Below are 284,771 nucleotides of genomic sequence, written 5' to 3' on the forward strand. Positions count from 1 at the left end.
GCACGCTGGGCTGATCTGAAGCCAGGAGCCAGGTGCTTCCTCCTGGTCTCCCATGCAGGTGCAGGGCCTAAGCACCTGGGCCATCCTCCACTGCACTCCCGGGTCACAGCAGAGAGCTGGACTGGAAGAGGAGCAACTGGGACAGAATCCGGCGCCCCAACCGGGACTAGAACCCGGGGTGCCGGCGCCACAGGCGGAGGACTAGCCTAGTGAGCCCCAGCACCAGCCTCCCCATTTCTAACTATTGCAATATGCTAGGCACTCTGGAACAAGGGTGTAATGAGTGGGAAGCACCCATCCAACATGCCCACCCCAATAGCTTACTTTATTGTGTGTGTTGTTTTAATTTTGTATTATATATTTTTAATTCCAAAAGTACTACATGCTTGCTGCCGAAGATAGCAAATAATATGAAAGTGCAGGCTCCCCAGCCCCACTCGGCAAAGAGAATCACTGTGAACTAGGTGGAGTACAGCCTGCCAGAGGCTTTGGGGCACTGCTTTGGTGGGAGGCAGGGCTTGTACGAAACATTTTTTTTTTAAGATTTTTTTTTGACAGGCAGAGTGGACAGTGAGAGAGAGAAAGACAGAGAGAAAGGTCTTCCTTTGCCGTTGGTTCACCCTCCAATGGTCACCGCGTCTGGCGTGCTGCGGCTGGCACATGGCGCAGATCCAAAGCCAGGAGCCAGGTGCTTCTCCTGGTCTCCCATGGGGTGCAGGGCCCAAGCACCTGGGCCATCCTCCACTGCACTCCCTGGCCACAGCAGAGAGCTGGCCTGGAAGAGGGGCAACTGGGACAGAATCCGGCTCCCCAACCGGGACTGGAACCCGGGGTGCCGGCGCTGCAAGACAGAGGATTAGCCTAGTGAGCCGCAGCGCTGGCCTGTACGAAACACTTTGTGTAACATGCTTCATCACTTGAATGTATACCCTGGACGTGTTTTCTCGAGTGGACGTGCAGTAAGTGTCCCCTGAGAGGACCCGGTGAAGGACACTGAGGTTGGGTCCTGGGATGCAGGATGCAAAAGGAACAGCTGGGCAGGCGCTGGAAAGGTCAGAATCTAGAAGTGAAAAACTGGCCCCACGCTCTGAAGCTGTGTCTTCCTGATCAAGAGAGCCAGTGTAGCTGCCTTTGTAAGACCCCAAAACTTGGGCTAAGTGGCCTCCAGCCCTGCCTCTCTCCCTCCTAGGATGCTGATTTCCCTAAGAGAATCCTCTCTTCCATTTTTTTTAAAGATTTATTCAGTTTTGTTTGTTTGTTTGTTTGTTTACTTGAGAGTCAGAGTTACACAGAGGAGAGGCAGAGAGAGAGAGAGAGAGAGAGAGAGGTCTTCCATCCGCTGGTTCACTCCCCAGATGGCCACAGTGGCTGGAGCTGCGCCAATCTGAAGCCAGGAGCCAGGAGCTTCTTCTGGGTCTCCCATGCGGGTGCAGGGGCCCAAGGACTTGGGCCACCTTCTACTGCTTTCCCAGGCCATAGCAGAGAGCTGGATGGGAAGTGGAGCAGCCGAGACTAGAACCAGTGCCCATATGGGATGCCAGCACTTTGGGCCAGGGCGTTAACCCGCTGCGCCACAGCGCCGGCCCCCCTCTTCCATTGTCTGCTACCAGCTCAGGACGGGATTGCCTGGCACCCTCTCTGTGACATAGCCCCCTCCCCCAGTCAGCCGGCATCTGACCAAGATGGAGCCGTCTAGGAAAAGCAGCCTGAACACTGTACAAGATCCATGCGTGTCCGGGGGAGGGGTCGCCCTCTCTGTCTCTGAAGGTATCAGGCAGAAGCGTTCCCTACTCAGGGGAGCCTGAAGCCCCTGGGGATCACTCCGTGAAGCAGAGAAGTGAAGAAACAAGTTCAGGGACAGCATTAGAGACTGGATCAAGCACTACCTGAAGGCAGTTTCCCCAGACTTCTAAATTGCATTAGCTTTCGCACCGACCCTATCGTCTAAACCAGTCTAAGTCTCAGCTTTCTATTATCAGCCTCGATAAAGAGGTCTGATGCTGAGGTTGGCACTTGCTTGTATCTCATCCACAGGGACATTTAAAGTCCATGGGAAAACGGAATGAAAAGCTAAGAAAGGGATAGCAAGGCTGAGAAAGAGGCCAGAGACCCCACTAAGTCACCATAAAAATAGCCACCTCACACAGCTGGCTTGCTGATCCATTAATAACGGACACCACGGAGTTCCTGTCAAATGGCCAGAGCATGCAGTGCAATGCTGGTGTCATTTGTGGGCTGGGAGTCTCCGGTCAAGTCAAGTCAAAGCTAAATGGCCAAGTGGCAGGGTGAAGCAGCCCCAGACAGAGGCAGGTGTGGTCGGCTCACAGCCAGCCTTGTGGCCCGGGGTAATTCAGACACCTGTCCAAGCTCAGTCTTGAAGGATAAAATCACGTGGTCTGCCCGACAGTGTCTAAGGAGTGTTCCTCCCAACATCAGAATCCTCGCAGAAGAAAATTTTAAAAATCCAGTTGTGGAGGTCCTTTCTGAACAGATCTGCAGCATGAAACTCCAAAATGCTGGGCCTAGGACTGAGTGAGACCCAGCGGCCCGATGCAAGGCTGATGCTAAATCAGTCTTTTCCAGATATCATTCCAAGTAAAGAAATGCCGAGGACGGCGGTGACTGAGCCGTGCGGCCAGAGTGGGCGCTGTTCCCCCTCAAGTCACTGCTCCGCCAATGCCTTTTGCCCCTACGGTTGAACACAGATTAAACTGCATATCTGCTCTGTGGGCCACAAAGTCCAGAACCAGCCAGGTCACACGCACGGAGCGTCCTTCAGCCCATTTGTATACATCACTGTTCCGGGCCAGTCACCCACATCTCTCACTGTCCCGGGCCGGTCACCCGCATCTCTCACTGCCCCGGGCCGGTCACCCGCATCTCTCTCTGTCCTGGGCCGGTCACCTGCATCTCTCACAGTCCCAGGCCAGTCACCCACATCTCTCACTGTCCCGGGCCAGTCACCCGCATCTCTCACAGTCCCAGGCTGGTCACCCACTTTCTCACTGTTCCGGGCCAGTCACCCACATCTCTCACTGTCCCAGGCCAGTCACCCACATCTCTCACTGTCCCGGGCCAGTCACCCGCATCTCTCACAGTCCCAGGCTGGTCACCTGCATCTTCACAGTCCCAGGCTGGTCACCCACTTTCTCACTGTTCCGGGCCAGTCACCCACATCTCTCACTGTCCCAGGCCAGTCACCCGCATCTCTCACTGTCCCGGGCCAGACACCCGCATCTCTCACAGTCCCAGGCTGGTCACCCGCATCTCTCACTGTCCCAGGCTGGTCACCCACTTTCTCACTGTTCCGGGCCAGTCACCCACATCTCTCACTGTCCCAGGCCAGTCACCCGCATCTCCCACTGTCCCAGGCCGGTCACCCGCATCTCTCACTGTCCCAGGCCGGTCACCCGCATCTCTCACTGTCCCGGGCCAGTCACCCGCACACTGGGTGCATGGCCCCACTGGATGGGCCTGTGTTCATGGTCACCGTGTGTCCCAGCTTTTCTAGGACAGCCCCTGCTTCAGACAGCCTGCCTGCTCTCCTCTTAAGCACACACCCCTGACTCAGTATCCCGGTTGCCTCAGAGGCCTTCTCTCCATCCACAATCTTCTAGCTTGCTCATTTCTTGGTTTGCGTGTTTAGGGCCTACCATCAGCTGCAGAAGACAGCTCTCACTTGTCCTGCTCACGACAGCATCTCCGACTCCCACAACAGAACTGGCATCTAGCAGCCCCTTGTCAATATTTATCAGTGGGACTGAGTTGAATCAGACAAGTGACGAGTTGTCAGGCCACGTGATCTGCTTTCTGTTTCCCAAGAGGTGACCACAGAACTCGGATCTGGAACTCCGTCACTGTGTGGGCCTCCCATACACGGATGAATTTGGTGTTACTGTCATATCCATTTAAAGAGATGAGAGCAAAAACCTCCCGAGAGGCTCAGGGGTTAGCCTGGCACCGTATCGCTGGGAAGGGACAGGATCAGGGCTCTGAGGCCAGTGCTCCTCTATCCCAGCACACACACTTCAAGGTGAGATGAAGGACAATGGAGCAGAAGTTAGGCCAGCTGAAGGCTGTGCTGTGTGTGTTTCGGTGTGAAAACTCTACCTTGGGAGCTGAATGTTTGACACAGACACCTGACACTGCCGTGACGTCATCTCCTGTAGAAGTTATGGTCCGTCCCAAGCACAAGCCAGGGGTTTTAAGGACAAGGAGTTCCTGGCGTGTCAAATGCATGCACGGTTTTGTTTCTGTGAATCATGACACTTCGGTCACCAGTGGCAGACTTGTGACCCCCACGCAAGGGAGGTCTCTCAGCTAAGCGCTGGGAGGGCGGAGCTGCCGCCGGGCCACAGGAGGTGCTGAGACCACGGACTCTGCCCGTCAGCCTCCTTCTCCCTCGCTGCAGCTCAGTGGTCTCCACGTGGTTGAGAACATGCCCACTCACAGATCTGTCTTCAGTGGGAAGGTGCCTCTCACTTCCCATGAGTCAGACCTGGACAGTTCCCAGGGAAGCACTCTGATTGGCTCTACCTGGCTCAGGCGCCCACCACTGGATCAGCGATTCACCGGGTGTGACACAGGCATGGGGTCGGGCGGCCTAGACGCCGTTCTACTCCAGAGTAGCTGCCTTCCACTGGAGAAAGGCCAGTTGTTGTGATGTAAACATCCACCCCTTTAGGACTGTTAGTTTTGTGCTGGATACTTTTTTCTTTATTTTTTAAGATTTATTTATTTGAAAGGCAGAATTACAGAGAGGCAGAGGCAGAGAGAGAAAGAGGTTTTCCATCTGCTGGTTCACTCCGCAGATGGCCACAGTGGCTGGAGCTGTGCCTATCCGAAGCCAGGAGCCAGGAGCTTCTTCCGGGTCTCCCATGCAGGTGCAGGGGCCCAAGGATTTTAGCCATCTTCTACTGCTCTCCCAGGCCATAGCAAAGAGTTGGATTAGAAAAGGAGCAGCCAAGGCCGGCGCCGCAGCTCAATAGGCTAATCCTCTGCCTTGCAGTGCCGGCATACCGGGTTCTAGTCCCGGTCAGGGCGCCGGATTCTGTCCCGGTTGCCCCTCTTCCAGGCCAGCTCTCTGCTGTGGCCCAGGAGTGCAGTGGAGGATGGCCCAAGTGCTTGGGTCCTGCACCCCATGGGAGACCAGGAGAAGCACCTGGCTCATGCCATCGGATCAGCACGGTGCGCCGGCCACAGCGCGCCGGCCACGGCAGCCATTGGAGGGTGAACCAACGGCAAAGGAAGGCCTTTCTCTCTGTCTCTCTCTCTCTCACTGTCCACTCTGCCTGTAAAAAAAAAAAAAAAAAAAAAAAAAAAAAAAAAAAAAAGAAAAGAAAAGGAGCAGCCGGGACTTGAACTGGTGCCCATGTGGAATGCCAGCACTGCAGGCGGCGGCTTTACCTGCTATGCCACAGCGCCAGCCCCTGTGCTGGTTAATTTTGATGGGCAGGTTGCCCACTCAGTTACTTCCGTAAGTAATTGAGGCTCATGCTCTTCCTAAGTTAAAACAGAACATGAGCAGACATTTAGCCTGGTGATAGGAGTGCCCGGGTTCAGTTCCCACCTCTAGCTTCTGACCCTGACTTCCTGCTTGGGCAGACACTGGGAGGCAGCACTGCAGAGTCCGTGGTTGGGTTCCTGTCACACACAGGAGGTCTGAATTTGTTCCTGGCCCTCAGTTTTGGCCCCAACCCAGTCCTGGCTGGTGCAGGTATTTGGGGATTCAATGAGTAAATGGGGGCTCTCTCTTTTTGTCTCTGTTTCTCAGTCTCTCACTCTGTTTTCTCTCAGTCTCTCTGCCCCTCAAATGTATATAATATAATTATACTATAATATAACAGAATATAATAGGATGTAATATAACAGAATATCACACAATACAATACTCCAACCTCTGAGCGTTATTCAATGGTGAGACAGGAATGGGCCTAATGACCAGTCAAGCCCCTGCCCACTGCTGCCCACCTGTGGTTGGTGGGTGGCAGTTTCTCTACAGTCCCAATGCTGAGCATCTCTCTGCTGGCTCCTCATCCAAGCAGAAAGGCGCCCAAGGGGCCTGGAGAAGAAACCTGGCTGGAGAGGATGAAATCCCATTGCACTGTGGCCAGCAGAAGGAAATCATTGGTCTGCAACTGCAGCCCTGGGCAGCTCCAGGTTTCCACTCCCACCACAGCAGGACTGCCAGTCCTGGAGGCCCAGAGCCTCTGGGGCTCTCTCTACTGGAAGGGGGCACTTGGAGGTGCAGCACCCATCTCTCCCGACAGAGTAGCCTCTCTCCGGGGGAGACCCAGGGTCTCCTCCAAGCACGCAAACATCTGCTGAATCGGAGCCATATCCACGTGTAGAAGGTTCCAGCACCACAACGATGCCCTGCACTTCGCTTTGGGGACAGAGAACAGTGAAAAATGAGGAAGCAGTTGCTTCCCACCAACAGCCTTGACCCTTGGCAGTGACTGCGGGTATAAAGGGAGCGTAGGAGAGCAACACCAGCCCAGGCAGACGTTTTGAATACCAACAGCCCTGAAGCAGAGTTGGGCAGCTCCATAACAGGATCTCTGCGTCAGGAACTGACCGGAACTTGCCACCCCCCACCGCACTGCACCATGATACCCGTGACACTCGTCCCAAGCATCTCTTCCCCGAGCTGGATTTAAGAGCCTAGAGCAGTGGGTGGGCGACATTTACCTGCCGGTTACAGGGCTGACAGGCAAGATGTGGGGGTCACACAGGGAGAACCTCTCCAGCCCCAGGGGAAGGTGGTGCTGGACCAGGATTGAGAGGAGTCAGCAGCAGTGAGGGTGGGGGAAAAGTTGTGCGAGCGTGGGGCATTCTGGAACATTCTGGATCTGAGCACGGGACATGAGGTCGAGAGTAAGTTCATGCAGGCTTTGAATGTCATCTAAGGAGTTTAGGTTATTCCCCTAAGAATTGAGCAGCTGCGGACTTCTCTCCAGGGAGACACCTGCGACCCGAAAGAGGAGAGGGCTCGTGAGCTGCACAGGTTCCACGACCCAGCCCAGCCTGAGCCGCTCTGCCTCCTTCAGAACAGCTGCCTCCTCCGTCAGACCCCAGCTTGCTCCCTTGCCGGCTCCGTGGCAGAGTCAGCTGCCTGGGGGGGGCGGGAGATGGGAGGAGGTGGGAAAGGCACAGCGAGGAAGACACAGGGAGGCGAGGTCCGCTTGGGCGACAGCAGAGAGGGGCAGAGGTCTGCCCCCTGCCAGAGCTGCTGGGCCCGGCCAAGGTTAGAAAGGAGAGGCACCACGCTTTACCAGGAGGCCTGGAGGGCGGGGGGCCAGGCCCGCAGTCTGCGCACGCGGCGGAGGAAGCCCCTCCCTGGCTGTGACCGAGTCCGGGAAAGAGACAGTGGCGCGGTCAGAGCTGCGGGCAGCAGCACCCTGGGCAGCCACTCGGCCGCTTCCTCTGCTCCTGGGGGCCGTGGAGCCCCGAGAGGAGTTGGTTCCAAGACTGCAGCCTCGCTCGCTCTCCCAGGCCCTGGCTCTCTGGGTGCGTTTCTGGTTGCCTGTGCTCGCTCCTGACTTGTCGCCAGTCTCCAGGTGTGCCAGGAGACTTTCTACTTTCTACTTCCTTGGAATTGCTTGCCTAGGCCTGCTGACTCGGCAATCCTACTAGGAGGGCATGTTTTTATTATTATTATTCCCATTGTGTTTGTGGAATGAAATGAAGTGAAATGAAAAGGCTTTTCTCTAGAGAGTTCTGCCTGCCCCATTTCTCTGAACATCGGGCTCTGGGGGAATCGTACGGGTTCTGAGGGGGGAGACCTCAGGTGCCTCTCTGCTTTCAGCACGGACAAGGGCTTAGCTTAGCAGCAGACATCACAGGCTTCCCCTGGCAGGGGTGGGCGTAGGAGAGCCCTGCTGATGTGGGATAAGAAGGCTGGAAGTTAGTTAGGCGAGCTGAACTTGTGTATGCCTGCAAAATGATACCGTCTCTTTAATTGTTGGTTTGATACACCTACCTTCCCAGGATGCACCTGTCACATCCAGGACCAGGGGGAATGCTAAGACCCCGCCCCATCTGTGTATCCCACTGGGCTAAATGAGAAGAAGGGGGCGTGGGAGAGAGCCGTCTTTCCAGCGTGGGCCTCACCTGGAGCTGTCTCCCTCTCCCGGACGTCCCGCTCGTGGGTGCCTCGGCTGGGTTCCTGCAGGCCTTCCCATTCATAGGGACCATTTTCTGTTGTCCTTTTCTCCCTGGTTTCTGGGTAATTCTGCGGCCCACTCATGTGGGGGGTTTCTCGGTGTGGGGCTGCCCACACTCGCACGTGAATGTACGTTGGTTCTCTCACTGCCAAACAAACTCTGTTCCTATTGTCACATGATATCAGTCTCTGCTTAGAGACAAGAAGTTGGATCAACATTTTTTCAAAAGATTTATTCATTTGAAAGGTAGAGTTAGAGAGAGAGAGAAATCTTCCAATTCTGGTTCACTCCCTCAAAGGTTGCAATGGTTGGAGCTGGGTCAGTCTGAAGCCAGGAACCAGGAGATACTTCTGGGTCTCCAACGTAGATTTAGGGACCCAACACTTGGGCCATCTTCTCCTGTTTTCCCAGGCACATTAGCAGGGAGTGGGATTGGTAATGGAGCAATCAGGACTCTAACCAGCACCCATATGGAATATTGGCATTGCAGGCGGAGGCTTAGCCCATTACACCACAACACTGGCCCCCAAATAAAAAATTAATATATTCATTACCCAGATTACTTCCTGCCTTTAATGAGGACAGAATCCTGGTGAGCATCGAAGAAGAGATCCCTGACTGGCAAAGCCAGGGAGCCATGCAGCTGAGGTCATGGCCAAGAGGCTGGGCTGCAGGACAGAGGGTGCCAGGCAGGGAGATAGGTGCCAGTCCCAGTTCTTCTTCTTTTTTTCATTTATTTATTTATTTTCATTTTATTTAAAAGGCAGGGTTGGGGAGGAGATATCTTCCATCCACTGGTTCATTCCTCAAATGCTCACAACAGCCAGGGCTTTGTAAGATCCAAGCCAGAATCCATGAGCCCAGTCCAGGTCTCCCATGTGGGTGACGGGGATCCAAGTACTTGAACCATCACCTGCTGCCTCCCAGGACAGCCATTAGCAGGAATAGGGAGTAACGCCAGCACACAGGCCCAGAGACACTGATCCGGAACGCCAGCATCCAGTGCCTTAGTCACTGCGGTCGGTGCTCACCTGTAGTCCCCGCAACCTGGTGACTGGTGCTGCTGACTCACGCCCTCTCAGTCTCATCTGCCGAGTGGGGAGAGCAGCTCTCGCCTCACGAGGTAGCAGCGAAGGTTCCCTGAGGTCTCCTGTGGATGGATCGATGGCTGGTGCAGAGCCCCCAGCCGGTGATGTTCCACTTGTTCCCCTGTGGCTGTGACATTTTGGAGCGCCGTGTATCAGAGCTTCACTTCTGATGGGGCGGAGAGTGCGGGGGACCTTCTCTGGCCCTTTGGAGAAAATAACAAAAGTTCAAGAAGGGCTTCAAGGGCCTGAAGCACACGTGAGACTGCCCCGTGGAGCTGACTTATTGTGGGGAAACAAGGATCAGAGGGGCTCCAGCACTACTAGCTGGAGAAAGTTCTAGAACACCTCTCTGCCCAGACCTGAGCTTCGTGTCACCGTGCTCCAAGGGAACAGTCGTTGTGTTTGAATTGCTAGTGAGTCTGTTCCTTGCTGGCCTTCTGGGTAGCTGACTCCCTCATCATCCAAGGCAGAGTTTTGTGCAAAGCGAATCACTCTTTCTCAGGCCCAGCAAGGCTGGGGAACCTCTGACCCCTTATAGGGCCTGTGAAATCATCTGATCTGGCCCTGCAGAGACACACGCAGGTGGGACTTGAATTCAATAAATCTGCAGCAGGCTATTTTGTAAGTGTTTCTCATTCAACCACAGAAAAACTCCTGTTCAAAAAATTCCCATGTTCTCTGGCCCCTGCTACACACTGAGGCTAATGCCTACCCTGCAACCTCACAAGGCCAGTAGCTTGCCAAAGGCCGTCTTGCATGGAAGTTTTGAACACAAACGGGCTGTGCAGGATCCCCACAGTTTTTCAGGGGGCGGGGAGGAGCCCCACTGCAGCCTCCTTTGTCCCCTCCTCCAGTCCTTGGGACCCGCCTCTTGATCCTGTGCCTAGAAAGGGAGCACAGCTTGGAAACCTTGCTTTGGTGTAAAAGCCACCAGGCCCATCATGTGGAGAACAACAAAGAACATATTTCTAAGTAACAGGAAATACATTTTTGCTGAAAATCTATTTCCATTCAAACACCCCCATCCAGCTCTGCTTTAAAAATAAACAATAGGGGTTTTTTTTGTTTGTTTTGTTTTGTTTTACAAAACAAATACATCTTCAGGGAAGGTGTAGGGTTTGATTTGTGATTGCATTTAAGTCTGATTTACCATTTATGAGATACAATAAAATTGCAACTAATAGGCGTTGATTCAGGTTTGTAATAAGTTTTTTGCTCCTGGTGAGTTCTGTACTGGGCTTCCTGGAGGAGGGAAATATTCTAGATTTTTTTTCGACCCAACTGTCTCTTGGAATACTAGGTTACTGGGGTTTTAGTTTCATTTGTGTGTGTGTACACATGAATTTGCAAGTTATTAGAAACCATTTGCAAATTTGATCCAAAATATGAAAGGCATGTGACTTTTCTGCATCTTGATGACTTAACTGGCCTCTGCACCTTTCTGAAGTGTGGATTGTGATGGACAGGAAGCTCTCAGCAGTGTTCAAGTGCACCAGCCGGGTGCAGTCCCTGGGCCCTGGGGATTGGTCATTCCCTTTCTTCTGTCTTCAGAGACAGGCAGCCAGCATTCATAGAACACAGCAGTGCGAGCTCAGAAGGTCACTGTGAGGACGTCTCTAGACTGTCCTGGGCTGTGGGGGGCCAGCAGGGAGGAGCCACATGCAGAGTGAGAGAGGCACAGCAAGGATGTGGCCTTTCCTGTTCCCCAAAGGCACCAGGATGCCCGCTGGGGACCCCGGCCTGGGGCAGCCGCAGAAACTAAGCCGCCGGGAAGTTCAGCTCTAAAGGAAGACTGCGCACTCCCCTGGGGGACCTTGGCCAAGTTTTCCCACCCATTGAGCGTCCGCCTTTTCTTGTAAATGGAGATAGCAGAGTAGCTGGTTAGGAAGAAGTTTTACATGGCCACACTGGCCATGGTGGATGGACAATTTCTTAGGAAAATGCCCATGACTTTCAGAGACTCACAGCATATAGAAAGACCATGAGGCCTGGGATTGCCTTTAAAATAATTTAGCAAAAATGAAGCTGGGGATGATTCCATCTGTATCAAGTTCAGGAACAGACAAACTAATACTCCATGGTGATAAAAATAATTTTTTATCTATTGCTTTTGGAAAAGAGCACCAGAGAACTTTCTGAAGCACTAAAAATGTTCTACAACTCAACTTGATTTGAGCAATGGGAGCAGAGGGGTGAGGATTGCTCAAAACTCATTGACCTGCAAATGGTTCCAAGAAATAATAATAGTGTCTGGGTTTTCAGAAAAAGACTAACAATAGAGTGTGTAGGCATAAAGCATGGGAAGAGAATGATAAAACACATGTGGTAAAATGTTACCATTTAAGAAGTCACAGCGAGGAGAATGAGAATGTTTTGCATTTGTTTTGTAACTTTTTCTAAGTATGCAATTATTTCAAAATTATAAAAGTTTAAAAACTCTTGATCTGTTCAAAATTCATTCATTTGACTCTATGTAAATTATGTGTCAAAGTAAAAGTTTAGAAAAAAGTAGGAGGGCACCTGTGTTGTGGTGCAGCAGGTTAAGCCACCGCTTGCAACACTAGCGTCCTGTATTCCAGTGCTGGGTCGAGCGCTGGCAGCTTCTCTCCCAGTCCAGCTTCCTGATAAGGCCCCGGAAGTCAGCGGATGATGGTGCAAGTGCTCGGCCCTTGTCATCCACGTGGGTGACAAGGGTGGAGCTCCTGGTTCCTGAGTTCCCTGGCTGTTACAGGCACTGGGGGAGTGAACCAGTGGGTGGACAACTTTTCTTTCTCTGTCTCTTCCCCCACTGCCGCCGCCCCTGCTCTCTCTGTGTCTCTGTCATTCTGCCTTTCAGATAAATAAATAAATAAATATTTTTAAAAGGGAAGGAAAGAAGCATAGTAAAAGTGAAAGCTTGGTGAGTGTTGAATTTGGATAAGAGACAAACGGAGGTTCATTGTACTATTCTTCCTGTATTTACATGTGTTCAACTACTTTCAGAATGCAAAAGTAATTTTTAAAAATTTAAAACCACTAACATATCTGCCACACCTCTGGCCCAGGGCCAGGTTCAGGGTGGCTTCTTCCTTTGCCAAAGCCCCTCCCCCACTCCCATCTGCCCCCCCCCCCGGCCCCCACCAGGCCAGGTCCACCTCCTCCACCTCCCACTTCATTTCTGAGACAGTCAGGGGTCACATGGAGGTCAGGCTGCTAATGCTGACTTTGCCTGTGACTGTGTTCGACAAAAAAATGCCCCCAAGCTGTTTGTCTCTGGCCTTGAACCATAGCGGGGTGAACCAGAGAGCCAGCACTAGCTAGCAGTGTCCTCTTCCGAAGTCCACTTACTTCCACCAGCCGAAGCTGGTCTCCAAGCAGCCGCAGCCATGGCAAGGCCACAAGGAAGTCACGGAGGGCAAAGTCAGAGACAATTCAATACCACGTAAGCCAAGCAAGACGCTCTCTGGATCTAATTTCACTTTTGCAAGGTAAACATTTGCCTTGGCTGAGACCCCAGAGAAAAAGTGAGGGCTGCTGACCTCTGACGTGAATGGAGCACATCTCTAAGGTGTCAGTTTCCACTGTTCCCATGGATGGAGTCCCCGGCGACCTTGCCTGAGTCACCTCCTTCACTCTGGGCTTCTTTGCTCCATGGACAAAAGAGGGTTAAGCACAAAGGAAGCCTCAGAGACATTCCAACTAGGTGATTCTTTACAGACACCCAGCTTTAGGTAAGGAAGGACTCCAAGGGGAGGCGTGAACAGATCTCTGCCCCTGTGGCATCAGCCAAGAACTGGAAGCCTGGAAGCCGGAGATGAGGGAGGATGCAGGCAGGGGGCCGTGGGGAAGGCAGCTGCTGTGGCCACAGCTTCACGTTTTCAAGAGAAGTGGAAATCTAGATTTTTAAAGCCCAATCTCCTGATTTTCCAGTGCTAGCAACTAATTGCAAGTTTTTATAAATGCTATATGAACTTAACAAAAATGTAGACAGAATTAGGTCCCTGGGCTACCAGATTGTTCTGTTGGTATGATGTCACTCATCTCCTGGCTAGGGTCTCGGGGGGAAGGTGTCTTTGATCTTTTCAACATGGAAGTTTTATGATTCAATAAATCTCAGCGATTACCACCTCAAAACCGAAGACAAATTTCACCAACAAATACCTTAAACTTTGTGGCTCCTCAAGGAATGTTTTCCAACTTTTTTTAACCATAACTCACAGCATATGGATTAATGATGCAGCCCAATATTCCTGTTCTATTTTATTGCACTTTGTTTTAATGCTGGTAGCAACTGTCGCTCCCCCTCTTCGTGGAGGAACGACACAGGACCCTGCGCTGTTCTTTCGTCTGCTCGGCCCTCCCCGGGTTTGCTGCTGGTTCTTCCCGGGTTGGCTACTATCCCTTCCACCTCCGTGGAAGGGCAGTTCCCCCTGGCCACATTCCCCACTTCCGCAGGGGAGCGGCACACCGCCGGCCGGCTTTCTCGGGGGCTGCACGGGTTCCCTTAGATGTTCCCCATAGATGTTCCTGGTGCATGCCGTCTCTCTCCTCCTTTATAGTCCTCCTCCGCCAATCCTAACTCGGCTGCCCACACGCCGAGTACGCTGCTCTCCTCCAATCAGGAGCAGGTCCTACAGTTTATTAGCTGAACTGGAGGCAGCTGTGTGGAAGCTGTTTACTTCTCTCCCAGCGCCATATTGTGGGAGAGCAGATGCATAGAATAAGTCTTAATTCCAGTAACTCAGTCCAGTCCGGGCTGCTCCCCACAGCAACCCATAGAACTGATACTGTGGGTCATGTCTGAAAAACATTGCTTGAGAATTCACATTCACTTAATGCCCATGTAATTCCTCCTCTGGCCTGGTGACTAGGAGTGATCAGTCCCACGTCACAGAACAGAAAATGGATCTCAAGCTTGGAATTCCACATCCAGTTTGTTCTCATAATTTTAATCAAGAAGGGAGAGAAGGAGAGAAATTAGGAGGCTTTGAAGGGCAGGGTCAAAGGGAAAAACCTCAGAGGCAAAACAATCAAGGAGGACCTTGGGGAGAACAGAAAAACCAACAAGAGCATTGTGTCGGTTTGCTGCGGAGTCGGCAATTAAAAGACGCCCTTGGTCTCGTCGGTGAAATCTGGCATAAAGTCTCCTTGCCCCTCTCTGGTGAGTGGCTTCAAGGTGGAGTCAGATTTGCCATCCAGCTGTCCCAGGCAGACTCAGCACAGCTCGTACTGGAGCCCAGGCAGTTGCTAACGCCTAGATGAGCTAGACTTGAATGTCTAGCTCCCAGACATGTTGGAGTGAGTGACTGGAGGCTGTGGGGAGATTGAGTGAGTAAGGATTTGAATCCAGATCTATTTGACTGCCAAGGCTGGCCTGGAAAATCTCATCCTTGAACTCCACTACTCTCAGCTCATCATTATTGAACTGAGAAAGCTTCTGTGTTTTCCATAGGCGATGGTCAGAAAACACAAGGAGAACCAGAAGTCAAGCCGGGGATGTCAGTGGAGAGCAGACTTGGGAGAGATTTGGTTTCTTAAGACTGATGAATCTTGCTCCTAGTTGAACCAGTGGGCTGGGTCTAACGGTATGGTTCTATTCAATCTTTTTTTTTTTTTTTTTTTAAGATTTGTTCTATTTATTTGAAAGGCAGAATTGAAGAGAGAGAGAGAAGCAGAGAGAGATAGAGAGAGATCTCCCATCTGCAGGTTCACTCCCCAGATGGCCACAACAGCCCTGGCTAGGTCAGACCAAAACCAGAAGCCAGGAGCTTCTGGGTCTCCCACGTGGGTGCAGGGGTCCAACCACTAGGGTCATTTTCTGCTGCTTTCCCATCAATTAGCAGGGAGCTGGATTGGAAATAGAGCAGCCAGGCCGGCGTCGCGGCTCACTAGGCTAATCCTCCGCCTTGCGGCGCCGGCACACCAGGTTCTAGTTCCAGTCGGGGCGCCGGATTCTGTCCCGGTTGCCCCTCTTCCAGGCCAGCTCTCTGCTGTGGCCCAGGAGTGCAGTGGAGGATGGCCCAAGTGCTTGGGCCCTGCACCCCATGGGAGACCAGGATAAGTACCTGACTCCTGCCTTTGGATCAGCGCAGTGTGCCGGCCATAGCGCGCCGGCCGCAGCGGCCATTGGAGGGTGAACCAACAGCAAAGGAAGACCTTTCTCTCTGTCTCTCTCTCCCACTGTCCACTCTGCCTGTCAAAAAAAAAAAAAAAAGAAAAAGAAAAAGAAAAGAAAGAAAAGAAATAGAGCAGCCAGGACACCAACTGGTGCCCATACAGAATGCCACTGTCGCAGACAGCAGCTTTACCTGCTATGCCACAACACCCACCCCCCTAGTGGATTCGTTGCAGTCATCTGAGCTGGGGCAGGGGAGGGCCAGGCAACACCTTCCACATGCCAGCCCAGCCCAGTGTGCCCTTCCGTGTGGCATATCCAGCTGTACCCCAGGACAGTCGCGTCTACCCCTACCTCCTCGTCTGCTTCTTGTGCACCCTCTACCTCCAGATCCTAGGCAGAACGGACAGGGGGCAGGGGTCTGTTTACAAACTCCAGCTGCGATGACTTCCAGCTTCTGCTCTGGTGGCTTCCTGCGCTCTGCAAAGTCAATTGTTCCAGCGAGGTGCAAACACGGTTGTTGGGTAATGTCGAAAGCCAATGAGTCTTAGATTAGGATCACAAAAGTCAATTAACAAGGCAATTTCTTTCCTTGATTTCTATTTGTATATTATTAATGAACTACAAGACCTCCTAGTGCGGTAAATTAGCCTAGGTAGCTGGGGAGCAGAGCACAAACATTCTTTTTCCTTTACTGGCCCCAAACATTTATCTCATACAGAGAAAACTACACCAGCCAGGGAGGGTTCCTTGTTCCTACAGCCAAAGAAGCACACCGGAGCAGCCCTGATAAATACCGGTGTTTGTTTATCGAAATGCCGCAGGCCAGGCTGGCGAGCTGCCATGCCTCCCACCCTCTCTCTGGGTCTTAACTAGTAGGACTCATTATGCAAAAGAGGCTACAGAAAACTCAGTTGCCTCCGCTGAAGGACTTTCAGGCCTGAATATCAAGGCAAAAAAAAAAAGGGGGGGGGGGGACAGTTGTCCTGCCCTACATGGGTTGGTTCCAACTGAAAAGCCTACATCCTCTCTTTCATGTAGGGGCAGAAATATAGACTGTTATGTACAAAGAGAATGGCAGCTGGGAGGTCCCTAGGCTCCACTGAAGTAACTAACTTAGGGATGTAGGAATGCTACTCAAAGTGCTGCTTTGTTACAAAACCAATACCATTAAGAAACAGATTGTGCCACACATACATTCCAGGGCATGAACGTGGAGCTGGTTATAACCACCGCTTCAGCAAGGCCCCACTGGGCATCAGCTATGTACAAGGCAATGTGAATAAAACCCTTGATTTCATTCCGTTTACCTAGTTCTAAGAACATAGTTCAGCCTCAGAATGTTGGAGTATGAATCAATAAGGCCTATGTGGGCGTTCCTTTAATAAATATTTATTGAATGCTTATCATGTAGATGCCAGGTGGCAAGCACAGAACAGAAATTGGAGAAGACACACCCAATGAGCCCGGAGTTCAGTGGGGGAGACAGACAGGTAGGCCGAGCATGACAAAGCAGGGAAGGAGAGAGACCTGCACTCAGACTTCTGGGACACACAGGAGGAGGGATGGCCGAGAAGCTGAGCTGGGGGGAGCCAGGCTCCTCTTACGCACGGCCTCCACTTTTAACCACCTTGGTTCCTGCTCCTGGGGTGGTGAGCTTACTCCTCCAGGCAGACCTCAGGTGGACAGGCCTCTGTGGGTAGCCCTCAGACTGGCTTCTCCATAGGCCCAAGGAATCCCATCTTTTCCCTTTAGAGACGAGATTAAAGAAAACAAGGTAGCTTCTCTTCTTAACATTCATTTCCTTTCTGACCGCATTTATTTTGTTTTCTTGGGGTCTTTAGACTGGAAGCTCCTTGGTACAGTGTGCTCAAGGCTGACACACAGAGCCCTGGCGGCACTCAACGGCGCCCACGGTTCCAGGGGCCTCTTAAAAACTGCTCTCAGGAGACCTAGGGCTCAGCAAACCAGTGGGAAACTTCTGGAAGCCTCTTCTCTCTATAGGTGGCACAAAAGCAGAGCCCAACTGCCTGATGGCTCATCTGTCACGAGTCAGCGCTCGCGTCTGTGTGGGTTTGTCTGATGGGTTCTCCCGGGTGGGATAATGATTGTCTGCACACGATGTTCCCTCCACTGGAATAGCCCCCGCGCACCCTGCACCCCTGCACCTCGTTAAACACCCACTCATCCTTCAGATCTCAGGGCAGGTGCCTTTCTCAGAGAAGCCTTTCCTGGCCTGCAGCTGGTCGCCCCGCTCACTCTCATCTCGCCAGGGCCCGTTTCTGCCATTCTGTTTATGATGCCTTGCAATTACACATTCGTTTGTGTCATTTTCTTTTATCTCTGCCTGCCTCTCCCATAGCCATAAACTCCACCTGGGAAGCACAATGTCCTGCTTGTTCAGCCCTGTGTATCCTAGCTGTAGCTCCATGCACAGCTCTTAGCATGGACTCAAGATGTGCTCGTTGATAGTGAATGATTATCCATTTCTCCTGCTGGGCCACATCCCTGCCTGCCCTGCCATGGGTTTCTCTTGGACTTGAGGTCCGCGCTGTAGATCAGAGGCTTTGCTTTGACTGCGTCTTGGTTTATGGTCAAAGGTGAGGTCCTTCAGCTTCCAAGTTCTCTGATGTAGCCCTTGGCCTTTAGGAGCAGTGTGTAGTTAGCATGAAAAAATAATGAGCCAGAATTTTTAACCATGTCTGAGTCCCGAACAAGCCAAATATTACACCAGTAGTAGCACATATTTGTTGTTTCAGGCAGAAGACCGTAATAGATAAAAATACCATTTTGGTTCCAATAAGTTAAGTTCAAGTTTTGATTGGGAAGAGAATCTCTCTCCTCCCCCTGCTGTATACGATGCAGTTGTGCCAGAGAGAAGAGATGCGGGAGGCAAGGTGATCAGGCCAAGGACATGATCTAAAGCAAGTAGAAGGATTCAAAAAGAAGGTTAGTTTCTCTGGTGGCCTGCCAAGCCGGTGGACAGAGACATCTCAGCTGGCTGCTAGTCTGCTTCAAAACTATCACTGGCATTCAAGGGGAAACCTCAGAAGATACCAGCTGGCTGCTCCTCACCCCCAGACACAGGGCTCACTCCTTAGAAAGAACAGATTGGATCAAAGCTGACTTATTCTCACTCCCTGGAATTGGAAATCAAGCACCAGAGGCATTTGTTGTTCTGTTGGGCACTTGACAGGGGAAGTGAAAACAGGTCACATTGAAGGATTAGCCAAGTGCATGAGAACTGCATACAGAGAAAGACACAGTTGCTCTGGGAGAAGAGGTCAGATGTCCATGAACAAGACAGCCACCCTACTCCCAGCTTTCTAGGGCCAGGGCCTTGTCCCTTGTGAGGCTGGCCTGAACTTCCTGCCCTTGGAATCCAGAATAGCCACTCAGGTCCTCCTAGAAACCCCTCTTCCTCCATCTTTCTTGTTGTCGAAGTTAATTTGAGTATGTTTCTATTCGCTGTATTCTAGTTTCCTGTGGTTATGTTAACTCTTTGCCACAAACTGGGCAAAGCTATTTTCTGACAGCTGTGCAGGCCAGAAGTCTGCAGTGGAGGAATCTACAGAGCCACGCCCCTCCTGAGCCTCCAGGAGAGAAGTGTCCCCGGCTCCCTCCTGCTCCTGGTGGCTCCAGGTGTTTGTGGCTGTGGCTGAATCATCCCCATTGCTGCCTCCATCTTCACTTGGCTTTCTCCTCTTCTTGCTGACTTTAGTCCTCTTCTATATCTCTCTTTTAAAAATATTTATTTATTTGTTTTTTGTTTTTTGACAGGCAGAGTGGACAGTGAGAGAGAGAGACAGAGAGAAAGGTCTTCCTTTTGCCGTTGGTTCACCCTCCAATGGCCGCCGCGGCCGGCGCGCTGCGGCCGGCGCACTGCGCTGATCCAAAGCCAGGAGCCAGGAGCCAGGTACTTCTCCTGGTCTCCCATGGGGTGCAGGGCCCAAGCACCTGGGCCATCCTCCACTGCACTCCCTGGCCACAGCAGAGGGCTGGCCTGGAAGAGGGGCAACCGGGACAGAATCCGGCGCCCCGACCGGGACTAGAACCCGGTGTGCCGGCGCCGCTAGGCGGAGGATTAGCCTAGTGAGCCGCGGCGCCAGCCTATTTATTTATTTGAGATGCCAAGTTATAGGTAGGGGGGCAGGAGATATCTTCCACCCACTGGTTCACTGCCCAAATGTCTGCAATGACTTGAGCTGGGCTAATCCAAGAGCTTCTTCTGTGGGTGCAGGGGCCCAAGCACTTGGGCTATCTTTTACTGCTTTCCCAGGCCATCAATAGGGAGCTGGATTGGAAATGCAACAGCTGGGACTCGAACCGATGCCCATAAGGGATGCTGGTACCGCAGGCAGGCAGAGGCTTAACCTACTGTGCCACAGCGCAGGCCCCCTCTCCTATCTCTTATAAAGACAATTGCCTTTGGACTTAGGCCCACCTAGTTCATTCAGGATGATCTTTTTAAAAAAATATTAATTTTTTTGAAAGGCAGAGCCAGAGAGAGAGAGAGAGAGAGATCTTCCATCCACTGGTTCACTCCCCAACTGGCTGCAACCACCGGAGCTGAGCTGATCCGAAGCCAGGAGCCAGGAGCTTCTTCCAGGTCTCCCATGTGGGTGCAAGGGCCCAAGGACTTGGGCCATCTTCTACTGCTTTCCCAGGCCATAGAAGAGAGCTGGATTGGAAGTGGAGCAGCCGAGACTAGAACCAGCGCCCATATGGGATGCCGGCACTGCAAACAGCAGCTTTATCCGCTATGCCACAGCGCCAGCCCCCGGGATGATCTTGACCCTTCACTTAATTATATCTACAAAGACCTTTTTTCACATTTATTGAACCAGAAGTTAGAACTCAGACATTTCTTTAAGGGGGCCACCATTCAACTTACTATGCATTGAAGTCCCTTGAGCCCTAAGATGAGTTTACCAAAGATCCCTAAATAGCCTTGCAAAGTGTGAGTCACCAGCTGGTGCACAGCCCACAACACAAACTATTTATAGATTCGAAAGGATGATAAATGGATAAGGCACTTTGTGTTCTTTATAGGAAAAGTGGTTTTATGGTCTTTGTTGTTGAAAATTCTGGGATGAAGTCAAGCATGGGTTTATTACATCTGAAGTCACTGTCTTTCTATGCTGGGTTTGTATTGATGAGAGTAACTACAGTTAAGTGGCTACTGTGATGTGCTTGCTGCAGGTACTGTTCTTGGCCCTTTGCTTGGGATATCATGTCAAAGCTTCCTCATGCCCGTCTTGGCCGGCGCCATGGCTTAATAGGCTAATCCTCTGCCTGCAGCACCAGCACTCCAGGTTCTAGTCCCGGTCGGGGCGCCGGATTCTGTCCCAGTTGCCCCTCTTCCAGTCCAGCTCTCTGTTGTGGCCCGGGAGTGCAGTGGAGGATGGCCCAAGTCCTTGGGCCCTGCACCGGCATGGGAAACCAGGAGAAGCACCTGGCTCCTGGCTTTGGATCAGCGCGGTGCGCCGGCCGCAGCGGCCATTGGGGGGTGAACCAACGGCAAAGAAAGACCTTTCTCTCTGTATCTCTCTCTCACTGTCCACTCTGCCTGTCAAAATAAAATAATAAATTTTTTAAAAAAAGCTTCCTCATGCCCGTCTGAGTGCAGAATTATTATCCCGAGGCGCCATCCCCACTGGGAGGTGACTTCACCACGAGGATGATCTGTTAGAGAGCAGGCACACGAGGTCTGTGGTCTGAGGCTTGTTCTTTACAGCCCCTGTGTGAGGGAGAGGAGGCTGCAATGCGTGGAAGGTTGCTCACAACAGCCAGGGCGTCCGCACAGACCTATTCATCACAACTTGTGGAAGGGTGACGCAGGCAGACGCGAGAACAGCAAATGCAGACGTCAGATGCGAAAGCACCCCTGGGTAAGAAGCTGCTGGTCTCTCCCCAAGCTGTGGGGCTGGATGAGAAGTACAGTGAAGCCCCCAAGAGCAAGCTTCCGAAAGCACGCGTCTTGTCCTATTACTTTTCCACCCCAGCCCCAGGAGAGGATTTCCTTCCAACAGCCTAGCCCTGGTCTCATAATTTCCCCCTTCCTCCTGCTGACCAAGGGTACACTCTCCCCTCCTCCACCTTTACCTGTCAAGGACATGCAGCTTGGATCAAGGTCATAACCTACCTTCCTCCTTTATTCCTCTCCGTGAGGCTCCAGGCACATGGTCAGCCATCAGCTATCCTTCTTGCCCAGAGTCACCAGTCACCATGCCCCGCCCCTCAATGATGTCCTCTCTCCCCTGTCTGTGCCCTCGATCAGGTTCCTAGTCTCCATCAGGTCTCCCTGTCATCTTCTTTTTTTTTTTTTTTTTTTGGACAGGCAGAGTGGACAGTGAGAGAGAGAGAGAGAGAGACAGAGAGAAAGGTCTTCCTTTTGCCCTTGGTTCATCCCCCCAGTGGCCGCTGCGGCCGGCATGCTGCGCTGATCCAAAGCCAGGAGCCAGGTGCTTCTCCTGGTCTCCCATGGGGTGCAGGGGCCAAGGACTTGGGCCATCCTCCACTGCACTCCCAGGCCACAGCAGAGAGCTGGCCTGGAAGAGGGGCAACCGGGACAGAATCCGGAGCCCTGACCAGGACTAGAACCCGGTGTGCCGGCGCCACAGGCGGAGGATTGGCCTGTTGAGCCGCAGCGCCGGCCTCCCTGTCTTCTTGATTGGATCCTGTTGTTCCTTTGCTTTCAACTCCGTCATAAACCACCATTAACACATCATGATCAGTGGAGTCCAAATTTGATGGGTCTTGGGGTTTTCATGGACCCAGTAAAAAAATTCTGTCTGAATTTTGAACAAATTGAGAGGCACAGAATTCAGATAGCTAGAAACGAAACGACCACCTTGACTGCTGTAAAGTTATTTTGGAGGAAATGACTTGTGTTTGGTCAAATAGCACAGTCAGAATTAGGCCACAGGACATGAGCGCTCCTCCTTGGGAAACGTCGGGTTGTGAGAGGAGGATTCCCAGGCCCAGAGGAGTGTGAGTTAATGTGCAGACCCAGCGGCTATCATCTCATAAAGTTGGCAGGCCACATTTCCCGGGGTGTGTGCTGTGGGACACTATACCTGAGACTGTTCCTGGTCAAATGGCCTTGGAGGGGACTGCTCCCTGCACTCTCCCCTGAGAACCACAGTGCACACAAGCATGGCAGAGGCCTGCAGCTCTGCAGTGAGGAGAGTAGACTGCCCTTGCTCTTCAGAGGGCAGCCCACTGCTTCCAAGGTCATCTGACTCAAAGTCCTGTTGGGAGCGGTGACCTTCTTTAAGTCTCCATGGGAAAGAAACTCCATCAGAGCAAGAGCCTCCATGCGCCCTTGGGAGGCCCAGGAAGAACACGTATGTGGGTGGGGGTGGGAGGGGGGAGAAGCCTTTTCCTCTCCCCTTTTCTAAGCAGATTCTCATTTTTCATTTCTTGGCTCTTCTAAAACCACAGCTCTAGAATTTCTTCTGGAATTTTTGTTTTGTTCCTGCATCTATCATGACAGTAGAGTGAGCAGTTAGAAATGTTCTAATAAAAAAAATTTATGAGTTAGAGAGAGAGAAACAGTCTTGATTTCACAAATTAAATGCAATTTGTTCAAGCTTTATGTGTGACCTCTAAATTCTGAAACAGGGCTGCAGGTAGAGGGTGGATATGCAAGGCAATTTGTGGTGTGGCTTTGTGGTTAAAAGTAATATGAAATCTGTTGACAGAGGCTTTGCAAAGTAGAGATGTGGAATAGTTTTGAAGGAGAATATTTGTAGCCTTCATATTACATTGGAAATGTGGGCCTATTTTGTTCATAGAATAATTGAATTGTGTATTACTGTTATAGTGGGGAGCTGTCCTTGATCAGGAAGACAATTGACTCCCCTCCTTCAAGAATGGGATCCCCTTAGACTTCTCAGGCAGCCAGAGGATGTGGAAGAAGAAAGGTCTCCACATTAAGCAATTTTGTGGAAAAGACTGAGCACACCTAAGTCTGGAACACTCTTTATTACCCTCATGCTGATAGGAGTGGCTATAAAAAGGCAGAGGGTCTAAAATCAGCAGGACTGATGCTCTTACGCCAGCTCTTGGTCTACCTTCAATCCAGAGATTTTTTTTTTCAGTCTGAGCCAGGAAATGAGACAGTGAGGATGAAAAACCCTGAAACATGCAAGCTTCTTGCATCAATTGATCTGGAAGTCCCAGAGGATGAGAAGAGCCCGGTGTGGTTTGAAGAAAGTGGCTTTTGTACAAACAAGGACAGAATTTGCTGGGGTTGAATGAGAGTTGAGGTCATATCTGTAAAGTTTCAGGAAAAGTGGAGTTTTGAGAACATGACTTATTAGATCACTGTATTCAGGCATTTGAGAAAATCCAGGTTCTCAAATGGATTCCTTTTAAATATGCACATATAAAGCCCAATGAGGCTCCTAATAAACCAGTACCTGTCAACGAATTCACGAAGTATCAAAGCTCCTCTTCAGCCCATAGAAAACAAATATACCCACAGGTGTGCCTTGCAGGGCTTACAGCTCTAAACCTCCGGAATTGCCTCAATGACAGGAGTGCATATGTGCCAAATGTATCCAAATCATTCATTCAGCACACATTGGCTTCCCAGGTCTGGAGATATAAGAATAGATAAGATTATAGTCTTTACCCTCAAGGACCACAGGCTACATAGAGTGATTGGTGTATCAGTAAATTAGAGGACCATGTGGAGTGACGGAAGCAGATAGAAGTGTGTTCTAGAAGAAGAGTTCCCAACGAAACAGGGATCAGAATGCCAGAGAATTCAGGCAAGGAAGCAAGAGAATTATGAGACAACCATATGTGCAAAGGCACTGAGGCATAGCGTATCAGTATGCCTCAGGGGATTGTTAATGACTAGGTGTGCTGAGTATAGAAACAGAGAGGGAAGACACGTATGTGAAGAAATAGAGGAAAAGGCAGATTTTTTTCACTCCTTGATTCAGACAGTATTTCTCAGCACCTATTATATTGCATAGTTGACTAAGGCAGCAGATTCAGTTGCTGCCTTCATAGAGTTTGCTCCCTGAGAACAGAGAACAAACAAGTACATAAGCATAAGTGTGAGTGCCATGAATAATCAACGGTATAAGACAGAGCGATGAGCGTGGGAACCACCTATACTGCGTAGCCCAGGAAGGCCATTCTGAAGTGTAGGCTTCTGAAGACCTGCAGGATGAGAGTGTCACAGATGAGGACTGAGGACCACCGTCTGGAGGTGTCTGTCACTCAGCGATGAGAAAGGAAGAGCTGGGGAGCAAAAGAAACCAAAAATTAATAACCTAAGGTTTAGGTGTCAGTTGAGAGAGGACAATGGAATTCAAAGGGGAAAAGGAACCTGAACTAGAAGAAAGGTTCACTACCTTTGGGACTACATGTTCTGAAACGAGTCATCATATTCGCAGGTAAAGAGAGTGGGTCAACCCCAACTATCTATGTTTCTTCTCCAAAAACATCATTTGAAACCATATTAAGGAATTATTTCGTACAGACTTAAACCCACAAGGACAGGGAGAGTGGGCTAGGAGAAACATGAAACTCTGGAAGCTGGTAGAGAGCATCAGAATTCTGGAAAACAGATGGGCGAATGCTAACTGACTTAAACAGACCCAAGGAAGCCAAATCCTAAACTAGTGCTGGGGAAAGCTGAGAGCTAAGTTGATGTTGTGGAATGTGGAGAAAACCCAAAAGACTCAAGAATTGGTGGCACCAAGTGCCTTTAGAAATCAGGGTGAAGGCAGGAGACTAAAATTAGAACTGGTTGAAAACTGAAGATTCTCGTCTCTCACTCCACATCACTGGTGACTGGAGGCATCGTCACTGGAGGAAAGAAAGGAGAGCAATGGGCAGGGGCCCCGCGGAAGCATCATGGAGAGTTGGTAAATCTACGTCTACTGATGTGCAAGGTTCCTCCTGCTTCTGCCTTCATTCTCTTTCCCAAACCTGACGTTCTGGTCTTTGCCTTCCAGGCGAGGAAATCAAAGAGGAATCTCTGGGGAACCTGGCTTACCCAGGAGGAAATGTGTAAAGGTACAACGTGAGCAATTATCCAGCTCGTGACCGATTCGGGTCATTCCATGGCTGAGCTCAGAATCGACAAGTGTACCAACGTACTCAGATCTCATCGGCTTTCTGGCTTGGCTCTCTTAAACATGTGCAGGCAATTAAACGTCACCTGACTCCTGGGAAAAGGCTTAATATGAAAGTAGAGACCAAGATAAACAGGAAAAGAGCCACCGAGGGGAAACCTTGCAGAGAGAAGACAACTTCAAAAGTGGTCCTAACTCAGAGAGTTACAAGATTTTGCATCCATGATAGGAGAGCTGAATGATGTTAAATTGGAGGAGATAATGCATTCAAAGGATAGGAGAAAGAAGCTCCGGGAAATGAAAAACATTGCATCAGAAATTAAAAACTCAGCAGAAAGTTTATAAGGTAAAGTTGAGGAATATTCCCAGGGAGCAAACTAAAAAGAGCTGGAAAGATGCGAAGAAAGGGGAAGAAAATCAGCAGAAAGACAAGGAGATCCAACCTCTGACTGATAGGCGCTCCAGGAAGCGAACACAGAGGCAATCATGGGGAGAAAGTCACCGCTGGAAGCTCATACACTGAGCACAATGGGTGAAAACCGACGCTTCGTGACGCGCTCCAGTGTGGCACTTCGGTACTCCCAGAACAGAGGCGATCCCATCAGCTCCTAGAAGAAGAGTAAATCACTTCCAAAGAAGCAGAATAAAAACGGCCTCAGACCTGCTGGTGAGCACGCTGTCAGGCAGTGGAGCACTGTTATCACCATTCTGGAGGGAGATATTTCTCCCTCCACAGAGCCAAATGAGCAATCAGGTCTGGGGCAAAATAAAGAGGTTTTCAGAAAAGCAAACCCTCAAAAGTTCACCTCCCACACACTCTCCGGGAGGTACTAGGATACGCACCCCACACAATGAGAGCCTAATGAAGAACACGATACAGAGAATAGGAAAAATGAGACCCAAAGCAGGAGGTGAAGGGAATCCCCCAAGATGGCAGGGGGAGGCCCCGGATGGCTCTGTGCACCAGAGCTTCAGACCACAGCTCATCAGAAGGCTCTAGAAAGCGTACTTGTGAGCAGATCAAATGAATGGGTCTACTGAGAGTGCTAGAGATAAATAAAGAAATGATAGGCCTGCGCCGCGGCTCACTAGGCTAATCCTCCGCCTTGCGGCGCCAGCACACCGGGTTCTAGTCCTGGTCGGGGCGCCGGATTCTGTCCCGGTTGCCCCTCTTCCGGGCCAGCTCTCTGCTGTGGCCAGGGAGTACAGTGGAGGATGGCCCAAGTGCTTGGGCCCTGCACCCCATGGGAGACCAGGAGAAGCACCTGGCTCCTGCCATCGGATCAGCACGGTGTGCCGGCTGCAGCGCGCCGGCCGTGGCGGCCATTGGAGGGTGAACCAACAGCAAAGGAAGACCTTTCTCTCTGTCTCTCTCTCTCTCTCACTGTCCACTCTGCCTGTCAAAAAAATAAAAAAAAAAATAATAAATAAAAAAAGAAATGATAAAAGAAGGCAGGGACTTCCAGAGAATAGGAAAAGTTACACACAAAAAAAGGAAAAGTAACCGTCATTTACTCTGAATTACCTGTGAGCTGTTATAGATGACCTCAAGAGTATCGGACCTGAATGTTGACCTAGCCGAGAGTAGACTGTAATTATAACCTAGGAATGGGAATGCAAGGCAGGAAGAGAGCTACGTCATCTTCTCCTGTGTTAAGACCTCAATTGTTAATGCCTAACACCGAAAAAAAAAAATAGCTAGCAATGTAAGAACATTTCTAGGGATCCAGAAGTAATGCTGAAAGATTGACAAACTAGGAATAGAAGGAACCTCCTCAGTTTGACAGATTTCTACAAAAATGCACCACTGTTGTCATACTTAAGGGAGGAAGAAGAAGGGGAAGCCTGCTCTCGCCATCCTACTAAACCTTGTGCTGGATATCCTAGTGAAAGCTACTAGGCAACAAGAACAAGTGAAATACAGATTGGAAAAGAAGAAGTAAAACTGTCACTGTTTGCCAATGATGTGATCATAAATGTAGACGATCTGAATTAATAAACAAGTCCAGGATACAAGATCAATATGCAAAAATCAGTTGTATCTCTCCAAGCAAAGGATAACCTGAAAACAAAATATGAAAAACAATCTCATTTATAATAGCACACATAAAAAATCAAATAGGAATGCAAGGGACACAGAGTAGCTAAAATGTTCATGAAAGAAATCAAAGTGCAAAGATTCATACTTCTAAAGTCTACTACAAAGCTACAGTAATCAAGACAGTATGGTTGTGAGAGGATGAACAAATACTCGTAGATCAACAGAGTAGAAGAGTCCAGAAATAATCATTCATGCTTATGATCAGCTGACTTTTGAAAAAGGTATCAAGACAATTCAATGAGGAAAAAAACATTTCAACAATTGATCATGGGACAACTGACTACCCATGTCAAAGGAATGAAGTTGCACCCCCTTCTTCACACCATACACTAAAATTAATTTACATGTATTAGAAACCTTAACATACACATTAAAATTATAAAATTCCCACAAGAAAACATAGTAGTAAGTCTTTGTGACTTTGGATTAGGCCATGGCTTCTTATGTATGACACAAAAAAGCACAAACAACAAAAGATAAAGCAGATAAATTTGACTCCAGCAAAATTTAAAAGGCTGTGCTTGTGCTTCAGAGGATATAATCAAAATAGAAAAGGGCAACTTACAAACTTGGGGAAAATATTTGCAATTCACATATCTGAGAATGAACTTGCATCCAGAACATACAGAAGAAAACCACTTACAACTTAGCCATCAAAGACAAATAGCCTAATTTTAAAGCAAGCAATAGCAAGACAACAGCTGTTCCTCCAAAGAAGAGCATCGTTAGACTTTGGGAAAATGCGCTGAAAACCACAGTGAGGTTCTGCTTCAGATCCACTAGGATGGCTAAAATCAAGACAGGTGATGGAGAACTAGTGGAGAAACTGGAATCCTACAAGTACAGCAGCGACTGTCCCAACCTGCCGACCTCCTTCAGCCACGTGGCCAGCAGAAGCTGGGTGCTCTGCGAGCACCCCGACCACCAGGGATGCCAGGACATCCTGCCCCGGGGCGAGCACCTGCCTACCAGCCACGGGTGGGCCTCAGTGGCTGCATCCACTTCTGCCACCACTTAGAGAACGACACTGTGCGCGAGAGAGGACTTCAGAGGATAAAGGTCAGTGATCACAGACGACACACTCTTTCTCTGGGACCACTTCCACCTCAGTGAAATCCATGCCCTCCACATATGGGGGCGCTGCTGGGTCCTCCACAAGATGCCCCACTACTGGAGCAGGCAGCATCTGGGGAGACCAGGGGAGCACGAGAGACACCTCGGCCAGGTGTAGTTCTTTCAAACAACTCATGGACTTTTACTGAAGTATTTACTGTCCCCATTTTTCTACTGTAGAATCTAATAAAATATGCAGCATTTTTTTGGGGAAAAAAAAGTTAAACACAAAGATACCATACAGACCAGCAATTGTCCCTTTAGGTGCATAGTCAAGAAAAATGAAAACATGTGTCCACAGGAAAGCTTGCACATGTTTCTCCATCACAGCATTATACATCACAGCCAGAAAGTGGGAACAGCCTACATGTTTAACAACTGATGAATGTATCAACAAAGTGTATGTTCATGTAATGGAACATTACTTGGCCATAAAAAAGAATTGAGTACTAATACATACTTCAACATGTGTGGACCTTGACAATGTTATGCTAAGTGCAAGAAACAGTAATAAAATAACACACACTGAGCATACTTTTGTATTATTTTATTTTATTTTATTTGGGAGTTAGAGATACAGACAGTGAGAGGGAGAGACAGAGACAAAGATCTCCCATCCATAGGTTTACTCCCCAAATGGCCGCAACAGCCCAAGCCAGGAGCCAGAAGCTTCTTCCAGGTCTCCCACGCTGGTGCAGGGGCCCCAGCACCTGGGCCATCTTCTACTGCTTTTCCCAGGCCATAGCAGAGAGCTGAATAAGGAAGAGGAGCAGCTGGGACTAGAATGAGTGACCATATGGGAGGCCGGCACAGCAGGCGGAGCATGAACTTACTGTGCCACAGGGTCAGCTCCCTGAGCATGCTTTAAAAAGTTCGCAGAGGGTCAGGAATTTCCTCCAGTAGGTAAGATGCCACTTGGGACACCACATCCTGTATCAGAGTGCCTGGGATGGAAATCCAGGTCAACTCAACGATTCTAGCTTCCTGCAGAACACACTTCGGGAAGCAGCAGGTGAAGACACAAGTACTGAGGTCCCTGCGACTCATTCCGGAGACCTGGATTGAGTTCCCGGCTCTTAGATCTGGCCCAGCCTACTTGTTGCAGGCAATTGTGAATTAAACCAGTGCACGGGTGATCTTTGTCTCTCTCTCCCTTGCCCTCTCCCCACTCCAATTTTTCTCCATCTCTGTGCCTCTCAGAATAAATACCCAAGGCAAATAGAATTGAAAGATATGTTTACTTTGGTTCCCCAAATTTTTGAAATCCACACAAAGTTTTTTCTTAACACCCACTTCCATGATCTTTTCAAAGACCCCTTGTATCATGGGTTTCAAAATTTTTTGGCACCAAAATTAGCTTAGCTTCCGATTCCATTGCCCACAGACTTTCTGAATTCCCTCCTGTAGAGCCCATTTTATATGAAGCATCCAGGCGAATCACACTCACAGAACCAGAAAGTAATGAAGTGGCTGCCGGGAGGGAGGAAACGGGGAGTGAGTGCTGATGAATGTGGGTTTCTTTTTAGGGTGTTGAGAATCTTCTAAAATTAGGTAGTGGTGATGGTAACACAACTCTGAATACATTAAAGACTAATGCACTGCACATTTTAAATGGGTGAATTCTATGGCATGTGAAAAATGTCTCAAAGCTGTTTAAAAATCTCCTTAACCATAAAGATATTGGCAAAACAAAGATACTTTCAATATTTTCGTAGAACTACAACATGTTTCTCCATCTTATGACTCAAGAGCCTGTGGGCACATTTTCAACTTGCATTAACTTTGCAAAGCTCATTGGTCTTCAAAAGATGAAGCAAGTTAACATGTTGTAATTAGAGGGAAGAGGCGCTCCAAAGTTCAGAGGTCAGGTTTTTACCCAATAGGAAGAGTAGGGTGGGCAAACATTTATTTTCAACGTCTTGTAACCTAACACTAACACAAGCCTATTAACTGTTGGCACAGTGTTAATGAGACTTATTTTGTCTCTTGGGAGAAGCTGAAGAATGAATAGAAGAACGGTGATCAGCTAGGGATCCCACTACATGTCTCTTTTCCAGTGTTTGTTATTCGGTTCCTTTGGATGTAGGATGGAAGCAACCAAACAGCCCATGTGTCATCACAGTAATGAGGTCACAATGTGGACAGAGATGACCCTGGCTGGGAATACTGCTCCTCACCACTTGACAGCTCTGTGAACTTGTGAAAGCCATTTAGCCTCTCTCTGCCTCCATTGTCCTCTCTGTAAAATGGGAAATCTTCACCTACCTTAGTGTTTTTTTTTTTTAAGGTTTATTTATTTCTATGAAAGGCAGAGTTACAGAGAAGCAGGGGCACAGATTGAGAGAGAGCCAGAGCGAGAGCGAGAGAGAGGTCTTCCATCTGCTGGTTCACTCCCTAGATGGCCACAACGGCGGGAGATAGGCAGATCCAAAGCCAGGAGCCAGGAGCTTCTGAGTATCCCACGCAGGTGCAGGGGCCCAAGGGCTTGGACCATCTTCCCAGGCCGTAGCAGAGAGGTGGGTCGGAAGTGGAACAGCCAGGACTTGAACCTGCATCCATATGGATGCCAGCACTATAGGTGGCGGCTTTACCTGCTATGCCACAGCGCTGGCCCCTACTTTAGTTTTTATGTAAGGTCTTTAGCCTGTTGCACCAGGCCCATAAATGCTACCTTTATGTTTAAAAGGCTCTTTGTAGGCATTGATGATCAGACTGGGTTGCTTTTCTCTCCCCTTGACTTAAAAAAAGGAAGGGGTGGGTATTAAGATGCCCCCATACCACACTGCAGTGCCCGAGTTGGAGTCCTGGCTCTGCTCCCAATCCCAGCTTCCTGCTACTGCACCTGCCGGGAGGCAGCAGGTGATGGCTCAGGTTGTTGGGGGCCCTGCACTCATATGGGAGATCGGGAGTAACTGCCCGGCTTCTGGTTTCCACCTGGCCCAGCTCTGTCTGTTGTAGGCATCTGGGGAGTGAACCATGGATGGGAGACCTTTGTCTTTCTGTCTCTTAAACTCTGCCTCTCAAATAAAATGAATGGAGAAGAAAGCACTGTCATTTTCTGCAGATGAAGATCTTATCTTTCTTGCCCATTAGTTCCGTTTCTTTCTGATGTGTTTATTATTAAGTTACTTGTCAAAGTGCTTCCTTGAAACCCTGCTATTCCAGTCAGGAAATGAAGAACTAAAATGCTTGATTGCTAAGGGTGTATTTCCTTAGCAAACAAGACGCGGCTGCTTCTCTGCAAAAGTGCAGAGCCCACAGTCGGAGTGAGAGGCCGAGCTGCTGAAGCCCAGCTTTCTGACCTGTGCTGGCAGGAAGGGACAGCGTGGGCTAGAAGGATCGGCCACCCTCTGAGCCCCATTCATTCCATGCATTCTTTTTCTGTTGTTAGGGTTGGTTTGTTGGAAAGGCATAGTGACAGAGAGAAACAGAGGGATCGTCCATCCATTGGTTCACTCCCCAAATGGCCACAGCTCCAGCCAAAGGCAGGGGCTCAGAACTCTATCCAGGTTTCCCATGTGGGTGGCAGGGGCCCAAGCAGTTTGGCCATCCTCCACTGGCTTCTCAGGTGCATTGCAGGGAGCTAAATAGGAAATGGAACAGCCAGAATTCTGATATGGGATGCCAGCATCATAAGTAATGGCTTAACCAACCCGCTGAACCACATCACTGGCCGCTCCATGGATTCCTTGAGGCTACACGGAAGCCTTTGTTCACGACACAGGTGACCTTTCATGAAATCATTAGGAAATTCCTTTCCACACTGCCCTCAGATCTGGGTGAAAAGATCACCATATCACCACACATGCATACACACCACGAACCTGCACGTCACTATCCCAAACCTCAACGTGCACTTTTGGGTCCGACACTGCACAGACCCCAGGGAACACTTCCCCACATTTTTTGCCTCTGTCCTCAAAACAAGCTACTGGATCTGCCTGGCATGGTGTGTGAGTTACCGCTGCCCGTCTCCATGAGAGACACTGCATCGGCTGCAGAGAGCTTTAAAGTGGTAGGAACCTTCAAGAGAAAAGGCAAGTTAATCAACTCAGCCATGCCTTCCATCCTGAGAACTGCATGGAGGAGACTTTTGCATTGCATGGTATCGTTTCCTGTAATGCCTTTTTGTGTTCTTTCATTTGTGTTCTGTTTATGGTTCCTAAAATACTCATGAATTAGCATAGCCATGGAAAATGTACACAGGTAGCTGAGAAAGTACAGGAGTATTAAACACTTCCCACTACTCTTAAATCCGTACGGAAGGCTAGGCACAAGCGAGTGAAGTGTGAGGTGATTTACACTGACAGCTAAGTTTAGAGAAGGAACACTGGAATTGTGAACAGTTGTATAACAGTATTAAGATTTGATTCCACTGCCAATTTTTAAATAAAAACCACAGCCTATGCAAATAACTTTATTTATAATTTTACACCCAACAATTAGAATTTCTACTTTGACTTTCAGTGTTCATATTTTCATGCTAAAATTTCCTTCCTATAAAATTTCCTTTTCTACATTTACTTTCATTTGATATTTTTGAAGCAAGTATAGTCAAGTTGAAACTTTAAAAAGTTACTTATTCGTAATCCACCAGACCATTATTGGCGAAATTATGTCTATGTTTTGATTATACTTACATAACAAGTGATTATTTCTCCCATGAAAGAAAAAAATTTAGTTCCTATATGACAATTCATGAAATGTGTCCTTATTTTATCACTCATTCAAATATTTCTAGACCATCAATAGAAACGCACAATAATAATTAACGAGAGTTATCTTTGATATCTTGGTTTCAATCATATAAAACCCATGGGTTTCCAATTTTTTTTCAAGTTTGCGGTTGGCTCAGGCATCGTGGTGCAGCAGGTTATGCCGCTTGGGACGCTCACATCCCATATTGGAGTGCCTGGGATGGAGCCCCGACACAGCTGCCCGCGAATGTGCATGCTGGCCGCGTATGAAAGATCTCTCTCATTTGTTCTTGTCTATATTCCTGCTGAACTGTGCTCTTCTTTATTTTTAACTTGTTGAACTCTTTATTTAGTGGCACATTAAACTTTGGCTATAATGTAAATTAAAAGTATGTTATTTCAAAAATTGAGAGAGAAGGAAGGAAGGAGGAAAGGAAGTATCATTCTGCTCCTAGACGTGTCTTTGTGAACGACCTTGAATATGTTCTCCTTTATTGATATCACATTAACATGAAAATTACTTTGTAGTAATTCTCATGTTTTGCTGTGACCCTGAGAATCTAATGTGTTAATAAATTCCTTTAAAAATCTCTCTCTCTCTCTCTCTCTCTCCCTCTTTTCCAGGAAACACAAATTGAGCTATTACTATGTACTATGCACTATGCTAGTTACTGAACAAAATGGGGGCTTGTCCTTTATGGAGCGTGCATGTGGTTGGGAGACAGGTAGCAAACCAACATGGATATACTGACTGTTGCAGCCATGATAAATGTCACAAAGGAGAGTGAAGAAGTGCTAGGGATGGATGTGCTAGGGGAGTCTGGCCCAGCCTCAGGGTACCAGGGAAGTCTTCCTGGGGCCATGACAGTGCAGCAGTGATCCTGGTGGGAAGCACAGGTTAGCCATCTGGAGGTGTGGGGGAATATGCCAGACTGAGAAAGCAGCGTGGGCAGAGGCCCTGTGAGAGGACAGAGCTTGTGGTTTGGAGCCCACAGATTCCTGGGAGGAGCCCAGAGAGGCCGGATAAGAGGACTGGGGCAAGGTTCCAAGCCTTTCTGACCAAGGGTCAGCAAATTGTGGCCCATGAGCTACATTTAGTCTCCTGTCTGTTTTCATAAATAAACTTTTATTGGCTTTAGCATTGGTGTCCTTATGTCATATGGCTGCTCTCTGCCACAATGGTGGAATTAAATTGTCCCCAGTGGAAACATTATGGGTCACAAGGACTCAAACATTTCCTCCCTACCCTTTCCAGAAAAAGCTGCAGATCCCTGGGCCAGACGGCGGCAGCCAGTCCCTCAGGCCTGTGGAGGAGTGCGGCCTTTATTATACCAGCCATGGGAACCCATTGAGGGGTTTTTGGAGGGAAGGGGATAGGGAGTAAGGGGATCCGATTTCATGAGGCTTATTCAGGAACCAAATATATAATTATGTCCTTGGGCTGTGCCAGGTCAGGCCCTCCAAAGACCCCAAAGGCAATTGAGGCATTAATCTCTCAGCCAGCATGAAGTCTAAATACTTTATTGCCCAGTGAGTTTTTTCCTACCCAAGACCTTCTATCACCCGGATTCCTTTGGGAGCAAGTGACAGAACACAATATAAACCAGCTACAGAGCAGGAGGGAACGCATTGGTTCACAAACCTGGGAGGGGCAGTAGGGTGACTCAAGAGTCAAGGAAAGAGCCACAGAAAACAGCCTGCAGCATTGGAACCAGGGACTCGCCGTGCTGAGAACCAGCCCCCTTCTCGCCTCTCATCTTTGCGTGGCTTCTTGTACGAATGACATTCTCCGTTTGCTGCCTCCAGATTCACGGTCTCCCAGTGGAGGCCCCAGAAAGAAGTGTTTGCTGGTACAGCCTGAGCTGGCCCTCCTAGAGTGAGATTCTGCTTGGTCCTGCTTGCGTCACACACCCACCATCTCTACCATAATCATTGTTGTGAGACAGATGGGGTACTGTAAGTTGGCCAGACCTGTGACATGTGCCTGTCCTTAAGGCCAGTGGGTAGGCCTGGGACTGAGAACTCCGGAATAGCCCCAAGGAAGAAGAGCAGTTCCTCAAAGAAAAGAATGCCAGGCAGACTGAACAAACTCAGCAGTGTGCACCTGCCCTGTTAGGCTTGTACCCACACACTGCGTAGGGGAAGCCACCTCTGTTCTCCTGGCTACAAATGACTGGACATGGGATCAGTCTTTTTTTTTAAAAAAAATTATTTATGTATTTGAAAGGCAGAGTTATAGAGAGGCAGAGGCACAGTTGGGGGAGGGTCTTCCATATGCTGGTTCACTCCCCAGATGGCCACAACAGCTGGAGCTATGTTGATCCGAAGCCAGGAGCCAGGATCTTCTTCTGGGTCTCCCACATGGATGCAGGGGTCCAAGGACTTGAGCCATCCTCCACTGCTTTCCCAGGCCATAGCAGAGAGCTGGATCGGAAGTGGAGTAGCCGGGACTCAAACTGGTGTACACAGGGGATGCCAGTACTGCAGGCTGCAGCTTTACCTGCTAAACCACAGCGCTGGTCCCAAGGGATCAGTCTTAAAATAGCATACAATACACATCTACTGGACACCAGGGAAGCTGATTAGCTCCAAGGTGACTGGACACAAAGACCCAGAGTGGCTGCAAGCTAACCAATCAAATTATCTTGCTTGGAAACATAAATGCTGGGTCAGCACATAAAGAGAGTCATGTGCGCTCAGATTGATGTTGCCAAGAATACCTGGACAGTGATCCAGGTTTCCACACAGCTCGCTCTAAATCCTTGGCTAAAGGAAAAGCCAGGCCGGTCCTTTCCTCCTTGGAATTTGCCTGTTTTGAGCAGTACGCTCTGAAGCTTTGGGCGTTCTGTCCTGTGTCTTTCGACAGGGAAATGTTTCTGTGGCTGAATTTCATACTGCAGGAAATAAGCTATTCTTACGGCAAAGAATAAGGCGGACAGCAGAAGGATTTTCTCACTGGAAGAGATTTGAAACAGTAGGTGGTCAGGGGTCACACACCCACCATCTCTGCTTTCTGAGGCAGGAGGCTTAAGTGAAAGTTAAACAGTTACTGAAGCTTACAGATTGCGGCGGCTGCCAGGGCAGGCATCCGGGGCTCAAGCCCTTGCCAGGTAACCATAGGCAGGACACCCCTCCTCTATTTCTTCTAGAAAATGAAAAGTTGCCAAAGAATCCATTCTTTCTACAAAGGAGCATGGCCAATGCCAGGAGCAGGTGCAGCTGAAGAGTGAATGCCATGGAGCCCAGGGGAGGGAGGTGGCAGGGCCCGAGCGAGTCATTTGGAACCCTGGACTCCCTGGAAAGCACCTGGGCTCTCACCTTGCATGAGAAAGGGAACTGGATTCATTTCTCCTGTCTGCTGAACAAATCACCACAAACCAGTGACTTAAAGCAACACAGCGCATTATCCTGTGGTTCTGAGGGTCAATAATTTGACCTCCAGGAGGTCTCACAGGACTGAAATCAAGGTATTAGCAGAGCTGTGTTCCTCTGGGAGAAGCTGGAGCATAGCCCAAGAGCTGGCAAAGTGCTGAGTGATGGGTGAAAGAGGTAGGCATGAGCCAGGCTGTGGAAGGCCTGAAGGGTCCTGTGTTGGAATAAGCATGTCACCCATGAGCTCAAGCAAGGAGAGGCTTCATTTGGCTTGGCAGCAGAAGGAAGGAAAGAGAGGAAGGTGGGACGTGGGCAGATTAGGAGGTAGTGGCAGGAACTTAGGCGAGGAGATGACAAGGGCCCAGACAGGAGTGATGTCATAGGAGGGAGAGAAGTGGAGTGTTTGGAGAACGACTTAGAAGGAAGAAAAATACTCATTTAGGCCCCATGTATTTAAAAAGGCTCTGATTATAGGTGTTCCAGGAAGAGGCTCCATCAAAATGACCTTCTGAGAAGACTCACAGCTCCAGGATTTAGGTCAGTTTCTGAACTGGAAGGAAGGAGGGTTGAAATTGGTAGACAGCCTCAATGAAAGATAAGAAGTCTTGAGATTGGCACGTACTGTAATTAAAGCGTAAAGCAGGATGGGGAGCTATTGTTAGACTCTCCTAAATGTATTATTAGAAGCAGTGTTTCTTCATTTCAATTGAGAAAGAGAAAATAACCAATACTTTGTGAATCAAATATTTGGGAAAAGTCTGAGGACAAGGAAAGGAAGGGGCACCAGGAGTCAGTACATCAAAGCTATGACCCGGACTCTGACACTGTCGTCTGCGGCACTTGAGAGAGGCCAAGGAATCTCTCTGGGCTTCCTTGCCAAGCCCTTCCCATTGTCTGGATCAGTGTCCATGTGAGGGTCATCGGCCTATAGCCAATTCTTCCTGCACTACCTGTCTTTGTTAATGAAACCCCTGTATTCTGACTCACTCACCTGCAAAATCTCAGTTGCCTTTGGATTCTTTGTCTCTGTCCGCTTCATTCTCCATCAAATTCCATTGATTCTTCCTCTGAATTAGCTCTTAAATCCAACCTACTGCCACTGTCTTGGTGCAGGCCCTTAACAGTTCTTGCCTGGATTTTGGCAAAGGCTTTTCATGAGTCTCAGTACCCTTCAACTCAGAGCCCACCCCCACTCCAATCTGCTACCATCTAAGTCTTAAAACAAATCTCACTCGTCCATCCATCCATCCATCCATCCACCCTATGAACTTAACACTAGAAAGTACACTTGGGATCTGAGTATACAGATGAGAAAGCCATCTTGTGAGCTCTTAAGGAGCTCAAAAGTAAGCTTATGATTCAGAACAAGTTACAGGGCATCTCAGAACACAGTAAGGAAGGTTACTTGTGAGGTTAGCTCAGGGTGTCCTGAATACAATGGACAAGTTCCTTCTCCAGACTTAGAGGAAGTCAGGAGGGAAGGGGACCTGGGAAATCAGGGACAGCTTCCTGGCAGAGGTGACACTCAAGTTGGTTTTGAAAAAGCCCACATTATATTGGGCAGTAGATGAGGGACAGGTGACCAAAGGATGTGCTGGCTGGAAGAAAAAGTCTTCTTTCATGTGCTCACAAATATGTATGCAGTGCCTACTATGTGCTAGGCAAGAAGAGCAAGAATAAGGGAGCTAGCAAAGATCACTGTGTGTTCAGGAGCTGTGATAGGCTGCAGACAACTGACAAGGTTAGGATTAGGGTGAGATAAAAAAGGCACTTGGGCCGGTGCCGCAGCTCACTAGGCTAATCCTCCGCCTTGCGGCGCCGGCACCCCGGATTCTAGTCCCGGTCGGGGCGCCAGATTCTGTCCTGGTTGCCCGTCTTCCAGGCCAGCTCTCTGCTGTGGCCCGGGAGTGCAGTGGAGGATGGCCCAAGTGCTTGGGCCCTGCACCCCATGGGAGACCAGGAGAAGCACCTGGCTTCTGCCATTGGATCAGCGCGGTGCGCTGGCTGCAGCGCACCGGCCACGGCAGCCATTGGAGGGTGAACCAACGGCAAAGGAAGACCTGTCTCTCTGTCTCTCTCTCTCACTGTCCACTCTGCCTGTCAAAAAAAAAAAGGCACTTGACCTTGGGTGCAAAATTTAAGGGAGCACCAAGCCACTCAGCCATCAAGGTAAACAACATTTACTATAACATCAAAAACATAAAAATATTAAATTTATAACATATCAAAAGTTTAAATAAATATAAGATCTGATCATGTCATTCCAAGAAATGCTGGAGCTAGAGCCCAGAGGAAAAGTGGGCAGCCTTAATACACATTTGAATGTACTTCTAAGGGTTCCCATTTTACAGAACTTTAAAGTGGTTGGACATACATGAAAAATTTGAAAAATCAGTATATGAAAAGTCGCATTACTTTAAGTTTACACATTTCATTTGTACTATTTGGCCTCAGAAAATGACACGACAAAGCATGGCACCAGGACATGCCGCCTCGGGTCAACTCTCTCTGGCCTTCTGCAAAGTCTCCAGCCTCTCTCTCCCTTACCCACCTCATTCCCCTGGACATTAGTCATAGAAACCAGAATTCCTCCTCCCCAAAGCAGGTCATTGAAACTAGAAGCTCTCTCCCCCCAAAGCAAGCCATAAAACCTGGAGAAGTCACTCTCTCTTCTCCCTGGAAGACTCTCCTTCCATACGGGTTCCTGCCTCATCCCTGGGAGGATGGACTGCACGGAGAGTTCAGGGAGAATCTGAACAGACAGAGCTCACTGCGCTTCCCCTCTCCTCTGTTACCATTATTAGATTATAGCCTTTTGTCCAATCCCATGTCTTCATGGCTGTCTGTCCTTCATCGAACATAAGCACAAAAATACACTTTCAGGGGCCAATGCTGTGCCCTAACAGGTTAAGCCACTGCATGCAACAGTGGTTCAAGTCCTGGCTACTCCGTTTCAGCGGTGGAGGATGGCCCAAGTGTTAGGGACCCTGCCACTCACATGGGAGATCTGGAAGCAGCTCCTGGCTCCTGGCTTTGGCCTGTCCCAGCCCTGACTGTTGTGGCCATCTTGGGAGTAAACCAGCAGGTGAAAGATCTCTCTCTCTCTCTCTCTCTCTCTCTCTCTCTCTGTCTTCCCTTCTGTCTTTGTAACTGACTTTCAAATAAATAAATAAGTTTTTTAAAAAGTTCCCTGGATCTTTGTTTTAAAAGTTCCTATGGCATGTAAAACTTTGATAAGGTAAATCTGTTATACTTCCCTCATTTTGTTAAAGGAGTGTCAGCTTGACATTTATAAGGGGCGAGGAAATATATTACACTTTTCTACCCGTATAGCACCAAAACCAGACTTGTTGAAATTTCACTTTCCTGGCTTGAACAGAGCTAAGCTCATCAGTATCTTCAAAATCTACTTCTGCAGTGGCAAGAGGAGACAGAAGTGTCAGCAGGAGCAGATGAAAAAGCACTTGTTTGGCTATGCTAATGAGTTTTGAATGTGTCCTAAAGGAATGGCCCTAAAATAAGAGGCTTGGGGTTAGACAAATCTCCTTCAAATCTCTACTCTCCCTTTTATCAGCTTGGTGACCTTTGGTTATTTACCTGCGTTAGTATCCGTCTCCTTATAAAACCCAGTTTCCTCATATAATGTGTTTCCTCATAAAATAGAGATGATAGTACCTGCCCCAAAGGACAGTTGTGAGAGTTTAAATGCTTCCATCGTGCACAATACATCCCATTCATTTTGCTCTTGATATACGTGGGCTGTTATTATTAACATGACTATGGGGAGCCGTTGAAGGATTTTTATCAATGGAGTAACATGATCAGATTTGCACTAGAAAAAGAGTCCTCAGGATACAACATGGGAGGCAAGACAGGCAGAGTGACAGGGTCAGGAAGTAGCTGAATAACTCCAGTCCATGTGAAGAGAAACAAAGAGGTCTGAAACAGGGCTCTGGTGATAGGGATAGATGACTGGGGACAAATTTGAGATATGGTGAGAAAATAGAGTTAAAGAATGTGGAGGGTCACAGAGGGAATTAAGGTCTGGACTACGGCTGAATGGTAGGACCATTACTGAAAATAGGGAACACAGAGGAGGAGCCACCTTGGAAGGAATGGCTACAGCGTAAGACAATTAGGACTAAGTTTGACTAAATGAAGTTCAGGGGTACTACGATGGTTCCAAGAGATTACCCAGGATCCAGGCATCCATCCCTCTCTGCCGTGTGTAGCATGTGGCTTCCCATTACAAAGTTACCTTAATAGTCTAAAATAGCTACTGGAGCTCTATAAATCCTGATAGATTCCAGATAACTGGAAGAAGGAAGAGCACATGGTGTAGCTTCTGGCCGAGTCAATTATTTTCAGGATATTTCCATGTCCCTGCATATCGAGGCTGGTCACGTGGATGTATCTAGTTTTAGGGGAGATGGAGTAACGAGTCATTTAGGTAGACGCAACATCATTCATGATTAAACAGGAAATCTGCTACTAAGGAACGCAGGGAGAGTGGATAACAGGCAGGCAAACAGAGTTCTCTGCCAGAAGGGAGACGTTTGCTGCTTTAGGGATTTTTTTGGGGGGAGCAGACAGGGAAGAGGGTGCCTGGAGCAGTCTGAGTTGAGGCTTTCAAATGGATGTCATCATCCAGGAAAAGATCAGAGATTTTAAGTGAAAGTCTTGTTAATTAGTGAAAGAATAGTAGCCATAAAAAACAAACCAAGCGAAGAGGAAGAGAAGCATCAGAATAGATGGTTTTAGTAACAGCTAATCTCTTAGGGGCATAAAAAATGGCAAGATTTTTGGGATCAATCAGTTCACTAGCATTCCTTTTTCCTACCTGAGTTCTGAACCAAGTAAGAGTGAGAAAAGGCGTAGAGGGAGATCTAAATGATTTAAAGGTAGACTAGTGGGCATGGCTTAGAAATGCAACTAGAATTCAACTTACAAGCACAGGCATAGGCACCCATTTTATAGGGCAGACAGCTAAGCTGACACTTAACCCAATAATGAGATAAGTCCGATCAAGGGTGTGGAGAAAGGGTAGGAATTCCCCACTCCCATACAAATGTGGTCACATAATCTTTAATTTTCTAATCCTTGGGCTTCTAAGCATCCAGTCTGCTATCCCAAGGGTGCGTCTCAAGAGCTAACTCAGTGAAGAATAGGGTCCTGATCACTCTCCCTTTGTCACTGAAATAGTTAAGGCTGGAGGACCACCCGCTCTGCCACCAGACACCTGGGAATCTGAATGCTGTTGTGTTGTTCTTATTGGCAACAAAGCCAGATAGTCCATGTGGCATCCATTCTGTGCCCAAAGAAAGTGCTGCCACCTGACCTTTCCCAAGAGCCAGTTCTGTTGTTCAGGATTTGCTGCTGGGGCTGGAAATTGATTGCTCTTCTTGAAGCTGGAAGGATTACAGGATGACCTCCCTCCAACCCCTCGGGATGTCTCACATTCTCGTTTCTATACCTCAGAACTGGCCTGGCTTCCTCGTATTACAGTCACACAAACACGCACACCGTGACCAGGTCAGAAGGAGCTCCAGCACCAGCCATCCCCAGCACTATGAACCAGACTTCCCTTAAAGTAATCAAAGCATTCTCCTGGACTCTGATCCCCATGCAGAGTCTGCCTTTATAAAGTCAACAAATATTTATTGGGTCCTTCAGTGTCTCTTAGTGACCACTTCTACTCACAGGAGATGTTTTAATAACAATGAGCCTCAAAAAGGAAGGAGTCGGATTAGCAAAAAGAAAAAAAAAGGAAATATAAAGAAGAACCAAGATGAAGGGCTCATACTTCCTCACTTCAGAACCTTCTACAAAGCAATGGTGACCAAGACCGTATGGTACTGGCAGGACAGACATGTAAGTGAAGGGAATAGAACTGAGATCCCAGAAATAAACTGTGACATCTGTAGTCAATTGATTTTAGACAAAGGAGGCAAGACAATTCAGTGGGGGAAAGAAGAGTTTAACAAATGGTGCCAGACAACTGGATATCTATATGCAAAAGAATAGAATTGGAGCCAAATCTCATATCACACACAAAAATTAACGAAACCTGGTTAAAGATCTAAATTTAAAAGCTAAATTGTAAAGTTCTTAGGAGAAAGTATAGGCATAAAACTTCATGACCTTAAATTAGACACTGATTCCTTACATATGACACCAAAGTATAGACAATAAAGGCAAAAAATTGATAAACTGGATATCATCAAAATTAAAAACTTATGATTCAAAGAACACCATCGAGAAGTGAAATTATAATAAGGCATAGAATGGGAAAAAAATTGGAAATCATATATCTGATAAGGTGGTTGTGTCTAGAATACATAAAGAACTCGTTTTACTAAATAAGACAACCCAAATAAAAACCAGCCCAGGGATTAAATGGGATTTCTCCAAAGAAGATATACAAATGGCCAATAAACACATGAAAAGATGCTCAACATCATTAGCCACATTGAGATGCCACTTTTTACCTACTGAGATGGCTATCATTAAAAAGGTAGCAACAAGTGTTGGTGAGATGTAGAAAAATCAGACTCCTCATAAACTGCTGGTGCAGCAACTTTGGAAAATCATTTGGCAATTACTTAGAAAGCTAAACAGGATTCCATTCATAAATTTAAAACCAAGAGAAACACAAATATATATCCACACAAAAACTTGGAACCAAATGTTCTTAGCATCTGTACTCATAATAGACAGTAAAAAACAACCCAAATGACCAGCAACTGATCAGTGGAGAAATTATGGTATACTCACACATTGTCATATTATTCAGCCACAAAGATTAATGAAGTACTGACGCACACTCCAACATGGTTGACTCTTGAAAACATTATAGCGGGGCCAGCGCTGTGGCTCACTTGGCTAATCCTCCGCCTGCGGCGCCAGAATCCCATATGGGCACCAGGTTCTAGTCCCGGCTGCTCCTCTTCCAGGCCAGCTCTCTGCTGTGGCCCAGGAGTACAGTGGAGGATGGCCCAGGTGCTTGGGCCCTGCACCTGCATGGGAGACCAGGAGGAAGCACCTGGCTCCTGCCAGCGGATCAGCATAGCTCCAGCCGTAGTGGCCATTTGAGGGGTGAACCAATGGAAGGAAGACCTTTCTCTCTGTCTCTCCCTCTCACTGTCTGTAACTCTACTTGTCAAATAAATAAATAATCTTTTAAAAACAATCAAACATTATAGGAAGCGAAAGAAGCAAGTCACAGAATACCATGTATTGGATGATTCCGCTCACATGGAAGGTCAGGATGGGTGGAGCCACGAACACAGAAAGTAGATCTGGTTGCCCAGGGCTGCAGGGCCTATGGAGGGGTGGAAAGGGGCAGTGACTGCAGGGGGCATAAGATTTCCTTTTAAGGTGATGAAAATGTTTAAAAATTCATGGTGGCTGTGGTCCACCACTCTGTAAAGATGCTTTTAAAGTTCAGTAGTTTTACAATATTTTATTTTTGAGGTAACATTTTTAATTTACATTATAATCAAAGACTTACTGGCACCACTAAATAAAGAGTTCAACAAATAAAAAGTAAAGTGACTATAGTGCAGCAGGAAAATAGGCAAGGGATCTACATGATAATCAAATGAAAACATGCTTAACGCCATTCAGATAAATTTTAAAAGTCACAAAATCATAAAACCATAGAGGCATATAATTCCTATTAATTTGTTTGACATATATTTAAAACAAAGTTTGATAAAAGTTGCATTGGCAGTAATACTGATACACTAAGGCATTTCTCTCTATGAACGGTACACTTTAAATGGGTGTGTGATATTGAATTATATTTCAATAAAAATTATTTTAAAAAGTGAAAAAGGATTCTGGGGTTCTATGAAGAGCCAGGTGACCATCCATAATGTTAATGTTAGGTGGGTTGGGGGCATGTGCTTGAGAAAAAGGGAGATAGACCCTGGAGGAGAGTGGGAGCCACAGTATGGACACAAAGGACAAACTGGACAGCAGGGTTTAGGTTTGGTTTTGTGTCCTGTTTTTAACTTTAAAAAAGTTTGTTGAGAGGAAAAATGACAGGAGAGAGCAAGCGTGCGCTCCCATCCACTGCTTCACTCCCCAAACACAGGCACTGGCCAGGGATGCAGTTTGGGCCTCCCTGTTGGGTAGGAAGGTAGACATTGGTCTGTGTGTGTGAAAAGGGAGGAAAGAAAGGGACAAAAATGTCCTGCAGGAAGGAACTAGCCGCCTCAGAAGCAGCCCAGCATTGGACACATCCAACTCCTGCCTGCAGCCTGATACCGTTGTGGGTAGTCCCAGCCTGCTTTCTCCCTTTGGAAACACCCGCAGGAGAATCTTCCCAGCCCAGGGCAGAGAGAGCTGCCCAGTCAGTTACCACTGGATGATAAAACCTTGGGAGAAATTCCATGAATTTCAGAACTAGGAAGCCCTTTGTCCAAGAACAAGGTGGGGAGAGGGGAGAAACAGAGGAAGACATGAACCCATTACCCACATAAACCCCAGTCTGAGTATAGACTGGGCACCCTGTATCTCGGACTCCTCTGAAAAGCTGTCGATCCGCCCTGCCAGACGGACTATCTCCTTAACCTTTGCCAACTTGCTTACCACTCCTCTCTGTCCCACATCTGAAACTCTTACAGAAAGACAAGCGTATCTATCCCAGCCATCTTGGCTGATAGACCCAGCCACCTGGGCCAGCACCGCTGCCTCCCAGGGTCTGCACTGGGGAAAGCTGGGGTCAGGGACAGAGCTGGGGACTGCAACCGGGCAGTCTGATGTGGGACACGGGCATCTTCGCCACCAGGCTGGATCTGAATGCCTGCTTGTGATTTGTTTTTTGCCGCAGAAAAGAATCAAGACACGATGGGAGTGTCTCCAGGCGAGCTTGCGTCAGGACAGCAAGAAGCCTGAGGGTCTGTCCTCTTTGAGCAAGCTGGGGAGCAGGCGAAGGTAAAAGGCCCGGGATTGGTCAGGTTTTGTTGTCACTGTTGAGGGAAATAGGAGCAAACTGGTGGCTAAGGTGATGAAGGAAGTGTCTTGCCTTGAGAGCCTGAATGAGAATGAAGACCACGCACTTGTAGCTGCGGAGGGCAGGGTGTAGACAGCTGGACTGATCCAGAGCTGAGGTTTTGCAGGTAGAGGAGATGGAAGGGAAAGTGTCAATTCCATGCTGTTGCTTAAAACGTTTGGAGACTTTACAAAGACTGCAAAATAGTATCCCAGCATGCCCTGACACTCCACCGATGGAATTCAACTCACATCTCATCCACTGTCTTGCCTCCATCTCCCTCCCCCGCTCTCTGGATCAACCCTATTCATACCCCCTCCTCCAGGTTTCTGGTCTCAATTTCCCTAAACTCTCTTGTATTTCCACCTTCTGAGCTTTTGCCTCCTGATCACAACATTGAGCTAGGGGTAGCCTAGTGGTTAGGACACCCAGTCTCACATCAGAGTGCCTGTGGCTCCTGACTCTAACTTCCTGTTTATGCATATCCTGGGAGGCAGGAGTGATTAGGCTCCTGCCACTTTTGTGGGAGACCTGGAGTGAGTTCTTGCCTCCCAGCTGCAGCCTGGACCCAGCCCTGGCCATTGCAGGCATTTGGGGGAGTGAACTAGTTAGTAGATGGGAGATCTCTTTTTTACTCTCTCTCTCTCTCTCTCTCTCTCTCTCTCTGTGTGTGTGTGTGTGTGGGTGTGTGTGGGTGTGTGACTCTCAAGTAAATTTTTTAAAATAAGAGCTTTCTAATCACCAAACACCAGTGTAAAGTCAATTTGCTCCAATAAACCTCCCACCTTCCTCCACCAGAATCCATCTCATCCTGTACCAAACTAGTATTGTCCATCACATCCACTAAACCAGGTCCCCCTCCTTGAAGAAGCCGCTTCACCCATGAGCAGCCCTGAGACAGCAAGTCCTTGGTTACAGAAGATGAGATTAGGATCTGAATCTGAGACTGAGCTAGCAAACCACAATAGGCACCAGAGGTCCTCCAGATCTGGGTGCAGAGCTGGTGTCTTCCAAAGCTGCCTGCATGCTGAGCCTATGGGGGAGTAGGCACCGAGAGGCTTACAGAGGAAAATGACACTGACCTGCAGAGAAATGGAGAGAGCAGAGACTGGGCAGGTGAGGGACAGAGGGAATGAGATGGAAACAGCCCTCTCATTCTGAGGTTTCAATGACAGCCCTAGGTGAACAGCTTGCAGCTGAATTCCTGAGATTTTCCAGTATCCTTACCATGAATGCAGTTTTAGTTAGGTTAGCCCGAGGCAGTTTCTGTTGCTGTGGTCAACAGGACCTGCCCCTAACCTCACACAGGACCCTGATAGGAGATGGTGCTCATGTAGGCGTGTGTCTGCTTCTGCCTGGGCCTGGCACCCCTTAGGGCAGGAACTCTGTTCTGTTCACTCAGTATTCCCAGAGCCTGGCACTTGTTGGACATTTAAAACACAGCTGTTCAATTTGAATTCTTATTCACAAAGTGGTTTGAGGGATCAGTTGTTAGACAAGAACTCTAAACTGCTCTATGCTTTCCCCCTATTTTTGCATTAGTTCATATCATTTCTATCGATTGGTTTTCATGCTACCTACAGTGCTCCACATTCACATCCTATCTAGTGGCCATTAGGGAGGATTCAGAGTTTAGTAGCATTAGTGGCCCAGGCCTTCTCTAACTGGTGAGAACATGAGGGTTACATGCAACCCGTCTCCAATATTCAACTGCTTTTACACTGGGCATAAGTGTTTACCCTGTTGGGGCAGCTTAATTTCAACCAGAATCCCACACTTTTTGAGCATTAAACTTTGGATTTTATATTAGGAATGTTCAACCTCCAAAGTCAATACAAATATTCCAAAAAATAAGCACCCACACCAAACACTAAACCTAAAACACTTCTGGTCCTAAGCATTTCTTACAAGGACTACTCAGCCTGTACTTAAGATGCATTGGAAGGTCAGTAGGCAGGCTTCCTTCAAAAATCTACTCAAAATCATAGATTTTCAGTTGTTCTCAAGACCCTGTTTCCATGAACTACCTTGAACTACCATGAACTACTACTACATACAGAGAGAAGGAGACACAGAGCAAGATCTTTCATTCACTGATTCACTCCCCAAAAGGCTGCAACGACTTGATCAGTGGCTCCTTGAATTGATTTAAAAGATTTTCATGAAGGTTATAATAGGAAACACTCATGTTTTCATGTGTATGGAGGGATGGATATTATTACTCATTTCCTCATTAATGTATTCAATAAATGCTGATCACTTCTGAAGTGCTAGGCACTAGACATTAGAGATACTCTAAAAATCTCAAACCTGAAGTCATTTATTTATTTACTTGAAAGGCAGAGAGTTACAGAGAGGCAGAGAGAGAGAAGTCTTCCATCTGATGGTTCACTCTCCAAATGGCCACAATGACCAGAGCTGGGCCGATCTGAAGCCAGGAGTCAGGAGCTTATTCCAGGTCTCCCGCATGAGTGCAGGGACCCAAGGACTTGGGCCACATTCTACTGCTTTCCCAGGCCATAGCAGAGAGCTGGATCAGAAGTGGAGCAGATGGGACTCAAATCAGTGTCCATATGGGATGCCAGCACTCCAGGCAGCAGCTTTACCCACCACACCACAGCACCAGCCCCATGTTCTAATTTTTCTAAAATATTTATTTATTTGAAAGGCAGAGTTACAGAGAGGGAGAGGCAGAGAGATCTTCCATCCACTGGTTCACCCCCAAAATGGCCATAACAGCTGGGGTTGGGCCAGGCTAAAGCCAGGAGCTTCATCTAGGCCTCCCATGTGGTGCAGGGGCCCAACGACTTGGGCCATCTTCCGCTGCTTTTCCAGGTGCATTAGCAGGGAGCTGGATTGGAAATGGAGCAGCTGGGACCGGAATCAGTACCAGTATGAGAAGCTGCAGGGACTCAAACCCGTGCTCTGATGGATTCTGATATGGGATGCTGGTGTTGCAGGCCAAAACTTAACCAGCCCCCCTTTTAAAAAATATTAATTTAGGGGCTGGTATTGTAACATAGCCCGGAGCTGGGACATACTGAATCCAAGAGCCATTATCTTCTTCTGGGTCTCCCATGTCGGTGCAGGGAGTAGTAGTCCAAACACTTGGACTATTCTCCACTGCCTTCCCAGGTGCATTAGCAGGGAGCTGGATTGGAAGTAAAGCAGCCAAGACTTGAACCAGCAGCCCATATGGGATGCTGGCACTGCAGCGAAGTGCTTTACCCACTTTGTCAGTGTTAGCCACTATAAGTATAAGGGAAAGTATTTTTCTTTTACCTTCCCAAAAGTTTGCTGAGCTCCTTTGTGAATTTCAAGTTCTGCAGGGGAACCGAATGACTCTGTATAATGATGGATGGTGAAAACTGTGGATTCCTGGAGTTATTCTGAGGACTGAAGAAGAGGGGACAGGAGCCTGTAAGACGACTGTTAGAACTCATTCCCATGAAAACCTCCAACTTTCCTTGTGGGGAAGGAAGGTGGGTGGAGCCTATTTTAAGAACCAGTTTAAGTCAATATTTCAGTGGGAGGTTTCTGTATGTCACACAAGATTTCTGGTGCAAACTGAGGCAAGAGCTACATTTCCCATCTGGGTTGAAACAACACAGAATGGGGAGAGCAGCCCGGAAGCCAACACCAGAAGCCAGAACTGACCCCAAGAACAAAAGTTGCCAGGATTTCAGCAAGGGTTAGAGTCTGGCTCTTTGCAAACTCCTGTTTTGTCTTCCCGGTAATGGAACCACTCTGGTCTCACAGCTGGGCATGAATAAGAAAAATGAGGGTCGCCTGGTTCCTTCCCAAGTTATGTGCCTCACCTGGGTCAGAACTCTGATTTTGTTTTTTGTTTTTTTTTTTCCTTGTTGTTGTTGTTCTAGAATCATCCAGAGTCAAGAGAATCTCCAGCTTGAAGATTTACAAAGGCTTGAGAAGAGCCCTGTCCTGGTGTCTCAAGGCCAGCAGAATGGGCTGGAATTACTGACCTGTAGGTCTCGCAGTGGGATCCAAGTGACTGCAAGGATAGAACCCTTTATGATGCAACCGCTGAGCCCTCAGAGGGTGCCGGGGAACCTGGCTTCGGGAACGCTAAGGCTCTGGCCCGAGTGCTTCCCTGCACAAGATTCCCTTGAGTTTTCCCCTCGGTGCACTAGGGAACCCTTAACGCCGGTAGCGAATCTCAGTGTGGCGGTACAAGGCAGTGACCAAGACCTTGGGGGCTGGCGTAGGCAGTCCCGGCTCCCGGGCGTGGTCTGCGTCAGGGTCCGCGGCGCAAGCTGGTCACCGACTCCTGGACGGCCGAAGTGTGGTAACGCACAAGGACAAGACAGCGAGTCGCTAAGTCACCCTCCCATCGCGCTCATTACTCCTCCAGACCCTCATCTAAAAACTTCTTTCTGAACAACCCACTCAGGTGGCAAAGTTACCGCGCCCCTCCCCGCCCCTCGGTCCCGCGGACCCAGAGAATCTGCAGGTCGGGTCGATGGCCAGCGGTGGCTGTCCGCGAGGAAGGCGGTCCTCTCCCGCCGGCCAGCGAAGCTTCCTTTGCGGCACTGCGCTGTAGGGGCCGCCGCTATCCCGGGGCGCAAGGGGGAAACCCCGCTGCGGGAAGGGCCAGGCTGCTGCAGAGGTCACGGGGACCCGGCCGGGGGGAGGGATGACCACCGTCTCCTCCAGCCTGCGTCCCGACCGCCGCTCGCGAAGTGACAGCCACGTGCCACGCGCGGCGCGCGCCGCCGGGGACCGAATGCGGGCGCGGGGGGCGGGGCTGGAAGGGCGCCCGCGAGGGGAAGCAGGACCAGCGTCCGCGCGCCCGGACGCCAGCTGCCGGGGGACGCCGGCTGGCGGGAGCGAGCACGCTGCCGACGTCACGAGCCGTTCGCCCAATGAGCGGAGTCCGGAGAGAGGCGCCGTCCCGCCCCCACGCCCGCCCCCCCCCCCGCCGCCGCCGCCGCCGCGGCCGTAGCCACACCGGCCGCCCCCGGAGTGTCTGAGGAGGCGCGGGCCGCCGCAGGCTCTGGCGCCGCACCGCGCCAGCCCGAGCGGCCGGACGAGGCCCAGGGAGCCGCTCGCCCCGACCCCGCCGCCCGATGTCCTTAAGATGGAGGCGGCGGAGGCGGCGGCGTGAAGAAGGCGGCCCTGTGGGCGCGGGGGCCCGGGCGCAGGCGGTGGCGGTGGCGGGATGGGGCTGCTGCTCATGATCCTGGCGTCGGCCGTGCTGGGCTCCTTCCTCACGCTGCTCACCCAGTTCCTGCTGCTCTACCGCAGACAGCCCGAGCCGCCGCCGGACGAGGCCGCCCGCGCGGGCGAAGGCTTCCGCTACCTCAAGCCGGTGCCGGGCCTGCCCCTGAGGGAGTACCTCTATGGCGGCGGCGGGGCTGAGGAGCCCTCGGGCGGGGGCCTGGAGGGCGGCGCGACCCCGGCCCCCGAGACCCCCGCCCCGCCGACGCGGGAGACCTGCTACTTCCTCAACGCCACCATCCTGTTCCTGTTCCGGGAGCTGCGGGACACCGCGCTGACCCGCCGCTGGGTCACCAAGAAGATCAAGGTGGAGTTCGAGGAGCTGCTGCAGACCAAGACGGCCGGGCGGCTGCTGGAGGGGCTGAGCCTGCGGGAAGTGTTCCTGGGCGAGACGGTGCCCTTCATCAAGACCATCAAGCTCGTCCGGCCCGTGGTGGCCTCGGCCGCCGGGGAGCCCGACGGCGCCGACGGCGAGGCGCTGCCCCCCAGCTGCCCCGAGGAGCTGGCCTTCGAGGCGGAGGTGGAGTACCACGGCGGCTTCCACCTGGCCATCGACGTGGACCTGGTCTTCGGCAAGTCCGCCTACCTGTACGTCAAGCTGTCCCGGGTGGTGGGCCGGCTGCGCTTCGTCTTCACGCGCGTGCCCTTCACCCACTGGTTCTTCTCCTTCGTGGAGGACCCGCTGATCGACTTCGAGGTGCGCTCGCAGTTTGAAGGGCGGCCCATGCCCCAGCTCACCTCCATCATCGTCAACCAGCTCAAGAAAATCATCAAGCGCAAGCACACGCTCCCCAACTACAAGATCAGGTGAGGGGCAGGCGGGGGCGCGGGGGCCCAGGGGCGCGGGGAAGCCGGGCCTGGCCGGGGCTCTGCCGCCCGCCTCGACGAGTCGGGGCAGAGGCTTAGCGACGTCCCCAGCCCCGGCTCCCCCAGAGATCCCCCTACCCTGTACAGGGCCCTAGGTGAGGGCAAGTGGTGGCCGCGCGCGGGGCGCCCGGAGGGCATTCGTGGAGGCTCAACCTTTGGGCGTGTTTGCGGGCGCCTGGAGGTCTGGCCCGCGGGGCAGGGTTGGACTCCTTAGAGAATGGAAGGGAAGCCCACCCGCGTGCCCGGGAGCTGGCCGCCGGGCCCGTTGAGAAACTTCCATACGTGGTCGCTGCTTGCAGCATCGCCTTGGCCCCATTGAGAAACTGCTCCCGGCCACGGCTGCTCATGGCCCCCATCTGTTGGCTTTCGCCCTTGCCAGCCGCCTTTGCTTTGGGGCTTAGGCAACCTTGGGCGCAGAGCGGGCAGCTCCTGTAAAGGGATTCTTCCCCACGGCGAGGGAGAGGAGTCGGGAGCCCGCCCCCGGTGTGCTCTCTGCGCTGCTGGGGTCCCTCCGCCTGCCCGCGTTGGGTAGGTTCTGTAGCGCAGACCCTGGAGACTTTACTCTCCCGGGCGCTAAGTTCCTCAGCGTGGAATCACCCTACCATTTTACCGGTGTATTAATGGTAGGTAGTGATTTTAAATTTGAAAAACACTCTTGCATCTAACGGCTTCATTGTGCATAGTATGCTATGCACATGCACTCAGAGTCTCCTTCCTCTTCATAGAAGAAGTGGTGGGGGAAGGAAGTTCTCCAAGAGTAGGGGCTTCATCCAGTTTCGCTCTGAAAGGCTTGCTGGGGAGGAAGGAGCTGTACAAGGCTGTTCCTTTTGAATTCCTCTTTCTGCCCAACTTTCATGTTGTGTTCACTGAAATGTTTGAGCCTTTTGGGTTTTGCCATTTATTATAAAATCCTGCCCGTCCTGTATTTGCCTTAATGCTCTTTACTGGACGTTGCATATTACTAGATCACTAATTTTCAGTCTTAGTCTCAAGTATCAGGGCGCCAGATAATCCAGAAAGAAATACTCACAGGCTGACATGGTTATTGACTGGGGCGTGCGGCAGGTAGATGGACCTTACTAATTATGTTTTGTTTGTGCTAGCAGCACAGAATGACAGCTCTGTACTTTATAGATGGAAATATTTCCAGAGATTTGAGAGGATAGTGAACTTGCTTGTTCCTTGAGTTTCCAGTTCTGTGAAGCAGAACATACTATATGAAACCTACTTTTAAGCTCTGGAATATAAGTGACTAAATTATAAATGAGGTCCAGTGTTTAGGCAGTGAGATGTTTATTTATAGCAGTGCGTTGCTAACAAAGGCATGAGAAAAAGTTGTTACAGATTTTGATGGTCTGTGAGAACTTCAATTCTGATGTTTTCTGTGTAGCTTTCTGGTGATACAGTTTGACTAGGTTTTTGTTATTTTGGGTTTGCTTACAGACTAGTTAGTGTCAGTAAGGTTGCAGGTAATTTTGAGTGTTTTAGTGTATACTTGGAATTAATTTAAATCTGAAATTATGAATGAGAGTTATAGAGCCATTGAGAAGTTTGTTGCTTTGAAGAGACTTGATCATCTTCAACTTTGAAAAGCTCCACTGTTCATTTATAGTATGGCAGAATTGCTTTTCATTTACCGTGTCCTAAGGACTTTTCAGATCCACAGCATGAATTTGGTTATGTTATTTTAAAAAATTAAGATTTATTTGTTTAGTTGAGTTACAGAGAGAGGGAGAGGGAGATGAGGGTGGGGGAGATCCATCTTCCATCTGATAGTTCCCTTCCTAAATGGCTGCAATGGCCAGGCCAAAATCAGGAGCCTGGAGCTTCAACCTGGTCTTCTGTGTGGGTACAGGAGCCCAAACAGTTGGGCTGTCTTCTGCCGCTGTCCCAGGTGCATTATCAGGGAGCTGGATCAGCAGTGGAGCAGCTGGGACTTGAACCAGCGCCCATATGGGGTACCAGGGTCACAGGGTGCCACTTAACCTGCTCCACCACAATGCCAGCCCTTAACAAATGTTTTATTTTATTTTATTTTATTTTATTTTATTTTATTTTATTTTTATTTTTTGACAGGCAGAGTGGACAGTGAGAGAGAGAGAGACAGAGAGAAAGGTCTTCCTTTGCCGTTGGTTCACCCCCCAATGGCCACTGTGGCCAGCGCACTGCGCTGATCCGAAGGCAAGAGCCAGGTACTTATCCTGGTCTCCCGTGGGGTGCAGGGCCCAAGCACTTGGGCCATCCTCCACTGCACTCCCTGGCCACAGCAGAGAGCTGGCCTGGAAGAGGAGCAACCGGGACAGAATCCGGAGCCCTGACCGGGACTAGAACCCGGTGTGCCGGCGCTGCAAGGCGGAGGATTAGCCTAGTGAGCCGCGGCGCCAGCCCAACAAATGTTTTAAAAATTTATTTGAGAATAAATATGTGCCAGCTCTCATCCACTGGTTCACTCCCCTAGTGTTCAAAACTCTTGGGAATCTGGCACTCAATCTAAGTCCCCTATGTGGGTGGCAGGGACCCAGGATCTGCATTAGCAGGAAGCTGGAGTCTCTATCCAAAGCCAGGACTTAAACCCAGGCATTCTCATATGGGAAGCAAGTGTCTTAACCTCCTAGCCAAATACCCACCTCATGGTAGGATATTTCAGCTTTTAAACCTTGGGCATTAAATGGTTACATCCAGAAGTGTATACATTTTTGTGCCACACTTGTATTAGCGTCTCATTGTTCAATCAATTAAAAAAACTACACAGAACACATCATTCGGTCTGTGTGTATTGTATACCTGCTAAATGTTAATCCCTATTCTAGGTGCTGGGCTTCAGTACTGGACAGAAATAGCCTCAACCCTCATGGAACTTCGAGTTTAGTGAGAAATGAATCAGCTTTACTTAATAAGATGGAAACTAGAGTGGGATTGATGGGGCTGGATAACTAGGAAGCTGATTTTTGGTTCAGTCAAGAAAAGTAGAAGTATGAGGATGAAAAAGACTGCTTCTTTGTAGCTGTTCTGCTCAAAGTGTTTTAAATTGGTGATGCTGTGGGACTGATTCAGGTTTCAGATAAGAGAATGAATTGCAAAATATCTAGGGTGTTTCACAGTTCACACAATGAGAATTAAAGTAACTGGTATTTATCTTTTTTTTTTTTAATAGATAAGGGAATGGACCTTAGAGTAGCTAAGTAACTTATTAAAGTCACACAGCTGTGAAGTGGTGAAATCCTGCCCTGATAAAATCAGCATTTTTTTGTTGTTCTGGAGACTCTTAAGAGATTTTTTTAAAATATGCCATCAGTATACTGTATACTTAGAGTATCTTTCCAAATTAACCTAAAACTTTGAATAGTGTGAACCTATAAAGCTAAATTTTTTTTTCTTAAATTGAAAAATTTGAGAGGATCTTCTTAAAGTTAAAAGATAAGGTTACATCTTTGGGTGCTGTCCCACATAGCATTCCTTTTTATAATCCAGCAGATTGTGTTTCCAAATAGAAGGTCTTGCTAAGTTTATCCATTTTAGCCTTCTGATCTTCTTAGTAGAACTAAAGCAGTAGGAAAATTCTGTAGAGTCTTAGGCACTTTTAATGATTACATAACAAAGTTTGTTGTTATTTCAAAGCCTCCTTCATTTGTTTTTCCTTTTTCATGTTGCTAAAGTGAAGTGGCCTATCTGGACTGTCAGTTCCTAGTGTTTCCTGTAGAATTGCTGAGTAACTCAAATGGTTGCCTCCTAAGAACCCAGCTGATTGACGCTTGTTCTCAACTAATAGAATTTGGAAAACATTGTATTTTTTAAATTGAATTGTATGTAGAAAATATATTTACTAATTTATTGAAGTTAGGAATTTCTCTTTCTTAAAAAAAATTTTTTTATGTGGGGCCGACACTGTGGTATAGTGGGTAAAGCTGCTGCCTGCAGTTTTGGCATTCCATATGGGCACTTGTTTGAGGCTGTTCCACTTCCGATCCAGCTCTCTGCTATGGTCTGGGAAAGCAGTGGAAAATGGTCTAAGTCCTTTGGCCCCTGCACCCACATGGGAGACCTAGAAGAAGCTCCTGGCTCCAGATCAGCACAGCTCTGGCCATTGCAGCCAACTGGGGAGTGAACCAGTAGATGGAAGACCTCTCTCTGTGTAACTTGGACTTTCAAATAAATAAGTAAATCTTTAAAAATATTTTATGTATTAGAGAACACGAGCAAGTGAGCTAGCTCTCATCCACTGGTTCACTCCTCAGATGTAATCAATACCCTGGGCTGAGGCTGAGGCTGAGGCCAGGAAGCCATCAGTACAATTCAGGTCTCCTATGTGGGTGGCAGGAACCCGATTACTTGAGCCATTACTGCTGCCTCCCATGGTCTGCACTGGCAGGAAGCCAGAGTCAGGAACAGGTATTCTCTGTGAACATCTTAACTGCTAGGCTAAGCGCCAGTAACAGGAATTTTTTTTTTTTTTTTTACGATTTATTTTATTTATTTGAAAGAGAGAGTTACAGAGAGAGAGAGGTCTTCCATCCACTGGTTCACTCCTCAGATGGCCTCAACGGCCAGAGCTGCGCTGATTGGAAGCCAGGAGCCAGGAGCCAGGAGCTTCTCCCGGGTCTCCCACGCTGGTGCAGGGGCCCAAAGACTTGGGCCATCTTCTGCTACTAGCACAGAGCTGGATTGGAAGAGGAGCAGCCGGGACTTGAACCGGCGCCCATGTGAGATGCCAGTGCTTCAGGCCAGGGTTAACTCACTGTTCCACAGCAACGGGCCCCAAAGAATTTCTTGATTAATTCACCTCATTGTTGTTTTGTTTTGGTAATAGTTTAAAGTAGTAATGTTTTTGTAAAAACTAGTCCCAAAATTCATCTTCAAGGGAGAAAGACTACTAAATTTCTTTAATACATGGAGAAATGTCTTCCACATGAAATCTGAGTAATAGTCCTGGGGTGGGGAGAGGTGTTTAGGATTTAGGAGTTAAATATTTGAGATTCTGACTTAGGATTCTGTTTTTAGAGTATTATTGCTCTGTAGCTAGCACTGGTTGCACACTGGAAAGATTTACTTTGGAGGTGCTTTTTGTTTGGCCTGCACTGTTTTTATTTTATTTTTTTTTTAATTGCCAACATTAAAAATGGAAGATATCACATTTGAATTTCTGGCATTTCTTAGGAAAAACTGGAATATTTTATAGTATCAGGTTTACATTCCTAATAGCAACAATTAAATGAAGAAAAGGCAACTTTGGAGTTGAGACTTGGTTCCTGCACATAACTTATTGATCCATCTTAGTTGCACTGAACTGATGGCACTTGCCTGGCCTGGAGTCATGTGAATTTGAGACTCTTACTGGAATAAATGGGGAGACTTAATAGCTAGATGGGAAAAGGTGGTCACTTTTATCTCTTTGAATATTATATCTTTGAAGAAACTTTCATTGAACAATTTAATTTTTTAAATACATCATCAATATAATATTAAATTGAAAAAAGCATTCTTCAAGAGAAAAAAAATCTCAAAGTATTTCCATTTCTCTGCCTTGTAGGGATAGTATTCAGATAATGGCTGCTTTTCATTTGAGTTTGGTGGATGTTTTGCTTAAGTGGAATGAGTCATTAACAATTAACTATGCAAACATTTGCTTCTTTGATCTGCAAAAGAGGAGACATCTGTTTATTGACATTATATTTGAATTTAATGAAGAAGTATGGAAAACTTCACTTTATAGATCCATGGAATGTCTTCTGTGCATGACTACTTTTTGTCATAACTATTTAATTCTTTTACTCTTGAAATGTATTTATGGAAAATTTTCAAATACCCTCGGTGACTGGAGAACAAGGAAGACCACTGTCCCCACTATTTTATAGAGCTTTTTAGCATCTTTGTGTTAATCTGGACAACATTAATTTTGGAGAACTGGATTAGGGTTGGTCTGGAAGGCCTCATATTCTATAATGTAGTTTGTTCACAATTAGTTCTTCCTTGGTCTTTTGAGATGAATAAGAAAAACATTCCTTCTTAGTGTAATTATATATCTTATAGTCTTGTGTAATCCATGTCTTCTCAAAAACTTTTAAATTCACTGAAAGTTGATGAAGTCTTTGTAAAGTATGATGTATTTATTCATTTAATCTTTCATACTTTTTTTCTGTATATTAACTTTTAAAAGTTAAGTTGGAAAATACTTAAAAGTAGCTACTAAAAATTCTCTAATGATTGCAGCAATCACAGTTTTACTTATTAATGTTAGTGGAGAATATAACTCAGGGTTGATATTTTGGGAAGGTAGAGACAGTGGCATTATTGTTCATATTACTGTAGCTGTCATGGAGTAATGATGACATTAGTAGCTAATTTGCAATCTTTTGTGCTTTTTTCTGGTACCACTACTCAGAGGAAATCTGTTTTTAAAACTCATTTCTTTTCAGTAAGTGGTTACTGCAGACTGCCATCCCTAGGTAAAAATGATAAAAATGGTTATAATGTGAGTCTTGCTCTCAAGCCAGTTAGTGTATCTAGAGGAAACAAAGAACAATTAAAGTTTATTATAATAGCATATGATATGTGAATATTTAAGACCTTTGGTTTTGTGAGAAATGGGAAGAGGAAAGTTTAGTTTCTCTGATAACTTTGTAAACACTGATAATTTTGTTGTATGCAGTATGTTTAGGAGAATACATAGTACATATAGGATTTGACACCGTATGTGGTTTTAGACATCTGCTGGTGCCCTTATAATCAACTTCCCATGGATCAGGAGGGCCCACCATGTAATACAGGGGTATTCTTGGCTTTCTTAGTACACCTAAGTGTTCTCCACTTTAATTCTGGTTTTACTTCTTGCAATTTGGATTTCCATCATCATTTTTTGAGTTATTGTGATTTAGGCTTTTAAAACTTCAGCTGGAAGACAATATATTACTAAATCTTTGCTCCAGAAATTTGAATTTGCATATTGAGGGGGAGAAGAGTAATTATGAGGATGATGTTAGATTCTAATCAGTTGGGTACAGCTCAGTAGTCTATCCCAGAAAGCCAGTTTGTCCCTGGAAGTAGCCAAAGCAGACCATTAGAAATGATTGTACTGGAGAAGCATGCCTGATAAGACATTTAATATGACTTACAGGTGTCACAAACAGTTTATCATATGAACAGGAGCAGGAGTAATAAGTTTGCAAAGTGTGTCTATGCTGGGCATTGTATTAGTAGTCCATATCCTTACTATCTTGGCACTTAAAACTCCTTTGTGGGAGAGGTTAATATTTCTCTTTTACAGATGTTGAAACTTGAGATTTAGAGAAGATTAGTAACTTTCTCAAAGTCCTAAGTAAAAAATCCTAAACTCCTGGAGCCCATGCTATGTTGTTTCTGTGGAGATAAACAAACTATTATCCTAAATCAGGGGTCTGCAGATTGCATGTTGTTCGGCCTATGAGTTAAGAATGGTTTTTATATTTTTAAATTTTATATAAAATGTTAGAAGTGACAAACGATATACACCCACAAATTCTGATATATTTATTACCTGGCCTTTTACAGAAAAAGTTTGCTGACCCCTGTTCTAAAGGGCTCTCTGGTTCAATAAGAATATCTGACATAACTAGTTAATTTCTACTACTAAATCACCTTTTTAAAAAAATTAGATACTGAGGCCAGCGCTGTGGCACAGCAGGTTGAGCTGCCATCCAGTTCGAGTCCCAGCTGCCCCACTTCCAATCTAGCTCCCTGCTGGTGCTCCTGGGAAGGCAGCAGAGGGTGACCAAAGTACTTGGGCATGTGTGCCTATGTGGGAGACCCAGATGAAACTCCTGGCCCAGGCCTGGTATTGTGGCCTTTTGGGTGTGAGCCAGCAGTTGGGAGATCTCTCTCTTTCTCTCTCTCTCTCTCTGTCCCTCTCTCTCTCTCTCTGTCTTTGTCTCTCTGTCTTTCCCTCTCTCGCTGTAATTCTGACTCTCAAATCTTTAAAAAAAAAAAAGATACCCAGCATATCTTCCCACCACAGTCTCCATTTTCTGAGAACAATGTCGCCAGGAAGCAAATCACTTTGCTCCTACCTCAGAGACAGAGGGCCTACTGACACCTTTTTTGGCATGGCATCAAAGTATATTACACTTAGCTGGAAAGCCATAAAGCTAGCTACCTAGTCATTAGCAGACACTTTACAGAGTCATTTCAAAATCTCTCTTGGCATATTGCTGAAACTAGCCTAAAACTGTGTGCTTAGTGTAGTTGACTAGGGAAAAATGAGATATGAGTGTTAATCATTTACCTTTAGATTAGTGGTACTACAGGTGATAAGTAAAGCCTGCTAGTACTATGGAAATATTCATTTATGTATATTTTTTATTGTGGCTATAGAGGAATTCGTAGGGTTTATTTTTTTTTCTCCCCAGTTCATAAAGCTTTGCAGTGATGTGGACCTGACTTCAGTTGTTAGTAATACACCAAGCAAGAGCCTTTGGCCAAAATGCCTTGTCCTTCCTTATTCTCAGTTTCTTCATTTATAAAATAGAAATAATATCTGTCTAATTAGAGATAAAAATGTCACACATGAAATAGCTGTTTGAACAAATGTATGTTTCCTTTTAGTAACTAATAGAATACACAATTGTTGAATACCCTACATTTATCAGATATTTTATTTAGAGATGTCAAATATTTTACTAGATATATTTTATATATGATGCATTAAATTTTCTCCCTTTTTTTAAAAAAATCTTTTTTTAAAGATTTATTTATTTTAGGCCGGCGCTTCGGCTCAATAGGCTAATCCTCTGCCTGCGGCGCCGGCACACCAGGTTCTAGTCCCGGTTGGGGCTCTGGATTCTGTCCCAGTTACTCCTCTTCCAGTCCAGCTCTCTGCTGTGGCCAGGGAGTGCAGTGGAGGATGGCCCAACTGCTTGAGCCCTGCACCCGCATGGGAGACCAGGAGAAGCACCTGGTTCCTGGCTTCGGATTGGCGCAGTGCGCCGGCCGCAGCAGCCATTGGAGGGTGAACCAACGGCAAAGGAAGACCTTTGTCTCTGTCTCTCTCTCACTGTCCACTCTGCCTGTCAAAAAAAAAAAAAAAAAAAAAAATTATTTATTTAAAAGGCAGAGTTACAGGGCCGGCCCCTTGGCGCACTAGGTTAATCCTCCGCCTGTGGCGCCGGCATGGCCACCGGGTTCTAGCCCCGGCTGCTCCTCTTCCGATCCAGCTCTCTGCTATGGCCTGGGAAAGCAGTGGGAGATGGCCCAAGAGCTTGGGCCCCTGCACCCGCATGTGAGACCAGGAAGAAGCTCCTGGCTCCTGGCTTTGGATCGGTGCAGCTCCGGCCGTTATGGCCAATTGGGGAGTAAACCAATGGAAGGAAGACTTTTCTCTCTGTCTTTCTCTCTCTCATTGTCTGTAACTCTACCTGTTAAATAAATAAAATCTTTAACAAAAAAAAGAAAAAAGAGTTACACAGAGAGAGAGATCGTCCATCTGCTGGTTCACTCCCCAAATGGCTGCAATAGCTAGACCTGGGCCAATCCGAAGCCAGGAGCTTCTTCTGAGTCTCTCATTTGGGTGCAGGGGCCCAAGTATTTGGGCCATCTTCTGCTGCTTTCCCAGGTGCATTAGCAGGGAGCTGCATCAGAAGTGGAGCAGCCAGGACTTGAACCGGTGCCCATATGGGATGCTGGTGCTGCAGACAGTGGCTTAACCTGCTATGCCACAGCATTGGCCCCAGGATAAGCCTTTTTTTTTTTTGACAGGCAGAGTGGACAGTGAGAGAGAGAGAGAGAGAGAGAAAGGTCTTCCTTTGCCGTTGGTTCACCCTCCAAGGGCCGCCGCGGCTGGCGTGCTGTGGCCGGCACACTGCGCTGATCCGAAGGCAGGAGCCAGGTGCTTATCCTGGTCTCCCATGGGGTGCAGGGCCCAAGCACTTGGGCCATCCTCCACTGCACTCCGGGGCCATAGCAGAGAGCTGGCCTGGAAGAGGGGCAACCGGGACAGAATCCAGCACCCCAACTGGGACTAGAACCTGGTGTGCTGGTGCTGCTAGTCGGAGGATTAGCCTGTTGAGCCGCGGCGCCGGCCTAAGCCTTTTAAATATTAGAATTTTTTTTGTACAAACTTTGCATCAAAGTATGTATAAAACTGCCAGAATTTTAAGTGTGCAAAGATAGATTTCCTCAAAGTAATCTGAACCATGTAACTGAAATGATTTTGAAGTCACTCTTTCTGAGGAATCCCTGTATTTTCTGTATGTTAACTCTTTTTAATGACTAAAGGCTGTCATCATAAACACAGACTGATGACGTGGAACCAAATAGTATTGTGAAGTCAGTATTGAAGAGGAGTTCCTCTTCCACCCTACACACACACTCACAATTATGCTGATTGAAGTCTTCAGCAGTTCATCATGCCGTCTTTGAGGTCTGTCGTCTTCATCATGCAAGTAAATAATTCAAAGTCCAGGTACCATGTGGACTGTTTGCTCTTTTCATTCCCACACACAGGCTAAAGGCCAACCAAAGATACATTTGCAACCTTCTGTCATTCAGAAGTCTTGGTTTTTAATTCCACATTGTTAGAAAGGTCTCTTGATGGTGGATTGATTACACTTTGCTTGAACTGATAGAGAATTACAATATATATTATTTGCCAATTTTCATAAAATCAGCAGAATGCTGTAGAACACATTTCTCTTTGTTCTCTAACACACTGGGTATTTATGCTGTGAATTCTTCCTGTACTGTAAGGAGAATGGAACTGCTGATGTGGTAGATGGGATACTGAAATGTTTGAGCTTGGATTGTGTCACTTTGGTAAAAAAACTAGAAAATTTCCCAGTCACCAGCACAATTGGTTTCTTGTTGCTGTGTACTTAAAAACACGATGATTAGCATAGTCAAAAAATAAACTGATTAGGTTTCTTCTTTTGTATTAAGGACCTATTACTTAGATTATTGGTAAGATATGCACCAGTTTAACAGGTATTTGAGACCTCAGTATGTTTAGAAATGGTGTTTTTTCCAAGGATCAACTCTATTATTCTAGCTGTATAATCTGCAACTATAAGTGACTAATTTTTTCCTGTAAAATCTTAACAATAATGGAGAGATCATTTCTGTGTAGGAGCCAACTATAAGAATCTGAATTTTAAAAAATGATACATGTTATATTCTTAGAACTCTCATGCACATATTAATATTTCCTAAATAATGCCTTATGTTTTTGTTGTATGCTTTATTTTGTCCTTTTTACACAGTAGTCTTTCCTGTATGCTAGATTGGACTAACATTTATTACTAAAGATGATGTGGGGGATAACTGCACAGTCTCACTATTGTAGTCACTGGGTGTCATGCAAGTAAATAATTCAAAGCTTTTAGTTCTCTGAAACTTGCTATAGCTAAAGTAAAAGCCATTCTAATATAACTAGCTTGCTTGGATGATGAGTATTTCTATAATTCCCTGAAAATCTTACTTTGTTATCATTATTAAGTGTTATATTTTCTATAAAATTTAGGACAGATGATATTTGGTCTATTTCAATGTTTGAAAAGTTTATTCTCAATGTTTAACTTTGGATTTTAATCAGGATTAGAGTGTTAAGTTCTTGACATAGGAAGACTGTAGTAATATACATGTACTTTTGTTTACTAATGCTACATGGTATGTAGTATAAATAGAATTTAGTTTTGATATTTTGAGATTAGCGAAATGTAAAGAGAAAATTCTTGTGCAGTTTTAGTGTTTAGTAAAGCCCATAATCATTTGCATAGTGTATCTAAATTATAGTCTGTGTTATAGTAAATTGCTTATTAAAATAAGAATATATTACCTATATAGAATATTTGAACAAGTTATTCAGGATATTTGCAAGTTTTAGGACAGAATTAGGATTTGGATTCAGTAACTCTGAGATTCATGCCAGTCAACAAGCATTTATTGAACTGAACTTGGTAGTAGTAATTGTTGGAGCCTGGGGGATGTCTGTGCTCTTAATGTTTCTCTTCAAAGTCACTTGCTTTCTATCCCTGAAACAGTAGGATTGTAGAAGGTGAGAAATTCCTGTTTTATTTCTGGAAGTAGTATTGATTTATTGGATTAATATATTCTTGGACAAATAATGCAACTTGATATTTTTGAGACTAAATGAAATAAAATCTAAAGTTTCAAAAGTTCTTAGAGAAAAGAATAAATGTACATCGTAATACATACAAATAACACTCCTTCGTTATTTGTGTGAGCTACATTTTTATTTGGAAATAAGTCTGATGTGGGGATTTCTCTCAGATATGCAGATACAAATGCTTACCTTAGAAATATTTTCACTTAATAGTTCCAACTTGAGTTAGATAATCATAACCTAAGAGGTACAGAGATACAGATTTGGTAGAGAAATTTTAGGAGAAAGCTGTACAGTTATAACCTTCAAGTGTTAACTTTCTCCTCATTTCCTTCATTTAGATCTTTTGCTTTTCCACAGTTCATATCTGGAATGGAATTTTTTGCCTGTATCACATACTTCATTATTTGTATTTTTACCTTAGTAGGGAAATGATCATTTTGCCTTAAGATGTTTTCTCTTCCCAAATGCATAAGAATTCAGAAGGGATTCAGTTTATTCAGTAAATGTTTAATACCATCCCTGCTCAGGGCACAAAGCATAGAATAGAGAATTACTGCTGATTGGAAATAAATTAAAACAGTTCTTCATTCAGGATATTAAAAAAAAAAAAACTCTTAGAAACTGTGTACCTAAAGTAGTAAGGAAATGCAGTATATTTTAGAATTCAATAAGAATTACCATGACCAAGAATTGTTTAACTGGTCTTTAAAATGTGGTTTGTGGACCCCTTTGGATCTCTGAGATTGCTATGGGAGTCTGACACTATAGTCAAAACCATTCTTACCATAATACAGAAGTGTTCTCTACCTTTGTCACTCTTGTTCTCTTAGAAGTGCATGGTGAAGTTTTCCAGAAGTTAAATGGTTTGTGATGACATCCACTCTGACAGACAGTGAAATGTAAATTTGTATATTCTTGTATTGATGAATGCTGTCATTTTAAATTTTTAATGTGGGAAATAGTAATGTATATAACTCACATAAAGCAACCACTGTTTGGAGTTCTTGATAATTTTTAAAAAATGTGTAGAAATCCCAAGACCAACATCACAGCCCCTAATTTAACTTGAGGTTTATTTATTTTAACCGTATGTAAAGGTTGTCTCTATTTCTCAATCAGCTTTGGTAACTAGTAGATGCATTATTTTCATTTTCTATCTAGTATTGGTTGTCGATCTTGGTGTAGTAAGGTACACAGATTGAGTATGTCTTCTGCAGTTTTGACTATCACTGTGATCTCAAAGCTGCTTGAACTTCCTCATCTCCGGTTTCCTCATATGTAAAATAAAGGTTATAATACCATACATTGTTACAAAAAATCAAGGTTGTGAAAATCAAGGTTGAATATCAAAGTATATTTTTTGAAAGACTTATTTATTTATTTATTTGAATGACAGAGTTACAGAGAGGCAGATGCAGAGAGAGAGGGAGGTCTTCCATTCTCTGGTTCACTCCCCAAATAGCCGCAATGGCCAGAGCTGGGCTTATCCAAAGCCAGAAGCCAGAAGCTTCTGGGTCTCCCACTTGGGTGCAGGGATCCAAGCACTTGGGCCATTTTCCACTGCTTTCTCAGTGGAAATCCTATCCTCTCCCAAGACTTAAGGCTCCTATGATCCTCACAAAGAAAGAAAAGAAATACATAATGTAACTTAAGAATAATAGTTGTTATGCTAGAAATCAATGAAGCATTCTTGGAATTTCTTTAGAAACTTCTGAAGACTTTCAGAAAAATCCAAAATATTTTAGTACAACTAAAAATTAATGCCATTGTGTCATTAAATAGTGGATTAAATGCCAATTTACACACCAGGTATTTAATATCAGGATTTTAAACAGTAATAATAACTACTAATATTTATTGTTTGCTGGCATGGTGCTAAGCTTTTTTCATTATTTCATTCAGTCCTTATAACATCATTGTGAGGTAGGTAGGTGTAATTGTTGCTCTTTTGCAGATGAGGATTAAAGACATCATTTACTTGAGGTATTGTTGCTGGGAAGTGGCACAACTGGATTCCATGCAATGCTGTCTAGTCTTGACTCCCCTCTTAACTACTGTCTGGTCCTAACACTGCGCTAACCACTATTCAGTACTGCCTACAATGCAAACTGCTTTTTTCTCAAGCAACTCTCAATTTAGTTGCAGGGAGGCAGACGTGGGAAGAGCTAGAAAAACAGAAACAGATATATAAACAGGGTTATTAGTAGCATAGTAGGAGTACATAAAAAGTGCTTTCAGAACACAGGTGAGGAAGCAATTACCAGATGGTAGAGGAGGAAAACAAGTTTACAGAGAGGAGATGACTTTGAAAGAGAGCTTGAATGGTTAAAAGGAACTTAACACAGGACTAGGATGGGATCAGAGTGATTAGCAGGTAGCTTCTCAGGAGAAATTATATGGTAGTAACTTCCTTGGTTTGTATCATGGAGCTTGGCGTATGAATTATCATTTTAATGTAATATCAAAGGAAATGTCAAGTAAAATTAAAAGTTTGAAATTTAGGCTTAGGGTTTATGACTACCAAAAATTAAGAGTATTTTGGACCAGTTGTACTATGTTTTCTGAGTTACACACAGAAGGAGAGACACAGAGAGAGAGGTCTTCCATCTGCTGGTTCATTCCTCAATTGGCCACAGCGGCCAGAGTTGCGCCTATCTGAAGCCAGGAGCCAGGAGCTTCTTCCCGGTCTCCTATGCGGATGCAGGGGCCCAAGGACTTGGGCTGTCTTCTGCTGTTTTCCCAGGCCATAGCAGAGAGCTGGATTGGAAGTGGAGCAGCTGGGTCTCGAACCGGCGCCCATATGGAATGCTGGCACTGCAGGCGGCAGCTTTACCTGCCATGCCACATTGCTGAACCGGACTAATGGATTTTTTAGAAGATTTATTTATTTCAAAGTCAGGTTGCAGAGAGAGAGAGATTCTTCCATCTGCAGGTTCACTTCCCAGATGACCACAATAGCCAGTGCTGAGCCAGGCTGAAGCCAGAGCTTCACCCGGGTCTCCCACGTGGGTGACAGGCACAAATACTTGGGCTATCTTCTCCTGCTTTTCCTAGGCCGCTGCTTTTCCCAGGCCATCATTAAGGAGCTGGACTGGAAGTGGACCAGCCGGAACACAAACTGGCACCCATAAGGGATGCCAGCCTCTCAGGTAGCTTTACCCAGTATGCCACAATACCCACCCCCTGATGTTTGTAAATTGTATTTTAAATGTAGGAGGAGGATTGGGTGAGGAACCTCTGGCCCACGGGCCCTATAACGCCAGTGAAATCATTTGGTCTGGCCTGCTAAAGCAACCTCAGGTGGCACTCAAAATTCAGTAAATCTATAGTAGGTTAATTTTTAAGTTGATACTTTTTTATGGCTCACAAGAGATGATATAAATATCCTAATGGCCCTTGGCAGAAAGAGTTCTCCACCCCTACGAGGGCATAAATGAAAGTGTTGTGTTTTGCATAAAGCCAGAGGTGATGTGGGTAAATCTTCACCTAACCTTTGAGTGTTTTTAGAGATAGAAGGCACTGAGATGGCCATGTCCCTTTTTCCCTCCTCCTCCTCCCCTCCTCTCTCCTCTCTTTCTTTTCTCTTTCTTTTCTTTGTGTGTGTGTGTGTGTGTGTGTGTGTGTGTGTGTTAAGCTAGCTCTAATTGTTGCAAAGTTTTCCCTTTTATTGAGCTGGAAACTCCAGCAGATTTATCTCCTGGGCAAGGACGAAGGAGCCCAGCTGATGTCAAGAATAGATCTAGACCTCAGCATATGTTTTCATTGAGTTCATAGTAAACACTCTCTCTAAAGATCACAGTGTTTGCAGACAGTTTTATTTTTGCCATGTGATGGAGATGTCACCAGCTGGCATTCAGGGTGCTTATGGAGCAATCTTGAAGAGACATCTTAGAGTAAAAACATATTTTAGATTTTAAAAAGAAAATGGGTATGAGAAAAAGGCTTGGCTTCTCTTGTAGGTATAAAATTTAAACACATTTTTAAATTTTACTAAGGTAATATATGTTTTTAAACATTTTTCCTTCAAACTTATTGCAGTATTATTACCACTTGAAGTATACTACTCATGAAAATTCATCCTAATGGATTTTTACAAAGTGAACAGACCCATTTAGAAGAAGCAGAATATTAACCAACAACTAGGAAGTTCCTCATGTGCTACCCAGGCACTGTTCCCCCTACTCTGCCTAAAACTACTCTCCTGACTGCTGACATCTTTACTGTTACTGTTTTTTTGTTTGTGCTTGCGTGTGTGTGTGTGTGTGTGTTGCCTGTTATGAGCTAGGTATAAATTGAATGATACTGTAGGCACTTATTTTTTTGTCTAGCTTCTTGTGACTCAGCAATATGTTTATGAGATTAGTCTATGTTGTCACATATAGACAGTTTATTCATTATTTTGCTGTGGAATATTTCACTGTATGACTTTACTTCACTTTATCCATCCTGTTGTTGATAGTCAGTTGGGTAGTGTTAGTATGTCTATTATTACATATGTCTCATGAACATTTGTGCATATATATATTGCATATATCTAGGAATAGGCTTGCCATATGATTGGTTGTGCCTCTGTTTAGGTTTAGTAGATATTGCCATACAGTTTTCAAAGAAGTCATAATACTGTACATCAGCAGTTTCACGTCCTCTCCAACTTTGATATTGTTTGTCTTTTCATTTTTGTTAATGCATATAATTAAAAAAAATTAGTAGGACCGTCATTGTGGTGGAGTGGATAAAGCTGTCACCTGTGATACCAGCATCCCATATGGGCGCCTGTCCATGTCCTGACTACTGTTTCCCTTCCTATCCAGTTCCCTGCTAATGACCTGGAAAAGCAGCAGCAGAAGACCCAAGTGTTTGGGTCTTCCACATGGAAGAAGACTCTGATGTAGCTCCTGGTTCCTGGCTTCAGTCTGGCTCAGCCGTGGCCACTGTGGCCATCTGGGGGGTGAACCAGTGGATGGAAGATCCATCCATCTCTCTCTCTCTCTCTCTCTCTCCCATCTTCTCTCTCTCTCTCTAACACCAGCTTTCAAATAAATAAATAACAACCAAAAAAAAAAAATTACCCCAATTAGGACAGAAGTACTTCTAATGAAAATCAGCAGTTACTTCCCTAAGCCCTCTACTTTCCTGCCCTAAGTCATACATTTCAGAAGCAATCATTTTTACTGTTTTGGTTTTTAACAACTTATGAAGCTTTGGTCAAGAGCCTAAATTCTAGAGCTGGCCTGCCGAGATTCTTCCCTGGTTAAGCTGTGTATCCTTGAGCAAGTTATATAACCTCTCTGTGTCTCATCACCCTCAGCTCCAATATGGGACTTAAAATATAGTAACTGTCTCATAAAATTGTTGCAGGAATCAATAAATATAAAAACTTTTACATGCTAAGTTTTCAGTAAGTGTTAACTGTACTTAAAATTGTTACCCTCATTTGCTAAATAGATCATTTAGTTATTCTTGATTCAACAGCTATAGATTGTCTATTAATATCCCAAAATAGATAATTCAGCTTATATCTTCTCTTACCTTCCTTTCTGCCTTTTCCCAATTTAATTTTATTTCCAATTCATATATATTTTATATAATTAATAACATTTATATCACATTCCTAGTTAAATATTTGATCTATGTATTTATATTTCATATATATATTAAAATAAATTATTTTATGTAGATATAATATGAATATTTTCTATAGATATGAAATTATAAATATATATATATAGTTATAGAGAGACCCGATAGGAAGGTTTGTTTTGTTCTTTCTCTTCTTTTTTTTTTTTTTTCTAAATATTTGTTTATTTGAGAGGCAGAGTTACACAGAGGCAGGGAGAGAGAGAGAGAGAGAGAGAAAGGTCTGGTCCACTCCCCAAATGGCAGCAACAACCAGCACTGGGCTGATCCAAAGCCAGGAACTAGAAGCCTTCTGTGGGTCTTCCACATAGGTGCAGGGGCCCAAGCACTTGGGCCATCTTCCACTGCTTTCCAAGGTGTGTTAGCAGGGAGCAAGATCAGAAGTAGAGCAGCCAGGCCTGGAACAGGTACCCATATGAGATGAGCAGCAGCTTCACCTGCTACCCCACAGCACCAGCCCCTTGTTTCCTTCTCTGTGTTCCACTCTTCAACCTTTATACCATTCAAAGCAAGATGTTTCTTGAGTCAAGTTTGAATTCTTTTTTCTGTCGCCAAAGTTCCTTAACCAAATATTCAAGGTACCACTCTCCTTTCTCATTCCTCTACTTGTCCTTCTTATTCCCCTCTGGAGACCTCTCTCCTTCCTTCCTTCCTTCCTTTTTTTTTTTTTTTTTTTTTTCTTTTAACAGGCAGAGTTAGAGAGAGAGACAGAGAGAAAGGTCTTCCTTTTTCCGTTGGTTCACTCCCCAAATGGCCGCCACGGCTGGCGCTGTGCTGATCCAAAGCCAGGAGCCAGGTGCTTCCTTCTGGTCTCCCATGGGGTGCAGGGCCCAAGCACTTGGGCCATCCTCCACTGCACTCCCGGGCCACAGCAGAGCTGGACTGGAAGAGGAGCAACCGGGACAGAATCCAGCACGCCAACTAGGACTAGAACCCGGGGTGTCAGCGCCACAGGTAGAGGATTAGCCAAGTGGGCCATCCAAGACCTCTTTTAGAGCTTTCAGCACCTGTTCCAAACTGAGGGGTGGAGGGGTGTTTCGTTGTTGTTTTTGTTTTTTGTTTTTTTGACTTAACACACTCTTGTCATCTGAATTTAGAACATTGTTGCTCTCTTCACTTGGATATGCTGTTTTCTGGGTTCCTGTTTAATGCCCTCACTTAGTGGGCATGTGTCTTCATGTAACTCTTCAATTAAAAAAAAAACACAGTGTTCAGGAGATTCTTTGTGTTTTCCCTGATTCTATTCTCATATTTGTGTGAAATGAGGAAATGATTTGGATCCCATGCCTTAGCATGTTATTGTGACAGTCAAACATAATCATGTATGTGACACTATGAGCCTCTTGTCAGGAACATTGAAGATGAGATTTAGAGCATGTATTACCACAGAAAAAAGGCAAAGAGTTGATCAAGTCAGCCTCCAGGGCTATGGAGATCAAGCCCTGGAATTCTGTTCTGTTAGGAACTTTGTTTCTGTGTGTGTGCCCCTTCCCCTGCAAATTCATATGGTGAGGCCCTAACACTCAATCTGGCTGTATTTGAGATGGGGCCTTTATGGAGATAGTTAAGGGTAAATGGATCATGGGAGTGTGGTCTTAATCCTGTAAAACCATTTAAGAAAGAGACACCAGGAATATACACCAGAAAAGGCCATAAAAGGACATGATGAGAGAGAGGCCTCACCAGAAATCTGCCCTGACTGCACTTTGATCTTATACTTCTAGCCTCCAAATGTAAGAAACTGAATTCCTGTTTTTCAAGCCACCTCAAACTTTGGTTCCAGTTTTGGCATTTACTAAGGTGTGAGAACTCTTAGGATTGTTCTTTCTTCTCTTTTTTAATCTTTGTGTGTGTGTGTGTGTGTGTGTGTGTGTGTGTTTTAAGGATTTGTTTATTCATTTGAAAGAGATAAACAGAGAGAGGCGAGGCAGAGAGAGAGAGAGAGAGAGGTCTTCCATCCAGTGGTTCACTCCCCAGTTAGCCACAACAGCTGGAGCTGCGCCGATCCAAAGCCAGAAGCCAGAAGCTTCCTCGGGGTCTCCCACATGAGTGCAGGGGCCCAAGGACCTGGGCCATCCTCCATTGCTTTCCCAGGCCATAGCAGAGAGCTGGATCAGAAGTGGAGCAGACAGGTTTCGAACCGGCGCCCATATGGGATGCCGGCACTTCAGACCAGGGCGTTAATCCACTGCACCACAGCGCCAGCCCCAGGATTATTCTTTATGTACAGTGTGCTAATGCCTAGTTTTGAGGTTGTTATAGGATTAAGTAGGCAAATAAATACCCGCTATGCCACAGTGCCAGCACCTATTTTAAATATTACCTAGTATGGTAACTATTCAATAGATGTTTGTTTTTCATATGCATTTAAGGGACTATAATTTTTTTAAAGATTTTATTTATTTGAAAAGTAGAAAAACAGAATTACAGAAAAGCAGAAACACACAAATACACAGAGGGAGAGGTTCTTCCATCGCTGGTTCACTCCCCAAGTGGCCGAAGTGGCTGGAGGTGGGCCAGTCAGGAGTGAAGAGCCTTTTCTGGGCCATCCTCCACTGCTTTCCCAGGCCATAGCAGGGAGCTGATCGGAAGAGGAGCAGCCAGGACTGGAATCTGTGCCCATATGGGATGCTGGCACTGCAGGCGGCGGCTTCACTGCTATACCACAGCGTAGGCCCCTATAATTTGTTTTAATGGAGCTTTGTCATTTATGGTTTTGTTTAAGTAGATAACTCTAACCAAATATGTGGCTATCAAAGAAGTAGCGAGATTATTTCTGGGCAACTGGGCTTTTGTGTTTTTAAAAACAGCATAATGTTGAAATATTGGGGCCCGTGTTGTAGCACAGTGGGCTAAGCCACCTGCAATGCCAGCATCCCATATGAGTGCCAGTTCAAGTCTCAGCTGTTCCACTTCCAATCCAACTCCCTGCTAATGCACCTGGGGAAGCAGCAGAAGATGGCCCAAATGTTTGGGCCCCTGCCACCTATGTAGCAGACTTAAATGGAGTTCAGGCTTCTAGTTTTGGCTGACCTACCCCTGGTCATTGTGGCCATTTGAGGAGTGAACAAGCAGATGGAAGACTCTCTCTCTCTCTTCCTTCTTCTCCCTTCCTCCCTCCATCCATCCACCCCCCAATAACTCTTCCTTTCTAAAAAATCTTTTAAAAATAAAATTTCATATAGTTCACCTATTTAAAGCTTACATTTCAGTGACTTTTAGTATATTCATATATGTACATGCAATCATTACCACAGTCAAATTTGGAACGTTTTTATTACCTCAAAAACAAAACCTATAACCTTTAATTATCATTCTCCTAATCCCTTATCTACTCCCAATCCTTTTATTTCTTTGAATCTTCTGCTTCCTCTCCTCTCATTCTGTTACTCCTGTTATGTGCTGGTTGATGTGCTTAATAGTATTGCACATTTTTTTCTTTATAAAGATTTAATTTTTATTTATTTGAAAGATAGAGGTCTCAAAAGAGGTCTCAAAAAGAGGTAGAGACAAAGAGAGCGGTCTTCCATCTGCTGGTTCACTCCCCAGATAGCTGCAATGGCTGGAGCAGCACCAATCTGAAGCCAGGAGCCAGGAGCTTCTTCAAGGTCTCCCACATGGGTGTAGGGGCCCAAGGACTTGGGCCATCTGCTGCTGCTTTCCCAGGCCATAGCAGAGAACTGGATCAGAAGAGGAGTAGCCAGGACTAGAACCGGCGCCCATATGGGATGCCAGTGCTTCAGGCCGGGGCTTTAACCCAGTGCGCCACAGCGTCAGCCCCAGCACATTTTTCTTTTCTTTTTTTTTTTCATTTCTTTTAAATTTTATTTAATAAATATAAATTTCCGGCCGGCGCCGTGGCTCAATAGGCTAATTCTCCGTTTGCAGCGCCAGCACCTTGGGTTCTAGTCCCAGTCGGGACACCGGATTCTGTCCCGGTTGCCCCTCTTCCAGGCCAGCTCTCTGCTGTGGCCCGGGAGTGCAGTGGAGGATGGCCCAAGTCCTTGGGCCCTGCACTTGCATGGGAGACCAGGGGAAGCACCTGGCTCCTGGCTTCGGATCAGCACAGTGTGCCGGCCACAGTGGCCATTGGAGGGTGAACCAACAGTAAAGGAAGACCTTTGTCTCTGTCTGTCTCTCTCTCACTGTCCACTCTGCCTGTCAAAAAAAAATATAAATTTCCAAAGTACAACTTTTGGATTATAGCAGCTTTCCCCCTTATAACCTCCCTCCCACACCTCCCACCCACAAAGCATCCCATATCCCACTCCCTCTCTCATCCCATTCTTCATCAAGATTCATTTTCAATTATCTTTATATACAAAAGATCAACTTAGTATATACTAAGTAAAGATTTGAACAGTTTGCACCCACACAGATACACAAAGTATAAAGTACTGTTTGAGTAGTAGTTTTACCATTAATTCACATAGTACAACACATTAAGGACAGAGATCCTACATGGGGAGTAGGTGCACAATGATTCCTGTTTTTGGTTTAACAATTGACACTCTCAAGATGTCAGTAATCAACCGAGGCTCTTGTCATGAGTTGCAAGGCTATGGAAGCCTCTTGAGTTCACAAACTCCGATCTTATTTAGACAAGGCCATAGTCAGAGTGGAAGTTAGTTCTCTCCTCCCTTCAAAGAAAGGTACCTCCTTCTTTGATGGCCCATTCTTTTCGCCCACCACATTTTTCTAAAGCTAAGTTCATTTTCCTTAGTTCTTTTTTCTCTCTGATGTTTTACTTGTATGACCTATGTTACTCTGTCTTCAGATTCACCAGTTCTTCTGCCAGTTCAGATGTACTGCCCTTCTGGTGAATTTTTTATTTTAATTATTACATAGTTTTCAACTCCAGAACTTCAATTTATTTATTTTTTAATAATTCCTACCTCTTTATTTGACATTTCATAATGCCTCCTTTTACTTTAGTTGTGTAAATTTCCTCCCAGTGAGCATATTTATAATGGCTATTTTCAGGTCTTTTTCTGCATGTTTTGGCCATATGTGTGAAATAAGTATTTTACGGCATCTTTTAAATGTCATGTAATACCCTGATGGAAGCTAGACATTTTAGATACTCTTTTGTATCAGTTCTGGGTACTGGTCTTTCCTTCCCAGGACTTGTTACTGCCTTGTTTCTTTTCTAGTTTCTGCTGGGATTATTGAGGTGCAGTCTGTACAGCAGTGTTAAGTCTGATGCTGTACTTGCTTTCAACAGTACCTTGAGGCCCAAGTTGTTTTGCAAGCTAATGCAATTATGGCTCTTTCAGGAATAGTTTCCAAGGTCGCTGTCTTCTACTTGTTCTAACTCTGGGGGTGCTCTTCCTAGCCACCTTGTACTCTGCCTCTCTGCTATAAATCTGGTGGTCTAGAGTTCAGGCTGTATCTTGCTTGAATCCATGAATCTATTCCCCATTGCCCTATACTACGACCTCCATGGTTCTGATAGTGCCATCACGTTTGAGCTTTTCCATACTCTATTGTAAATGGAAGAGATTTGAGGACCCCCTCTTTTGACCTGCTTCTCCCTCTCTCCTTTTCAAGTAAGGACTCTAGAGCTAGGAATGGAGACACTCCCACTCTGGGAGCTGAGTGCTGGGTTGTAGGGTTGCTGCCTGTCTCACTATGAAGCCACTCTTTTGGAGCAGAATTTCTGCCTCCTTGAGCTTGTTGGAGAGAGAGATCAAGCAGTGTTCATTGAAATACCACAGCTCGACTTTTCTTGAATAATTTTTTTTTTCATTTGCTGTTTGCTCTTAGGACCATTTCCAAAAGGTTTCAGTTACTTGGTTTTAGCTTTATTTTAAAACAACTTTAACTGGTTTGACTGGGGAAGCAGGTCAGCAGAACTGCTCTTGCTGTCAGCCTGAAAGCCAGTCTTCTGATGCTTTTTAAATTTTCTACACAGGCAAGTACAGGTAGCTCTTAAAGAAGGCTAGTTTGCTAGGAGCCTGAATGAGAAAACTGACATGTTTTGGTTGATTGGTTAATAGGAGATAAAGACTAATGAATTCTAAGCAAAGGTACAGTGAGATGAGAAAATAAAAGGGAAGGATAGGCATAACCTGCCTCATTGTTTGGATTCCTTATAGGTTTAGGATACTTAAAGGCTTTGGCTTTAAAGTTTTTGAAGACTAGAAGTTCTGAAAGCTGAGTGTCTTGCTAAATGTGAGTGTGTGAGTTCTATTCATTGGCTTGCTGAACGAACAGCTTTCCTATTTTTCTGTGCATAAACATTCAGCAAAACCCCCAGGCGTTAATAAACTTAAACTAGCCTTTACTTCATATAACGTTCAACTCATATTCCTACATATAACCTTGTTATTGCACTCCTAACTTTATACTTGATGAGAACAGCTGATTCTCAGCAGCTGTGACTTAGCTAACTAGCATTATTAAATTCAAAGTTTCTAGTGTATTTAGCAATATTTGTAATTTTTTGATTAAGATTTATTTTATTTATTTGCGAGGCAGAGTTACAGAGAGAGAGGTCTTCCAATCGCTGGTTCACTACCCAAATGGCCACAGTGCCAGAGCTGGGCCTATCCAGAGCCAGGAGCCAGGAGCTTCTTCCGGGTCTCAGAAGTGGAGACCCAGACTTGCAAGTACAGGTGCCCAAGCACTTGGGCCATCTTCCACTGCTTTCCCAGGCCATTAGCAGAGAGCTGGATTAGAAGAGGAGCAGCTGGGACATGAACTGGCATCCATATGGGATGCTGGCATTGCAGGCGGAAGCTTAGCCTACTATGCCACATTGCCAGCCCTATATTTGTTATTTTCTGTAGAGTAACAGAGTTACATGTATTTTAGGAGTCTTAAGGCCAGTGTGTTAAAGCACTTAGCTACAGGGCTGGCATTGTGGGTTAGTGGGTAAAGCCACCACCTGCAGTACCAGCATCCCATTTGTGTACCAGTTTGAATCCTGGCTGCCCCACTTCTGATCCAGCTCTCTGGTTTGGCCTGGGAAAGCAGTAAAAGATGGCCCAAGTGCTTAGGTCCCTGCACCCACATGGGAGACCTGCAAGAAGCTCCAGGTTCCTATCTTTGGACAGGCCAAGTCCAGCCATTTCAGCCAATTAGGGAGTGAAACAGCTGATGGAAGACGTGTCTGTCTCTGCCTGCCTGTAACTCTGCCTTTCAAATAAATAAATCTTTTAAAAAAAGAAAAAGCACTTAACTACAACCTTGTATTAATATGGTAAATTTGGTTCCTAGTTTTTCTTCTTCCAAAAGCTTGATAGCTGTATATGTGAATCAAATTACTTCAAATGCAAATTAGCGCAGTAGTAGGGAGAAAGTGAAGGCCCTACTGCTTTCTGTACTAATTCAGAAACAGGGGAAAACCACTGAGCTTTGTCTGTGTACATTCTTATATTTCCTTAAAAAGATTTTTTTCTTTAATGCTGGGAAACCTTAAGACACCTCTTTCCCCTATCAGTATCTTTCAGTGGGCTATTGATATTTTCTAAGGTTTATTTCATTTTTGCTATTGGAGTTTTATAAATCAGCTTAACACATCCTCAAGTCCTGATTGTGTGTGAGGCACATTGTCACGTTTGTGAGGGGTGTAGAGAATTGTGAGACTGAGATGTGTTTGACATGTCAAGACCTAAATGCACAGCAGTTTAAATGACTGCTGAGGAGGGTAACCAGGGTATGTGGTCTATTATGAAGCCAAGTTTGGGCATATATAGCATCTGGACAGGCTTTGAGGAACAGGAAAAACCTCAGGTTGGTACAAAAGTCCGGCAGGCCGTAATATGCATAATGTCTTCTGCAGACATGAGGTGACCTCCTAGACCTTCCAGTTTCTATGCCTTTTAAGGAAGTGTGTGATTGGAAAAGTTAATGGTAGTGGACCTTGAATGTGAAACCAAGAACTTTTGACTTTCTTATATGGTCCATCAGTGGGAAGCCATTAAAGCTTTGAACAGGCAAGTTATGGCTAATGATGGTGTGTAGGGTGAATTGAAAACTATAGGGTTGCAAGCCTAATTTCCTCTCACTTTCTTCGTCTCTTGCTTTAACGGATGAATATGAGCTATGTTTCAAACTAAAAGTTTTTTAGAGGCTGGTGATTTGGCATAGCGAGTTAAGCTGCTGCCTGTGACACTGGCATCCCATATGAGTACCAGTTTGTATCCTGGCTGCTCCACTGCCTATACAGCTCCCTGCTAATGACCTGGGAAATGCAGCAGAGGATGGCCTAAGTGCTTGGGCCTCTGCCACCCACGTGAGAGACTCAGATGAAATCTTGGCTTTGGCCTGGCTCAGCCCTAGCTGTTGCAGCCACTTGAGTGAACCAGCGGATGGAAAACCTCTCCATCTCTTTCTGAAACTCTGACTTTCAAATAACAAATCTTTTATTTAAAAAAAATTTTTTTTAACCTGTAGTGTATAAACTCAATACAGGTATCTATAAAAACAAGACTATTAACAATGAACATATAGGTGCCTGAATAATTCATAGGTAACTGAGGTGTTACATAGTTTGAGCTTTAAGGAAGTCAGAGTAACTTGAATTCTAGTTTTGCCACATACTTTGTAAAGTTGAACAAATCCTTCTATATTTCTAAGCCTTATTCTTTTCATCTAGAGATGGAAGCTAATAATACCATCAGCTCAGGGTTGTGAGCGTTCAGTAAGATAATGTAGGTAAAGCAGTTAGCATACTCCCTGGCAGACAGTAAACATCTCCAGTGAATACCTTTGGTGCTGTTGATATCATTGCTGCTGTTATTGTGTTGTCATCATGTACCCATCAGGTACATGTACTGTTTCCATGAAGCAGTGTATTCTGAAATTTGATCTTGTACTGTAAGGAAACTCTTCTCCTCTTGCCCCACCCAAATCACAGGACCTGCTGAGTGCCTCTGGACATTCCTTTTCTCTGTTCCATTTGTCTTGCCTTTTCAGTGAGGACATGCCAAGAAAATAAGATTTCTGGTTGCTGCAGAGAAGGCACCATTTGTTGCCAGTTGTGGGAGAATGTGGTTGTCTTTGTAGAATACACATGATATTAGGTGTTGTGTGTGTGTGTGTGTGTGTGTGTTTCATAGAGGTAAGTTCCGATATTATACATTAATCTGTAGCTGTTTATTATTCAAAAATTTAGACATGTCTTTACTTTTGTCAGGTTTAAGCCGTTTTTTCCATACCAAACTTTGCAAGGATTTGAAGAAGATGAAGAACATATTCACATACAACAATGGGCGCTTACTGAAGGCCGTCTTAAAGTTACGTTGTTAGAATGTAGCAGGTATGTTCTTTGTTTTGTCATTACCACCTAATGGGAAAGAAAGTGGGGCTAACGTGTACTTAAGCTGTATTTATATTTATTTCTGTTTTGTGTTTATATTATTTATTTGTAGATGCTTTGACTATAAATTTAATTTCATAAAAATTATCCTTTCTAGGTTACAGAAAAATGTAAACTATGTTTTAGAAAGTGCTGTGAATTGGCGAGGGGCAGGGGGAGAAGAGGTCTTATTCTGCAATAATTTCCAAACTCTTTATCTATATGTTCTGTAGGCATATTTTAACTTACTCTACCTATTGGAGAATTGTTCTAGAATAACAGTTTTGAGAATTGTTTGTGATAATCAGAAATACTCAGAGAAGCTGCAAAACCCATAAGGGTTCTTAACATTTTAGAACTGAAAGAGGTCTCAAAAATAAACTTATCTAGTCTTTTTATTTTACTTTGCAACACCATGGCCTGGCCAGTTATGTTCATTCTGTGCTTGTACTACTTACTGCATTGCCCTTCTTACTTACCTCCTAACACTGGTTCCCAATAGAAACAGCCAGAATGATCTTTTCAAAATGCAAATCCAGTTGTCACTCTCCAACTTAAAACTCTTCAATAGCTTCCCCGTTACTCTTAGGATAGGGACCCAAATCCTCATCACAAACTCTAGGTCCCACTTGCCTCTCTAACTTCTTTCTCACCATTCTCTGCCTAGCCCTTCACTCACAATGCTTCAACTACACAGGCCTTCCTAAGAGGGGATTGGCAAACTTTGTATCTAAAGGACCAGATAGCAAATATTTAAGGCTTTGTGATTCACATGGTCTGTTGCGTCTACCCAAACTGTTTGGTAGTACAAAATAGTCACAAACAAGATGTAAATTAATGGATTACTATGTGCCATTAAAACAACATATGGATTTTATAAATCTCATGTGTCATCAAATGTTGTTCTTCTGATTTTTGGTTTAAAAACCACTGGTGGTCCAGAGGCAGTGGGCTAGATTTGGGCCATCAGCGGTAGTTTGCCATTCTCTGCATAGATATTTTAAAGTACCAAGCCCTTGTGTTGATTCCATGCCATTTTTCTGGCCTACTCCCTTCTTTGCTTCTGAAATCAGCCTTTCATAGAGTATCTTAAAAGCCACCTCATTAATATCTCTCCTGCTCATTCTAAATACAAGTGTACTATCATTATGCTACCTTACTGTGACATTTGTTTATACCACTTAGTTGGTACTTACCACTTTTATTTTTATTTCCAACTTATAATAAAACTAAAGACTTGAGTACAGAGATTCTATTTTGTACCTAATACATTTGTGTCCTTGCTGATAGAAAAAGATTTAGTATACTCAAAATAAGCCTAAGTCCTAGAGTAACTGAGGATTGTGCATCGCACATCAAAGTCTGGTTGACAAGGAATTTTTTTTAATCAAAAAGAGACTAATGTGTTGTATATTTTATAAAAGGAACTGTAGTGTACAGTAAACACAGGCATAATAGATACTAGTTAGGTATTTAGAAAAAACTAATTCTTCTGCCTTAGTGTTACTGGTGGGGTTGTAGATTGATTATAGGTCTGTTAACCTATGGCTGTTTGACCACTGGCTTTGGTATTACCTTTGCTCGCCAATCTCTTGCTTTATCTGTGATAACTGCTCACTTAAAACCTTGCTATAGGAATCAAAAATTGCAGAAGGCATTGAGAAAGTATAGTCAGACATTGCTAAGTCATGTTGAATTGAGAAAAATATTAGAATTTGTGGAGTACTTGGGACCAGCGTTTTTATAAAAGGAACTATATAATTTAATAAGGAACTCTATGTTCTCTGATGGAATGCATGAGAAGCCAATGAAATATCTATCGGTTAAAGGGCAGGCAGCTGGGTTGATGATGGGCAAAGCTCAAGGTGAAGGCTGAACTTTTCACTATAAACTTTATTTTGTTTGGTTTCTGTGACTGTGTCAAAAATTAAAGAGAGTACGTAATTGAACCAAAGGGGAAAGCATAGAAAATAGTCCCTTTTATCACTCGTTTTCTGTTAGTCTGGTAGACTTGGGTTCCTTAGACAGCACCTTTCCCTAGGCCACAACTTTATCTTGGGAACAGGAACACTATCTAATAAAGAGCTTTCTAGACATTATCTATGAACCTGAACTTGTAAAAGTTACTTAATGTTGGGGCCAGTGCTGTGGCATAGTGGTAAAGCCACCAACTGTAGTGCTGCCATCCCATATGGGCACTGTTTCGAATCTCAGCTATTCTACTTCCAATCTGGCTCCCTGCTGATGTACAAAGGATGGCCCAAGTGCTTGGGCTCTTACACCCATGTGGGCAACCTAGAAGAAGCTCCTGGCTCCCGGCTTCAGCCTGGCTCCACCCCAGCCTTTGAGGCCTTTTAGGGAGTGAACCAGCAGATGGAAGATCTCCCTGTCTGTAACTCTGACTTTCAAGTAAATAAATCTTTAAAAAAAAAAAAGTTACTCAAGTGTTGCAGTGCTGTGTTATTAGTTCATACAGTTTTAAGGATTATTTTAAATAGTATTTAAAAGATTTATTTATTTATCAGAAAGTTAGAGTTACACAGAGAGAGAGAAGGAGAGAAAGAGAGGTCTTCCATCTACTGGTTCACTCCCCAGTTGGCCTCAACAGTTGGAGCTGTGCCAATCCAAAGGCAGGAGCCAGGATCTTCTTCCAGGTCTCCCACAAGGGTGCAGGGGCCCAAGGACTTGGGTCATCTTATTCTGTTTTCCCAGGCCACAGCAGAGAGCTGGATTGGAAGTGGAGCAGCTGGGGGCCGGCGCCGTGGCTCACTTGGTTAATCCTCCGCCTACGGTGCCAGCATCCCATATGGGTGCCGGGTTCTAGTCCCAGTTGCTGCTTTTCCAGTCCAGCTCTCTACTGTGGCCCAGGAGGGCAGTGGAGGATGGCCCAAGTGCTTGGGCCCCTGCACCCACGTGGGAGACCAGGAAGAAGCACCTGGCTCCTGGCTTCAGATCAGCATAGCGCCAGCCGTGGCAGCCATTTGGGGAGTGAACCAATGGAAGGAAGACTTTTCTCTCTGTCTCTCTCTCACTGTCTGTAACTTTACCTGTCAATAAATTAAAAAAAAAAAAAAAAAAAAAAAAGGAAATGGAGCAGCTGAGACTCAAACTGGCATGCATATGGGATGTCAGCACTGCGGGTGGTGGCTTTACCCGCTACACCACAGCACTGGCCCCTATTTTAAATATTCTCTTAGAAGAGAATAAGTTACTATTGTCAACTTATTCTTGCTTTTTTTATATTCCTATTGAATTCTGAACAATCTTTCTATATTCTCGTTAAAGTCTTACATTACTGTTTTTCTGAAGATCTTTTTCTTAGAACTCTTAATTTAGACAAATTCCAAATATGTAGGATTCAGACTAAAGGGGAGATAGAAATCTAACCAAAGTATTTTTGTTTCTATTGTTTGTTTTAAATTTAATTTAAGGTTCACAAACTTCATGTATTTCATATGCAAATTTAGGAACATAGTGATTTTTCCTGCCCACACTCCCACCTTTCTTCCTCCTCTCTCCTATTCTAACTCTTAATTCTTACAAAGATCTATTTTCTTCTTCTTTTTTTTAAAAAAGATTTATTTATTTATTTGAAAGAGTTACATAAAGAGAGAGAGAGGTCTTCCATCTGCTGGTTCACTCCCCAATTGGCGCAATGGCTGGAGCTGCACCAATCCGAAGTCAGGAGCCAGGAGCTTCTTCCGGGTCCCCCACACAGGTGCAGGGGCCCAAGGACTTGGGCCATCTTTTACTGCTTTCCCAGGCCATAACAGAGATCTGGATTGGAAGTTAAGCAGTGGGGACTTGAACCGGCGCCAATATGGGATGCTGGCACTGCAGGCGGCAGCTTTACCTGCTGTGCCACAGCGCCTGCCCCACAAAGATCTATTTTCAATTTGTGTAGTTTATTGTAATCTCTGAAGCAGGAAGAGAGTGACACTGGAGGAAATAAAAAACAAATGACAGTGCCTTTCTATATTCTTTTGAAGGAATGACCAAGACTGCCTATTTCATGTTTTGAAAACAGTGGCTTAATAACTAGTGAGAAGCAAAGGTTTGAAACAAGCAATGATCAAATCTTTTGAAAGGACATAAGCACTTAAGATGTTGTGAGGCATTGGTAGTTCAGTGGTGGAATTCTCTATAAACCATTTGTAGATCAAAGTTGTCTTACTGTCATGAGTAGAAGTTTCCCGGGTTTGTAGCTACTATACACACATATTCATATTTCCCTAACTTGGACAAGCCTGTTTAAACATGTTCAAGTAGTTATAAAGTCTTACAAATTGTTTATTCTGATTTAATCTAAATATTTTTATTAATGTTTATTACTAACTAGTAATTTCCCCCCAGATTCATGGAGTGGTGTATCATACTTACTATCCACAGACAGCCATGGTTCCAACAGAGGACTTCTTTTTTACTTTTTAAACTGTTTACTTTGAAATAAAATGGTTCTGTGTAAGGACTTTAACTTTTTATGTGGAAGTAATTTTAGACTTAGCAGAGAGTGAAGATTTTTATCAAACTTACTGTGGTAAGATTTGAGAGTAAATTTTGCCAGTGAAAACATAACTTAGTCTTATTAATAGAATGCAAACAGTGCATTGAAATTGTTAGAAGAGTTGTACAACCCAAAGCTTTATGCTTTTGAAGGAAGCAGACATGGAAGCAACATAGATTTTTGAGTATAGAGAGCACTGAGTTCACATTCCAGTCTTGTCACCTTCCTGTTTGATTGGGCAAATGTGCCACTGTGCTGAGACTGGAGATCAGAGATAGGTTAACTGAACTATTGTGCTTCCCATATGGCAAGCCTGCAATTCATAGTTTCTATTATCAAGTCTTAATATGCTCATTGTAGTATTATCAAGAAAAGGAAACCTTAAACAAAGCTATGTTCTCTTTTGCATGTTTGATTATGAGAATTGAAATTCAAATTTTGTTAATTGAAAACAGTCTCACTATAAAGGGAGATTTCTTTTTTATATCTGAAATATACCTTTGGATTTCCCAAGCAACAGCTTAGAGGTGGAAAAAGAATTTTGTTTGTAAAAATTGATTCTAAAACTTTGATTTATCAAGTCTTAAGAAAAAGGCAGTCATTCTAAACAATTACCTTTTTTGAGTTGACAAAAGCTGATTTTTTTAACTGCAGATGAACTCAATTGCTGTTTTGTAGTACTGCTATTAATTTCAGTCATATTATTACTTTTTAATTTATAATTCCTCTTCTGTCTTAAAGGATTTGAGGTGTTTTGCAAAGAAGACATACTTACGTATAATTAAACAGAAGATAAATTATACAAAAAACAACTATATAGAAAAAAGATCAGTTTTCTAGTAGTCAAAGTAACAGAAGAAACTTGATGTGTTATTTTGCTCATATCCATTTTTTAAAGAAAATATTTGTTTACTTTTATTTTCTAAATTTTTAAGTTAAAATTATTTATAGTATACAACATGTTTTGTTATGGAATGATTAAATTGAGGGGATTAACATCCATTACATCACATACAGTTAGATCATATTTTCTGGTAAAACTGCATATTTTTCAGGAGAAAATATTCTGCCTCCGGTTTATCGGAGGAATTTGTCATATAGATGTAAGAGACAATGACTGATGTAATAGAAACATTTGAGGGAGCTGATTTTTATCAACAATTTACATTTTTAAAAAGTTAAGATTATAATGAAGGCAGGATTGTAAAGTTTGGCTGTGTGAGAGTGCTGGACTCCACAGCAGTATTGAGGATAGCTGTACTCATTACAAGTAGAAGTGTTACCATAGAACTACAGGGTTCTTGTCTTCGCGCAAGAAAGAATTCAGGCATGAGACAGAGAGTAGTGGAAAGTAAAATAGCAAGGTTTATTAGGGAAGGGACATCCGTAAGAACCGATGGGCACCTCTCCAGACAGAACCTGAGAGAGAGTGCCCAGTCGCTCAGACTGGGGAAGAGCCGGTTTACATGGTTGACTGGAGAGAGTACACCTGGCAAGGCCAGGCGGGTGGCTCAGCATAGAGGCAGAGGGCTGAGCGCGCAGTCTGGTTGAGGCCAGGGGTTTTTAAGTGGATGGGTCTTGCCTCTCCACCTCTGCTCCTCTTGGAACAAAGGACTTCTTGGATGTAAATAGAAAAATTCCTATCTGAGTTTTCCCCTGAAGTTATCAGACAAGGGGAAGCCTGGCTGGCATCGCCCTGGGTTAGAGGAAGGATGGGCAGGACCCCCTGGAGGATCAGGATCCAGAACAGGATATTTGAAATGCAGATATCAGACAGAAGGGGCGGGGACCCCCACCTGGCAGGTTATTGTGTAGAAGGAGCAGGGCAGGATGCAAATACTGGGCTGCCCCTGAAACATAATCGGGATGACTTTGAGATGCGTGTGCTGGACCTAAATGTCTTCTTAGGCCTTTGTCACACACACATAAGCTCATATCTGACTTCCTGCCTAACAGGAGATTCTAATTAAGGTCAGTTTTTCACACACTTTATGCTATTCTAAAACCTTAATTTTCTCAGGAGCTTTTAGGATGTTTTATATTATTGGGTTTGAAAAATACATCTTTAAACATTTTTTCTAATGTTAAATATAACACGAGTATAGTCATAATAGTTGACTTTCTATTCTATTACCAAGAATCCTTCTTTATTCACTCACTCATTTATTATCAGCATGTACTCATGAATTCTTGTTTTTCTCAATGTTTGTAATTCTTTTCTGACCTTAATTATGCGAATACCTAAATTATCTCAGATTTGGCCACTAGAAGCCCTCTCAGGCCAGCTCCTGGGTGCTTGTGACTTGACTTTACTCTTTCTTTTCTTTTTTCAAGACCTAATTACTTTCTGGTACAGCAAGCTCTTACAGGTTGATTTTGAATCTACTCTGCCACAATTCTAGAGTTAGCTATTTTCCCCAAGAGCCCTGGTTAATAGAGAATGGTATAGAAACCAAGTTCTGAGTGTTGGGTATATGCTCCTTCATCTGTTCACAGGCTCCTGCAGTGGACAGAGTTAAGAAATACTTTTCTGTATATATCTGTAGGCAATATACCAGTCACATTCATAATTGAGAAACCAGGAGTTGACCTAACACTCCAGTTCCAATCCATCCTCATGGGATTGTTCTTTGTCTTGGCTTCTCTCCTCTCATTTCTTATTTCATGGCCTCCCACCACATCAGCACTTTTATTCATTTGCTCAATCCTGTAATACATTTCAAATAGTTTTAAACTTTGTCCGTACATGTTAGAAAAGAATGCTTACTACAAGATGTTCAGGAATTTTTTGCAGTTATGTGTCGCTCCCCCTCTTCGTGGAGGAACGACACAGGACCCTGCGCTGTTCTTTCGTCTGCTCGGCCCTCCCTGGGTTTGCTGCTGGTTCTTCCTGGGTTGGCTACTATCCCTTCCACCTCCGTGGAAGGGCAGTTCCCCCTGGCCACATTCCCCACTTCCGCAGGGGAGCGGCACACCGCTGGCCGGCTCTCTCGGGGGCTGCACAGGTGTTCCCTTAGATGTTCCCCTTAGATGTTCCTGGTGCATGCCGTCTCTCTCCTCCTTTATAGTCCTCCTCTGCCAATCCTAACTCGGCTGCCCACACGCCGAGCACGCCGCTCTCCTCCAATCAGGAGCAGCTTCTGCAGCTTGTCAAGTTGGTGAGAGGCAGCTGGGTAGAAGCTGTTTACTTCTCTCCCAGCGCCATATTGTGGGAGAGCAGATGCATAGAATAAGTCTTAATTCCAGTAACTTAGTCTAGTCCGAGCTGCTCCCCACAGTTATGCTCTACCCAGAATGGGGTCATATGGTCAAGGACTATTTACAAATTAGCCCTGCTGGTTTTATACTCTTACCTTTTAATATTTAAAACCCACTTGAATTTTCAAATTGCTGTTGATCAAATTGCACCATTGTTTTCCTGCAACCCTAAAGCTAGGCTCAGGTTGGACAATGTCCTTAGGCTAGAAAACCACAAGCTAATGATTTGTATTCTTTACAGTTGCAGGTTTTTGAGATTAAATATCAAACTCAAAGCAAGTTTTCATTGTAATTGTGTTTTTAAAATTCTTTTTATCTAGTTTTTATAATTGCAGTGTCTGGAAAAGTTTGAGTGACAACTTCATTGCTGTTACACAAAGTAATGGTCACCTGGTGTTGCAGATGTTGATGTTACTGTTTGCTTTTTGTACTTTTATTGGGTATTTAGGGAGACAGAGCTATACCCCTGATGTCCTCCTAGAAACAGAAACACATACTTTTACTTTGGTTTTGTAAGACAAAGAAAAATATTCAACTATATGATTAAATTATTTTTTGCATGACACCATCTGATTTCACATATTAGGTGAAGCAGTTTTGAGGTTAAAGTTTGATAGAAAGGAGAAACAGGCTTTAAATAGCGTTATGTCCATATGGTATGGTGAAATGTTTACTTCTTCAGTAGGGGAGGCTGCTAATATTAAGGAATTTTAAAATTCATTATAAGAGCTGTTTAAGGAATTATAATCACAAAATATTTTTAGTTTGCATTTGTAAAGCTTCTGAGTTTGATTAAATTTGGTTGCTTTTAACATGAGTGGTAACTGGTTTTTAAAAATCTGAAGAAAATGAGGCTAAATAATGTTTGTTTTTTACACAGGTTGTAATTGTATGTGTGTTCTTTTTAATTAAAAAAAAAAGATTTATTTATTTGACAGAGTGATAGAGATGTGGAGAAATAGAGATACCGATCTTTCATCTGGTGGCTCACTCCTCAAATCCACCTCAACAGCCCAGGCTGGGCCATGCTAAAGCCAGGAGCCAGAAACTCCATCTGAATCTCCCACGTGGGTGTCAGGGACTCATGCACTTTGTGTTGTGATCTTCTGCTTTAAATGCTCATTAGCAGTGAACTGGGTTGGGGGCAGAGTAGCAGTGAACTGGGTTGGGGGCAGAGGAGCCGAGACTCAAACAGGCACTCAGATGTGGGATGTGATTCTTTTTTTTTTTTTTTTTGACAGGCAGAGTGGACAGTGAGAGAGAGAGACAGAGAGAGAAAGGTCTTCCTTTGCCGTTGGTTCACCCTCCAATGGCCGCCGCTGCAGCCGGCGCACCGCGCTGATCCTGGCAGGAGCCAGGAGCCAGGTGCTTTTCCTGGTCTCCCATGGGGTGCAGGGCCCAAGCACCTGGGCCATCCTCCACTGCACTCCCTGGCCATAGCAGAGAGCTGGCCTGGAAGAGGGGCAACCGGGACAGAATCCGGCGCCCCAACCGGGACTAGAACCCGGTGTGCCGGCGCCGCAAGGTGGAGGATTAGCCTATTGAGCCACGGCGCCGGCTCGGGATGTGATTCTACATCACATATTAGAGCATCTGGATTCCAGTCCTTGCTCTGTTCCCAATTCCAGCTTCTGGCTCATGCATACTCTGGGGTGCAGCAAATGATGGCTCAAGTATCTGGCTCCCTGTTACCCACATGGGAGACTTAGACTAAGTTCCAGGTTTCTGGCTTCAAAGACCTGGTCCAACTTTAGTTGTTGAGGGCATTTGGAGGAGGGAACCACTGAAAGAAAGATATGTCACTCTGCCTTTCAAAAGAGTGAATGAAATAATTTTGTGAAAAGATTCTCCAAAAAAAGTATTAATTTCAGTCCCTGCCCTCCAGAAACTTAAAATGTAGTTAGGAGTAACAGACTATTAAAAAAAAAAAAAAAAAGCCTTAAAAAATACCTGTACAAATCAACTCTGTAAGGCTGTCTGAACTGAATTGACAAATAATATGTACTATAGAAACTTGGTACATGGAAAAGGTATTTTTGAGTTCACATTGCTGTGAAACACTTCATGAACAGACCAGCAGACAGATGTGTAGTCTATTTTAGGTCATTGGAAAAAGATCAGTAAGATAAAAGTCAGAATTTTAAAGTATTTTCAAGGACCTGTCTGAATGAAGTATAGCTGTCTCATGTGAAAACTCATGGCCAACTTTGCTGGCAAAGAAGATTGTAATCTGTTAATCAAAGGATAGTTATTGAAAATGACACTAAGAGGCTGGCACCACGGTTCACTAGGCTAATCCTCCGCCTGCGGCACTGGCACCCTGGGTTCTAGTCCCGGTCGGGGCACTGGATTCTGTCCCGGTTGCTTCTCTTCCAGTCCAGCTCTCTGCTGTGGCCCGGGAAAGCAGTGGAGGATGGCCCAAGTGCTTGGCCCTGCACCCGCATGGGAGACCAGGAGGAAGCACCTTGCTCCTGGCTTCAGATTGGTGCAGCACGCCGGCTGCAGCACACCAGCCATAGCGCACCAGCCGTAGTGGCTATTTGGAGGGTGAACCAACGGAAGGAAGACCTTTCTCTCTGTCTCTCTCTCTCTCTCACTGTCTAACTCTGCCTGTCAAAAAAAAAAAAAAAGCCCTACCCTAATGATTAAAAAAAAAAAAAAGTGACATTAAGAAACACCTGCTTTCAGATTATTATAGAGTGAACTGAGACCATCTGAAGCTCTAGACAAAGAGGTGTTGTAGGTCAAAGGTGAGGAGGTAAGTGCTTGAAGGACATGTATCATCAGTCGGAACAGGAAGGAAAGGCACATGTGATAACTAGCATAGGCTTTAAGTGAATGACTCTGGGATGGGTGTAGGTAGGAGAGGTAGAGCATTTGAGTGTAGCAAAATCATGGTATCATTGACATTGACTTCATCAGCAAACATTATTTCCTAGCTTTTGGAGAATAGATCAAAAGAGCAAGATGGGGCCGGCGCCGAGGCTCAATAGGCTAATCCTCCGCCTTGCGGCGCCGGCACACCAGGTTCTAGTCCCGGTTGGGGCGCCGGATTCTGTCCCGGTTGCCCCTCTTCCAGGCCAGCTCTCTGCTGTGGCCCGGGAGTGCAGTGGAGGATGGCCCAGGTGCTTGGGCCCTGCACCCCATGGGAGACCAGGAGAAGCACCTAGCTCCTGCCATCGGATCAGCGCGGTGCGCCGACCACAGCGCGCCGGCCGCGGCGGCCATTAGAGGGTGAACCAACGGCAAAAGGAAGACCTTTCTCCCTGTCTCTCTCACTATCCACTCTGCCTGTCAAAAAAAAAAAAGAGCAAGATGAAGCTTCTGCCTTCCAGGACTAGTCGAGGAGGTACACCTTGACTATGCCTTATCCAAAATGCTCAAACCAGAAGCACTTTGGACTTTGGAGTATTTTCATATACATAATGAGATATCTTGGGGATGGGACTCAACTGTAAACACTAAATTTATTTATGTGCCTTATATGGGTAGCCTGAAGGTAACTTTATACAGTATTTTAAGTGTACCTGTGTTTTAACTGCAACCCCTCACATGAGATCAGGTGTGAAATTTTCCACTTGTGGCATGATGTCAGTGCTCAGAAAGTTTCAGATCTTGGAGCATTTCACATTTCAGGTTTTTGATTAGAAATGCTATATGAATTTGATTTTATGAATGTAAAGTAGTAGAGCATGATTAGATTTCTCTAGACGTGTTCTGCAACTCAAGTTTAAGGACATAGAGAATGAAAATTGATCCTTTTGCTTAAATATGGAGATTTCTGTTCATCTTAAGCTAAAGCCTGTGTCTTCAAAATTTGTCCCACTGGTACTAGTGTTACCAGTAGGAGTTTTCCTTTCTTGCATTTTCAGAAATTTCCATGTTTTTCACATGTCAAGGTGTTAGTCAAGAAATCAGAAAAGTGGTGTAAAATATTTTGAGAGTTGAAGCTTGACAGTCAACAGAGTCATAATGGTGAAGGAACCTACTAAGATCAAGTCAAAAGTAGGCACAAGAAATACTAGGATTTTTGTCCCAGGATAGACAGATCAAATCTAGAGCTTGTAAGAAACAAATAGTCAGTCTAGAGAGTCTTAAGTGAAGCTCTTGTTATATCTGCTGCTATTAGTGAGTCATTCTTGCAAATAAAATAAATATTAGTAGGTTTATGCACATATTATACTTTATGAAGATCCTAAGAAATAATAATTTTTCTCAAGAAATAAATTTTTGGAGTAAAATAAATTCTTAAATATCTTGATTTATAATAATTAACCAAACATTTATTATATTTTTTAAACTTTTAGTATAACCCATCAAGAAAATTGCTATTTGTAGTTCATTTTTTTCTTTAAGCAATTTTACTGAGATATAATTTACATACTGTACAACTCACCCATTTAAAGTGCATAATTCACTGTTATTTACACATCTATACAACTGTCATCACAATCTAATTTTACAACATTTTCATACCTCTCAAAGAAATCCCATATTTGTTAACAATTTCCATTCTCTTCTGGTTCTCCTTCCTGACCTTAAGTAACCACTTGTAAAAAAAACAAAATGAGGCCGGCGCCGCGGCTCACTAGGCTAATCCTCCGCCTAGCGGCGCCGGCACACCGGGTTCTAGTCCCGGTTGGGGCACCGGATTCTGTCCCGGTTGCCCCTCTTCCAGGCCAGCCCTCTACTGTGGCCAGGGAGTGCAGTGGAGGATGGCCCAGGTGCTTGGGCCCTGCACCCCATGGGAGACCAGGAAAAGCACCTGGCTCCTGGCTCCTGCCATCGGATCAGCGCGGTGCGCTGGCCGCAGCGCGCCGGCCGCGGCGGCCATTGGAGGGTGAACCAACGGCAAAGGAAGACCTTTCTCTCTGTCTCTCTCTCTCACTGTCCACTCTGCCTGTCAAAAAAAAAAAAAAAAAAAAATGACAGCAGTATTAGTTGTATCTGTCTGCTTCTTTAAAATTTCAGTTTGATTATTTGTATTTAATATGAAGGACTCCATTCCAGTCTGTTAGAGCAAGAACTCAGTTCAAAACAATAGCCTCCTTTAATTTTTGTTTAACATACTAATCTATTTTCTGTCTGCATAAATTATCCCATTTCAAACACTTCTTGTAAAGGAAATCATACAATATGTGGCCTTTTGTGATTGACTTTTTTCAGTTAGAAATTTTTCAAGGTTCATCCATATTGTAGTATGTCTTACTACTTTTATTTTACTGCCAGGTAATATTCCATTACACATTTTATTTGCCCCATTGATCACTTGACATTTTGGATGGTTTCCATATTTTACATATGTTACAAATAGTGCTGCTGTCAATGTTCATTTACAAGTTTTTATGGGAATGTATTCATTCATTAATCTTAATTATACACCTAGGAATGAAATTGCTGGCCCATATGTCAAACCTGTGTTAGATAACTGCCAAACAATTTTCCAAACTGACAACAACACTTTTTTATTCCCACCAATAATATACAAGGAATCAGCTTCTCCATATCCTCACCTATCCCTATTAATGTCAGTTTTTGGTTAGAACCATTCCAGTGAGCATGAAGTGCTTACAGTTTGCATTTCCCTGATGACTATTAATGTTGGGTACTTTTTTGTGTGCTTTTTGAGCATCTGCATATCATTAGAGAAGTATCTATTAATTACTTGTACCCAGTTTTCAAGTAGATTGTCTTTTGTTGTTATTTGTAAGAGTTTTTCAAATTTCCTGGGTACTAGGCCCTTATCAGATACATGATTTGCAAACATTTTCTCACACTCTGTGGGCTCTCTTCATTTATGTGATGGTGTCCTTTGAAGTGTAAAAAGTTTTAGTTTCAATTAAGTCCAATCTGTCTATATTTTTAATTCTTGTGGTTTTGGTATCATATCTAGGAAATGGCCACCTAGTCCAAGGTGAGGAAGATTTGCTTTTATACTTTCTTCCAAATTTTAATAGTTTTAGGTCCATGACCCATTTTGAGTTTGTTTATGTTAAGTTTTGTTATTTTAAAGAACATTTGAAAAGTGAGAAATATGGACTAACTTATGTTCAGGGTATAATGTCTGACAACTCTGCGTTCTCATTCCTAAATCCTGAAGATGATTGGTATCTGTGGGTAATTCGGGAACACTGGCTGGTGCACAGCCTTCTCTGCTTGATAGCCAAGGCACTCAGTTTACTCTTTGAACAGAAGGGGGCAGCAAAGCTTTAGTGAGTGAAAGTTCTTATTTTTCTAAATTTAATAAATTATAATTATGAATTCTCTTAATGTATTTGGCCTACCTTCTTTTTGGTTATAAGGCTGTTAAGCGGTAAGTTCAAAATTTCTTTTAAGATTTCTTAAGAGTTATTCAAATTTAGGGTTTTTTCCCCCTTTTTTTGCCGTGAGTTCATTCAGGTTTCTCAGTTGGGAGATATAAACATGATTTCCTTGAGTTCCGCAGAGACAGAGAGAAGCTCTTCCTTTGCCGTTGGTTCACCCTCTAATGGCCGCCGCGGCCGGCGCGCTGTGGTCGGCACTCCGCGCTGATCCGATGGCAGGAGCTAGGTGCTTCTCCTGGTCTCCCATGGGGTGCAGGGCCCAAGCACTTGGGCCATCCTCCACTGCGCTCCCTGGCCACAGCAGAGAGCTGGCCTGGAAGAGGGGCAACTGGGACAGAATCCGGTGCCCCGACTGGGACTAGAACCCGGTGTGCCAGCGCCACAAGGCACAGGATTAGCCTAGTGAGCTGCGGTGCCGGCCATAAATCTTTGTTATAATTTCAGGATTAGGCCTCCAATGTCCTTTTTAGAAATAAATACTAAGTGGTAAAACTGGGTGGTGCCATTATTCCTTGATAATTATTTTCAAGATAATAATATAAACAACAAACATTTCTTGAACATTTACTGATTATAAGACATTATTGCAAAATGCTTTGTGTGTATTATCTTTTTTGACTCTCAGAACTCTCAGAGGTAAGTACTGCTTTTGCCCTGAATTTTCCAATAGAGGAGATAGCTTTAGAGAAGTGAAGTAATTTGTCTAAGGTCACATTAGTCGATGATGTGGATGAGTGGGGGGTGGTAGATGAAGAGTGTGTGTGTGCGCACGCATGTGCATGTGTGTAATTGTATTTTACTTTAATTATTCCAGATGGTATACTATATAAATCACTATGTAGCTTTTTTAAAATTCAGCTGTCTGTTTTGAAGACCTATAACTTGCTACCACATACAGAAATTTGGTCAATTTCTCTTCCTGTTGAGTAGATATTACTATTGGTTTGACTTAGGTGCAGAGAAAGAAACATGTTGTGAGATCTCAACTAATTTTAGCATTACTTCTTTCTTCCACTAGAGGGTATACCAAATGTGTGATTTATTTTTTTTCTTACTAAAACTTTAATAGTAATGGAGTATTGTGTTATTTTTTTGCTTGTTAAATGATCAGAAAGAACATTTTAATGCATATAACTGGAATAATACTCTCCTTGTTTTATTTTTATACCACAGGTTATTCATTTTTGGATCCTATGACAGAGAGGCAAATATTCATTGCACACTTGAGTTGAGCAGTAGTGTTTGGGAAGAAAAACAAAGGAGTTCTATTAAGACGGTAAAATAGATTTACAGCTGTATAAAGTTTATTCTGTAAGCATGCTTATATATTAATATTTCTATATTCCTAGAGTTACTTTTTATTATGTACAAATAATTAGAATATATTTCATTTCTCTTGTTACAATACAATAATGATAACAAATTCATGTGAAACTAGTTTTAGCATTCACTTTGCCTGAATGAGAAGCATAGATAATTTTTCCTTCCAGAACTTTGAAAGTGTTTTAGTACTACACACCTTAACGGGCTTATGAATTCAGAGCATTCATTCATTCAGCAGATATTTTCTGAGTGCTTTGTGCTAGACGCTGTTTTAGATGCTGGGAGAACAAGACAAGAGCCTCTGTGACACTAACATGGGCTAGAAGAGTGTGTATGAAACAGGCTTGGAAGAAAATTAGCATGTTCAGTTAAATTTTAGTTTTAGATAAACAATTTTTTAGTGTAAACTTGTCCCCAACATTACAGGGGGACAAAATGCTCCTAAATACTAATGGACAACTGTATGGCATTGTTATGGATGTTCCTTTGACTTCAAGTGTTCCTAACTTTATGTAGTAACTGTTGGGAACATCTTTACTTAAAAAATTGGCAGTGTGAAAGTTTTTGGAAGAAGTAGAGTAATTTTGATCGGGTGTGGAAGTAAGGAGAAATAAAACTGGCAAGGGAAATGGGCTGACTCATGGAGTATGAATTTATGAAAGTAGTGAGGAGCTGGGGAAGATTTTGAGCGTGGTAATGACAGCATCAAAACAGATTTTAAGCAAGATTTCTTCTTCCTTTGGTGGCTATTCTTGCCCCCGTATTATTTTTTCTTTTTTTTTTTTTTTTTAAATAACAATTTATTTATTTATTTGAAAGGCAGAGTTAGAGAGAGGCAGAGGCAGGGAAAGAGAGAGAAGCCTTCCATCACTGGTTTTCTCCCCAAGTGGTTGCACGTCCAGAGCTAGGCTTATTCAAAGCCAGGAGCCAGGAGCTTCTTCTAGTCTCCCACATGGGTGAAGTAGCCCAAGGACTTGGGCCATCTTCTACTGCTTTTCCAGGCCATAGCAGAGAGCCAGATATGAAGTCAAGACCCAACCAGTACCCATATGGGATGCCAGCACCTCACATGGTGGCTTTACCTGTTGCGCCATAGTGCCAGCCCTCTTTTACATTACATCTCAAGCAATTTAAAACAGCTCCTTAGAGTAATAAAATAACCAGTTTTAGAATTTGTCTTGAAATACATAACTACATGAATAAAACATTGTTTTGTCTGGGTAAATTTTTTTACTTTCCTCTGAATTGGTTATAGCTTGCCATTGCTATTGGCATTTTCACTGCTGTATCATATTTACAAAGATATGAGATTAGACAGTTTTAATATTTTATAACAAAGGTTAGTAAGACTTTAATCTGGACTCATTATTTCAGATCTTAGCATATGTCATAGGCAGTTTTGAAAACATAGTTCTAGATTACTAATTATATCTGTGGAAAATGTCAGCAATAGTAAGTGTGTACAGGCATTAAATTATATATGTCTGAATTTAAACTCTAGGGAGGAAAAGTAGTCTGTTCAATACAGCATAAAACATCAAGAGTATAGGATTGGATAGTTTGGGATATATTTCAAATTTAGATAGAAAATAGAGAATCATTAAAAAGCACGCATACTAAATTATTTGATGAGTTTAAGAAGCTGTCTTTGTGCAGTCTTTAGGTTTCAGTCCATGTTAAACATTCACATTTGTTCACTGACATTATCTACTAGTTGTAATGAATACCCAGAATGAAAGACACTTCATTCAGTTCATGTTTTAAATGTATCTGAAGTTCTTAAATCTTAAAATACCGTTATCATGCCGGCGCTGCAGCTCACTAGGCTAATCCTCCTCCTGCGGCGCCGGCACACCGGGTTCTAGTCCCAGTCAGGGCGCCGGATTCTGTCCCAGTTGCCCCTCTTCCAGTCCAGTTCTCTGCTGTGGCCCAGGAGTGCAGTGGAGGATGGCCCAGTTGCTTGGCCCCTGCACCCCATGGGAGACCAGGAGAAGCACCTGGCTCCTGGCTTCGGATCTGCGCCATGCGCCAGCCGCAAGCGCTCCGGCCGCAGCTGCCATTGGAGGGTGAACCAACGGCAAAGGAAGACCTTTCTCTCTGTCTCTCTCTCTCTCTCACTGTCCACTCTGCCTGTCCAAAAAATAAATAAATAAATAAAAATACTGTTATCGAGGAGCATGCTTCCTTTCCCATCATCCTTTTTATCTCAGGGTTGCAAGATATCTAGTGCTCCTCTACATATGTATCTTTGAAGAAAAAGAGTAAGGACTAATGCAGGCCAAAAGTTTGTGTCAGCCAGGGGCTTTGCTAAATGGAGGCTTCTCCCAGGGATTTTCACTTAAGTCTTATTGGTCAGAAATGGGTCACACAACTTCTCGTGGCCAGGAAGGATTGGCCACTAGATCCTTTGTGGAACTTGAAGGCAAAGGGAAGAGTGGTTATGAATGATTTTTAGGTGGCCAGTCCACAAGAAAATGACTTAAATCTACTTGATGACTTTTAATTTTAAGAAGATTTTACATAGATTGTGATATAAGAGGAAAATTGAAAAGAATAATAAATAGCCTGAAGAAAGCCTACTTTAGAAATACCTTATTAGAAATTTAAGGAAAACTTGGGTCAGACCAATATGCTGAGGTCGGTGCCCTGCTTGACTCATTATTATCAGAATAAAAGAATGCATAGGATAAATGAGGTAACTGGTAAAAATAGTAAGAGTTGGTCATTGTCACAGAATGGATTAAGTTGCTGCTTAAGACACCCTCATCCCATATCAGAGTGCCAATTTAAGTCCTAGCTACTCCACTTCCAATCCAGCTTCCTGCTACTGCATCCGCGAAGACAGCAGATGGTAGTCGAAGTAATTGGATCCTTGACGCCCATGTGGGAGACCTGGATGAAGTTCCATGTTCTAGGCTTCCACCTGGATCTGGCCCAGCCTCAGTTGCTGGCATTTTGGAAATGAATCAGCATATGGAAGCGCTCTGTTTCTTTTTCTCTGACTCTCTCTGTCATTCTGCCATTCAAATAGGTAAATAAAGCTTTAAAAATAATAAGGAAAATAAGGAACAATCCGTCATGAGAAGCCCATAGGGTAACTGAAGTGTAAATAAATTAGATATTAGACTTAAAAATTAGATGATGATCATTTTGCAGAGATCATCTTACAGAATCAATGCAAAAATATCTTCACCTACACCAAAAAGAGGCAATGCAGTTTATGATGTATTTCAGTACATTGCAGTAGTTGGGTTCAGTGATGAAATTTGCTTCTCTTTCACTAAGAAACAAATTTAAGGAATTCAAAGATTTTTTAAAAGTTTCATGGGCCACCATTGTGGCACAGCAGATAAAGCCACTGCTTATGACACTGGCATCTTGTATCAAAGTGCTGGTTCAAGTCCCAACTACATGCTATCCAGCTTCCTGCTAATGTACTAGGGAAGGCTGTGGAAGATGGCTCAAGTATTTAGGCCCCTGTCACCAATTTGGGAGACCTGGATAGAGTTCCTAGCTCTCTACTTTGGTCTGGCCCAGATCTGGCTGTTGTAGCCATTTGGAGAGTGAACCAGATGATGTATGTGTGTGAGTCTGTGTCTCAGATAGATAGATAGATAGATAGATCTATATACATAGATGCATACATAGATCTATGTACATATACGCTTAAATAGATCTATATATATATATATACACATATATATATATATATAGCTCCCTCTCACTATTGCTCTGCCTTTTAAATAAATAAGTCTTTTTTTTTTTAAAAAAAAAAAAGGGGGCACTGTCTCTCCTTTAAAGAAGTTTAAGGCCATTATATTTCAGTAGTGAACTGTGAAAACAACTGTAGAATTTAGAGTGCTTATCAAGCAATATTCAGAATAAATTAATCTGACATATAACTCCTGTAGAATTATTACTGTGTGCATGGTAAAGCAGAGCCCATCAGTGTCACATTATACACATTGCTTTAAGATGAGAAATCCTGAGTCTTACCCTCCAGAACTAGAGTTTCCAAGCCATTGATCTCCCACTTGCTTTACCCCTTCTTACAGACAAAAATAAAGAGACATTGTTAGTAAATGTTCTATTCTGTTTCTCTCTACCCATTTTGACTATTCTGTCTGTGCCTTGTATGTCTTGTCATTTATCCATACTCACACTTGATTCTTCAAACAGATTGTTCTGTTCTTTGTCCACCTTGGGATGTTGGAGGTCACTGTGGGAGAAGAGAGAGCACCATGAAAATGTGCTGTGGGTGTTCTTGGGTGGAAAGGGCATGGCGGATCTTTATAAGCAGCTGTTCTTCTGAATAAAATGGTGTAAGGAGTTCTGAATTTAGAAACAAGCTCTTACCTACATTTTCTGATGCTGACCCTACTGTGTGTCCTTCAACTTGCTACACTTTGTATTCAGATACTCAATTGCAATTGCCTTCATAAGAGACCAAGTCTTTCCTTCTATAATTAGGGTTAAAAATCCAAATAGCATTGATACAACTATGTCACTGACAAGAAGTATGAATGTGAATTTCTTCCTGTTTTGAAGTGGAAAAGGAATTATAAAAGAAGCTTCTGAGTCCCTTGATGTAGAGTAGGTGGGCAGAAGAGAAATTCTAGAATGGTATTTGTTAGTTAAAATAAAAGAATATAAGTACTTCATGTCTTATGTAGCCCAGTAAACAGGTATCAAAGGGAACTATGGTGAAATACATTGGGAGATGCCAGGTATTTCACACCTACCTGAAAAACAGGAGGTGTTAAGCCCCTGAAGAATGTTCAACTAACAGAGGGGGAGAATCCATAAATGATAATTTAGAACTCTTAATCAGAATAAATACATTCCTTCCAGAGTATTACATGGTGTCAACTGGCAACTTGGAATTGGTAACTAAGAAGGGCTTTTTTGGGCTCAAACTTACCAAAAATTATGAAGTTGGAAGAATTTACATTATAAATTCTGGATTTTGTCATTCTGTTTGTTTTGAGTAGTGCTTTTTGTTCTTTCTGCCATTTGCTTATCAAAGTCTCATTTTTCTAAAAACTCTATTTCTGAGGGTGAATCATTAATATGAGACTCACTTTAATTTATTTTTTAAACATACCCTTACAGTTAAAGAGAAATTTGAGATTATGCCTGCTTTCTAAGAACAGTTGTTAGGTAGGAAAAGAGAGATGCAGTCCAAATCTCTAATATATCTAGTACTTTAGAGTCTATAAAATACTTTCCCCATGTACAAAGAGCCTCTGACTGAAAGATCTATCTGTATGTGTTCCATTAATTCCACTGTCTGTAACAAAAACTGGACTGTGAATGCTATTCTAATAATTAGGAGACAGTTTAGAAGTTGTGATCATGGAAGCCCTTCAGAGCAGAGGAAGGAGAAATCAGAAAGTGTAGAGAGATGAGATTTGAAAGCAAGGGCCTTCAAAATAAGATCAGCCACGTTCTCTTGCCAAGATTGAGTCTGATTTAGAGGTACTTATTGTAGTGCCCAACAACTCTGTATTTCAAGAGTAAAGGTTAAAGCAACTGGCTGAGGAAGGGGAGAAAAAAACAATATTTAGGGAAATCAGTCTTGTCTAATATTAAGATGTAAATGAGCATTGAGAACAAATGGAATTAATAAATGTGTTTTTACCCTTCAGAAAGCTTCTTACCAAAAATCCATACCAGAAGTTCTGAAAAATCTCTTTACTTACTAGGAGAATACGTTGTCACAAACAGATCTAGCTTGAAGATACGGAAAATAGGGTAAGAATGACCAAGTCTAATATTCTAAATATTTATTTATTTTAGAGATAGAGACACAGATAGGTAGAGGTGTTTATTTGAGAGATAGAGTTAAAACAGTGTGAGGAAGAGACAGAGAGAAAGGTCTTCCATCTGCTTGTTCCCTCCCCAAGCGGCCACAATAGCTGGAGCTGGGCCAATGTGAAGCCAGGAGCCTCTTCCAGGTCTCCCATGCGGGTGCAGGGGCCCAAGCACTTGGGACATTCACCACTGCTTTCCCAGGCCACTGCAGAGAGCTGGATCAGAAGAGAAGCAGCTGGGGCTAGAACCAGTGCCTATATGCCATGCTGGCATCGCAGACAGAGAATTAACAACTACACCACAGCGCTGGCCCCCAAGTATAATATTCAGTGATTTAATGAAACTCACAAACCAGTATCTAAGTTTAAATCTTCTAATAGGCATATTTTTAAAAGTGAAAAAAATTTTAGTAATGTTTGATCCATATATCTGAAGCATTGTCATTTTAATATGAAGCCAACATAAAGATTAATGAGATATTTTGAATTCTTTTTTCATACAAAGTCTTTGAAATCTGGTGTATATTTTACAGTTAACCCACAGATTGAATCTCAGTTCATCCTAGCCACGTTTCAAGTGCTTGTATAGCTAGTGGCTACCTTATTGGACAACATAGATCTAGAAGAAGGAATGTATGGTATAGAGTCAGATTTGTACATGGCTCTGAGCTTCTCTAAGAAGTTTCAAGAGGTACAAAATGAAGGAAGACAACTATGAAACGTTTTCACAAAGTTAAATGCATACTATGAAAAAAACTGCATGGATTTAAAATTTTTTTGTACCTTTTCATTCCATTTTCCATGAACTGTTTGAAGTTTCCTTGTATATATGACAGAATTCCAGACTACACTTAAATTACATGGGATCGGGGCTGGCGCTGTGGCACAGCAGGTTAAAGCGCCAGCATGCAGCACCGGCATCCCATATGGATGCCGGTTCAAGTCCCAGTTGCTCCACTTCTAATTCAACTCTCTGCAATTGCTTGAGAAAGCAGTGGAAGATGGCCCAAGTCCTTGGGTCCCTGCACCCTTGTGGGAGACCAAGAAGAAGCTCCTGGCTCCTGGCCTTGGATCTACTCAACTATGGCCGTTGCAGTCATTTGAGGGGTGAACCAGAATATGGAAGACCTCTCCCTCTCTCTCTCTGGCTCTACCTCTCTAACTCTTTCAAATAAATAAAATAAATCTTTATAAAAATAAAAATAAATTACATGGGACCTAGACTGCTTTAAGAAATAAACAAAATGTCACTGTTCCTTCAAAATAAGAAATTCAGCTTTTCTTGTAGATGTCACAAAATGAAGTCTTTTTATGCTCTATTTAAAAGCCGTGCTATTTTCACAGAGGGAATAATTTGTGCTTTTCCGGTTGCTGTTCTGCAAGAAATTCTAACAGCTGGATGTGGATAAGGTGGGGAGAAAGAGAATTAAAATTAACATGGAAATGAGATAGCCATGTAAAGATGAATGCATGGGGAAAAAATTAGTGTTCTTCACCTGAAAAGACAAAGGTGAGTGATTAGTGAAAGCATATAAATACAAAAAGTAAAGCGTAGGACACTTAATTAACACGTTTACTAAGTCAGTGGGGCTATGACATTAAGTCTCACTTCCCTGATAAAAATCAGGTGATTAATGCTGAAAGAATACTTAAACACACTTTGATGATAATGCTTGTACTCATGCTACACATTTGAGCAGGGCACAGATAATGCTTTATTCCTTTTATGCTGTGTGTTATGTACCTGGTAGAATCCTTGGCATGTTGCCATTGTTCAGGTAGCATCCTGGGAGCAAGAGAAGAAGATGAGTGATCTTTGAAGATAAATATTTGATTCCATCAGTTGTTCGCTTAAACCTCTTGATGATTTCTTACTGCTCATTGAATAAGGATAAATCCTTGTTATAACCAATAGAGTCATTCCTTGCCATCCTCCCTGTGTTTTTCTCTGCCTTCCCTTCAACCCTCCCATTTTCTGCTTTAACCATACTGGTCATCTTTCATTCATTCCCATTTCACTTCTTCATTTTGCCATAGTCTGTTTACTGTATTCCCTGTATACCTTTACACATGTGTACCCTTCCCCAACTCCTCTCTCCACTCACACGTAACTCTTTCTTGTGCCAGACCTTACCTTGTTTGACCTCATACGCTTTCCTGGGCCTCACTCAGCTCTGTGCTGTAAGAGGGCTGACCTTTGCAGGATCTATTTCAAGTTTTCAGTGCCAGCCAGCTTTCAGCTGGGTTTGACCAGTGTGAAAACCTGATGGGAAACGGGAGTGGACCAAGGAGGGTACTCCTCCTCTCCTCCTCTGCCTTGTGTACCGGGTCTGGCAGCCACGCTGTCCTCCATGGTTCCGTGCTTCTCACAGGATAAGCCCACCATGTTTCCAACTTCGTGGTGCTGTAGCCCCTGTTCTCCACTCTCCCTCTGTCCTTCAGCCTAAGGTTGGTAATGACTTCTCACTGCTCTCATATTTGAATTTCTTTACTATCTCCTCTTTGGTACTCAGTTCTTCCATCACCAACTAGCCATCCACGTTTTAAACTCCTTCTGTTTTGGAATACTCAGGTGTTTTATCAGAGCTTGACTATTAAATACATCAGTCATCATTTCCTCTGGGAAACCTTCCCTGATTACCCTGTAGTTTCTTGGTAAATACACATCACAGTTGGAAGTTCACATTTATATTTGTGTGATTAGTCTCATCACTTGATCTGGGTTCCCTCCAGCAATATCTCCCATTGCAGCAGGCATCGTGATGGTTTTTGCTCGTAGCACTGGGATTCAGCAGATGTTCAGAGAATGGTGGGAAGACTTGGCTTTCCTCTCCTTGAGCCTCCATTTGTATCCTCAGTCCTCTTCGTTGCAGACCTCCAGAGTTTCCACATAACTTTCAGTCACACTAATGTTACCTTTCCCCCTTTGAGCCTATCTTATATGTGCTTTAAATAAAAAATGTTTAAGGTGAAGAAGTCCACAAAATGAAATTTACTGCTCAATGTTACTTTTGAGAAAAACCTGATTTTTCAAGTGAGGATTTTAGTTTACAGATGTGCATAATTGGCATCAAAGTCCAGATCTGTGCACATATTGTTCATACAAAGAATTTAAAGGAGCTCACTGAAGACCTGTGATTTCAAAGAAGAGCATCAGAGACAGACAGACTTATGAATACGTCAGCCTAGGTGCCTCAGAGTTGGCATTTTGGAGTGTTTGTTTAAGGCCAGATGCCTTGCACACAGCATTTTGGTGCTCCTGTTTAACCATTTGCCATTTACAGTCTTAATCTTATCAAAAAGAAGAAAAAGATTAAAGCAAATAAAGCTCTTTTGGAAATGTCAGTTTTTATGAAAACTCTGATTTAGTTCAATTTGATAATACTTGAGAATACAGTGGGGACTCAATGAAATTTTAACTATATATAATGTTCTATAATTTGGCTTCTTAAGTCAACTAAGTGCTTTTGAAATTTTAAATATAAGTCCTGTGCAACAGACACTTCCACTCTTCAATTTCATCTTGGTTAAAAATAAGGGATGCAGTTCCCTTTCACAGGTGTTCTAAAGCAAGGGGTAGGAGCTTATGTTAAATACAGAAACATAAACAGACCAATTCAGTATTAAGTCACTGTTGAGTATGAGAAGGGAAGAAACTGACTAAGAAGTTTAAGGCATTGTATAATCCTTGCCTTCAAGAGAAATAAGCAGTGGGGGATACAGGGTCACTAGTGCTCTGAGCACTGTGCCATTATTACTGTTAGCTGTAAGAGATTCAGAATAAGCTACTATGTGGTTCTGATAAAGGGGAAGTAGCATTCATTTCTTTAGGGAAAACCTGAAAAGAATATATCAAGGAAGTGCCATTTGAACTTTGCCTCACAGTACATGTAGAATTTTGAGATGGCACAGAGGGCATTTCAAGGTGGGGACCAGGCATAAACCACAATAAAGACAGAGAATATTTCTGTGTATTTAGGATATTATGAGTTATCCAAGCTGGGCAAAAGAATATGGTAGGAGGGCCAGCGCTGTGGCATAGTGGGTAAAGCCTCCACCTGCAGTGCCAGTATCCCATATGGTCTATAGCTCTCTGCTATGGCCTGGGAAAGCAGTAGAGGATGATCCAAGTGCTTGGGCCCCTGCATCCATGTGGGAGACCCGGAGGAAGCTCCTGGCTTTAGATCGGCCCGGTTCTGACTATTGCGGCCATTTGAGGATTGAACCAGCGGATAAGATATTCTCTCTCTCTCTCTCTGCGTTTCTGTAACTCTACCTTTCAAATAAATAAATCTTTAAAAAAATATTGTAGCATAGGACGATTATGTAAAGCAAGAATGAATAGGTCAGACATGTTATAGTACTTTAAAATATCAAGCTAAGAAGTGTGGCTGTTATTCTCTGAGACAGTAGGAACTCTGGAACCTTTTAGAATGAAAATGATCTCGTCAGAATCTTCCAATAGGTGTACTTAAAGCCGGAATTGAGTCACAGGCTACTTATTGGCAGCATGAGCTTACTCGAAGTCCCTAAACCTATAATCCACAAATTCTTCATTCTTCTGTTAAGTGAGACTATTGGGGCTTCCAATGATCATCTGAGGGCTAAATGAGGTTCTAGATTTAAAATGTCTGCACATAGTGGGCGATCAACAATAATGTTTATTGAATCTGGCAGCGATGGCTAAGTAACGTCAAGGGATGATTTGACAAGGCAAAGATCTGAAACAGTGGTGAGGGATAATCAAAGTCAACCAGGCTAGTGAAAATGGAAGTGGAAAAAGAGAATCAGTGTGGCTTAGGTACCATTGGAAATGGAGGGGCTCTAGGAGTGAAAGAGGAAACCAGAAAGGTGAGGTATGCTGAGAGAAGGAGGAGGGGAGGGACAGGGTCCCATTCTGGACAGGTTGGGTTTAAGGTATGGAAACTAACATGTCAGTCCAGAGAGGGGATTTTCCCCATGCACATCTCTTATTTACTGGTTTCTGTTTCTGTTTTTGTCTTTTCAATGCTGTTATTTCAGCATTGAGATGACTTTAAATGTCTTATCTATTAAGATGAACAGTTTGGACTTTATATTATTTTTAGATCATGAAAATAAAGCAGACTGGTTTTACAATACCCTAGTAAGAACCTAGATTGTTTTACTTTTAAAGAGCTTTTGAGAGCAAGTTAAGGAAGCAGTGTTCATAAAACTTTAACATTTAGGGGGCTGGAATTGTGTAGCGGGTAAAGCCACCATCTGAAATGCTGGCATCCTATATGTGCACTGGTTCATGTTCCACTTTGGTCCAGCTGGCTACTCATGGCCTAGAAAAGCAGCAGAGAGTGGCCCAAGTACTTAGGCCTCTGTCACCCAAGTGGGAAACTTGAATGAAGCTCTTGGCTCCTGGCTTCGGCCTGGCTCTCAGCCCTGGCCACTGCGGCCATCTGGGGAGTGAACCCGTGGATGGAAGATGGTCCCTCCCTCCCTCCTGCCCCTCCCCTTCCTCCCACCTTCCCTCCCTCCCCCTCCCACCCCTTCCTTTCCTTCTCCTCTCCCTCTCTATAACTCTTTCAATTAAATCTTAAAAAAAAAAAAAAAAAACCATTTTAAACTTGTTTAAGACCCTTGATCAAGTAAAACTGATTCTTTCCATCCATACTTACTTTTTTTTTTTGGCAGGCATAGTGGACAGTGAGAGACAGAGAGAAAGGTCTTCCTTTTGCCGTTGGTTCACCCTCCAATGGCCGCCGCGGCCGGCGTGCTGCGGCCAGCGCACCGTGCTGATCGGAAGCAAGGAGCCAGGTACTTATCCTGGTCTCCCATGGGGTGCAGGGCCCAAGCACTTGGGCCATCCTCCACTGCACTCCCGGGCCATAGCAGAGAGCTGGCCTGGAAGAGGGGCAACCGGGACTAGAACCCGGTGTGCCAGCGCTGCAAGACGGAGGATTAGCCTATTGAGCCGCGGCGCCGGCCTCCATCCATACTTTCTTATAAACTAAAACGTCCTTTTCAAAAACACAGCAGCACCTTCCCATTAAAAAACCACTTAGTGAAATACAGATCCTGGGTGCAGAACTAGGAGGTAGCTGCTGACTTAGGAAAATGCTATGAGAGGTGGAGTTAGACATCTGTCTCTAACTCCCTGCCTAGGTGTCGTTAGTTCAGTGGTAGTTAGCATTACAAAAGATGAACAATTTCTGTGCCAGTCATAGTTTTAAGGCTTTATATGCATTAATCATTTAATCCTCATTGAGCAACCCCATGAGAATAGACACTGTTATTTTGTTTTACATACAGGGAAACAGACAGAGAGAAAATAATTTACTCAAATTACCCAGATATGAGGTGGTAAAAAAGTCTGTAAACCCAGGCAGTGTGAATCCAACACTAGTAATTGTCCCTTCTTCAATACTGTATCCACAAATGGTGCCCAGAAGATGTGGGCTCAAGTCCATGTTGTTCCATTCCACTTCTATGACTGTGAGCAAGTTATTTCATAATCTCTAAAATGGAGGTAATAGAGTCAGGCATTTGACCTGGTGGTTAAGACAGTTGCATCCCATATGGGAGTGGAGTGCCTGAGTTCAATACCTGTCTCTGGCTCCTGACTCCAGCTTCCTGCTAATGCAGACCCTGGGAGGCAGCAGTGATGGCTCAACTGGCTGACCTCCTGCCATGCACCTGGGAGACTGTGGATTGGATTCCAGCTCCAAGCTTTGGCCTGAGACCAGCCAGGCCATTGCTGACATTTGGGAGGTGAATCAGCAGATGGGAGTGCCTTTTCTATCCATCCATCCATCCATCCATCTGTTTCTCTTTCTGTCTCTGCCTGTCAAGTAAATAAATATATTTTAAAATAGACATGATAGTAAACGTCTCAGAGTGTACATAGCAACTGTCATTACTAAACTTTGCCTAAATGCCACACCACTTTGATTTTTCCTGTTTTAATGCAGATATTTGTGTGCTCTTATAAGTTCCTTGCTTTCACTCCATTTTAAAATTTTTATTTAGTTGAGAAAGATTCCCCCATTCTCTGGTTTACTCCCCAAATGCGTGCAACAGCCAAGACCAGGCCAAGCTGAACCCAGGAGCTGGGAAGCCAATCTAGGTCTACCACATGGATAACAAGGGTGGAACTACTTGAGCTCCCTCCCAGAGTACCCATTAGGAGGAAACCAGAATGAAGAGCAGAACTGGAACTCAAACCCAGGCACTCTGCTCTGGGAGGCAGGCATCCTAATCTGTGACCTAACTGCTGCACCAAACCACCCTTCCACTCCTTTCTAAATCCTTACAGTATCTTGGTGAGGAAGACCATGGCAGGCACGGTTCAGAGAGTTAACCACCTCTTGGGACACTCATACCCATATCAGAGTGCCTGTAATCAAGTTTTGGTTCTTCTGTGCTTCCCGTCCAGTTTCCTGTTAATGCACTTGGTGGCAGGAGATGATAGCCCAAGTACTTGGGTTCCTGCCACCCACATAGGAGATGGAGATGGAGTTCCTGGATTTGGCCTAAACTAGCCCTGGTTGTTGCAGGCATTTGGGGAATGAACTAACAGATGGAATCTCCCTACTCCCTTTTCCCATCTCCATCAGTCTCCCTTCCAAATAAATAATACATCCTTTTATATTTTTTGTAAATAGGCTATGTTGTTAAAAGTAGGTTAAACCACTGGAGCACTAGCTCAAGTACTGGCTGCTCCACTTCCAGTCCAGCTTCCTGCTAATGCTCCTGGAATTCCGGCAGCAGAAGACTCAAGTGCTTGAGCCTCTGCCACATACGGGGAGACCCAGGTGGGGTTTGGGGCTTCTGCTTGGCCTGGCCCCTACCACTGCAGCCATCTGGGATAGAGATCAATCTTGATCTGTATCTCTCTCTCTGTCTCTGTTTGTAACTCTGCCTTTCAAGCAAACAAATAAATCTGTTTTTTTTTTTTTATTTTAATAAAAAAGGGCCATATGGTGATTTGAGAACATGAGCACATTTACTAAGGACTATCATAAGAGGATAGATATCAACTAATTGCCATCCATCTCAACTGAGAATAAAATATGGGCAAACATTAAATTTCAGGAATATTTTAAGATAAGAAATTTTAAAATTTCTGAGGTATAGAGTGTTAATGTCATGTCATGGAAAACACTTCTAGTTATCTGTAATTGCTAACATAGTTTTGGAACATTGAGTAAGTAGTAGTTCATGTTACTAAACTTTGGAGATCTCCTGCACTCAACACTTTAAAAAGTGAAGTTCTGTCATTTAGTAATTGACTTCAAAAATGAATAAACTGGAAATAAAACTAAGTTGAAATTTTTGCATTTGCTTCAAACAGGCAAGTGGAAATGGGTAACAACACTTAATTCATATGTCCTTTTAAATCACTCCTTTTCATAGTTCCATTAGGTATTTTATATTTCTCCACATAAATATTGAGCATGAATAGGTTAAAGGTGTTTGAGACAGCTGTGTTTCCCATTTAAAAGCATGTTCATTTACATTGATATTGGATTGTACTAGACAAATAGGTGGTTATATTTCAGTTTATAAATACACAGTATGCTGTATACTGGAAGAGATAAGAATGTTTGTTAATCACTACAAATAAAACTGCTTCTGGGTAAGCGTATTTCTTAGAGTATGACACATGGCTTGTTTTCTAAATGAAAATGTGTGAATTAGCTTTCCTAAATTGATCAGCACTGAGAATGTTATCAGAAGTTTAAGTAGGAAGCCATTGAGCATGAGGAAATAAATATCCTAAAGAGCAGATTTTTTTTAAAAAAGATTCATTTTATTTATTTGAAAGGCAGAATTACAGAAGAGATCATCCATCTGCTGGTTCACTTCCCCAAAGGCTGCAATGGCTGGGGCTAGACCAAACAGATGCCAGGAGCTTCATCTGGGTCTTCCACATGGGTGAAGGGGCCTAAGTACTTGAGCCATCTTCTGCTGCTTTCCCAGGTACATTATTAGCAAAGAGCTGGATCAGAAGTGAAGCAGCTGGGACTTGAACCCACACCAAAATGGGATGCCAGCTTTGCAGGTGGCTGGCTAATCCACTGCACCACAACATCAGCCTCAAGAACAGATTTCTTATCATTATTTGAAAGACAGAGTTACAGAGAGAGGTAGAGACACAGAGAGAGAGGTCTTCCCTGCGCTGGTTCACTCCCCAGATGGCCGCAACAGCCAGAGTGCACCAATCCGAAGCCAGGAGCTTCTTCCGGGTCTCCCACGTGGGGTGCAGGGACCCAAGGACTTGGGACATCTTCTGCTGCTTTCCCAGGCCATAGCAGAGAGCTGGAATGGAAGAGGAGCAGCTGGGACTAGAACCGGAACCCACATGGGATGCTGGCACTTCGGGCCAGGGCTTTAACCTGCTGTGCCACAGTCCCAGCCCCAACAGATTTTTAATATTAGTGATGGTATATTTATTTTTGAAATTTGAGGAAACTTGAATATTTTAACAATAAAATAGGCATCTTTATAAGTTAAAAAGTATATATGTTTGGAAATTGGTTTGGGCTATTTTTCCCCTTTAGAAAAAAAATTAGAAAACAATAAAGAAGACTGCAAAATCAACCATAATTCCACTACCCAGAGAGACTACTGTTGACTTTTTAAAAACACTGTATAGGTGCTGACTCTGTGGCTTAGCAGATAAAGCCACCTCTTGGAGTAGCGGCATCCCATATGGGTACCGGTTCGAGTCCCTGCTGCTCCACTCCCTACTGTGACCTGGGAAAACAGTGGAAGATGGCTCAAGTCCTTGGGCCCCGGCACCTGTGTGGGAGACTCAGCATAAGTTTTTTGTCTACTGGCTTCAGATCTGCCCAGCTCTGGCCATTGTGGCCAGTTGGGGAATGAACTAGCAGATAGAAGATCTCTTTCTCTCTGTGCCTCTGTCTCTCGGTAACTCTGCCTTTCGAATAAATCCATCTTAAAAAAAAAATACATAAATCTTTTTAAAAACTCTATAAGACATATACTTGGTCATGCTATTCACATATAGAATGTGGATTTTTAAAGAATAAAATGAGGCTGGCGCCACGGCTCACTAGGCTAATCCTCCGCCTGCGGCACCGGCACCCTGGGTTCTGGCGCCGGAATCCGTCCCGGTTGCTTTTCTTCCAGTCCAGCTCTCTGCTGTGGCCCAGGAAGGCAGTGGAGGATGGCCCAGGTGCTTGGGCCCTGCACCTGCATGGGAGACCAGGAGGAAGCACCTGGCTCCTGGGTTTGGATCAGTGCTGCATGCTGGCTGCAGCGCACCAGCCATGGAAGCCATTTGCGGGGTGAACCAACGGAAAAGGAAGACCTTTCTCTCTGTCTCTCTTTCACTGTCTAACTCTGCCTGTGAAAGAAAGAAAAAGAAAGAAAGAAAGAAAGGAAGGAAGGAAGGAAGGAAGGAAGGAAGGAAGGAAGGAAGGAAGGAAGGAAGGAAGGAAGGAAGGAAGAGGAGAGAGGGAGGGAGGGAGGGAGGAGATTATAATTTAATTCTGTAACCTGCCTTTATCCTCACATGATCATATACTGTGATCATATTTCTCGGGGACACAGGTCATTGTTTTTAATGTCTGCATGGTATTTCACTGTGTTCTTAATATAACTGTACACTCACTGATTAATATAACTGTACACTCACTGATCAACATTGGGTTTTTCCCCCAGTTTTTGATGCTTTAAAGAAATCTATAATTATTGCCATTTTGTGTATATGTGCTTACATTTATTCTGAACAATTAGTGATATCTTTTTTCTATGAAGTCAGATAATTTTAAGGCTTTGTAGGCCAGATAGTCACTGTCACAACTACTCAGCTGTGCTATTCTGGCTCTAAAAGCTGCTTTAGACAATGAGCATAGCTGTTTTCTAATAAAACTTCCTTAAAAACAGCTCACAGACTGTAGTTTGCTAAATGCTATTGATTTAAGTAAATCCTTAGTCACAGATTATGCAGAAATAAGAGTATTGATACATATTTCAAAACTGCATCCCAGTTAGAATAAGGCCTGTAGCTTATCATATTGTACCAATATATTTGTTTTGTTTTTATTTGAAAGGCAGAGTTACAGAGAGAGGTCTGTCTGCTGTCTCCCAGTTTACTCCACAAATGGCTGCAACAGCCTGGGCTGGGCCAGGCTGAAGCCAAGAGCCAGGAGCTGCTTCAGGGTCTCCTACATGGGTGCAGGGCCCCAGGCACTAGGCCCATCCTCTACTGCTTTTCCAGGTGCATTAGCAGGGAGCTGCATCAGAAGTAGAGAAGCTGTGACTTGAACTGATGGCCATATGAATTGCTGGTGGCAAGACAGCTTTTATCCACTATGCCACAATGCTGGCCCCCAGGTTAATTTTTTTTTTTACTTTGATAATTGTGGTTGATAATTGATAATATTGTGGTTATAAGGGAATGTCCTCATTAAGCAATATACACGTAAGTGGCCAGCACTGTGGGGTAGCGAGTAAAGCTGCCATCTGTAGTACCGGCGTCCCATATGGGCACTGGCTCTAGACCAGGCTGCTTCACTTCCGATCCAGCTCCCTGCTAATGAACAGCAGAAGATGGCCCAAGTGCTTGGGCCCCTGCATCCACATGGGAGACCCAGATGAAGTTTCTGGCTCCTGGCTTTGATCTGGCCCAACCCTGGCTGTTGGCGGCCGTCTAGGGAGTGAACCAGTGGATGGAAGACATTCATTCATTCTCTCTCTCTCTCTTTCTTTCTTTCTTTCTTTCTGCCTCTCTCATAAGTATTTAGGGTTAAGAGGCATCATATTTGCAACTTATTTTCAAATGACTCAGGAAAACAACCAGAGAGAAGGAAACAGATGTGACAAAACATTAACAATTGGGAAATCTAGGCTCAGGACAAATGTAAATATTTTGTTAATTTTTGAAAATTTTCTGTGAGTTTCAAATTATTTCAAGATAAAAAGCTATTTAAAAAAAAAAAAAATCAAATACAACTATCTGTCCCTGAGGCCCTCTTCCTTCCTTAGTAAATCATCCTGAAGAAGTACCGTGAAAGGATAGTAAGCTTAGGTCTGACCTGATGATTCAGAGTAGGAGGTATTTTTATTTAAAAGGAATTAAAAGGACAAGTGTTTTAATTGTTTCCATAGCAACCTTAGCCTTTGTACACTTTTCTGAGCTTTTTATTTTACTGTGATGGTTGTATAAAATTCAGATTCATTTTAAATCAGAAGATTTAATGGAGACTTCAGTCAGATTGAAAAAGGAGAAAAGAAACCAAAGTATATTGCAGGTAATTGTTCAGGTGTAATTATTTTCCTAACAGCCTTTTGAACCTGAGCAGAGGATCATTTCTATTCTTTAGATCTCATAGACTACTTGGATTTGGATAATGGAGTTTACTTTATCAGCATATTTCTGCGTCTTTGTTGTCTGTTAGATGAGGGGACCAGTGGATGCAGTCCTAATTCACTACACTTGCTTTAGAGGCCAGGCTGTCAGATGGCCAAGCTGGCCTTCAGCTTTGAAGCTTGAAGGGCACCCCTGCCCACACACTGTGTGTTCACCAAGTAAGAAGTCGTCCCGAGGGGGCATAACAGAAGTTCCAGGCTGTGTTAGACATTTTTGCCTGTAGTTTGATTTAGTATTGACAGTCCAGTGTGGTAGAGAATTTTAGTATCCCTTTTGTCAGATAAGTCCCATAGGGGTTAAATTCCTTGCCTGAAGTCACAAAACTAGTAAAAGTTAAGGCCAGAATTCAAACCCAACTCTTAAGTATAAAGCTATCCCAGACAACACTGCAATTTTTCTTCAGAGAATTTGGAATCTGCCATGGTTCTTAGGAGGGGCTGATTTCAGTGATTTTTTTTTTTTTTAGCTATCCTTTAAGAGTTAATCACTGAAAATATAGGCATTATACTGACAAAGAAATGTTTACATGTAGAATCTGCATGACAGAATTTAGAATTTCTTTCCTGTACTATTCAAGTCTGCCCATTTGAGAAATTATAGAAATCTGCCCTCTTAAGAATTTGTGTGTGTGTGTGTGTGTATAAAATCATATCTTTGTCATCATTGAGGGGATGTTAAAATTTACTTCTGTAATAGCACTACTCCTCAGTTGAAAAATTTTGTTGTTTTTTTTGTGTGGACTTACAAGCTTAAAACTGTTCTGATTTATAACTTTATGAGTTAGTTAAATTTCATGACTGGTCATGGAAAAGTTCTGTGGGAGTTGATAGTATATTATTATGCCAGGAGATAAAAGCAAGACATTCGCCATATGTCTGTTTCAAAGAATTACACTTTCTATGAAAAAGATGATCATGTGCATCCAAGGTGTGAATCCTCTTGGCTGATAAGAGTTCATTTCAAAGAAGACAGCTAATACGAAGGTACTTCAAAGTTCATAGGAAAATGGAATTATAAGATAAGTTTATTTTAGTGCAAAAAATGTTTGAAATCAATGCATAGGTTTTTCAGCTTGCATTATTTTCCATGAACCTTTTGAAGATCCCTCATAAATAGTCTCTCCATTTTTCCATTAGAGTGATGGAACTGAGTGAAAGATGATTGAGGATTTAGCAAGATTCTTAGAAGCAGGGAGCTTAGTTTCTAAAGTAGTTGATGGTTCTATGAAATATTTTAGTATGCATTTTCCATTACTGTTAAAACTGCCAGTGCTGCCGGTGCTGCGGCTCACTAGGCTAATCCTCCACCTGCAGCGCCGGCACACCGGGTTCTGGTCCCAGTTGGGGCACCGGATTCTGTCCCGGTTGCTCCTCTGTGCTCCTCACAGCTCTCTGCTGTGGCCCAGGAAGGCAGTGGAGGATGGCCCAAGTGCTTGGGCCCTGCACCCACATGGGAGACCAGGAGGAAGCACCTGGCTCCTGCCAGCGGATCAGCGTAGCTCCAGCCATAGTGGCCATTTGAGGAGTGAACCAATGGAAGGAAGACCTTTCTCTCTGTCTCTCTCTCTCTAACTCTGCCTGTCCAAAAAAAAAAAAAAAGAGAAAGAAAGAAACAAAAAACAAAAAACTGCCAGTGCTTAGAGGTAGATCAGATAGATATGAAAATGATCCTTCAGAGACTCAGTATTTTACCTTTTTCATTCTGTAACCTAGAAGTTGTTTTATTAACTTCTCAGAAGTTAATACCTTGCTGAAATATGCTTTATAAACAGAAATTGAGTGATAGTTTTTTTAACTATCCAGTTTTTTTTTTTAACTCAGTCGCTTCTAAATTGAGTTAAGTATCTCATTACTTTACACCCAAGTGATTTGTTTATGTGTGAGAGAGGGAGAGAGAGGATGAGGGGAGATGAAGAGAAGAAATACAAACAAGAACATATCCTTCTCATTGTGAATGTTTTCATAGTGCTAATGGAGTTAGTGAGGTCATCAGTTTTGTAATTTTTAAAAGTGATGGATGGTAGGCTAGAAATTTGTCGATAGAAAACCTTGTTGCTTTTAACTGGGATGGGCAGTAATCTGTTAGCCCCTAGGCTGGCAGTAATTTGTGCTCTAAAACCATAAACAAATTGACCTGACACCTGGTATTCAATGAAGTGACCAGAAAGTTAAATTTCTAGGGGCCAGTGCTGTGGCATAGCAGGTAAAGCCACCGCCTGCAATGCCGGCATCCGATATGTGCACCGGTTCAAGTCCCGGCTGCTCTACTTCCGATCCAGCTCTCTGCTGTGGCCTGGAAAAGCAATAGAAGATGGCCCAAGTGCTTGGGCCCCTGCACCCATGTAGGAGACCCATGCTCCTGGCTTCAGATTGGCACAGCTCCCGTCCTTGTGGCCAACTGAGGAGTGAACCAACCAATGGAAGATCTCTTTCTCTTCCTCCCTCCCTCCCTCTCTCTCTCTCTCTTTGCCTCTCCTTCTCTCTCTGTGTAACTCTGACTTTCAAGTAAGTAAATCTTTAAAAAAAAAAAAAAAGATAAAAAGTAAGTTACATTTCTAACACATTCAGTGCCAAGTATGCTGTACGTGGAAGTTCACCTTGTGAGTAGCTCAATATAAAAGTTTTCCTAATTGTAAATCTTGGCCTATCAATTTTCGTTCAAAGTTTGTAGAGAAATCTTATAATTTTTTTTGTCTTTTTTTTTTTTTTTTTGAGATTTATTTATTCGCTTAGAGAGAGAGGTAGAGAGAGAGAAAGGTCTTCAATCCACTGGTTCACCCCGCAAATAGCTGTGAGCCAAGAGCTTCGTCTGGGTCTCCCATGTGAGTGCAGGGGCCCAAGGACTTGGGCATCTCCCACTGCTTTCCCAGGCACATGAGGCAACTGGATCAGAAGTAGAGCAGCCTGTCCTCAAACTGAGCCCATATGGGATGCGCGTGCTGCAGGCGCAGCTTAACCCGCTGAGCCGCATCACAGCCCTGAGAAATCTTACAACACTCTAATCATAAGTGCCAGAGCCCCTGATGATTAGAATTTAGTTACTAGGTCCCAAAAGCAAGCTAAGCAAAAGTGATATATGTGCCATTCGTCCCAGACAGTGATTTTTAGTCACTGACTTAGCCCATTTGGCCTGCGCTAACTAAATGCCTTAAACCAGGAGTCTCAGAAATTACAGAAGTTTATTTTTCACAGTTCTGGAGGCTGGGAAATATAAAACTGGTACCAGTAGAGTCCTTGTCTAATGAAGGCTCACTTCCTGGTTCATAGCTGCCATCTTTTCCCTATGAGGGCTCCATCAAGATCGAATCCCCCACGAAAAGCCTCATCCAGATACCACCACCTGAGGATTAGGACTTCAGTATATGAGCTGTGGAGAGAGGGTGAGGGCACACACACAAATAGTCTATAGCAGTCACTACTGGGTGTCCTTAGCATGTAGAATTTTGATTACTTTGCCAAAGTAGCTAGTTGTTCCATATTCTCATGAACATAATATCAGTATCCTGAATGTTTGCTTGGCATGACAAAATAGTTCTACTCTCAGGCATGTAGTTTCTAAAACTTTATAACTATAGGTCTACCCCTGCTTAGAAGGCTTACCAATCAGCCCTGAGACAAGAATAGCGCACTTTTCTGGAATAGTAAGAATTAAGAAGCCAGGAAAAATCCCTAGATGATGACTATTTTAAAACTGAGGGGAAAGCAGGTCAAGCTAGGGAACTGCTTTGACACTAAAAAGAGACCTGGAGGAAGTGATTTAACAGAAATGTTGGAGGCCGGCACTGCGGCATGGTGGGTAAAGTCGCCACTTGCAGTGCCAGCATCCCATATGGGCACTGGTTTGAGTCCTGGCTGCTCCACTTCCAATCCAGCTCTCTGCTATGGCCTGGGAAAGCGGTAGAAGATGGCCCAAGTCCTTGAGCCCCTGCACCTTTGTAGGAGACCCAAAAGAAGCTCCTGGCTCCTGGCTCCCCAGCCGTTGTGGCCATCTGGGGAGTGAACCAGTGGATGGAAGACCTCTGCCTCTCTGTAACTCTGCCTTTCAAATAAATAAAGAAATCTTTAAAAAGCAAGCAAACAAAAAGAATGTCCTTTCCTATGTTCTTTAAAAAAAAAAAACCAGAAACCTGGGGCTTCCCATAAAACCTATGCTCATACAGGTTCCTTGTCCATCTACAAAAACCAGGGTTACGGCTGAAAGAGCATGTGCTTCAGTTCTTTTAGAATGTAGGCAACAACTCACTGCACACAAATGCAACAGTAATTGCACAAGACAGGAGTCCTACAATGAGTTAAAAGTGCCCTTTCAAAAAATGTTTAATTGCTGGGGATTAAACAATGTGTGACTCCTTCAAGACTTCCCTCATCAGCCATGCTGTCATTTACATCTTTCATCACTGTACTTCTTAAAAAACAAAATTTTCTAGGACAATATCCTGTTGTTCTCAGATCATGGTGGCCCTGAAGTTTCCAGTCCCTGGCCACCTAGAAAGAATTGTGTTAAGTGAAATCTTTCTTCATTTAATTTTGTTTTCCTGGCCTTTTGATGGTAAGCTCAGAGCCTCGACGGTACAGGAAAAGGAAGGAAGAGAGAAGGGGAATTAAGTTTCTGTTTGCCCAGTAGGTGGAAAAAATAGTCCTTAGGCCTTAATTCTTGGATTGTGGCCTGGCAGGGCAGGCAACAAGGCCGGTCTGAGCTAGACCAGGAACTTAGAGCTAACACCTGTGCTGTAGAGGCCATACCTCTGACCTTTTACCATGTTGTCCATTATGTTTAGACCTTCAGAAGTAAAGTGTTCTATGTTTTCATAACTCCCAATTTGAGCATTCTCTTCAAATCACAAGTATCCTCACCATATTTTCTCAATTTGCAATTTCCCTGAGAAAAGCAGAGACTTTGTGAATATATTTTTAGGGTCTTGGCCTTCTTTTGGACATTTAATTTCAAGTAGAGGGCTTTAACTTTGTGAATAGGGAGAATGTAGTAGTAGCCGGTGAAACAGGAAGCACTTAAAAAAATTTTTAAATGTGTTTTGTCTATTTGAAAGACAGGGAGAGAGATCTTCCATCTGCTGGTTCACTCCCCAAATGCCAGCAACAGCTTGAGGATGGACCAGGCTGAAGCAAGGAGCTAGGAACCCAATCCAGGTTTCCCACATGGGTGACGTCACCTGTTACCTCCCAAGATGTGCACTAGCAGGAAGCTGAAGTTGGGAATAGGGCCAGAACTCAAACCCATGCCTGCAGTATAGAACGTGGGCAGCCCAAGTGTGTCTTAACCACTAAGCCAAATGCCCACCCCAGGAGAAGTCTTTAATGGCTATTTTTCACGTAATCTTTAGGAACTTTCTGTAAATGGTATGTTTTGTAGCCAGCAATCAAACATTGAAGCAATTTCACACACACTTTTAAGCTTTTGACTTGTTAGACTTGTCTTTTTAAGGGGAAAAAAAAACACACTTCTTATGCTTTTATTCGTGAAATTGGAGTTTTTTTTAAAGGCTTGAATGGATCGATGTGAATTAAATATTATTTGCATTTAAATTTCTTGTCACACTGCAGCATTAATTATCACATTCAGATGCTGCTTTTGCCACTTACTGTTATCAATTTTGGCCATCTTGGGCATGAACCTGGGGGTGAAATTTGTTCTTTGTCTTTTGAAAATGCTCAGTTGAGTGAACCAAAATCTGTCCCTCCATACAAAGACCCAACTTGTCGGAGTTGTGATTTTGAAGCTTCTTGAGATTTTCAAACGTATCATGCTTGCTGTCACCCTCGCCTGCAGCCACTCCTGCCATCTTGTGGATGTATTATCTCCTCCACTGACCTGGCAGACCCCTCCTACACTTCCTTCAAGTGTCAAATTTAGGTTTTAGGGGTACTCTGTCTGCTTTGTAAGTGTCAAGTCACTCAACAAGTGTTAACTGTATGCCTATACTAGGGCTAGGGCACTTCTCTGTGTTACTGGTTTCTATTCCCCCCAGATCCAGTGCTGAACATTTCAGGGAGTGAATCATTATTGCATTTTTTTCTGTTAACTGTTTTTCAAGGGTACCTTTGCAAAAGATTTTGTTAAGCATATCTGTGTTGGGTTAACATTAATGATTTTTCTGAAAATATTACCACCATTTCATTTGGAAGGCAGAGAATTATAAAACACTGTTGTTTCTGAAGATAGTGAACATCCTCTTTCATTGTAATACAATGAGAATTCTGGTATGATAGGTGTTGGTTTTGGTATGGGCTGGGAATGGTTATCTGCAATCAAAAGCCTGCTGTGAGGCAGGCATTAGCCTAGCCGTGAAGACCCGCACACACATCCCCCATTGGAATACCTGGTTTGATTCTGGCTCTGCCGCCTGACTCCAGCTTCTTGCCAAGGCAGACCAGGGCCGGGGGATGGGAGGCAGGTAATGATGGTTCAAGTAATTGGGTTCCTGTCTGCCTTCTGGCTTAGGTTCCAGCCATGGCCCAGCATTGCTGGCATTTAGGGAGTGAACCAGCTAATGGGGCTCACTGTGTACCTTGTCTCTCTTTCTGCCACACAAACAGACAAAAGCCTGCTGTGAAGAGTTCAGCTTTCTACTGACATTGTACATACGCAAGCACTGATATTTTGTTTTATGTCATATTTCACCCTTCCTGTCCCACTATTCGATACCCCCCACCCCAAAAAAAAGCTGGGAAATAGTCCTCGTAATGTCTTTTTCAGAAACTTACTGGGTGAAAGCCTGTTCAAAGTATAGCTGCTCATAGCAGTTCAGTCTTTCACCTAATGATCTTTCCTGTTTTGGAGAGTTTGGGGCTTTTGTTCTGTTATAAACACATGTATTAGAGAATAGTTTGTAAAATAAAAGTTATATTGATGTGTTATTGAAATATGTTCTCTGTCCATTCTATAAAATTATGTGTGTTAGGAAGGCATTAAAAAATCAATATGTTTTCCCTCTCCCCGCCCCCTCACCCTGCGTGAAAACAAGGCATGCCAGCTGGGTCCAAGAAAGGCTAGATGGATGTCAGCGTGTGAGAGCTCTTAAAGCCTATCTTGATGTTACCAAATTGCTGTCTACAAGAGGGATGCACATAGAGCTAGACTTTTTTTTAACCCATGACTGACATTCTTGGTGAAGTTAAGTACAGGCTGTCCACAATGCTGTGTGTATTGACTCCAGTGATTCAACTCATGCAATTAGCAGACGTCTGCAATTCCAGATAATTGTTCAACTTGATTTTTTGTTTATTTTGAGTGCCATAGAAATAGTATTTCTACCCCCAGTAGAAATCTACTTCTTGGTTTCAACATAAATCAGGTCAGTTGATATAGGCTGAGCAACAAAGAGTATAACATACCTTTACAGTTTATTTGTAGCTTTCCAGTTTAATGTAACACTTTTGAGTTTAATGAAATATTGTACTGTGTTAATAGTCTCTAACACAGTGCCTGGTAGGTTAGAACCTGTTACAAAAAAAAACAGACACTCACTAAAATTTAGGCAAAAAAGGATACCAGAGTGTTTGCTGGACCCCAAGGGCATATGTTAGGGCCACTGTTCGTGTTGTTTGGATTAGGCTTTGCACAGCTTTAAGCACAAGTACAACCAGGCCTTAGAAACAAACTGGAAACAGAGACTAGAACATTGTCCGCTGGCTTCTCTCCCTGCTCTGAGCTGTTTGTGTGATTTGTTCTTCAAAGCATTCTCCACTTTCCAGTCCAGAAGAATACACAGATGGTCACAGCTACAAGTATAGTTATCCTAGTAAAGGAACCTCTAAATCAGAATTCCAAACTTCCAGAAAGGCAAGTCTGATTGGTCAAACTTGGATCTGGTATGTGCCATCTAATGCGTCAGGGCCGTGAAACCAGGTTAGATAAGCAAGACTGTCTGCCGCGGTCACGATGCAGGATTAGAGAGTTGTAGAGACAGTCCTGAAGCCGGGAGCACTTGGTAAATGTTGGTGTCTGTTTTATTAAGCATGTAGTCAGTATTTAATAAGTATTATTAATTTTATTTCTTTTTTTCTCTTATAAAATATAAATTATGCGACAAAGTATAGGTGTTAGAAACAGTTTGAAACAGCATTTACAACAAATTTATATTAACAGATTTGTAAACTTTATATGTATTTATACATATTTATACATTCACATTGTAGGATATTTTATTTTATGACCACAATATCTGGATCCTGTTCTCATCCATGAAGCACTGTTTTTCTACTAAAACAATGTTCTGTTACAAACAGGTGGGAGTTTTCACTTCCATTAAGTCTTGTTTGATAGAGATGATTGATCTCCTGATGGGCTTGTTGTCTACATCTTTTTGCTCTATCAATGCTACTATGACCTCGAATGAGTTTCTCCCACCCTGTCTTCTCCAGACCATTCACCCAAAGGCAGTCTTCACCTCCCCTGAATTTCCATTGCACCTTAAACATACATGTCTTGTGGCATATTTGTGCTTCCTTCTTGGAGTCTAGCTTAGACGCTGTAAAACAGTGCTAGCTAGTGTTCACATATTGACCAGGACACTTACAAGTCTCTGACAAAGATAGGATCCTTGTTGTTTCTTTCTTTCTTTTTTTTCTTTTTCTTTTTCTTTTTTTTTTTTTTAAGCACTATCAGGTTCCTGGTGTTTCTAAAACTTATATCACCACAGAGTTGACCTCGCAAGGTTTGGCCTGAAACTTTCAAGTTTCTTGTATGTAATCAGATCACTGTATGAAAGAGAAGTGTTGTAGCTTTATTTATTGTCTCCCATGCCACAAAAAATGTTGATTTTTTTGCTTGTGACAGTGAGGGAACTAGGTTTTCTTCATTCTCTAAAAGAAACAGAGAGCAGACTTTGACCATCTACAAAAATTTTATAAGAGAAGTTATATAGATGTTAACTTTTTCTGAATTGTAGCTTATTGTTAGGAATAAGGGAACACCCAGATTTTGTTGGTACTTCAGAACAGTTCATTGGCCTCCTAAAAGAAAGGAAAAGCTATTAGTGACTGTTGGAATTAACTGAGAGTCTTCTCCCATTTGTTTGTGTGTTTTTAATAAAAAGTTTATGATAGCAGCCTAAGGAACAATATATTGTTCCACATTTATTGTTTTCTTCACTCTGCTATAAGAAATTACATTTTGCTCTCCCTACTGCTCCTTTCCTCCTCCCTTCTTTTACTTTCACTTATACCCAGATATTATCTTTAGTTTTCTTTATAGAGGAAAGCTTCTGACAGGATTAAAACTTAGGATTTTGTGAAAAGTAGATATTTACCACCATCAGTATAATTTCTACTGTTTGGAAGTATATTACTTCAAGTGGATCTGAACTGGTTGTTTTCTTCTTGCTAAATGCTGACATTTCTGTCACTTTGTCTCTTCTAATAATACAGGCTTTTTCTTTAATATTTCATTTCTTTTTTTTTTATTTTTTATTTCAAAGGGATGTCCCATTTATTGGTTCACTTCCCAAATACCTACAAAACCCAGGACTGGACCAGGCAGAAGTCAAGAGTTGGAAACTTAATCTGGGTATTCTACACAGGTGGTAGAGACCCAGCTATTAGTATCACTTGCTGCCTCCTAAAGTGTTCACTACAAGGAAGCTGAAATGGAGAGGGGGACTGGGGCTGAAGTCCAGCACTCTGATACAGGATGGGGGAACTGGGACTGAAGTCCAGCACTCTGATACAGGATGGGGGAACTGGGACTGAAGTCCAGCACTCTGATACAGGATGGGGGAACTGGGACTGAAGTCCAGCACTCTGATACAGGATGGGGGGACTGGACTGAAGTCCAGCACTCTGATACAGGATGGGGGGACTGGGACTGAAGTCCAGCACTCTGGTGCAGGATGGGGGGACTGGGACTGAAGTCCAGCACTCTGATACAGGATGGGGGGACTGGACTGAAGTCCAGCACTCTGATACAGGATGGGGGGACTGGACTGAAGTCCAGCACTCTGGTACAGGATGGGGGGACTGGGACTGAAGTCCAGCACTCTGATACAGGATGGGGGGACTGGACTGAAGTCCAGCACTCTGCTCCAGGAGGCAGGTGTCCCAATCAGCAGCTTCACCGCTGCACCACTTACTGCCCCAAGACAGTTTCTTTATCATGTAGTTGTGAAATCATTTTAGGTCCTCAGTCTCGATCCTGTAAACTAATGTTTGAACGCTGCAGTCTGAAAATTAGATTTCTTTTTGCATCCCTGTTTTTCACTGATAGTCGTAAATCTTAGTAATAACATTAATAAATAGCCTTTTCCTAACTTTGCCTCTAAGCTGTATGTCCCCAATGTCCCAAAAATATTGTTTGTATTGTTTTTGTTGATGTTGTTTACCTAGAATCCAATGAAGATTCATGTGGTACTCTGCTTTGGGTTATGTCTCTTTAGTCTCTCTTTGTACTGTTTTTATTTATTTTATTTTTTTTTAATATAAAATAGTCCCTCTGCCTTTGTATGTGTGGGGAGGGGTTACAGAACAATTTCTTTCTAACCTCATTCCATCTACATTTGTTAACTGGCTTCTTTTTGGCAGTAGTGAGGTAGGAGGTAATGTAAAAGCTTCCTGCCAGCTGGGTGCCGATGTTGTGGCATAGCCAATAAAGCCACCACCTGTGGTGCACTATGCTATATGGGCACTGGTTTATGTCCTGGCTGCTCTACTTTTTGGCCAGCTTCCTGCTTATGACCTGGGAAAAGTGCTTGGGCTCCTGCCAGCCAGGTGGGAGATCTGAATGAAGCTACTGGCTTTGGTCCAGCCTTGCCCTGGCCATTGTAGCTATCTGGGGAGTGAACTAGCAGATGGGAGATTTCTCCTCCTCTTTGTGTCTCTCCCTCTCTCTCTCTCTAACTCTTGGCTTTTAAATAAATTAATGTCTTTTTTTAAATATATATAAATTAATGATGAATTATGAACTAATTACAGAAGTAATACTTACATAAATCCTACAATTAAAGTAAGAGCTATCCTGAAGAAAAAAAACCCTTTGTCTTAGTCTGTTTTCTACTGCTACAACAGAAAAGCAGCACTGGGTAATTATAAACAAGACAGGTTTATTTGACTGTTTGGAGAATGGGAAATCCAAGAATATAGGGCCAGCATTTGGCAGGCCCCTTTGTGTTTTGTTACCACATGGCAGAAGGGCAAGCAAGCACACATAAGATGCGGGGTAAGTAAACTCACTATGTTTTTTAAAAAAATTATTGGGGCCAGCATTGTGGCGTAACAGGTAAAGCCACCACCTGGGGCACCAGCATCCCATATGGACACCAGTTTGTGTCTCAGCTGCTCCATTTCAATCCAGCTCCCTGCTAATGGCCTCGGAAGAGCACTAGAAGATGGGCCAACTGCCACCCATGTGGGACCCAGACAGAGCTCCAGGCTCTTGGCTTTGACCTGGACCAGCCCCTGCCATTGTGGCCATTTGGGGAACGAACCAGCAGGTGGAAGAGCTGTCTCTCCTCTCCCCCCCCCCCTCCCCCTACCCCACTCCATCACTCTTTCAAACAAATAAAACATTTCTTTATTTTTTATTTTTTTTATTTTTATTTATTTATTTTTGACAGGCAGAGTGGACAGTGAGAGAGAGACAGAGAGAAAGGTCTTCCTTTGCCGTTGGTTCACCCTCCAATGGCCGCCACGGCCGGCGCACCATGCTGATCCAATGGCAGGAGCCAGGTACTTCTCCTGGTCTCCCATGGGGTGCAGGGGCCAAGCAACTGGGCCATCCTCCACTGCACTCCCTGGCCACAGCAGAGAGCTGGCCTGGAAGAGGGGCAACCGGGACTAGAACCCGGTGTGCTGGCGCCGCAAGGCGGAGGATTAGCCTAGTGAGCCGCGGCGCCGGCCAAAACATTTCTTTAAAAAAGAAAAGTAGAAGAAATAGTTTTAATTCCATTCCTCTTTTAAATTTGAAATTAATAATATTTACTAAAAGTCAATAGTAAAAATTAAGGGAAAAGGGAGAGAGTTTAGTATTTACCCTGATTAATTATACCTACTTAAAATCACTTTGCTTTCCATTTTGAATATTTATGAATTAAGAAACTAAATTACATGAATACCTACACTAACCTTAGTTTACTTCTCTTTTTTTATTTGTTTTAAAGATTTATGGGGGCCAGCGCCGTGGGTCACTTGGTTAATCCTCCACCTGCGGCACTGGTATCCCATATGGGCGCCGGGTTCTAGTCCCGGCTGCTCCTCTTCCAGTCCAGCTCTCTGCTGTGGCCCAGGAGGGCAGTGGAGGATGGCCCAAGTGCTTGGGTCTCTGCACCCACATGGGAGACCAGGAGGAAGCACCTGGCTCCTGGCTTTGGATTAGCACACAGCGCCGGCCGTAGCGGCCATTTGGGGAGCAAACCAACGGAAGGAAGACCTTTCTCTCTGTCTCTCTCTCTCACTGTCTACAACTCTGTCAAATAAATAAATAAATTTTTCTTAAAAAAAAGATTTATTTTATTTGAAAGGCAGAGTTGGAGTGGGGGGAGACAGAGAGATCTTCCATCTGTTGATTGACTCCCCAGAGGGCCTCAACAGGGCCAGAGCTAGGCCAGGCTGAAGCCAGGAGCAGCTTCTCGCCTCCCCTCCCCTCCTTTCCCCTTCTCTCCCCTCCCCTCCCATGTGGGTGCAGGAGCCCAAACACTTGGGCCATCTTCTGTTTTTCCAGGTGCATTAGCAGGGAACTGGATCAGAAAGTGGAGCAAACTGGTACCAATATGGGATGCTGGCACTGCAGGTGGCAGCTTAACCCACTGCACCCCACGCTGGTCTGCTTAATTCCCTCCCCTCCCCTCCCCTCCCCTCCCCTCCCCTCCCCTCCCCTCCCCTCCCCTCCCCTCCCCTCCCCTCCCCTCCCCTCCCCTCCCCTCCTCTCCTCTCTTCTCTTCTCTTCTCTTCTCTTCTCTTCTCTTCTCTTCTCTTCTCTTCTCTTCTCTTCTCTTCTTTCTCTCTCTCTCTCTCTCGTCTCCCATGAGGGTGCAGGTGCTTCCTCCTAGTCTCCCACATGAGTGCAGGGACCCAAGCACTTGGGCCATCCTCCACTGCCTTCCTGGGCCACAGCAGAGAGCTGGGCTGGAAGAGGAGCAACTGGGACTAGAACCCGGTGTCCATATGGGATGCTGGCGCCTCAGGTGGAGGATTAACCAAGTGAGCCAAGGCGCCCCCTCCCCCCCTTTTTTTTTTTTGAAGATTTATTTGAGAGTCAGAAAGAGGCAGGGAGAGACAGAGAGGTCTTTCATCCACTGGTTCATTCCCCAGATGGCCACAACAGCTGGGCCAATCTGAAGCCAGGAACCAGGAGCTTCTTCTAGGTCTCCTATGCTGTGCAGGTGCCCAAGCACTTAGGCTTTCCTCGGCTGCTTTCCCAGGCCATTAGCAGAGAGCGAGATGGAAGTGGAGCAACTGGGACTTGAACTGGTGCCCATGTGGGATGCCAGTGCCACAGGCAGAGGCTTAACCTACTATGCCACAGTGCCGACCCCTAGTTCACTTCTTGAACCCATCCCTCCAACTTTGATTCTACTTTAAGAGCAAAGACTAAATTACCAAAACACATTACAAGTGTTAATTTTTAAATGTTGCAGTACTCATATTCATACAGTGTAGGTTTTTACCCATTTGCTGTCCTTAGCATTTTGTAATTATTAAAGTTTGCATTCTAAATTTTCAGCTTTGGCACTCTCTAAGAAATATTTTTATATTCCTGGAATGTGTTCTTAAGGGCATTGGTAACAAAAACACTTTAATAGTATAAAGTGATTATTTACCATATAATAAGGCAAGATGGATGTTTGGGGAGTTTTAAACACAAATTGTGTGTTTTTTTCAGGGATTTTATAAATCTTCAGGTAATCCATAACTTGACCACATTTTCCATTTCTGGAGCATAATAAGATTAAGATTTTCATCATAAATAAAAAGAACTTTACAAAATGTATTAATACCCAAATTAAAGAACAAGTAAGTTATCTTTTATCAGCCAACATCATTAGGTAGGAAAATTGAATTTCTCACTAAGTGGTATTTATATTATAAAGCAACATAGACAGTGATGTATGTGGATATTAGCAGGGTTTTTTTGCAAAGTTCCTCATGACACACCCTTGAAGAACAGAAATAAGAAATGTGGGTAGGCAGGTAATACAATTAGAGCAATTTGTAATTGAACTCAGTAAACACCAATTGAATTCTTGTCATCTGAAGGGATGTGGTGTTCTAGCCTTTTTTTAAATCATCGATTTGAATGAAGACAGATAACATGGTTTATGCTTTTCTGAATTCACAAGTGATGTTAATCTGGGATATGTGTCTCTCATAAATTGGATGACAGATTTGTTTAGAAACAAAATTATCTTAATGAGTTAGTTAGAGCAGGGTGTCTCATTAACAGGGTAACATAATAAAGCACAATGTAAACTCTTTTCCTTTGCCTTCCCCCAAAAAGAAAATCCACAGTCATCCTGTAATATCTATAAGAAACCAGTTCCAGGACCCCCAGTGTATAACAAAAATCATGGGCACTCAGTTTTCTAATATAATGATATAGTATTTGCACATAACCTATATACATCCTTACATATTCTTAAAGTCATCTCTAAATTATTTTCAATACCTAATACAATGTGAATGCTATGTAAATACAAAATAGTGACAATATTCGGTACAGGTGCAGTTTTTGTTTCTAAATATTTTTGGTTGCTGGTTGGTTGAATCCACAGATAGAGAGCCTGTAGATACAGAGAATCAACCATACACCATAAAAAAGTGGAATTTCAAAGGCACACCTAAGACATATACTATTTATGTTATATTTGAGAAAAGCAAGATTCAGAGTTGCATTCACAATATGATATTTACAGTGTGAGGTCTGAGTCAGTTCTCAGTTTGCTAACATGTATCTTGCAAAATAAAAAGATGAACAGTTCCACCTAGTATGATTAGGAATATTTTTCATTTCACTTTTATCTCTTTTTTTAAGATTTATTTGAAAGGCAGAGTTAGGGAGAGGCAGAGGCAGAGAGAGAGGTCTTCCATCTGCTGGTTCACTCCCCAGATGGCCACAACAGCTGGAGCCAGGCCAAAACAAAACCAAGAGCCAGGAGCTTCCTCTGGGTCTCCCACACAAGTATAGGGGCCCAAGGATTTGGGCCATCTTCTACTGCTTTCCCAGGCCATAACAGAGAGCCGAATGGGAAGTGGAACAGCTGGGATTCAAGTCGGTGCCCACATGGGATGCCAGCACTGCAGGCAGTGGCTTTACCCACTACAACACAGTGTCAGCCATCACCTTTCCTTTTATTTACAAACTTTATACAATGGTCATGGATTGGACACATTGAAGACAAAGTGTTGTTTATTTGTGTTTTCTGTTTTGGGGTGTTTTTTGGGGGGATAACTTAAATGTATAGTATGGGAGTATGTTAATTCATATCGTTAGAACAGTGATTTCTGGGTTGACAGTTGTGGCAGTGATAAAGCCAATGCTGCAGTGCCAGCAGCCCACACCAGAGCACTGTGCGAGTGCTGCACTTCTGATCCAGCTCCTAGCTAACGCACGTGGGAAGCAGCAGGAGATGGCCTGAGCACTGGGCCCCTACCACCCATGTGGGAGACTAAGATGGAGTTCCTGGCTCCTGGCTTTAGCCTGGTCCAGCCCTGACTGTTGTGGCTATTTATCAGTGGATAGAAGATTACTCTCTGTCACTCTGCCTTTTAAACAGATAAATAAAATATCTTTTAAAAAATCCTTCTTCCCTCCTTTATGTCTCCATAATAATAGTCACTGTGGTACAACAATCAGCAGCAAGAATGGAGCCTTCTCAGGATGGAACTATTTTCTCCACTACTATGAATGTATTAAGTCAGTTTTCATTTCTTTTCATCTTTATCAAAGGTTGAATTAATAAAAGGAAACTTACAAAGTGTTGGACTTACGCTTCGTCTCGTCCAGTCAACTGATGGGTATGCTGGACACGTCATAATTGAAACGGTGGCCCCAAACTCGCCTGCTGCTATTGCAGATCTTCAGCGGGGAGATCGACTTATTGCTATTGGAGGTAATTACACTAATATGCAATGTATTTTACAGTGAAATTAGGATGAAAATAGGAAGTTTTTACTCCCTTCCTTATTCTAATAATCACTTTTTTATTTTGCTTGCAAAGTTATAAAAAAAAAGTAAGTTTATTATAAATAAAAATCTGAAGGAAGCCTAAAAATGTGTTTAAAACATATTTGCCATTTTAGTCCTAAGGTATAAATCTTTAAATTTCTTCATCTTTAGGCCATTTTTTTGTAATCTTTCTAATTCTCCTTCCTTTCCCACCTTCTACACCTGTATTTATTTTTTGTTAAATGTAAAAGACAAATCAACAGTAACGTTTCTGCATTACTACCATGAGCCTAAATTGTAACTCTTACCTTATCACTTGAATTAAATAATGAACAGAGAGGATACAGCTGAACTGTCCTGTGGCCCCATATTGTCTGAATGGCCAGCATTTGTTAATTGCTGTTATTCAGAGTTCAGCCCTGATCATTAGTGGAAAATATGTCACCTGCATGTCTCCTGTCAACTGAATTGTTAACAACAACAAGAAAAATTCCCTGTTGATTGGTTGTTTGCTTGGATGTGTACAGCTGAGCAGCAGGACTCATATACACAGCAGTAGGGGGAAAGTCCAAGCTTTTTCAGGCCCTTAAATAGCTGACCAACCAATTCTAGGCTTGTCAAGAGATTTCTTGAACATGTGGTTGGTCACAGTTTATATTTTATGTACAGTGTGGCATGTTTTTTCACAGCCAAGACAATAAGACAGTTCACAAATCAGCAGTTTTCCTAGTTATATGTTCAAGAAACTCTGTCTTTGATTCAAATCCATCATGAAAATGATTTAGTTGCCCACATAAGTCAACATTGTCATATGGAAATCTTTCTGATCATGGCATCAGCAGCGCTTCCCACACTTTGATGTAAATACCAGTCATCCAGACTTGGTGTTAAAATGTGTATCTGATTTAGCAGACCAACAGGGCCCAAGATCTGCGCTTCTATCAAACTTCCAGATGCTGCTGCTACAGCCCCATGGATGCACCACAAGGGCATAAGAGAAACCTCATCCATCACATAGTTGTCTTAGTTATTCTCCCCCAGCTAAAACTACAGTTCAGTGTCAAGTTTATATATTCACATATAACCTATTTTGATTTTACCAAAAAGATAAAATTTTTTTTTTATATCTTGTTTTAGGGTTTTGTTTTCAGTTTCGTAAGTAGTAAATATCATCAGAAGTAAACAGAGGCAGGCATTTGGCCATTTTAACTTGGTTAAAATGCTGTTTGGAACACCTGCATCTCACACTGGAGTGCCTTTCCCACTAATGAGCACCCGAGAGGCAGCAGTAATGGCCCAAGTACCTAGGTCTCTGCTGCTCACACGGGAGATTTGGATTGAGTCCTGGCTCATGGCGTCAACCCAGTCCAGCACCAGCTGTTGCTTTTCAAAGAAATAAAATTAGAAATGAATAAATCCAAGCAATATAAATATATGCAGAACCAAAAGCCAGAAGTTATCCCTTTACATATAACATTTGTAAAAGTGTATTGAAATTAGGAACTATATGTTGTACATAATATGTAGATTGTTAAGAAACTTGAGACTTAACAGAAGAACTTTATTATGTCTCTCTTTTGGCTTTTTTTTCTACACAGAATTACTTCTCCTGCCCCAACCCCAGGAAACAAACTGAAATCCTATAGTGTTTGTTTTTTTTGTTGTTGTTGTTTTTTGGTTTTTTTTGTTTGTTTGTTTGTTTTTTTGACAGGCAGAGTGGACAGTGAGAGAGAGAGACAGAGAGAAAGGTCTTCCTTTGCCGTTGGTTCACCCTCCAATGGCCGCTGCAGCCGGTGCACCGCGCTGATCTGATGGCAGGAGCCAGGTACTTCTCCTGGTCTCCCATGGGGTGCAGGGCCTAGGTACTTGGGCCATCCTCCACTGCACTCCCTGGCCACAGCAGAGAGCTGGCCTGGAAGAGGGGCAACTGGGACAGAATCCGGCGCCCCGACTGGGACTAGAACCCGGTGTGCTGGCGCCGCAAGGCGGAGGATTAACCTAGTGAGCCACGGCACTGGCCCCTATAGTGTATTTTTATAATTTTTTTATAGTAGTCTTTTAGTGTTACTAACTTTGTCCCATATCAAGCAGCATTTTTTAAAAATTTTATAGCTATAATTGACTTATTTATATAAATATGCAGTAGTTCTAAAAATATTTAATAGTGGATTGGTGATAGTTAAAATAAGATTGGCAAAATGTTATATATGAAGCTCAAGGGTGTTTCCTAAGTTTTGGGGTATGTTTGAAATATTCCAAAAGAAAATTCCAGTTTGGATGACTCAGTGCTGAGCGGTATAGTGGCCATCTGTACAAAGCACCCAGCGGTTGGGGAAGAGATGAGATGAGGGCAGATGTGAAGTCACACACCAAAAAAATGGATTTAGGTTGAGTCGAAATTTTTGCTTACTACAGACTATTAGGTGGATTCTTTTTTAATTTATGCATGCCAAACTACAGTTTTGCTGGGACACTGTGTTTCAAGGGAAGTAATAGTAGGTTAAGCTAGAAAAATCATGAAGAACCATGGTAGGAAGCTCTGGATTTCAGGGTGATCAAGTCTGGAGGCTGAAGGTTACTGAGCTGAAGCTTTAGAAAACCTGCAGCATGACGCTTGTGATTCCAGAAGGTCTGAGCAGGGGCTGGCAGTTAAGAACTGTTTGTTACTGTACTTGAGGCCAGCGCTGAGGAGGATCTGACGAGGGAAGGGAAATGGACTGGAAGCCCAAGGTGCAGTTGACAACTAAATGGCTATAGGGACAGCTATCTCCAGGATTCCACTTGGGTTAACTGGAGAGTGGCAGGTTGATTCATAGTGGTGAGGGCAGAAGGATGAGATGGTCTAAAAGGGGTTTAACTGTGCTGAAGATGTGGTACCAAAGAAACTTCTAGGTGGTGATAGCCAGTGTTAGTTGGGAAGACTGGGCTAGAGTGAAGAGGAAGGGAAACAACCAAAGACAAATTGATAGTTTTTGAAATTATTGGAGTGGACATAATTACTTTAGCAAAAAGGCTAAGGAAACTAATGGTAGGAAAACCTTGGTACTGTTTTTTATAAAAAGCAGGTGTAAGTGGGTAAAAAGAAACCACAGGAAAAATGATTAGAATCAATTTAGTACAGCATCATGGAAACAAAGGGAAAGGGAAGGTCTTAAGAAAGAAAGAAAAAAATGAGTGAGGATAATTGAGGAAATCCAGAGGGAGATGGGAAAATAGGATCCACAGTACCGATAAAGGGATACTTCTTCCTCTGAAAGAAGATAACACTAACTTCATTGGCAAAGAGAAGAGGTGGTTTCCTGTTCATCTTTTTGGTAAATAAGGTGGCATCATCTGTAGAATGAAAGTATGGCAGGGGGTTTTGGGGGAACAGGACAAGTTGGAAGCGGGTGCTTTGGAGGCTCAGTTGTTTAGAGACAATTCAAAAAATGAGCACTGAATGTCTAGCATGGCTTGATGCTGGATCCAAGTGGTAAGCTGAGGAGCAGGAAAGGGAGATGGTGAGACTAGCAAAGCTGCCAAAAAGGCAGGAATAGAGTAGAAGAGGAGAGGGCTCAACAAATCGAAACATCATGTAATCTTGGACTTAGGCCGCGTAGAAGAGTAGGTGGCATCAGAGCAACAGGACCATGAAAAGAAAGAAGGAATCACTGGGCTGGGAAATTACCTAAAAATACCCACTTAGCAGACCAGATTATAAGAGTTTAAAAAAAAAAAAATAGGAGACTGGTCAGAGATGAACTGAAAGTGGATCTTGGATGTGGAAAGTTTTCCAAGCTATGAAAGTTGAAAGCCTCATCTTCCCCAAGCAACTGCAGTGGGAGAGCATTCCAACTTGAGTAACTTTAAAGCAGTTTATCCCTTAGCGTTCTTTTTGGTCCTGGAAAAGATGAGTTTGATGTGCAGGGCTGAAAAGAATCTGTGAAACAGTCCACTATTCATAGAGGAGTATTTTACTGTATTTATTTCAAGCTTTAGTCTTCATTTGACTCATTTGTCACATAGCTTGTCATCACTAGAATATTGGGCACTTCCCCTCAATGGGAGTCTGGTTTCAGCATTAGTGGAATCCTTTCCAGTGGGTCTCCCTCTGCTCACCTCTTCAGCTCACACTGAGAAATCTGTTGTCTGTAACCCCAGAGGGGATCAAAGCAGTTAGGAGCTCAGCAGCTTGGAACTGTCAGAGGAACTGTGTTACATCTGGTTCTAAACGGTTGACATTTCCAGGGTAGCAGTGTGCCCAGCTTTGCAAATCAGTCATCCAAAAGCCAAATAAAAAATTTTTGGTGTTTCCCTGTTTCTTCTCCATTAGTTCAATAACCATGAGGTAATGACATTTATATTCAACAATTGTAGGCAATTTTATTGCAATAATCTACATGAATTCCCTTTAAATGTCTTAAAACAGGTGTGAAAATAACATCGACACTGCAAGTGTTGAAGCTCATCAAGCAGGCTGGTGACCGAGTCCTGGTGTACTATGAAAGGCCTGTTGGCCAGAGTAATGCAGGCGCAGTGCTGCAAGAGAACTTTGGCCAGCTGGAAGAAAACTTCCTGTCAAGCACGTGTCAACCGAATTATGAAGAGGAAGCCCCTGGATTGGCAATAGATGCTGAAAACAGAGACCTGGATTCTGAATTTGAAGACTTGGCAGGTGATGTCAGAACACAAAGTGAGTTCAAAGATGAGGCACAGTCATTGAGTCATAGTCCCAAACGCACTCCAACAACGCTTTCTATTAAACCCCTTGGAGCTATATCACCAGTTTTAAACCGTAAGTTAGTTGCAGGAAGTCACCCACTACCACCAAAAATCCCACCCAAAGAAGGAAAACCCTCAACTCTAAAAACTTTTGAGGTAACAGATCCAGCGCAAGTGTCAAAACCTACCCAAGGATCCACTGTCAAACCACCTGTGCCACCAAGACCCCAAGTGAAAGTTCCCTTGCCGTCTGCTGATGCCCCAAATCAGGCAGAACCAGATGTTCCTGTTGACAAGCTAGAGAAGGCGCTGCCCCCCGCTGCTGCAGACAGAGCTGCTGAAAAGCAAGCAAAAGCTGTGGAACACGGAGAAGATGCCACTGTACCCAAGCCAGCTGCAGCAAAGCAAGAAGTGGCGAAAGAATTTGCTTCAGAAAGTTCCTGCCCTACCAAGGAGAGTTCGGATGATCGTCAGACATGGGAATCGTCAGAAATTCTTTATCGTAATAAGCTGGGAAAATGGACAAGAACCAGAGCATCCTGTTTGTTTGACATAGAAGCCTGCCACAGATACTTAAACGTTGCATTGTGGTGCAAGGATCCTTTCAAGTTGGGGGGTCTCATCTGTTTAGGACACATTAGTTTAAAACTTGAAGAGGTGGCTTTAGGATGCCTAGCTACATCAAACATGGAATACCTTTCAAAGTTCAGACTGGAAGCCCCCTCCCCTAAGGCTATTGTCACTAGAACTGCACTACGCAATCTGAGTGTGCAAAAGGGATTCAATGACAAATTCTGCTTTGGTGACATTACTATTCACTTCAAATATCTGAAGGAAGGAGAACCAGACCACCATATAGTTCCTAACATAGAAAAAGAAAAAGAACTGCATTTGGTGGAAGAAGTTTCTGCTCTCCCTAAAGAAGAGCACCTTACTGGGCAGATGGGTTTCACAGAAAATAAACACAATTTCCAGGATACCCAGTTCCAGAACCCAACTTGGTGCGATTACTGTAAGAAAAAAGTCTGGACTAAAGCTGCTTCCCAGTGTATGTTCTGTGCGTATGTTTGCCATAAAAAATGTCAAGAAAAGTGTCTGGCCGAGACTCCTCTTTGCGGAGCAACTGACAGGCGAATAGACCGGACCCTGAAAAACCTCAGGCTGGACGGACAGGAACCCCTTGTCGGCCTGCCTCGTGTTGATGCAGAAGCTAACAAGTCAGTCAATAGAACAACAGGTCTAACCAGACACATCATCAATACTAGCTCACGTCTGTTAAATTTGCGTCAAGTCTCTAAAACTCGCCTTTCTGAACCAGGAACTGATCTTGCAGAACCTTCACCAAAACACACACCCAATACATCAGACAATGAAGGCAGTGACACAGAGGTCTGTGGTCCAAACAGTCCTTCCAAACGGGGAAGCAGTGCAGGCATCAAGTTAGTGAGAAAGGAAGGCGGGCTGGATGACAGCGTTTTCATTGCAGTCAAGGAAATCGGCCGGGACCTGTACCGGGGCTTGCCCACAGAGGAGAGGGTCCAGAAACTGGAGTTCATGTTGGATAAACTGCAGAATGAAATTGATCAGGAGTTGGAACACAATAATTCCCTTGTTAGAGAAGAAAAAGAGACAACTGATACAAGGAAAAAATCCCTTCTTTCTGCTGCTTTAGCTAAATCAGGTGAAAGACTCCAAGCTCTCACCCTTCTTATGATCCACTACAGAGCAGGCATTGAAGATATCGAAACTTTAGAAAGCCTGTCTTTAGACCAGCACTCCAAAAAAGCAAGCAAGTACACAGATGATGCAGAAGAGGACCTTGATAACGAAATAAGCCAGCTAATAGACGCGCAGCCTTTCAGCAGCATATCAGATGACTTGTTTGGCCCCTCTGAGTCTGTGTAACACAAAAGCTGCTTCAACTTTTAAATGACTGGGGGAAGGTCGCATCTCAAGTACTCAGCTACAACCACGTTAAACTCCTCTTACAATGCACTCTGGCCTGCTTCTCTAGAGTTACTTGTGTAAGAACAAGAATGAAAAAGGTTGTTTTCCTGCAAAAACATGACCAGCTCACTAAATTGGTGGTTTCGGGTTGCATTTATAGCTATGCTTTTTTGGGTTTATACTGGGAATTCATTTTTACTAATTTATTTTTACCTTTTTCTAATTGTGTAATTATGTAATAAGCTAACTTTCCATGTTTGTGTATGTGTGATGCCTCGCTGTATTCTCCTTCCTTTTAGTTTTTGAATTAGTTTTAGGTAGGATACTGTCTAGTCTTGAAACCTTTCATTTCCATCACAGGCTTGCTGCATGCCCGGAGTGACAGTAGCAGTCATGAAAGGACTCATTGTTTTGTGTTAGGAAGTTTATCATCCCGATAGACCTGAGATTTTGTTATTTGGGGGTTCAGGAGGGTGGTTTCTGTTTTGCCAAATGTAACATAAAAGCAGATGCACAGCTTTAGTCTGTTATGCTGATTTAGTAAAAACAAATTACATATATTGCTTTCTATGCTTTGTGAAATTTTTTTCTAAAGTTTTTGTGCAGCTAAAGTAAAAATAAGTGATTACTTTGAAGAGCTTGCACTGAAAAAACAACATATAATTGGGAATTACAGAATGTAGTTGGTCAATAATTTTGTAGGATAACAAATTTTAATTACTGAAAAGCAGTAACCAGTAGGATTTTGAAATATCTTTCAAAATGTTGACGCTTTCCTTTTAAGTGGAAGTTTTAAATACTCATGATGATTTTTTTCATCTTCAGTTCTCCCATAGGAAATAAAGCATGTACAAGGATATTTCAAGTTTCAGAGGACTGTTCTTAAAATGACTGTTAAGTTTTGGCTGGTTTTGTTTTAAAACATGTTCATGCAGGAGTGTGTTGTGAAGAATCATGCAAAATATATTTTTTGCTTCATCTGGCATCTTACAGGCTTAAAGAAATGGTGATCATTCTGAATACCACTGTAACTCAGACTGCTAAGTTAAATAAAAATGGACCACACAGACACACAGGAATTGGGACCAGTTCTCTGAAGTGAGGATGTACTCCGATATTCCATCTTGGGGGTTCCAGTAACACATGAGTGAGGAAAACATGCAAGCTTGGGCCTGTTACGTACTCTGAAAGATTGTGTTTTTCCCTTTTGTAGGTAACTGCTGCGATAGTTAATATGTAGTGAAACTGACAGGAATTTAGTGGGACAGCTTTTATAGCTGGCAAAAAAAAAAGTATAGTATACTATTAAAAATTGTGACTCAGGTTTTTAGTCCAGGATGCCAAGAGTTTAAGTTCAAGGGCTTCCATTAAAGAACTGTTTGACCATAGGCAAATCACAAAAAGGCCCCGTGTTGCAGCTCCCCGTCTCTAAAGTAGGAAAGATGAACCACATCACAGGATTATGAGGAAAACAGCGGTGTAGCCACAGAAGTGCTTTGAATAGTACAGGACCGTACACATCAAAGGTCTCGCTTAACAGAGAATGTTTTTGCGGGTAGAAAAGTTATTACTCCACTTAAAACCAATAGCTAATGGTCACTCCTGTTGTTTAAGTGAAATATTAGGACACTAAATACTTTTCTTGGCTAAGTTTATAACAAAAATATATCTGTATGCCCCTCTTTCTGTTGTTTATTTAAGCATGCTTGCATTTTAAGAGGACACTGCTATGGAAGATGACACACCGAATTCTCTGAACGCTAAAATGTTGTTTCAGTATGCTTACTCAATCTACCTGATGTATAACCATGTTTCGTCTTGTAAACAGTAACCTACCATTGACAGCCTGGGAAGTGGGGTGTCTGTAAGTGGCTGGTGTTTATGGATTAAACCATGGAAGTGTAGTGATACCCAAGCATACTGCTGAAACTGCTGCATTTGAAAGAGCTGTAGAAATAATGTTAACACTTGGTTTCACCTAAGAATCTTCTCATTTTAAAAGTATTTAACTCTGTAGAACCCCAGTTACGGAAAGCTCAGTAATGCTGCTAATGACATTGGTAAAGTATATCTTCAATGTAGTGCAATATTTTATATCTACTGGAAGAGGCAGTGGCGGCATCACAGTTGTACCTTAGTGCAAGGGGGGAACACTCCAAACAGCCTAGAGTATAGTAAGATGTATGGCTTCAATGAAAACAGTTGTATTATATTACATTACCGATGTAATCTTGCTGCCATGCTATGTTATCAATAGCTAAGAAATAATAAAGCCTATTGCAGAAAACAAGAAATCTTCATTTGACAACATCTAAAAAAGGTAACTGTTGTATCGCCGTGGAATACAGTGCATACAGATTCCACTTTTGCTAAACAAAATAACTGTTTTGCAAACTGCCTATAGGCATTAAAATTTAACTGTTTAACCTGTGAAATATCAGATTTGTGGGACTGCCTGTGCTATATATATTAGTAATTAGTCTATTTAAAGTACATACTTTGATATTTAGATGAAATATTAGACATACTGAGCAAAATTAACATTATTTTAAAATCATTAAATGCTACATTTCTTAATATCAAGCCTTATATTCAACATGGGAACTTGTTGAAATACTGTGGATATTTTGGGTGCTACTGTCAAACTCAAAATTTAACTATATTTAAATTTTTTGAAAGGCAGTTTGAAACTAGTTGGCCCTGAGATTTTAATAAAGAATAAAATCTGAAGTGTTTGGAAATGGGCCTCTGGCCTAGCAAGTTGAGACATAGTATCCCATATCAGAGTACCCGGATTTGAATCCTCCCAATTCAACTCCCTGTTACTGTACACCCTGGGAGGCAGCAGGTGGTGGCTCAAGTGCTTAGGTCCTTGCCACTGACTTGGGAGACCTACGTTGAGTTCTGGGCTCCAGGTTTCAGCCTGGCCCAGCTGCAGCTGTTGGAAACATTTAGGGAAACAGTACATGGGAACACTCGTTCTTTCTCTCCCTCTCAAGACAATATATTTAAGTGATTTTAAGTTTATTCACTTTTAGGGGACTTAGAAATTCTAAGTTAACATAACAGCTTTACCAGCAACAAAATAAGATTCCCCTAATCCTTTTTGAGTTGTGGATCCCTTTTATTAGCCGATTAAAGCTCACAAACTGAGCTACAAAAGCTAAAAGCCATTCAAAACGTCCCAAATTCCACAGGTTTTAGAGAATGTATAGGCATCTGGGGGCCCCAAGTTAAGCTGTTATGTCAGTTGGCTGGACATCATATGTTCAGTTACCAGGACAACCACAGAAATTTAGAGATGCAAGGATAATTTGCTGCTCCCCCTCCCACATTAATGTGGGTAGTTCCACAATTATAGAAAGCCAAAAATGACTTCAAACTAACCTGGAATTGCTCTTACCTGATGCTCACAAGCATAACAGAACATTACCCACGTCAAAACAATATCATGTATTTTATTCCAACAGCAATATTTGGTTTATAAAGGAATACAAATAGGCATGGTACGGTGTTGAGAATATTTATTAAGTAAACCATAAAACATGATTTGGACAGATAACACTTAGGAGTCAGTAGAAATGGTTGAATATTCTTTTAAGATGTTTCTCTATTACCAGGCACCAACCACCACCACCAAAAAAAAAACTTTTCAAACAAATGTTTGGAGAACTGTGTTTTGTTCTGTAGCTGTAATCAAAAAAAGAAAACCCTCTACAGTCTGGCTAGCCCAGAACATTCAAGACCTTGTCATTTTTTCCCCTCATATAGAACATATCCCTTGCTCACAAAGCAGTTCTGTAAAATGCATAGCTCCTGCCAGATCAGTAGCAGGCCAGCTTTCGCCAGCCTCACAAGCTGAGGCCTTAAGGGCAAAAATAAAACAGGAAGAAACTATGTGGTACTGGTGGCAAGGAGGGCCACAAACTCCAAGAGAACCAGTGCTGAAGGCTGTCCCCCTGTGGAAATAGCACTGCTCCTGCCTTTTTTTTTTTAGTCACATAAGAGTTCCTCCCCGCCAGAGCCATCTCCCAAAAGGGCACACGTGTGTGAACTGCCCAATGTCAATTAGCAGGAAGCATGGTTGCATGAAGCTGCTTGGAAACCAGGCTTCAAATTGTCACAAGCCCCCCAGAAAAGGTTCACAAAGCAAAGGGAAGTCTTAGCCGCTTCACCCTAGAGAACAAGTAGTTTGCTGAGTCTCTTCTAAAATTGTTTGCTCCTCGATGTCCAGGTGAACACAAGCACAACTCAGCTTAATAAAACCGACATTAGGCGAACTTTTGATTACAGAACTGCTGAATTAAGTATTATACTGGAGATGTATTCCACGCTTTTTCACTCTCCAATCATACAGAACAATGAGACTGGCAATTATTCACTAACTGTATTTGCTGTTCACAGAAAAGGCACATCAATGCTATCATGCTTAGAAAAACTACAGGACACAGCACACTAGATGACATGGGGCACATTTTTAGATGTTTGCTTTTTCTTTTCTTTCTGGGAAAGGGGATGTGTTCTGACCACCCTACGTTTGTCTCTTCTCCTAAAGTGATTCAGGACATAAACAATTTCATTCCTTTACCTTCTTTTAAAATTTGTTTTTACACTAAAGATAAGAACAACTTTCAGGAGTCTGGAAAGAAATAGTTTCCGACAACCCCAAATTAACAGATCCCTAGAAAACACTTGGATGATCTAGAAACAATCTGATTTCTCCCATCACAGCAGCTTTTTAAGTTTGCTTTTCTAAAACTTGAACTTGGTGTTGATAAACTATACCATGCTTGAGTATAGCTGACGGTGTAAGGTACACTTTGAATTTTCTTTTATCTCATAAAAAAGTACATCTTAACAGGAAAGCTAGTTCATAACTGAATGCGTGGGTGCTTTTCTCTGTTTCCAGAATCCTGTTTTTCCCTTGTGGCTTTAACGTTTACCACCAACCACATGAAAAGTCAACATAATTGACAGCCATCTCTTTCCAGGCAGGTAATGACATAGGAAATCTATGCCAGCTGAGATTTATGGATAAATCCAATAGATGGCTGATTCAAGTCTTTGTCCTCTGTACTTAACTAGCTTCTAACGAATATATGGATGGTAATTACACGTCAAATTAGCAACACTCATTCAGTGTCACTATGTAACTTAACGCTGTCTTACTCGATTCTGTTTTTCAGACTTCTACTTTCTCATTGTCGGAAAAGTCTCAGTGTATGCTTTAAACACTCGTCACCAATATTCAGAAAAAATATAAGATTTTTTTTGCCCAAGTGTTTGTGAATGTAAGTTAAAAAATACTTGATTTGGATTCAAATATTTATAGATTTACATATTTCGTGAAAATATATTGTATAATATTTAATAAAATCAAATACTTAAAATAAAGTTTCAACACTATTTATACAAACCCTTAGAAAAGCTTTTTCTTTATAAGGCTATTGGCAATCAATCATAACCATGGAAAAGAAATAATAACCTTTGGTTGGTTTACTCTCTCGCCAGGGATGCATGGCATGACTAAGATGGTTCTGGACGAGTCAGGTCACGGGAGACACTTTTATACAATTAAACACTTGGAGTATGTGAGTCTCAGTCACTTTCGGATTCTTCCTCCTCACCGAGTGGATAAGACTGGATGTTACTCTGAGTGTACATCTTTGTTTTAATGGGGCAGTTGTGATCCATGAGAATAGCCTACAAGAAAGCAAAGTACAAGTGTGTTAATTTCGTGTTTTGTAAAAGGTAAGCTGGATTTTTACCTGTTGGTAAGGATTACTGGTTTGAAAGCTCTGTACTGTTACTTGCTGTTAACCAGTCATTTGGAGGAATCAGCAGGTGCCTGGCCTAGAAGACCTGGAGTTCACTCAGTGGCAATTCCAGCCAACAGGAGACTGTAGAAGCGGTCTCGGTGCGGCTTTAGTTACGCCTCTCCGGGACCGCGAGTCCGCGCTTGAACCCAGCCTAGGAAGCACGGCTGAGAGGGCCGAGTTTAAAAGGAGTTAAACCTAGAAGTCTGCAGCTGGAGTAGGGATCCTGGAAGCAATCCAGTCCAGTGTCTTTGCATCCTTCGGGGAGCGCCCTCTCCGGAAGAGGGGACACTCAGGTTAGAGACGCACCCGAGGCTAGGCTGCAGTCTCCGTTCTCTGGACGCACGGGTCGGGTTCTCACACCAGCTGTCTACTCAGACTCCCCTGAAATAGTTTAAGACCTTGTCACCATGGCCCCTGAGACCTTTTCCTAAACATTCCAGGGCTTTCACCTTCTCACAAATTCTGATTTAAAAAAAAAAATTCCTCTTGTGATGGAAAGTCACGCCGTCGTCTGCTGTTCCTGAAAAGACAAAACAGAGACTGGGGGCTAAAACGTGATGCTTGAAACACTCGGGGGCTTTATTCTTCCTAGATGTGCAGAGAACCAAGCTCGAGTCTAACAGCAGACACCACGCATGCCAGGACCACACTGAGCATTCTAGACGCAATCCGGCAACTTCAGAGTAACCCTGTGGTGGGCTGAGGACACAGGCACAGAACAGGTAAAGAATATGACCAAGGGGTGTACAGTTGGCCCCCAGTATGCATGGAGGACCGGTCCGTGGCCCCCAGCAGATGTCCAAATCCACGGACGCCCATGTTCCTTATATGAAACAGCAGTATTTATATAAAACACACACATTCTCCTGTGGATTTTAAATCATCTCTGGATTATGTCTAGTACTTAAATGTTATGTAAACAGTTGTTAAACTGTATTACTTAGGGAATAATGACCAAAAAATCTGATTGTTCTGCATAGACCAGTGGGTTTGTTTTCCTGAATGTTTTCTAGCCGTGGTTGGTTGAGCCAATGGACGCAGAACCCGTGGATACGGAGGGCTGACTGTGCCGCAAGAATGGGGCACGCAGGAGCCTGTGGAGCCTCGTGGCACAGTCCACTCCTGCACAACTCCACGGGAGCCCGAGTGCTGTGGCTGGCAGTGGGGTGCTGCGTACGGCTCGAGCGAATTCTCTTCCTCATCAGGTGTGTCTTCCTGGGGTTTGCCCACTATGAACTATTCCCCCAGAACCCTTTCATGCAGTTGTCAAGTCTACACAGATTAAAACGTTCCTGACGTTGGCCTATCACAACCTTTCTTGGTGTCTTAGCTATTACCCCCAGCTCTTATCCTGCAGACTTGACATGACTCCACTCCGTGCTTAACCCACTTACTTCCCAAGAGATTCTCAAATGACCCGTCTGTGTGACACGTGAAGACAAGGACTCCCTTGATCCCCTGCGCCAGCTCAGACTTAGCTTCAAATAACTCTGTCTTCTGCTTTCCAAGTGCATGGATACATGTATCTAACACAGAGCTCAGTTTCTAAAAATTAGGCAGCAGACACTGGACACAGAACCCTTCTCCCTGTGTGACATAAAGCCTTGGCCCCTGACAGCTCAATGTCTCACCTCCCCAGATGAGTGAGTCTCAAATATGCCCAAGGATCACTCTAGCCAGGGAGGATGGAGCAGGCTAAAAATGAAAGTCCAGGTCCACTCATGTGTAGCGTTGAGAAACACATGAAGTGGGTGCCTTGGAAAAAATAGCCATTGCTCTAGCTCACAAGGGCCTCTCTTTGCTTGGTCCCCCCCCCACCTTAGACCTGACTGCACATATGTGTCATCTTTTGAAGGACGCGGAGGTCCAGGGCCTGGCACATCTATGGACTTTGAATAAAACGCTGCACTGGGGGGGGGGGGGGGGCACTGGGTACAGTGGTCCAGTCACTGTTTCAGATGCCTGCATTGCTCATCAGAGTTCCGGTTGGAGTCCTGGCTACTCTGCTTCCAATCCAGCTTCCTGCCAACGCGCACCCTGAAAGGCAGCAGATGGTGCCCAAATACTTGGGTCCCTGCTACCCATGTGGGAGAACCAGATGGAGATCTGGGCTCCTGGTCCAGCCTTGGCTGTTGCAGCCATCTGGGGAGCAAACCAGCAGATGGAAGACCTCTCTGTCTCTCTCTCCCTCCCTCTTATCTCTAACTCTGTCTCTTAAATAAATCTTTAAAAAATGGACCAGTAGTGGTATTTGTTACATTACATATGATCAAGCCAGGTAGCGTGCAGTCAGCATGAACTCGTGTGTGTGAGTCAAGGGCTTAAGGAACACAGAGTGGCCCGACAGCCAGGCAGGTAATTTAAAGCAACACTCCACGCTCTGCTGTAGGGAGAAAGGTGTGTGCCCTCTACGACGAGAGAATGCAAAGGAAGGGAGTTTGTTGGATTTGAAGCAGAGCCTAGTTACAGAGAGCCGAGTTCTGCCCCCACCAGGTGCCTAGCTCACGTCTGACTCGGGGCAGAATCAATGGCAAACGCATGACTGCACCAAGTGAAATGCAAAAGCAAAAACGTTCAAAAGTAAGAATTCCAGGCTTTGAGACTTGGAAAGGCACCAGGGGTTCATACTGGACAAATGTCACTCTCTTGCACATACCTAGAGAAAACAGTGGTTTTGCATCTGCTGCATACATGCCCTGCAAAGGGACAAGTTCCTTTAAGTGGATTATAACATGCAAAGCACACTGGCTCTCCTTAGCCTCTAGTCAGCCAATCCTGGCCAGCCTGTAGCATCCAGAAAGCAGAGTTGGTGATGGGAGGGCCTTTGCCATTCTCAAACCACCTGCTTTCCCTTCTGGGTACCAATTAGAAACTTCCAAGAGTAAGTCAGACTCAGAAAAGTAATTCAACCTGGAAAAAATCCTCACCAAACACAGCTACTCTCAGCTGGGCATTTGGACAGCGAAGGGCTACCGTGTGACCGACTACAACTGGCACGCAGTTCTCCAATGACAGTGTTGACATTTTTTACACTTGCTGACAACAGTTCTTTCTCCACCAATCCAAATAACTCATTATAGAAGAAACAGAAATCAAGTAAACCAAGCAGAAGAAATGTGCGCGCTCATAAAACAGTTCACGATTCTATGACTTGTGATCCGTGAACCCTTTCAATACAGAGCCGCTTAAGTCCAAACCCCTTATGATCAAGATGCTGTCTAATGAGACAATTACTTGCTGAGGGCTGAACGCCTCCTTACTCAGTCCACCTGCACCTGGTGACCGCCGGCCCCCGAACACCAGCGCTCAGCCCTGCCGGGTTTGCTCAAGTGCACAGTGATGGATTCTTCCTCCCCCAGAGCACACTGCTGCGCCGCCCGCATGGCCCCTGATCATTAGGGTCCGTCGGCCTCGTCCGCTTACTCCCCGTTCTGCGTGCACAATGAGCACACAGCGGCCATGGCTTCCCCCCTCAAATGCTGCCATTACGGCAGTCAAATGGCCAACATAATATCTCAAATGTGGACAGGAAGATCATACTTCAAGTTTTTAACGATTGGCTAGGTACTTGAGACATTTTACAATGAAAGTTGGCTTTCACTGTAGTTCTTATTGTTTTGCCTTCAAGATTGTCTCGTCCACTTCCTTTGGCTTTCTAAGACGAGCTAAAGAACTGGCTTAAATGGGGACAGAGGAGCTCCTGAGGCCTGCCTTCTGCCATTCTGAGAACATGGCGGTGAAACTCACCCTGACTTCACCCTTTACGCCCGCTGCCTCAGATAAGCTGTCACACAGAGACACAGAGACACACACACACACACACACACACAGAGCAGCGGCAGCTTCTAACATCTGCTGCCACGGCAAGGCACCCCTGCTCAGCAGTCCTGGGTCTGCATCGCAAAAGGAAACTCTCGCACAAAGTGCAGAAGAAAGGGAGAAAATTCGGGTTTCTCTGGCCTGACGCTGTTGGGTAAAAGAATGAAGAATGGAGCGAGGGTGGAAATACATTTACTGAGCCAGTTTCCCAAGCAGTTTGTTGCGATCTCAGCTTTCAAAACCCTCACGACAACCCGTAAGGTAGATGCTACCATTTCCCCACTGGATGCAAAGCAAAAGGAAACAGAATCCCATAGCCCCTGCCTGGTAGGGCCGATTCAGTTCCCAAGAGCCCTCAACAGTCTCCCGGGTGACAGAAGCAGCTGCTAGCCATTTGAAAGGTTGAAATTAACCTTCATGTAGCCTTAATCAAATCGTTATAGAAGCACAGAATGACTGTGTTCCACTGTTGTGCCAGGAACTTCCTGACCCCCATTCGGACAAGCTACTGTGCTAGTCAGCCAAACAAAGATGGATTGGGAATTTATACGACCAGCCTGGAAAAGAATTAAGTCCCTTAAGACAGGGCTCAGAAAATGCCACAGTTGCTCAGGGCCAGGGACGCATCGAGGGAGGGAGGGAGGGGGCGTCTATGTTTTTCCCCAGCTCCTTCCACTCTCCAGGAGCCCAACAGGCCCTGGGTAGCTCAAAGTTCTGCGGTTAAATCCTGAATGATGCAGGGCACGAGGCCAGTGCCCAGCGCGTGGTGCATTCTTTACCTGTGCTGCGTGGGTGAATGACTAACAAATGCCCTAGACGAACATCCGCAGTCACCTAACTTCAGGGCCTGTAAATTCACTTTTGGAGAAAACCATCAAAGGGCATCATAACACACTCAGTGCAGCCGTTAGAATCTCTGATACATTTCCACAAAAGCACCCCCAGTGAAGCTCACATCCATTCAGAAACAGTTCCTGCTCCCCCTTGCAGCTGGCACGTGCCTGGTAGCATCCGACATTTCAGACAGCAGCAACATGGCCGATCATCATGGATGACCAGAAACTAAGTTTCTCCTTGCTGGGTAAGGTAAACTTAAAACGACTCAAGACTCCAAGTAGAGACAACAGCCATGCACCTGTTCAGAGGGACACCTTCCCTCTTGTCCCTGGTGATGCTTCTGCTCATGAAGTTATGACCTCAACAGCTGTAGGGAGACTCACATGTGTACCCCAACCATCTACACTATGATTTCCCACTTCTAAAAGCCTGAGCCCATTACCGGAATCCTACATACAGTACAGACCAAAACGTCAACTCTCACAGAAGGCTGTAAGGGTTAAGAGAAAAGCAAACAGCACCACAAACGGCTGATCTTGGGAGTTAGTCCAGGAGGCAGGAAATGGATGTCCACCATTCACCAGAACCATAGGAACTGAACTATGCCGGGTTTCTATCTGGTTGATGAAAGAGCTATATGGCTGCTAATTTATACAATCATTTCACTCTTCAAGTTTAAGTGTGAAAGTAGTTAAATAAAGTAGGGGCCGGCACCATGGCACAGCAGGTTAAAGCCCTGGCCTGAAGCACCCAATTGGGCACTGGTTCTAGTCCTGGCTGCTCCACTTCTAATCTAGCTCTCTGCTGTGGCCTGGGAAAGCAGTGGAGGATGGCCCAAGTGCTTGGGCCCCTGCACCCACGTGGGAGACCAGGAGGAAGCTCCTGGCTCCTGATCAGCACAGCTCCGGCCGTTGCAGCTAATTGGGGAGTGGACCAGTGGACAGAAGACCTCTCTCTCTGTCTCTACCTCTAACTCTTTCAAATAAATAAATAAAATAAATCAAAAATAAAGTAACTTCCCCATGTGGTACAAACTAAAAAACTCATTATTTAGGTTTGGAGGCTTTTGCCCCAAAGGAGCAAAAACACATTTCAGAGTTAAACTAGGAGGAAATAACTATGAGGGATTACCCAGAAGACCATGCGAAAACAAGAAGTGCTTCATTGCACCCTACATTTTTCTTACCATTTTTTCCTCCTTGGCAGGTGGGCTCCGGAGAAAGAAGCAGAGAGGAGCAAAAAGAATGTCAATGATCCCGATGATCGTCATGAGCCAGGGAAACCCAATTGCCTTTGCGATGGCCCCGCCGGCCGACGGACCTTTCAGGGACAGAGAATTAGACAAAGCCGTCTCCAGGCGTCTTGGAGATACAAGGGTGCAAAGACTCAATCACTTTCGTAAGCATTTTCTGCTCTGCACCGAGGTAAAAGGTTCTTTGAAAAGCCCGTGCCCTTACCTATCGCGTATCCCATACAGAAAGCCACGTCCGCAATGGCATACACGCTCCCGTAGACAGACACATGCCGCAGGTCCACGAGGTAGCCCATGATGGGCATCATTGACGAGTCCACCATCCCTGGGGACAGGCAGGGGGCAGTGTACAGAAACCGGACAGTCACCCCACCGCCCTGAACTCAGTGCCCCACCGGCTCTTGCGCTGTGCCACCCTCCCTGCCGAGCCTCGTGGCACAGCCCAACAGCACAGCTCTCCCCCAGCACACATGGCCGAAAACTGCGCGGGAACTCCAGGGTCCCCAAGTCCTTGCTGGGCCTCCGAGTGCTTGCTCTGCCCCTTGCCTCCCCATCCACACTGGGCCTCACACGGAGACCGGAGGGGTTACGAAGGTGGAGAATGCACAGAGGTACCCAGCGGAGTCTTGCAGACTGGAACTCGGAGAGGTCGGTTCCTTTAGTTACCTAAGAACCACCACCACAACCAGCGGTTCTGTCACCCGGTTCTTGACGGGTCTGCGACAAGCAGCAAAGACAAAGTGCATGCCTTCAGAGTTCTGGGTTCAAATCCCAGAACTGGGCTGTGTGGGTGTGGTCATGCCCAGCTCTGTAAACATCAGTTTCTCCACCTATAAAATGGGTTGCTAACGACCGGCTACAATGACAATGAGCTAAGATCCCCGAGTCCACCGAGCAGGGAACTCAAATGATAGCACCCTCAGCTGTACGGCGGCAGTGGCCTTCACTCCAGTGGTGTTTGCTCACTGTCTCATGCATGCAAGGTGCTGGGACAGGTATGCAAAACTAATGTGAGAGTTGGGCATCAGGCAGAGCTGAAAAATCAACTACAGCGGGGACGGATGCTATGACAACACTGTAAGAACAGACAAGGGTACTTCAAAAAGTTCATGGAGGGGCCGGCGCTGTGGCGTGGTGGGTAAGGCCGCCACCTGCAGTGCCAGCATCCCATGTGGGTGCCGATTCTAGCCCCAGCTGCTCCACTTCCAATCCAGCTCTCTGCTGTGGCCTGGGAAAGCAGGGGAAGATGGCCCAAGTGCTTGGGTCCCTGCACCCGTGCGGGAGACCTGGAAGAAGCTCCTGGCTCCTGGCTTCAGATTGGCCCTGGTCTGGCCATTGCGGCCATTTGGGGAGTGAACCAGCAGATAGAAGACCTCCCCCCCCCCGCCGTCTCTCTCCCTCTCCGTCTCTCTCCTTCTCTGTCTCTCTCCCTCTCTGTAACCCTTTCAAATAAATAAATAAGTCTTTAAAAAAAAAGTTCATGGAAATTGTATATTATGAAAAAAACAGACTTCAAAATTTCTTTGCACCAAAATCAACTTCTCCTTTAACTCCACTTTCCACCAACTTTTTAAAGTTCCTTCACACCTACTACCTGAGCCTGACCTCGCCGGGGGTCAGAAAGACTCAGGTCATTCTTTCTGTTGTGCCACTCAAAGATCAGCCCCGGCCTCGATGGGGGACGGATTCTGCACTTACTTGTATCATGACAGTGGGTAAGGATAACAAACAGAAGTATACTCTTCACAACACGAACAAGGGTTTTTCCTCACGTATTCATTGCTGTCCCTAACAATACAGAGACCCAGCTGCTTTGCCTGTGAAAACCCCTACCGCACAGATGGCCATGATTATCAGCTTGCTTCCCCTGTTCCAACCCTACAAGAAGTACTGGTCTTTTCCCTCAGCCTCACCCGGGAAGGCCTGCTCACAGACGGGAGCCAGGCAGATGTGCCCTGGGGAAGGGCCTCCTTCCACTGTCCAAGCACACAGCATTGGAGAGCTGGCTTTGTTCCTGTCAATATCGGGCTTTTTGCATGCTGGTTTTCAGGAAATAACCAGCTAGGACGCGGACGATGTAAGGATGAGGTGGAGCCAAGCTGCCCTCAGCCGCTTTGAGCCCCTGCACACTGAGGCGGAATACCTAACAGCTGATCAAAGGGAGAGGAGATCTTTCCTGGCGCAAGAGTAGTTGCAAACGGAGGCACAGGCCCACGTGACTTACCAATAGCAAAACCAACTCCAAAGTTGGGAGCTATGAGCCCGTAAATGTTTTTTGCAAAAGGAATCTGTAAGAGGAAAATCCGTGTTAGTGTCAGATATCAAGATATCCAACTCAAAATCGTCTTGAAAATGTTTTCTCTGCGTGGTGTGCCTGTTCCCTTCCGAGGGAACGGGAGGAGAAAGGATGGGGTCTGGGGAGACCATCGAAGCTAGAAACAGGTTCCATGACTACCAGGAAGAGCAGCCAGTGCCACAAGTGGCGATCAGCACAGTCCACGCTCAGGCCTTGACACGGACAGAAGGCCACCTCTGGCGTGGACACTGGCCATTGGTAGAAAATGTCCTATTCTAGAAAACCATGGTGCTGTTTCAGGCTCATTGTCCTGAGGTGTTTCAAGCACTGCAATGTTTAAGGTGATGGAGGTGGAGGAGCCGTGGCCAACTGCAAGCAAAGTAAGCAAACATTTTAAATGACCTTGGACAGAATGAAAATACACCACTTGGAGAGTTCTTGTCCAAAAAAATGTTGAAGATAAGAAAGTTGTAACAAACGGCTTTATAATGTGGCTTGGTGATTCTTGTCCGAATGGTCAAGTCACAGACTTGTCACAAACGTTTGTCAAGTGCCATTGTTTACTCACACACAAAATGCTGACTCCAACGACGATCATCCCCACGAGCGCGCAGAGCCACCTGTCGGGAGAAGAGGCACCATCAGGACACGCGCACTCGGCCTCTTCGCCAGCCCAGATCGTCAAAGGCAAGCGAGCAGCGGCCCCGAGCAGCCACGGCAGGAGAACCGAGCAGCGCTCTGAAGCAGCACGCGACCGACAGGATGAGCGAGGTTTCCATCTTACCTCCCCATCTTGTGTGCAAGGATCCCAAAAATATTGGTTCCAATGAGATAAGAGATGCTGGCTGGCAAGAAAGCAATGCCTGGAAATTTATGAAAAGGACACCTTATCAGTGCTGACATCAGTCCCAGGGTAGAAAACTAATAACCACAGACACCACGGCGCTGATGAGAGCCGCTGACACGGCGCCCCAGGGCCCGCACCCGGGCAGCTAATATCCGGTGGCGGCCGGCTTCCGTCTGGACCCCACGGGGCTTATCGGTCTCACAAGCAGCAGCTGCGACACTCCAGAAATGAAAAGCACCCCGCCATCGCCGCTCTATCACACTCCATCTCGGCCTGGCGGGGGCGGACGTGGGGACCACCAGGGCAGCGCCTGCCGCCACTTTCCCTCGGCCCACCTGCAGCGCGGCCTCGCACAGTGTCCGGTCCCTTCTCTTTGTGATTTCATGTGACAGAGGTCAGACATCATGACAAGAATTAGGGAAAAGGGGGGAGGTTAGCCAGAAGGACGAAGTTGAAGTTACCCCAAACCCCAGCCTTCAGATCACCACCAGTGATTTTCCTGTCCGAGTTCATACATGTTTCTAGATATATGTGCACAGGATTCTTTTTTCAAAAAAAAAATAGGTTTTTACTATACTTTCTGTTCTACATCCTGATTCCTTTTCTATAGCTTTATCGATCTCTTTTCATGGAAAAACCATACATTATGCAGCCAGTTTGCGTGGCGAAGTCATATGTGTCCAACATTTTCACGCTGGCAGTGGGTGGCCTTGAACGTGCCCTCTGCTGGGGGATTTGTCCACACCGCTCCCTCTGGTCCCCAAACCGTATTAGGACAATCTTGACAGACAGCTCTTCAAGCTTTTTCTACAAACTGGATGTACATTTGATTCCAAGCCTTGGACCACAGTGGTAAAGTCGCTTTGTTCTCAAACTTATGACTGTGGAAATCGCGTAGGCATGTGGAAATCAGGTAGGCGGTCGGCCAGTGCCTGCTGCCTGAGCACACAGCTGGCCGCAGGCCTTTCTGGTCCCGGGAGCTCACCAGCACAGAATGGACAAGTGTGACCTTGTCCCTTTAAGGGCAAAGCACTAAGGCGACCTAGCAAACCCAGAAACAGCGGAGCCTCCCAATGCAATAGGGACTTCAAAATGACAAGTGGCACGAACTAAATCACAAACCAAATCATTTCAGACACGGAGCTTCTGGGAAATAATAAAGAAGAATCTCATATTCCGGGAAGTCATTTCTTTCATGCTTATCAATACGCGGTGGCCAAATAATTGTTCAGCGTCATCTGACTCAGCAAACTTGCTCTGACAGCCACGTGCCCAACACAGCACTGGCCCGCAGCACAGACACAGCCAACGTGACTCTTGTCTTGTCACAGCATCTCCAAAGGAAAGAATCAGATGACCTTTGAACTGTGACTGGAACAGAACAAAAGGACAGATGCCCTGCTCTCGGGCCCCGGAGCCTACAGCTGGCAAAGTCCCCCCTCCCCGCCCCAGAAGACGCCATTGAAACCTGGCTTCACAAGGCACCTGGCGGACTCCCCACTCTAGAGAGGGTGTGGTTCTGGATGGTAAGAAATTGTGATGACCCCAATCTCAGGACAAGTGTCTCCAAGGCCCAGGCAGGCACAAACGAACCAAGCAAGCCAACCGTAGGAAAATTAACAGTGTGGCCCAAAGCACCCAGACGCCGTCTGATAAAGCAGCTGCCACTTCTGGCAAATGCTGGTAATTCAGTTTCATAAAACAGAAACCCCATGCAGGCCAACACGGCTCCAGCCAACCAGAACCTAATTCAGGGCGGAGCTCAGTCCCCGGGCAGCCCGTCTGGAGCCCTGGCACAGAAGTGGCTCCCAGAGAACCCGGCCTGAGATCCAGACCACCTGCTGGGTCCCGACTCTGGGAGCAGGGCCCCCGCCACAGCCCCAAACCAAGGCCTCGAGCAGGAATGCAGGTGCGCAGGACAGCTGCCGCTTCCCAGCATGCACCTGTGCAGTGCCCAGGGCCTAGCTGGGGCCCAGGAGCAGGGTGCGTGCTATTTTCCATGAACAGCCCGAGCTCTAGGACAGCAAACTCCACCTCCTGATTCTCAAGAAACAGCACCGATTAGAAGGCGTGTGGAGCAAGGCATCGGCTTCAGTGTGAGCTTGCTAGCCGGGGCTTAAGGGAGGTCACCCCACCCTCTCCAGCGCCCAAGGAACAGCCACCGCTCCCACCAAGAACACCCACAAGGGTGGCTTTGAAGAGGAGAAGGGAACCTGCACGATAAGACCCTTAGAAACAGCCACGCACTCCACACCAACCCGGTGCCCACGGCCACGTGCAGCAGGCCTCCTCCTGCTGGCTGCTGCCCCCCTCACTGGAGCTCCACGGCTCCCCACTTCTCTCCGCCCACACTAGAGTTCACGCTGAGAGTGTGTCTCCCTGGCCCATTGTAAAACCGGGCCTCGTGCCGGCGCTGTGGCGTAGGCAGAGCCTCCACCTGCATCCCAGCATCCCACATGGGCGCCCGTTCCAGTCCCGGCTGCTCTGCTTCTGATCCAGCTCCTTTTTGGATAATGTGTCTGGGAAAGCAGCAGAGGAAGGCCCAAGCGCTCGGACCCCACACCCACACGGGAGACCTGGAGGAGGCTCCTGGCTTACAGCCTGACCCAGCCATTTGGGGGGTGACCCAGCGGATGGAGGATCCCTCCATCATCCCTCCCCTCCCCCTCTCTCTGTGGCTCTGCCTTCCAAATAAGAAATCTTTAAAAAAATTAATAAACCTGGGCTTCAACCCCAGCCTCTGACACACCCAGGGGAGAAGCCTGCTCAGCCACAGCTGTGACTGAGGGTCCCCAAGGGCCTGGAACAAGGGCGGGGCGATGGCCTCACGCTGCCCCACCCCACAGGAGGTTCGGGGGACTGAGAGTCACACAGCCCAGAGCCACAGGATGCTGGCAAGCTCCTTGCATGTTGGGGCCCAGCGGGGCTGCGTGGGACCAGCCCGAGGTGACAGCTGGCCAGAGCATAGCGGGTCCCGCCCCGCAGCCAGGGTCCCTGGGTCCACCCTCACTGTGCCACATCTCATAGACAAATGGGCCAGAAGAGCCAGAACAAAGACTGGCTCCAGCCTGCCCTGGGGCCTCTTCCCCAGGGCCTACGCTTTGCTTCTGGGGCCTACAAACCTCCCCCTGGACTCCGGCTCTGCCTCCTGGGTCTCCAGCTGTCTGGGAAAGGTCCAGACCTAGAACTTGAGGTTCAGAGAAAAGATGCTCTCTCCACCTGCCCAAACCCAGAGCTTCCACGCATGGGCAGACTCGTGAGAGGGCCTTCGGGAGTGAGCACGCGCTGCCGTCTGTCTCTGCCCCGAAACCCACGCCCACAGGAGCAATCGCGTGTCATCCATGGTGCAAATAATAATGTTCTGCTCTGACCTCTGATGTGAGGGCGCTTCTCCAGGGACAGTGAGGGGAGCAGAAAGGCAGGTGGTCCCTGTACAGCCGTGGGGCTGCCCGGCCCTCGGCACTGGCTCCTCCACACTCACCATCCCCAGGCCCAGGGTTTGAGAGCTGCCAGCTGCAGGGACCACACAAAGGAGCGCATCCCGGAGCAGATGCACAAGTGAGATTCTCTTGTCGAAAGGCAAGTGTGTCTTGGAGGCAACGGGCAGTGCACCGGTCCGGTTGGTCCAATCCCGAGCATCTCGCTCAGCGACAAAGCCACGAGGCCTCTCCCGGTGACACACAGGCAGCCTGCGCTCGGCTATCTCACCGGATGGCCCTGGCCTTCTGACTGACCTTAAAGACTTTATAGGAAGAGCCTCGGGCTTTGTCTGGCGAGGCCGAGAGCACAGCAGCTAAGTGCCCCGGCACGGCTAGGACACATTCAATTAGGATCATAAGTCGGTCAGGCAGGGACAGCGGAAGCATCGAAGCAGTGTCTGCCCAAGAGCACTTGCAAAGCAAAGGCAGGGGCTCCACTCAGGCGGCTCTGCACATCCCCCACTCCCACTGGATGGGGGCCCCTCCCCAGAACACCTGCCGCTCAGGCTGCCACCAGGATCAGAGGGAAGGCAAAGCTGGAAGGCACTGCATGAGCACTGGCGACAAGGCGACACGGTGTCCTTGTCCTCTGCAAAGCTCGCGGGTGCTCACCCAGCTTTGGAAGGATGTCCCCCCAACCCCCGCCAAGTGGCCCGCTTGCTCTGGGAGCTCTGAAGGGCTCCTCTTTTTCTAATGGAAAAGGCAGAACAAGAGAGGGAGAAAAAAAGATCTTCCATCCGCTAGCTCACTCCCCAAATGCCTGCAATAGCTGGGGCTGGGCCAGGTTAAAGCCAGGAGCCAGGAATTCTATCTGGGTCTCCAACCAAGGTAGCAGGGTCCCGAACACTTGCGCCATCCCCTACAGCCTCCTAGGGCGTACATCAGCAGGAAGCTGAGCTGGAAGCTGAGTGGCCAGGACTCACTCCCAGCGCTCCAATGTGGACTGGGGCGTCCCAAGTAGCAACTCCCCCTGCTGCAACGCCAGCCCCTGCAGGTGGTCTCCTCTCGGCCCCGGGAGCTCGGAGCAGCAAGTCTGCCTGTCCTTAACTTAGCTCCAAAAGTCCTTCCTCCGTCACCAAATAACTCCCATTATGTGGGGCTTGTTTTGGTTTTCTCGTGTGCTACAACTCACACTCTAAAATCCACCTTTTCATAAGGTCTAGTGTGTACATAAGGTCACACGACCATCCTGACTCTGATTCCTGAACACAGTCCTCCGACCCGCGACCAGTCCCTGCCCCAAGCCAGGCGGAGCTTTTTCAGGGCTGAAAACACAACTCAATGCCGGCCCGAGGCAGGCAGGGCAGGGAAAGTCTACAACAGGAGGCAGTGTCTCCCCACCCCACTCCACCGGGGACCTGAGGCCCGAGAAAAACAGAGCCACCTGCCTTCGCTCAGGACTGGGGCTCCACCTAAAGATGTCCACCTGTGTGATGGAGGAACTACGAAAAGAAATCTCTCGGAAGAATAATCATTAGGGTCATAAAGAGCTACATATGAAGGATTGGTCTTAGAGATATTAAACAGCATTGAAAGCTACTATGATTAGGGAGGTGGCGGGGACTGACCCAGGGATTGGCAAGCAGATCAACAGAATGGAAGGATCCAGAAAGACAGCCGAGAACACACGGCCAGCGCGAGGCTGCTGCAGACAGGAGAAGTCAGGGGACCACAGCCTGGACAACAAGCTGACCACACAGACGACACACCGCACCCTGGTCGCGAGCCGTGCGTGTACCAGAATAAATGCCTTAGAAGGCCACTATGTTAATGTAAAAAATCACATGAGTATTAGAGAAAAGCATGTTTTTTTTTTTTAGTAGGTAATTTTGGCGTGGGAAAGGCTTTGAAGCGACAATGACACAAAAGTGAAGACTGCGAACTCTTAAGAGTGGCATGTTGAATGTTCCAAGTAGAAAAAAACAGCACCCACGAAGTCCAAGACATGCAATGAAGTGAGGGCCATATCGGTGAAACCTCTGACAAGGACCAGGATCTTCGTCCACTAGGAACAGTTAAAATTCTAAGAGCAAACAACTCCAAAGGAAAATGGCCCAAATTCATCGGTAAGGAATCTGGGGTCATCGCGCGTATGCAGTCCAGTGGCTAAGACACCTACACTCTGCCGCAGCGCGCCAGGTCGATTCCCGACTCCAGTTCCCTGATACAAACCCCGAGCAGGCCACAGTGACGGCTCACGTAGCTGCATTCCCGCCACCCACGTGGAAGGCCTGCACTGCATGGCCGGTGTCTGGCTACAGCCCCGGCCAGCCCAGTCATCCGGGGAATGCACGAGCAGATGGGTGCGCTCTCAGCACACCTGTCTGTCTCTCACCCCTCAAAATAAATAACAACAGTAATGATAAGGTCACATTCGCACACCTCAGCCTGGAACAATCTTTACAGTCACAGTAACAACACTGAATGCCAAACATGTAAATATTAGTCAATGAATAAAAGAAAATTCTAGATGCCCCTCCCCCCTCTTCCCCGTACACATCACCTTAGGACAGACAGAAGAGGAGACACAGCGGTGACAGGGAGAAGCAAGCAGGGGACAGTGAGGGACGCAGCAGAGGGCCGGAATGTTCCGCCGTGCGTGGGGAGCTCCGTGAGAAGGGACACTCTGGCCCCATAACCCAGGGAACTCAGGGAGGAAGGCGGGGACAGGGACGGGATCGCCTCTCCCTCCGAGCAGTCCTCCTGCCGTCACCCCACAGGGGACAGTTTGAGTGGTTTAGGGACCCTGGAACCCCAGGCAGTCTGGAAGCCAGAGGCAACAGGAGAAGCTGAAAACCGAAACTGAACAAGAGCCTTCCTGCCAAATAAGAGACTGTTTCATTGTCAAGAAAAATTTAAAACTTAAACCACTCCAGGTATATGGAAAAAGGACTCTTCAAGTTTAAGACATGATAGCACCAATTCTCAAAATCCAATAGTTTAAAAGATGAAGGTACAAAGCAAAAGACAAGATAAACTAGAAGAATGAGATCTAGAGGTCCGACATATAACCTGCTGGAGAGAGTTCTCGCAAACGGGTGGGAGCGTCGGGTTGCACACAATTTCTCAGACCTGGGGAGCAGGAAGGAAACCACACCGGTCTCCGACTGCAGCGCTGGGTGCTACACAGCAACAGAATTCCAGCTCCAAACGCCAGTGGGAAGTCACTCCCAACCAGGAATCCCACACGCGGAGTCGCTGCCAACCAGGAATCCCACACGCGGAGTCGCTGCCAACCAGGAATCCCACACGCGGAGTCACTCCCAACCAGGAATCCCACACGCGGAGTCACTGCCAACCAGGAATCCCACACGCGGACTGTCACCTCGCCTGCCACACACCCTCCTTCAGAAAGCTGCTGTAGGTTATGCTCTACCACAACGCGGGAGCAAACCCAAGAGAGGCCCCAGGGGACAAGGACACGGAGATGCACGAGGGCCTGAGAGAGGCCCCAGGGGACAAGGACACAGAGATGCACGAGGGGCTGAGGGAGGACCCAGGGGACAAGGACACGGAGATGCACGAGGGGCTGAGAGAGGCCCCAGGGGACAAGGACACGGAGATGCACGAGAGGCTAAGACGACGCCCAGGTGATGAGGGAGGAAGTCCCGGCAAAGCAGCAGGCCTACAGTGGAGAAGCCAGGACCACACCCGCAAACAAGTGAAGACCCAGAAGCTTCGGGGACGCGCCTGACTGTGCTGAGGGGCCCTTTCATCTCTGCCACAGGGGCTGGGGGATGGACTCACAAACGTCACATGGAAAAGGAAGAAAATGAAAAAGCAAGGCAATGCTAACTCCAGGAAAAACAAGTTGTAAAAAGAAAGGAACTGCATCACAGTCCCCTACACACCTCAGCTTGGAACAGTATTTGCAAGTCACACAAGCATCAACGCTGAACCCAGTCTAACAGAAACTGTAACACGATTACAGCAGTCCCCCACCCTGTTCCCAGGGGCTATATTTCAAGTCTCCAGTGGGTGTCTGAACCTGAGGACAGCATCAAACCCTACGTAGACTGGTTTTTTTTTCCCTACACATACATGTCCGTGATAAAGGTTAGTCTATAAATTAGGCACAGGAAGAGGTTAACAATAACAGAGCCGGCGCCGCGGCTCACTAGGCTAATCCTCCGCACACCGGGTTCTAGTCCCGGTCGGGGCGCCGGATTCTGTCCCGGTTGCCCCTCTTCCAGGCCAGCTCTCTGCTGTGGCCCGGGAGTGCAGTGGAGGATGGCCCAAGTGCTTGGACCCTGCACCCGATGGGAGACCAGGATAAGTACCTGGCTCCTGCCTTCAGATCAGCGCGGTGCACCGGCCGCAGCGCACAGGCCGCGGTGGCCATTGGAGGGTGAACCAACGGCAAAGGAAGACCTTTCTGTCTCTCTCTCTCTCTCTCTCACTGTCCACTCTGCCTGTTAAAAAAATAAATAAATAAATAAACAGAACAATGATGACCAAAAAAGGTTATGTGAATATAATCAATGTACTGTCCCCTTCTCATCTAGAGGACACATCTACCAGGCATGATGTAAAACCAGCACAGGGACAGACCACCCCAGTGCTACCCAAGGCACTGGCCCCTTCCAGAGTCCAGCAGAGCACTCACTCCATCATCCCGGCATGAAAAGTTCTAGAATCAGAAGAGCCGCGGGGGCCTTACCCAGCTGCCACTTCCGGGAACACATGGTCTCCATCATCCAGATAGGCAGGGCCGGCTCCAGCATGGCGATCCCCATGTTTGCAAAGCAGATGGCGCCTTTAAGGGAGGAAGAGGTTAGAGTCTCTGCTTCCACACGGAGTCCCTGCTGTATCCAGGGAGACCCCAAGCCCCCAGCCTGGGCGGCCAGAACCACTCCTGCTTGAGAGAGAGATGACCTGCAAGTCAAGTGGGTAGGGAGGGGCGACCACCATTCATGATGGTAAACAGAATCCTGGGAACTGAGGGAGCCCCAGCAATCACCACCCAGTTTGTTGATGAAAGAAGGGAGCTCCAATTTATTCACAAAGTAACTTGAGGCCGCTCGGCAGCCAGGCAGCTTCCTGACCACACCCTGTCTCCTGTCTCGGGCAACCGAAGGCTCTTGCAGGTGTTCTGCTGTGCGATGCCCATGGACATTTCTCATGATGCCCCGAGATGCCAGAAGTCCCAGGAGGACCCCCTGTGTTCAGCATAGGTGCACTGTGGAAGGTTGGTGTAAAGTCAGCTGCACAGGTAGGGTATCTGTGCACACACTCATTATCACTGTTACCCAGGACCCTTTGTAAATACAGAAGCACATGGGAAAAAACACCCGGAACCGTCTCCCTCGCTCTGCGAGCTTCCTGCGTAGCTGCGCCTGTGGAACCTGTAATTTGCTAGAACAAACCCAAAGAACACTGTGCAATCGTGAAGCAGGTACGTGCATCCTGACACAGGATTTCTTTCATTCCCTGTGACATTTAGAGCAGAACACACAAATGACTGGGCTCCTCCCACTCCCCGTGCTCTAACTCCCCCCACCCCCACCAGGGCTGCCTGGCACTGTGCAAGGCCCAGCAGTGCTGGGTGGATCTCTCGACTTCCTGCATGACTAGGGATCGGGCAGTGAGCTTCCAAGAGAAAGAACCTTAGGGTTGGGGGCGGGGAGTGTCACATCTGTGCCCCCCCACACACACACCCTCCACATCCCCAACACAGACGGCCAGGCCCCAGGGGATCTGTGCATCCAGCACGGAGAGATCTGGGCACCGGGTTTCTGGTACTCTGACCGGTAAGTACGAGGGGCAGCAGCTGGGCCATGGTCCCCTGCGTTCCACCCTGACCAGAAGGGGTCCACAAAACCAGCCTAGGGCTTTGCTTTGCAAACAGTACGGGCAGGCACCGCCTCTCCCAGACCCCCTCCAGGCCTCCCAGTGTGAGCCCTGCTTAGGCAAATGTCACCCTCGCCAGGTCTGCAGAGCGGCCCCAGGCAGCAGCACGTCTCTTCCTCCCAGACCCAGAGCACAGGGTGGCTGCTGACGTCAGCCACCAGGCCCCGGGCAGCAGCTGCACAAGGCTGGTCCCTCACAGGCAGCCCCGGCCTGGCGGGGAGGCCGCCGGCTTGCGACTGGGCCATCGGAGGGGGCAGTCCCTCGGAAGCATGCAGCCCATGACCCCTCCCCAGAACCCCAGGGCTTTCTTTTAGCCACCTGGGCCTTGGACCCAAGGGGTTTCCAGCGCCCCCTGGCTGCGGTACAGGGAAGCGCTCTCCGCGGGAAGAGGCGCCCAGTCCGCACTCTGGGTCTCTGCTGCCAGTCTCTGACACAGCCAAGGTCAGTCTGCGCACCTCAGCCTGAGTGAGAAGGCAGACCTCTTCCAGAAAGTTCCAGGCCAAACAATGACGGCCTTCGCGGGGAGTAGCATCTCTGTAGCCTATGCAAGCACTTGGCAGGCCCCAAAAACAAATGAAAAACAAAGACCTTGGCTGAGCTTTGGGAGACACGGCTTCCTGCAGCTTACGGCTTTCTCAGGCTAGGATGTCCCCAGCCACGTTCCCCAGCAAAATGAACAGCGACCCTGCCACCCACCCCTCCTCCCAAGCACAGCCGTGACCAAGCAGAAGCAGAGCGGCCCACCTGCGGCGATGAGGATGTACGGGTCCTTCAGCAGAGTGGTGAGGGGCGTCCCCTTCTGACTCTGTCAAGCAAAAGCGGGTGTCAGCCGAGTCACCAGGGCTGTGGCCGCCACTAGGCCATCTTCCCCCCACCGCTTACCTCTGGCTGCACGCGGGACGGCTGCAGCACGAAGAGCTGAATGGCTGCAAGGAGAGAAGACGGCCCCCAGTCAGACAGTGGCCATGGCCCTGGCACAGCCGGCAGGGATGCCAGGGTCACGGCCAAGGTGCCCACAGGGCCTTACTCACCTCCATCCAAGAGCACCAAGGCAGCCAGCACCAGGAAGGGAGCCGTCTTCCCCACAAACTCGTACAGCACGCTCCCAAAGGGGGGGCCCACTGCGAGGACGAGAGAGGGGCTGGCGCCGGCACCTAGCGTGGCCCCCACCCCCCAGAATCATCTGTTGTCCCCTGTGGTTCTCTGCTTGGCTTCAAAACAGTTGGGGGTGGTGGCCCTAGGTTCCCTTTAGTGTCAAGGTGCCTGAGCAACTCCCCAAGAACGAACAGGCTGGAGTCACCCCAAAAGCTAAGATCGAGGGAAGTGAGAGCCTGGTCACGGGGCTGTGCCGCCTGTGTAGCACAGCGCGACAAGGACATCCCTGCTCACAAACCAGTGTGTGCAAAACTGCGGGCTCCAAACGAGGGCTGGGAGCAAACAAGCGGAGGGGACAAGAGCCGAGCCCCCGGCCAGGGAGATAGCTGTCCCCCGGCAGGGCAGGAGGGGGAGGCAGAAGCGGAAGGCGGATGTCTCTCTGGTTGTAACTCACAGAACGTTCCAGAGAGAAACGTCTGGTGCACCATTCCACTCCATCCTCATGTCTACACCTGGGTCTGGGGAGATCTGGGACAGGGAGCGAGGAAGCCCAGGTCCTCCCAGCTCAGGGCTCGTCCCACCCTTTCCCAACCAAAGGAAGGTGCTGGGCAGTCTGTCCATGTGAAAGCAGCCTTGGTCCCACCGGGCCTGGGGTGCTGGCTGAGGTCCAGCACCAGACAGTCCCCTGCTGCCTGCATGGGGCCCATACCCACCTAAGACCCCCATGGCCAGGCCTCCCAAGGCGATCCCCATGGCGTTGCCTCGCTCCTCGTCATCTGTGTACACACTGGCAAGCATGCCCATCCCTGAACGGGGAAAGAGATGGTGGCAGTCCGGCTCTGGGGCGCACCAAGACAGTGGCCGTGCCTGGCCTTCCCCTCCCACAGACTTCCAGTCTTCCCAAACCTGCCATGGAAGCCAACCAGGACCTAAGGGGAGAGTGCACGGCTTCCCCGGGAATCTGCACCACCAGGCCAATACCTGGAATGGGCCCAGCGGGGTTACCAGGGGCACTCTCCCCCCACACCCACCCCTGCACCCCCCCCCCCCACAGGTGCTTCCACACCTACCAGCCACGGACGAGCAGGAGGAGCCGACACCCTGCAGCGACCTGGCGATGAGCAGGAAGGCGTAGCTGCTGGAGAAGGCGAACACTGCCGGGACAAGAGCCCAGGCCTGCATCAGCGCCAGCCCGCGGGGGCACTGCTGGAGACCCCCCCCCCAGCCCCCTCCCCACGCGCTCCTTCCAGCGACTGTCACTCCCAACACCCCCAGGCTGTGTCCTTCAAGTCAGCCCACAGGTGGCCGCATCGGGGAGGGAGATGTTGCACACTTACTGATCGTTGAGATAAACATGATGCAGAACCCCGCAAACATGGGGATGGGATAGCCGATTCTGCAAAACACAAGCCGGAACACCTGGTGACTGCGGGTGTTTTCCTAAGGCTTAGACCGATTCTCCCCCGGCACCCCCTGGGATCAAGTGAACAAGTGTTAGGTCGGCTATTCTCAAAATTCATCTACTCAGTGCTTCCTACGTGACCTTTCTGTGTTTGACTGTCTCGGAACATGAATACATTTGCGGACGGGCACTCCGAAGAGAAATGGAGCTGCAAGCAATGTTAACACGTTATTGGCAAGGAGGCCGGAACACAAATACACGGCCCCTACTCTGTCATTAAAAAATACAAATTCCCTTCATGATAGTCTTTGCCAGAGCTTCCCCAAAGAGACAGCTGCAACCAAGCGATGCTGATAAAGGCCACCAAGTGACTCAAAGACAACCGTGCCGCGTCTTAGGGGCATTAGGAAGCAACACTGCAGATCTGCTTCCTGGAGGCCCTGGCGAGCCCTGCCTAGAAAACGGGGCCTCGCTTGCTGTGCAAAAAATTCAAAATCCAATTTGCTGGGCAGGTGCACTATCAGACAAGGGGCTCAGGCACCAGACGGGCAGAGGCAGAGGGAGGGCCCGGGCTTTCCCATGTCCCACATCAGGCTGGACTCCTGGCCCTGCCACTTAACCCAGCAGAGTCTTCTCTCAGGCCCATGGAGAGACCACGCCCCACTCCCCACACTGGCAGAAGGGAAGACACGCGTGTCAAGCTGTCCACCCACCAGAGCGCCCAGGGCATAGGCAGTGCTTTGGTGCTTTAGAAATGTCACTCCCTGGGGCAGGCATGGTGGCACGGCAGGTTGCAATGCCGGCATCCCAGATCAGAACGCTGACAGTTCAAGTCCCGGCTGCTCCATTTCCGATCCAACTCCCTGCTCATGTACCTGGGAAAGCAGCAGCAGATGGCCCAAGTGCTTGGAGCCCTGACACACACCCAGACAGAATTCCAGGCTCCTGGCTTCGGCCTGGTCCAGTCATGGCTGTTTTAGCCACTTGGGGAGTGAACCAACAGAGGGAAGATCTCTCCACCTTCCTCTCTCTCAGTGCTCTGCCTTTCTCATTTTTTTTTAAAGACACACAACTTCCTCCCTCCTCCTCCTCCTGGATTAAGTAGCTGGGTCTCTGACACGCAGCTCCCTGGCCGCCTGCCCGGAGAAGGATGCCAACACCTGTAGTAGGTGGATCCCACCCACAACAGCCCATAGCAGTTCCAGGCTCCGTGCACCCTCCCTCAGGAACCTGGAGAGGGAGGAGCCAACGAAGCTACGAGGGCCAACTGCTTGAGTGTCCCAGGGCCCAGGCAGCGCCTCAAGTCAGAACCATGAACACCTTCATTTGAAGGTCACACTCAGGTCTCCAAGCTCTTGCACCAGCAGCTCCCCGATTTGCTGGAGGGCAATGATCACCTCCCCATTTCACAGAGGAGGAGCCCGAGGCATGAAGAAAGAGACCAGGCAGAGGTCTACAGGCCAAGCGCACCCGGGCACGCCCGCCTGCCCAGGGCACTCCACTCAAACTTTACCACGTTCCCCGGGGCCAAAGACTGGGAATGACAGGGTGGGGGCCCTCGAAGGACAGCTTCCGCCGCCTCCGCCTTCCTGAGCAGCCAGCATCCTGGGAGGAGCTGGCTTTGCCCCTGTTTTCACACAGCCACCCCTGAGGCTCGGGGAATGTAGAGAGTTTGCCCCAAATTCATGGTGAGGAGCACGCCGTGTTTCACGTGCTTCAGGCCCCGCTGGTGTCCACTCGGGGGCAGCTGCCAACCACAGGGCGGAGGTCCCCGACGGCCAGCGGGCCCAGCGGGCACCGTCTCACTGGAAGCCACGGGCTAGGCCCTTAGCACACCAGACACTGGGCTTGCTACTGCTTTAATTCCTTTGGCATTTTCTGAAAGCACACGGGGGTAATAACTGGGAGCGAGGCTGGAAGGAAACCCAAAGGTCCACGAGAAAGCGGAGGTCTGGGGACGGCGCAGCTCAGAGCAGGCCAAGGGCTGGGGCTGCCACCCTCTCCTGCACCTTCAGTACAGGTCAAGCGGCCAGCAGGGCTGCCCAGTGGTTAGCACCAGGCAGCATCGTTCCTGGAGCTTGGTGAGGAACTCACCGCAGGCAGCAGGGACGTCCCTGGACCCAGACCGCCACCCTCAGCCTCCTCTGGCCCTCTGAACACCCATGTAGGAGGGCTGTGCAGTGCCCCAGGGCCACCGAGCAGTGGGCAGAACATACAGGCCCTCTTCCTTCCAATGTCTCCAAAACGGACGGAAACGTAACTGATATTAGTCATAAACATCTGTGTCAGAACCCTCGTCTCAATCCGATGCCATCTTAATTAAAGTGCTGCTCAGCAGAGCTAGACCAGATTCAGCAAACCTTTAACCAAAGGTCCCATGAGGATCTCCGTGAGTCATCCCAGCCCACGGCCATCGGACAATTCACTGCCCCCTGGCAGTGAATCCAGTTAGAACGAGAGTTAAAATCACATTTGAAATCCCTAGAAAAATGCGTAAACCAACAAAAGTTCTGCTGCTTACGCGTCCCCTGGGGTCACTGATGAGCTGCCCTTTCTCTCCCAACACCAGGAAGTTTCTCCCAGCCACAGACACTAACACAGGCTCCTCCCTGTCCGACAGCTGCTCTCTCAGGCTGGCCAGGAGCTACGTGTCCTCTACCAGGGCACGTGCCAAAGACACAGAGTAATGACTCTGCAAGGTGCAAAGTGACACCAGAGGCGAGGGAATGTCCCCCTCCCAGTGGCCTCAGCACGCTCCTCAATGTCGGCAAACAGAAGGCAATTCCAAATTTGCTCAAGGAGAAAACGACATCTGTCACTTAAGCAACTAAATTCTCAGGGCTGGCCCTGGGGTCTGCCTGCCTTCCGCAGCCAGTGGATCCACGCAGGGGGTCACGCCGGCTCCTTACTCCCCGGGGCGAGCCCTCTTCCCCTGGTTCCCACAATGCCATGAGGAACATTCTAGCTCCACTGGCAACTTCTTCCCGCCGCAGAAGCAGAGACTCTATCAGCCCCCGCCCCCACCCCCCGCCATCCTCACATCATCCACAGTCGAGAGTGGGAGATCCCTCTCCAGAACCGCTGGTTTCCTCACCCCACGGGAGCTGCAAAGGTCATGGCCAATTCCTACCAAGCCCACTTCTGGCCGACTGGCTGCCACTGGGGGTAGAAAATAACCACAGTCGATTTCCCAGAGATTTTTTCATGCCCTGTGGCTTCCTCCTTGCCCTTGGGATGGAAGCTAAGATGTGCCAGGGAAAATAGCCGCTCTGAAATATACTAGGTAACTATGGAAATAAATTAAGCCACTGCCACTGGCTTGACAAAGAGCAGACCACCGAGACCTCGCTGCAGTCAAGGAAGAAGCCCAGGGAGACGGCCCCCAGCAAGGGGCTCCTCTCCCGATGGGTTTGCCAGATCTTCCGGCCCTAAAGACGCACGCACTGCATCTGCTTCATGCTAAGCAGGTGAAGCTAACGACGTGACATCTGTACCTGGCTTGCACAGCAGAGAAACACAAAGGAGTTTTCACACCATTCGTGTGCCTAGAACATTGCTTTTTCACACACCTCACTCACGGGCTCAAATCATGACAGCTGTCGTTACTTCAACACCCGCTACCACTTCTTACAGAGAAGTGTGGTGAAGACTAACGCAGACCTATTACAGCCACGCCAACATGTCCAGCCTTCCCACAAACTGCTGCTTTGTCTTTTCAGGGTTTGGCACCAGATCTTATCTGAATCTTAGAAAAGCAGCCTTCCTTCCTGCTTCCGGGGCACGGAGCACCATCACGGCCATGAACACAGGCGTGGGGCGACTCATTTCAGAGAGGGTCCCACTTAAATTAAGACAAGGGGCTGCAGCAGCCTGACGTGGGGCAGGGGCATGGCGAGAGCCACGCTGGAGCAGCTCATGTCAAAAGCTGGCAAGATTTTGTTTTCTGGGGCCGCGAGGGTCCACGCGCTAGGAATCCATCTGATTGCTTTCTAACTTCCCTGCTGATTTAGAAAAGCAATCTGGGGGCCGGCGCTGTGGTATAGCGGGTAAGATGCCGCCTGCAGTGCCGGCATCCCATATGGGCGCCAGTTCAAGTCCCGGCTGCACCACTTCTGATCCAGCTCTCTGCTATGGCCTGGGAAGGCAGAAGATGGCCCAAGCCCTAGGGCCCCTGCACCTGCGTGGGAGACCTGGAAGAAGCTCCTGGCTTTGGATCAGCACAGCCAAGTGAGGAGTGAACCAGCAGATGGAAGATTTCTCTCACATTCTTTAACAGCTAAGGGCACAAACTGTGCTAACAGGGAGCAGCTGGAGAGAATGAGAAGTGGAGACAGGACTCCGCCTGTGTTGCAAACACCTGCACCTGGAAGGTACATGGACTGGCCCTGCGGGCTCCAACACCCTGCGCTGTTAACAACGCTCTCACCAAGAACGCACAGGAGGCTTCAAAAAGTTCATGGAATATGCGCATTAGGAAAAAACTGCATGGACTTCAAAAATGTCTGCCCCCAAACTCACCCTTTAAATCCATTTACTGTGAACTTTCCGATGTCTCTACAGAGGAACCACTGGTTTGACATCGCCAAGGTGAGTTACATAGAGTTTTAGTGACTCCCTCATCGGAAACATATTCACCACATCTAAAAGGCTGTTAGAAACACCTGCTTACAACACTGACAACACACGTCATTCCTTCTTGTTAGTAATTGAGGGTGATTGGTGCAAATTACATCCAAAGACGGTGTGCAGCAGCTCCCGGGGACAGTGGGATGTATTTGTCCCTTTCTGTCAGTTCCCATCTGAACTTCGGGGGGGGGGGGTGAGGGCAGGGCAGGGAGAGCCAAGTCTTGAAGCCAAGCAGAGCAGCCAGTCCCCAGTTTCATGTCCCCAGGGCTTGAGAAATAGAAGAGCTACAAATCACTATCATTTTAAGGCACGACAGAGTTCACTCGATCGTTTTGCCAAGGTCGATATTAGAACCTGCTTGCACGTCCACATGACCAGGCAGCACATCAAGACCAAGGTCATTTTTAAATGTGCAGGGTCGCTGGGGGAGTCAGTTAGGGACTGAATTTTTGCTCCAGATCAAAGTGGGAACTCGTGGGAAGAAGAGACTACATTTCGCAATGCAGGAAACAAAATTAGGTTTCTCGTGGAAGACAGTGTTTTGGGAACCTCCCAACAAGAGCCCTGGGTAGCTGCAGCCTCAAAGCACGTGCAGTATTTAATAGGGGAGAGCCCTCTGCGCTTTTAAACAAGCTTCTCCCCCGATAGCCTAGCAAGTCATTAAACACGAGAATGGGATTTTTAAAAGGTTTTTCATTTGTCATTTGCATTTGGAAGATTAGACTACTCGCATCATTTCAGCCAGGCTTCTAAGTATCCCACTGTACGGCTACTCACGTGCCTGCCCAAGTGATTGGCAAGGCACTATTACGATAATGTCCTCAATTTTCACATCCAGTATTTGCTCTCTCAGAATACAAAACCCTGAGCCGTTTTCTGTAATTATACCAGATGCATTTTAGACGCGCGCTTGGTGTTAAATAAGACAGAACACAATCCTGCAACCGCTCGCATCTGTTTGGTTTTCCTCCTGGGGAAGACACGAGCCCCTGAGTGTCACCTGGATAATGGCGCTTCTTGGGGGTCTCACAATGAGCCTGTGGCTGGGCTAATCTGCTGAGGATCTTATAATACGGCTCTGCACAGGCTGGAGGGCTGGACAGGGCTTGAGATTCTTAAAAATGATTTGAAAATCCAACGGCACTCCCGAGCACCTCACTACGATTCAGCAGCAGCAACCTCCGTGTGCCTGAGCTGCTCCCACCGTGGGCAGCTGACCCCTCGGAGCCCCTGCCAGGGCTCCTCAGCTCCCAGACCCCAAGCCCAGGATTGCACAGGGCGCCCCGAGTTGCCTTCATGCTCTGTTGCTGCATCTTAAAACGCCCGATATCTGAACCAGGGGCTCTCATGTTCACCTTACATCGGGCCCCGCAAATCATGAAACCATCCCTCCTCCCCTACCTTAGCTTAGCTCACTTGCTCTTCAGTTTGGCTTTGGAATCACTTTCTTTGGGAAAAAAAAAATCTGTGATTGGAGAGAGACAGAGCTCTCCCACGCACTGGTTCACTCTCCTGCAGCAATCAGGGCTGGGTGAGGCTGAAGCCAGGAACTCAACCGGAGTCTCTCATGTCGGTGGCAGAGACCCAGGTACTCAATCCCTCACCCGCGCCTCCCAGGGTGCACATTAGCAGGCAGCTGGAGTCAGCATCAGAGACGGGACTCGGAACACAGTATGAGACGCGATGTTCCAAGCAGTGTCTTACAATGCCAAATGCCAGCCTCTGGCTTAGCCATCTCCGAGGGCTCCCGACTGCCCTCTGGTAGGATCTCCAGTCCTCCCAGCCCTGCCCTCCTCAGTTCCTCTCCCACCTCCTCCTGTCTTCGGCCCCCTGTGCTCACGCTGATGCCACTCAGAGCCCGGCTCACAGCTTGGCCTTTGGGCACTTCCCCGTCTACCGCTTCTGTAAGCCGGCACACGGCAGCCACCACCATTCGCTCAGCCCCACCAGGACTGCCTGCCCCTTGTCCTGCAGGGGTTTTACCTTACCAGGTAAAACTGGGCTGTCTCAGCTGTAGGACACACACTGACTGGACAGTCACCAGCGATAGAGAAGGGAGGGCCCAAAAGACTCCATGACACCCAGGTTACCACAGGGCTGCCCCGGGCAGCCTGCGTGCCCCAGACCACAGCCCCCGTTCTCTGCCCTTGTGCAGTGGAAGGGGACCAGCACAACCCAGGCTCTCTGAGAGAAACCACTCATCCTAGAACAAAGTGTGTGCCCAAAGGGGTCAGATGAGAGGAAGCTGTATGGCAGACACCCAGCAATGGCCACAGTGGCTGCCCAAGGCGCTGGTGAAACCCACATGCAGACAGAAGCTAATCATTTTATTTGAGCAACAGAGGGGAGCAGGGACAGACAGAACACACGAGAAATGGTGATCAGCTGAGGTCAGAGACGTGGGGGAAGGAGACCAGCCGGGCCCTCCAGGTTCTAGAAAGGACTGAGCAGGACTGCCGCGGGGGACAGCAGTGGGGACCAACAGGAACCCTCGGGACAAGCACAGCACCCACCTGTTGGTCAGCAGCCCTATGAAAGGGTTGGTGATGAGCTGGACGCTGGCTTTGGAGGCGAACAGCAGGCCAACTTGCACATTCTCATTCAGGAGGTCTTTGTCTTCACTGGGACAGTCGGCAGGGGCAGCAGATGCGTTGGTCACCGGGCGCTGGGTGGTGGCGGACGCCTGGTGTGGCTGCCCCTGCGGAAGGCCTCCGGTGGCGTTCCCTGTGACCATGGTGGAGTTGTCGTAGTAGGAGAAGATGCTGTGGAAGCGGCCTGGGGAGGAGGCCGTGAGCACGGGCCTGGCCGTCTGGGTCTCTGTCGCATTCTCGTGCTCAAGGCTGTACAAGTAACTGGGGATGATGGGGACTGGAGACAAGAGCAGGGCAGGAAGCGGTGAGCACCCTGAAACCCTCCCTGGGCAAAACCAGCACAGCTGCTCAGGGGCCGGACGCCAGCTCAGGCCCAGGGAGGTGGTGTGCTTTCCCCCACCCCCCAGGCACCGGACCCAGCCTCACACACTGCCACCCTGCTCAGTTCCCACGAGAAATCAAGCCCCCCAGAGGCCCTGGGCAGCCATTCGCTACCAGGGCGGGTGGCTGGGCCGACTTAAATGACCTCAGAGATGTTTGTCATTTGTGTCCCTTCCCAGGGATATTTCAGCAAAGTGAAACAGCATGAAGTCAAGGCTGACCTGGGGTCACCAACGCTCCCCCAGGAGGCTCCCAAGACACTTCCCAATGGTTTAATGCAACAGAGAGCTCAACTGCATTAGGCGCTGTGGAAAAAACCCAGTGCACCTGCAGGAAGTTAGGATCTTGAGACTGAACAGGTCCCCTTCAGCTCTGCCACCTGAGCGGGAGCCCACACCGAAGGGTTCCTACGACCCTCAAAGGAGAAGTGAACTCTTCAGTACAGGGGAAGCCTCAGGCGGTCAACCCGGGGACAGAGGAGCACCGAGACCCCGAGGGAGACCCCGAACCAGCCTCACAGCTCTCCATAATCCAGGATCTGAAAACCGGACTGTGGCCGTGAGCGCAGCTGTGAGAGAACGCGCAAGTGGCGAGGAACCTAAATGACTGGAGTCATTAAACACCAGGCTACCCTTAGGGGAAAACATACCACACCCTTGTTCGGTTGGGCTAATTAAGAGACTTGGGGTTTCCACTTGCATTGAACTTCCCAGACCTCCACGTAAGAAAAAGACTAAAGAACATGAGGTCCGGTCCGCTCCCGCAGCGCAGAGGCGAATCTGTCGTGTCACCCTCCATGACGACGTCTCTCCACGTCACTCCTTCCCTGCCTTTCCTACCTCGGAACGGCGACGCGTCCCACCTGTTCCGGTAGCCAAAGCACCCCCGCCCACCGTTCCGACCTCTGAGAAAGGCTCCTCTCCTGGAAATCTTTCTCATCGCGGCGCGGGTGGGCGAGGGGAAGCCGGGCGCTATCGGGAGGAAACACGCGCGCCGCGTCTTATCGGATGTCGTCGTTGGTGACCAGGAAAGCGAAGCCACAATGCAGCTGCTCGGAGCCCGGGCGCGGCCGTGCGCGGGGGCCGAGCTTTGCTCAACGCGTGGGTTCTCTGCGCGCCAGGGAGTGGGAGCCGGGAGGGGACCCCGGGCGCGGGCGCGGACGTACCCACGACGGTGAGCAGCATGTTGTCTAGCAGCAGCGCCAGGAACACGATGAACAAGATGAGCTTCCTCGAGCGGCGGCTCTCCCGCAGCCAGCGCAGCAGCGCCAGCTCGCTCAGGGCCATGGCTTCGCGGCGCGGCTGCGGGGCGCAGCGCGCGGTGAGGGTGGGCGCGGCGGGGACACCCTCCCGCGCCCGCTCCGACGTGGCCGGCCGCACTAGGGCCGTCGGGCAGCCGCGCGCACCTGCCCCGAGCGCGTGCCCACGAGCGCCCGCGAGCCGGCGAAACAGCACCCGCTGCGCGCCGTCGGGGACCCAGCAACAGCCGCTGGCCGGCTCCCCGCCGCCCAGAGGCTCCCGCCTCCCGCACGGCGCGCTCGGAACGCGCCGCGGGGTCCCGCACACCGTGCGCTCTGCGCCTCCGGAGTCCCCGGAGCCCTGCGCGCGGCGCCTTGGGGGGAACCCTCCTCGTCTTCCCCCAGCCCCGCGCTCCTCCCTGCCGAGTCCGGCGGACAGAGGGTAGGGTCGCGGTACCTCGGGTTCGGGTGCAGCTGCCGGCAGGTGTCCTCCGTGCCTGCGCCGCTGTGGGCTCCGTCCGTGCCGGCGGCTCCTGGTCGCAGTCTCCGCCCCGCTCTCGGCCGCCGCTGCTCAGTTTAGCGGGTCCGGCTCTGACGTCACGGCCGACGCGGGGCGGGGGCGGGGGGTGCGGTTCTGCGCCCGCCCCACCGTCTCCGCGGGGAGGGGCCGCCTCTGCGCCCTGGGGACCTGGGTCGGGTGAGGCCGAGGGGCGCCGAGGGACAGGATCAGGAGCCAGGGCGAGGGGCCACCGTGAGATCCCGGAATGAAGGGGCCAAGGGGAGGAGGCAGAGACCGGTGCTGTCTTGTGGCCCCCGGTAGCGGCTGGAGCTGCTTGGAGCTACTTCTCTGGATCCTTGCTCCCCAATGTCGGTGACGTGGCGCTGAGGGTGGGTGAGTGCCTGGCACAGGGGTCCTGGGGTGTTGCGAGCCAGGGACAGACTCATGAAGAAGCTCCCCTCTCACCCCTGATCGTCATCGCGCCCCTCTCCAGCCAGTGGCGCCTCTGGGAGGCTTTGAGCCTTGGGCACCCTGGAGCAGGTGAGGGGACACACTGGGAAAGAGGGACGGTAAACAGCCCCAGGTCCCTGTGTCTAGGTCTGAGAAAGTCTGGGCAGTAGGATGGGGCCTCTGGGACCACCAGGAGCAGCTGGCCTTGGGAGGGCTCCTGGACACTTGGTAAAGAGGGAGGGGACAGCTGTGCCGCCCGTCCTCCGCCCCTCCAAGCCGTGCCTGCCGGAGAGCTATGGAGCTTAAGGGAGCAGAGCGCCTGCTTGGAGCTGTTGTCTTCACTCTTAAGGGGGAGAGGCCACTTTCGATGTCCCAGTTCCTTTTATAAACAGGAGAGACAAACAGTGCCCGATAAGCGCGCCCCTGTGTGCGCACAGGTGCGCGCACACACACAGGTGCACACACACCGGGGGAGTTTGGGAGTTCCTTGGGCGGCTGAAGGGCCGGAAGCTGTTTTCTTGGAAAGCCACACGAGCATCAGCGTTGCCCTGTCGTGGTCTCCCGGCAGACGCCGCTGACCTGGTTTTATTCATGTCCGCCTGTGTCAGCAGGAGCCTGCGCTGAGCAGCAGAGCCCCCGTGTGTCCCCGCTCTGTCCCCCTCCTTGCTGCCTTAAAGAGCCCCGCTGTGTTCCCTGCCCAGGATGTGAGAAAGACGGTTGGATAGGTAAGTAGGTCAGCGACACGGGTCCCCGGGATGTCCCAGGAAGTGGGCAACTGAAATATTAAACGGAGAGGAGAGAAGGAAAACCGCTGGGGAGGAGCCGGCAGACGGCAGAAAGCGGTTTCAATGGCTGTGAAGGCGTCACGTCTGCGGCATGCCCCGAGTGTGGGCTCTGCCCGGGGCCTGGGGGGTGGCAGGCTTCACAGGTAAGGGCCCCGGCCAGGATTCTTGTGCCCCAGTCTGCTGCTTCCTGACCTTGGGCAGATGACGGAACCCCTCTGTCTGAAATGGGGAGGCTGATGCGCCCTGTGCGGGGCGTCCTTAGTATGACTGAGTGGGTGCCCAGTACTTGTCGGCCTCTCATTCTTCTGGGCGCTGAACACTCGTTGAGAACTTGCTCTGTGCCCACGCTGTGGCTGGCACTGGCCAGACAGGAAGGGCCCCAGCACAGAGCCTGTCCTCTGCCCTGTATGCAGTCATCCCGCTGTGGTGGACACTACAGCCCCGCCAGCAGGAAGAAGGTGGCTCCTGGGAACATCCCCGTCCCTGTGCCCCTCTTCCTGGTCCCTGCTGCCACCCCCAGAGCACCACGGCCTGCACCAGGGGCTCCAAAACACTTTTTTAAAATATATGTGCCCTACGAGGGAGACCCGGAAGAGGCTCCTGGCTTTGGATTGGCTCAGCTCCAGCTCTGGGGAGTGAACCAGCAGATGGAAGATTTCTCTCTCTCTCTCTCTCTCTCTCTCTCTCTCTCTCTGCCTCTGCTTCTCTGTAACTCTGCCTTTCAGATAAAATAAATAAATCTTAAAAAAATAAAATAAAATATATGTGCCTAGGGCCAGAGTTGTGGTGCAACGGGTTAAAGCCCTGGCCTGCAGTGCCAGCATCCCATGTGGGCGCTGGTTTAAGTCCCAGCTGCTCCACTTCAATCCAGCTCGCTGCTATGGCCTGGGAAAGCATCAGAGGATGGCCCAAGTGCTTGGGCCCCTGCCATCCACGTGGGAGACCTGAAAGAAGCTCCTGGCTTCAGCCTGGCCCAGGCCCGGTTGCTGGGAGCAATTTGGGGAGTGAACCAGTGGATGGAGGACCTCTCCTCTGTATCTACTCTCTATAACTCTGCCTTTCAAATAAATAAAATAAAACTTTAAAAAATTTTAAAAAATAAATAACAAAATATATGTGCCTTGCATGTGTTTAGGTTGGCATCTGAACTTTTTCATAAATCACAAATTTAAATAGTTTGGGGTATATTGTATATATTGACCTTCATGAATACAAATGTTATATCTCTCTTAAATGTGCCCATTGCAATAAAAATAGTCTAAAACATGAAAGACCACCATATTAGACTTCAAAATACAAATTTCTCCTCCACAGTTGCAATCAATGTACATTGTGTCCATTACACTTTTAAAGTATGTTTTCATTCCTCTTCCAACCATAATGCCTTATTTAAATTCTTTTTTTTTTTTAAAGATTTATTTATGAGGCCGGTGCTGTGGCATAGCAGGTAAAGCCGCCACCTGCAGCACCAGCATCCCATATGGGCACCAGTTCAAGTTCTGGCTGCTCCACTTCCGATCCAGCTCTCTGCTGTGGCCTGGGAAAGCAGTGGAAGATGGCCCAAGTTCTTGGGCCCCTGCACCCTCATGGGAGACCTGCAAGAAGCTCCTGGCTTCTGCTTCAGATTGGCACAGCTCCAGCCGTTATGGCCAAAAAGGGGGGGGGGCGGAATGAGCAGATGGAAGACCTCTCTCTCTGCCTCTCCTCTCTCTGTGTATCTCTTTCAAATAAATAGATAAACCTTTTAAAAAAGATTTATTTATTCATTTATAAGTCAAGAATTACAGAGAGAGAGAAAGATCTTCCATCTACTAGTTCACTCCCCAAATGGCTCCAATGGCCAGGGCTGGGCCAGGCTGCAGCCAGGAACTTCATCCGGGTCTCTCACATGGTTCATCTTCCGCTGCTCTCCCAGGCCATTAACAGGAAGCTGGATGGGAAGTAGAGCAGCCAGAAATCGAACTGGTGCCCATCTGGGATGCCGGCATCATAGGCTTTACCCACTGAGCCACAATGCCAGCCCCTATTTAAATTCTTTACTCCCAATATTATCTGTTAGGTGAATTGCAATACATGAATATGCATTAACTTTTTACAGCTTTCTTAGGGCCATCAGGCTCTCAGTTTTAAAATTCCCTTTAAGATTACATGATTTGAACATTTATTAGTGGTGCCTAAGTGGTGTGTTTGTCTTACATTTAATATGGATTCTGATAAATAATTATTAAACATCCAAAGGAAAGTTGTATCAGAAGCGCATAATGGCACAGCAGTTCAGCTGGCACCTGGGACGCCTGCAAACCCGGATGAGAGTGCCTGATTCCAGCACCAGCTACTCCAGTTCTGGCTGAGCTTCCTACTAACGCACCTTCTGGGAGGCAGCAGATGACGGCCCAAGGGCTTGGGTCCGTGCCTGGTCCTACCCACATGGGAGGCCGTGATGCAGTTCCTGGCCCCTGGCTCCTGGCTGCGGCTTGGCCCAACCTGTTGTAGGCATTTGAGGAATGTACCAGGAGATGGACGATCTCTCTCTCTCTCTCTCTCTCCCTCTCTCTCTCTCCTTTTTAAGTACATACATACATGCATGCATACATATTTGTAAAAGTGTTTTACTTAGTGAGATGGCCAGGGAAAGGATTTTCGGAGACTTGACACCAATGGTGCGGGTTTTAATGCCTCAGAACACCAGCACAGGTGAGGTGGTCAAGTTGGATGAGAGGTAACGCCTTCCTTTTGTCCAGTGGGAGACAGGAGATCGCTGAGAGGGGACAAAACAGGAAAGCCGCATCGTCCTGTCTCCACTCAGCTCTGTCTCAGCCAGATCAGTTTTCAAATAAAAGATGGGGGCCAGCACTATGGCGCAGTGGGTTAAACCACTACCTGTGACGCCACATTTCATGTGGGCACCAGGTCACATCCCAGCTGCTCCATTCTGACCCTACTCCCTGCTAATGCGCCTGGGGAAGCCGCGGAAGACGGCCCAAGTGCTTGGGTCCCTGTCGCCCATATGAGAGACCTGGATGGAGTTCCAGGCTCCTGGCTTCAGCCTGGCCCAGCCCCAGCCACTGCAGCCATTTGAGGAGAGAACCAGCAGATGGAAGATTCTCTCTCTCTCATTCTCTTTCCCTCACTCTCTGTAACTCTGACTTTCAAATAAATAAATAAACCTTAAAAAAAAAAAAAAGAAAGAAAGAACAAAGAAAGCCGGCCTTCACACACACCCAGGCTTCTGGCACCGCAGGCTGAAGAGCCCAGCTGGGGGCCCTGCCTGGCCTGGGCCTTCAGTCCCCACAGCCTCCTTTTGTACCACTCAGCCCCTGCCTCTTGTCCTGCCTCATTGGTTCCTCTCCCTGTTTCTCTGCCACAGGGCCTTTGCACGTTCTTTTTCCTCTTCCTGAGACGCCCTCACTCCTTTCCTCATTTCCTCCTTCGTATTCTCATTTCCAACCCTAACTCCCTTCCTGGGAGAAGCCAATCTTCCCTGGATCTCGCCTCGGTGTCAGGTCCCTCCCTAATGAGCCCTCATGTACCCACTGTCCCCCGAGTACGTCTCCCCATGAGTGTGACTTGTTTTCTGTCTCCCCGGGTACCAGGACTGGGACATTCCTTTTTGCTCATTCCTTACCGATGGTCCAAAACACAGACAGTGCTCAGGAAACCCTCACAAAGAGGGAATGGGGGGATGGGGAGGGGTCCCTTCCTGCCATGCACAGCTGTGGGGACCTGAGAAAGGGCAGTTTCCTTCTCTGCCATCGGCAGCCACAGCTCCCCCAGGCCCTGAGGATGCTGCCCGGGGCACGCACCTGTGTTTGCTCCCCAGGGAACCCAGTCTGGCGGCCCCACACCCCGTGTAGACGGCAGGGACTGAGAAGGCATAGTGCTACCACCAGTGTTGGCTTTCCGTTAGGTTTCCACATTGAGGAGGGGTGAGGCGTGGAGCCGCCAGGGCGCTGTGTGGCACCGGCTGGGACACCCACAGGAAGCTGTGGCGAGCGTCTGGCTGGGGCATGTGCACAAGGTGTTTGCCTTTGTGCGTGCCATGTAACCCTCACGTGGGCCTCAGTTTCTCCTCTGGCCCCGAGCCTCACACCAGTCCCTCCTCCCAGTGGTTACCGGGATCAGAAGGGAGGGGGCTTGCCCAGCGCCCGGCACGTCATCGGGGTCTCGGTCATTGGGAAATCCAAGGCACAGAGGAGGGAGGCTGCCGACCCACAAGGAAGACCCTCAGATGTCCCCCCACCCCCGTCACAGAACCTGGAACTAAGGAGGGCAAACTCACTCCATGGCCAGGGAGCTGTGGAGTGCAAACAATGGATCAGAACACAGGCGTCCAGAAGGGGCACGGTGGTCCCGAGGCAGCTGCACCTGCTGTCCTAGTTAACACAGGGGAGAGACCGGAGGTAGCGTAGAGAGCAGGGGACACCCTAAGAACAGGCAGGTGGTAGCAGGGGAGCCCAAACAGCTGCCAGTCCCAGGAAGAGACACGCAGAGACCCCAGTAGTCAGACAAGGGGCAGCTGACTGCCCGTGGTGAGACAGTGCCACGCCCGTAGCCGGGGCAACAGCGGAAGCCGGCATTTGTGGGGGAAGCCACGAGGCAGCAGGACCTTTCCCTGGGCGCAGTGGGGCCTGGCACCGCCCCTCGGGAGAGCCATCAGGAGGAGCCGGGCGGGATGAAGTAAGCGCCTGCCCTCTGGCCCAGAAAGTCTCCCTTTCCCCCAGGAAGCCGGACTGAACGCCAGCTCAGCAGAGGCCTCGTGCAGAACCAGGCCTGTGCTCCCGGAGCTGACCCTTGGGGAGCCAGCGTGCGACTGGGTGGCTTCAGGGAGGGTCTCTGCTCCGCATCTCCACAGCCCGTCAGGCTGGGGCAGGAAGGATGGGCCAGAGGAGGCGAGAGGACCCAGGGCTGACACGGGGACCTGAAACAAGCCCTCTCCGCCAGGGTGTCTGCGGCCACCTTGGTGTCCACCACCAGCCGATAAATTAGTGAGGAGCTGCAGATGCCCACGGAGAAGGACCACGTGGCCACTAGTCCCCCATAGAGCTACGCCCACGGCTGCCGACTCTAGGCAGCCTTGGGTCAAGAGCAGGTATCACGTGCATCAGAGCGGATGCGCTTGTCAGGGAGGAGCCCAGGAGGGGCCCTGGGACGAGGCAGGAGAATGGAAACTCACCACTTGCAGGGCCCGTGCCAGAAGCACGAGCCCCAGCTGCAGGTGATGGACTTGGCTCTCCATGCGGGAGGCCTTCCTCCCACCCTCACGCCAACCCACCGCGCCCAAAGGAGGTGTCCATCAAAAAGGGGCTGTGGACCAGGGGTGCCCAGAAGAGGCACGGGCTTCCTGTCCAGAGCGGGCCCCAGGGGCAGGCGGGGCTGTGCTCTGTCTCAAGCTTCAGTAAAGAACGAAGGGCACGGGGAAAGCGAGAATCTGGCTAAGTGGAAAAGACTCTTGGCTGGATTTTATGTCGTGTTCCGCCTTTCCCTCTTACTTTCTTTATAAATCTTTAAAATTGTCATTGTAACATGGCCATAGATCAGGGAGCCACAGAGCTCTAACTTGAAGGGGTGTGGGGTATCCTGCGGCCACATTTCTAAATTTTGTGCCACCTGCTCTGTAATTACCTGTGAACGGGCTGTGAACAGAGAAGGGTGTAGGAGGTCACCCCGGGGCAAGCCCTGGAAACACAGTGCCCAGAATGACTAAACAGCCAGCAGAAAAACTCAGTGGACTTCTTAAAAGTATTCACATAGCTAAGGGTGGGAAGAGAGGGACAGGTGAGTTAAAAAAAAAAAAAAAGCAGAAAACAAACATTAAACGATGGCCGACTCCAGCTGGATCCAAAATTCCACTGTACGTTCACGGACACAGCAATTGGGAGCAAGAAATTGTCAGAATGGATTTTTTTAAAAAGTCTCAACCACATGCTGTGTGTAAAATACTCCTCACCACAAAGGCAGCATAGGTGGAAAGCAAAAGACTGGGAAAACCATGACACGGACCCACGCTAGACGCCTCAGAGCTGAGCAGCAACACCGACTTCAGATCAACGACGCGGACAATAAGTCCACGCGAAATGTGTGTCTGATGGAAAAACTATGCAGGGATTTTGAAATGTTTTTTTACCAAGATAAACTTATCTTTTATTTTCATTTTCCACGAACTTCGAAAGTATCCACAGAAATGTCAAAATTAAACCGGACGGGGCCAGCGCTGTGGTACAGCGGGTTAACGCCCTGGCCTGAAGTGCCGGCATCCCATATGGGCGTCGGTTCTAGTCCCGGCTGCTCCACTTCCTGTCCAGCTCTCTGCCATGGCCTGGGAAAGCGGTAGAAGATGTCCCAAGTCCTTGGGCCCCTGCACCCACGTGAGAGACCCGGAAGAAGCTCCTGGCTCCTGGCTTCGAATTGGTGCAGCTCTGGCCATTGTGGCCACCTGGGGAGTGAACCAGTGGATGAAAGACCTCTCTCTCTTTCTCTGCCTCTCCTTCTCTCTGTGTGTAATTCTGACTTTCAAATAAATAAATAAATCTTTAAAAAAATTAAACCGGACACAGAGATACAGAAAGCAGCTTTGACAATGATAACAAGGGTCGCGGGAAGACACAACGGTCTCCGTGCACCTGCCCCCAGGGATGGGGCTGCAAATACGGGGACCACAAATGGACAGAATCAGAGGGAGAAGCGGACGGGTCCACAAAGCGCAGGAATCAAGCACCTGTTTCCCAACAAGTGCTACAACACGTGAGCAGAAACGCGCGCGAGACCACAACAGCGGGCCCCGGGCCCGGGGATCTTTCTTGCCATGGAACAGCCGCAAACGTGGCGTTCACTTCAAGTGTGCACAGAAGGTAGGTCTCAAGCAGGCCACGTCTCATCCTTGATGCCAACTCTATCAGCTGCATAACATTCATATCATTAATGAGACTGCAATTCATGCATTTCATTCCCATGCCTCGCTGAGGCTTTCCAAGTAGCTGCTTCCAAAGAACATTTTCTCTCTAAAATCTAACCAAATCGATCGTTCCAGGAGGGCAAGGCAAAGCAAACGTCAATTTACTTGAAGGATGCCTTGCTGATGGCCAGTGAAATTAAGTCACAGATGCTCTAACTTAATAATTCAATCACTGGGTTCAGGGCTTCGGCAGCCTTATCTGTAAATACGGCTCTCCAGGTTTGGCTGCTTTAATAGAATCACTAACCTGTCTGGGGACATTGCTGCGACTGGAGGCTGCCGGAGAGCCAGTCAGCTGTGCGGGGCTGTGTTCCATTAGCCCCGTGCCTTGCCGCTTCACGCCCGCCAGGAGCCTTGTGACGGTCGCCCCAGTGCCTGCCAGCCACCCAGACAACCGTGGTCCACTCTCCTCGCCGGCTGAGAGAGCTTCGAAGACCAAGCTGGCCGGGCCGTCCGCTTGTCGGGAGCCCTTCAGTGGCGCACAGCCGGGACGTGTCTGGCGAGCCCTGAGCATCTTCACCTGCCACCTGCAGCCTGGCCTCTCTGATCTGAAGCCACTCTGGGCTCCTGCCTGGCCTCAACTGTCTCTGTGATTGCATTGTTGTGTATTCCTGGGGCTGCAGCCTGGGGCGCCTCACCTCTCCCGACAACACCGCCTCCCCCGGGGATGCTCTTCCCCGCTCTGTGTCCCATTATCCGATTATCTATTCCCATTCCTGGTCTGCCATCTGTGCACACACTCTGTGCTGCTTCCCACCCCAGGGCCTTTGCTCAGGCTGTGCCTGCCGCCTGCAAGGCCCTCCCTCCTCCTCCTTTTCTGGTCAATTCTCTCTAAGCCTCTACCACTGTGGTCAGACACAGTGAGCTGGAAGTACCCAGATGAGAAAGCTGCTACTCCTGGGACCCGATACCCAGTCCCTGCCGTATTGGGGGTCCCCAAACCTTTCAGCCGGCACCTGTCCTTGTAGTCACAGCTTTTCCAGTGTGCCTGGTTAACATCTGGCTTCTGCATCCCCCCACCGCTGAACTGCGTGAGGGCGGGGCCTCCAGCTGCCTGGTGCAGAGGAAGAGACCAAGAAAGGCCAAGGCCTTATGTGCCAGTTCCCTGATCACATACGCGGTGCATTTGCTGTCTGCTATCCAGGGACCATGTTCTCTTGCCTACAAAAGGCAGGCGCTAGAGAACCACAGAGCCCGGCCTGCATTTCTGCCTCTAGGAGCACAGGGGGCCCTGGGGCTATTCCCACCCACACCTCTGCAGCCCACACCGCTCCCCAGGAGCTTCACTTGGGTGCGTTCTCATTTCTTTGTTCCAACCAGGCCGTAAGCCCCTGGAGGCCGAGAAGGTGGCCTGCCCCACCTTCTGCTTTCCTGAGAGCAGCTCGTGCAGGGCTACGCAGAGCAGACGCACAGATCCACGGGGCTGGCGTGGGACGAGCAGCGTGCGCCCTGAGGCCAGAGCTGGGTCTGTGGACCGGCCGGTACCTAAGCTGTGTGTGCAGCCGGTAGGCACTGGCCACACGTGGCCATGAACTGCCTGAAATGCAAGTAGGCAGAACTGAGATGAGCTATGGGAGACGATCCGGACCGGACTTCCTATACACCGTGTGAAAAAAGGTACTTATTTCATTAGTAATGTTTACGTTGTTTGCAAGCTGACATGGTCATAGCTTAGAGACATTGGGTTGGATAAAATATATTAAAACTCGCCAGTGCCACGGCTCAGTAGGCTAATCCTCTGCCTGCGGCACCAGCATCCCGGGTTCTAGTCCTAGTTGGGGGGCCGGTCCTGTCTCGGTTGCTCCTCTTCCAGTCCAGCTCTCTGCTGTGGCCTGGGAAGGCAGTGGAGGATGGCCCAAGTGCTTGGGCCCTGCACCCCATGGGAGACCAGGAGGAAGCATCTGGCTCCTGGCTTCAGATCAGCACAGCTCCGGCTGTAGCAGCCATTTGGGGGGTGAACCAATGGAAGGAAGACCTTTCTCTCTGTCTTTCTCTCTCACTAACTCTGCCTGTCAAAAATATATAAATATGTGTATATATATATATATATATACAAACTAATCTCACCTGTTCTTGCTTTACAAATGGGGCTGCTGGACAGCTGGAAGCTGCCCCTGTGGCTTCCCCACACTGCATTTCCACTGGGAATGCTGGAACGGGCTTTAGAGGTGCTGAAGTCGTGTGGCTGCCTCTGACACACAAGCAGACCCGTGGGCGGGGACAGACCCTAGAGGGTGCCTTGTGCAAGGTCACACAGGGGTCTGGGGTCAGGGCGGTGAGAACTGGGACCTTGTGTCCTGAGGCTTCGTGCTCTGGGAGCGGCTGATGTGTGACCCTGTAGGCGCTGCCAGGCGGGTGTAGACAGGTGGGGCCTGGGAGGGAGCCGAGCCTTGGGATACACCTCTGCGGTGGCTCCCACAGCCCGTTCTCAGAGCCGTCCTCACCCACTTGCAATGCCGACTGCACACCCACCCAGACATCTGCCGGGCACATTTTAGTGGGTAATCGATAGTCTGATAGGCAGGCTGCAAAGACCCAAACCTAATTTCGTTGTGCAGAAACTTGTGTGTAACCAAAAGGCACCTGAGAAATCACTGTCACCATCTCCGAGGCGGGAGAGCTAATCCAGTCATTATCTCAATCGGATTGCCATCGACTGCTGTCTTGTTGTAGGAGATGCTGTCTCCCAGCGAAACCATTGTTTGGGTGCTGTAGGGACACACAAACACACACAAGTGACACACACGTGCGTGACACACGCATCACACGTGTGCATGGCACACACAAGCATGACACACACAAGCATGACACACGCATCACACGTGTACATGGCACACACGAGCATGACACACACATGCATGACACATGCGTGCTCACGCACAGCCCTCCCTTTTCTAGGAGATTTTGGGGAAGGTTCTGGTCCACACTTTTTGCCCGGTGGCCAGGGCTGCTGTTGGCAAGGTGACCCCTGGGGCTCAGTGTTGAAGTTCAAGGCAACACAACCCTAATTCCTCCAGATTACGAATCTCTCTAGGGGGCAGTGTGGAGTGAACAGACGTCTGCTAAACCCCCCGCACTGGGCCAACACCCCAGATGTTGGGAGAGGATGAAGGACAGAGACCTTTCAGAAACTGTGGGGATATCTGTATGCTGGGGCAGGTATTTGGCCTGGCAGTTAAGATACTGCTGGGATACCCACATCCCACATCAGAGCGCTCGGGTTTGAGTCTTAGCTTGGTTCCCGATTCCAGCTTCCTGCTAACGTGCCTGCGAGGAGACAGGTGAGGCTCAAGTGCTTGGGTCCTGCCACCCACGCAGCAGACCTGGACTGAGACCCCGGCTCTCGGCTTTGGTCTAGTTCAGCCCTGGCTGTGTGGGCATTTGGGGAGTAAACCAGCAGATGAGAGGTCTGTCTGTCTCTGCTTTTCAAATAAGTTCAGGAAAGAAATAATTGTTTGAAAAATCTTTGTGGGTAAAGTTATTTGTATGACTTCAGAATTGCATGAGGCAAAAACCTGGAAACCCAATTCCTGCATACAGGGGCCTGCAAATCAGAGCAGTGGCCGCTTGTAGCACAGAACACCCCGTGACTGCCTAGGAGAAGTCAGCGGCCTGGTGTTTACCAGGGAGAAATGTCAAAGATGCATTATTCAGCCATGAACACAAAGCTCCCAGGGCAGCATGTCTGGGATGACTCAATTTAGGAAAACTTAAAAACAGGTACTCCAAAAGCCATGCGTGTGTCCAGGCTAAATGCACACAGATCAGTTCAGGCTGGGTGATGGGCGGCGGTGATGGGTGACCGGGACAGAAGCTTCACCTGCAGCCAGGAAGACGGCCCTCGGCGAAGCATGACCACGCTGGCAGCCTGATCTTGGACTTCAGCCTCCAGAAGCGTGAGGCTAACTCTCCGCTGCTTCTAGGCCTTCCAGGCTGTGGTGCTGGAGCGCCTGGACCTGCATCCCAGGACTGCACGCACGGTGTGGTGGTTGTTACCAACTGCACCTCCCACCACGCAAGAACGTAAACCCTGTGTTTCCCTAGGAAGTTGTGCCTCCTGGGCTGTCTCAGCCCGAGTCACAGGGAGCTCTCAGAGCCCTCCCTGGCCCTGTCTGGCTCTGAGCCCCTGGAGGACAGGAGCGCAAAGCCCAGGGCCTGCTGGATGGCCCGCTGGCTCCTGGCCTTCTGGGCTGGGTGGGCATCGGCGGTGCCAGCTTCCAGGGTGCACCCTGCCCGAGACACACAGCCCCAGTTGCCTGGGCACTTTGTTCTGAGCTGGCTTCTCCCTTAAGCTCCAATGCACCTGTTCCCTCCGGGTGACCCTGCATGTGGGCCTTAATACCTGAGCCCATACCAGAAGCCTCTTGCTCACCCCCAGAGCATGGCAGGCGTGTGGACTTGGGCATGGGCTTCTGTCCAGTTAAAATTGCCCTCTGATAGTGCCAGGCCCCAGGACACTGTTACCTCCGGCACGGCAAGCCCACTGACCTGCTCACCACCGCGCCCCCGGTGCAGGTGCTCCCTGAAAGCCAGCGAGCACACATCCGATGGCACAGGCAGGTCTTAAGTATGTGTCCAGACCACACAAACAGTGAGGCACCCCGAGTAGGCAGCGAACCCTGGGCTGGCTGCATGCTGAGTCAGGGCCTGGCCTACTCACTCTAGGAAAGAGTGGGCAAGGACCCAGAGGTGAGAGGAGGCAAGCCAGAATGGGCCTTGCTCTGGCCAGCATCCTTCTAGAAACTTCAGGAATTCGCTGACCCAGGTTCTGGAACCTGGGGACAGCTGGCCAGGACATAGCCAAGGTGGGAAACACCCCACACCTCTCACGGCCAACAGCTGTGGGGCTCCCAGCACCTGTTCATGTACCCTGCCATCTGATTTGGGGCAGGAGGGGTGAGAGTTACCTTCTTGTAGAGGGGGAAGCGCTGATGCCCAGGGGAAGAGGGGAGATGGCACTGATACACGGAAGACAAGATTCCAGCCAGCGCTTCCTCAACCTGCCCAACCCTGGTGTCCTGCTGCCGCCCAGGGAGAAAGCAGCTGTGTGAGGCTGGAGATGGGCTCTGTCCACAGAGGGACACTTGCTGCTCTGGGATCCGACAGCGCCACTCTTGGGCGTCTGCTGTGGGTGGTGAGCACACAGGTGTGAGAGGTGTGGCCCTGGACTTGTTTATCACAGACTGGGAGCAAGGCGGTCGGTCCTCGTGCGCTCACACTGCACGCCTTCGAACCACTGCTGGCAAAGTGTGCAACCAACATGCAGCTCTGTTGCAGCAAGGCCAAGTGCACAATAAAACTGTCTACAAGTTTCTCACCGGGGGAGCCGGTGCTGTGGCACAGTAGGCTAAGCATCCACCTGAGGCACTGGTATCCCATATGGGCGCCAGGTTCTAGTCCCAGCTGCTCCTCTTCCAATCCAGCTCTCTGCTGTGGCCTGGGAAAGCAGCAGAAGATGGCCCAAGTCCTTGGGCCCCTGCACCCTGTGGGAGACCCAGAAGAAGCTCCTGGCTCCTGGCTTCAGATTGGTGCAGCTCCAGCCATTGTGGCCATCTGGGGAGTGAACCAGCAGGTGGAAGACCTCTTTCCATCTCTACCTCTCTCTGTAGCTCTTTCAAATAAATAAAATAAATCTTAAAAAAAAAAAGGCAGGCAGATGTCAGTGGTCCCAGCAGCTTTCCCTGCCACACGCGTCTTCCTTTGTCCTGTGCACCAGCCCTGGACTGCAGGCCCCTAGGCTGGCCACACACACAGAAGCTGCCATCTGGAAAGTGCTCAAGTGAGCCCTTGGCCACTGGTTTTCATCCTCACCCCATGCTATGCTTTTCAGTTATGGAGTTCTTTCCTCAAGAAAAATGTTGTAGGGGCTGGCGCTACGGCATAGAAGGTTAAGCCACTGCCTGCAGTGCCAACATCCTATATGGGCATGGGTTCAAATCCCGGCTGCTCCACTTCCAAGGTAAGGGGAGGGAAAGAGAGAGAGATTGAGAGAGATATTCCATCCACTGATTCACTCCCCAAATGGCCACAACAGCCGGAGCTGTGCCAATCCAAAGCCAGGAGCCAGGAGCTTCTTCCAGGTCTGCCATTTGGGTGCAGGGGCCCAAGGACTTGGGCCATCTTCTGCTGCTTTCCCAGGCCACAGCAGAGAGCTGGATTGGAAGTGGAGCAGCTGGGACTTGAACTGGCTCCCAAATGGGATGCTGGCACTGCAGGCAGAGCCTTAACCCACTATGCCACAGCACCAGTCCTAATACACAAATTTTTTTTAAAAAAAGAGAAAAATGTTAGAGGGGAGCCAAATGTGTAAGACAGAGCAAAGTTGCTTCTGCCAAAACAGGCATGGGTGACAAGCTTCTTCCTGCTGACTTGCAGAAAACACTGCGTGGAAACTCCGGCGTCCCGTCAGCGCTGCGGTACTCTGGGGAAACTGAGGCACAGGCCTGCCCACACGCCTCAGAAGGTCAGAGGCCAGGTGGGTGTCACCGAGTCTCCAGCACTCACTGCAGTCCAGCTGAGCATGAGTGGGTGCTTGGTGAATATGGAAGAGGCAGAGGCACCGTCACCCCTGCCTCCCTCTGAGCGGGACTACGGGAGCTCAGACCTCGGAGAGAGGCCTTAACTGCCTATGCCTTGCGTGTGCAGCCCTTGAAGGGGGTTTTTCTCTGGTCTGGACAGCAAGAACAAAAGCCAGCAGGGACGTCAGCCGGGGGAGGGAGGGAGGGAGCCACAATTTGCATCCAAGAGTGAGACGCCCTTTGTCGCCTCACATCCCAGTCGACTTCAAAGTTCTCTCCTGAGCAGACGTGCATGCCGGTCACCATGACAACCGCTGAGCTGCCCCGGCCACTCAAGCCTCGGAGGGTGCTGGGCTTCCACGGAGCTGGGTTGGGACACAGGGGCAGAGGGACCAAGGGTAGCCTGGCTGCTCTGAATTTTCACCCCTGGGCAGGGTTGGGGGAGGGGTGCAGGTCACCACCTGGACTGGCTGTGCCCAGGTAGCCAATGCTTGCCTGGACGCCAGCTGTTCACTCCATGAGGGCGGAACCCTGATGCTGGGCATGCAGAGGGCACCAGCCAAAAGCTTGTGGTGCAGAAAATGAATGAAAACACGATCAGTCAGCTGGGAGCTTCTCAAATAAGCAGACTAGCTCCCCCGGAAACGGGCTGTTCTGGAACTAAGGGGTGGACTCAGGCCTGGGCCTCTTAGTGGGCACCCGTGCCTTCCAGACAAAGTGGAGCCTGGGGCTGCCGCTCCCCGGGAGGGGGGGTGCAGGCCTGGAGGGGCGGGGCAGAGCTGGGTTGGGGCGGTGGAGTTGGAGGTCCTGGCTCTCGATGGAGTTGGAGCTCTGGGGAGAAGTCGGGGGTGTGGCTGAGTGCTGAGACCAAAGGTGGCCACGGATACAGCTAAGTAGTCCAGGGTCCCGGGCGCAAGGCTCAGAGCACGCAGGCTCATGGAAGGGGCAGCAAAGTGGAGGAGAGGGAGTCCGGGGGCAGAGCAGGAAGTGACAGACAGGCTGGGAAGGACAATGGTGTCCATGGACCCCTGGCCTCTGAGCAGGCGGCCGCCGGTGTGTGCCGGGGGTGGGGGGAGGCCTGTGTGTGTGCCAACAGGGGGGGGGGGGGGGGCTTGTGTGTGTGCCCTGTGTGTGCGGGGTGGGGGTGGGGGAGGCCTGTGTGTGTGCCCAGTGTGTGCCGGGGGTGGGGGGGCTGCCCATTCTCGCTGGGCCTGGAAGACTGGGGTCTCAGCAGGGGTCAAACTGGAAGTAGCCTGCAGGCCAGGCCAAAAGCCATCGGGCCTGAGCCTTTTTTTTTTTTTAATGATTTATTTGAAAGACAGGGTGACAGAGAGAGGTAGAGACAGAGAGAGAGCTTCTGTCTGCTGGTTCACTCCCCAAATGGCCACAATGACCAGGTCTGGACTGGGCTGAAGCCAGGAGCCTGGAACCCCATCCAGGTCTCCCACGAGGGTGCAAGAGCCCAAGCATTTGGTCCATCATCTGCTGCCTCCCTAGGCACATTAGCAGGGAGCTGGATCGGACCTGGAGCAGCCAGGACTCGAACCGGCGTCCATGTGGGATGCCGGCATCACAAGCCTCAGCTTAACCCACTGTGCCCCAATGGCAGCCCCAGCCGGAGGCTCTTGCTCTCGCCATCTCAAGCAGTGGGGGCTGCTGGGGGGAGTGGCAGGGTGCCACTGCTTGCCCCTAGTACAGCCGTCAGGACAGCTGAGATGGTTTAATATTTATAATTTCTTTTGAGAGGCAAATGACAGAGTCCCCATCTGCTGGTTCACTCCCCAAACGTCCTTGAAGCCAGGAGCAGGGAACTCCATCCAGGTCTCCCTGGTGGGTGACAGGAACCCAGCGACAGGCGCCATCACTAATGCCTCCCCCAGGGTGCGGCAGCAGGAATCGAGAACTGGGGGCGGAGTTTGCCTGGAACCCAGTTGCTCGCAGAGGGGAGGTGGGCTTCTTCACCTCTAGGAGCCCGCAAGGCCGGGCCAGAGCTCCAGCACTCCCCACGCGGCAGCCCCTCCCATCTCCTCAACAGCACTCGGATGTGGGCGGCAGGTCCACGTCCATCCCACAAGTCCCCGAGGCTGGCCAGGCCGCCGGTTTCCCCAGGCAGGGGCTCTAACCACGGGGCAACACCACTTCTCGGTCCGCAGGGGAGTGAGAGGTAAGCACGGTGGAAGTTTCTGGACCGGCCTGGCCTGACGCCTTCCATCAGTCACCTTCCCTCTGCACACCGGGCACAGTGGGGGTCCTCCCACCTGGAGGAACCCAGGGCGGAAAGCCACTTTGTGGCTCCTGTCGGCTGTGGCCGGACCTTAGGGTTGCAGCCCGGGGGAAGGGCGGGTGCACGCGTGTCTGGAAGCAGCTGGGAAAGTCCAGTGCGGCTGTCCTGGCCAACCCCTCCCCTCAGGCCGGACCTCGCAGTCTGAGGTCACCCAGCAGGACGGGGCACAGCAGGTTTCCCTGGGGTCCCAGCACCCGCCCCCAAGGCTTTCCTGCTCCTGGCCCGCCTCTCCCCAGCGCTCCAGGTCGGGTGGAAAACGCCAGGAAGCAGAGCCACTCCAAGCCCCCGGCCTTCTTGGGCCTCCTGGGTGTTTCTGGGGACGCGGATGCCCCGGGGTATCTCCTGCAAGTGAGGCTGCTGGGGGGCGGGGGGAGGGGGGCGGAGCATTTGGTGGGATGATTGACAGCACAGCACCTGCCAAGAGGAAACTTGTCTAGCCCTGAGACGAGCCGGGCAGAACTTGTACTTTCAGGCACAGGGGACAGCGCTCCGAAGCGCCCTTGCCGGGGGACAAGGAGATGCTGGCGGGAGATGCCCACCCCCGACGGCGCTGTCCCCGCAGATGCGGCGGGAGAAGCCCGGAGGCGCCACCTGCTGGCCCCGAAGCGCGGGCCCCGCGCGGTCTGGCGGCGCCACCTGCTGGTCACTCGCGGAAGCGCAGCCCGGCCGCAGGACTGGGGTTCTTCCAACAACCCTAGTCCCCACTTGACCCTGCGGGACCCGCGGCCTCGCCCTTGACCGCGCCTGCCCTCGCAGCCCCTGGGGCCCCCAGGGATTAGGCCCGCCGGAGCGCCCCCCTCAGCCGCGCCTCATCTCCTTGATGGGATGGAATCACCTGCACCCTGGAACTTCGAGGGCCACTCACCCTCCCACGCGCAGAGGCTGGTGGACACCTGGACAGCACGACACCACACACACCCCCCAGCCTAGGCCCCCGTGGCCACCATGGGCTTTGGTCCAGGTGCGGGAGGTGGAAGCCGTAGGTGACACCCTAACGCCCTCGCTGCCCGAGGCTGGAGCAACCAAGGCAACTTCCAGGCCTCCGAATTCCCAGGGTGGGGCTGTGGCCCCGCTGAGACCCGCCGGCCAGGGCTTGGGGGCCCAGGTGAGGCCCGGCCAGGCAGGAAGCAGCCTCACCCGAACTCCAGGAGAAACGTGCGGCTGCAGAGTGACGTCACTCTCCCGGGGGCAGGGGCAGGGACGGAGGCGGTGGAGGGCCCAGCCTGCAGGCAGCCTTGCGCCTTCACCGTCTCCTCCGCCCCCTGCCCACGCGCTGTCCTCCTGCAGTCCGGCTCCACTCAGGGAAGCTGCGAGCGGACCCCTTCCAGCTGTGAGTCTCAGAATCAAAGTTTAAAGGCAACATCACCATCACCCGCAGGCCTTGTGAGACCTCGGCTCTGCCTGCGCAGGCCTGGGCAGGGCCGCAAATCTTAGTCTGCCGAGTTCCGGGCAAGCTGGCGCTGCCCATCCACTTCCGGTCAGACCTGGCCGTGAATCCTGGCCCCAGACCTTGGGCCTCAGTTTCATCACCTGTAACATGGGTGAGATGGTGCCCATGAGGGGCTCGGCGCGGGGCCTGGCCTGTGGCGCGTGTGCCATCAGGGCCGGCTGCTCTCCTTGGCCCCGTGTGCGCCTGAGGTCCCCCCTGACTTCTTCCACCGGTGGCCGGCAGAGATGCAGGAGAGACAGCAATGCTGGGAAAACACACGCTCACTGTATCTGTGCAGCTCAGAGTTGGCTTACGATCCGGTTACAAGCGGAGGGAGGCAGGGGACGCCGCTGGAAGAGACAAGGGCAGCCACTTCCGGGAGTCAGGGACACCACCCAGAGGGGTGACGCAGGGGCTTCGCCAGGGAGGCACGGCCTCATCGACCCCACAAGGAAGAAGGGCGCTGCAGGCCCAGCGAGCAGCCCGTGCCCTGTTTCTCAACTCAGAGCGCCACACCGGTCCCCTAGGACCTTTTAAAAACCCCAGCACCAGGGGCCAGTGCTGTGGCTCAACGGGTTGAGCTGTCCCATGTGGGCGCTGGTTCAAGATCCGGCTGCTCCACTCCCAGTCCAGCTCTCTGCTGTGGCCTGGGAAGGCAGCGGGGGATGGCCCAGGTCCTTGGGCCCCTGCACCCCTGTGGGAGACCCAGAAAGGCTCCTGGCTTCGGCTGGGCCAGGCTGTTGCAGCCATCTGGGAAGTAAACCAGTGGATGGAGCATGTCTGTCTCTCTCTGTGTAACTCTCCTTTCAAACAAATAATAAAATCCCAGTGTCCAGGGGACCCCCTAGACCAATGACGACTGAGTCCCGGGGTGCTGTGGGGACTGAATGGCCCCTCCAAATTCCTGTGCTGGGATGTGGGGCTGGGGCCTTGGGTGACTAGGTTTAGATGGGGTCACAGGGGCCCTTACGAGAGGAAGCGGCATGGGGTCTGTGCGTGTGGAACGTATGCACCAGGAATCCCCACTCCAGCTCCAAGACCTCAGCCATGCAGCTGACTGTTCCTCCCACAGCGCCATGGGCCTGGGTGGGCAGCCTCACATCGCCAGTGGCCGGCAGGGGCACTCCCAGGCACTGGGTCACCCGAGCAGCGGGCACCCACAGCAGGGCCGTCCTCACCCCTGCACCCAAGTGCACCGGTCTTGGTGGAAGGTGGGGTCCAGGTGGGCTCCAATGCCACAGCACCAGGGGACACAGGACGAGGAGCCTGAGCCCGCCGCAGGCCCAGGACCAGGCTCATGGGGGCAGGACACTGATTTTTAGACCGAGCGATGCATGAACCACAGATTTGGGGCAAATGTGAGTTTGGGGACTGCCGCCTGTGATGCAGCTACGGGGCTCTCCGTTGTCTTCAAGGGGTGAGGGGCAGAAGGTCCAACAGTTGTGGGGAAGGCCGGGAAGATCCAGAAAGGGAAATCCAAGACCCCTCCGAGGTCTCCCTGGGCCTTGGCCAGGACCTAGGCCAGAACAGAGAAACCTCAAAAGCCAGGTGCTGGCCTTCTTCCCACCCCGGGCCTCCCATGCTCACGCAACACCCGTAGTCCCCCGGGAATCACAGGACACGGGTGGATTTTGCAGGATTCTCCCCATGAACTCAGACCTCGTCCTGGACATTTCTAAAAACCCACCAGGGAACTAGTAAGACAGGTGCGGGTGTGTGTGTGTGTGCGCCCAGGCTGGAGTCCCCACAACTGACCCTGAGACGAGGATGTGGGCGTGAGTGGGCTCTCTGTGGGGTGGTCTTGGGAAGCCCCAGCAGGGAGCCGAGAAATGGCACAGGACCTGAGGGAGGCTGACGCAGAGTGGAGCCGGCGGGGGAAGTGCCCCAGGCAGCCCAGGGGCAGGGAGGGAAGGCGGGCTCTCGTCAGTCATTGCTTGAGGGCTGCTTCCCAAAATGCCAACACCTGGGCGCTTCTGTGTGGCCCTGGTTGTGCCCATGTTATAAAGCAGAAAGTCTTCAGGCAGATGGCGCTGGGGTGCCAGGGCGTGCGGGGACAGCGACCCCGAGCTGCCCACCCAGTGCCACCCCATCCAGGAACAGCTCAGGTGTGCGTCCACCCAGTGCACGCCAACCCTTTCAGGAACTAACCATCCACCTACGTGTCAACTTGTGCCCAACGCAGCTCACTCTGCAGGCGCCATCCCCAGGCCATGTAAGGAAAGAGGGGCGAGCAGGAGGTACCCAGGCCACTGTGATCTCGGGTGGCATCCGTGCGCTCCCCCAGGCCGGGGCCGGGCTGCTCATGCATGCATTCGTGCAGCCGTTTGCTCACGGAAGGGAACAGGGAGTGACTCGGGGAGACATCGACCGTAGCTGGAAGGACGAATCCCAGGAGTGAGGGTGACTTTTTTCTCATGTCACAAGGAAACCAGTGGCACCCAGAGACTGTTTTGTCTGGATACGGGGCATGTGCCTTTTTTAAAAAATGCAGACGGGAATTAACTGGACTTCAGAGGGTGGTGAGAGGGTTTGTTTTTCCCCTTATATCCTACCAGGAAAGCAGGTCAGTGCATTCTACGGGACCTCAAGACTGAGCGAAGCCCCCCCCACCCCATGGATGTGTCTCCACACCCCGAAGTCTCAGGTGACAGGCTACTTAGCGCCACCAGTTCTGACCACGCTGCCCCGGAAGACAGGGCCCAGAACCCAGCTCATCCCGGGAGCCTTCACTCTCGCACGAGGTCGTTGAACTTGCCCTTGGCGAAGAAGAGCAGGAGGCTCTTGTAGGCGTGCACCAGCCTGGTCTGCACCAGCTTGAAGGCGATGCACAGGATCTCCATGCCCACGAGGATGTAGAGCGAGAAGAAGAGGAAGAAGTGAGGGTGTTCCAGATCTGTGTCCGCAAACCCGATGGTGGTCAGGGTGACAAAGCAGAAGTAGAAGGCGTTCTCGAAGTCCAGCTTCGTCTCCCAGAAGGGGAGGATGGCCGCCGCACAGGAAATGTAGGCGAACACGACCAGGCCGACGACGGGCAGGGGCACGTCCAAGGTCTCCACCTGCCGCCCCACCTCGTCCAGGTTGCTGATGATGGAGTAGGAGAAGCGCCCCATGGCCAGCTCGGGACACGAGCTGCTCCTCTCCACAGCCCGCGGCGGCAGCTGTAGGCTGTTCTGTTTCTCCCTGGTGAGAAGTCTCTCGAACAGCTCCGTGTTGCAGCTTGCGGCTGCGGGACACCTGCCAGGCTTGGGGTCCGGGGGCTCCTCGGCGCTGATGACGATCTGCGGGCCGGCGGTGGCGTCCCCTCCCCGAGTGGCCTCTGGCTGTCTCCCCGGCGGTGGTGGTCGCGAGCACCACTTGGAGGGGTGGGGGGTGAGGAAAGGCAGTTTCCGGAGCCGACCGTAAGATGCGGATAGCACGGCTGCCAGGATGTCGCCGATGTCGGTGAGGACCAGGAACATCAGCGGGATGCCGAAGAGGGCGTACAGCATGCACAGGTACTTGCCCAGCCTGGTGACCGGGAAGATGCGGCTGTAACCTGAGAAACAAGACCGAGGCTGGGAAGTGGTCTGCTCCCCCCACCCAAAAAAAAATCTCTAAAGAGACCTCCGTCGTGGCCCCTCCTTGGCGTGCTGTTTACCCGCGGGGCTGGAAGCAGTGGTCGGGAAGTGTCCACGTGCCTGCAGTGGGAGGGGCGGCTCCTCTTCAGGGTGAGAAGCCAGGACTCTGACCCCCACCCCCCACCTGGGACACAGGTGTCCCAGGTGGCATCTTAATTGCCATGCCAAATGCCTGTCCTACTTCTAGGCTTCTTAGCTATAAAGCAGGGGTGCCCGTCCGTACTCACATACAGACCGGCTGGGGGAGCACCTGCCGTGCCGTGGGTGCGTGTTGGCGCTGAGGGCTGGCAGTGGCTGCTCCCTGAGAACCAAGCAGCCTTCCCTGGTGGGGAGACTGAAGCGCAGAGCCACAGCATCCGTGTGACAAGGGGCGGGGCTGGGAGTGCAGCGCAGTGCAGCCCAGGGCGGGGGCCCATGAGCCAGTCAGACCTGGTCCTCCAAGAAAAGGGAGGGGCCGCTGGGCCCCTCCTTCCGCCCCACCCCAGCTCCACCCTCACATTCCCAAAGGAGCAGGAGTAGAGAGACTTCCGGGCTGGCCAAGCTTCCGAGACTTCAACAGGCAGAAGAGACAGCTCTGTGCTCAGTGCCGGTGTTGAAATGCCAGGGTCATGAGGACAAGTAATGCAGAAAAACTCAGCCCGGTTATGCAAATTAATGTGCAGCCCATGCCCGGGCTGGCTGAGCCCTTGCCCCTCCAGGACCGAAGCTGCCCACAGCAAGCTCTAGCCTGAAGTGCTGCCCTCCAGGGCCGTGCGGCATTGGGGTGCCCACCCCACCAGGGAGGCGGGGAGCCATGGGATGGGCTCTGTCCCAGGTTGCTCCACGGCCACTCAGGCCACATGTGCATTCATTTGTTTGATGAGTATGTATTAAGCACTTACTGCATGCACTGGCGTCACCAGGCTGAGCAAAGTAGAGATGGGATCCAAGCTTGCTGAGAGAGGCAAAGTGACCAAATAACCACACTAGTGAGCACGTGATCAGCCACGGTAAGAGCAGACTGTTCTATGAGTGATTAGAACAAAGGCACGCCTCCTGGATTTAGGCTCCGGGAACACTTGCTGGTGCGGTGACTCACCAGCAGCTGAGGTTGGGAGGTAAGGAGAGAAGCAGCCGCAGGCGCAAAGGCCCTGTGACAGGTTTAAGGAGGGGACATTCCCATGGTGGGAGGGCAGTGTGTGCAGCTGAAATCTAGTCTGAGGTGTACTTACCAAGCCAGGAGCTCAGGGCTCAGGACGCAGGACTGTGTCTGCCTAAAAGCGATGTTACCTTCTAATTCGTCACCAAGGTCACCCAGGGTGTGGCTGTCAGCTTGGCTGAGGGCACCAAGCAAACGCCGGTGGGTGGGGTCAGTGTCCAGGGAGGTGGGCAGGGTCCAGGGGCTCAGGTGCCAGATGGGTGGGGGAGTTGCCTTCATCAGCATGGCAGGCTGCAAAATGGCGCTGCCCCCTAAAAGGTGCCCGAGTCTTAGCGACCGCAATCTGGAAGGGCCTCTGAGAGGAGGCGGTTTTCCTGCACCACCAATGTGGGCCCCACGCACCGTCATCCGCGCCCTGCAGGAAAGGCGGAGGGAGATCTCCCTCACAGAGACCAGCCCGATGCGGTCACCAGGCAAGAAACAGGGGCTACCGCAGCTGGAGGGGCCCAGGAAGGAGCCCCTGCCCCCAGGAGCCTCCCAAGGAGCAGGACCCTGCAGACGCCTCCATGACATCACAAGGGGTCTCAGCGGGATGGGGTGGGAGACAGGGGACCTTGGGGAGGCCAGGACGGAGTTAGGGATGGAGGCGAGAGCAGGCAGCCCCGAATCTGGATCACTGGGTTCATTCTTTGATTGCTCACAGAATCCGCAGCCATCATAGAGAACAGGCGGTGCAGCTGGGTGGCTGGGAACAGGTGCCCTGGGATCAGACCTGAATCACGCAAAGCCCTCCCTCGGTGACTCACACACTGTGACCTTGTGTGACCTGGGGCAAGGGGCTTTATCACTTGGTGCCCCTGTGCACAAGAGGGGAAGGAATGCCGGTCCCCGGGTCCAGGGTGGTGGGTGGAGAGTCCCGCTGTTAGGAGGAGTGCTCAGCTTTCTGGACCACAGACAGGAGGTGTCGTCGGTGATGTCTTCCTGTGCCTTTCCTGCAGGTGGGGGGCCAGGCACAGCCCGGGCTGCCGTGGGAAAACAGCGGGGCGGGAACTGCCCATCTTGCATCCACCACATCTAAAACCAACTCCAGGCTCCTAGGGACCTGGGAGGGAAGCACAGCTGAGCGGCCCGGCTCTGTGACCACACCAGTGCCGTGTTCTTGGTTCACTCATTAATTCGTTCTCTTGTTTCAGATGAATAATCCCCTTTAATCAAAGCTGACCAGAACCCTCTGCAGGTTCCCATCTCATGCCGGATAAAATCCAGTCTTCACAATGCCTGTGAGACCCTGTACCCCAGCTTCCTGTCCCACCCTCCCCAGCCACACCGTCCTGCTTCCTGCCCCTCCAACAAGCCAGGCGGGACCTGCCCCAGGACCTTTGCACTGTCTTCACTCCGCCTAGAAGGTTCCTACTCCACAGAGTCCACAGAGCCACACGGCTGACTGCTCCACCTCCTTCAGTCTTTGGTTTGGACGCCATCTTTTCAGGGGGATATTTCCAGGCCACTCCCTCCCCATTTCACACTCTAGACTCATCCTCTCCAAGCTGCTGCCTCTAACTCCCATAACCATCCGACCTACTGTGTGCACTTGGTTACTGCCCGTTTCACCATCACGGACACTTTTGTCTGTTTTGTTCCTGGACCCCTCAGTGCCTCGCACGGTGCCTGGCACATGGGTAACGAGATGTTGACTGAATGAGTGTATTTATTGAGCTCCTACTGTGTGCCAGTCACTGGTGGGCGGGGTTGAAGGATTCGAGGAGGAACCGGCAGATGTCAGTGCCCTCCAGAGGGTGCTGGAACTGCTCCTGGGGGCGCAAGGGCCCCGAGGGGTTCAGCAGGGACCCCTGTGGCCAGGCTGGCATGGGCTCTGAGGGCCGCCAGCCCTCTGAGACATCAGCGGCTGGCAGCAGCACCCACCCGCAGCGTGTCCCACCCACTTCTGAGAACACGAGCAAGCTCCCCTGTTTCTGTGTCCCCACAGGGAAAGTCAGGAGAGGCCCCCTCCCACCCAGCCAATAGGAACTAGTAACCCCCGCAGCCTCCAGGCCAGGGGCCCCGTCAGATTTCTCTTGAGAGTGGGGCAGGTGTTGTGCAGTGGGTTCGGTTGCCACCCAGGGTGCCCGCGTCCCCTATCAGTGCCCAGGATGGAGTCCTGCCTCCTCTTCTGTCCCAGCTAGGTGGCAGGTGACGGCCTGAGACCCAGACACAGCTCCTGGCTCCTGGCTCCTGGCTTTGACCTAGCCCAGCTCTGCTATCGTGGGCATCTGGGGAGTGAACCAGCAGGTGGAAGATCTCTCTGTTATTCTGCTTTATAAATAAATAAAATCTTTTTAAAGAATATAATGCTTTTTTTTTTTTTGCAGAATTTGTACAGTACTTTTAGAGTCAAAATCTGCACAGCAATACTAAGCTGGCAACCTCAGCTGTTTTCCTCTTTTAATGGATAAGGAACAGAGAAGTCTGGTGATGTGTTGAGGGCCACACAGCCCAGAGCCAGCAAGGACTTGCATCCCCTACTTCCCCCTCCCAAGACCTTCCCCACACGCATGCGCAACCCCACACTCTCATTGGAAGGGTGGATGAGCTGTTTGCAGCCGAAAGCTGCGCCTGGCTCAGGCCAGGAAATGCACCGTGGAAGCAAGTCTCAGAGCACACAGCCCCTGTGTCAGGAAGAACACACCCACCCCAGTTCCCAAATGCCAAGATGCACACAGTGCAAAGTCCTATCATCTCCCGGAACGCATCTGCGTGTCCCGACCCGATCTGCTCACTGCGCACTGCCCCTAGCCCGTGAGGACTTAATAGTGCGCACACTCTCCTTTCTCCTTGAAAGAGGCTGACCCGGTTGGGATTGACTGGGGCGGGGTATAAGGGGGGGCGGTTGAGGGGGCTCATACCTATTGGGCATCCCTTTCTTAGCACCAAGGCCAGGTGCATTTCAGGTGACTGGGAGATGAGGGCAGGAGGCACCCATCGGAGCATCCCCCATATCCCCTTCCAGCTTTAATTACCGCGTGGCCTGAGGTCTTAATTGCCCTGGACAATGGGGAGTGCAGCCTGGCCGTCCTGAGGGCAGCTAATGCGTTTCCATTAGACCAGCGTCTAACAGGCTGGAGTTCCAGTAAAACCACCTGGAGGCGTCTGCAGCCCGCTGCCGCCCAGGCCTGGCCTGGCCTTGGAGACTCTGGCTCTCGTGGCCTGGGCCAGGGTCCGGACATAGGTGCCTGGAAAAGACATCTGGGTGAGTCCAATGTGCAGCCACCGCTGAGAACCTGTGCCTTGGCCTGGTGCTTCGCACACATCAGCACGCATCAGAACCCTGCGGCCCCGCCTCCATGGTTTCTGGCTCGGTGGGGTAGGGAGGTCTAGGATGGGGCTTGAGAATGAACTTGCATTTCTGACAAGTTCCACAGTGATGTCAAAGCTACAGGTCCGGATCCATTGCAATGGATCAGCGTCTCAGGGGAACGGACCTTTGGCCAAGTCTGGAGACACTTCTGGTGGGGGTGGTAAGAGGTAATCTGATTCTGTGTGTAGAGACCAGCCTGCCACTCAACATTGTATGTGGGGGTGGGGGTGGACATTTGGCCTGGCCCCCAGGACACCCTCATCTCACATCAGGGGGCCTGAGTTTGTACCCCCTCCAGTTTCTGACGCCAGCTTTCTGCAAATGCAGCCCCCTGGGAGGCAGCAGTGATGGCTCAAGTACTGGGGTCCCCACCTTCCCCACGGGAGACCTGGGTTGAGTTCCCTGCTCCCAGCTTCAGCCCAGCCCAGCCCTGGCAATTGCAGGAATTCGAGAGTGAACCTGCAGATGGGGACCCTCTCTCTTTTTCTGTCTCTTGTCTCTTTGTTTCTGTGCCTCTCAACATAATTTTTTTTTTTTTGATAGGCAGAGTTAGACAGTGAGAGAGAGAGAGACAGAGAGAAAGGTCTTCCTTCCATCGGTTCACCCCCCAAATGACCACTACAGCCGGCACACTGCGTCAATCCGAAGCCAGGAGCCAGGTGCTTCCTCCTGGTCTCCCATTCGGGTGCAGGGTCCAAGGACTTGGGCCATCCTCCACTGCCCTCCCGGGCCACAGCAGAGAGCTGGCCTGGAAGAGGAGCAACTGGGGCAGAACCAGCGCCCCAACCAGGACTAGAACCCGGAGTACCAGCACCGCAGGCAGAGGATTAGCCTAGTGAGCCATGGCACTGGCCCTCAACATAATTTTTTAAGAAATCATGGCACAATGGGTTAAAGCCCTGGCCTGCAGTGCCAGCATCCCACATGGGCACCAGTTTGAGTCCTGGCTGCTACACTTCCGATCCAGCTCCCTGCTGATATGCCTGGGAAAGCAGTAGAAAATGGCCCAAGTGCTTGGGTCCCTGCACCCATGTGGGAGACCTCAATGGAGTTCCTGGCTTCTGGCTTCAGATCAGCCCAGCTCTGGCCATCGTGGAGTGAACCAGCAAGTGGAAGATTCTCTCTCTCTATCTCTCTATCTCTCCCTCTCCCTCTCTGTTTCTCTCTCTCCTGGACTTTGCCTCTCTGTCACTCTGCCTTTCAAATAAAATAAATAAATCCTTTTTAAAAATGGCAATGGGTAGGCCAGCCCACCCACACCCTAGAATTATCCAGTGGAGAGGTGTCTGAGAAGCTGGGCCAGCTGCCCCCGGAGGCCCAGCAGTGGGGCTGGACCGCAGCCCTGCCCCTGCCTTGCTGGCTCTGTCCAACTCCCATCTCAGCCCCGTCACCTGAGCCCCATCACCCTGAGCTCAGAGAGTTGTGAGAATTAAATACGACAAAGTCCCTCACGCACCTTGCCCATGTGGGGCACCTGCTGGGTGATGAGCTCTCTTCCTGCCTGTCGCCTGGCCCTGCCAACATCTACATCCCCTTGAAGAAGAGGAACCCCGAGGGCAGGGGGGCGGGGGCTCTCTCGTGGAGCTCCGGTGTGGTCCAGCCCTCTTTCAGGCTCCCAGCTTGGGTGTGGCTGGGAGGCCCAGTGGGGGCTTCTGGGAAGAGTGCCTGGCTGATTGTCACCCATGGAAGGAACAGGCGTCCTTTCTGTGCCGGAAGCCATTACGGTCAGGTAGGGCGTGGGCCTCGGTGGCCTCTCGTGACCCTGTCTGAGCAGGAGGATAGAGAAGCCCCGTGCTCAGTGCCACAGCCGAGCTGCGGCCCCACAGCTGTCCTCCCCCTAGACCCCTCTTTATCCTAGGTGGCACGTTTCCCTGAACTTGCAAGCCAGCTGGCTTGGGTGTTCTGCTGGTTGCAGCAGGGGGTAGCGGGCTTCCTGGCTGCTGCTTTTACAGGAAGTCAGCCTCTGACCCTCAGTGTCCCCCAAGAGGCACACCTAACATGGTTAAGGGTGGGGGTCCCAGGGCCAGCGCTATGGCTCAGCAAGTTAAAGCCCTGGCCTGAAGCGCCAGCATCCCATGAGTGCCAGTTCTAGTCCTGGCTGCTCCTCTTCTGATCCAGCTCTCTGCTATGGCCTGGGAAAGCAGTAGAAGATGACCCAAGTCCTTGGGCCCCTGCACCCACATGGGAGACCAGGAAGAAGCTCCTGGCTCCTGGCTTCAGATTGGCCCAGCTCCAGCCATTGTGGCCAATTGAGAAGTGACTGTCAGATGAAAGACCTCTCTCTCTCTGTCTCTACCTCTCTCTGTAACTCTGTCTTTCAAACAAATAAAACAAATCTTTAAGAAAAAAAAAAAAAGCAGGGGTGGGGGCCCCAGGCTCACCACCACCCCGAGCATGACAGGCCACAGGACCAGCTGCAGCCCCAGCTCTGTGGCTGTCTGGGATGGAGACGGAGGTCCCAATCTTTCTGGCTGGCCCAGAGGGGTGGTGGCTGGGGCATGGTCACACCCAAGAGCTCCTGCGCAGAGGCTGGGGGCAGCTCCACCTCCCCCGCTCTCTGTGACCCTTGCCCCGCAGAGTCAGTTCCTACCTGGCCTGGCTCAGACCCTGCATCCTGGCCCACCTGCTGCACCCCCTGAAGGGAAGCCGAGGGTGGGCAGCCCAACCTGGAGCACAGCTTGTTGGCCCAGTGCAAGACCAGCCCCATCCTCCCAGCCCAGGAGGCCTGACTCTGCCCACCCACTCAGCTTTGCCTCCAAGGGGCCTGTGCACCCCGGGGGGGGGGGGGTTGGCCTGGAGGCTTTCCCCACCTGGAGACTCTCTCACCCATCTTTGCAGGGTGAATCCCTGAGATCCTCAGACACTAACTCCAATGCCACTTCCGGGAAGCCCTCCCCCCGTCCCCAAACCAACTGGGCTGAGCCAGGGGCAGCACCCACCCGAGAGGAGGAAGGACGCTCGTGTTATTCTCCCAGAGGAACCTCAGGGCCCATGGCAGCCCTGCTCATGGTGCCTGCCCAGGCATAGGAGGCTGGGCCAGGGTAGGCACGCCGCCACCGCCTCACCTCCTATTACATGAGTGTCCCAGCATCGCTACCCGAGGGCCCAGCCTCCCCGCTCCCCACCCTTCCCCAGGCCTCTCTTCCTGCAGGCCTGCCCTTGCCCTTGCCCTTGCCCTCGCACTCACCCACGGTGCTGAACACAGTGCAGCAAAAAAACAGCGCGCTGGGGAACGTCCAGTCGGCCGGCCCGTGAAACCACTGTGGTTTCAGCTGCTGCAGGTGCACCCGCACGGCCTCCTTCCTGCCTTCCACCGCTGGAGGAGGAGAGAGCACAGTGAGGGAGGGGCTCGCCTTCCAGCGGGCAGGGTCCTCCCCCAGGACAAGCGGCCCCCACCCCGTGGCCCCATCGACACCGCAGCTTGGTCCTCGGAGCCTGCCTTTAAAATGATCTTGTAGCTTAGATCCTACATCTGATCCGTGTGGTGTGAGGCAGCCACGTGGCCCCACAGGCAGAGAGCCTAGCAGAGGTCTGTGGGCGCCATGCCTGAGCTATGCCAGACTCGGGGAGACGTCTTAGCTCTCTGAACCTCCGCTTCTCTCACCTTTCCAAGGGGGATGACTACTACCGTGCTGTCCCGTGGCACTCTTGCAAATCAAAAGCAAAAACTCTTTCAAGAAATGCAACTGACACGTGGGGTCCAATGGTGCCACTGTGGGAGCTCTTTACAGGGCTGGCGACGCTCATCACACTGGGCTGGCTGTGTGTGATTTCTCCTCCACAACTCCTAAGCCTTGGCTCCCAAAACACTGGTCCCAGGGCCGACAGAGTGCCTGGGGACCCTGGCTTCTCAGACAGATTCCTAAGTGCTTCTATTGGCCTCAGCAGCTGGTGAGCCTGTCCCCAGAAGCCACCCATCAGACTGGGGCACAGTGGGGGAGGATGGCACCAAGCCAGCTCCGAGTGCAAGTCTCTATTCGTTTGAATGGCACCAGCCTGGAAGTCGGACGCCTGCTGTGTAGACCCGGCTCTGATCCTCCCCGGCCTCTGAGGTCTGTTTCTGAGCATCCGCTTCCTTCCCGGGGGACGTGGGGGCGGGGGGCAGCAGGACATGGTGCTGAAAGTCCAGACTCTGGAGCCCAAATGCCTGGGGTTGAATCCCCGGCTCCATTTTGCTAGTGTGGACTTGGGGGCAAGTTCCCTAACCTCCCCCTGCCTCTGTTTCCTGTAAAAGGAAGACAAGGCATACCCGGCTCCTAAGGGGCCTTTGGAGGGTTAAATGAGATGATATGTGAAAAGGGGCCCCCAAGGGTCCCCTCTAACCCCCTCTGGTGAACCCGGTGCACAACAGGCCTGAACCAGCCCTGGGCTTCCTCACCTCGCTGTGCACTGGAATGAGCCAGAAAACATCAGATGCCCAGCTCAGCCCTGAAAGGCTGAGTAAGGAGAGGTGGGGAGGAACCCGTGTATTCTATACAAGCTGCTTGGATGACTGTCCTGTGTGGGCTGCTTGGGAGAGCCTGGAACTTGCTGGCGACCCAGATGTGATGGCCTCTAGCAACTGGGCAGCGACTGAGGTATTTCCCAGGACTACTGAGCAGACCTGCGTCTGTCTGGCAGGGTGCAGGGAGTAGCCCCTTTACTGCAGAAGACTGCCTGCCTTGACCTTTTAGTCCCTGGGAGCAAAGCAAGGGGTAGCTTCTGGGAGGAGCCCTGGGCAGGCAGCTGGGGCCCCACTGGACCGGGCAGGTTGGGGACTCCCTGCCCTGTTCTTCCCCTGACTCCTACAGCCTGGTTTGTCTTTGCCTTCTGTTTCAGTGCCCCTCGTGTTTTAGCTTGCTCTGTGAAATGCATCTTCGCAAGCTTCCTTTGGGGAAGAGGTTTCTGAGCCTCAGTTTCCCCTCTGGTGGAGGCATCATGAAGCTGGGGGCTCAGTGCGTTTCCTGCATTCTTCACTGCACCCCAGAGGGGTCCTCATTCTCCTCATTTCCCAGAGGAGAAAACTGAAGTGCAGAGAGAACTGGCCTAAAGCCACCCACCCAGGAAAGGGGAGGACGCCAGCAGGCAGCTCCCAGCCTCAGCCTGTAGCAGGGCGGCCTCTGTTCTCAACCTGGGGAAAAGGCCTGCCCGGGGCAGGTGACGCTCCTACCTGTTCTGTTGCAGTCCAAGATGCCATAGAGCGTCTCCAGGAACTCCTCAAACTCCCGATTGTCCGGCGCCCCCAGCACCGGGTGGCCCTCGATGGCCGAGAAGAGCACAGCTCCCAGCAGCGCATAGGTGACCAGGCAGCCGAGGAAGCAGAAGCTGGGGAAAAGCTTCCCCAGGGTCTCCAGGCCGCACCTCCTGGCCTGGGGCGGCCCTGAAGCTTCCATCCTCCCTGGAGCGCTCGGGGCAGGGCCAGGGCCCAGCCGAGGAGCCGCTATGAGAGGCGGAGCTTCCGGGCTCCGCTAGGATGAGTGCCGGGGGAATGGCCAGGCGCCAGCACTAAGTGGAGGGCGCGGGCTTCCCCTCGGGAAGAAGCCGGAACTCAGGGCGTTCGGTTCATCTGATAAGCTGGGCTGGCGCCCCTGCTGGCGCCCCACGCTGCTGTCGATCCTCGCGGCCAGCCCCAGTCTGCGTGGCAGGGGTCTTGGGCGGACGACACAGCGTGAGTTTGTGTCCACTGGGCTTTTTCCATGCCCAAACTGCAGCTGTGACTTCCAGGTAGCAAAGCCGATCTACAGGGATGTCATCAAGAGCTTGCCCCTCCTCATGGGTGTCTGTGGCACTCCTAGGCCTAGCACAGCTGGGCCCCTGGCCACGTGGTCACAGTAGTAACCCCGTGAGGCCAGTGCCCAGCACTTTCCAAAGGCCTTTATCCCAAGTGGACCTGATGTGTGGTCCCGATTCTTCCCACGCCTGGAACTCTTCCGCCCTTGCTAAGCCCCATGGTGGGCTTGGATGTGTTTCTGTGACCCTTCCCGGGGGGCTGGGCCACCTGACTGGCTGCAGCCCACCTGGGGTTAGCAGACGCGATGCAAGCAGGGGCTTGGAATGGGCTCATGTGGCTGGACCTGCGCCTCGTCTCTGCCAGGGGAGAAAGGTGCCCGGATGGCGGGCAGAGCGGTGCTTCAACAGATCCGCAGAGCAGCAGCCTGGCTCTTAGCAGCCTCCGGCTGTTCTTTCAGGGTTGGGCCCTGCTTCTGAGTGCTCTGCTCAGGGACATCCCTGTCCTGGGGCTGAGCAAGGCCAGGGGACGAGAGCCCGCCCGCTCCTGCCCATGGTGGATTCATCCCACCTGCAGCGTGCGCCCAGCGCTCCCAGCCCCTCGGTAGAGACTGTTGGTCTCCCTGTGATGGGGGGGGGGGCTCCCCCTCCCACCCCACGTGCTCCCTTCTCCTCCCACAGATACCACTTCCCAGCAAACTCTCATACTCTCGACCCTGACCCAGGAGCTGCATCCCAGAGGACCCAGCTTGCACCAGGAGTGGTCTGAGAAAGCCGGCTCGGCTCTGACAGCTCAGTCCACAGCCACGGCCTCGGGAGAGGACGTACTGGGCCACTTGTCACTGCACAAGGAAACTCGAGCGCCTGGGCCCTTCCGAAGGAAAGGGTTTATTTCGGCTCACAGTTGTGGACAAGGGCCTGCTGGCGTCGCATGCTGAGACACAAGGGGTGCACCTGCAGGGGTCTCTCTGGTCTCTTCTCTTCCAGAGTTGCAGTCAGTCATGGGGGCTCCTCCCAAGAATCTTAGCTCATCCCAGTCACCTCCCTAAGGCCCTGTATCCAAACACCATGGTCAGATTCAGCTTTACCCTCTCAATGCCTCATAATGGAGATTGAATTGCAACACATCAGGGCCAGCGCTGTGGTGTAGCAGGTAAAGCCACAACCTGCAGTGCTGGCATCCCATATGGGCGCCAGTTTGAGTCTTGGCTGCTCCACTTCCAATCCAACTCTCTGCTATGACTTGGGAAAGTAGTGGAAGATGGCCCAAGACCTTGGGCTCCTTCACCTGCGTGGGAGACCTGGAGGAAGCTCCTGGCTCCTGGCTCCGGCCATTGCAGCCATCTGAGGAGTGCACCATCGGATGGAGGACCTCTCTCTTTCTCTCTCTGCCTCTGCCTCTCTGTACATCTGTCTTTCAAATAAATAAATCTTTTTAAAAAATTGCAACACATGGGCCCTTGGGGAACATGGGTCAAAGCATGTCTTATCCCATAGCAGATGGTGTGTGAACAGCCCTTGGTACAAGGTGGCTGAGAACCTTGTTAGCAAAAGGTGTTTAGAATGGAGCAGATATCAGGGTCCCCCAGAGAAAGAGAACCAACAGGCTCTACAGAGATGCAGAGGAGGGGACCGGTTACGGGAACAAGAGGTCCCACAGCATGCGGTGTGCAAGCTGGAGACCCAAGCCAGCTGGTGGCGTGATTCAGTCTGAGTCCATAGGCCTGAGAGTGGGGGCTGGGGAGCCAGCAGGGAGCTCTCAGCCAAAGGCCTGGGGTCCTGGGGGCTGCAGGTCACCGAGCTGGGGCCCTCAAGCACAAGACCCTGGAGTTCTCACATCCCACAGTCCTATCTTTCTTTAGTTAAAAATGTATTTATTAATTTCTATTTAATTTTTGTTTATTGAAAGACAGAGAGAGAAAGATAAAGAGACAGACAGACAGACACAAAAAGATCTTCTGCCCACTGGTGCATGTCCCAAATGCCTGTAACAGCCCAGGGCGGGCCAAGGCAAAGCTGGGAGGCTGAAACTCAGTCTGGGTCTTCCCAGCGGATTCATAACTACCAGGGCCTGCAAGCAGTCAAGGTGCTCTCCTGAGCCTGCACTGTGGCCTGGCAGCTAAAGCTGCCACCTGCAACACCAGCTCTCATATGAGCACCAGGTCGAGTTCTGGCAGTTCCACTTCTGATCCAGCTCCCTGATAAGGCACCTAGGAAAGCAGCAGAAGATGGCCCCAGCACTAGGGCCCCTGCTATCCTTGTAGGAGACCTGGAGGAAGCTCCTGGCTCCTGGCTTCGGTCTGGCCCAGTCCTGGCCAATGTGGCCCTTTAGGGAATGAACCAGCTAATGGAAGATACGTGTGTGTGTGTGTGTGTCCTTTCTCTTTGTAACTCTGCCTTTCAAATAAATAAATAAAATCTTTAAAAAAGTCCTTTGGTATGCTACATCCAGACCATGGAATATTACACAGCACTAAAGAGGAATGAGCTATTGGGCCATTAAAAGACATGGAGAAAACTTAGTGTATGTTACTTAGTGAAAGTGTATGTTACTACGTAAAAGGCTCCATGCTGTATTTAACTATGTGACATTCTGGGAAAGGCAAAACTACTGGTGCAGCATAAAAATCAGTGGTTGCCAGGGGCTGGTGGGGAGAGAGGGATAAAGGGGTGGAAGGCAGAGGGTTTTAGAGCAATGAAACAGGGAGCAGCAAGGATCACATCTATCCTCACAACAGGAACAGTCACAGTTATATGAAACAATGGGTTTTTGGGGTATTTGGGGTGAGGGGATATGACCTTTATGGAGTTTATCCACTTGAGTGGAAATGTCTGTGTAAAACCAAATTTGTGTTACTATAAATTCTGTGTCACAACTAAAATGTAACCAGGTTTTTTTCTTATAAGAATTATTTTATTTATTTGAAAGAGTTACACAGAGAGAGAAGGTAAGGAAGAGAGAGAGGTCTTCCATCTGCTGGTTCACTCCCCAAATGACTGCAATGGTCAGAGCTGAGCTGATCCAAAGCCAGGAGCCAGGAGCTTCTTCCAGGTTTCCCACATGGGTGCAGGGGCCCAAGGACTTGGGCCATCTTCTACTGCTTTCCCAGGCCATAGCAGAGAGCTGGATTGGAGGAGGAGCAGCTAGGACTTGAACCAGCACCCATATGGGATGCTGGCGCCGCAGGCTGGGGCTTTAACCCACTATGCCACAGCGTCAGCCCCATGACCAGGTTTTTAAAAACAGTCAACTTGTGACCAGCACTGTGGCATGGAAGGTAAAGCCACAGCCTGCAATGCTAGCATCCCATATGGGTGCCAGTTCGAGTCCCAGCTGTTCCACTTCTGATCCAGCTCTCTGCTGTGGCCTGGGAAAGCAGTGGAGAATGGCCCAAGTCCTTGGGCCCCTGCACCAGCGTGGGAGACCTGGAAGAAGCTCCTGGCTCATGGTTTCAGGTTGGCACAGCTCTGGCCATTGCAGCTAATTGGGGAGTGAACCGGCGGATGGAAGACCTCTCTCTCTCTCTCTCTCTCTCTCTCTCTCTCTGCCTCTCCTTCTCTCTCTGTGTAACTCTTTCAAATAAATAAATAAATCTTCAAAAAAAAAAGTCAACTCAATCAGTCTGCTACTCCAGAATCAATAGCTTCTTTGGAGCCACAGTAACACTTAAGTAGCACTTAAATATTTGAATACTGACATTCAGTTGGTTGGAAAGCTAATTAAACTTCAACGTGCTCAAATAGGATTACAAAAAGGCAAAATTGTGTTTTTCACAGAGATGGCCCACTGGAATCACCAGCACTGGACACTGGTGCAGTATGTGGAGCTCTGAGCTCATAAGGAATCCAAGCTAATACAGAATCCTTTAGACAGTCTGCTCTCCTTTGTTCCCAATCAGGGACTTGCAGATGTGTGGGATTCTTCACCTCCAGCCACAGCAAGTCGCAAGCAGCAGGGCGATGTGCTTTACCTTGAAGTCTTTTGATGCAGTTCCAGCCCGTTCAAGTACCTGAGGTCGCGGTGAGTGACTCCAGGACGGCTGTGCTGGACACAGCAGCAGGTGCGCCCACACGTCCATGGCTGGTGGTCCCAGGTTTCAGATGTGGGTGAGCGGCTCTCCCTGAGCGAGAAATCGCCTTTGTCCTACCCAGCCTCACCGCCTGCCATTTCGATCTCTGCTAAAGCTCAGACCAGCAAGGCAGAGAAAAGGCTAATCAGACACACAGCCAGATCCCACCCCTACTCCTTCGTGGCATTGGGATTCAAGCTGCGCTGTCTCTCACCTTCCCCGCTGGCTTCCTACTGCAGAATGAAGCAGTGGTTTTGAAAACTAGGCAACCGAGGACGGCGCTTCTGGAGAGGGGAAATCCTGGGGCGGCCTCAGCTCCTGGTCTTCTGTTTCCAGACGTGGCAGAGACGGGAAACCACGGCCGAGCTGAGTGCATTCCCTGTGCTGAAGGAGGGTGCGGGGAGACGGAGCAAGCTGAGATTCCAGGACAGAGCAAGGTCGGGTTTGAAGGGGGCGGCTGAGGGTGCATCCTCATGATAGCGTTGGAAACATCGCGTCTCCGTCCCTCCAAGGCTCGGCTTTCTGAACAGAGTCTTCCAAAGAGGCGGAGTTCTCACAATGGTTTTCAGAGGGGCGGGGCATTTCTCGAGTCAGCTCCTCAGTGGAGATCCTAGGAGCAGAGGCCAAGTCCTTTGCACGGGCCTAAGATCGCGCCGGGGAGGCCGCCTGGTGGGCAGGACCTGCACCCACTATCCTCTGGCTTGGCAGGAAGCGGCGCCCGTGCCAAGCCCTCGCATCTGAGAAGGACACGTGGCTCTGCACAGCTTCGCTTCACTCGTCCCTGAGATCTGAAGCCGCAATGTTTTAACGTTGTTAGAGCGGTCCAGCCATAGAGAAGGCGAGCAGAGGTGTGGTCGCCGCAGAGAACACACACCCCGCTGGTGCCTTCCGCGGCCACGGTCCATTTCTGAGCATGCTCCCGGAGGTGAATAATTGATGCCACTTATTGGCTGGGGTTAAGTGAGCCTAAAAGTTTCCACCGAGCGGGATCCCAGCTCTCCCAGGAGCGTCTCCCGCGGGCAGGATGCTTTGCTTCCCGGCCTGAGGCTTGGGAGCCCTCTATGAACAAGCACAGTGGAAACACGTTTGCATCAAGACCACGGGCTGCTTTGATGGAATGTAAATATGGCGGAGATGGCATGGGCATTTGATACAGTGGGTAAGGTGCCGCTTGAGAGCCCTGCATCCCGTATCAGAGTGCCTGAGTGAGTCTCACCTTCGCTTCTGACCCTACTTCCTGCTACTGCGCACTCTGGGAGGCAGCAGGGGATGGTGCAAGAACGTGAGCCCAGCCACCCACATTGGCGCCCTGGATGGAGTTCCTGGCTCCTGGCTCTTCCAGGGATCTGGGGAGTGGACCAGCAGATAGGAGACCTTTCTCTATCTCTTTCAAATAAACAAATATAAATATGGCACAGAAAGTGCAGATGAAGCAGTTAGAGCACCAGCTAACCGTGGCAAGACCACTGTTCCTTGCTCCCTGACTGTAAGTCAGCACCCACCCACCCCCCAATAGGCCCCACAAGGACTGACATCCTCCTCTGTCACCATGAGGCTTGGTCACATGACTTGCTTTGGCCAACACTGCAGGGACTGCTTTGCCCTCCTGAGCTTCCAGTATGCCCTGTAAGGACAGAGTATTTCTGGGAGCGCTTGGTCCCAGTGAAGCCAAACCAGCAGCAAAGCCAAACCAGCCAGCCCACAACCTGCAGTAGATCCTGGAGAATACACAGGAATTGTTAGCACCTGGAGCCCGTTGTCTTCTCCTCCCATGATGCTTCACTCTAAAGAACTGAAGCAAACCTAGATATGCATTCCAAAGAATGGAGCTCACAGACTAGAACAGATGCTCGGACAAGAACGTTCCTGGCAGCGTTATTCACAACAACCAAGAGTGGAGACAGCGCCGACGGCCGTCCGTGGGTGAGTGGATAAACAAACGTGGTGTGTTCGGGTAGTGAAATACCAGTCAGCCATGAAAAGGACTGAGGTGCTGCCACATGCCACAGCGAGTGCAAACCTCACAGGCCTTATGCTAAGTAAGGAGGCCAGACAGCAGAGCCAAATACTGTGCGATTCCATTTCAGCAAATCCAGAGACAGCAGATCGCCAGCGGCTGGGGAGAACTGGGAATGGGCACCAACTGAATAGCAGGCTGGGGCCACAGGGTCCTCCTGGGGGAAGCCCAGAATGCTGTGGGACTGGACAGCTGGGTTACACAGCCTGTGAGCGCCCTGACCACACTGAACTGCTCACTCTAAAAGGGCAGATGCTGTGCTGTAGAAATATCTCCTCCATGAACGGACAACAGGAAAGTCTGTTCTCGCACATAGGATGCTTAACTTCCGCCAGTGCCACCCCGGCTTCACGTCATTTCCCCCCTTGCAAAGAGTCACTCTGGAGTGGAGGCATACCCGGCCTCTGAGGCATAGCTTGACCTGAGTTAATCTGAAGTGGCTCTAGGTCATCTGGCTATAAATCCACTTACAGATTGCTTCTAAATAACCGTGCTCCAGTTGCCCCTCTTCCAGGCCAGCTCTCTGCTGTGGCCTGGGAGTGCAGTGGAGGATGGCACAAGTGCTTGGGCCCTGCACCCGCATGGGAGACCAGGAGAAGCACCTGGCTCCCAGCTTCAGATCAGCGCAGTGCGCTGGCCGCAGCGTGCCGGCCGCAGCGGCCATTGGAGGGTGAACCAATAGTAAAGGAAGACCTTTCTCTCTGTCTCTCTCTCCCACTGTCCACTCTGTCTGTCAAAAAATAAATAAATAAATAACCGTGCTGAGGGTATAGAAGGCATTAGCGGGTTAGCAGCTAAAGCATCTAGCACGGTTTTAGGCCTGGTTCTTCCCAGGGCTGAGAAGAGCTTTGGGGACATTATCAAAACCCTCACAAACCCCTGGTTGCTAAAGCTTTGAACCCTCAGCTGTTGGAGTCGTCACCACCCGGCACATTTAGGCCGGCTGCCACAAGGGGGCAGTGGTGTCCAGGCGATGGCCTCCCAGTTGTCCAAATGAGTAGAAGCCTTGAGTTGCAGATTCTTGAATATTTGTCATCTGAAAGTGGTAGCAAATATCCCCAAGCCACTGAACACACCATCGGCCATTTAAAAAATTCACATACATATTAAAGTGGGTATTGATTCTCTTAAAAGATCTTTAGGAAATACCATGTCCTGCCACTTTGTTACACAAATCCAGAAACTGGCTCAGAGAGGTCACTGGAGCCACACGGCCAGGCCTGGAACCCGACCCCTTGAGCTTTCCCCTGCACGCTCAGCTCAAGCCGGGTCTGCGTTAAGCCGAGCCCATCTCGCTTCCAGCCCCAGCGCACCTGCTCCCGCCCCGTCTCCCAGGTCAAAAGCGTTAGCGGACAAGCCCAGAGCTCCGAGTAAGAGCAGGCGGCTCGGGCGGGCTGACAGGCTGTCGAAGCCGCCACCATCTGTCAGGACCTATAACAACTCACGCCGCGCGCGAGGCCAAGCGGCTGACGTGCTCGGTCCCCTGCACCTGCCGCGCGCGCGCGCCGCGCTGCACCCGCGACCCGCCCGGGCTAGGGTCCTCCAGGGAGGTCCCCTGGAGCTGCCATTCCGACTGCGGGGCCCGGGTAAACCAGGAGGCACGCGCCGCAGGGGCCCAGAGCGATTCTCCAAGGCGTCTTCACTAGATGGCCAGCCCCACCACTATGACACGGCCCCCACGCGGTGGGAACGGCCGACTCTCGCCCCACCGCCGATTGGGCACGAGCTCCTTCCTCCTCCTGCTTCTCACCCGGTGCCCAGGAAGCCTCGGTGTGTCTCTCAGTTCTCCGCAAAATCCGCAGCGCTGGGTCGTTTCCGGCAGCACCCCCAGAGGGAGCCCCAGGAGCGCGTCTGGAGTCGGCTTCCACCGAGTTTAGGAAAGAGGGCGGGGCCTCAGGTGGGGGTGGGGCTGCTACTCTGCTTCCCGCAGGTGCGGAGGGCTGTAGGTCAGTTAAAACCCCCAAGCTCTGTAACTCCAGCCCTGGTATGTGAGCGCATGCCGGGCGGGCCGGCTGCCCTCCCCCGCGGAGGTGCCCCCATTGCACACTCAAGTACTGCAGAGTCCCACGGTCCCCAGGGCGCAAGTCCTGCTTTTCTATCCGGCCTGTAGCGCTCTCTCCAGAGGTGGAACCCAGCACTGTCCCTGCCAGGATCACAGCCGCAGGCCAGAAATCCAGACTCTGTCACCCCCAAATACCAGAGTCCACCCATGAAAATGTGGCGACACAGCTGTGGCAGGCTGCGTTGTCCAGGCCTGGAAATTAGAGATTATTTCTGGCTATTGGATTTATGTGTCCCTTTCCCCTTTTTTTATTTAAAAATTTCTTTCTTTATTTGAAATGCAGAGAGAGAAAGAGAGAGAGAGAGATCCTCCTACTGCTGGTTCACTCCCTAAATGCCCACAACAGCACAAGCTGGGCTGGGCCAAAGCCAGGAGCCTGGAACTCCATCTGGGTCTCCCACGTGGGTGGCAGGGACCCAGGCACTCGGGCCATCACCGCTGCCTCCCAGGCCATTAGCAGGAAGTCGGATTGGAAGCAGAATAGGTCAGATTCGAACCAGGCCCTCCAATAAGGGCTAAGGCTTAACCTGCGGCACCACAGCAGACCCTGGTGTGGGTTTGGGATGTGGATGTAGGCAGGGCAGGGTCCTGCTGTGGTGGGGTGCTCCTGGGAGGAGGTACAGCAGCCTTGTCCAAAAGCCTGACGCGTCCCTTTTGATGGCTTGCAGCTGACAGTAGTTGGAATTCACAAGTTTCCGTCATTGCCACCACGTGAGGATGTCACAGCCTCTTTCTCTCTCTTCTTGGGGTTAGTTTGGCTCCTGCAGAAAGTTCCTTTTTTATGTGTTTGGGGATAGAGCTATAAAGAAAGGTGTTCCAGGGCCGGCACTGTGGTGTAGCAGGTAAAGCCGCCGCCTGCAGTGCCAGCATCCCATATGGGCGCCGGTTCGAATCCTGGCTGTGCCACTTCTGATCCAGCTCTCTGCTATGGCCTGGGAAAGCAGTGGAAGTCCTTGGGCCCCTGCACCCGCATGCAAAGACCCAGAGGAAGCTCCTGGCTCCTGGCTTCCGATCAGCGCAGCTTTGGCCTTTGAGGTCATTTGGGGAGTGAACCAGCGGATAGGAGACCTCTGTCTCTCTCTCTGCCTCTACCTCTCTCTAACTCTGCCTTTCAAATAATAAATAAATCTTGAAAGAAAGAAAGAAAGAAAGAAAGAAAGAAAGAAAGAAAGAGAAAGAGAGAGAGAGAGAGAGGGAGAGGAAGAAAGGAAAGAAGGAAGGAAGGAAAGAAGGAGTTCCCTCGTCCTGTTTCCTGTCCATGGGGCTATGCGGGGCCAAGCATCAGAGAAACAGGGCATGGTGCAAGTGGGTGGCTGCTCAGTGATGGCAGCCGCTCCCCGTGATGCCTGGAAAGGCATCAGAGAACAGGCATCCCAGGACGTCTCCCGCAAGGCCAGGAGATGGCTGCAGCCACCGCTCTGTGCTGCCCCTCGGTCATGAACCTGGGCTGCACCGGCAGGTGTTCCCCAACTGGTACCTTCTGAGTGCTCACCAAGCCAGATGCAAGACAAACAAGATGCTGCTGCCCCAGTTCTCACGTGACAGGCAGGTAGACGATGCCCTGTGGGGTCAGGGCTCATAGCTCCAGAAGGAGAGCCCGTTTGTGGTTCCTTTCTTCTCATGCATGGTCCAAAATGCCCACTCGCTGTATGGGGCGGGTACATGCAGGTTTGAGTTCAAGGACGATCAGACCGCTTTGATGTGGTTTTCACCCACACATCAGCAAGGGCCTCGTGCGAAAGGGCCTACAACCTCCACAAAGCACGGCTCGGCCCCCCGCCCCCATCCTCTGCGGGATGTCTGACATTTTGCAAACAGCTTTCACTTGCCTTACGCTGCCCCTGTCGCATGGATGAGGAGACCAGGGCACGCCAGCCTTCTGAAGTCTCTGGGGAGGGAGGGACTAGATTACAAATCCGCAGGATGCACAGTCCAGAGCTCCAGCCTACCACTCTGCATGCGGAGGTCACTGCGGAGATGAAGCCAGGATGCTTCAGGGAATCTCAGGACGGCCACGCGGGTCTGAGTACCCCCGTGGCTCATGCCACCGGAAGGCGGGTGCACCAACGTTCTGTGTCCAGTTTTGCGTGTAAGGTGGACATATTTGTTCCTGCTGTCCAGCACACAGTCTGCTTTCTCCTAATACCTCAGTTTTTCCCCCAAAGGAGCCCTCTTTCTCCTTGCCTATGTATGTTTTACCCCGCCTCAGGGATGAGCATGTGACCCAGACTCAGCTGTTCTGTGTTGCTTTCCCTTGGCCAGCGTTTGGTTAAGGCTTGAGCGCACAACCCAGTCAGAAGCATTGAGAGATAGGCACTTGGGGCTGGCGCTGTGGCATAGCAGGTAAAGCCTCCACCTACAGTGCCAGCATCCCATATGAGAACTGGTTCAAGTCCCAGCTGCTCCACTTCCAATCCAGCTCTCTGCTATGGCCTGGGAAAATAGTGGAAGATGACTCAAGTCCTTGGGCCCCTGCACCCACGTGGGATACCTGGAGGAGGCTCCTGGCTCCTGGCTTCGGATAAGTGCAGCTCCAGCCATTGCAGCCAACTGGGGAGTGAACCAGCAGATGGAAGTCCCCACCCCACCCCACCCCCGCCTCTGCCTTTCAAATGAATAAATAAATAAATAAATCTTTAAAAGAGATGGAGAGAGAGCGAGATAGGCTCTCACTTTCCTAACACTTACACCTGAAAGGATGCAAGCCTAGAGTATCCGGCAGGCATCTGGTCACAGCAAGGAGCCACATAACAGAGCGGGGCCAGTGTGTGATCCTATAAAGGCCATTCCCCCCATGAGCCTGTTTGAGCTGGTTCAAAGGCCTTACCCAGTGTAGCCTTTCCTCCACCGGAAACACCAGCCACCGTGTCCCAGATGCACTCAGTCATTCCATTCCTACGCAGTGGGCTTGGCCTCTGTCTCCATATCTTTTGTCAAGCCACATGGAAGCTGGCTGAAAACTTGGCCAGAGAGTGGGTTCATGGGATGCGGGCCAGTTACGATGCCCGGCCGAAAGCAGCCGGAGACCTGGGCTGACACACACATCCATCTTCTTTGTGCATTTGTATGGGGCTGTGTCGTGCTTTCTCCATAGCAGTGCCTTTTGTGTCATCTGGTGCCTGCACCAGGAGCCTGTCTCCTTGTCTACAAGGAGAAGCGGGTGGACAGGGCCATGTCTAAACGCCCGCTGCCCCCTAACATTCTGCCAGCCACTTATGCAGTCTTCAAGGAAATACAGAGCAACCGCCTCGCCCAGGAAGCCCGGCTTGTGATGGGAAGGCTGGGGCATTTGGGGGAAGCCGGAGGTCTTAGGCAAATGGCATTGACGGGAATCTGCTTGCACGCTCCCCAGCTGCAGTAACCTGCGACCCGAGACACGTCTGCGTTCAGGAGCAAAGCCGGAGGAACAGGCGAGAATAAATGTGGTGGTGCGGGGCGGGGGCCTGCGCCTCTTTGTCTGGTGCCTCGGATCTGTGACCCCACCCACAGCAGCCAAGGCGAGCAGGCTTCAGGAAAATCTTCTCCCCGTCCTGACATTCCCAGAAAATTGCCCTTGGAGAGCTACATCCACGCTTGGCTGGGAGTCACTTGTTTTTCAAATAGCTCTGTTAGTTGGTCCACATTGTGTTTTGCATTCCACCAGAGCTGAGGGTGGTGTTCCTTTTGTTTATAGTATGGGTGTTATGTTATTGGTGATCTCATTGTTCTTGTTTCTGACATGTTTACCTCAGTGGGACAGTTATTGTGGGAGGCAAGGCAGGGGCCAATCTACCCACCAAACCCGCAGGACTGACGAAAAGCCTCCAATCTGTCCCACAGGGCGCACATTACTCCTCTCTGGGATTGTTAAATTCTAATTATAGGCTGTGGAGCCCCGTCAGTGTTAGGCATAAGCCTAAACACTGCTCTGCCAATAAGTGTGTTTCATTCTCATTGTTGTGTAAAACACATTTGTGCATTTGGAGGACTAGGGGAGGTTGGTATTCCCGGGAAAGTTGGGTGGAAAACAGGCTAAATTTGACTCAAAGTTGGGCTGGGCTCAGCCAGCATTGTGACACAGTGGCGTAAGCCACCAGCTGTGGCATCCCATATGGGCGCCGGTTCGAGTCCCAGCTGCTCCACTCCCAATCCAGCTCCCTGCTAATGGCCTGGGGAAGCAGGCCGAAGATGGTCCAAGTGCTTGGGCCCCTGCCACCCACCTGGGAGGCCCAGAAGAAGCTCCTGGCAACAAAACTGGGATGGGACAAAATAATGCCCTTCTCCTTGGTATTCGGTTGTTAGGAATTTCTGGAACTCCAGGGCCATGGAGTACCCCTTTCAGATCTCAGCTCAAATGCCGCTTCCTCAGGCTAGCCCTCCCTGACTGCCCACTCCATATTCTTAGAGCAGCAGGTTCCCTCCGCCCTGTCTTCCCAGCACTTGTCACAGTGGGTCCTTTCTCATTGTGTCTTTCCACTGGATGGAAGGCTGCAAAGAGTCTCATCTAACATGATAGGTGTTACACACAGTAGGCATTTAATAAATGCATAATACATGTGCGCAGTATTAGTTGATAATATCCAGTCGTTGCATAGGAGGCAAGAGAAATCAATTAGAAGTTTGAGGTGTGGATAGCAAGCAAGTCGATAGATTACAAGATAGAGGCAAAATGCATGGGGTATGCTAAGTGTAGAGAGAGGTTGAGTAACAAGTGGCTTGTGAGAGACAAGTGGAATTTGCATAGGTAATGAGTTCATCAGCAGCCGTGGGACATGTTAGAGGTGGAGAGAATAAACGGAGTAGAACAGAATGAACCAGACTGCTGTGCGCACACAGAGATTCCAAGAACAAGTTACAGAGCACAGGGCTGGCAGCTGTGTGCACCGAGACCACTTCAGCCTGACTGTGCTCTGCCCGAGAAACCACAGGGCAATTGATGGGATGCACTCCTGCTACAGAGTCCAGAGCTCTCCAGGAGTGGAAATGTGCCGTTGTCTGGGACTTCTGTCTGTGGGGTCCCTTTTGGCTCCCCCTCAGGGATGGGTCCTTGTCACCACCATGTGGACGGTGACCACTGTGTTTTATACACCCCGGGACTCAGCGAGTGCTCCTCCCTCCGGCTTCCCTCTGATACCATTATGTTAACCTACCCCATCTCTTCCCATTTGCTTTGCTGCATTTTAAATTTATTCAGTAATCTGTGTGATGCAAGCCTCTTAACATGATCTGTGGCCTTTCTATTCTGTCACCTCCAGAGCAGCTCTCCTGGCCACGCATTTGGAGGTTAATTTCCTATACAACATATCGGAATAGCGCATTGTGAATTACCTACTATGATTGCTGATGAAGGTGAGGGTTAGGGTTAAACCAGTTTCTGAATGTAGCTACCAAAAAAAATAAAAAAGTCATTCAACAATTATGCATTGTGTTAAGTGCTGAGGACATAATGATGAGAAAGCAGCCATGATCTCTGCCCTCAGCGGGGAGCTTATGGTGGAAGAGAAACAATCCGATAATCACACAAATAAATGGAAAGTTTTAACAGAGCGAGTCCTGTGCATACAAGGTGCATGGTCTTCTGAGAGCATACGGCGGGGGAATTGGAGTTAATTAAGCTAAGGGAGAGGCATAAATGAGGTGGGTGGACACACAAAGGACAGGTGATGGGGTGACCTTGCCAGCCCCACATTCAGCAGGCAGCAGGGACCCCACGTGCCCAAGTACAGGTGAGGAAGCCCAGCCTCGCCCTGAGACCACACGGAGATTCGCAGAGCCCTCACCTGGGGTGCACTGAGCCGGCTTCCACCACACCAGAGCTCCTGTCTGTGCAAATTCCTTCCCTCCAGGATGAAAAGCTGGCTTCGTCTTAATATACCCAGCCCAGGCCCATCCTTGAACTATTTGGAGACCTTTGAAGCTCCAACGGAAACGCTGTTTTTCAAACCTTCACTAGCTAAAATCTCACTGAAATTCCAGTTTTAGAAGAAATAATAAAGATAATTTTCCTTGGCCTATGCTAAACCCTACATGCATTGCTTTATGGTTTTTTTTTTAAAGATTTATTTATTTATGTGAAAGTCAGAGTTACAGAGAAAGAAGGAGAGAGAGAGAGAGAGAGAGAGAGAGAGAGAGAGAGAATGTTCCACTCCTCATGGCAACGACCAGCACTGGGCCAGACTGAAGCCAGAAGCCAGGACCTTCATCCAGGTCTCCCACGAGGGTGGCAGGGGCCCAACACTTGGGGCATGTTCCGATGCTTTTCTCCCATGCCATTAGCAGGAAGCTGGATCAGAAATGGAGCAGCCAGAACCCGAGCCAGTACCTCTATGGGATGCTGGTGTTGCAGGCAGCAGCTTTAACTGCTATGCCACAATGCCAGCTCCTACATTTATTGTTTTGAGAAGAGTTTTGTAGTTGTTAATTTTGTGTTTTTGTAGTTTTTAATTTTGTGCGTTTGAAAGAGAGAGAACTCTTATCTGCTGGTCCACTCCCCAAATACCTACAATGGCTTGAGCTGGGCCAGGCTGAAGCCAAGGGCCAGGAACTCACTCCAGGTCTGCCCCATGGGTGGCAGGGACCCAAATGTTTGACCACCACCACTGCCTCCCAGGCCGCACATTAGCAGGAAGCTGGGATGGGAAGCAGAGTGCCCACCTAAACTCGGGCAGTCTGAGATGTGACGTGAGCGCCCCAAGTGGTGTCTTAACCACCAGGCCAAGCACGCACCCTCATTTTTAATTTTTGCAACAACCCTGAGAGGGAGAGTGAAACGGATGCTCTGGGAGAAGGTAAGTAACTTGACCATGTCATTCAGCTAAGAAGCTTCAAACCCAGGTGGCTCTGTCCTTAGAGCTGAAACCTGGAAGCGAGGGTCTGACTTACACAAAGCTCTGGGCAACTGGATGCTGTGTATGGGCTGGGGGTGTCTTGGCCGAGTGGCTGCGGGATGGCACTGTGGCTTTGGTCACATGGCTGTCCTTTTTGGCAAGGCAAGCTGGAAACATTTGCAGGTTGGATGCTGTGCTGTTAGGGGTTATTTCCCACACTGCAAGGGGGGAGGGGGACAGATGGGCCATGAGTTTATTGCTGGAGTTTGGAGTGGTACACGGTGGGTGAGGGGTTATTATAACCTTCTCTCTTCTTCTGGACATGTTTGAAATTCTCCATGAAATGTTTTCCAAAACAGGTAAGTTCGGAATATGTTCCAGGACACATGCTGTCACCTCCACATCCCTTAGAGTTTCACAGAGACTGTCACTGTGTGTAGCGGCTTCTAGAATTTGGATCATCAAAGCTGGGGTCCCCGCTATACCTACCTGGCCAACTGGGCCCCTTCCGGGACCCCCACCCGCACAGACCCTCAGAGCACGCGCCTTCAGCCCTCCAGGGTCCTCCAGCTGCCAGCAGGAATGGGGGGGAGGACGTGACGACCCCCAGGGGCAGCCCGGGAAGCAGCCCCGCGCTGCACCAGGCTGGGACCTAGCTGGGCGATTCCGGTTCCCAGATCGCTTCTCCGGTCGCCGTCGGTGGCGTCTTCCCCTGGTGCGGGCTGGCTGGAGCCACCAGTCTCCGCGGCGCGTGCTCGCGGGGTTTGCGAGGGAAAGAAGCCATTGCACACGAAGGCAGGTGGGTGGCACCGGGGGACAACCCCTAAGGTTCCTAAGACGTAGGCACGGGGTGGGGGCAGACCCGAGGGCGCGCTAGTGCTGGGTGGGGGGTGGAGGCAACTCTGAAATCCAGGTGCCTACGCTGCCCTTCACCTCGGAACCTAGATCTGGGTTTGCACCCCGGCCCCGCGCGCCTTCTCAACCACAGCGGGGGTTACCCGGCATCAGAGGTCTCCCACCTGGGCGGGCCGGGCCGGCTGCTGGAGAACGCGGTGGCCTCGGAAATCCCTGGTGACCCTCGGGGGCAGAAGCCGACGGCCACCGTGCGAGGTGCGAGCGCGGGCCGGGGGCAGGGGCGCGGGGGTGGGCGGTGCGACCCGCGGCTGAACCCGGAGCCCCGAGGGCGAGGTGTGAGCTTGGCCTCCTTCCGCCAGGGGTCGCCCAGCCCAGCGCGGCCAGAGTGCGGGGCCGGGCGCGGCGGCTGCCTAGCGGCGCACAGGGCACGGGCTGAGGCCCCACCCCAGAGCTCCCGCCGACTGGCGTCGGGGCGCCCTCGGCTAGCCCCGCAGGAGGGCCCGGGTTAGGCCCGGCCATGCGAGCCCTGGGCTCGACCTGGGTATTGGCAGAGATGCGGCAAAGGCTGGGGACAGGGCCTGGCACCTCGTGCGCGCCCGTTCCGTATTTGCTGACTCGGGAGCTCAGGGACGGCCCTAGGGGACAGCCTGCTCGCAAAACCCAAGTCCAAGTCCACTTTCCAAGGTCTCGGCGGTTGTCGACCTCTTAGTTACTGCCCCGCCACGAGTGGGCCCGGACACGAGGCAGGGTCTCCCTTGGCCTCCCGTCGCCCCCCGGGGACCCAGCGGCTTCTTTTAGAGATTCCAGGTGACGGCTGAGCCGAGCGGCGAGAGAGGGGAAAGGAAGCAGGTGCAGGGTAGGGAGTCTTTCCCAAGTCCTGAGTCGGGTCTCCCGGCCAGAGCGGTGCCGGCTGGGGTGGGGGCGGGGGGGGATCCATCTGATCTGGAACTGCAGAGGGGACCGGACGCCGAAAGAAGAGAGGTCTCAGGAGGCCCCCGGAGCCAGTTGGTTACGTGGAGATGCGCGCCACGCCCACGCGGATCCCAGGGCGCGTCCGTGGAGAGAATGAGGTCCGCGTGAGACCCCGAGCCTGAAGCGTGCGCTCCCCAGGGTCCACACTCGGGCTCGGGGCCCACGGCCCTGCCCCTGCTCTTACCAGCTCCGTGAGCCTCAGGAAGTAACCAAACCTCTCTGGGACTGCCCTGCTCTGCGAATCCAGGGTCTAAACACGTACTGTCTGGTTGTAAAGATGAAACGGGATGGGGGGGGGGGGGGGTGTGCCCGGCTCTGAATTCGGGGCAGCGCACGGCAAGGCTGGATCCCCGGCAGCTGTTAGGCCCTAACAGGTGAAGTTGGGCAGAGTCTAAGGCCAGGCAGAAGAAAACCCAGAAACAATGAGGGGTCGCCAGCACTCTTCCCTCAGGGCCGAGGACACTCACGCAGACGGGAGGCTGGGACGCCCACCCTAAGGATGACCCCTGTCCTGCCGCAGAAGCCATGGCGACCCCGCCTGAGCACGTGCACCGTGCGGACCTGATCTCATTCTCACATGCCTGAAAACAAACAAGGAAACGTGCACAGAGAGGCCAAGGAACCGACGCCGGTTCCCGCAGCCGGAGCGGGCCCAGGCTGGATCCCCAGTCCTCCTATCCATCCAGCTCAGCCGCCGAGGCCTGGGACAAACCATCCGGCCTCTCTGCCTCCTAAGCCCCGGGCTGGCTGGAAAATGGAGCAGTCTCCCAGCACCCAACCGAACCGGGGGAAGGAGAGTCAGGCTGCGGGCTCCGAGCCGCCCCCACAGGGGGTCAGGACTCCAGGCAAATTTACGCCTCCTCGGTGGCAGTGGACTGGCTCACTAGGGACCGTGTGCACCTCTTCATCCCAGGGTTTGAGGACGGGCCGGCCCTGCCACTCGCTTCCTGTCTTCTCCGGGAAGCCCAGGCGCCGGTGGAAGTGCCCCGGGGAGCTGGTGTTCCTTGAGGAATGAGCATCCCAGCCCCAGAAGTCTTCGTGTGCACAAACCTCTCCGCGCGCACGGACCAGCGTTCCTGGCCGCCCCGTAGTTCCCAAGTCTCCAGCCCCCTCCCTGATGGCCCCGGCAACCAGGGCTTGGGTGCCGGAGTCAAGAAGGGTGCAGACGCCGTTGGGGCCCTGGCTCCGGCAGCCCTGGCCCTGGGTGCTCCTTGGGCAAGTGAATGAGGAGGGAGGAGAAACGCATGGAGCACGGCGCGATTGCCCGCCGGAGGCCACCAGGCAGGCAGGGCTACCGGCCAGGAAAGGAGAAAAGGCTCGTCTCGGGCAGCCGAGGGGCGAGATTGGCCGTGGCCGCGCAGGGCAGTTTCGGCGCCGGATACCAGGGGGCAGTGCAGCGCAGCGAATGCACCGGGTCCAGCTGGCCGCCCAGCGAGGCGAGTCCGCTGAATCCCCGCCGCCCCTCCACCGCGCTGCCCAGGTCCCCCCAGAGCGCCCCTGGCCCCAGAAGCCCCCTTGCCCTGTGGCAAACTAAAGGGGGCCCAATACCCCCCTCCCCGGGGTCCGCGCTCGGAGCGGGCGGTGAAGACAGCTACCACCCGCTGGGGTTTCGCCCACTGGCTTGGCCCTAGAGCTGCGGAAGCTGGGGTGGCGGGGGCGCCCTGTCGGGTTGTCGCAGGCCGTGCGCGCAAGCGTGGGGTTCCACAAAGTTGGGGCGTGGGGAGCCTGCCTCAGCCTGGGCTGGAACCCATGGAAACACGCACGCTGCCTTCGAGAGCAAAAGAAAAGCGCTCGAGGTGGGCCGCCTGCGTTGAATCGCTTTCCGGATGCAACGTAGAAACCGATCGGAGGAGAGGTGGGATGGAAGGCGGAGACCACTCCCGGCCAAGAAGGAGCCGTCCCAGGAGGACAGGTGGAGGTAGGGGGCTGACTTCTCGCGCTAGGGCGAAGCCCCAGACCCACCCCATTTCCGGAATCGATGACTTTGGTAAACGCTTTCTTTCCAGCCTAGAGGAGGCTGCGCCCACGTTCACAGTGGACAGACGGGACTCAGTGACGGCGTGCGGGGATTCCCATCCAAGGGGCCTGTGAGGTCCACTCGGCCACGGGCCCGGTGGTGGGGGAGAGGCCGGGCCGGCCCTGCTCTGGGCCGAGCGTGAACCCAACGCCCGACAGGATTCTCTTGGAAGGCTCGTCCTCCTTTGGCTGGGATTTTTGGTTTTGTTTCTTTTCTTTTTTTTTTTTTTTTCTTAATAGCCTCTTTGCAATAAATAAAATAAAAAGGCAGCTGCCTGTCGGCGTTTGAATGCGAGTGGCTGTTTGTTCTCTGAAGAATTCACACTTTTACAATTGCTTTCCGTGAGCGCAGGGGAAGAACTTAGAAGCCACCGTTATGTAATTTGAAACCATCAATAGCCCCTCTTTAAGGCCGGCTTTATTGTGGGAAGTCAAGGTAATGATTTTGTCGCTGTCTAATTTCATCCCAATGTACCACTAGCTTTTACAGCCTTTCAAAGGTAAGTGAAAGGCGGCGATCGGGGGCCCTTTCTGCGGCTGATTAACAGTTTAAACTGGTTTTCTCACCCTGTCACAACTAGTGGGCAGACAAACATGGTTTCTGCGGAGACATTAGCAAGTCTGTAAATAGATCATTTTTTAAAAACCCGGGCAATTCGGAGCTCCTCTGGCAAAAATAAAACACAGGTCCCCAAGGTGTGTGTGTGTGTGTGTGTGTATGTGTCTTCCAAGAAGGGGTGGCTACAAAGGACTCCTCAAGAGCTGCTTTTGGCCCGGCTATTAGGATGAGGAGGAGGAGGACGACGACGATTATTGTCATAATCTTAGGAGAAAGTGCACAGCAAGCTGAGGACACAGACGGAAATCAATGGCTGGACGGCGCCGCCTGGACTGCGCAGTTGTCGGACACGTCCTCGCTGAATCGCTGGCGCAGAACCATCCACAGCGAAATCGTCCAAGGCAAGGCTTGTGCAGAAGAAAATGCTTGTCGCGGACACGGGGGCCGCAACCCTGGAAAAAGACTGGAACGAAGACGAACTAGGCACCTACACGGCGAGACCGGTCCCTCCCCCTTTCCGTGCCGCGGAGAAATGAATAAACATTAAACACAGACGCCGAATGGCCTGCTAGACTCTTCTTAAAAATTAGCCCCGGCCCGGCCCCACCGGAAGCTTTTTCACGCGGACGAAGCCGCCTTTCCCTGACGGAACAGACACCCCTAGCTCTCGGCCCCGGGCGCGCACGCAGGCCCATCAGCCCAGCTCCCTGGGTGGCCGAAGGTTACCTTTGGGTGCAGGCGCCGCCCTTCTCCGAGGGGAGGGGCGGCTCCCCCCGGAGCCAAGCGAAGGAGAAATCCTAAGTAGCGGTGGGTGACACTGTCCAGAGGCCCGGCCTGGCGCCCACCTCCACGAGGTGATGGGGAGGTGACACCGCAGGGCCTGGACGCACCTAGAAGCCTAGACGCCTCGGGGGCCACCACGGCGGCTGCTGGGCGTTCCTGTCGGGTCCCCAGGGAGTTCGGGGAGTTGGGGGTTCCCTCCCGCGCCTGTGGGCTCGGTAGGGGTGCGGCGGTCCGGTGGTCCGCGCCCGTCTTCATTTCTCCGGGCCCTGGAATGCCAGGGGAGGTCGCCGGGAGGACGCGACCCTAGCTTCGGGCCGGGGCTCGGCGCTCGCAGCCGTCGGCGTGCGGGAAGTGGAGGCGCGCAGGCCGCCCCCGGTCTCGGCTCGGCTCCCGGGCTCCACGTGCGGGTCCGCGCCAAGAGTCGCGAGAGCTCCGTGACCTGGGGCCGGGGCCGGGGCCGGGGGCCAGGACCGAGGGGGCTGGCGACACCCGCGCCCTCGCCTTTCGCTGGGCCGCCTACAAGAAGCAGAGAGCAGAGAGCGGGACTCGCATCCGCACTCGCTCCCGGCCGGGCCCGCAATGCTCGGGGAGGCCCCGGGTGGCGCTGTCTCCTCCCCTCCTGCAAACGCCACCGCCAGAAACGCGACCACTCCACCCAACCTGGCGAGGCACGGGTCCTGGGCTTCGCCTGCCGCGCTCCGGACCCGCAGGGACAGGCGCGCGCAGTGCACGGGCTCCGCGGCTCCTGCCTCCCGGAGTGGCCCACACTGGCTGGGGAGCAGCGACGCCAAGGTCGGCTTTCGGGGCCAGTGGCGAGAACACGTCTCGGCTGCGGGGCGCGCGGCCCCTCTGCCCTGAGACCCAGCCAGGACCCGCCCCACCTCTGCGGGTCCCTCACCCGGCTCCGTTCTCGGCCTTCCGCAGAGCCTCTGCTTCCCGGGCTCTCCACCCTCCGGCTTCTGCCTCCCTGCCTGGTCCCCGCCCCTGCTCCTCTGCGCTTTGTCGCTGAGAGCGCCAGAACAGCCCCCCAACATGTAGGCAAGGCAGCCCGTCGCTTCTAGAAGGCAAACGGACACGGGGTGGCTTTGGAGCGACTTCCTCAGGGAGGCTCAAAAACTTCCAAAAAGTCTTAAGTCGGGAGGCAGCTGGCTGTGTTTAGCACCTCTGCAGAGTTGGAAAGACCTCCCCCTCAGACACCCCTAGCCCAGGGTCCTGAGCCCATTGCACGGATGGAGGACGTGCAGAGGGAGGTACCCCCAACTGCTACAAACTGCTTTTTCTCGTGTGGTGGATTTGGGTCTTCGGAATGAGGTTTCCCCCTCCTGTTTTCCCTTCTTTAATTTCTGGACGTTTTCTTGGGCGGTTCAAGCAACAAGAGCAAGAGAGGGCACAGATAGTCCCACACCTTTCAACAGAGTGAAACCGCATCTTGGAATTACGGCCACCGAACTATCAAAATGAAACTGTGTTTGTGAAAGTCTGTAACCTTAGCTATGTAATTGGAAGCATTCCTGAGAAAGGATATTGCACAGGTGAACGCGACTTTACAATTGCCTCCACATTTTTAATATTTTTCAAAATTGTCAAGAGGACTTTTCCTGAATGCATCGGGGGCGACTGTATCAGCTTGGAAAGTTCGCTGGTAACCTTAGTCATCCCAAGGCTACAGTTGTCAGAAATTGCCTCTAAAGTGTATATTAAAGTGATGGGAATTTGTTTCTTTTAGAAAAAAAAAAATAGCCTCCGAAGTTGCAAGCTTTTTACCTTTACCAAATACACTTCCCTAAAACTGGAAACTACTTCCCATGAACTTTTTCCATCACGTTTCTGGGACTCTTAAAAGGTGGGGAGGGCTGGCACGCAACCTACAGAAACGTCAGTTTTCCTGCTGGGTTCTCTGAGCTGGGTATTTCTCTGTGCGCCCTTATTCTTGTTTAAACAAAAGTTCTCTCCCTTCCTGGAGAAGTCTGCTTTGTGGCAAGTCAGGCACCGTTACCAGCGTAGGCACCCATGGGTGTGGGGCTGTTAGGACTTGGCATGTGGGATCACTGCACCTGTTTTGAGCTTCCTGGAAAGGTGAGGTAGAAGCAAATGCTCCTCATCAGGTACATGGCGGCTGAAGATAAACCAGCCAGCCCCTCCCTATATGTAAGCAGGCTGGTATTGAAGAGGAGGCACTAAGACGGGACCTGTCCCGTGCACCTAGGCCTCTGCGAATTTATTAGGAGTGATCGGCCGGCCCTTTTCCATTTCTCCTTATGCTTGGCCAGCTGAGTATCTGAGGGCTCACCTGGGGGAACTATTTGCTTGAATTTCTTTCCATATTTTTAATAACAATTTGAACCGATGCTGCCTAATCCAGATTCTTACGAAGTGATTTGGTTCTGTAGCAACTGAATTTTCAAATTAAAGGGTGCTGCTGTCTCTGTGGAGTGTTTACTCCTCCTCCCCACCTTGACTGTATCTCTGCACAAAAAACCCTCTTTGCTTCTTATTGTCCTCATTTATTCTTCCAACCACTTGAGATTTACATCTACTGACTTAATTCCCAAAGCATCCTGCACAGGGATGGTGCCTTTTCTCACCTACTGCAGTGGCACATAAGCCCAGGGGCTCCTCATCAACCCAGAAAAGTGGGGGAGAAAAAGAGACCATCATATATAGTAACTGGGGAGGGTGCAAAAGCATTGTGCTGTCTCATTAGCGGGTTTTAAAAAATGAATGTTTTGAAATTACAAAGATCAGGTTAATTCACTGTAACAAAAATATAAATTGCCACCCTCTGATGGGTTCTCTGGCCAAGATTCTTTGCTGTTAGAGATACCATAAGACACACACTTTGTCCATGTAAACCATCAAGAAATTGTGTCTCACCCCAAATGCTTAGCTCCTGTTGCATGCTTCTTTGTGGGGAAACCTGAACACAGAGGAAATGGAGAAGTTGGAGGGGCACCCTGATCTTAGATAGGAAACAATCCTCTGTGGAAAGCCAGAAAGGGAGTTCCAGCAGCACAAATTAGTACTTCCAGGTCTTGAGTCAGCACCAAGAAGAGAGAATTTGGAATGGGCACGGGGGGGTGGGGGGGTGGGAATGGCAGTCTCGGGAAACCAAATGCTTGCCCGAGAATTCTTAGCCAGCCAATCACCAGTCCTAGCCGCAGTTATTTGGTGGGTATTTTTTTTCTTTTCTTTTTTTTTTTTTTAATATCTACTTCCCATTTGTTTTTACCCAATTCAAAAAATTTTCCCAAGGAAAAAAAACACACTTGTAAAATGTAAAATGTCTCATTAACAGCAGGGATGAATTGGAACTCAACTTTTGAATGCTTTGCACCTTTAATGGAGAGCGAAGAGGTTCACAGGATGAAAGAATACTGCCAGCTCCCCTTCGGACTGTTTTCCATCTCTGTGGCAGAGTCGGAGCTGGGTGTTCTGTAAGAGCTTCAGTTGGCTGAGGGGCAGCTTTTGCCATGAATTTTCATTTATTTTTGTTTCAAAGGCTGAAAGGATTTTTTTTTTCAAAATTTAGCATTTTAGAGCACTTTTCACCTTTGATCTGATCTAAGTTTTGTTTTGAGATACACAGTAGACAGTTTTGACATTTTATATTGTTTTATAAAGAAAAAAAAAGAGAGGAGACAAAACAGACAGGTATTGACTTTTCTGAGTCAAAGGAATGGATTATTGGTTTTATTCTTCAGGCATCCTTAATTGGTACTTATAAAATTAAGAGTTTCTCATCAGCAAACGCAGAGCTTGACTGCTACAGAGTATGTGAGCCTGATCAGGAAGCGTGGAGCGGGTGGGAGTGAGGTTGGGGTACCGCGGCAGGGACCTCTCAGCTGACGGCCAAACTTGGCACAGTATTTTTTTTCTTTTTTCTTTTTTCTTTTTTTTTTTATGGGAAGCCTATTTTGTCCAGTGGCTGATGAAATTCAAAATGGTCCCCTGAACATCTCTCTGAAACCAGCAGTTCAGAAACAGCGGAGTCAGTAGCTCACTTAACCTCAGTACCCTACTGCCTCCCGGGCAGCAACACCCCAGCCCAGAGCACCCCCAAATGCCAGACTCTTCTTTGAGCAGAATAGAAGCTGCTAAGAGGGGCTTCGTTGCAGGACCAGCAGTTTGTGCTTTAAAAGGTGGGTAGCTGTTCCACCCCTTGTTTGTTTCTGCCTCAGCATTTCCCTACCAGTGGGAGACCATTACCTAGGACAATGTTCTATCCCATTGTCATTATCTCCTGCGGAACTAAAACAATGCTCTGTTTGGCCTCCCTGGCAAGGGGGATTTGTTCTACTCTTCCTTACGCAGAGTTTCCGACTGAGTTTCTGACCCAGTCACTTGATTTCCAGCAGGGATACCTGGTGACAATTTTTTTAAAAATCTGCTATCTTGTGTTTTGTAATTTCATTCTCTGAGAAATAGCCCAGAAACTCGATTCGCAATCAAGAGGAATCGCACCATGGCTCGGGGAAGAGGGTTTGCTGAAGCTGCATGAGCTCTATAATTTAAATCAGCCAGATAGGATTTATTTGTAGTTGTCTTATTTTTTTCTATTTTGTGTTATTGAATAGCGAACCCTAAAAGATTTTGTAATCTTGCATTGTTGACTATCTCGTCCCGAAAGGTTAGAAACTAGAAGATCTCAGGTATTTGCCATGAGGCTGTAGTGTTCCCTTTCTGTTTACTTCTTTTGAAATACATATGTAAATTATATGTGACACAGGAGTGTGTGCACACATACCCACATGTATACACTTGCATGCAGAGATAGCCGATTAAAGGTGGCACATCAGGATTTCTAAGGGTCAAACAGGTGTTGAAGAAATAGCTTTGGAGTTATTTTGTAATACTCGAGATCTTTCATAAAAGAGGAACAAGGCCACAGAGTGGGAAGAAACCGTCTGATCCCTCATGGCCCCTGCCTCCTCACAAACACCGACCCAAACCTCAGCCCTGAGTGCTTTCACCTGGCAAAGGCGTGGGGGCTTATTATAGCACCAGTGACACGAAGACTTGTTTGTCCTGGAGACATTGCTTTGCCCTTGGACTTGAGGCAGACGAATGGTCAGCATTGCTCCAGTTGTTGCTATCACTTTATAGCTCCCGGTTAGCCAGGAGTAACTTGAGAAGCTCAAATGTAACAGCTGCATGTAATAACAGAGTCATTGGCCGAGACTGGCTACCTGAGGAGACTGAACCCTTGCTAATGAAGCCGAGGTCTTATGCTGATTGGCTTTGCTCTGGGTGGTAGCAAATAGCCCTGGTCTCCAGCAGCCCTTTGGTGGGATTGCTGCAAACCTACCACCAGACAGCTGCTAAAGTCCTGAGCCCAGGTCCTCCTGCGGAACAGGAGAGTTGTTGTGGGAGATGAGGTGGCAGAGGTTCCAGAGCTGAGGCTTGGAGGCAGACACACCTGTGTGTGAATGCCGGCTCTCTTGGTATCGCAGAGTGGGGTACTAACCACTATGCTGAGGTGCTGTTGCCTTACCTCTGAGAATAGGGGAAATCAAAGCAACAGTGCATCATTATTTGTTAGAAAGCTTCAATGACAAGGTGCATGCAAAGCAGGCAACACTCCCTGTTAGTGACCGTGACTTTTATTTGTGGATATAATAAACACAATTACCACCAAAGATACCAGCCCTGCAGCTCTCCCTAGTCCTGTCTTCAACACTCTGTGGATGGGTCCCAGGACACTTACTAGTAAGCATGAGGGAAGCTTCATTAGGTCAATTTGGGTTACATTTTCTTTAAATGTTACTTTTTATCTGTTTGGAACAGTGAGACAGGCATAGAGCATTCCCGTCTGCTGGTTCACTCCCCAGATGCTCACAGCCAGGAGGCAGGAACTCAGACCCGATCTCCTACATGGGTTGCAGAACCCTGTCATTTCAGCCATCACTGCTGCCTCCCAGGGTGTGCATTTGCAGGAACTGGAGCTGGGTGTCGAACCCAGAAACTTCCATGTGGGATGTGGCTTCTTAACCACTGGGCTACATGCCCGCTCTGGGAATACACTGATGAGTGCATTTTGTGAGTCAGAGTGATCCTCGCATCACAACGATTCTTCCTTCATGAAAACACTTGAGAAAGCCAGGATAGGCGGTCTTATGGTCACAGCTGAGAAGCTAGAAGAAGGAGTGCCCTGAAGCGTTGAAGGGTTCCGTGGAAGTTTGTCTTAGAGTTTGAGATAATTGAGACCGAACTATTTTATTTTTCCTTAAGGATCCCAGATGTGTGACAAAACCAGAGTTAGCTTTTACAGAGGATGCCTAAAACATAGAGGGATCTTCTTTTCAAGGGAATTCCAGCCACATGAGCAGATTGGAGGCTTATGGGAGGTTCTCATTTTCCTCCTGATGGGTTGAGACTCAGAGACGTCTGTGAACACAGGAAGTCTGCTCCAGTTTCGTGGGAGATAATTTTCTTAAGCGGTTATGGCTGTCTTTACTCTCTTCCCTGAAGTCCCCTAGTCTTAAATCTACTAATTCTGAAATGTTATACTTAAAGCTTATACTTTTCCTTTGAAAGATTTATTTACTTATTTGAAAGGCAGAGTTACAGAGAGAGAGAGAGAGAGAGAGAGAGAGAATCTTCCACCCACTGGTTCACTCCCCAAATGGCCACAATGGCCAGAGCTGGGCTGATCCATAGCCAGGAGCTAGAAGCTTCCTCTGGATCTCCTACGTGGTTACAGGGGCCCAAGCACTTGGGTTTGCTGCTGCTTTCCCAGGTGCATTAGCAGGGAGCTGAGTTGGAAGTGGAGCAGCCAGGACTCAAACCAGCTCCAATATGGGATGTAGGCATTGCAGGTGGTGGCTTTACCCATTACGCTGGAGTGCCGGTCCCAAGGTCATAATTTTGATGACACTACATTGATCAGGTTGTGGTGTGAGTCCTATTACATGGCATTAGACATGTGTTCCATTTGCAAAGCGTCCAGGATTATACAGTGATCTGGATAACCCTGATGGTTCCTTATGGCCACTTTGAAAACTTCCTTGTTTCCTTCCAGTGTAAAAATAAGACAGAGAAAGGTCTTCCATCACTGGTTCACTCCCCAAATGGATGCAATGGACAAAGCTGGGCTGATCTGAAGCCAGGAGCCAGGAGCTTCTTCTGGGTCTCCCATGCAGGTGCAGGGACTCAAGTGCTTGGGCCATCTTCTATTGCTTTCCAAGGCCACAGCAGAGAGCTGGATCGGAAGAGGAGCAGCCAGGACTTGAACCAGCACCCACATGGGATGCAGGTGCTGCAGGGGGAGGATCAACCTACTGCGCCATAGCACCAGCCCCTCCATAAATCTTGTAGTTATCCTTCATCCATCTCTCTCCTTCATCCTCAATGCAGCAGTGGGTCCTGCCAGCCCTGCCTTCTAAGTTCCTCAACTTCTCCCCTTAGCCATTGTCCATAAGTCATACATTTCCCCAACAGCTCTCTTTAAAATTAACTTATTTATTTGAAATGCAGACTTAGAGAGAGGGAGAGAGACAGAGAGATCTTCCATATGACAGGAGCTTCTTCCAGGTCTCCCGTGTGTGTGCAGGGGCCCAGGCACTTGGACCATCCTCTGCTGCTTCCCCAGGTGCATTAGCAAGGAGCTGGATTGGGAATGAAGCAGCCAGGATACAAATCGGCACCCGTAGGGGATGCCAGCGGCTCAGGCAGCAGCTTAACCTGCTATGCCACAATGCCAGCCCCCTCTCCAGCAGCTCTTTTATTTTTTAAAATTTATTTATTTATTCAAAAGGCAGAGTTACAGAGAAGCAGAGGCAGAGAGAGAGGAGAGAAAGAGAGAGAGAAAGAGAGTCTTCCATCCACTGGTTCACTCCCCAAATGGCCACAATGGGCCAATCTGAAGCCAGGAGCCAGGAGCTTCTTCCAGGTCTCCCACAGAGGTGCAGAGGCCCAAGGACTTGGACCATCTTTCCAGGCCATAGCTGAGAGCTCGGTCAGAAGTGGAGCAGCCAGGACTAGAACTGGCACCCATATGGGAAGCCGGCGCTGCAGGTGGCAGCTTTACCTGCTATGCCAAAGCGCCGGCCCCTCCAGCAGCTCTTGACTGATGGCAGAAGTGAGAGTGTAGGGCTGGCAGCCTGGTTAGGTCTTCACTGAGGAAGCACTGTATTTCTCCACATAGAAGCATAAGCAATCATCACACCTATATGCATGTGTCACAAGGCACTTAGGTGGTTAAACACAAAGGTACTCTAAGCCTACGAGTGTTTCTTATATCTGTCTGCGCAGGGAGCTACATAGACACATTTCAGCAGCTATTGTCATTCCTAGCAGACATACACACCCAGCAAACATTCTTCCACATTTTCTCTGACTCTCCTAAGGACAGACTCTCTTTAGCTCTGTGAGAGATCATCACACACCTGTCTTACACCGCTGTGGGTTGGAAATCCCTTCCTGGTAGGAGCTGAGTCTACCTTCCCGTCCACCGCAGAGCCCTGGGTCCCGATGCCTAACTGAATAGGTGTCCAGTGAACCTTTCTATGAAACAAGCTGGACTGTTGTCCCAGCTCTCTGCCTCTCTCTTAGCAGGGAGGCACCGGCTTCCATGGTACACCTGTCCTTGAACATTTAGGTGGAGAGGCACATCTTCGAAGAAGCCATGCTCCATGCTCCTGTCTCACTCCATCCAAACCTTTCTTCTGGAGATTTTCTGCTCTTGCAGTCTGGCACGCAAGCTCCAGCTCTCAGGAATGTTTTTGCTCCTTTGACATTTTAGTGGAAGAGTGGAAGGACCACCAGGTCTCTGATGTCTCCTCTGACCCAGGAGGCTCCAAGCTCCCTGTGAGTGGGCACCAGCACGTTAGCTGGCAGATAGGTGCTCTGTAAATATTTGCTGAGTCAAGGAATGAGAAGCCTGCTCCCCGGGTCCCTGTGTGCTCTCTTGCATTCCTGGGTCACCCTTTATGCCTCTACAGAGGTCTATTTTTTTTTTAACATTTTATTTATTTATTTGAGAGGTAGAGTTATAGACAGAGAGAGGGAGAGACAGAGAGAAAGGTCTTCCATCTGATGGTTCACTCTCCAGATAATCACAGCAGCTGGAGGAGGGCCAGTACGAAGCTAGGAGCCAGGAGCCTCTTCTAGGTATCCCACGTGGGTACGGGGCCCAAGCGCTTGGGTCATCTTCTACTACTTCCCCAGACCATCAGAGGGAGCTGGGTCGGAAGAGGAGCAGCCAGGACTAGAACCGGCGCCCATGTGGGATGCAGGCACTGCAGGAAGAGGCTTAACCTACTGCGCCACAGCGCTGGCCCCTACAGAGCTCTTTTAAAAGCATAAAGCAGGCATTTGGCACAGCAGTTAAGATGCCAGTTGGGATTCCCCCATTCCATATCAGAGTCCTTGGGTTCACATCCCAGCTCCACTTCCCATTCTGTATTCTTGTTAATGGGCACCCTGGGGAGTAGTAAATGATGGTTCAAGTATTTGTACCTCTGCCTACCCCATGGGTGACCTGGTTTGAGCTCTGGGCTCCCTGCCTCAGCATGGCCCAGCTCTGACTACTGTGGGTATTTGGGGAGCGAACCAGCAATGGAAGATCTCCCCCTCTCTCTGTGTCTTTGTCTCCCTCTGTGTATCTCTCAACCTTTCAAATATAATAAGGGAAACAAAAGTAATAAATTTAAAAAAAAACACAAAGCATAAGTCAGATCACAACCTCCCATGTGGCTGACCACTGCTCTTAAAAAAATACAAAATTCCCTCCGACAGCCTAAGAAACCATTCCTCCAATGCTCTCTCCCCGGTCCAGGCATGCAGCCTGCCTGTATTCCTCCCATACACTTTGCACCCCTGGCCCTGGAGCTTCGCACTTGTCTTTCTCCTGCCTGGGATGCTCTTTCCCTGGTTCTGCATATGCTCGACCACAGTGATCCCAGTCACGTGTTCCGAGACCGGGTCCTTGGAGTGCTCCGTGCGGAGATCGTCTAATGCATTGGCGTGTCTCCATGTTCCTGTCTCCTGTCAGCCTCTCCCACTAGACCCGTGCTTGCCTTTCCCTCTGCTCTCCATCCACCCTCCAGGGTCAGGCAGTCACTGCACGCCCAGCACAGAAGAAAGGTAAAGAACATTTCACACCATTGTGAACTGATTGTGTCCCCCTCAAAGTCCAGATGTTGAAGCCCTCATGGCCTACATGATGGTGTTTAAAGATAGAGCCTTGGTGGAGGAAATGAAGGTCAAATGAGGTCGTAAGGATGCAGCCCTAACCCAGGAAGGCTGGTGTCCTTGCAAGAAGAGGAGAGACAGCCATGCTCCTCTCTGCCGAGACCACAGAAGAACGGCCATGTGAGGTCAGCACGAAGGTGGCCATCTACAGGCCAAGCAGCGAGTCCTCTCCACAGATCAGCTGCCTCGCAACACCGACCTTGGGCTTCCATCCTCCTGACAGTGAGAAAATAAATGTCTGGTTTTTAAGCTTCCCATTTTGTTGTGGCAGTCCTAACAGACTAACACACACACACACACACACTATCAGTGATTAATGGACAAGTCACTTAACCTCGCCATACCTTGGTTTTCTCATCTGTAAAATGGAGCTAATAGAAATCCCTATTGCGGCCGGTGCCGCGGCTCACTAGGCTAATCCTCCGCCTGCGGTGCCGGCACACTGGGTTCTAGTCCCGGTTGGGGCACCGGATTCTGTCCCAGTTGCCCCTCTTCCAGGCCAGCCCTCTGCTGTGGCCAGGGAGTGCAGTGGAGGATGGCCCAAGTACTTGGGCCCTGCACCCCATGGGAGACCAGGAGAAGCACCTGGCTCCTGCCATCGGATCAGCGCAGTGCGCCGGCCGCGGCGGCCTTTGGAGGGTGAACCAACAGCAAAGGAAGACCTTTCTCCCTGTCTCTCTCTCTCTCACTATCCACTCTGCCTGTCAAAAAAAAAAAAAAAAAAAAAAAAAAAAAAAAAAAAAAAGAAAAGAAAAAAAGAAATCCCTATTGCATAGAGTTGTAGTCCAAGATTAAACAAGTTAGGGGCTGGAGTTGGGGTACAGCAGATTAAGCTGCCACTTGCAAAGCCAGCATTCCATATTAGAGTGCCAGTTTGAGTACTAGATGCTCTGCTTTTGATCCAGCTCCCTGCTAATGTACCTGGAAAAGCAGCAAAAGGATGACCCAAGTACTTAGGCTGCTGCCACCCCCATGGGAGACCTGAATGCAATTCTTGGCTCCTGGCTTCAGACTGGCCCAGACCTGGCTATTGTGGCCACTGGGGAGTGAACCAGCGGTTGGAACATCTCTCTCTCAATCTCTCTTTCTCTCTCACATCCTTTCAAATAAAGAAAGAAATCTTTTGAAAATAGATTACATAAGTTAATATATGTAAGACTCTTAGGATATCGTATTAGTGTTAGCTGTTAGTATTTGTGGAAAAGATTTGATGAAATTTAGTGAATGACAACAATAATGCATAATTTTAGAACTCCTGAGTAGGACATCTTGAAAGAACATCCCCCCTGGGGGGGGGGGCAGAGGTCAGAGGACAAGGTCCTAAACCACTGGGTGCATGCAAAGGGGCAGAGGAGGGGATGCTGGGAGAGAGGCTGGCTCTGTAATGTGCTCAGGGGCAGAGATGTAGACTGGCCGAGCCAGAGTCTGCAGGAAGATCCTCATTTTTGCCTGCACAAAAATGCCTATATTATGGGGCGAGCATTTGGGGAAGAGGTTAAGATGCTGTTTGGGGACACCTGCATCCCACGTTGGTGCCCCTGGGTTCAAGTCTCAGCTCCATTCCCAATTCCAGTTTCCTGCTAATGCAGACCTGGGAGGCAGCAGATGATGGGGCCCTGCCGCTTGAGTGAGAGACCTAGGTAGAGTTCCCAGCTCCTGCCTCCAACCTGGTCCAGCCCCAACTGCTGCAGGCATTTGGAGAGTGAACCAGCAGACAGGAGGTCACTGTCTCTCTGCCTTTCAAATAAAAAATCATTAATTAATTAATTATTTATAAAAAACACCTGTGTTGTAAAGCAAGCGAAAAGTCAGAAGATGTTCTGAGCGCGTTTACGTCTGGGCTGATCCCATCCCCTTTCCAGCCTTCTCAGGCTTCTCGCAGGCCCCACTTGCCTGCCCGGCATCGGCTGCCTCTCCCCTACCTCCTCGGCACCACGCTCTCTTCCCTGGCTGCTCCTCTCCCATCGCATACCCGAGTGACTGCCCTGTGTGGCACTGTCTCTTCACTTTGTAGTCACCCTGCTAGACCGCTACAGTCCTGCTTCTCTGGCCCTCCCTCCCTTTTCGGCAGGTGAAGATATGCTCTTTAAAGAGACCTTTACCCGGGGCCGACACTGTGCCACTGCCTGCAAGGCTGGCATCCACATGGTCCGTCACTGGTTTGAGTCCCGGCTTCTCCACTTCCAATCCAGCTCCCTGCTAATGCGCCTGGAAAAGCAGTGGAAGATGGCCCAAGTGCCTGAACCCCCGCCTCCCACATGGGAGACCTGGAAGACCTGGCTAGCTCTGGCCATTGCAGCCAAGTCTGTCTGTCTCTCCCTCTTTCTGTCTCTATGTAACTCTTTCAAATAAATAATCTTTTAGAGAGAGAGAGAGAGAGAGAGAGAGAGAGAACCTTTACCCAGAATGTTGAGTGAGTGCCAAGTGAATTAATGTGTGTGGACAGCTTTGCTGTTTTTAATCCTCATTTCTAGCCACAAGACTGAAGCTAATTCTCCAGGGTAGTTATTGCCTTTATTTTTCTTTTTGCTCCTCTGAAGCTGAAGACTTCCTCTTTCTTTGTAGCTGTGGACACATCCCTGCATTGTCTCGTGGCTGCCCACCTGAGCAGGGCAAATGCCGTCTCAAAGTATTTGCCACAAACTTGCTGGGTGCAGGAGAGGGGATGCAGGCCTCCGAGGAGATGTAGGCTGGGCTCCGAGATAGCCTTGTCCCCCGGGGTCCCTGAGCCTGTTTCCTCGTTTGCAAAATGGCACAGGTAGTATGGAAGTCAAAGTTCTTGTGGTCCACAGTGCACTGAGTGGTTGTGGCCGTTTGCATGGTTTTCACCACTGCCTGTCATTTGTTCTCTGGCCCCATGGTGATTGGATCTCCAAACTGGGGAAGAGGAAGGACCTAGTCAGCTGTAGGACCCTTGTGCCCATGCAGAGCTTTCCCAGTGGGACTCAAGATTCTAAGCATCCCGTCGATGGGGCAAACCCACTGGGCAGCTCTGTGAGATGCTTCTCAGGTGCAGCACGCAGAGAGGGCCTGAGCCGAGCACGGCCATGCTCGCTTTGGTTAGTTCCCTGGAGCAAAGCACCCGCACTCCAGGCTTCCCGTGCTACCTGACCTGAGAGACGTCTAGAGCACTGCTTATTCCTGCAGACTCTTCGTCGCAGCTGCCTGCAGGCCCAAGATGAGGGATGGCCTCTCTTCACCTCCAACTCATTGCTGTCCCAGCAACATGAGTCCAGCACGACCAGGCCTTCAAATTTTTTTAAGACAAACTGGGAGCTCAAGTTTTCAAATATTAGAGGGCAGGCATGTTGGCATGGAGACGCAGAGATGCTACTTGGGATGCTGACGTCCTATACCTGAGTGTCTGGGTTTGATTCCCGGTTCCACTTCCAGTTCCAGCTCTCTGTCGATGTGTACCTTGAGAGGCAGCAGGTGAGAGTTCAAGTGCTTGGGTCCCTGCCACCCACGTGGGAGACCCAGAATGAGTTCCCAGATTCCAGTGTCAGCCTAGCCCAGCCCTGGCTATTGAGGTATTTTTGGAGCCTAACAAGTGGATGGAAGATCTCTCTTACTCTCTCCCATCCTCCCTGCCATGACAGCAGGGACCAAACTACTTGAGCATCACCTGCTGCCTCCCAGGGTCTGCATTAGCAGAACCTGGAGTCAGGAGCAGGACTTGAACCAGGCACTCTGATGTGGGATGCAAGCATCTTAACCACTAGGACCCAGTGCTCACCTCTGTGATTTTTTTTTTTTTAATGTTTATGTCTTGGGCAACAGCACCAAATATCCCATTGGGGTTGATTGCTTTGCCCTGCACCAGACGGTTGACCCAGGGCTGGGGCAGGGCACTGTGGGATGGGGAAGGGTATCGGCCCCCACATCTCTTTCCAATGCCCCTTCTGTTGGGTTGGCCCATGAGGCAGGCTTCCACCTCCTTCCTGCTTTCTCCTACCCTGGCTCAGACCAGCCCCAACCTCACAGACCTTAAAGGCAAGGAACCACAGCCGGCCGCAAGTGGCCAGGCTGCTTTAGCCAGTGAGCCTGTGTGGGGTTGGTGACCTGGTCTTCAATGGTCCGCAGCCGCCTGGTGGTGACAGACATCAGTCCATCAACAGCTTTGGAAGACATCAACAGCCCCCGCCACATGCCAGTACTTAATCCTCACAAAAGCTGTTTATGGTTCTGCATACTCCTCTTCATGAACATTATACTTTAATTTTATTAGCTTTTTCAGAGAATTCAAACAGATTAAAGCGGCTCAATTTTCCCTCCCAGAAGTCATGCTGACTTAATTAGTTAATGTTTGTAAAGCATTTTGAAGAGGGAAAGTGCAGAACGAGTACCAAGCAGGAGGTTGGGAGCTACTCAGCTCGCTCTGCGACATCTCCAGTCCACAAGTGCCATCCCTCCGATCTCATTGGGTGCTTGGGTTAGCTTCAGCCTCTGCTTCATTCCGTGGAGTTTCCCTGCCTCCCTTTTGGGCTCCAGAGTGACCTACAGCTCTCTGTGATCCTATGGCCACAGGCAACAATTGAGTCTTAACAAACTCTTAGATCAAGTGTCTTCTCCCACAACAGGCAGTCTCCGCACTTTCTTTTCCTCCTTTTTTGAATATCAGTGGGTGCTGGCCACATCCCAGGTGCTCCCTGCTTCTTGGTTCCCTTTGCTTGCTGGGCTTATGGTTTTGCTGAATGACCACGGATGAGTCATTTAATCCCTCTGCTTTCCTCATTCCCTTTGCCTGTGTTGTAAGGGAGCTCCACAAAACAGGTGCCAATAAAGACACACCCATGCTCAGTCCTGTGCCCCTGGGTCAGACATCTCACCTTGGCCAGCATTAAGTGGGGGAGGAAGGGAAGTCAACACTGCTTGTACTGCCTCCTCCCACATGGGTATAGTTTTGCCTTCCAAAATTACAGTGACTTCTCCCTTATTGTAAGGGAATAAGATGTGACATATGTGATTTTTCCAACTTTATTTTATATTGAAGTATTTATCAACTGTTTTATGTACTTGTCTGCCTTCTTAAATGAAATACAATTTCATGCTTTTGAGGGCCATCTTCCTAAATATCCATGGTCACGCTGCATTCTACCGCATTCAGGCCCTCGAGAGCACTTGAGGCTGTGGTTATTTGTGTAGAAGCAAAGAAGCCCTAGGACGCTATGCTTTTGGAGCTCCTTTGTTTTGCATCTCTCTCCAGGAATTGTCATTCGTGCACATCCTCACTGTCTTCAGTGTAACTACCTCAGGTGGGCTTTCCTCTCCCATTGCTGCCTCTAATCATCAGTCAGTGGGGAAATGGGGGAATTAGGCTTGTCAGAATTAGGTCACATATGAGCATGGGGTGGACACTGCGGCACAGCAGATTAAGTTACTGCGTGGGATGCCCACATCCCTCATCTGCGTGCTGGTCCAAGTCCCAGCTCCTCCACTTCCATTCCAGCTTCCTGCTAATGCATCCTGGGAGGCAACAAATAATGGCTCAAGTACTGGGGTTCCTGCCACCCATGTTGGAGACCCAACGGAGTTCATGGCTCCTGGCCTTCACCTGATGCAGTCCTGGCCGTGGGCATTTGGGGAGTGAATCAGTGGATGGAAGATACCTATCTATCTATGTATCTATCTTCATCATCATCATCATCATCATCTATCTCTGCTTTTCAAAATAGATGAAAATTAATAGACTTTTAAAAAAAAGCATAAAGCAGCTTTGAATGACGGCCTAAGAGAAAGTCCCCTCTGAGCAAAGAACTCACCTTGAAATTTATAGATGCTGATTCAGGGACTTGAATGGCATAGTGGCCTTGCCTTCTACGTTTTCCAGTTATGGATCACTTCTGGGTGTGGTGAATTTTATGAAATAAGTGACTTTCCACAAGCCTTCCCGCACACTGAAATAAAAACAGTTCACAGTTTTGATACAGGGAGTTCTTAGAGACTGGCATGGAGTAGGTGTCACTACTGCTTGTTAATAAATGGCTCCAGCAGCTTTGCAGGCAGTAAGGGATTCTAGAAAATGATGGGTTTAAAGACACTTTGAAACACAAATGCACTCCTATTAGAAAGATTCAAAATGTATAAGGTAGGTTTTCCTGGAAAACCTTAAAGTTCTTCATGACCCTGAAAATGTAATAAAATCAACCTTTCTTTTCCTTCTCCCAGGATGCTTTCCCAGGAGAATTTCAAAGCCAAAGAACCACCTGTTGTCATTTTCCATTCACTACCGTAAGTGGAAATGTATCTCCGGTTTCCTGAAGTTAAGAGTAGAGAATGTGCATTTGCCTCTTTGTTTTTTAGAAAGAGAAAGAAAGTTCAGAGAGGCAGACATTAGGCACAGCAAGTAAGAAGCCACTTGGGATGCTGCATCCCACGTCAGGGAGCGGGTTCCAGTTCCAGTGCTGCTCTTGGTTCCAGCTCCCTGCTAATGCACACCCTTGGAGGCGGCAGATGATGGCGCAAGTAGTTGGGTCCCTAACACCCACTTGGGAGACTCAGACTGAGTTTTCAGATCTCAGCTTCAGGTTGGCCCCACCCTGGCTTTTGCAGGCATTTGGGGAATGAGCCAGCAGATGGAAGATAGCTCTCACGGTCTCGTTCTCACTCTCTCTCTCAAAACTAGATTTTAAAGAAATTCAGAGTTCTCAATTTCAATTCTTAAGAAGTGAAATTTTAAAGTCTTTATTTATTTGAAAGGCAGAGTAACAGGAAGGAGTGTGTGTGTAGGGGTGGGGGAGATATTATTTTCCATCTGCTAGTTCACTCCCTAAATGGCCACAACAGCCAAGGCTGGCCCAGGTTGAAGCCAGGAGATAGAAATTCCACCCAGGTCTCCCACATGGATAGCAGGGCCCAAATACTTGGGCCATCATTTACTGCCTTCCCAGCACACTAGCAGAAAGCTGGATCAGAAACAGAGCAACTAGGAGTTGAACCAGCACTCTGATACAGAATGCAAGCAGCAGCTTAACCCACAACCTTGGCCCAGGCGGTCCTGATTCTGAATCCAGCCTGCATTGCTTCTTAACGATGAGAAGAGAAAACAGTTGCTTAGTCTCTCTGAGCCTCAGTCTCTCATCCTAATATGGGAGATTCAATTGTCCATTGCACCATAACGAACCTCCCCAAAATTTAGTAGCTTAAAATATCAACAACCAAATGTTTTCCCAAGATTCTGCTGTTTGGCGGAGCTCAGCATGAATGGCTCACCCCTGCCTCACGTGCTGTTGTCAGGATCCTCTGGAAGTACAGCTGGGAACGGAACTCCCAGGATGGGCCCACGGGCATGGCTGGAATTCGATGCTACCAGCGGGAGCATTTCTGTTTCTCCCTTTCTTCTAGTAGTTTAGACGTCCATCTGTGCTGCGTTGTGTCTGGGTTCTAAGACAGCACAGCAGAAGCTACCTGGCCTCTTTAAAGCCTAGCCCCAGAACTAGCCCAAGGTCACTTCCAGCTCATTTTGTCAATGAAAGCAAAATCCAGTGAAGGGGAAATAGACTCTGCCTCTCGATGGAAGGAATGACAGAGAATCTATGGCCATTTTTAATCCAACACCATGAGTATATGTACATTGTTAAGAGAATTAAAGGAGATAACGGGAGCCAGTAAGCCTGCAACAAATACTAGCTGCTGATTACCACTATGCAATAGTGGATAGCATGATGCAATCAGCCTTGCCATCCATGACCTGGACCAGCCAATTACCCTGGCTAGCTGGTTCCTGGCCCCTTCTTGGTGTGCCTGGTCCTGTCTACATAGGGCTCACCCCACAGGAGGTGCTAAAACAAAGACACTAACAGCAACGGTGTTTTTTTTTTTTTTTTTTTTTTTTTTTTGACAGAGTGGACAGTGAGAGAGAGAGACAGAGAGAAAGGTCTTCCTTTTGCCGTTGGTTCACTCTCCAATGGCCGCCGCTGCCGGCGCGCTGCGGCCGGCACACCGCGCTGATCCGATGGCAGGAGCCAGGAGCCAGGTGCTTTTCCTGGTCTCCCATGGGGTGCAGGGTCCAAGCACTTGGGCCATCCTCCACTGCACTCCCTGGCCACAGCAGAGAGCTGGCCTGGAAGAGGGGCCACCGGGACAGAATCCGGTGCCCCGACCGGGACTAGAACCCGGTGTGCCGGCGCCCCTAGGCGGAGGATTAGCCTAGTGAGCTGCGGCGCCGGCCAACAACGGGGTTTTTTTGACAGTGTTCACTACATTCTAAGCAGTGTCCTAAGCTACATTTGGGAGTGGAGCTGACCTTATTTTGCAGACACTCATAGGTGCTGAAGCACAGAGAAAGAAAGTGCTGTGCCCAACGCCTGCTAAGCAGTGGAGCTTGGATATGAAGACATGAGTCCAGCAGCCCGACTGAACACGTGCTTGTCTCGTCAGTGCAGTGAGCCTATAGAGCCAGAGGGTTTCGTCACCCTAGGCCCCTTCTCACTCTAAAGTTACATGATGCTTCCATGTACAAAATCCAGAAATAATCAGTGAATCTTGGGTTCTTGGTACAAAATGCAAAGTTGAGAGATGGAGTCCAGTGTGATGGACTGCTTGAAATCTAGCCAGAATAATTCCTGCACATTGGCTAACCTCATCATTAGCTAAAATGGGGAAGAACTGTCTGCATGGGGAAGAACTGTCTGCATGGATGGCTATATTTTCCATTTGGATATTCCACTGTGGTTCTTATTTCAATGACTTCTCCAGTGTTCCAATATTTTCTGTAAAATGGGCATGATGACAATGAATGAGGTTGAATTCATCACCACTGGCAACTTTGATTGGCAATGAAAGTCTCTGTACAAACACCAGGTATTCTTGTTTTCAATGAATTACTATCACAAGGTACCCTGATTCATTTTTATAAGAACTTAATTTCCAGCTGTATCATCTCCTGACACAGTTCCCTCTAAAATCATGTTTTAGATGTTTGTCCATGCTATCCCCTATCCATTCGTAATCCAAGATCACCAATATTTTTAAAATGCCAGCATGTTTCTCCTCTTACTCCTTTCTGAAATAAAAAGTGAAAGTGGAAAAGCAAGGCACTGTATGCCATCTCAAACCCTCCATTCGGCAGTAGTGACATGAAGCAAGGGGGCAGGGGTGGAGGCTATGAAAAGCACCTCCCCCTCCCCCGGGCTCAGATTATGATTGAGTTCATTTATATGGCATCATTTCACCCCATCCCAGAGAATACATTCGCCTCATCGAGGTTCTGGGAGGCCTGGATGGAAGTGGGAGTGTGGCTTTGAGTGAGGAGCCCAGAATTGCAGCAGAGAGGCCCCCACTAACTAGTTGTCTAATCCTTAACAAATCGCTTTGTCTTTCCAGGCTCATTTTTCTCATCTGTCAAGTCAAATGAAGGTTATGGAATAGATGATCACTAAAAATCCTTCCAGCTCTCCAGTTCTATTCTGGGTCTGTCTGCACCTGCAGACAGTGATGTGGGGGCGGGCAGGGCACTGGGGGAAGCAAATTTAGTCAAGAGAATAAAACACTTTCACCTGGAGCAGCCTTGTGTCCTCATGTGTGTTGGTTGTCTCAGATTATCTGAATAATTGACTGAGTTCTCTCCTTTCTTTGCCAGTGGACACACAGCTTTTTTTTTTTTTTTTTTTTTTTTTTTTTTTTTTTTTTTTGAGCAGCAGCTGCTTTTCTGAAATTTCCATCCCAGGGCTTCCGTCCTCCACTGTGTCCTCTCGGAAACCTGTCATGGTTTTTCTGGATGGATGCCCACAGAATTTTAATCCAGTCACAAAAAAAAAAAAAAAAAAAAAAAAAGGAAGGAAGGAAGGAAGGAAAAGCACTATGCATAACAAAAGCAAAACCAGGTTGGATGGGTGTTTTAACTCTAATTTGGTTACTTCAAGGGCTTGGAACATAGAGGAGCACCAGTCAACAGCACTGTTCGAGCCATGTTTGTGTTTGAAGAGATAGCAGAGATGCCTATGAACTTTAGGGACCACCCTGGTTCCTGCCCCGGGTCCTGACAGCAGACTCCTGGAAAAGTCCGCTTCATTAATATCCCACTTTCTACTCAATAAACATGTGTATTTCCAGCGTGTAGCTGGGTGGGATGGTGATCCCTACCTTCAAGGACCGGGAGAATCCCGGCATCAGAAGGCGCCAGTCTCCAGCGTTCCTGGCTCAAAGACCCCCTGGAAGAGAGCTAGCAAGGCACGTTTCGGGGCACTGCCCGGGACACTGGGTTTCGTGAGTTGGAAACCCAGGCCCTGAATTTTACATATCCCAGTTCAGCTTAACGGAGGGGGATGAGAAACTGCATGTGGTTGGCAATACACCGCATTATCGGAAACAAGAATTTCATGTTTCCATTTCTACTCACGTTGATTGGGTAACATTCACGCACACTGCCGCCTGGCTCGTTAGGATTCCTGACCTCGCCATTCAGTTCATCGTTCTGTGTCGCTTCTATCCACACCTGGAGGCTTGGCCAGCTCCAAGCAGGGAAGGCTTGGCCTTAGGAAAAGGGCGGAGCCCTGCGGGACGGGTGAGGAAGGGCTTGGGGGCTGCCCTTGGCGACTGTGCCTCCTGGGCGAGCCCCCGACCCTCTCTGAGCGTCCACTCTTTTATCCATAATCCTGGATGTTGCTCCCGCCCCGACACAAGGACTAGGACGAAATGCGTTCGTGCAGCCGCCTGGGGACCGCTCAACGATTCCTAATCAGAACCACGTTTGCTCCTGGTGTCCCTCTCAGAGTGCGGGGCGGGGCGGGGGGCAGGGAGCGCCCACGTCCAGCTTCACGTGGGGGGTCAGGATTTGGCTGTCCAGCGGCGCGTCCTTTCTCAGAGCAGTGGTTCGCTCCCTGGCTGCCCCCAACCTCTCAGCGGACCTGAAAGAACTGGTGAGCTGGCCCATTTGTATTTCTTTACAGATGTCCCTCCCAGCCTTTAACCCGGCGCCACAGGTGTCCGTGCAGAATTCCCGAGGCGGCCGAGGCCTGCGCCCTGAGGATGGAGCCACCGGGCGGGGTGCGGTCGGGGATCAACACCACCTAGGGTGGCTCCGTTCGGGGCCGAGCCTGGGACTGGGACTCCCCGCAGGCCGCAGGGGCCCCTAGCGCACTAGGGGGAGCGCGCGTCCTCCTGCGCGCCGGCCCCGAGCCCCTCGCCTCCGCCAGCAGCCCTCGAAGGGCCACTGGGCCCCCAAGCCCGCACCCCGCACCGGCCTCGGGCCTAGCGCTGCCACGGAGACTGGGGCCCCAGCCACTGCCGGGACCTCCAACCCGAGCCCCCGAATCCCGTGGCGTGGCCGTGGGGGCCGGGTCCCGGAGGCGGTGCCGCCTCCCGACCGCTCGGGCCGCGTGGGAGTGAAGCCCTCGGGGCTTCGAGGCGCCGAGTAGGGTTCCAGAGCGCCGCGGGCAGTAATCGGAGAGTCGGGCGGATTTCTACTAAATCCCACTTTGCATCTTCCGATCGTGGCAGGGCGGCCGCGGGGTACCCCGTCGCATCTCCGGCCTCCCGCCCCGGGGGCAGCGGGCGATCAAAAGGCGTCGGGCCTGGAGGTGCGCGGTGGACCTGGAGAGCCCCGCAGGACGGCTCCCGCCTTGCCCCCAATAAAACAAAGTAAAAGCCCGCAGGGACCGGGACGCCCTCCCAGGGATGGAGGGGCGGACCGCGTCGGAGACCCGGCCCCCGAGGCCGGGGAGGCGGCGGCCAGACGCTGAGGCAGGCGGTGCGCGCCTCCCAGGCCGCCGGAGCCTCTCGGGGCCTGCCGCATACCTCCCACCCGCCACCGGCCCTCCGCACTGGATCCCCGCCTCCCCCACCCGCTCGCCGCGACCCCCGCCCCCAGCCCCCTCCCCTCGGTTCCCCTCCCCCCGCCGCCTCCGCCCCAGTCTCGGAATTGTGTGGAAAAATTCTCAGCCAAGCCTCCCACCTCTCATCTCCCCCCACCCCCTTTTAAAAGCCCCCCGAGCGCGCCGGCCCCTGCACTCTGTGTGAATGAGGGCAGGGAACGCGGCCCTTCCCCCGCCCAGGAGCCACGCCAGCGCGCCGCACTCAGAGGACTGTTAATAGTCCAATTAGATAATTGCCATCTTTCACTCCTTTTGCTCCGCATTTCCCATAAAGGAATGAATGGGGAGAGCGGCGTGGAGAGGGCTTCTGCCCCGGCAAGGTGACGAGAAGGGCCGAAGCATGCTCCTTGCACAAGGCCGCGCGCTTGAATTGAATCATTGTAGCCTAATCAATGCTCTTATTGGATTACTGGCTGTTGCTTTTCTCAAAGATATTGTAGCAGAGACAATGAAATAGCTAGGGGAAAACTTTTTTTTTTTAAGCAGATCTCACAGTTGAGGTTTTCTGCTCTCTCTCTCTCCTCTCTCTCCTCTCTCTCCTCTCTCTCCTCTCTCTCTCTCTCTCTCTCTCTCTCTCTCTCTCTCTCTCTCTCTCTCTCTCCTGCTGGACTCTGAACACAAAGCTGCCCTTTGAATGGGCTGCCTCAGGGCCGCTGGAGGTGCAGGCACGAAAAATTCCAACTGCGGCTGAAGGAGGCGAGGTGGCAGTTTAAGATGGCTGTCTGCGGCGAGGTGTGTTGAGGCGGCGTTTGGGGGCGAAGGCTCGGCGCCGGTGGAGTGCGGGGGGACACTTCGGGGGGAACTTCTCAACCCGGCCGGCCTCCGCCGCCTCCCTCCGCCCCCGGGCGCCCGGCTCGGGCCTGCCGGGGCGGACCACCCCCGCCGGCCGGCGCGTGAGCGGGCGGGTCGCAGGCGAGGGGAAGCTGGCCGCGCCCGCTCGTGGGACCGGCAATTCAGGATGCATCTCGTCAAAAGTTTTTCTGGACGTGCGGGTCTTTGATTGTTGTGTGTTTCCTGAAAGCAAGACCAATCATTTCCGTTTATTCACTGGCTGAACCCCTACTTGATTGGGGACAAGGACAGAAACCATCCATTACGATCTGATATATTATCCAAACAATTTAGTGTATTCATGAGGTAACCGAAACGCGGGGGCTGCGAAATTACCCGCAATCAATCGCAGCGGCGAGCGCGCGTCCCGCGGGTGTCTCAGTGGCGGGCGGGAGCCGCGCCGTTCGCTGCCTGACCGCGGGGCTGGGGACACTGGACGTGCTCAGAGGACGCGGGCGCTGACGAGGCGGCCGCGCCGCGGCTGCACCGGCTCGGCGGCCACTCCGGCCGCGCCTCGCCCGCGCCGCCCGCGGGGACTCGCGGTGCGCTCGCCCCAGCCAGGTCGGGTGCAGAGGCTGCGTTGGAGGGGTTTTGTCCTCCTTTTGCCTCTGTTTTCTCCCTCTCCTTTTTTTTCCTTTTTCCTTTTTTTTTTTTTTTTTTTTTTTTTTTTGGTTGTTGTTCCTGCCTATGTTCGGGAAGCCAGACAAAATGGACGTTCGGTGCCACTCGGACGCCGAGGCGGCCCGGGTCTCAAAGAGCGCGCACAAGGAAAGCCGCGAGAGCAAGGGCGCCGAGGGGACCCTTCCGGCCGCCTTCCTCAAGGAGCCGCAGGGCGCCTTCTCGGCGTCCGGACCCGCTGAAGATTGCAACAAAAGTAAATCCAATTCCGCCGCCGACCCGGATTACTGCCGCCGGATCCTGGTCCGAGGTAGGCACCGGCAGGGCTGCGGGGCGTGTTCCTCGGGGGCGACTCCAGGGCCTAAACCGCGCGCCGCTGCCGCCCCGGGCCGGCAACGGAGGAGGGCGGCTGGGACTTCGGAGAAAGTTGCTGGCCCGCACCGCCCGGGGCCGGCTGCCCGCCGGGGACTCGCGCCTGGAGCCGGCCGGCGTACGCTCTCCAGGGACACCCGGTTTTGCGAGCCCCAAGGGGCCCAGCCCGCCGGGCTGCGGGGGGAGCTGAGGGGCTGCACGGGAGGGGCCCGGCACCAGGCTTCGGGCTGCGACCTGGAGAAAGGAACAGGAGAGCCGGGGAGGATGTGCGCGTGTGCCCCCGCGGGCCGGAGGACAGACCGGGAGCTTGGCCGGCGGGCTCCCGCGCCCTGGCAGGCTGAGCGCACCCAAGGGGAGCGCGGGCGCCGGAGCACAGGCGCCGACCGCGGGCTACTGCCCGGCCAGTGGGCGCGTTGAGCCGAGCCTGACCGCGGCCGCTGTTGTTGGCAGCAGCCGCCAGGCTGGGCTGCGGGGCCGAGGATGCTGCCTCGGTGCGCGGCTCGGCCTCGCTCGGCTGCCCGGCGTGCGCTCAGACCCGGCAGCTGCAGCGGCCGCGACAAGGCCCGGCCCCGACCGGGCGCCGCCCCCGCCAGCGGATCGCGAGGCCCCGCCGGCCCTCACTCGGTCCCTCCTCCTTCCGCTGCCCGGGCTCTGGAGGGCAGGGGAGCCGGGATGGGGGTGGGGACGGCTGGTATGCGGTCCGCTGATGTGCCCCCGGGGCTGGAGCCTGCAGCACCCGGGCTGGTGGTCAGTGTGGGTACCCTCAGGCTGCAGGGGCCCTGGGCCGCGCAGCCGAGGCGCCCCCAGGCCAGAAGGAACACTGACCTATTTGGACTGGATTTTTCCCGACTACCAAGTCTGGTCCCTGCTCCGGGTGGTTAGCCCCCTGACCCCATACACACGCAGTCCGTGCTCCCGGCTGTGGCCCACCCTCCCCTCCACCACCTGAAGCCACAGGCTGCTGGCGACTGTGTCCCGGTAGCCAGTTCAAGCCAAGGAGGTGGAAGGAGGGCTCTGGTGGCTGACATCTCCCCTTCCCCAGATGCCAAGGGGTCCATCCGCGAGATCATCCTGCCCAAGGGCCTCGATCTGGATCGGCCCAAGAGGACCCGCACGTCCTTCACTGCCGAGCAGCTCTACCGGCTGGAGATGGAGTTTCAGCGCTGCCAGTACGTGGTGGGCCGCGAGAGGACCGAGCTCGCCCGGCAGCTCAATCTTTCCGAGACCCAGGTACCCAGCAGCCAGGCTGCCCCAGATCCAGCACCAGCTTCCCTCCCCGCAAGCCCAGCCTACTCTTTCTGGTCCCTGCTCCCGGACAGAGCTTCCCAGGGGAGGAAGGAGATGGGGGAGGATGGGGAAGAAAGGCCTGAGGCCCCCTCAGATATCCCAGACTGGTGCTCTGCCCACCTCTGTCTGGCCCAGGAAGCCCCAAATCCTGCCCCTAGGGAATGCTTCTGGGCTCCCAGTCTTCGAAGTATCTTGCTTGTTTCTGCTTTACAAAGAATGGCCCTTGGCTCATGTTGTGGCACCCCCACTTTGGCCATATTTTCAGTCACTGTCTCCTTTGGGGCACTCAGCTTTCCATAGCACCGTGGCCCATTCTGCAGGACGTGGAGATAAGGTTAGAAGGCTCTACCACCCCCACCCCACCACCCAGGAGCTCTGCCTGTGCAGATTTGCTTGCCGGGACCCTTGAGAAAGCCTTGCCTTGGTCCTGAGCTGGAGCCAGCCCCAAACACCATTCTGGGCACCTAGCAAGCCCCATCTCCAGTGCCAAAGACATGAAGGGTCCCAGGAGCCAGCACTGCCTACTATGCTTTATTTCTTTTCCTGCATGTCAAATCCATACGATATCCCTGGAGCTGGCCATGTGGGCTCTGGGCCCAGGATCCCTAAAGGGTTGAGAGCTCTGGGTCCATGAAGAGCTGTTGGGGCCTGGCCAGGGCATGCCACTAGCAGCCACAGGTGAGGCAGCCATCTTTCAGAGGACCTGTCCTTGTCCCTATGCCTAGCCCTGGAGGGTAGGGGGCAGCATGATAGGCCTGGGATCTGGGTTGGAAGCTGAAGACCCAGGATGGTCTTCAGATCAACAGAAGGGTTGTAATTTTGGAGTTCGAATTGGCATGGTGGCTTTTCCTGTTTTGTCTGCTACCTCCCCTCTTGGTTTACAAAAGCTAGAGAGACTCCCCTCTTCATAGAGCTGCCATATCCCACCCTGGGCCACCCAGGCCTGGAGGGACAGAGAGAGAAGAGGCGGACAGTGGTGTTTACCCACCGCAGCCCCTAGCCCCCAGCCCACACCTGCAAAGTTCCTGGTGAGGAGCAGCAGGCTGGTGAGGAGTATCGCTGAGACCCTCCAATCCAGGGGCGGGAGAGGAGGTACAGACAGCAAGGCCTACGACATCCATCCTGCACGAATGATGCCTTCTGCCACCACGTTTCCTGCCTGCTGCTAGGTGGTCACCTCTTAACCCTACCACTGGCCCCTTGTAGCTTTGGACAGGAACAGCGCTTCTGGGGCTACATTTGAACCCACTGGGCCCGGCGCCTGGGCTAGGGATCATCCCCAGGTCTTGCACCCTCTATTTGGGCTCTCCAGCGAGATCCCTGAGCTCCAAATCTGCCCACGACCCGTGGAGGCACTCCAGTGAAATCCCTTCTAGCCTGTTAAGAGTTGGGGTCGTGGACATTTTTATTCTGTTTCTTGTAACTGCCGCAGGCCTGGGCCTGCGTCGGTGAACCGGAAGCTCAGGCCAGTGGAACGGTGTCCCCCTCCCGGCGGGGCCTCTCTGGCCGCTGGCTGGGGCTGGGAGAGGGTCCCTGGAGCCCAGCGCTCCGCGGAGCCTGCTCCCTGTGACACTCGCCTTCCCTGCCCCTCTCTCCCACCCTGCCCGCTCCCCGGCGCCCGTGCGCGCAGGTGAAGGTCTGGTTCCAGAACCGCCGCACCAAGCAGAAGAAGGACCAGGGCAAGGACTCGGAGCTGCGCTCGGTGGTGTCGGAGACCGCGGCCACGTGCAGCGTGCTGCGGCTGCTGGAGCAAGGCCGCCTGCTGTCGCCGCCCGGGCTGCCGGCGCTGCTGCCGCCTTGCGCCACGGGCGCGCTCGGCTCCGCGCTGCGCGGACCCAGCCTGCCCGCCCTGGGCGCAGGCGCCGCCGCAGGCTCGGCCGCTGCCGCGGCCGCCGCCCCGGGCCCTGCGGGCGCCGCGTCTCAGCACCCACCGGCCGTGGGCGGCGCTCCGGGCCCGGGGCCCGCGGGGCCGGGGGGACTGCACGCGGGAGCGCCGGCCGCTGGTCATGGCCTCTTCAGCCTGCCGGTGCCCTCGCTGCTCGGCTCGGTGGCCAGCCGCCTGTCCTCCGCCCCGTTGACCATGGCTGGTTCGCTAGCCGGGAATTTGCAAGAACTCTCGGCCCGATACCTGAGTTCCTCGGCCTTTGAGCCTTACTCCCGGACCAACAACAAAGAAGGGGCTGAGAAAAAAGCGCTGGACTGATTTTAAGTGTCTGCCTGTATTTATATTTATAGTATCTATTGTGGTGATATTTATGGACATGCGTCAGGCGCCCAGGGCTCCTGTGCTGGGCTCCCGGCTCCCAGCAGGCCTCCGAAAGCGCTCTTCCCCACCAGGCTCTGCTGCCGAATTCGTCTCATTTGGCCACTTTTTATTTTATTTTATTTTTCTACTTTTACTCCGTGCCCCCCCCCCAACCGAACCTCCTTCTGCAATTCAGGAGCGATCCAAAGAATTGGGGGAAAATGCCTGAATTAACCAACCCGATGCCCCCGGCCAGTGCCCAGCCCTGGAGGGCCAAGCCTGCATTCCAAGCCCGGAGCCCCGACACCTGCTCCCGCAGCCGCCGCCGCCGCCGCCACTCATTGTTCCTGTGAATGTTTGAAAGAGGAAAGCCGCGCACAGCGCCCCAGGGCTGAAAAGGCTCGCAAGTTTGAAACCAAAAAGAGGAGGCTCCTTCCTCTTGCTGAGAAATCAGGGATGTGGGGAGCCCCTGCCCCTCCCCACCCCGCTCTGCGGACCCTGGGCATTGTCGGTGCCACGCAGCTTCCCCGCGCAGCGCGCCCCGCCGAGCCTCGCGCCCGATAGGGGAACTCCAATCACAACCAACCCCGATCCCAGGAAACAAACGGAAGGTCGAGGTAGGCCGCGGGGGCTCTGCTATTGATGGACTCGACTGTCAGGTAAGAGTAAGATGCCGTAAAACCAGAGGCAGCGGAACCTGGTTTTGAACAACCGCGTTTGGAAAAGCGTAAGAAAATCCAGGATCGAGAACGCGCCACAGGCGAGGCGAAGTTGAAGTTCTGGGCTCTGTGACTTCGGAAAGGAATTTCAAGGGGAAAAGCAAAAGGGAAGCCAAAGCTGCTCGTGACCGAAGAACTCGGCATCTGTTCTTCGAGGCTGCTGGAGGCAGAGGCCGACGACTGCCGGCTCCTCGCCGGCAGAGCCAGGCTGCTCCAGGCGGCCGCCTGGGCGCCGGTGCCTCGCCCCGCAGCCCCCCAGGGCAGAATCGCTGGGTTTGGGAAGGAGTCAGCGCCCGTAGCCTCCTCGCCCGAGCTCCCAGATTCCCAAGATCCACAGCAAACGCCTGGACTACGGAGCCATTCCCGGAGGAGGTAGGGGCGCCGCGGGGGAGCGCGTGGCTGCTCGGCCTCCGATCTCCGGGCTCTGTGCGCGCGCAGCTCCCCGCATGGCCGAAGGAAAGGCGTCGTCCCCTGCTTCCCACTCCTAGGGACTCAAAGGTCCGGAGTCAGAACCGGGAGAGCAACGACCACGGTCCCCACAGCCACAGCCACAGCCCCCCGCATTTTAACCAAAACCGCAGACCCAGCCTGCGAGGTGCCGCAGTGTCTCGAATGTATTCCTCCATCCGCAGCAAACGCAACACATTTTTTTAAAATAGTAATTTTATTGTAAATTATTTTACGTCGGAAGCTTTTTCCCCTCCTTCCCCGCCCTCTCCCTCCCTCTTCCCTTTTTAGGCAAATAGTGAAGAAAACAATAAATGATTCAAACGCGGGTAGGTGTCACGGAATCCTGGCTACTAACTTTGTTCTGAATGCTTTGGGTATTTGGATGTTTTGTATTTATGTGGTGAGAGTGAAATATATATATCTATGATGATCAGCGAAGTGTATTTTGTCTTCTATTTGAAGGATTAAAAAGCAAAAACAAAAAGAAGAAAAACAAGACGGGCCCAGCTAACGGTGGGGACCCTGGCGGCGGAGGGGGCCCTCGGTTGTCCCTGTGGGGTCGGCCCCTTGGGCCTTCTCCGCGACTCCCAGTGCGAGTTTCTTGGCGGCTTTAGGAGCTTGCCCTAGGACATCCTGAAGTCTTGCCTCCTTGCGCTCCCAGAGACTAATTTTCCGTGCGCGTCTCCCTACTGGCAGCTTTTTGGCTTTTTTTGTGCAACCACGGGGCCCAGGACAGGCAAGATTTTCTTTTCTTCTTAGAAATGATTTCTCCACCGTCAAAAAAAAAAGGGGGAGGGGGTAGAGTACTTTGCGGGAATAAGAGAATGAAGCAGGCCACTGGCCCCGCAGAGAGGCCTCCCTGCTCGCCGCACCCAGCACCTCCGTGGCGGTGACCGTGGTAGGTGGTGCAAACACAAATGAGGGGAAGCTGCGGAGGCCGCTGCGGAACCCGCGCGCTGGGCAGCCACTGCACACCTTGGCCTTGCGGGGGACCCTCGGTGTCCTTGCGCCCCTCACTCGTGTGCTGGGCCCCAGGCCCTCGTTGGAGGCAAACAACCCGAGGTGGCCCTAGGAGGGGCAGCACGGAACCGAGTTGGGCGCTGCGGGTCTGGGGCCCTGGGCTGGAGCCGCCGCTTTTCGCTTTGCGGAGCTCTGGGCAGCCCTCCCGGGTGGATGGCACTTGCCCCTCCGAGTCGCCGCAGATCCCACAGCTTCCCCTCGCTGCCCTTCCCACTTCCTCCGCTGGGCCCTCATTCCCTTTCCCAGCCAATCTTCCTGGCCCCCGTCCTACCCGAGCTGCGTCCTCCAAGGACCTCTCTCCCTAGTGGGCTCTGCCGGTGGCTTTCCCCTCCTCCACCATCTCTCTCTCTCTCTCTCTCTCTCTCTCTCTCTCTCTCTCACACACACACACACACACACACACACACACCCTCCTTTAGGATTCCTTCTCCTGCCCGGGTGGCCCCAAGGCCAAAGCGGTGGGTGGCTCTGGCAGCTGCTTCAAGGCTGGTGGCTGGGGCCCTCCAGGGGTAAGAAGCAGGGAGAAGGTGGCATAATTTTAAGGAACAAAAGAAAACACAAAATCCCAGCTTCAGGGTCCCCGGAAAGCTCAGCCTCCTCTGCCTGGGAAGTTACCAAGAGGACCCCTCCTTCCAGGGTCCGCCCCTCCCCCTTCTCCCTGTTGCTTTCTTCTTTCTCCCTGAAGGGGGGAAGTACCAGTCACCCATCACCTCTCAGCTCTCACCTCCCTTCCCTCCCTGGCTTTGGGGAGAGCTACCGAGCCCTTGGTCTGCCACTCAGCGAGTGCAATTGTTCTTAAAGAAAGAGCCTCTTCTGCACAGGAAAAGAATCACAATTTTAATTAAAAAACATTTATAGACAATTCATTTAATTTTAGGGCCTGTCTTGTTTTCCCTCCTTCTCCCCAGGGCCTCCAGCAAGCTGCTGTGGTCCCTGGGGGCTTCTGGTGAGGCCTCTGGCCTCCCCCAGGAGACTCACAGACCAGGGAGGAGGCAGGTGGCCTCTGTGATGACAGCTGGCTCCTCCTGAGAGAAGGTGGAAGGGGCTCCTGGGAGTGGGTGGGGGGACAGCTGGTGGGGGACCAAACATGCAGCATGCATGTTTCAGAGCAGAGAAAAGGAGAGGGAAGCTCTCTGCAAGCCCCAAGCGCTGGTTAGGTGGTCAGGGTCGCGAAAGAGCTGGGAGCTGCAGCAGGACCCCGGCTCATTGCCCACTGCTGCGCTTGCAGTTGCCCTAAGCTGGAACCAGAATGCATTCATTGCAGGCAACATGGAACAGCCCCTTTATGGTTTACAATGACCTGTCGCTTACTGTCCTAGTGTTGCTCACAGTGGCTTCCCGTCTGTCACCCAGCCCCGTGTAGGTCCACATCCAGGACTGGAGCAAATGACTTGCTCAACACCACAAGGCAATTCAGAACCACAAGGTAGCAGGCTCCCAAAGGGACGGGGCCCTCTTCTTTCCACTTCCCCCTCCTTCCCTCTTCTCTTTCATACCCACGCTACCTGGCTCTCGGTTCTCGAACCCGCTGGCCTGTTTGCATCCGCAGTTGCTGACTCTCACTCCCATCTTCAATCCACCATACCCTCACAGTGCTGAGCACGCACTCGGTGCCTCCTTCAAGAGGTGAATCTCTCCCTTCTTCCTGCTCTCATTCCTGCCAGCAGCCCAGCTCTGACTGCATTCTCCTTTCTGGAATGACTTTTACAACTCCCTATCCACTTGATCTTACATTTTCTTAAATTTTTTGAAAAGTTTGAGCTGTAGCCTCCATGCAGTAAACCCCTGTACAGTGAAGTACACAAAGCTTCTGTCTGCAAGTTGATGGGGTGTTGCACACGCACGCACATCCACTCACACTTGTGAATTATTCTAGTGAAACCCTTTTCGCTTCTCCCCCTGGGCCAGCCAGTGTCTCTCTCCTGTTTGAAAACAAAAGGTGTCGCCTCCAGACACTGTTGCTGCACGGAAAATCCTTCCAGGAGTCTTTCTAAGGCTTCCTGAGGATTTAGCCGTAGTGGATCTTTTCCATCCTCCTGCAGTCGTGGGTTTCAGTGACTGAATTAAACAGCTGAGCAGAACTGAACAACTACCTAGGTCAAGGTTTCTCAGGATACAACAAGCAGCTGCTTCCGGGCCACCTGGAGACCAAGGTTAAAATGCAGAGTCCTGAGCCCCAGCACTACCGAAGAAGCGGAGACTCCGGGGGCGGGGCTTAGGAGGTGCATTTTTAGCAGGTTCCCAACGTGATGCTTATCCACGCTCACATCTGAGAACTACTGTACTAAATGGCAAACTCCCAAAACACTGCCTCTTCCAGCATCTGGCCCAGGGCCTGGCATTTGGTAGGAATACAATAAATGTTTGTTAAACACATTAATCCACATTTTCTGACACAGTCTAGAGTTTCTTGGACCACATCATACTATTGTAATTTAACACCATTTCTTCATGGGGAAATCCTTACATTTCAGAGTCTTTTTACTCGGATAGCTTCCCTTTTGATGGAGCAGGGGAGGAAGGCGGGATCGGTGTTGGAGCTTTCTCAAGTCACGGGAATGGTCTTTTATAAACCTACCTGGGCCACCGTGGTGCACTGGCTGCTCCGTTTCAGACCTGGTGGTTTTGAAGGCCAGGGAAGAGCCCTCCCAGCTGGCGGAGAGCCCTCCTGGCTGGTGCACACCCCTGTGGCTGGACTTGAAGGCTTCTGTAGGGAGGACATCGGGGCCACAGAAGGAGCAAGGCCGCCAGGTCCAGGGAACCTGGCAAGGAATGGAGGTGGCCGCTGAGAGTTACATTGTTACTCTCTGCTGTGTAGCTGATGGGAAACTTGTTTCCTTCTGGAAGCACAACTGATTAGCTTCTTACCCTGAAAGCAGAAAACAAATGGTGTCCCTTGTGGTAGTGTTATATTGTTTTTAGAAATAAATCACATCATATATAATTTTTCATATAAAGTTTCTCTTCACATAAAATCTCATTAAAAAGTTTTCTACCTGTGGACAATGTACATAGCAACACACACACACACGTTTCCTCATTCCTCAGAATCTCACAAGCTGAGGGTGCTAGTTTGGTACACAGAGAAACAGTAATTTATTTTTTAACTTACGTTTGTTATTTGTTTATTTATGTTTCTTTTAAAGACACAGAGAGAGTGTCCATTCTCTGGTCCACTCCCCAAATGCCTGCCGTGGTCAGGGTTTGGTAAGTCTGACGCCAAGACCTGGGACTCCATGTGGGCCTCCCACCTGGGTGACAGGGACCCGAGGACTTGAACCTGCTGCTTCCCAGAGTATAAATCAGCAGGAAGCTTGGGTGAGGCACAGAGCCAGAACTGGAAGAGGCGCTCTGACAGGGGATGCGGGAGTGCCAAGCGGCGGTTTAAACACTAAGCCAAACACCCTCGCCCCACAGTGCCACTGGCTATGACCTCTACAGAGGCTTGGTTTCAGATGCCAGTCCTGCAGCATAATGGCTGTGTCATCGCAGGTGGCTGCCCTAAGTCTGTTTCCATGATGTCAAGTGAAGATAAAATGAAGCCTACTTCAAAGAATTCTGACTAGTACTTAATTGGAGAAGGCACGTGAGGCACCTAGTACAAGCCTGCTGTGAAGTATGTACCCAAACATTAGTTCTTTATTCTAAGACTGTGTCACTGTAGGAGCTGATGACCTGAGGCTCTGCGGGCCTCAGTTTCCTGATCTGTAGAGTGACGATGCTGGCCTAAAGTTCTTTCCTGAGGAAGTATTTGGAATATGGTGGAGCCAGCATATCAGAATTTACTCCCCCCTGCCTTTAGACTGGGTGCAACAGGTTTCAGTTAGCACAGCATTTTTACCAGAATGGTGAATTATTATTATTGTAGTGACTTGAGAGACAGGTTTCTGCTGTCACTGTTAGATAGCCCTCATCTGACTGTCCTTTGGGGAACTGAAGAAGGCCAAGGTCATGCTCCACTTCCCTGGGTGGGGAGACCTGATAGACACGGCGCTAAGCTGGTTCTGCCACCACCACTTTGGGTTGCTGGGAAGGGTCAGCTCATCTCCCAGAGTCCCCGAAGGGTCAGCTGAGGTTTCCGTTGAGATTCCAGTGACATCCAACTTCTTCAGTCCAGTGCTGCTTCCTCCCTTCCCATTCCACAGCTGTTGAACTTGAAACATTCCATAACAGACCTCTGTGTGTTCGTCTCCTCACTTCTTGGGGAAGACAGCTTGAATGAAATGGATTGGGAAGAGGGCACACTAAGCAATTCAGGCCTATGGAAGAGCAGGAACCCACTTCAGGAAGGGTGGGTGGGGCCCCTGGAGCCCCCTTTCTACCCCTGGTCTGCTCTGCTGTGGTCCTCATCCCCACTGCTCAGCTTGTGAAATGGGAGAGGCCAGCCACTGCCTCTCCATTCTGCAGGCCAACACACTCTGGACACACATCTTTCTCTGAAGGGTGAAAGCCTGGATGTGACCCAGCCTTGCCAGGGTGCCCAAGACTGATGCCCTGGATTCTGGTTTGCTTTCCTTCCTTTCCTTTCCCTTTATTAGGTAAAACCATCATCTGTTAGATCAATGGTAGTAAGTGAGCTCCTTGAGCCCGTCTTACTGAGGGTCAGGTGTAGTGCCTTCCAGGGAAGAGCTAAATGTGAGTTTGAAGTTTTCGTCCCAGAAGTCAATGATGCTATGGAGAGTGGACAGGGAGGATTGGGGGGGTATGATTGGTGGGACTAGGCAGAGGCGTCTGAGGCGATCCAGAAGTTTCGTCAGTCCTTAGCAAAGGCATCCCAGGGAGGGATGGAGGGGACAGGGGAGGCAAATGAGGCACATGAGGAGGGGGAGGGGGCACACATTGCAGAGAGACGCAAGATGAGGCAGGAAAGGCAGCCTGGCCAAGGAAGGTCCTGGAGGCTGCTGGGGGTTGGACTGGGTTGGAGGTGTCCACCAAGGGTTCACATGTCAGGAGCTTGGTCCCCAATGTGGTGCTGCTGGGAGGTGATGTGGAACCTTTAATGATGGGGCCCCGTGGGAAGCGGCTGGGTTAGCACTGCTGTCAGAAGGAACTGGTGTAATTCTCTTGGGACCCTGGTTAGTTCTCCTGAGAGGGTTGTTACAAAAGAGTAGACCTGGCCCCATGCTGGCCTGTTGGGCTCCCTGGCTCCCTCTCTGTTCTCTCCCTCTCACTCCCACAATTGTCTTGGCATCTGCTGTGAAACCCTCACCAGGGCCAGCAGCGTGCTGTTTGGATTTTCAGTCTTCACACCTGTAAGCTAAACAAACCTCTCTTCTTCTTCATAAAGCACCTAGCCTTAAATATTTCGTTATAGTAACAGAAAACTGACTAATACAAACACCAAGCTGGAGATGTTTATTCTGTTGGCAAAGGGCTGGGGTGGGGGGAGATTTGGAAGGAAAGCCAAGTAATGGTATCAGACAGGTGAACACAAGACAGAAAAATTAGTGAACAGATAGGTGTTGAGGTCTAGAAAGTAGACAAAGAATAAATGTCTTTGATCTCATAATAATGGAGGCCAGCGATCTGCAAGCTGACACATGGATACTAACACTCATTTCTAAACATCAGTATTATTTTAAGATCCTCTCCTGAGCTTCTCATGAAGGTTTCTGCTAAGAGACAAACGGGAAGATGGAAAAAAATTTCAACTCCGGTGCTCAGTTACATTGTTTGGTGATAGCTGCCTGCAGTACCAAGTTGCAGAGGATGCTGGGACCTAACCCAGTGTGCTGATGGTTGGTGATGGCTACCAGAGCCACGAGGGCAGTTTTCAAGTCTGAGACAAAATATAGGTGTAAGTGATTTTGTGGCCAAGCTGCTTCCCTGGGTTCTGAGCAAGGACCTGGGTCCAGTTCTGGCTCAGCAAGTTTTCTCAGCCTGGACAGGTCATGGCAGGACAGGGAGCTGTTTCTGAGTAACTCGGGGACAGGTTTCTGCTGCAGGTCTCCCAAGTCGCCACGTGGACCCTCACAATAGGGCCACAGCAAGACAACCCAGGCTTTGAATGTTTTCACTGCTTTTGCCCAGCTATGTGAACTTAGCCACGTAACTTGATCCTTTTCTATCAAAATTCTCCATCTGCAAATAGAAATACTACTTTCTAAGACGTATAATACTTGATATAGCATCCAAGTATAAACGCAACAATTGCTAATGTCTCCTACTTTACAGTTTGAACTAGACCTTGTCTTCTGGTACAACACAGCTTCTGAGTAGGTTTTCATCTGGGTGAAATTATATGGCTGAAGTTTTTGTGAAGTTCACTGAGGCACTGAAAATGGAGCCTGGACATAGAACTGGAAAGAATGCAAATTGATGGGATGAGTGAGAAGCACTCGCCACAATTTGGTATTTCCAGAGGGTGCTTGTACATTTGCGTGTGCGCACCCGCACACATACGTATATTTAAGGTTTTTACTTCACATAGATAGGTTCACACTATCCATGTTGTCTTGAGACTTCTTCATTTAACAGTGTGTCTTGGAGTCCCTGTTGTGTGTCATTGCTCATGGATCTTACTGTTTTGCTAAATTCTTTTTTTTTTTTTTTTTTTTGATAGGCAGAGTTAGACAGTGAGAGAGAGACAGAGAGAAAGGTCTTCCTTTTCCGTTGGTTCACCCCCCAAGTGGCCACTACTGCTGGTGCATTGCAGCCAGCATGCTGCTCCAATCCGAAGCCAGAAGCCAGGTGCTTCCTCCTGGTCTTCCATGTGGGTGAGGGCCCAAGGACCTGGGCCATCCTCCACTGCACTCCCTGGCCACAGCAGACAGCTGGACTGGAAGAGGAGCAACCAGGACAGAATCTGGCTCCCCGACCGGGACTAGAGCCCAGGGTGCCAGCACTGCAGGCGGAGGATTAGCCTAGTGAGCAGCAGCACCAGCCCTAAATTCTATTTAACATGTCTATAAAGATTTCATAATATGGTTATAGCAAAATATATTTAGCCATTCACTTGTTGATGTTTATTTCTTCTTGCTCCTTCTTTTCTTTACCTTTCCAAACAGCTTTTCTGACAATAGGAATGATACTATTTCAACATTGTATCTGACTTTTTACGCTGATCCTCTAAAGTTCTTACTTTTCCTTCCTATTTCTACCACTTGGTGATTGGAGTATGGTAATATATGGAAAGCAGTGCCTAGCCAACTTCATCTTCTAATATACCTACTAAGATTTTCATTTTTGGTTATTACAGCTTTAATATCAAAGAGCTGATTTTTTAAGAAAACATTTATTTAATAAATATAAATTTTGAAAGTACAACTTTCGGATTATAGCAGTTTTTCCCCCCATAACCACCCTCCCACCTGCAAACCATCCCTTCTCTTACTCCCCCTCCGATCCCATTCTTTTTTTTTTTTTTTTTTTTGACAGGCAGAGTGGATAGTGAGAGAGAGAGACAGAGAGAAAGGTCTTCCTTTTGCCGTTGGTTCACCCTCCAATGGCCGCTGCGGCCGGCGCACCGCGCTGATCCGATGGCAGGAGCCAGGAGCCAGGTGCTTTTCCTGGTCTCCCATGGGGTGCAGGGCCCAAGCACCTGGGCCATCCTCCACTGCACTCCCTGGCCACAGCAGAGGGCTGGCCTGGAAGAGGGGCAACCGGGACAGAATCCGGCGCCCCGACCGGGACTAGAACCCGGTGTGCCGGCGCCGCTAGGCGGAGGATTAGCCTAGTGAGCCGCTGCGCCGGCCCGATCCCAGTCTTCATTAAGATTCATTTTTAGACAGGCGCCATGGCTCAATTGGCTAATCCTCCACCTGCGGCGCCAGCACCCTGGGTTCTAGTCCTGGTTGGGGCACCAGGTACTAGTCCCGGTTGCTCTTCTTCCAGTCCAGCTCTCTGCTGTGGCCCGGGAGGGCAGTGGAGGATGGCCCAAGTGCTTGGGTCCCTACACCCAAATGGGAGACCAGGAGGAAGTACCCGGTTCCTGGCTTCGGATTGGCATAGCTTGGCCGTGGCAGCCATTAGGGGAGTGAACCAACGGAAGGAAGGCCGTTCTCTCTGTCTCTCTCTCACTGTCTATAACTCTACCTGTCAAATAAAAAAAAAAGATTCATTTTTTTTGACAGGCAGAGTTAGACAGTGAGAGAGAGAGAGAGAGAGAGAGAGAGACAGAGAGAGAAAGGTCTTCCTTCCATTGGTTTACTCCCCAAATGGTTACCATGGCTGGCGTGCTGCGCTGATCCGAAGCCAGGAGCCAGGTGTTTCTCCCGGTCTCCCATGTGGGTGCAGGGCCCAAGCACTTGGGCCATCCTCCACTGCCTTCCCGGGCCAGCAGAGAGCTGGACTAGAAGAGCAGCAACAGGGACAGAATCCGGCGCCCCAAATGGGACTAGAACCTGGGGTTCCGGTGCCGCAGGGGGAGGATTAGCCAAGTGAGCAGCGGCGCCGGCCAAAAAGGTTCATTTTTAATTATCTTTATATACAGAAAATCAATTTAGTATGTACTAAGTAGAGATTTCAACTGATTGCACCCACACAGACACACAAAGTATAAAGTACTGTTTGAAGACTAGTTTTACCGTTAATTTGCATAGTATAACACGTTAAGGACAGAGAACCTACATGGGGAGTAAGTGCACAGTGACTCCTGTTGTTGTTTAACAATTGACACTTATTTATGACATCAGTAATCACCTGAGGCTTTTGTCATGAGCTGCCAAGACTATGGAAGCCTTATTTAGACAAGGCCATAGTCAAAGTGGAAGTTCTCTCCTCCCTTCAGAGAAAGGTACCTCCTTCTTTGATGGCCTGTTCTTTCCACTGGGATCTCACTCACAGAGATCTTTCATTTAGGTCATTTTCTTCCAGAGTGTCTTGGCTTTCCATGCCTGAGAAACTCTCATGGGCTTTTTAGCCAGCTCCAAATGCCTTAAGGGCTGATTCTGAGGCCAGAGTGCTGTTTAGAGCATTTGCCATTCTATGAGTCTTCTGTGTATCCTGCTTCCCATGTTGGATCGTTTCAAAGAGCTGATTTTCTAAATCTTTATTATCCTATAAAATATCCTCTAGTCAATGTGGCTGTTTTTAAAATATCTACATATTTATTGAAATACAGAGTGAGGGAGAAAGAGAGAATATCTTCTATCCTCTGGTTCTGGTTCACTCCCCAAATGGTCACAGCAATCAGGTCTGGATCAGCTGGAAATCAGGAGCCAGAAACTCTATCCTGGTTTCTCACAAATACTTGGGCCATCATCTTCTGCCTTCCTATGGGCATTTGCAGGACACTGGATCAGAAACAGAGTAAGGACTCTGACAAAGAGGCTGGTATCACAAGCAGCAGTTTAATCCGCTGCCCCACAATGCTGACCCCTAAATATGACCATTTAATTGAAGATTAAAGACAGTTACAAGTAGGTTCCAGGGGCAGCACTTCCTGCAGTGGTGAATATGCCTCTTGGGTTGCCCACATCACATATCTAAGTGCCTGGGTTCAAGTCCAGGCATCACTTCCAATCCAGCTTCCTGCTAATGCAAGCCCTGGGAGACAGCAGGTGATGGCTCAAGTGCTTGGGTCCCCGCCAGGCATGTGGGAATCCCAGATTGAGGGTTCCTAGCTTCTAGCTTTGACCTGGTCTCACTTCTTACTGTTGGGACATGGGGAGTAAAGCAACAGATGGAAGATTCTCTCTTTCTCTCTCTCTCTTTCTCTCTCCCTGTCTCTCTGAGTTTCAAATCTTAAAAAGTAATGTCCTTGGTTGTATTAGCTGCATAGCAAGGGTTTTATGGACCCATATGGCTGGTGGCTATCATATTGAACAGTATAGACACAGAATATTTCCACCATCACAGAAAGTTCTATTGGACAGAGCTGCTCTAAGCGTTCTCTGTTTGTTTCTTTTTTTTTTTTTTAAGATTTTATTTATTTATTTGAGAGGTAGAGTTACAGACAGAGAGAGGGAGAGACAGAAAGGTCTTCCATCCTCTGGTTCACTCCCCAAATGGCAGCAACGGCTGGGGCTGGGCCCATCTGAAGCCAGGAGCAGGAGCTTCTTCTGGGTCTCCCTCAGAGGTGCAAGGTCCCAAGCACTTGGGCCATCTTCCACTGCTTTCCCAGGCCACAGGTGGAGAGCTGGATTGGAAGAGGAGCAGCTGGGACTAGAACTGGCGCTGCATGCAGAGGCTCAGCATACTTCGCCACAGTGCTAGCCCCTCTCCCTTTGTTTTAAACCCTAGTGTCCTGTTCTTGTGTCTCCGAGATGTTGCTGTTGACCTGTTGGAAGCTTCTTCTAAGCTCTTCTAGTCTGTTAGATTGTTCACCTTTAATATTAGAATGCAGAAAACCTGCCTGGACATTTTCTTTGTATGTATGGGGCTTGCCGATTGTCGAGCCTTACTGCCTACTGATAGGGATGCTTCATTAGGGATTAATATCAGTATCTTTAAGGCCTTTCTTTTATAGCAATTTTAACAGAGAACAATTTTCTAATCTGTAATTCAGGGACAGAGGCCTAGCTGCCCACAATCTGTCAGCTAAGCAGGCTAAGGGGGTAGGAGTCTCACCAGCCAGTGTGCAGATTTTGCTTACTCCTTTTCGCTTTGGGTTCCACCTTTTGTCACCCAATTCTGAATCTTTCTGGTTCACCGTATCTGGAGAATAAACCTCAAGTCTTCTGAAGTAATGGCAGAGTGGTCTCCTGGCTACTCAGAGTGGGGGGGTGGAAGTGCAACTGTCATTTTTTTAAAAGACTTATTTATTTATTTGAAAGTCAGAGTTACACAGAGAGAGGAGAGGCAGAGAGAGAGAGAGAGAGAGAGAGAGAGAGAGAGAGAGAGGTCTTCCATGCACTGATTCACTCCCAACTGGTTGCAACGGCTGGAGCTGCGCCGATCCAAAGCCAGGAGCCAGGAGCTTCTTCCGGGTCTCCCACGCGGGTTCAGGGGCCCAAGGACTTTGGCCATCTTCTACTGCTTTCCCAGGCCACAGCAGAGAGCTGGATTGGAAGTGGAGCAGCCGGACATGAACCGGCATCCATATGGGATGCCGGCACTGCAGGCAGCAGCTTTACCTGTTATACTACAGTGCCAGCCCCGCAACTGTCTTTTTGCATATGGGTTTGTGTCCTGCAACCTTGCTAAACCCACTTGTTAGTTCTGATAGTTATTTTGTGCACTGGAGAGTCATTTCTAAGTTTTTCAAGATGACTCATAACACCTCATTAAAAAAAAAACAGTAAACATAGCTAGAATTTTTTGAAGAATAAAATGAGTTTCTTTCTCTATAGTGTAGATAGACTACTTTCTACTAGGGCAATAACTACCCTAGTTGCATTGTTATAGTCCAGTTCCTTAGTTAGACCTACTGGCCTAGCTTGCTCAAGACCACAGGACCCTGAAGGCAGGTGGCGCCTACGTTTTGGGTTCCCATATTGTGACTGTGATTCAAGAACCACCTGCCCCTGGATCAGCCAGCTGCTCCTCAGAAGGGAGAGAAGTGGGGTGGCTAAGGGATGTTCTCCTTGAAGGGTAGGAAAAGGCAGCACAGAACTCTGAAAGGAGACAACAGTGGGTTTCACAGGGCACCTTCCAATGCTCTTAAGAAAGGGTATTCCCTTCTTGTCTCCACTATTCATATCCTAGCTAGGGCCGCCATCATTTCCCCGCCAAGATGACATAAATGTCTCCTAAGTTCTCCCCACAGCCTGTGCTCCGTGTCACCACCACAGCCGTGTTCTCAGCGGCGATGTAGTCCAGTTATTCTCCGGCCTCACGCTCGTCAGCCACGTCTCATTGGCTCCTGGACGAAGCCAGTTTCCATGGCTCACGAGGTCACTCGTTACCAAGGCTTGTCTGTCTCTCTGTTCCCATCCGCTACACTTTCCCATTCAGTCTAACAGGACGTGCAGATGTTTTTCAGTGCCAACTGCTCTGTGTCCGCCTGTTTTACTATTAACTTGCTCATTCAAAGATATTCACTCCTCTTCCAGATCTCACTCCCATGCCATTTCTCCCGGGGAAACCTTCTCCAAGCATGGAAGAGATGCCTCTGTGTGCTCCCATGTAGTCCCATACTTTTCCTGTCCCATCACTCACCATGCCTTAATGCCTCTGTTAGTTTACTTGTCTGTCTTCCCAAATAGTCCGTAAATTCTATGGGGGCAGGGACCACATTTGCCTTTTTCAACATTAGTTCACCACTAACATAGCATTTAGATCAGAGTGAGTGTTAATTAGTGTTTGCTGAAAAAGTATTTATTGTATTTCTTTGTGTGGGGAGCAACTGGGAGCAACTCGGACTAGACTGTTACTGGAATTAAGACTTATTCTATGCATCTGCTCTCCCACAATATGGCGCTGGGAGAGGAGTAAACAGCTTCTACACAGCTGCCTCCAGTTCAACCAATAAACTGTAGGACCTGCTCCTGATTGGAGGAGAGCAGCGTACTCAGCGTGTGGGTAGCAGAGTTGGGATTGGCGGAAGAGGACTATAAAGAAGGAGAGAGACAACATGCACCAGGAACATCTATCCGAATAACACCTGAGCAGCCCCCGAGAGAGCCGGCCGGCGGTGTGCCGCTCCCCCGCGGAAGTGGGGAAAGTGGCTAGGGGGAACCGCCCTTCCACGGAGGTGGAAGGGTCGGTAGCCAACCCGGGAAGAACCAGCAGCAAACCCGGGAAGGGCCGAGCAGACGAAAGAACAACGCAGGGTCCTGTGTCGTTCCTCCACGAAGACGGGGAGCGACATAATGGTGCCGTGACTCGGATATGAAGCCTAGGCAGGGTTTAGTGTCGTTCCTCCACGAAGAGGGGGAGCGACACTGTGTATGCCCATGTGGGGTGTGTGTGTGCATATTCTAGATGTGATACATAGTAGGCACTTTAACATTTGTTTGATTAATCAACTGGAATCATAACCTTGACTCCCCAAAAACATATATACAGAGAAGTGGGGAGAAAGGGAGACAGACAGATGGAGGGTGTGGAAGGAGGGAAAGAAATTCAATGAGCACCAAAACTGCCCTTGTTTTACAGATGTGAATTCATTATTGCATGTTCTCATGTTCTCATTGCTCATTAGCCTTCCTTTCTGGTTTGACTCAACTGAAAGCTAAGCACCAATGGGGTCTACATTTAAGCAGTAGCAAAGGACTCCCAAAGTTGCTCTGATTTCCCACCCACGCAGTCATGGGTAAAGAGGGGGAGAATGAAGGGTGGAGAGGGCCAGTACTCCTACTTTTTAAAGCACCCACAAGGCAGGCGTTTGGCCCAGTGCTTAAGCCACCAGTTGGGACACCTGTGGGAGGCAGAATCCGTCTCCTGCGGAAGGCGAAGCCCGCCTCCCATAATATGGCACTGATAAGGAGTAACCAGCTTTTACACAGCTGATTCATCTTGACTACTAGAAGCCGCAGGAGCTGATTCATCCTCTCAATACAAGAGAACAGCATGCTCGACACGTGGACAAGCAGAGCACGGATTGGTGGAGAGGACTATAAAGGAGAAGAGAGACGGCACGGTGGTGTGGGTTGGTTGGAGAGTGCGTTGGAGAGTTCGCGGGGAAGTTCGTTGCTTCGTTCTTTCTCATTTCTCTCTACTCATTCTTGCTTTGGGAGTTCGCTGTTTGCTTATTCTTACTTTACTATAGAAAAGACTTGTGAAAAAAGGGAACAACAAGCGTCCGGTCCGGTGCGGCTCCTCCGCGTGCGGAGGAGCAGCAGACACCCACATCTCACATCAGAGTACCTGGCTCAGGCTCCTGACCCCAGCTTCCCACTCACGCAGACCCTGGAAGACAGCAGGCAAGGGTTCAAATAATTGGGATCCTGTCACCCAAGTTGGAGACTTTAACTTGAATTCCCAACCCTTGGCTTTAGCTTCCCCAGCCATTGTGGACATTTGGAGTGAAGCAGCAGACAGGAAGTTTAAAGCTCCCCTACTGGAGTCCAATGAATGTTGGTGCCCCCCAGATTATCTTCTCACTTTTCTCCTGAATTATGACAGTCAGAGGCAATGCCACATTCTCCAGGACTTTCCTAAGGGGTAGATGCACTGGTTGAAATACCATTCAAAAAATGTAATAAAGTGCTTAATTACTACTGTTCTTCAGTTTAGCAATCTGCACAATGTTGAGTTCTCTGTGGCCAGCCCTGTGGCATAGAGGGTAAAGCTGCGACCTGCAGTGCTGACATCCCATATGGGTACGGGTTCAAGTCCTGGCTGCTCCATTTTCAACCCAGCTCCCTGCTATGGCCTGGGAAAGTAGTAAAAAATGGCCAAAGTCTTTGGGCCCCTGTACCCATGTGGGAAATCAGAGGAAGCTCTTGGCTCCCGGCTTTGGATTGGCACAGCTCTGCCATTGCAGCCATCTGGGGAGTGAATCAGCGGATGGAAGACCCCTCTCTTTGCCTCTGCCTCTCTGCATATCTGCTCTTTAAATGGATAAACAATTTTTTTTAAAAAAAGAGTTCTCACAATCTCCTTGAATTTGTTCTTACTGACAGATTTGTTACTGCGTGGACTGATAGGGAGTCAACACTTTAACACTTGTTGGCTGACTGTAATCACAAAGTTAGTTTATTGGGACAGCTTATTTGGATCTCTATGATTTTACAAGTCATTCTATGACAATACGTCTTACAGGAGTTTGGCCTCATGGTACAACCTCGGTTAAGATGCGCACATACTCAGCAGAGTATCTGGGTTCAGTCCCCAGCTCTGGCTTCTGATTCCAGCTTCCTGCTGATGCAGACCTTGGGAGGCAGCAGTGATGGCGCAAGTGGTTGGGTCCCTGCCACTCACATGGAAGGCCTGGGTTGAATTTCCAGCTGCTGGCTTCCGCGCCCTGGCTGTTACAGGCATCCGCTGAGTGAATCAGTGGTGGGAGCCTCTCTCTCTTTTCCCTCCCTTTCTCTCCCTGCCCACCCCCACCCCCGCTTCTCAAATAAATAAACATAAGATTGGAAAAAGCATTTCTTTTTAAAAAAGATTTATTTATTTTATTTGAAAGTCAGAGTTACACACAGAGAGAAGAAGAGGCAGAGAGAGGTCTTCCATCCACTGGTTCACTCCCCAATTAGCTGCAACGGCCAGAGCTGTGCCAACCTGAAACCAGGAGCCAGGAGCTTCTTCCAGGTCTCCCATGTGGGTGCAGGGGCCCAAGGACTTGGGTCGTCTTCTACTGCTTTCCCAGGCCATAGCAGAGAGCTGGATTGGAAGTGGAGCAGCTGGGACTTGAACTGGTGCCCCTATGGGATGTCAGTACTGCAGGTGGTGAATTTACCTGCTATGCCATAGCAGCAGCCCTGAAAAAAAGAAGCATTTTCTTAACAGGTATGAGATGATATCTCACTGTGGTTTGATTTGCATTTCCCTGATGATTAGCGATGTTGGTATTTTTTTTTTTAAAGATTTATTTATTTGAAAATCAGAGTTACACAGAGAGAGAGAGAGAGAGAGAGAGAGAGAAAGAGAGGTCTTCCATCCGATGGTTCACTCCCCAAATGGCTGCAATGGCCGGAGAGATGCACCGATCGAAAGCTAGGAGCCAGGAGCTTCTTCTGAGTCTCCTACATGGGTGCAGGGGCTCAAGGACTTGGGCCATCTTCTACTGCTTTCCCAGGCCATAGCAGAGAGCTGGATTGGAAGTGGAGTAGCTAGGTCTCGAACTGGCGCCCATATGGAATGCTGGTGCTTCAGGCCAGGGCATTAACCCACTGTGCCACAGCGCCAGCTCCTGTGATGTTGGTACTTTTTCATGTATCTGTTGGCCACTTGCATGTCTTCTTTAGAAAAATATTCAGATTCTTTGGTCATTTTGTAATTGAGTTTTTTTTTTTGTCTACTTTAAAAATATTTACTCATTTATTCAAAATGCAGGGTGACACACACACACACACACACGCGCGCGCGCACACGCACACAGATCTTCCATCTGTTGGTTCACTTACCAAATACTCATTACAGCCAGAGCTAGGTCAGACTGAAACCAGGAGCAAAGAACTCCATCCAGGTCTCCCATGTGAGTGGTGGGGGCCCAAGTACTTGCCTTCCCCGGCACATCAGCAGGAATTGGAGCAACTGGGACTTGAACTGGCACTCTGATACAGAATGCCAACATTGCAAGTGGCAGCTCACTGCACAACACCAGCGCCTATTTTTTTGCCATTGAGCTGTATGAGTTCTTGATGTGTTCCAGATATGTGTTCCCTATTAGACATACCGTTCTCAAATGTTTTCTCCCATTCCATTCCTTGATTTTCATTTTGCTGTTTCCTTTGCTGTGCAGAAACTCTTTAGTGTGATGTAGTCCCACTTGTTCTTCTTTTGTTTTTATTAACTGTGCTTTGGAGATCATATTCATAAACACATTGTCAATGCAGTGTCAAGGAGCTCTCTACTTTCTTCCAGGATTTTTATGGTATTAGGTCTTATATGTAAGCCTTTAATGCATTGTATGCTGGTTTTTGTGTATTATATAAGAAAAGAATCCAACTTCATTTCCTTTTAAATTTCATTATTTTCACGTGGATACCTTGTTTTTCCAACACTATTTGCATAAGAGCACACACTCCCCTCATTTGTGATCTTGGTACTGTTAGCAAATCCTGTTTGCCTCCCACCTCTTAGGTACCATCATCCAAAATCACATGCTACATGTTGGTGAGGGAGTGGAGAAAAGGAAACCTCGTAACACTGTTGGTAGGATTCTAAGTGGATTCATCCTTTCTAGAAAACAGTATGGCTTCTCTTTAAAATCTGACACTAGAACTTCAGGTTCTAATAGTGGTTAAGATGCTGCTTGGGATATCTGCAGCCCATATCAGAGGGCGTGGGCTTGAGTCCTGGCTCTGCTTCTGACCCCAGCTTCCTGCTAATCACACCTTGGGAGGCAGCTGGTGATGATTCAAATAGTGGGGTCCCTGCCACCCATGTAGGAGAGACCTGGATTGAGTTTTGGCCTCGTTGCTTCAGCCTGACCCAGCTCTGGTTGTCGTGGACATTTGGGGAATGAACCAGCAAATGGGAGACCTCTCTCTGCCTGTCTGTCACACTGCCTCTCTGCCTTTTAGATAAAATAAATAAAACCTCTATAAGTATTCTTTCAAAACAACTAATTTGATTATGATCATCACCTCACCATATGTATACATATCAAAACAATATGCTGTGTGCCTTAAATATATACAGTTTTTATTTGTCATTTATTCCTCAATAGGGCTGGGAGAAAAATCCAAGCATTTTCTTCCATGCTTTATCTCACTTTCTTGATATACTTCACTATCCGGGTTCCCCTCTTGCAAATCATTTGAGAACATGTTGCAGACATGATGACACCTCACCCAAGATATCTCAGATTACATCTCCCCAGAACATTCTCTCACATGTCCACAATACTATTATCTCATCTAAGAAAGTCAATAAATCTGCAATTTCACCTAGTATTGGCTACATCTTAAAATGTCCCTAATTGTCCCAACAACATCTTAAAGTTTTTTTTAAAGTATTCATTTTATTTGAAAGGGAGAGAGGGAGTGGGAAAGTGAAAATCTTCTGTTGGTTCACTTCCCAAATGCCTGCAACAGTAAGGTCTGGGCCAAGCTGAAGCCAGGAGCCCAGAGTCAATCCAGGTCTCCTACATGGGTGGCAGAGACCCAAGCACTTGACGCATCATCTGCTGCCTCCCAGGAAGCTGGATTGGATGCATAGGTGGGACTCGAACCCAGCAACTGCAATATGGGATGAGGGCGGTGACTTAACTGCTTTGTCACAGTGCCACCTCTGTTTGTTTTTACATTTCTAACCTAGAATCAAGTCTGGGTTCCTGTGTTGCATTTGGCTAGTAAATAAATCATTTTGTTTCATTTAATCTAGAGCAACTTATGCCTTTCATTGCCCCTGATACTGTTTTTGGGCAAGTGCAGGCCAGCTGCCTTACACAATGGCATGCATGATGGATTTGTCTGATTGTGTCCTCATGGTGTCATTTAACTTGTTTCTCTAGTCCCCATATTTCTTGTGAACTAAAAGTCAGACATAGCTAGCCAGGATACTTCATGGGTGATGTGTTACGGTTGTCTTCTCATGTGGCCTGAGAAGGCGAACAGATCCCTTTTACAGTCATAACGCATGTACTGAGTCCCTGGGGAAACAGAGAAGCGATGTTTAATATAGTGCTTGGCATGACACATGATAGATGGATGCTCTATAAATATTCATTGGCTGCTGAGCCACCAAAAATGAGAATGGACATTATAAGGCAACAGATGGTAAATGCCAAAGAAGTTGCTAGAGTGGAACTGTAATTTAACAGATAATTACATTTTATTAAACAGAACTGTTGCTGTGTGCTCTTTGCTAGGCACTGTAAGCGCTGCTGGGTACTTGCAATACACCGATCTTGACAACCCCTATTTCTGTCTTTGAGGAGCGAATGCTTTAGCGTTCCAAAGGTGGAAAATAAAGTTAGGAGGGAAGAAAGAATGTGGGTAAGGACCCAATGGTTTGAATAGGGATCGTGTTCCGGGAGACTTTAACTGAAGACTAAATAATTCAAATAATCAGAAATGACACTGGTTTCCTAATACACTGAGATTTGGAGGGATAACTGTTGGATTTTGGGCACGGTGCTTTTTAGCTTACATGGACCTAAGTTTTCTCCTCCAAGCTGACTGTTACTAGCTCATATACTTCACTTCTATTGAGCACTTGCCCCATGACAGATACCACTCCAGATTTTACATGTTATATGTATTAATTTAGAATTGTACAAAAATCATATACATATAAAATATCTCTATGAAATTATGTGTAATTTAGAAAAAACACATCTATATAATCTCCTTTGATATTCCTAACAGCTCTATAAGCTGCTCTCTACCATTATCTCCTCTCTGGAGGTGAGCATGCTAAGACTGAGTTACACCACTTAGAAGCTACGTGACTTGTCCAAGGTTAAACAGCTGGCGAGTGGTGGAATCCAAGGCGGGCTCCGGCAAATGTTAGAGGCCGTCCATCCTCGTAGATGTCTATACACTCCATTGCCTGTAGGGCTGTTGAGAAGACAGGATGAAATAACGCACTCAGGTCATCAGGGCTTGGTGTGTAGCAAAAACTCAACAAACTGAGCCGTTGCTTTTATTTCGCTTAAAGAATCCATGAAGTCTTCAGAAACGTGCTCAACCACTAACCTCTGTGAGCTGTGGAGTGTGTCACCATTGAAGCGTGGATTCCTGGGACACAGGTGTGACACCCAGGCAGGATAGGGTGCAGAAGCAATAGGTGTTGACCTGAGCAAGGGAGTCTGGGGACTGGGGGTTCCAGCAGAGGAGGGGGAGACCCTCCCTCACCAAAGCAGCCTGGGAGAGAGAGGAATTCTCACATAGCCTTGATGGTCTTGCACTGACGTCTGTGGGACGCTCGAATGGCACAGATAATCGTGGGTTACTGTAGGGAAGAAAACAAACCAAGGGCCGGTAACAGAGGCCATGACCTAGGTTTATTTCTTTGGCTGCCATTACAGAGCACATTCTGTAAGCCAGACATCTGTACGCAATTCCTCTTCATCCTCCCAACAATATTATAAGGTAGGTATTATTGGTACCATTTTTCTGAATATAGCTCAAAGAAAAGAGACTCACCCATGGCAGGGCAGGAGAGAGATTTCTGGGTTCAATCCCAGACCTGTCTGACTTTAGACAAACAACCTGCTTGAATTTTAGGATTTCCGTGAACTTTCTGCATTGCGGGAACCATTCTGGGAGACAGTCCCTTAGCATAGTTTCTCAGTGAATCTATGCCCTCCCAAGAGCTAAGAGCCATTGTCCTAGAGCTTAGGGCCCAGACTATCAGAAGTATGCTCAGGAATCCAAGTCCCACTGCCCTCATTTCCAATCTGGGCAAACATTGGCACAGAACGAGGAAAGGACTTGTCATCCCATGACTCCAGTGGCAGAGCCTGCACGACAGCCCAGTTCTCATGACCCCTGGGCCATTGCACGTCCTTTTTGGATGCCCCACAGGAGGCAGCAGAAGCCTTGATTGGCTTGGAGGACTTGTTTTGCACTGGGCACAGCGCCTTTGAGACCATCTTGGCAAGATGGATTTGGCGCCTCTGGAGGGAGGTGAGCTAACTCTTCGGGAACCGGGTACTAAATTAGCACATTTGGGAAATTGCCACTTTATAGGTGCCATCAGGAAGTGGCTGCCCTAACGTGAGCTGAAGCATAGGAGGGCAACTCAACACCCCAGGGCCTGTCTCCCTCGAAGTGTGTTGTGTCTGCCCCCGTGGAGGAAACCTGCCCGAGCTGTGGCAAGTCGGGCTGCCTGGAAGAGGTTGGAGTGGAAAGGGAAAAGGTAGGAGAAGCCTCTTTCCATTGGCTGCGTCCCGTGGAGCCTTCAGTGCAGCAGGTGCGGTTCGACTCATATGCCTCGCACGTTTTGTCTTCTGTGCAGCCGTGCAGGGTTCCCCACCTTCCGAGCCTGATACCACGGCCCCCTTTCCATTCCACACCCTCTCCTGTGGCTCGTTTTACTCCACTCATCACCACGTGTGGTGCCTGGCTTTTAATCAGTTTCTATTGAGTAAGTGAATGAGATTCTACTTGGGTTTGAATTGTGGTTCTACCACTTGCAAGCTGTTAGTCTAACAAGTTGATGAACCTGTCTGGCAATAATACATACCATTACGTGGTAAACTAGAAAACAGAAGGTCTCAGTGGTGATCAGGGGAAGCCCTCCTAGAACCTGGGAAAAGGACCATCAGGGGCTGCTCCAGCCCGCTTCTGCCATTGGTCAGTGCTTCCCCAGTCCTGAGCCCAAGCCTGGACCTTGGTTATATGAACATGGGGCTCGCTGCACATTCTTGGTCTGCCTCAATGACACTGAGGAACTTCGTAGTGTTTGAAAGAGATTCCTCTTACCCTAGGGAAATGAAGTCAGCATATGAAAGAGTTACCTGTACCCCCATGTTTATTACAGCTCAGTTCACCACAGCTAAGATATGAAATCAATCCAAATGTCCATCAACTGAAGACTGGATAAAGAAATTATGGGATATATATACAATGGAATACTATACAGTGGTAAAAAAAACAAAATCCTGTCTTTGCAACAAAATCAATGAAACTGGAAACCAGCATACTTAGTGAAATAAGCCAGTCCCAAAAGGAAAATACCATATGTTCTCCCTGATCTGTGATAACTAATAGAGAACCTAAAAGGCAGTCTGCAGAAGTGAAATTGACAACACTTTGAGATGCAATGACTTTGAACAGCCCTTGTCTTGACTGTTGAGGAACAGTTTTTTTTTTAATACTATTTGTTGAACTCTTTACTTAGTATAGAGTTAATCATATGTGTATAAAGTTAATTGAATAGACCTTAGTAAAAAATAAGAATGGGAATAACAGAGGGAGGAGGAAGAAGAGTAGGAGAGCAGGTGGGAGGGCGGGTACAGTGGGAAGAATCACTATGTTCCTAAGTTGTATTTATGAAATGCATGCAGTTTGTTTTCCCTAAATAAAAGGTTTCTGGGAAAAATAAAGTAAAATTAAATAATAAAAAAAGAAAAAGAGATTCCTGCTCACAGAGAGTTAGGAATGAAATGAAGAGGGTGCTTCGAAGAAGGCCCTTCCCACTTCAGACAAGTTTCTCCTTCTTAGCTTTGTCCAGAAAATGATTTCTGTTTTTAGATAAAGCCTCTGCAGTTTCAGACCTAATCACGATAAATATATTAGGAATTCATGCCTGTCTGACATTAGGCCAATTGCCTGGATACCACGATGCTTTGAAGAGACAGTCATCATATTTGAATGAAAACAAAGCATTCTAGGGCAGATTTAAAAAATATATCATTTTAATTTTCAGAGGAAAAAATTATTTAAAGAGAATTGTCAACCATCAAAACTGGCTGATAAATCACACGTGTAACTATGTAATTAAACATCTCCGGTTTCAGACCTACAATTAATGTTCTTCGTCTAGTTACCCATAATGATTCATTCCTGCTAATACGCTAAGGAAGAAGGGAGTCAGGAAGAGAAATTTTCATTTGAACTTTCCCCTAATTTGGATGGAGAACTGGTGGAAATGTCTAGGCAGGAGGCAGGAGAACTGGTGCAATTCCTCATTAACTGTGGGGTTTTCAACCATGGCCAAGCCTAGCTGAGCCTCTCCCCAGCTGGAACACAGACTAGTAACGCCCACCGGGTTAGACAGACTCAGTGTGTTCGAGCTTTGGTGAGGTCCTGATACATCACAGCACCACGCTGACCTCTCTTCTCAGAGCAGCCAAGCCCTCTGTTGGCGGCGGGAGGAAAAGGCTTCAGCCTTTGTGCATCGGAGAAGGTGCATAAAGGGCCGGGTGTTTTGTTGGCGAGGCCGGTGATTGCTTCCGATGGCCAGGAATTTCAGGTTGAGAGAAGTCCTGTGTGCCCAGGGGCTGCAACCCGTTTCCGCCCACAGCGGATCATCACAGGTGCTGGTGCGTTGATTCTGCTGGATTCACATTTAAAGAGAAAGTACCCATTTGGACAAAGTGGTGGCAAGTCAGTGAGGGTTTGGGGGTTCAGTTTAAGTCTCAGTGTGGGACCAAAGCATGAGAATTGGGGTTTAAGTTCAAACTGACTGGCGGAGCTGGGGAGTACTCTGCAGATGCTCTGATCCAGTGGTCCTTGAAGCTGGGCGGCAGCGTCAGCACACGCAGGGAGCCTGCTGGCCATGCAGTCTTGGGCCGTACCTCAAACCTGCTGGGTCAGAAACCACAATGGCCAAGGCTTTGCCATCTCCATTTAAACAAGCCCTGCAGGTGACTCCAATGCACTCTATAGTTTGAGGACCACGGCTCTAAATCCAGCCTCATTTTATAAATGCTCGCAAAATGCGGAGCTTCGTGTCTTTATGGCCACTGCTGCAGGAGAACCAAGACTGGGCTTCCGGGCTGCTGCTTCTTCCACAATACCTTGTTTCTCTGAGGTCCTTAGCAATCCAAGTTGTGTGGTGTGCTAGTGATGGCCACTTTGGTCACAGCAGCTATGTGTGAATATTGTAGCTGGGATTGTGTTTGCACAAGGGGGTTACATGGGACAGGTGGAAGGAGTGTCAGTGACTCTAAGTTGTTCGGGGGTCCAGTGGGTCCTAACAGCTTCTGCCCCACAGTTCCCTACTCTGTGTCACACCCAGAGAGAATACTATTCTCATGGGAATGTGAGAGATGTGCCTGAGAAATTAGCTGTGATTATCTTATTACCTAAATTGACCTTAACTAGCAATAGAATCCAGGATAAAGTCAGGTGGCCTCTGCTCCTGTGATTCCGTTTTTCCATCGGCAAAGTGAGAATGAAGTGATTTCCCCATTGATTAATTGGCAGCATCAGGATAATTACAGGATCAGGTTTATAAGGTAACAGCCTCAGAAGACTCTTCTCTCTCTTAAAATTTAGTTTCATTTATTTTTGTGACTATAAAGGTAATGCATGTTAATGGCTTTATGAGACTTTAGAAAAGTGTAAGAAACAAAATTTTTAAATCGCCCCCGCTCCCACCACTCAAAGGAAACTACTGCTGATGCTTTGTAAGTTTGTTTTTTTTTCCAATTTCTTTGAAAAGTATGCTGAGAGAGAGAGAGAGAGGGAGAGATGGATGGAGAGAAATCCTCCATCCATTGGTTCATTCTCCAATTGCCCGCACATCCAGGGCTGGGCCAGGCTGAAGCGATGAGCTCAGAACGCAGTCTTCCAGGTGGGTGGCAGAGACCCAAGTACTTGAAGAATCATCTGCTGCCTTCCCAGGGTGTGCATTAGTAGGGAGCTGGACTGCAAAAAGAGTTGAGCCAGCACCGCGGCACACTAGGCTAATCCTCCACCTTGCGGCGCCGGCACACCGGGTTCTAGTCCTGGTCGGGGCACCGGATTCTGTCCCGGTTGCCCCTCTTCCAGGCCAGCTCTCTGCTGTGGCCAGGGAGTGCAGTGGAGGATGGCCCAAGTGCTTGGGCCCTGCACCCCATGGGAGACCAGGATAAGTACCTGACTCTTGCCATTGGATCAGCGCGGTGCGCCGGCCGTGGCGGCCATTGGAGAGTGAACCTTTCTCTCTGTCTTTCTCTCTCTCACTGTCCACTCTGCCTGTCCAAAAAAAAAAAAAAAAAAAAAAAAAGAGTCAACCCTGCAGTATGGGATGTGGTGTCTCTAGCAGTGTCTTAACCACGGAGCCACTGCTCACCTAATCTCATCTGATCTGAAATCTTAACAGACATGGTAGGGAACTAAAAGATATTGCCTACTGTGTACAAGACTGTGTACTAATTGCTGGAGAAATATGAAATCAGTTCATCCTAACAGCCCTGTATGAACCTCGACCACAAGTTAGAATCACCTGGAGTGACGGTGGGGGTGGTCTGATGAAACCTGAGGCACCGGCCTCACACTAATTAAGTCAGAATCTCTGTAATTGGGGTTCAGGCATCAGGTTTTTTTTTAGATTTATTATTATTTTTTATTCATTTAAAAGAGTTACAGAGAGAGGTAGCAAGAGAGAGAGAGAGAGAGAGAGGTCTTCTATCCACTGGTTCACTCCCCAAATGGCCACAACAGCCAGAGCTGAGCCAATCCAAAGTCAGGAGCCAGAAGCTTCTTCCAGGTCTCCCACATGAGTGCAGGGGCACAAGGACTTGGGCCATCCTCTGCTGCTTTCCCAGGCACATTAGCAGGGAGCTGGATCGGAAATAGAACAGCTAGGACTTAAACTGGCACCCATATGGGACGCTGGTGCTGCAAGCTGGGGCTTTAACCTGTTGTGCCACAGTGCCGGCACTAGCATCAATATTTTTTAAAGATTGTCCAGAAGATTTAAAATGCACAATCAAGGCTATTTTTTTAAATAAAAATGTTCCCCAAATGTGGAACTTTTTTTTTAAGATTTATTTCATTTATTTGAAAGAGTTACTGAGAGAGGTAGAAAGAGAAGGAGAGAGGTCTTCCGTCTGTAGGTTCGTTCCCCAAATGGCCGCAATGGCCAGAGCTGAGCCGATCCAAAGCCAGGAGCTTCTTCCAGGTCTCCCACATGAGTGCAGGGGCACAAGCACTTGGGCCATCCTCTGCTGCTTTCCCAGGTGCATTAGCAGGGAGCTGGATAGGAAGACGAGCAGCCGGGACTCAAATGGGCGCCCATATGGGACACCAGTGCTGCAGGCCACTGTGCCACAGTGCCGGCCCCCACAATCAAGCTTACAACACTTTTGCAATGTATACCAGTGGCTCTCAAACTTTAATGTGCATCAGAGTCACCAGGAGCACACAGAGGGTAGGGTCCACCACCAGAGTAGCTCATTCAGCGCCTGCGGTGGGGTCTGGAAGCCTTGCATTTCTATTAAGTCCCAGGCATTGCTGATTCAGCTGATCTGGGGACCACTTTGAGACTCTGAGGGGGATGATATAGACACCAGTGTACCAGTGAGGGAAAAATGATGCCTGGTTAAATATTTTTGCTAAGGAATACAGCTTGAAACATGTAGAGCCAGAGTGGGCACCTGATCTACACAAGGCCTGAGTACTCACCTTTCTCTCTCACTCCCTGAGCAGCACTTAGCGCATGTCCACTGACTTCCTAAGCTGTTCCCCCTGTTCAGCCTCCTGGCCTCTCCATTCCAGGTTTGCCTTGAAAACAAAATGGTAATTAGAAGCATAGTTTAATATATTTAAAATAAGATTATTGATTTTTTTAAAGAGTTAGAGAGAATCTTGCGTCTGCTGGTTCATTCCCCAGAAGGCCACAACAGCCATTGCTGGGCCAGGCTGAAGCCAGGAGCCAGGCACTTCCTCTGTGTCTCCCACTAGGGTGCAGGGCCATCTTCCACTGGGTCAGAAGTGGAGCAGCCGGGGCACAAACTGGACCCCATATGGGATACTACCATCAAAGGCAGTGGCTTTATCCACTGTACCACAATGCTGGCCCTGCTAGGTTTGGTAGGTTCAACCCACTTTTTGTAAATGACAAGTACTGGGTAGCTTCAGGTAAAAATCATGCATAGAAACCCATCATAGAATTGCTGAGAGCTACCTCCCCTTGGCTTTTCTGCATAATTTTGAGGACTTCCAATGAGCTCTCCCCTGAGAAGTTACAGAGTTAGAGCATGAGGCTCCCAACTCCTGCCCTTCTCACTTTTGCTGTTTGCTGTTCGGCCAGCCCCACCTTTGGTCTCCCTGCACCTTGGCCAAGCAAGACTCTGCCTCAGTCACGGCTGTGGTCAAGCAAGCCCTGGCTAGGTTTTGGGCTTGGGCTTTCATCATCACATCACACTACTCAAACTTAGATTAGCTTATAGCCTTTACATGTTTTTCCCATTTTATTTGAAAAGTAGCAAGAGATAGACAGATGGAAAGAGATTGTCCAACTACTGGTTCACTCCTCCAAATGCCCGTAACAGCCAGGGCTGGACCAGGCTGAAGCCAGGAGCCAGGAACTCCATCTGGGTCTCCTACATGGGTGCAGGGACCCAAGTACTTGAGCCATTATCTGCTGCTTTCCAGGATGGCCATTAGCAGGAAGCTGGATCAGAGGTGGAGTAGCCAGAACTAGTACCAGGCACACCAATATGAGAGGCGGGCATCCGAAACAGCACCTTAAGCTGCTGTGCCGAACTCCAGGCCCAGCCTATGCTCCTGTGTCTGCAATACATGAGATAGTTGTACAAATTTACAAATCCAGTTGGTGACGGCATAGGAGCTATGACACTGGTGTGATTGCTCTTGCTATCTGTGGGAAAGTGGATGCATGTTGCAATTTTCTTTCCCTCTGTCTAATCAAATGGAGTGTGTGAGTGAAACTTTGTGACCTCAGGTCAAGATTTATAGAAACTGTCTTGGGGATGTAGCTGCAATCTTAGGGACAGGCTTCTGAGAAAATAACGTGTTTGTTATTATATTGGTATTTAGGGCCAAACTGACTTTCAGCAAGTTACTTTACCTTTTTTTTAATATTTAAAAAATTTATTTGAAAGGCAGAGTGACGGAGAGAAGGGGACACACATAGAACTCATCCATTGCTGGTTTACTCTCCAAATAGCCCCAATGGCTGGGGTAGGGCCAGGCTGAAGCCATATGGGATGCCAGTGTTGCTGACTATCACATTACCCGCTACACCACAGTGCCAGCCTCCCACTTTTCTGTTTAAAGACATCTTCATCACCGATCTTTATTGAACACTAACGGTGTGTTTTGGGCACTTTTCATGATTAACTTATTTCTTGTTCAAAACACCCCTGTAAAATAGAGATCCCAGTATTTTTTTCCTATTTTGAGGTTGAGGAAACTGTGATATAGAGAGACCGGGTGCTTTGCCAGGCTTTAGAGGAGAAGCTCCCGTCTCTTGTGAGACGCAGGTGAGAAGAGCAGTCCAGGAAGAAAGCTGCGACTTAGAGGGACGCAGCAGGGAGCCCACAGTCCGGCTGTGAGTAAGGAGCAGAAGCAAGGCCTGATGGGTCACTGGGTGCTCGGCTTTGCTCGGCTTTGCTTGGCTTTGCGGTCAGGCCAGGGAGCCTGAACCGTGTCCTGTAGGAGCTGCTGCTGCTGCTTCCACTGCAGGCCTCTTCCCTGACTGCTGATCCTGAGCACCAGTGCTGAGAGGACTGCACAACACACGGAGCTCGGGAGAGCCCTGTTTCTGCTCTCCCTCCCTGGCCAACCTCCACACAGGGCATCATGAGAACGCTTTGCTATTTAATTCAGTTAGTTGAATTGGTATTTTTAAATTTTAAAAATTGCACTTATTTGAGAGGTGGTGGGGGAGAAGGGGTGAGTGAGTTCCCATTAACTAGTTTGCTCCCTAAGGATTCAATGGCTGAGGCTGGTGCTATGGTGCAGCAGGTTAAAGCCCCAGCCTGCAGCGCTGGCATCCCATATGGGCACTGGTTCCAGTATCGAGCACTCCACTTCCAACCCAACTCTCTGCTATGGCCTGGGAAAGCAGTAGGAGATGGCCCAAGTCATTGGGCTCCTGCGTGGGAGACCTGGAAGAAGCTCCTGGCTCCTGGTTTTGGATCAGTTCAGCTCTGGCTGTTGTGGCCATTTGGGGAGTGAACCGGCAGGTAGAAGACCTCTCTGGCTCTACCTCTCTCTGTAATCCTATCTTTCAAATATATATATATATATATATATATTAGACAATGAGAGAGAGAGACAGAGAGAAAGGTCTTCCTTCTGCTGGTTCACCCCTCAAATGGCCACTACAGCCAGCGTGCTGCGCCGATCTGAAGCCAGGAGGCAGGCGCTTCCTCCTGGTCTCCCATGTGGGTGCAGGGCCCAAGCACCTGGGCCATCCTCCACTGCCTTCCCAGGCCACAGCAGAGAGCTGGATTGGAAGAGGAGCAACTGGAACAGAACCGGCGCCCCAACTGGGACTAGAACCCGGTGTGCTGGCGCCGCAGGCGGAGGATTAGCCTAGTGAGCCACGGTGCCGGCCATAAATATATATTTTTTAAACACTCTATGGCCACAGCTGGGCTGAAGCCAAAGCCAGGAGCCACATGGGTGGCAGCAACCCAATTACTGGAGCCATCACCACTGCCTCCCAGAATCTGTATTAGTAAGAAGCTGGAGTCAAGAACCAGAGGCAGGAAGTGAACCCAGGAACTCAATTTGGAATGAGGGCCTCCTAGCCACTAAGCTAAATGCCTGCTGCCTAAGCCTGAGCCTGAACTGTTTTTTATTTGTTTGAAAGGCAGAGATACAGAGAGATCTTCCATTTGCCGGTTCCTTCTCAAATGCCTGCAACAGTCAGAGTACTAGGCCGAAGCCAGGACCCAGGAACTCCATCAGGGTCTCCCACACAGTGGCAGGGACCCTAGCACTTGAACCATCACCTGCGGGCTCCCAGAGTGTGAAGTAGCAGGAAGCTAGAATGGGGAATGGAGCTGGGATTTGAATACAGACACTCTGGTATAGGATGCAGGTGTCCCAGGCAGCATCTTCATGCTGTGCCCAACGCCTACCCGTGAGCTGCTATTTTTAAATCATGGGGCATGAGGCAAACTAGAAGGACTCATGCATAATTGTTCTTGCCTTGATTAGAACACAGGCTGTCATCATGGTTGGTGTACCGCAGTAACAAAGAGGTCCCATGTCTATGAGCAAAGGGACCGGGAGGCAGAAGACCAGCACTCAATCCTGACCCTGTCAAATCCCAGCCAGGTGACTCTGGGAAAGTCATTTGACCTTTCTGGACCTTGGGTCATCCATAAGTAAGACTTCCTAATCTGCTCACCTAATAAGGTTTTCAGGAAGATTCTGTAAGATAATCTAAGCGAAAGCTTCTTGTAAGTTATAAAGCGCTCATGGTCAAGGGAAGGGTTATTTTGTGGCGTTAGCTCATTGCTTTCTATCAATGAGCAAATATTTACTTTCAGATATTGTTCTACATGCTGGAGAGGCATCTGAAGAGGACTCTGCAGCCTCTGCCTTCAGAGAGCTGGCTGTATACAAGGTTACTACACGGGAGCTGGACACAGAGTGAGCATCTGTGGTTTTGGAGATCACGCTGGGTTCCTGTGGTCTGGGCAGGGGCTGTGGACCAGGGCTGTGAGGGCTGGGTGGTGACACGGCTGCCGGGGGGATGGCCATCTGAGGGGAGGGCATGTGGTGGTGGCCAAGGGTGGGGGCGGTGAGACCCGCAGAGAACAGCACCTGGCTGTTCTAGCCCAACTCAGGACCTTCACATGGAAAGTCTGACTTATCAGACTTCACCCTGGAGCCTATCAATGACAATTTTAACGGTGATGATAAATTAATGCACAGTTCCCAGACTTGGGACTGAGCTCTTGGTAAATTCCACAGTCGTCTCATCTACTCCTCTTAAGCCCTTTCTACGTCAGGTAGGAAACAGGTGTTGTGTTGCACAGCTGGCCCGAATCCGAGGCAGGTCCAAGTTTCTCTGGTCCAGAATCTACCATCTTCACCACTATCTTGTGCTCCCTCACTTGTTTTTCAGTGCCTCCTGTATTCATTTCTCTCTGTGGAGTTGTGTTGTAGTTTGTTACTTGGCTTCCAAGACCCGGTTCAAATACTCTCTCTCACAAATTTTCCATTCATCCCCAGTCAAAATTTTTTCTTTCTTTCTTTTTTTTTTTTTTTTTTAAAGATTTATGGGGGCCGGTACTGTGACGCAGCGAGTTAAAGCCCTGGCCTGAAGTGCCGGCATCCCGTGTGGGCGCCAGTTCTGGTCCTGGCTGCTCCTCTTCTGATCCAGCTCTCTGCTATGGCCTGGGAAAGCAGTGGAAGATGGCCCAAATGCTTGGGCCCCTACACCCACCTGGGAGAACTGGAGGAAACTCCTGGCTCCTGGCTTCGGATCAGTGCAGCTCCAGCCATTGCAGCCAACCGGGGGGTGAACCAGCGGAAGGAAGACCTCTCTCTGTTACTCTGTCTTTCAAATAAATAAAATAAAATCTTAAAAAAAGATTTATGTATTTACTTATTTGAAAGGGAAAGAGACAGAGAGAGAGAGGTCTTTCAATCACTATTTCACTCCCCAAATGGCTACAATGACCAGGAGCCTGAAACTCCCTCTGGGTCCCCCACGTGGGCAAGGGTCCAAGCATTGGAGCCATCTTTCACTGCTTTCAAAGACAATTCATTCATTTATTTAAAAGATTTATTTATTTATTTGAAAGTCAGAGTTATGCAGAGGAGAGGGAGAGAGAGAGAGAAAGGTCTTCCATCCAATGGTTCACTCCCCAAATGACCGCAACGGCCGGAGCTGCGTCGATCTGAAGCCAGGAGCCAGGAGCTTCCTCCAGGTCTCCCACGTGGGTGCAGGGGCCCAAGGACTTGGGCCATCTTCTACTGCTATCCCAGGCCACAGCAGAGAGCTGGATCGGAAGTGGAGAAGCCGAGTCTTGAACCGGCACCCATATGGGATGCCGAAGCTTCAGGCCAGGGTGTTAACCCACTGTGCCACAGCTTCGGCCCCTCCAAGACACTTTAGTAGAGAACTGGATCAGAAGTAGAGCAGGAGCTGGCACTGTGGTGGAGCTGGTTAAAGCCTTGGCCTGCATCACTGGCTTCCCATGTGGGTGCCCATTTGAGTCCCGGTTGCTCAACTTCTGATCCTGCATCACTGGCTTCCCATGTGGGTGCCCATTTGAGTCCCGGTTGCTCAACTTCTGATCCAGCTCCCTGCTAATGCACCTGGGAAAGCAGCAGAGGATGGCCCAAGTGTTTGGGCCCCTGCACCCACGTGGGAAACCTGGAAGAAGCTCCTGGCTCCTGGCTTCAGATCGGCTCAGCTCTGGTGCCACAACACCAGTCCCGCCTCCTCCCCACATATTTTTCTGAGTAAGATTGCTAAATGGGGCTGCTTGAGATGCCTGCATCCCACAGCATAGTGCTGGTTCGAGTACTGACCACTCTGCTGCTGACCCAGCTTCCTGCTCATGTGTTTGGGAAGTGGCAGATGACGGCTCAAGAATCTGAGCCATTGCCACCCACACTGGAGACACAACCGTGGTTCTGGGTTCCTGGCTTCAAAATGGTGCAGCCCTGGCTGTCGCAGCCATGGGGGGGAGTGAACCAGTGTGTGGAAGGCCTGTCTATCTGTGTCTGTCAGTCTGCCTTTCAAATAGATGAAAATAAATATTTTTAAAAAATAATTAAGAACTCCGCCTTCTTCATTCC

At 49.1% G+C, this 284,771-nt stretch overlaps 4 protein-coding genes across 22 annotated transcripts; 2 read left to right on the forward strand and 2 right to left on the reverse strand.

Moving 5' to 3' along the window:
- The first annotated feature begins 50,662 nt into the window (after positions 1-50,662).
- Positions 50,663-148,417, forward strand: PDZD8 (PDZ domain containing 8). 11 transcript variants are annotated; one of them, XR_016221529.1, is made up of 10 exons: positions 50,663-51,773; positions 78,701-78,823; positions 94,121-94,223; positions 128,348-128,510; positions 132,975-133,238; positions 140,401-140,505; positions 140,726-140,965; positions 141,626-141,755; positions 142,047-142,238; positions 146,896-148,417. XR_016221529.1 is itself a non-coding variant. In XM_089313954.1 (6 exons), the coding sequence occupies exons 1-6, from the start codon at positions 50,908-50,910 to the stop codon at positions 140,475-140,477; spliced, it is 1,596 nt and encodes a 531-aa protein (XP_089170080.1). In that variant the 5' UTR covers positions 50,663-50,907; the 3' UTR covers positions 140,478-140,630. The 11 variants fall into 11 exon arrangements, 4 of the variants coding, with proteins under 4 accessions (XP_089170080.1, XP_002718726.1, XP_089170081.1 ...); XR_016221530.1 differs by lacking the exon at positions 146,896-148,417 and adding an exon at positions 143,012-143,271; XR_016221528.1 differs by lacking the exons at positions 140,726-140,965; positions 141,626-141,755; positions 142,047-142,238; positions 146,896-148,417 and having other exon boundaries at positions 132,975-140,209; positions 140,401-140,630.
- Positions 134,223-171,353, reverse strand: SLC18A2 (solute carrier family 18 member A2). 9 transcript variants are annotated; one of them, XM_051824209.3, is made up of 16 exons: positions 171,203-171,353; positions 170,674-170,809; positions 169,050-169,404; positions 161,846-161,904; positions 161,579-161,662; positions 161,222-161,314; positions 160,445-160,534; positions 160,296-160,339; positions 160,158-160,218; positions 158,224-158,319; positions 150,022-150,100; positions 149,806-149,857; positions 149,166-149,229; positions 147,147-147,266; positions 146,876-147,009; positions 134,223-140,917 (listed from the first exon to the last, which is right to left on the reverse strand). In XM_051824209.3, the coding sequence occupies exons 2-16, from the start codon at positions 170,792-170,794 to the stop codon at positions 140,813-140,815; spliced, it is 1,557 nt and encodes a 518-aa protein (XP_051680169.1). In that variant the 5' UTR covers positions 170,795-170,809; positions 171,203-171,353; the 3' UTR covers positions 134,223-140,812. The 9 variants fall into 9 exon arrangements, with proteins under 9 accessions (XP_051680169.1, XP_089170083.1, XP_089170091.1 ...); XM_089313957.1 differs by lacking the exons at positions 170,674-170,809; positions 171,203-171,353 and adding an exon at positions 170,158-170,358; XM_089313965.1 differs by lacking the exons at positions 169,050-169,404; positions 170,674-170,809; positions 171,203-171,353 and adding an exon at positions 167,938-168,076.
- A 20,824-nt stretch (positions 171,354-192,177) lies between these two features.
- KCNK18 (potassium two pore domain channel subfamily K member 18) lies at positions 192,178-203,144 on the reverse strand. The gene is made up of 3 exons (XM_002718679.4): positions 202,922-203,144; positions 200,960-201,088; positions 192,178-193,197 (listed from the first exon to the last, which is right to left on the reverse strand). The coding sequence occupies exons 1-3, from the start codon at positions 203,142-203,144 to the stop codon at positions 192,389-192,391; spliced, it is 1,161 nt and encodes a 386-aa protein (XP_002718725.2). The 3' UTR covers positions 192,178-192,388.
- Positions 203,145-247,139: 43,995 nt separating this feature from the next.
- Positions 247,140-252,570, forward strand: VAX1 (ventral anterior homeobox 1). Its single transcript, XM_051824208.3, has 3 exons — positions 247,140-247,381; positions 248,486-248,673; positions 250,361-252,570. The coding sequence occupies exons 1-3, from the start codon at positions 247,141-247,143 to the stop codon at positions 250,931-250,933; spliced, it is 1,002 nt and encodes a 333-aa protein (XP_051680168.1). The 5' UTR covers position 247,140; the 3' UTR covers positions 250,934-252,570.
- The last annotated feature ends 32,201 nt before the right edge of the window (positions 252,571-284,771 follow it).

This window comes from Oryctolagus cuniculus, chromosome 15 (assembly GCF_051225735.1).
Source record: "Oryctolagus cuniculus isolate XC-2025 breed Fujian yellow rabbit chromosome 15, ASM5122573v1, whole genome shotgun sequence".
Lineage (NCBI taxonomy): Eukaryota > Metazoa > Chordata > Mammalia > Lagomorpha > Leporidae > Oryctolagus > Oryctolagus cuniculus.

What these genes read in the sequence shown, in the direction of transcription:
- PDZD8 (XM_002718680.6), top strand. Translation starts at nt 50,908, where the DNA reads ATGGGGCTGCTGCTCATGATCCTGGCGTCGGCCGTGCTGGGCTCCTTC. An exon ending in CTCCCCAACTACAAGATCAG is followed by an intron (nt 51,774 to 78,700) that starts GTGAGGGGCAGG and finishes TACTTTTGTCAG; the next exon opens with GTTTAAGCCGTTTTTTCCAT. An exon ending in ACGTTGTTAGAATGTAGCAG is followed by an intron (nt 78,824 to 94,120) that starts GTATGTTCTTTG and finishes TTTATACCACAG; the next exon opens with GTTATTCATTTTTGGATCCT.
- SLC18A2 (XM_051824209.3), bottom strand. Translation starts at nt 170,794, where the DNA reads ATGGCCCTGAGCGAGCTGGCGCTGCTGCGCTGGCTGCGGGAGAGCCGC. An exon ending in GTACATCCTCATCGCCGCAG is followed by an intron (nt 158,320 to 160,157) that starts GTGGGCCGCTCT and finishes CCTCCCTTAAAG; the next exon opens with GCGCCATCTGCTTTGCAAAC. An exon ending in CTGCCAAGGAGGAAAAAATG is followed by an intron (nt 140,918 to 146,875) that starts GTAAGAAAAATG and finishes GCTTTCTTGTAG; the next exon opens with GCTATTCTCATGGATCACAA.
- VAX1 (XM_051824208.3), top strand. Translation starts at nt 247,141, where the DNA reads ATGTTCGGGAAGCCAGACAAAATGGACGTTCGGTGCCACTCGGACGCC. An exon ending in CCGCCGGATCCTGGTCCGAG is followed by an intron (nt 247,382 to 248,485) that starts GTAGGCACCGGC and finishes CCCCTTCCCCAG; the next exon opens with ATGCCAAGGGGTCCATCCGC. An exon ending in TCAATCTTTCCGAGACCCAG is followed by an intron (nt 248,674 to 250,360) that starts GTACCCAGCAGC and finishes CCGTGCGCGCAG; the next exon opens with GTGAAGGTCTGGTTCCAGAA.
- KCNK18 (XM_002718679.4), bottom strand. Translation starts at nt 203,144, where the DNA reads ATGGAAGCTTCAGGGCCGCCCCAGGCCAGGAGGTGCGGCCTGGAGACC. An exon ending in CTTGGACTGCAACAGAACAG is followed by an intron (nt 201,089 to 202,921) that starts GTAGGAGCGTCA and finishes CTCCTCCTCCAG; the next exon opens with CGGTGGAAGGCAGGAAGGAG. An exon ending in CACTGTGTTCAGCACCGTGG is followed by an intron (nt 193,198 to 200,959) that starts GTGAGTGCGAGG and finishes CTTGTTTCTCAG; the next exon opens with GTTACAGCCGCATCTTCCCG.